The sequence below is a fragment of the Barbus barbus genome (genome assembly GCF_936440315.1).
Source record: "Barbus barbus genome assembly, chromosome: 42".
NCBI classification, from domain to species: Eukaryota; Metazoa; Chordata; class Actinopteri; order Cypriniformes; family Cyprinidae; genus Barbus; species Barbus barbus.
Genome location: NC_136720.1, coordinates 23,506,696 through 23,795,053, shown reverse-complemented (window position 1 = coordinate 23,795,053; position 288,358 = coordinate 23,506,696). Strand labels below are relative to the sequence as shown.

The 288,358-nt window shown below is 36.9% G+C and overlaps 12 protein-coding genes and 1 pseudogene across 13 annotated transcripts in view; 10 read left to right on the top strand and 3 right to left on the bottom strand.

The window, feature by feature from the left end:
• The window catches only part of LOC306861903 (receptor-type tyrosine-protein phosphatase gamma-like), a 41,203-nt gene extending 12,888 nt beyond the window's left edge, over window positions 1–28,315 (bottom strand). Inside the window, exons 1-12 of the mRNA XM_079404385.1 lie at window positions 28,078–28,315; window positions 15,675–15,740; window positions 8,569–8,742; window positions 7,957–8,108; window positions 6,873–6,968; window positions 6,699–6,765; window positions 6,452–6,609; window positions 3,521–3,671; window positions 2,460–2,644; window positions 2,168–2,294; window positions 1,514–1,566; window positions 954–1,434 (exon numbers count right to left, since the gene is read on the bottom strand). Coding sequence (XP_079260511.1) covers window positions 954–1,434; window positions 1,514–1,566; window positions 2,168–2,294; window positions 2,460–2,644; window positions 3,521–3,671; window positions 6,452–6,609; window positions 6,699–6,765; window positions 6,873–6,968; window positions 7,957–8,108; window positions 8,569–8,742; window positions 15,675–15,740; window positions 28,078–28,141 — 1,774 coding nt within the window. The 5' untranslated portion in view covers window positions 28,142–28,315. The remainder of the gene's footprint in view (window positions 1–953; window positions 1,435–1,513; window positions 1,567–2,167; window positions 2,295–2,459; window positions 2,645–3,520; window positions 3,672–6,451; window positions 6,610–6,698; window positions 6,766–6,872; window positions 6,969–7,956; window positions 8,109–8,568; window positions 8,743–15,674; window positions 15,741–28,077) is intronic.
• A 19,209-nt stretch (window positions 28,316–47,524) lies between these two features.
• Window positions 47,525–61,644, bottom strand: LOC306861312 (solute carrier family 13 member 4-like). The gene is made up of 16 exons (XM_079403510.1): window positions 61,215–61,644; window positions 57,252–57,380; window positions 55,443–55,579; window positions 55,187–55,362; window positions 55,049–55,109; window positions 54,943–54,973; window positions 53,814–53,888; window positions 53,540–53,727; window positions 51,895–52,014; window positions 51,718–51,819; window positions 51,515–51,616; window positions 50,876–50,982; window positions 50,584–50,714; window positions 50,223–50,384; window positions 49,726–49,863; window positions 47,525–48,257 (listed from the first exon to the last, which is right to left on the bottom strand). Exons 1-16 carry the CDS (start codon window positions 61,332–61,334, stop codon window positions 48,120–48,122), a joined length of 1,917 nt encoding a protein of 638 aa, XP_079259636.1. The 5' UTR covers window positions 61,335–61,644; the 3' UTR covers window positions 47,525–48,119.
• A 4,126-nt stretch (window positions 61,645–65,770) lies between these two features.
• On the top strand, window positions 65,771–71,551 carry LOC306861359 (uncharacterized protein). The gene is made up of 5 exons (XM_079403579.1): window positions 65,771–66,173; window positions 69,186–69,377; window positions 69,490–69,637; window positions 69,717–69,902; window positions 70,776–71,551. Exons 1-5 carry the CDS (start codon window positions 65,993–65,995, stop codon window positions 70,999–71,001), a joined length of 933 nt encoding a protein of 310 aa, XP_079259705.1. The 5' UTR covers window positions 65,771–65,992; the 3' UTR covers window positions 71,002–71,551.
• A 2,300-nt stretch (window positions 71,552–73,851) lies between these two features.
• On the top strand, window positions 73,852–85,320 carry LOC306861731 (uncharacterized protein C12orf56-like). The gene is made up of 13 exons (XM_079404154.1): window positions 73,852–74,285; window positions 75,761–75,938; window positions 77,274–77,328; window positions 80,436–80,715; window positions 80,962–81,050; window positions 81,130–81,274; window positions 81,357–81,445; window positions 82,482–82,571; window positions 82,653–82,749; window positions 82,925–82,999; window positions 84,291–84,368; window positions 84,476–84,654; window positions 84,736–85,320. The coding sequence occupies exons 1-13, from the start codon at window positions 74,007–74,009 to the stop codon at window positions 84,848–84,850; spliced, it is 1,749 nt and encodes a 582-aa protein (XP_079260280.1). The 5' UTR covers window positions 73,852–74,006; the 3' UTR covers window positions 84,851–85,320.
• Window positions 85,321–86,708: 1,388 nt separating this feature from the next.
• Window positions 86,709–89,159, top strand: LOC306861212 (single-stranded DNA-binding protein, mitochondrial-like). Its single transcript, XM_079403359.1, has 7 exons — window positions 86,709–86,841; window positions 87,254–87,328; window positions 87,406–87,463; window positions 87,546–87,686; window positions 88,283–88,370; window positions 88,456–88,544; window positions 88,645–89,159. The coding sequence occupies exons 2-7, from the start codon at window positions 87,305–87,307 to the stop codon at window positions 88,683–88,685; spliced, it is 441 nt and encodes a 146-aa protein (XP_079259485.1). The 5' UTR covers window positions 86,709–86,841; window positions 87,254–87,304; the 3' UTR covers window positions 88,686–89,159.
• A 459-nt stretch (window positions 89,160–89,618) lies between these two features.
• LOC306861802 (cyclic AMP-responsive element-binding protein 3-like protein 2) lies at window positions 89,619–117,710 on the top strand. The gene is made up of 12 exons (XM_079404285.1): window positions 89,619–90,075; window positions 102,909–103,137; window positions 103,220–103,395; window positions 103,482–103,566; window positions 107,115–107,296; window positions 107,370–107,516; window positions 107,612–107,670; window positions 108,581–108,649; window positions 108,808–108,907; window positions 109,007–109,130; window positions 115,482–115,725; window positions 115,800–117,710. Exons 1-12 carry the CDS (start codon window positions 89,980–89,982, stop codon window positions 115,867–115,869), a joined length of 1,581 nt encoding a protein of 526 aa, XP_079260411.1. The 5' UTR covers window positions 89,619–89,979; the 3' UTR covers window positions 115,870–117,710.
• A 1,029-nt stretch (window positions 117,711–118,739) lies between these two features.
• LOC306861389 (diacylglycerol kinase iota-like) lies at window positions 118,740–167,963 on the top strand (the record flags this gene model as incomplete). The annotated part of the gene is made up of 33 exons (XM_079403614.1): window positions 118,740–118,951; window positions 139,940–140,048; window positions 144,718–144,813; window positions 145,249–145,323; window positions 146,304–146,360; window positions 146,496–146,564; window positions 146,640–146,708; window positions 146,788–146,904; window positions 148,694–148,768; window positions 148,985–149,080; window positions 150,807–150,889; window positions 152,467–152,527; window positions 152,797–152,910; window positions 154,102–154,227; window positions 154,308–154,386; window positions 155,857–155,912; window positions 155,999–156,061; window positions 156,200–156,273; window positions 158,638–158,749; window positions 158,833–159,032; window positions 160,754–160,816; window positions 162,162–162,262; window positions 162,357–162,436; window positions 162,657–162,701; window positions 164,132–164,201; window positions 164,298–164,338; window positions 164,421–164,545; window positions 164,658–164,683; window positions 164,923–164,960; window positions 165,118–165,238; window positions 166,343–166,379; window positions 166,463–166,562; window positions 166,648–167,963. 33 exons carry the CDS (start codon window positions 118,740–118,742, stop codon window positions 166,762–166,764), a joined length of 2,907 nt encoding a protein of 968 aa, XP_079259740.1. The 3' UTR covers window positions 166,765–167,963.
• A 515-nt stretch (window positions 167,964–168,478) lies between these two features.
• On the top strand, window positions 168,479–173,206 carry LOC306861200 (apoptosis facilitator Bcl-2-like protein 14). Its single transcript, XM_079403339.1, has 6 exons — window positions 168,479–168,535; window positions 171,350–171,609; window positions 171,716–171,823; window positions 171,920–171,978; window positions 172,328–172,600; window positions 172,684–173,206. Coding segments are annotated over exons 1-6 (741 nt in total). The 5' UTR covers window positions 168,479–168,533; the 3' UTR covers window positions 172,723–173,206.
• A 3,285-nt stretch (window positions 173,207–176,491) lies between these two features.
• LOC306861801 (ras association domain-containing protein 3-like) lies at window positions 176,492–217,601 on the top strand. The gene is made up of 6 exons (XM_079404284.1): window positions 176,492–177,048; window positions 184,506–184,639; window positions 208,961–209,068; window positions 210,973–211,228; window positions 215,322–215,437; window positions 215,523–217,601. The coding sequence occupies exons 1-6, from the start codon at window positions 176,619–176,621 to the stop codon at window positions 215,670–215,672; spliced, it is 1,194 nt and encodes a 397-aa protein (XP_079260410.1). The 5' UTR covers window positions 176,492–176,618; the 3' UTR covers window positions 215,673–217,601.
• A 307-nt stretch (window positions 217,602–217,908) lies between these two features.
• On the top strand, window positions 217,909–223,045 carry LOC306861891 (adipocyte plasma membrane-associated protein-like; annotated as a pseudogene). The gene is made up of 4 exons: window positions 217,909–217,957; window positions 222,005–222,105; window positions 222,570–222,798; window positions 222,883–223,045. The product of its transcript is annotated as an adipocyte plasma membrane-associated protein-like (transcript).
• A 1,350-nt stretch (window positions 223,046–224,395) lies between these two features.
• Window positions 224,396–230,216, bottom strand: LOC306861261 (N-acetylglucosamine-6-sulfatase-like). Its single transcript, XM_079403444.1, has 14 exons — window positions 229,917–230,216; window positions 229,716–229,775; window positions 229,315–229,521; window positions 229,149–229,214; window positions 227,966–228,064; window positions 227,716–227,883; window positions 227,564–227,646; window positions 227,370–227,488; window positions 227,178–227,281; window positions 226,785–226,886; window positions 226,517–226,627; window positions 226,323–226,433; window positions 226,041–226,201; window positions 224,396–225,939 (listed from the first exon to the last, which is right to left on the bottom strand). Exons 1-14 carry the CDS (start codon window positions 230,061–230,063, stop codon window positions 225,864–225,866), a joined length of 1,614 nt encoding a protein of 537 aa, XP_079259570.1. The 5' UTR covers window positions 230,064–230,216; the 3' UTR covers window positions 224,396–225,863.
• A 904-nt stretch (window positions 230,217–231,120) lies between these two features.
• LOC306861376 (TBC1 domain family member 30-like) lies at window positions 231,121–249,942 on the top strand. The gene is made up of 13 exons (XM_079403601.1): window positions 231,121–231,818; window positions 235,658–235,822; window positions 239,798–239,859; window positions 239,968–240,033; window positions 240,129–240,254; window positions 243,456–243,641; window positions 244,277–244,445; window positions 244,536–244,704; window positions 244,779–244,884; window positions 245,050–245,156; window positions 245,995–246,134; window positions 246,663–246,869; window positions 248,309–249,942. The coding sequence occupies exons 1-13, from the start codon at window positions 231,305–231,307 to the stop codon at window positions 249,217–249,219; spliced, it is 2,928 nt and encodes a 975-aa protein (XP_079259727.1). The 5' UTR covers window positions 231,121–231,304; the 3' UTR covers window positions 249,220–249,942.
• Window positions 249,943–273,323: 23,381 nt separating this feature from the next.
• Window positions 273,324–288,358, top strand: part of LOC306861195 (neurotrophin-3-like) — a 16,218-nt gene continuing 1,183 nt past the window's right edge. Inside the window, exons 1-2 of the mRNA XM_079403335.1 lie at window positions 273,324–273,540; window positions 286,174–288,358. The exon at window positions 286,174–288,358 is cut by the window's right edge and continues 1,183 nt beyond it. Of these exons, the coding sequence (XP_079259461.1) occupies window positions 273,523–273,540; window positions 286,174–286,941 (786 nt within the window). The 5' untranslated portion in view covers window positions 273,324–273,522 and the 3' untranslated portion in view covers window positions 286,942–288,358. The remainder of the gene's footprint in view (window positions 273,541–286,173) is intronic.

Sequence of the window (288,358 nt, the reverse complement as noted above, 5' to 3'; positions counted from 1 at the left end):
TGAAAAGAAGTGCACTTAATTGAATCTGTTGTAGTGTACTTCAAATCTTTTAAAGAACTTGTAGTTGCACATTACATAATATTAATTAAATAAAAGGCCGTTTAAGTGCATTTAAATTAAGTACACTTTCATGACTCTCTTAACACACTTTTTAAAAGTTTTAATTTTAAGTATATTTTAAATCATTATGGCCTGGTTTCACAGACAGACCTTAAACTAAACCAGGATTAGGCCATAGTTCAATTAGGACATTTAAGTAATTTTTATAAACATACTTAGAAAAAAACATGACTGGTGTGCATCTTGAGGCAAAACAAGGCGCTGTTACATTTTAAGATCAGTCAGTGCAAGTTTCTTTCAGTTTAAACAGCTCAGATTTAGATTTTAGTCTAGGACTAGGCTTAAGCCTTGTCTGTGAAACCGGAGGTATATGTCTTTTGTCATGCTTTAAAGTAGTAGGCTACTTATTTTGATGCATTAACTAACATACTAAAGCACATGTAAAGTATTTGATTATAATTTGAACTGTAGTGTGCCATTTAGTATTCAATTAAGTGCACACTTATGGATTATGAAGTAATTATGAAATTACATATACTTAAGTCCTACTTAAACGTGTCAAAAAGGCACTCTAACTCTAATAGCATTTCAATTAAATTGAACTATTAAAAAAAATGAACTGCAAATAACACGCAATACATTCAGTTGACACTTACGTATAGATTATTCTGGTATTAAGCACTCCAACACTTCAGTATTCTAAAGTGTACTTCTTTTTCACAAGGGTGATGTTAATGAAGCAGTTCTTCAGATGAATAAAGTTGGGAAACACTGTAATCACTAAACTACCCAAGTACTACTGCTAGTCATTTCCAGTGTGTACATTTCCCTGCAAGCAAGCAAGCATTTAGTGAGGTTTTGATTGAGCAAACACCCAAAAAAGCCAGTCTTACCATTAAACAGGGGCTGAGTGGTCTGAGAAGTGATCTTCATAGACGCTGATATGGCTGATCCAGCGCTGGCAGTGCTAGCATTAGCTGCTGCGGTTGTGTCTAATACAGGTTTAGTGGTGGTGCTTGACGTTTGGGCCATCGTGGTTGAGGTTTCTTGATCTTGAGCTGGTGTGGTTTTTGTGGTGCTGTCCTCATAGTAGACGTCTGTGACCAGCATGTTGCTGTGAGGAAGCAGGCCGCTGTCCTCTGGAAGGAGTCTGTTCAGTGGCCGCCTGGTCTCATTTCTGCTCTTGTTTTGGTCAGGTGACCATGATAGTGAAGCCTCCTCTGTCATCTTCCGGCGGACTGTAATAGGGGTCGTTCTGACCACAGGGAAGAGGAAGCCTGGTTGGTCCGTTGCCGTGGTGATGGAGATGGAACTTCCGGAATCACGGATGATGTTTCGGCCGGGCGGAGATTTGGAAGCAGGTGGAGATGTTTCCTGAAAACAAAACACGTCATGATTCTCATGATTCATTCATTTATGATTTTGTTTCTGAATGTAGATAATAAATTCTCACCTCATTATATTCCTCTGATTCTGTTAACTCGCCAAAGGGATCGGCCTCATTTACTTCAGGATCAAAGAAATATTGGTAAATTACTTCAAAGAAATTAGTATTCATGCTATATAAAAGGATGAATAACACCAAAAATCAGTGTCATATTTTAACCCAAAACCAGAAAATTAATTAAAAAAAAAATAATTACCAGATGCAATAATAATAATATTATAATAGTCACCATTTATTGTAACCAGACATAAATAATCGATAAATTCTGTCCACAAATACTACCATGATAAATACTAATATAAAAATAATAATAAATTATTATTATATTAATACATAAATTCTGTAAACAAATACTGCCATGATGAATACTTATTAATAATATCAATTGTTTGTTTATTTATTTATTATTATTACTGGATGCTTATTTAAGGCACATTTGTAAAGTAAAATTCTAACATAAAATATTAAATAATCAATACTTAATATTTTCCATTATGGAAATAATACAAGATTATTAATATAGAAAGATTTTTTCATCATTCATGTTATTGTACATGCACCTAACTATAAATAATTGTCATAAACATTCTTAATTGCCCTAAAATATGTTTTGATTTTGGTGTATAATATGACCCAGACATTTATGATACCAGAGATTACCAGGGTCTTCGAGAGGCATGTCCACAATAACCCGGTCACTAATTTTTCCCGTCAAGCCATTGGTGCAGAGCGCCACCACCTGGACAACATAGCTACTGTTCGCCAGCAGATGATGGATAATGGCCCCCTGGAAAAACAAGAAAATATTTTACCATAACACCTGCTTCTAAGCATCAGGACCAGTGTAACATTGAACTATCAGCGATCATTTTACAGCGCTGAGTGAAATGTCCCTACTGTACTTCACTCATCACAGTTATATTAATCACGGCTGAAGTCTAAAAGCGCTCACCACATCCTGGTCTCCGTCTGTGAGATACTGCTGTTTTGGTGGATCTCTACCTTGCAGCCTCTGGTAGGTGACGGAGTAGCGCTCAATGGTGGTGTCATAGACGGCCCGTGGCCTTTCCCACGTCACCACCATACCCGTGTAGTTCTGAGAGTCAGCCTGCACGTTCTGCGGTTCAGAGCTGCACACTGAACACAGCACGAGATACAAATTAATGGCAAAATTAAGTTGTGTACAGAGAGAAGTGTGTACAGTTTCATTACAATAATAGAAAAATTATTTATTCATAATAGTAACAATAATTATATAATTAATAAACAGTATAGTTGCATTTTGTAAAACATAATATCATTAAATAATATTAAATTAAAATAATAAAATAAAAACAAGGAAAGTGAATATAGTAAAAAATGATTAAAGATTATAGTAAAATTTGGACAAAACATTTTCATAATATTTATCCAAATATTTTTTTAATAAAATAAAAAAAATACACATTTTTATTTTTTTCATAAAACATAAATAGGATCACTGAAAATATAAATCAATAAACAAAATATATAAAGAAGATTTTAAAAAGTATAACTATATTTTGTAAAAAAAAAACATTTTTAAAAAATTGCATTTAAAAAAACTAAGCAATTTTAAATTTTAAGAAAGTCATCTCTAGCCTAATTTCTTGGGAAGGAAAGCAAGATTAAGCAATAAGATACTAGACTGTGTTATATTGTGAATATTCAGAGGGAGAGCCTGAGAGAATATCATGTTATTGCAGAACAGTTTTTTCTAATAAGGAGCCGTGACTTCAGTAGAATAGCAATAACGTCTAAAACTGCTTCTCAATCAGCTCTGTTTCAAACAGAATTGGTGCATTTGTTTTCTTGGAAAAGCGCCAAAGTAGGGTTACCTAGCAACACGCACTCGCTGCAGGGTTTTAAAAAGCACAACGCATGTGTGCACGGTCAGAGGAGGAGGTTTGACCTCTCGCTCCTCTCTGATCATTATTTTGTACAGTGTGTGTGTGTGTGTGTGTGTGTGTGTGTGTGTGTGTGTGGTTTACATACTGGGTGCGGGAACTTCCTCTGTGCCGGTGTAGGACGAGAACACTTGTCCCATGAACTGCTGCTGTTGTTCTCTGTAGTTGTTCTGCAGGTAATCGGTCAGCATGACGTATCCTGCCTGCTGTATGGTCATCACCTCACAGAACACCTCCAGCTACAAACACACAACAAAACACAGGTGATGACCATGAGACGATCCAGATCAGACTTTGCTTTCCGTTTCATTTCAATAATAGAAACTTAAATAAGAATATAGAAAATAATAATAATAATAATAATAATAATAATAATAGGTATTATTATTATTATTATTATTATAGTATAGTTACATTTCATTAAATATTTTAATAATAAATAAAAATAAAATACATAAACTTTTATTTTTTCATACAACAATAGGATCATTATAAATAATAAAAACACTCCATACAATATACATATAAAATACATTAAATATACATAATTTAGTAGAATGTGTTAAAAGTATAAAATATTTTAAAATAATATTATGAACAAAAACTATTTTTATTTTTTTCATGAAACATTGAAAAGGTAATCAAGAAACATAAAATGTATAAAGACAAAAATTGTTAAATTAATTAAATAGTTACATTTAGTAAAAATAGTTTTAGTAATATATATTAAACAAAAAATATTGCTTTTATTTTTCAGAAAATATAAGATCAATGAAAATATAATCAATAAACCAAATATATAAAGAATTTTTTAAAAATTCATTAAAAAGTATAATTATATATTTAAATAAAATTAAATAAAAAAATTATTTTGCATAATACATAGATACGATATTAGAAAATAAATAAACAAATTACACAAAAGAAAATAATCAAATACATAAAGAACAATGTACAGTTAGCTAATCATTATGGCCAAATGCACACTTATTTTTGGATGATGACTGCCTGACTAATAAATAATCTCACTAGTTAGTTTAGTTTAGCTATAGTAACTGATGGCGCAGTGGATAAGACACATGCCTTTGGTGTGAGAGACCCGGGTTCGAATCCACTGTGAGACACCAATGTGTCCCTGAGCAAGACACTTAACCCCTAGTTGCTCCAGAGGCGTGCGACCTCTGACATATATAGCAATTGTAAGTCGCTTTGGATAAAAGCGTCAGCTAAATGAATAAATGTAAATGTATAGTAACTAGTGAGTTAGTATAGCCAATCAATCAATCAATAAATATTGATTTTCTTGTGCAAGAAGAGCATTATACAACAAATATCATTACACAAAAATAAAACACCAAGTATCAAAATAGTATCGCTTGCATAAAGCATTACTAACAAGTTAATTTATTTATATTTTGTTTATATTGATTGCATTCAAATCCAGATAAATGAGTGTGAACAGCGTTATATGCATGAGTGAATTTATGCAGTTGCGGGTCAGTAATGGGATCAGGCGACACAATGAACCGGCGCTGAAGTTTCATCAGCTTTATTTCAGCATGCCTGTACTTCGCACACATCAAAATTTCATGCTTAAGAAACAGTCTGTGCTTAAAGTGGATCAGGCATAGGGGCAAAGAAAAAATAGCAACACACCCGCATGACAAAAAACCTCCTCGCATCTGAAAACTGAGCTTTAAAGTGCAGCTGGATGAGAGAGGCAAAGTTGCGTCGCTGACATCCAGGGCTTATCTCTGATCCACACGTCAGGCTGTGGCCAGCTGAAATATTAATGCACGCCTCCGTTTGCTTGAGAATAGCTTTAAGGGGCTGTCAGGGATGAACTCACCATGCTACATTTTTAGGAGAGGGGTTTCTCTCTCTCTCACACACACACACACACACAATAATGCCAGCGGCTGCAATACTGACCCCAAACTCTTCTCACTGGCCTGATCTTCAAGAGATAAATTTGTCTTTTTCAGGCTGATGATGTGGTACACATAAAACATTACTAATAAATATAGCTGCAAGCAGCAGTTAAGGGGCCAAGAGGACAACAGAGGCACAATGAGGAGCTAAGCATGACACAGAGCAACAGACCAACCACAAAAATTAGTAGCCAAAACAAGGTTTGCTTCAATGTGCCAAAGCTTTGCAAAACTACAGCCTCAGATCCATTTTGGCATCATGACATCAAATATGGACAAATTTTGAATTATAAAAGATTGGTTTGATCTATCATAACGCTTTTAATAACTTTTAGCCAGCACGGTCTGAAGATAATCCAAGCAAATTTCAACAAACTGTCTAGTACGAGTTTGAAAATGTAGGTTTGTCGAAAAAAAAAGAATCATGTTTTCAGCCCTTATGGTTTAAAAGTTATTAGCATAAACGTGAGTGCAAATCGTATTGAGCGAAGGAATCTGAATCACAAATTTTTGCGCTTATGGTTCAAGTGTTATTAGCATAAACATGAGTGCAAATTTGAGCTGCTGGTGGCGCTACAGGGTTTAGTTAAAGACTCATTAATATCCAGGCTGTCCACTATTTGTGAGCCGAATTTCATAACTTTCTCGCAAGCTGTTCTGTGGGTTTCCATAAACTCAATAGCGGAAGAGAATCAGAATGAGCTTTTGCCAGGTATGTAAGAGGGAGAAGAAGCAGAAGCTGAAGAAGAAAATACAGCCTCAGACCCAGTTTGGTTTGATCTATTAAATAGCTTTTAATAACTTTTTGTCTGAAGATGATCTGAGCCAATTTTGGTGAAAATCTGACAAGCACATTTTGGTGAAAACTCCGTTTTGTTTCTGTGTTTGAGAATTTTCAAAAGCATGAGTTCAAATTTGAGCTGATGGTGGCGCTAGGGAGTTTGAGTTAGAGACTCCAAATTTGTTGTGGTTAATGTTCAGACTGTTCTTTATCTATGTGCCAAATTTCATAACTTTCCCGCAAGCGGTTCTATGGGATGCCACAGACTCTTCAGAAGCAGAAGTGGAAGAAGAACAGATGTCCTGACCTGTGTTTCTGAGATGGCCACTGTGTTTTTAAACACGATCCACTCCACGTTCTCGGAGCAGGGCGGCGCGGTGAGCGAGCCGTTGTACATGAAGTATTTTTCAGTGGACTGTGGAAGCAGAGCCAGCAGAGAAAACGCTTCCAGAGGGCTGCTTTTACCTTCAATACAAGCATGTTTGTGTTTTTGTTATTGCAATTTGAAATAATGAAAAGCTTTGTGGATGTAATTAAAAAAAAAACGGATTTACCAAATCGGCTCACGCTGTTTACCCCTTCAATGATGGCTGCATAGTCCTGGTTGTCTTCAATGCTGGCCTAAGAAACAGACCAAACTTAGGTCATTATGATAAAAGGGTTGCAGATATGAGTTAATATTCAGATGTGTTTGTGTGTGTTTGATGGTCACAGGATGAAAATGTCACCTCGAAAAGGACAGCGACAGCAGTAACCTTTCCTCCGCTACTTATCGCCTCGTCTATGGATTCAAACTCCTCGTCATCAAAACAATAGATCTGCATCTGTGTGAGAGAGACAACTTCAATCTATTTCATTTTTAGCATAATTTGGCTTAAAGTCAACTTAAAATCATAAAATCACATTTCACCTAATTTACCCTTTTATTTATTTATTTTTTGCTGGAAATTCAATGAATGTAAGATATTTAATTTCTGTTTCATTATGTTTAATTACATATCCCAGTAATGAGATATATTAAGGAAGGTTCTTTATTTATAAGGAAGATTATAAATTATTATTATTATTTTTTTTTTAATAAAAATATGAAATTCATTTTTATTTATTTTTTGGAATGGAAGGTACTGATATTGATATCAATACCTTCCATTCATTCCAATATATCAATATCAGTACCTTCCATTCCAAAAAAAATAAAAAATAGAATTTCATATTTTTATTTAAAAAAATAAATAATAATAATAATTTATAATCTTCCTTATAAATAAAGAACCTTCCTTAATATAGCTCATTACTGGGATATGTAATTAAACATCAATACCTTCCATTCATTCCAATATGTTTAATTACATATCCCAGTAATGATAATACAAAAATTAATAAAAAAATAATAAAATAAAATAAAATATTTACGCTGAAAATTCAATTTATATATATTTTTTTTTATTAGTCTATCCATATTAAATACTTGGAATGGAAGATATTTAATTTATGTTGATCATCTTTTGCATTAATGAGTAAATTGATCATATTTACTCAATGTATTTATTCATTAATTTATTTATTAGTTATTTATTTATTTGGAATTTTTATAGATACAGTGTCACAGAGGTAAATAATAATAATAATTCCAAAATTCAAACATTAAATACTATTAAATTCCTCCCAGAATATGTTCCACTGAATACTGTTACACTTATGATTATGTCACATTATTATGGATGTTAAATACATTGTTGAATGCATTGCCATCATTATCTTCAACATTACAGAGAGTGATTTATGGCGATTTAGATGTGAGGTGAACTTTACCTCCAGGGGGAACCTGTTTCCGTCGAGACTGTGTTCAGATCCGTCTGAAGTGGCGTTACATCGGCCCCAATGGAACGTGATCCTGCCCACTTTAAACCTGGATCTGAGCCCACCTCCGCTTATGAAGTACTGACCGTTCAGACTGATTGCCACTGAGAAACACGATACACACACACACACAAACTCAAGGACCGCTTGACGCGTAATTGTGTTCTTCATTCAGCACGCCTATTGCTCATATTTCATCTTTCATCTCTGATAAGAGATTAATTTTAAGCTTTGCCTTTTGTGCTGGAATAATCCTCTCACAGTGTCAAATCAGAACAAAAGATTCAGCGCCAGCTTTTCTTCTGTGCTCTTGTAAAAGCACAGACCCTCTAAAAGATCACCAGCTGCCATTCACAGGTATGAGAAAGAAAAAACCAGTAGATTTGATTCTTCAGCAGCTCCATTAGTCTGCCAGTGATTAATCTCAGGTTGTAATTGCATTCATCGCAGGCCATCGCTCTGGGGAGTTAATATGTCAGTGTAATTTCACTGAGTGCTGGTTAAAAGAGGGAATTCAAATGCCAGACACGTATGCACTTCATCACATATGGAAACAGCACAGACCTGTTTTGCCATCGTTGGTGATGGTGGTGGATTCGGTGGTCTGTTGGTCCCAATTCTCCAGCTGCAGGTTCTGGTACTGAACCCTGACCTGCGTGAACTCCTCACTGATGTCAATGGGAGACTGTCTGGCATTGCCACACACCGGATATTTCTTTGCCCAGTGCTTCTGGGTCCCTGTGAAGAATAAGGGTGATTAATCTAATTTTAATAAAAGCAGACACTTTTATCCAAAGCAACTTACAAAAGCAATTTGTCAGACATCAGTCCTGCAGCAAATCAGGTAAAGATATGCTGTGCTAATTAATGCACCAAATATTGACCTGAATTAATATTGATTTTTAGGTCAATTTATGTGAACGTATAAGGCGAAAGTTTTATAACTAGTATATATTTCTGCCTTGAAACCTTTTAAATAGTTTTTTTGTTTATTTATTCATTTAAATAGTCCTGTGATGTGACTATTTTAATATATTTTAATAATAAAAAAAATAAAATAAAAAATATATAGTAAATATTTATAAAAGCAGAAATATTGCATATAGTCTCTCAGTTACTATGAGATCAAAACTGCATGTAGAATAAATATACAATAAATATAAAAAGTAGTTTTACGAAATACAAAAAAGAGCAACTATCCACAAAAACTACTTTAATATTTTATAAATATTAAATAGTATTCATAATATTATTATATTAATATTAATATATATTAATGTTCATTTAAAAAAATATTTTAAATGTTTATATTATTTTAAACATTTATTACACATTTTTAAATAATAGAATAGAATAGAATAGAATAGAATAAGAGCAGCTATCCACAAAAAAAAAAAAAAAGAAAAAAAAAACTTATCTGATGGTGAAGACTCTAATACAAAATAATAAAAAATTTAATAAAAATAATTTGTATTATATATATTTAAATAATACATTAATATATAAATATAATGTTATATAATATGAATATTATATTTTTTATAATTTATGTAAAATAATACCAAGATATATTTAAATATTAAACAAACACACAAACATTTTTGTATTTAAATCTGTTTTAATTTTTCACATTTAAAAAAAAAAAAAAAAAGTATCTCCATATAGCTTTTCAGTTAATATGAGATCATAACTGCCATGATGATAATTGTACAAGAACAAAAATGTTGGTTGACGTAGTTTTAGATAAAAACGTTGCATGTCAACTACCCTTTTATTCAAATTTTAAGCTTTAGGCTTTTCTGCATTATATTTCTAATAAAGAGACAAAAAGCTATAGTTAATATCTTAACATTTATTTTATGTATTTTATTAAAGCATAGACTATGTCTTGGATTCAGTGCTTTTTCTAAAACACTGTGGTTCAAATTTGGGTTTTGACATTTTCTTGATCCCCTTCTATTTAAAATTCCCTGATATCTCTATTGTACACTACTAATAAAAAGGCCAAAAATGTAAACCAATGGCATATGGCAGCAAACTGAAGCACATGGTTTGGCATATGAAGAGTCAGTGCTGATCAGAGCAGAATAATGCCACTTGCAGTGGTGTTGAACACATAAACCGAGCGCTATGATATATCACACTGACTTCAGCAGATGATAAACTCACAGAGCAGATGGCAACGGGTCACACATCACTGAACAAACACACACACAAACACAAACACAGCGGATTAAAAGTGTCCTCGAGGACGTGTCTTTAAGACGCTAGATCTGAATTATCAGCTCTAATGTTCCTTAGCAGGACGATTAGCGTGTATATTTTCACTTTCAGCTCCTGGGTGGCAATTCTTCACCCTCTTAAGCGACAACATAATTAATACATCCCTAACAGGCTATACAGGATCACGTCCGCCATGTGAGGACAGCAAAACCACATCCGCGAGCTACTTTATATCGACAAACTTCGGCCGTTAGCCTGATTGATGGATCCACATTCAACAGAAAAACAGTGTTTTGAGCTATGAGTCTGTCAGGATACAGCGGTGCTCATCTGGATCCAGCAGACACACGATATGGCAAGCTGTGTTAACATTTAATCCTTAAAATGTACAAGCATCTCTTTTCACACCACTAGTACTTATTTTTTAATGACTAGTGTCTTTGCCATTAAGGACTAACGCTTATTTTTAGCTACTGGTGCTAATTCGTTAGCTGCTTATTCTTTAGCTCCTAGCATTTATTCATTAGCTACTAGCGCTTATAGCTACTGATGCTTATTTAGCTACTGGCGCTTATTCATTAATTACAAGCACTTATTCTTTGCCTACTGATGCTTAGTCTTTAGCTACTGACGTGGCGCTTATACTTTAGCTACTGATGCTTATTCATTAGCTACTGACACTTATTTAGTTGGTGACGTTTATTTTTAGCTACTGATGCTTAGTCATTAACTACAAGTGATTTAGCTACTGATGCTTATTCTTTAGCTACTAGTGATTCTTCATTAGTGACTAGTGCTAAGCTACTAGTGCATATTCTTTAGCTACTAATGTTTATTTATCCCTTATGATAATTAATCATGGTTTTATTATAGTAAAAGTGTAGTAACCATGTTTTTTTTGGCGGATTGATTATCACTTGTATAACCACATTTTTACAACAAATACCATGGTTAAACTATGGTTAGTGTAGCAAAACCCTGGTTAATTTGTGGTTACCATGGTTTAACCACAATCACCATGTTTTATTATTTTTTTTATTTGTAGTAAAGCCATGGTTACTTTTCTTACGGGATTAGCTACTAGTGCTCATTCTTTAGACACTAGCGCTTATCTTTCCAATTCCTTATTCATTAGCTACTAGTGATTATTCTTTAGCTATTAGCACTTATTCATTAGCTACTAATGCTTTGGTTCTAGTAACGGTTTGCAAAACTTCAGACATTAGATACCAGTACGTATTCAATATGATACTACAACTTTTGTTATTAGCATGAAAAAGCATACTTCAACATTTTGGGGATTAAAACGGCTTGCCACATGCACACACACATATATGGATATGCTGTAATCAAAGAGAAGCGCTGCTGCTATGGTAACCGCTAGTCTGCGGATGTGGCATAAACGCAGAGCCTGAAGTAATTCCAACAATTTTGAGACCTTTGGGCTGCTCTGACATTTTGAATATTTCTGTTTTTCTAACAGCATGTAAGGTCTGATCGCTCACGAGCGAAGGCTGCAATAACAGGTAGGATGCTCTTTGGCCTTTGAAGCGATCCGCAGTATTATGGTGCATGGGAACGAACGTGAGCACAGACGGGAATGGTTATTGCAGATTCCTCCCCCTCCATAATGACACCCTGATCCACACCGACATTCAGTCTGATTACACCAGCCAATTATCCACAACAGTTTCCACAAAAGGAGAGGAGAGCAAAGGAGAAGTCGAGCTAACAACCCGTGTGAATGTCTGTGGACTCATAAAGGAGCAGCTATTCATAAAAACACACACCTTCTCTGATGGTCAAAAATTGAATAAGCATGCTACAATATAATAATCAATATTTTAAATTATTTAATAGTGTAATATTTAAATAGTTTAACAATTAAAACTCACTAATTATTTAAGTTTAAAATGTAATTCATTTATTGTTATTTTTAAATTAAATATAAATATTATATCATTATATATAACATTATTTGTATTATTATATTAAATATAATTTTATACAAATATATGTAATATTATTATGATAAACGTTGGTAATTATTGTTAACATTAAATTGTATAAAAGATCAAATTACAAAAAATTATAAATTATTCAAACTTAAGTAATTAACGACATTTAATTATTAAAATATTTTAATATAATATTACATTTTTTATTTAAAGCTATATTTACTATAAAAGATGTGTGTGTGTGTGTGTGTGTACTGAGATTATATATATATATATATATATATATATATATATATATATATATATAAAGCTCAAATAAAAGATACTTTAAACTTAGTGACATTTATCATAATATTTAAAAATATTAAATATATTTGTTTAAAACGATATTTTAAAGATTATTTTTATAAGATATATTATATAAGATATATATTAAGATAATATTCATATAGTTAAATATTATATATTTCAACAAATGAATGTTGCAAATTATTGTCCTTTATTTCTTCATAATATACAATTATATTCACATATATAATTGTATATGGCCGTTTCCATGACAACTAAGCTTGCTTACACCATAGAGCAATGTGATCGATCAGTAATTTACACTTCAACACAACATTTACCCATTTGCTCTAGAGAAACATATGTATTTGTACATACATCACGTCTTCAGTGAGATCATGAGCAGTAACGCAGAGGTGCAGCTGAGGATGGAGGTGGCAGTTTATCAGAGCGTTCGGCTGATTAGAGGAAATAGCGGCGGCCCCCGCAGCAGATGGAGACGGGACCCGCGCCAGCGGCAGGAATCACACACCCCTGGGCTCTGGAAAACAGGCTCGACGGGGGACTCACATGCTACAGTAACCCATGATCATATACGAACTCCGTCCCGAAACCAAGTGAGCAGTCCAGCCGTTTACTGCCTACATAGACAGCTGCATGCTGATTCAAACTGAGCCTCATAAATGACTGATTTGAAACGCTCTACATAAGCACACAACTATTAGATGAAATATGAAATATACAAATATCAGTACATATTACATATGTTTTTCCCTGTCACAAGGCATTCTGGGATTTGCTTTTCCCATGAAATGTAAAAACTTTAAATACTGTAAAAAAAAATTATAATAATAATTTAAAAAGTAAATAAAAAAATTTGAATACTTTACACAAAAATATTATTAGTCTATTTAAAAATGTCACATTTAATTCAAGCATTACCTTCCCATTCTTTGCAATTCTATGTGAATTTTACTAGCTATATCTAAAATATTTCAATGTCTTATTGAAATATTTAAATATGTTAAAGTGTATAAAAATATATATAATAATTTTAGAAGATATATAATATAATTTAAGTTTATATTAAATTCTATTTATATATATATATATATATATATATATATATATATATATATATATATATATATATATATATATATATATATATATATATATATATATATATATATATATATTAAATACAATATTCTAATATTATATTAGGATAATATTCATATATTTAAATATTTCAAGAAATAAATGTACTAGCAATTTCTAAATGAAAAGTAGTGGCATTTATTTAAATATATTAACATTACATATATTTCTTCAAAATTATATTTTAAATTACATATATAATTTATATACGATATATTATATAATATTCATATATTTAAATATCTCAACTAATAAATTTGCTAGCAATTTCTTAAAATTATTTATTGAAATATTGAAATATATTAATAATATATTTATTTTAAATGTAATATACATATCTAAAAATTTAGAATATATTATATTAGGAAATATTCATATATTTAACATTTTAAACAAATACATTTACTAGCAATTTCTAAATGAAAATCTGCTACATTTATTTATTATTTATTTATTGTTTCTAATTAAAGTTCTTCCCAATTTCTTTTAGGTGCAATTAAAAATGATTTCTGTAATTTTCACTCTAAAAGGTATCTGCCTATCTAAAAGGTATTTGCCTAAATGTTCCCACAGTAATGGATGCTAATACGGATTAGAAGCAAAGAAAAGGGAAGAAAATAAAGTTTGTCAATTGAGGATCTGGAGAGAAAAACAACATGCTGTGGAATAATTCATGGGATATTGCTCATTTAACCAGGTGACCAGACTGGAAGACCACAGTATCTGTTGATTTTTAATTCACAATTAGTGCATAATAAAAAGACAAATAAAACAAACAAAAAACAGATATTTCCCACACATCAGGAGGTAATCTGAAGCGTTACAGAGTCACTGTGTGACTGTCAGCTGAAGAACCGAGAGTCTATGAACAAATTAGCATTCAAGCTTGACCACTTTTGTTTGTGGAGAGAGAGCTTTACTGAAACAATCAGTTAAAATAGAGGAACGTGTTTCGTTCTCTTTCTCCACAGGTCTGTGCTGGGCCTCACAATCAAGAGTCTTCTTTCACATGTTAATTCAATTAGTTTCGACTCACTGAACACACACACACACACAGAGTCCGTATCCTACTCTTCTTCACAGTCAGACAAACAAGTTTTCACAAGACAGTGAGATTTGACTCGATGCAGACCGTTTTAACGTGACAGCAGTGATTATCTTATGGACATTTTCACTTAGGGGTGTATTTTTTTTTTTTTTTACATTATTATAAATTATAGGTTAATATTGAAATAAACCTATAAAATTTATTTTAATTAAATATATTTGTTTAAAATTATATTTAAAAATATATATTTGAATTATATATTTGAATACATACAATTATATATATTTATATTATGTTTATGATGCCTACTGTAATCAAATTGTAAACAAACATACAAGGTCTCAGATTTCCTTGTCAAAAATATTTAAAGATTCTGCTTATTTTTTACAAGGAAATTTGACACAAACATAATTACATTATTTTAAGGATTGTGTTGGATGATTCATTTCACATTTTGTTTGAGGTTCATTTACAATAATTCATCTCATCAGTCACTGGCACCATCTGGAAACGTAACGTCACATTTGTTTTGATGGTTTTCCCGTCAATGAGTGACTCGACAGCTTTTCTACTGAAAACTGAAACTTAAAAAAAAAAAAAAAAAAAAATTACATTTAAAATCTTGGTCTAATAGTCATGGACTAAAAGTCACAAAACTATTCAGTCCCGTTCTGTTTTTCCACCATTCTCTAAGCGTCCTCCGGCCTGATTTAAAAGCCACAAGTCAAAGCCCTCCAACAATCCAAATGTCACTTACTCTTTTGAAAGTCTTGAGTGTCTTAAAGTGTCTCAGACTTTCAGCTAATCTCCAGCACCGGCGGGTCAGCGGTCGACTCTAATGGAGAACGGACATTGATCCCTGAGCTAGCGTATCCCTGTCTCTCGCTCACAGGAGAAAGGCTTTCTAATGCGTTTGGGTTGAAGCCAGAGCTGTGCCACACCGGAGTCTGCTGAGACGCACACAATAAGAGCGTTTGTTCGGCTCAACCCACCTGTGTAAGACCAGTCGATGTCCTCGGCGAGTCTGCGCTGGCCTCTCAGGTACGACACGGCCAAATCTGGAGGAGAAAGATGAGGAGAGCTGGAGTCACAGAGCCAAACACATCACACCAGAGGCAGAACGTTCAGAGAAACCATGAAATAAAACAACAGTCTTTAGTGTTTGAGTGAAATCATTACACAAGTGACAGGATACACTAATTATTTGTAGACTGGTGGGTTTTGCCCTTGAAAGAATTGCCATCATGAAGCTAAGGTGTTGCTGTGTGGTTGCTAGGGTGTTGCTATGTTGTTGCTAAGGTGTTCTAAGAGTTAATGCATTGCTGTGTGGTTGCTAAGGTGTTCTAACTAGTATAAACAGTGCATTGCTACTTGGTTGCTAGGGTGTTGCTACAGTATGTGGTTGGTTAGGTGTTCTAAATTATACATATAGTATGTTGCTATGTTGTTGTTAAGGTGTTTTAAGTGGTATATAGCAAGGGCATTGCTATGTGGTTGGTATGGTGTTCTAAATGATACATTTAGTGCATTACTATGTATTTGCTAGGGCGTGGCAACGTGGTTGCTAAGGTGTTCTAAGTGGTATGTATAGTGCATGGCTATATGGTTGCTAAGGTGTTCTAAGTGTTATATACAGTGCATTACTATGTGGTTGCTAAGGCAATGCTATGTGGTTGGTAAGGTGATTTAAGTGGTATATATATATATATAGGACATTTCTATGTGGTTGCTAGGGTGTTGCTATGTGGTTACTAATTTGTTTTAAGTGGTATATATGGTGTTGTTATGTGGTTGGTTAGGTGTTCTAAATGGTATATAACATGTATTACTATGTAGCTGCTAGGGCGTTGCTATGTGGTTGCTAAGGTGTTCTAAGTGGTATGTATAGTGTATTGCTATGTGGTTAGTATGGTGTTCTAAGTGTTATATACAAGCATTACTTTGCGGTTGCTAAGGCATTGCTATGTGTTTGGTAAAGTGTTCTAAATAGGATATGTAGTGCATTATTATGTGGTTGCTAAGGCATTGCTGTGGGATTACTAATGTGCTCTAAATGTAATTTACAGTGCAGTTATGTTGTTGCTAGGAGGCATTCCTATGTGGTTGGTCTTGTGGTTTAAGTTGTATATACAATGCATTGTTATGAGGTTTCTAGGGCATTGCTGTGTTGTTGCTAAGGTGTTCTAGGTGTTATTAGTGCATTGCTATGTACTGTTTTTGCTAGTGCATTGCTATGTGGTTGCTAAGGTGTTCTAGATGTTATATAGTACACTGCAATGTACTGTAGTCGCTAGTGCATTGCTATGTGGTTGGAAGATGTTCGAAAAGCAATATAGTGCAATATTATGTGGTTGCTAGGATGTTGCTATGTGTTTGGTAAAGTGTTCTAAATGGTATATTTAGTGCATTGTTATCTGGTTGCTAGGGCGTTGCTATGGGGTTGCTAAAGTGTTCTAAATGGAATATGCACTGCATTGCTATGTTGTTGCAAGGAGGCATTCCTATGTGGTTGCTAGGGCAGTGCTACATGGTTGGAAGGTGTTTGAATAGTTCATTATTTGGTTGCTACAGTGTTGCTATGTGTTTTGTAAAGTGTTCTAAATAGTATATGTCAGGGGTCGGCAAGTAAGTTTGGCATCAGGGCAAAAAATAAATTTGCCACTAGATGGCGGGCCAGAACATAGTCAAAGAATGATTTAAGAAATTAATTGATAAAAGAATGCAACTAGAATTGCCTGACAGACTGTTACAGTGTCTTTTGTAAGTGGTAGTGAGCTGTTACTCTGTGTTTAAATCCTGTAGTAGGACAGTCATTATCAAAAAGCCACATTTGTGGTGGTATCCGGCAGAGTATGTGAGCGGAGTGGAGCAGCAACAATTTCCCCTCCGCGCTCCAAGCATTTAATAAATCACTCCGCTTCGGGTTCACCATTTCCCGCTTCTGCTCCACTCCTCGCTCACTGATACCAGAAACACCGCTCAGTGTGTTTGAAATATCACAGTTCTGTTCATAATGTATATAAAAAAATAAATAAAATAACAGGAGAGTTTCAAAGTGGCTTATTGGAACACTAGTGTGCAAACTTTTTTTCCTACCACATGACAAGCTAATAACATGGTTGTCAGCTTTAAAAGGTATAATTGCTTCTTTTTGCAGTGCAAATTTTGTTTGTGATGAAAATTGTATTTTCAACTGAAAATATTCGGTATCTAAAAGGAACAAACAAATTCCTTGAGAACTATCAACCTTCACATTCTTTCTGATCCTTTTCTATCAAGCTAGCTAATTATGTTCAACGTGAATTCTTGCTGAATATGCAGTTATATTACGGGCCGTTGGCATGAATTGTGCTCGTGATGGAGCGGCAGTGGAGCGCTCTCGGAGCGAGTGAAAACCACGACGCTCCGACTTTTAAAAAATCCACTCCTCCCTCCATTCAAAATCAGACTGCTCCACTCCGCGCTCCGCTCCCGTACTCTGATTGTGAGTAACTGTTGCTGTCATGACAAATCTATTTCAGAACCAGCCGCAATCAAAATAATCTGGCTGCGGGCGCGGGCCAGATATTATATTATTATTAGTGTTTGTGTGTGTAGGACACCTGCCAGACACATCAAAACACACACGTGTCACTGCTGTAGAAGGGAAAGTTGAGATGAAAGGACACATGAGCTCAAACACACACAGTTGTGTCCGGATTACAGTCATAACCTCTGAGAAACAACAACTTCAAATGTTTTTAATGGGACTTAAAGGAATAGTTCACCCAAAATTGGAAAAAAAAGTGGTAGGAGAACTCCTGAAACTGTGCCAGACTGTAACCAACTAACCGAGACACAATTACCAAGAGTCAGTGTGCGGATCAGATGTAGAATGTCCTTCCAAGAGTACACCAATGAAGCGTATAAAAATCAGTTAAAGAGCATTTTAGCATTTTAACAGTCTGACCCTCTGACCTGACAGCACTGACCTGTCCCGTGTGTAATACGGCCGGTCCCGTCCCTGCCTCTCAGAGCCCATTACTCAGTGAATGGTGACCGAGAGCCGCTGCCACAATAGAGCCTTTGAAGACTTTTGCCACAGAACAGCCATTATTACAAAAAACAGTCAGACACAAGTTGTTCTGGAAGAGTTCTCAAAAACACAAGCACCTCTGCGGTCCATAAGGGTTATTCCCAAGAAACAGTCAAATTTTGTAAATATATTTTGTACAATATTATATATTTTTTGAATTGAAGATTTTATCCTAAAAAATTAACAATATTTTTTATAACATTAATTATAATTAATTAATATTCATTATTATACTATTTTTAAATACATTTAAAAATACACTATTATATATTTAAACAATGTTTCAGGGTTGAAGACAGCATGTTGTGGTAAAACATGGTAAAACACCCATTTGTTAAGGACCTTTCCTTTTTAAAAATAGGCTTGTGTTTGACAGTTGTGTGGAGTAAATCCGGGTTGGCTGGGATGTGGAAGAGGCTCTTTTGCTCGTCCCGTTTCACAGGAACAGTATCATACTGCGACCTGTGCTCCACTAAAGCTGCTGAGCTTCTTTGGCTCGGCTCCATTTCACATGCACCGAGAGAAAAGCCTGCGGCAAATTAGATTAAAATTGCTCACAGTTTGATGTTAATGAGTCTATCACCAATAAAACAAGCCCTTCACTGGACCCCTCTCGCATTTCACTGCTCTCTACAAGAAAAAAAGAAACACAACTGGGGATTTGCTTCCACTTTCCAGATAAACAAAAACTATTATATGAGATATTTCTAAACAAGCAGCAGTAGCTGAAGCCTGTGTTCACGGCTCATCCAAATTACGGTGATTATGAGAGTCATCCCTGGAAATTATGTGTTTCTATGGAAACACTCATTGCTAAAATAATTTTGATCTATGAGTGATCACAAGATAACGATCAATATATTTTAAAGCAAGCATATGTTTAATTAAAAGTAAATATATTTAATAAATAATACAATATTTATTTTAAAAATTTTCTCTTTTGAATTTAATCAGTATATTTCAAGTAATCATTTTCTATAATGATCAATATATTTAAAATCAAATATATTTAATTAAAAGTAAAAAATATTTAATAAATAAGACATTATTTACATTTATTTTAAATATCTTCTTAAATATCTTAAATATCAACAAAAAATATTTACGTATGATTAAAAAGGAATATAAAATGGTTAAATGATTAGAAGTTGCTCTGAAAATTTAATTATAATAATTTATTATTATCATTGTTGTTTACTACTACTACATATAATTAGTAATGATTACATTAATTGAAGATGCTTTAAAAATGTTATCAGTTAATGTAATCATTTTATGTAATAATAATAATTGCATGCAATTAGTATTAAAATAAAATATAAAAATGCTAACATGAGTGGAAGTTGCTTTAAAAATTATCAAAATATTTTGTAATAATAATAATAATAAAAATATGATTATTATTCAAATGGAGAATAGAAATCGGTTACATGATTGGGAATTTCTCTCTATTCAAAATTTGTATGTAATATAAAAAATAATAATAATAACAATATAGAAAATAAAAATGATTACATGAGTGGAAGTTGCTCGCAAAATGTAATCAATATATATTATTTAATAATTTTGTATAAAATTAATAATATTCCCTTTAACTATTAAAGTCACTGTCATTTTAGTTGTGTTGTGGAAGAAGTCAGAGCTTTTATAAAGTTTTCAAGTTTCCAACTTGACATTAACAGTTTTTTCTCTGAATCTACAGTTAAAGTTTCAAGAGTTTGTTGAAGGAGAGCTGTCAGGCAGACAGGAGTTGTTTACTACAGTCGCTCGACTGGGAAACACTCTCTGCATGTGTCCGGTGCTCGCAGGAAATGGATGGGGGAGGAATCGTAACCATCCTCTGCCCTCTGTAAACGTCTCCAGAGTCATTCAAATACATAAGAGGATTAGAAAAGTCTCGGGGAAGCCGGCCAGCATGTCGTGTTTCTAACTCAAGAACAAAAACACGAGTCCCCCTCCTCACCCCGTCACTAAATAACGTCCGTCGCCTGGATGAAACGCAGCCTGTGAACTGTGTCTGTCCATGCTCTCATATGATGGAGAACACCTGTCCGACACGGAGAAGAGTCATGGCCTGAATTCACACGACACACGTGTTCAAACTGACAGCTAAGTCAATTATGACATGTGTTCCCAAAGGCACAGAATATATTTGGATCCGCAAGGTCAAGGGTTGGAAATCAGCCAGTTGGGAAATAATAGAAGACAGAAGAAAGTTTAAAGCTTCGCTATAATAGGACCAATTTTAGGAAATATAACATCCTGAAATGTAATCCATCTCAACTTGCCTAGATGAGAACTTAAAGGGACAATTCACACAATTTCTGTCTACAAAATCCAGTCATTTCAATAGGAATCCATGCGACTGGGAATTTTGTGTGAGGGTGAAAGATTTCCAGATGCAGATTTCACAACTGATCCAACTTCAGGTGTAGTCACATTGGTGAAATTTCAACAAAAATTGTGTGCAAAAAAGGTCCATTGTCTATTGTCGATAATAGTGTAGAGATGTATGAAATACTACTCACACAGAAGTCACTTGCAGCTTTCTGTTGGTCAGTGTGCAGAATTTACATCACCAACTTGAACATGAGCTAAATCTGCATGGTGAATGAGCGAATCTGCAGAATGCACAGATTCCTATTGGAATGACTGGATTTTGCCTGTAAAATTTTGGTGAAAAAAACGTGATCATAATTTAAGAGCATTTTTACTTTTTAAAACGTGCTGTGTGGTTGCTAGTATGTTCATAAATGCTTTTTTTTTGGTGCTGTAGAGATACTCCTAAAGCGAGGGGCTCCTGCAGTAGGACACATACACTATGTGACGGTACATGAGTGCAGCAGGCTGTGGCAGCTGTTGCTGAAAGTGACATGCGGTCCGCGTGAGAACACACTGACTGCAGCTGAAGGTAGTAATGCCAGTCAACAGCTGGGGTTTATACCTTCCCTGACACCCTCAAACACTGCCCTGCCTCCAAGATTGACATCAACGCCGAAATTCACTATTACAACTTTTAGGAAATTAATTTGCCTTTATGAGTTCTCTGTAAGTTAAACTTAAACAGGCAAAACAGGATCTGTGTTTTTGTAAGACACAAAAGGAAAAAAAATAAAAAAAATCAAGGCTGTGTTGCTGTTGTGGGATTTCTTATCCTCATGCAAACTTTTTTCAGGATACTTTTGTAAACATACTTGGCTCGTATATCCTTGGCCCTGTTGTGAGATTTCCCTGTTGACCTAGGATGAAAAAATAAACTTATTTTCAGCTTGCATAACTACTAAATTACATTAACCTAGAAAAGAATTCATATTTAAGATTTAGAAAGACAGTTTGGCTCTTTAAGGATTTTTGAAGAGGATGTACATAGTTATTCTGAAATACATAAATATTATATTTATGTACATAAATATTATTTATATTATTAATAAATATAAATAATCACATTTACAATAAATGTTCAACTACTAAAACGAGCCAAACAAACAAATGCAAAAAAAAAAAATCGTTGGCTCTCACTATATGGTTGCTAGGGGTTTCTAGGCTGTTGCTAGGGCATTTTTACAGTAGGTGATTCCTAGAGCATTCAATTGTCATATGTCCAACCGAATGTCTATGGATGCAAAAGAGGTGCTTTAAAGCAGGCGAATATAAAAGATGCAACTTTTTCATTAATATTTTTCATGCAAACTGTCTAAAATCTAAAGTGCATTGTCAGTGCATTAATTGAGCACAAGTGATAAAGTCTAAAGAAATAATAAAAAAATTGACAGCAAAATAGACTAACGTTATCATGCCCTCTTAAAAATAAAGGTTCTTTATTAGAATCTATAGTTCCATGAAGAACCTTTAAGATTTTTCAATTTTTCAAGATTCTTTCGATTATTAGAATGTTCAAAAAAGATTCTTTTAAGAACTGTTCGCTGAAAGATTCTTTGAGGAACCTAAATGGTTCTTCTGTGGCATCACTGTGAAAATCCACTTCCGAAACCTTTATTTTTAGGAGTGTAATAGCGAATGACCGAGAACAAGCGCTGTGCCTGGCGATATATATTATACACAGTGCTTTCGTCTGGGCTGGTCGCAGCACATCCGAGCAGAAGACGCTCTCCATTCACTCTTAGGACATGCCAGAGGGAACTCCTTGACAACAGACAGAACCTCCGGTGGCGTTCAGCCACCAGGACTTCCTGCACAGCCTCCTCTATCGCCTCGGACACCAGATCCGTCTCAGAAAGGCAACCGCATACTCCATCTTTCTTTAACAGAGAGAAAAGCTTTCCTTCCTTGCCTCACTGTCCGAGCCAAAGCCGGAGCGCTGGCTTTTATGAGTTCAGCACACTGTCAGAAGTTTACTAGAGCTCCAGCTCCACATCCTGAGGTCAAGAGGAAGAGATTGGATTTTTCCTTTGCTGTTTCTCCAGTTCTGTGTCTCCTCACTAATCTATAGATGCTAATAGAGAGAAATCAACAAATCTTCACTCAACACTATTTCATAGTGAACAAAAGAAAGTTAAGCATAAATGCAAATTCGAGGAAAATGTGAGTGGTTTACTCTAAAATAATTGGCTCTCACTATACACTTGCTTGATGTTTCTTCATCAGAACAGATTTGGAAAAATTCTGCATCACATCACTTGCTCACCAATGGATCCTCTGCAGTGAATGGGTGCCGTCAGAATGAGAGTGCAAACAAATAACCCACACCACTCCAGTCCATCAATTAATGTCTTGTGAAGCCAAAAGCTTTGTGTTTGTAAGAAACAAATCCGTCATTAAGACGTTTTTATCTTTAAACCATCACTTCCAACCAAAATACAAGTCCATGATCCATAATAATGCTTCCTTTAGTAAAACAGTAATGCTAAATTTCCCAAATTTACTCTGAGGAAACACATCTACAGCTTGGGTGGCCTGAGGATGGGTAAATATTCAGCCAATTTTAGTTTTTGGCTAAAATATCCCTTTAAATAACGCTGCATCTTTCTAGGACATAAATATTATGAGCCAAACGCTCCATTTTTGAGATCTCTAAATATTTACACTTTAGAAGAAAATCTATAGAACGACAGTGGATGCTTACAGACAGAATCAAGACATCACATTTGAAAACAAATCTTCTCTCTGAATTTCAACACTATTTTGGGGTGAAAATAAGAAATCTGTTTAAGTTAAGCACGTAGCCTGTGACTGGTGTGAAATTTTTGGTGGAAAATGATACTCAGCATGAAGTAAATATCCAGATGATTTTAATCTAAATCACACACTCTAGGAAGCAATACGACCACTTGGAAAAATGCAACGGAAATTGGATGAAATTAAGACGGCTGGCCATCTCAGTGTCCGCCCAGATTTGTTCTGAATACGAGGTCCTCTTTACAGGAGATTGTATTTCCCCAACACTGAATAGCTTTTCTCTGAGGAATGTTTTAGACCAGAATGAACAGCTTGTGTGTTGTTTTGACCCAAGTTAAAGGAATAGTTCATCCAAAAATGAAAATCCACTGAAAATTTACTCACCCTCAGGTCATCCAAGATGCAAATGAGTTTGTTTCTTCAAATGGATCCTCTGCAGTGAATGGGTGCCATCAGATTAAGAGTACAAACAGCTGATAAAAACATCTCAATAATCCACACCACACCAGTCCATCATCTTCTGAAGAGAAAAGCTGCGTGTTTGTAAGAAACAAATCCATAAAGACATTTTTAACTTCAAACGGCTGCTTCCTGCAAAAATAAGAGTCCTCTGTACTACAATATTACTTTCGCAAGTAAAAAAGTTGTCTCATCTGAATCAGGAGAGAAATCTGCACAGATCAAGCAATGTTTACAAGCTAAAACAGTCCAGATCTAAACAAATATGTCTGTGAATTTTAATGTGAAAGGACAATAGGGGATGGACTTTTTCACTGGAGGAAGTGTTATTATGGATTATGGACTTCTTTTTTGGCCAGAAGTGACAGTTTAGAGTTAAAATGCCTTAATGATGGACTTGTTTCTTGCAAACACACTGCTTTTCACAAGATGTTAACTGATGGACTGGAGTGGTGTGGATTACTTGTGAATCACTGTGATGTTTTTATCAGCTGTTTGGACTCTCATTCTGACGGCACCCATTCACTGCAGAGGATCCGTTGGTGAACAAGACGTAATGCTACATTTCTCCAAATTTGTTTTGATGAACAAAAACTCATCTACATCTTGGATGACCTGAGGATGGGTAAATTCTCAGGGAATTTTCCTTTTTAGGGGAACTATTCCTTTAAATGAGATATATGACTGTTTAAGCTATAAAAATGCACTTTCCTAAACTAATGGCATCAGGTTCAGCACAAAACTTTTCAGGTTGATTAAAACCAATGTGCATTAATATCTAGAACACCTCTGCTCATTATGTAACTTTCCATTTGTAGGATGACATAACAGTACAAGCAATATTGCCTGAGGCTGCGTTAGACACAGACAGGCGCTGGAAATGAACTGGAGCGGTTTAGTGCTCAACAGACACGAGTCTGCACTGGTGACACTCACTGGACTCTGATCTGTAAAGAGATGCACAGCTTGCCCTTTGAGTTTAAGGTGAATTCAGTTGTTCACCGCAGTAATCAGAAGGACATGATTTAACATAATACACTCCAGACAATCTCACTTATTCATGTCCCAATATACAAAACTGAGGAGTTTTTTTATGCTTAAATAGGGTACGACTGCTGAATTTTAAATAGGCCATAATAATCAATAATTAATGTGCATTTAACATGGATTTATTTACTGATGAAAAAGGTTATATAGAGTAGAGCAATGGTTCTCAACGGGTTTGGCTTCAGGAAATTCACAGTATGCAAAATGATTAATATAACACGGGCTGAATAGGAAAATTAATCATTTTGGTTTCTAAACCTCTCCTGCATTTAAATGGCTTCATGCTCTCGTTGTCATCAGTAATTCACATCATAAAAAACACATTGTGGTCGGCAAGCCATATTTATCTTCACTGTAAGTGAACTTGTATTTCTGGGTTGTATTTTCTTTTACATTGTCTAGTTTTGCTGGTTTTTCAGGTCACACAACCCATCCATGATGGCATCGGTTTAATTTGATAAAGTTCTACCAAATGATGCAGTTTGCATTAAAACACCACATTTCCAACCATTTAGACTTAAAAACTTCAGTTGCTACCTATAATCATAATACTATAATCAACTTGGTTGTGCAAGTCATTTCAACTTAAATTATATTGAACTGGCTTTAAAAATTGAGTTAAAAATCTTATCTTAAACTTAATTGCTCAACTTTTTTTGAGTTCATTGCACACTCAGTCCAAAATTTTTGCACGTTAAAAAATAACAAAAAATCTGAGAAGGGTTTTAAGCATGATTATACCTACTTATTTTGCAATTCTAGCTATGCGTGGTTATAAAATTAGCATTTTATCATTTAATGTGCATATATTTAATGTTTTGGGGTCATGAACCACCAGTTGAGAACCAGATTAAAAATCATGTACAAATGTGCACTGTACAGGTATTAAATAAATAAGTCCTCTCTGAACCCTCTCCGGTATCAAGTAACTTTGAAAAAAAAAAAAGTTCAGGCTTCTGGTGCCAAATACCAGTAAACCAAAGTGCATGAAGGTCTGAACAGTAGCTTTTTATGCAGGCATATAATGAAGCATGCAAAATCTCCAATAACTCATTATATATAAAAGAAACCGAGATGCTAAGTCAAAAAAGCAGACATTGTTACGTCTCTACAAACTGCAGCAACACATGCAAACTATTACAGATCACAAATTTTATAATCTACTTTAACTGATAATGAATGGGAACCAATGCTAATATGCAATTTTGTATTATATATTACAGGGTTACAAAGTGTGACAACTGATTGGATATGCCTGTCACTTTCAGATAATGTCTTGTAATGAAATGCCTTTGGATTGTGCGGGCGAATCAGTGAAAATCAATCTTTCGCTGTCACTCATTTGATCAAGAGAAACTAAACTGCATTTTCTCGATCACCGCCCATGCTGTGGTTATTTTGTTTGGATACATGGCAGGGTGACCCTGGTGTGAATCGATCAATCATGTGTTTGGTGGGCAGAAGCTCTCTCTCTTTCTCTCCCTCTTCCTGCTGCTGGCATTAATGGTGAATGAGTGTCATTGAGACCAAAGCAGCACAAACACGGGCTTCCCCTGCCATCACGTCCAACAACAGGGTGTAACATGCACCAGCACTCTGCATATATCTACGACACAAACACATGAGTGACAGCACAGATGCCCGTGTAACTCCTAAACAGGGAATAACTAATGCTTCTGCATAAAATCAGCAACATTTTAGACTGAAATAGCCAGGACAATGGTGCACTGTGACAGCGCTGAGATCAACTTTGAGGAAAAGAGACCTCCGATGTGCCAGCAAGAGATACAGATGGCTCAAGACACATGCGGTCAGAAACACACTGCTTTATATTCCCCCACCATGTCAAATTACATTTTATTCAGCAGGATGAACAGAGACAGAGAGATTAAAAGAGCATCATATCGGTGATCGAGAGCCAAGAGCAAAGAGCCAAAGTCTGTCCTACGGCTGAAACGTCCTTGAGTGAAACTGAACCAAACATTGCGCAGCATCCAACAGAAATTCGACTAATTTCACAGCAAGGAAATTACATTTAGGCAACCTGCATGAACCAGTACACTTCATATGTGTTTATTAACATTCAACAAAAATCTGATATTGTAATGCTGTTTTTTTACAAAAATACTACAATCTTGTAAGAACCTAAAAAGTAACTCAAATTGCCATAAAGCAAAATATAATGATTCGACTTAAGGTATACACTTAAGTGATTCATAAAACGTTGCATCATTCACACAGAAGACATTCTAATGTCTTCAAGTCTAATATTTTTTTTAAATGTTGTCATATAGGACTGGTATAAAAAAAAATAAAAAAATTAAAACAAGTTTAAAGTAAACAAAAAAGAATAATTAATTATATTTAAAAAAAAACATATATATGGTTGTATACACACACTTGAAATTATTCATTCAATTCTACTAAAGTAGATTCATGAACCTTTGATCAATTCACTTAACAGACATTCAAAACAGTTATTGCATGCTTTTTGTCTTACAGACTGAGATTAAACGCAAAAACCTAAACTCGTCAATAATAAATGCATAAATGCATTAACAACCTGTGGAAATAAAGCTCTTGGATCCACGCAACTTTACGCATCAATGCATTCGTGCCCAAAACACACCGAATCTATGAGGACACATGCATCACTCAGCACTGTATTTACTTGTTACCTGTGTGACAGATGAGCCACAGCTGCGCGATGAACAGATGTGATTTGGCTGTGATCAGACGCATCGTCTTCAGGCTTTAAACGCGCTCGAGTTAACGTGGAGGGAACGCTGATCTTTTGAGAACGCAGTAGCAGCTATTGCAGTGATGTTACAGTGGATCCATGTCAGTGCTTCGCGTATCCTGTTCGTCTTTCCCACGCTAGAACCTCATTCACCGTACGATCTCAGCGCGCGAGAGGAAGAAGCTGCGTTCAAGCGCCGCCCACAGACTCCACAGTCGCGCGCGCAATCAATCACGGGTTTACGGTCCAAATAATAGGACGTGCACTGTCAAGAAACGGTGCTAGTGACATGCAACATGATATTAAAAGTAAAGGTCGCATTTTATAATATTCTCAGAGCTTTGTGAGACGTAAAAAACATGCAATTTGTGTGTTTTTTGGGTTATGTATGTGCATGCATTGCAGTGTAAGTGGTTTGATGGGAATTTAATGCTGAAAGCTACCTGTTGACACCTGTTGGACTGTTTAAAAAAAAAAAAAAAAAAGATGGAATGAGTCGTTCATGTTATGCTGTACATCTAAAAAAAAATTAATATTGTGAAAAAGGTCAATATTTTTTGTCACTCATTTCAGAAAGTGAAACCCATATATTATATAGATTCATTACACATATAGTGAAATATTTTGATGATTATAGCTTACAGGTAATGAAAACCCAAAATTCAGTGTCTCAGAAAATTTGAATATTACATAAGATCAATAAGAAAGGATATTTTAAACAGAAATGTCAGGCTTCTGAAAAGTATGTTCATTTCTATGCACTCAATACTTGGTTGGGCCTCCTTTTGCTTTAATTACTGCATCAATGCGGCGTGGCATGGAGGCAATCAGCCTGTGGCACTGCTCAGGTGTAATGGAAGCCCAGGTTGCTTTGATAGAGGCCTTCAGGTCATCTGCATTGTTGGGTCTGGTGTCTCCCATCTTCCTCTTGACAATATCCCATAGATTCTCTATGAGGCTCAGGCGAGTTTGCTGGCCAATCAAGCACAGTAACACCATGGTCATTGAAACAGCTTTTGGTACCTTTGGCAGTGTGGGCAGGTGCCAAGTCCTGCTGGAAAATGAAATCAGCATCTCCATAAAGCTTGTCAGCAGAAGGAAGCATGAAGTGCTCTTAAATTTTCCTGGTAGATGGCTTCGTTGACTGTGGACTTCAGAAAACACAGTGGACCAACACCAGCAGATGACATGGCAGCCCAAATCATCACTGACTGTGGAAACTTCACACTGGACTTCAAGCAGCATGGATTCTGTGCCTCTCCACTCTTCCTCCAGACTCTGGGACCTTGATTTCCAAATGAAATGCAAAATTTACTTTCATCTGAAAAGAGGACTGCATTCAACAGTCAACAGTCCAGTTCTTTTTCTGCACAGCCCAGGTAAGACGCTTCTGACGTTGTCTCTGGCTCAGAAGTGGTTTGGTAGCCCTTTTCCTGAAGACGTCTGAGGTGATGACTCTTGATGCACTGACTCCAGCTTCAGTTCACTCCTTGTGAAGCTCTCCCAAGTGTTTGAATCAGCTTTGCTTGACAGTATTGTCAAGCTTGCGGTCATCCCTGTTGCTTGTGCACCTTTTCCTACCCAAATTCTTCCTTCCAGTCAACTTTGCATTTAATATGCTTTGATACAGCACTCTGTAAACAGCCACACCTTTCAGTAATGACCCTCTGTGACTTACCCTCTTTGTGGAAGGCATCAATGTTCGTCTTCTGGATCATTGCCAAGTCAGCAATCTTCCCCATTATTGTGGTTACAAAGAATAAGAGATAGCCAGAATTTATACTGTAGGGATGATCATTAATTGAAACTCAAATGTAAATATTATAATATTTTGAGATACTGATTTTTGACTTTCATGAGCTGTAAGCTTGAATCATCAAAATTAAAACAAAAAAAACTTTTGAAACGTTTTACTTTACATGCAATGAATCTAAAATATATGAAAGTTTCACTTTTTGAAATAAGTTACAAGAAAAACCTTTTCATGATATTCTAATTTTCTTAGATGTACCTGTATATGGAATCAATATCTTACTTAATTTTGAAATGAATGCAAATTTAGTTGTTATAGTTTCAACAAAGGCACAATGAATTGAATTCAATCTTTGCACTTTGGTTCAAGTGGATGTTACTATTTTTACAATTTCCCCAGGTGCTGCACAAAGTTCTTGCATGAAACGGGCAATGTATGCAGAAATATTTATAGAAATATATATTAATATATGTGTGTGTGTGTGTGCGCGTTACTTTAAAAAGTAATTCATTATTATCTACTAATTACATTAAATACATACATTTAAAAATAATTTAATGTTAATTCCACTATTGCTTTATATGGAATTGTTCTATACAATATTTAATGCAATTAAATCAGAAGTAACTAATTAAATTACAGAAAAATTAAGATCCCTTACTAATTTCTTCACAAATTAGCTTCACAAATTAGTGAAGTGGCTTTAAGAAAATTACCATTTCCACCATCAGGGCAATAATTAAGAATTTCCAATCATCATAAAATGTTACGAAACTGCCTGGAAGAGGATGTGTGTCTATATCGTCCTAATGCACCGTGAGAAGGAGAGTTTGAGAGGCTAAAGACTCTCCAAGGACCACAGTTACTAATTAACTAACTAATTAAATTACAGAAAAATTAAGATCCCTTACTAATCCCTTACTTACTATTAATCCAAGTGAAAAATTACAGTAATTAATTATGCAATGATATATATATATATATATATATATATATATATTGTTTTAACTGATAATGCTGAATGTAGAGATCATCCTTCATTTATATTTAATTATTAATAAATATTGAATTTAATATTTACACCTCTGAAAAACATTCGACTAAGCATGTGGTCACATCTTGTGCCTGTACTGAACCTCAGAGAAACACACTGTTTCTGCACTCCCTGTTGTTATCCTTTCTGATAAATTTCCATAATTTATGCAGGGCACCTACTTCACTTGCTGGACTGCTTTTATAAGGGGGAGCTTGATACAGCTCCTTCAGCATTCAGAGAAGCCCACTGTACACGTACACATACGCTGATTTGTGACTGCGTGTTTTGAGTTTGAGCTCCATCAAGTTGATTCTTTATCATCTATTTTCTATCTTAAAAACTATTTTATACACTATCATTTTCGTTTCTATAACGTGTGAATATATCCCCTATAGCATTCTAAAACAAAACCAATCAGAGCGCCTTGTAATCACTAGTTTTATTTTGATTTCTCGAGTCTGCTAATAGCTTATAGCCCATTAGCATCGGCAGCACCACATTACCATTGTTTCACTGTTACTTGCTTAAATGGCGGATTTGTGTCTACCTTTGAGTGCAGGTGAGGACACATTCGAGCTGCATTCGGTACAGCTGGAGCTGGAGGCCGTGGAGAAGAATATCCGAGACCTGGTGGAGAAGCAGGCCCAGCTGAGAGAGTGGAGAGCCGCGCTGGAAACATCCCGGGCTGATGCTCACAAGTCCGGGGTAAGTATCCAGCATGCTGTTTCTCTGCACAGACCCTGTGCACCCAGGACACAATTTTCCCAGATGTCCTTCACTCTGGGACCCTGGGTGCACCAGCAGCGGAAGACGCGAGCCAGGCCACGGGCGACAACCTCTCCCCCTCCACCGCCTCCGGTCTTCAAGATCTCCACCTGGAACCGCTTCTCTCCCCATTTATTGTTATTGTAAATGAAATGATCACAGATCATAATTTTGATATACTCTGCCTGACTGAAACCTGGCTTAAACCAAATGAATATTTTGGTCTAAATGAGTCTACTCCACCAAGCTACTGTTATAAACATGAGCCCCGTCAGACTGGTCGTGGCAGCGGTGTGGCAACAATATATAGTGATATTCTCAATGTTACTCAGAATACAGGATGCAGGTGTCACGGTGCACACACGAGGGAGGAACCAGGAACACGCAGACGAGGATATAACTTCAAATAATATACTTTACTAGGACAGGACAAGGCAAGGCAGACAAGGACATCACACACCGGGATTAACGAGTAGACCAGACAAAGTTTAACGGAACAGACAGGACTAATATACACAGGTAAATCATAGATAACGAGACGAACACGGCTAGACAAGAATTAACTAATGATTACGTTTAACAAGGACAGGAAACAAACCAAATATGGGCACAAGAGGCAGGAACACATGACACACACACGACAGTTCCCTGACATAACTCCCCCCTCCCGAAAGGCTCGTCCCGAGCCTTAACAGTTCCATCAGGGAGGGGGGGTGGGCGCTCTGGAGGCCCCTCAGGACAGACATCCACAGAAACACAGGACGGGGACCTCCAGAGCAGAACAGACGGAGGCCCCGGCGGAGCTGGGAGCTCAGAAAGCCATGGCGGGTGGTCTTCGTGGCCGTGGCCTCCTACGGCCCGCCCACTCCACCCAGAGCTCTACTACCCCCCCCCAAAATTTCCATGGGGAATCCAGGGGGTATCAGGAGCCCTCCGGGGCTAGACAGACAAAACACGACAAGACAGAAACCCTCCAGGGTTAGACAAACACGACAGGACATCCCACAGGAACCAGAAGCCCTCCTGGGCTGGCTAGGAAGCTGAGTCTTCCTCTGGGCTTGACGAGGAGTCAGGGGCCCTCACAGGGTCCCTCAGCAACCTCCTCCACTTCTGCGACAGGGGGGGCAAGCGGCTGCGACTGGCCTCCATGGCCACAATTCAAGGAGCCGCCTGCCCCAGACGAGTCTCCATGGACAAGACAAGACATGGCATGACAAGGTAAGTTTAAAATGTTCCTGTGGGCACAACAAACACAAACACGGCTCTCCTGGCCGTGACATGTGGACTTGATCCACGGAGAGGGTATCGGCGACCGGCAGGCTTGAGTCAGCGGCAATCCGGTGGGCTTGAGTCAGCGGCAATCCGGTGGGCTTGAGTCAGAGGCGGACCGGCGGGCATTGAGTCAGAGGCGGACCGGCGGGCATTGAGTCAGAGGCGGACCGGCGGCGTGCACAGGGGGAGCCGCCGACGGCGGCGTGAACAGGGGGAGCCGCCGACGGCGGGTTGGCTTTCCCCGCGGACGGCAGCGTTGATCTCCCGCGAACGGCGGGCACGGTGAAGCCGCTGACGGTGGGTTGGCTTTCCCCACGGACGGCGGACTTGGGTGCACCGCAGGTGGCGGCGTGAACTCCCGCGAACGGCGGGCTCGGTGTGCCGCGGACGGCGGCGTGAACTCCCGCGAACGGCGGGCTCGGTGTGCCGCGGACGGCGGCGTGAACTCCCGCGAACGGCGGGCTCGGTGTGCCGCGGATGGCGGCGTGAACTCCCGCGAACGGCGGGCTCGGTGTGAGCGGCGAGGTTGGGATAGCCGCGGGCAGCGGCGGATATCTCCCGCGATCGGCGGGTAGGATGAGCCGCGGACAACGGCGAACTTCTCCCGCGATCGGCAGACTTGCAGGGCTCACGGCCAGCGGACTCGCGGTAATCCTGCCGAACTCCCACGCCGACTTGCAGTGGGCTAAGGCGGGATATCGAGTGGCGACTTCCATGCCGCGAGTAATAGACAAAACAGGAACAAAACAAGACTTTTGAAAAACTGAAAACAAAACGAGGTGAAGGGGCGCCGCTTACTGTTAAGGTCTGGTCTTCTGTCACGGTGCACACACGAGGGAGGAACCAGGAACACGCAGACGAGGATATAACTTCAAATAATATACTTTACTAGGACAGGACAAGGCAAGGCAGACAAGGACATCACACACCGGGATTAACGAGTAGACCAGACAAAGTTTAACGGAACAGACAGGACTAATATACACAGGTAAATCATAGATAACGAGACGAACACGGCTAGACAAGAATTAACTAATGATTACGTTTAACAAGGACAGGAAACAAACCAAATATGGGCACAAGAGGCAGGAACACATGACACACACACGACAGTTCCCTGACAGCAGGAGGTTTAACTAATTCGAACTACTTCTGCTTAATGTTACACTGTTAGATATGAAAAAAAAACACTCTCCTGTCTCTTGCTCTGGCTACTGTGTATAGACCGCCAGGGCCATATACAGATTTCCTAAAAGAATTTGTAGATTTCCTCTCAGATCTATTGGTCAATGTTGATAAAGTGCTAATTGTCGGAGATTTTAACATTCACGTTGATAATACAAATGAGGCGTTAGGACTTGCGTTTACTGACCTAATAAACTCTTTTGGAGTCAAGAAAAACATCACCGGGCCCACTCATCGTTTTAATCATACGCTAGATTTCATTATATCGCATGGAATTGATCTTACCGATATAGATATCGTACCTCAAAGTGATGATGTTACTGATCATTTCCTTGTATCGTGCATGCTGCGTATTACTGATATTAATTATATGGCTCCGCGTTATCATCCGGGCAGAACTATTGTTCCAGCCACCAAAGACAGATTCACAAATAACCTGCCTAATTTATCTCAACTGCTCTGTGTACCCATAAATACACATGAACTGGACAAAAATGACTAGCAACATGGGCACTATCTTCTCTAATACATTAGAAGCTGTTGCCCCCCTCAAATTGAAAAAGGTTAAAGAAAAACGTACTGCGCCATGGTACAACAGTTATACCCATTCTCTCAAGAAAGAAACTCGTAATTTTGAGCGCAAATGGAGAAAAACTAACTTGGAAGTTTTTAGAATTGCGTGGAAAAACAGTATGTCCAGCTATAGACAGGCTCTAAAAGCTGCCAGGGCAGAGCATATCCGCAAACTCATAGATAATAACCAAAACAATCCAAGGTTCTTATTTAGCACCGTGGCTAGATTAACAAATAAACACACGCCACCCGATCTAAATATTCCCTCACAGTTTAATAGTAATTACTTTATGAATTTCTTTACTGATAAAATAGATAACATCAGAAATACAATATCAAATGTATATTCTACTGCGTCTAGTATTTCAGCTTCATTCATCGCACCCAAAGAAAAACTGCAGTGCTTTATTACTATAGGACAGGAAGAGCTAAATAAACGTATCAGTGCATCTAAACCAACAACGTGTTTATTAGATCCTGTACCCACTAAACTACTGAAAGAGTTGTTACCTGTAGCAGAAGAACCGCTTCTCAATATTATTAACTCATCGTTATCTTTAGGTCACATCCCAAAACCATTCAAGCTGGCGGTTATTAAGCCTCTTATTAAGAAACCACAACTAGATTCTAATGAACTGGCAAATTACAGACCCATTTCAAATCTTCCGTTTATGTCTAAAATTTTAAAAAGTCTGCTCAATTGTGCTCCTTCTTGCAAAAAAATGATCTCTATGAAGAATTTCAGTCAGGTTTCAGGCCTCACCATAGCACAGAAACTGCACTTGTTAAAATTACAAATTACTTGCTTCTTGCTTCAGACCAAAGCTGCATCTCATTGCTAGTATTACTTGATCTTAGTGCTGCGTTCGACACTATAGACCATGACATACTCGTAGAACGATTACAAAACTATACTGGTATTCAAGGGCAATCTTTAAGATGGTTTACATCCTACCTGTCCGATCGCTACCACTTTGTTCATTTAAATGGGGAGTCATCTCAGTTATCACCAGTAAAGTATGGAGTACCACAAGGATCTGTCCTAGGTCCTCTGCTATTTTCAAAATACATGTTACCTCTTGCTAATATTATTAGAAAATACGGGATTAGTTTTCATTGTTATGCTGATGAGACTCAACTATATATCTCATCATAACCAGATGAAACTTCTAAACTATCTAAGCTAATAGATTGTGTAAAAAATGTAAAAGATAGGATGACCAATAATTTCCTCCTATTATATTCAGATAAGACAGAGATATTACTTATTGGACCAAAAAACATTACACAGAATCTCTTGGATTACAATTTACAGCTAGACGGATACACTGTTACGTCCTCTAAAGTAAAAATTCTGGGTGTTATATTAGACAGTAACTTGTCCTTTGAAAATCATATTTCCCATGTTACAAAAATAGCATTCTTCCATCTTAGAAACATTGCCAAGCTTTGAAACATGCTACCTGTTTCTGATGCAGCTAGTTCATGCATTCATGACCTCTAGACTGGACTATTGTAATGCACTGCTAGGTGGTTGTCCTGCATCTTCAATAAACAAGCTACAGATAGTCCAAAATGCAGTGGCTAGAGTTCTTACCAGGTCAAGAAAATATGATCATATTACCCCAATTTTACAGTCTCTGCACTGGCTACAACGAGGACCACAATGGAAATAAGTTTTTAACTTTCTTGTGTTATCCTCGACAGTTCTGATTAATGTATAATGTCATTGTGATGACTTCATGTTATGCATTTATTTATTTTTTTACTGTCTAATAAATCAATCAATCAATACCTATTAAGTTCTGTATCATTTACAAAATATTATTACTTGTCTATAAGGCCCTAAATGGTTTAGCTCCTGCGTACCTAACTTGTCTTCTACCACGCTACAATCCAACCCACTCCCTAAGGTCGCAAAACTCTGGACTTTTGGTAGTACCTAGGATAGCAAAGTCCACTGACGGAGGTAGAGCTTTTTCACATTTGGCTCTCAAACTCTGGAATAGCCTTCCTGATAACGTTCGGGGTTCAGACACACTCTCTCTGTTTAATTCTAGATTAAAGACACATCTCTTTAGCCAAGCATTCACATAATGCATTTTATAATCTTGTACTGCAGTTATATCTGATCAAATGTACATTATTATTATTCTTTAGCTTGGGTTGAACAAATCATTTTTGCTTAGATGGAACAGCAGCTATGCTAATTATGTCTCTATTTGTTTCTCTGTTTCTGCCACGGGATGAACATCCCATGGTAACTAGAAATTACAGAAGCATCAGTCTGGATCCAACCCTTAAATGATCTGAGATGACCGAACACCTGAGAAAAGATAATGCCAACCCCTCAGAGGACCTCAGAGGATGTCAACGCTCAGACAACATACAGAATTACCAAATTTTGCCATAAGTTAAATATATTAAGGTTCTGCAATATATAAATATAAACGTATAAATAAACTTATACAATATATAAATGGAAACTTAATTTCCTGTAGAGCTGCTATGCAACGATTTGTATCGTAAAAAGCGCTATACAAATAAATTTGAACTTGAACTTGAACACGTCTGCGGCACTCGGTTTAGACTCAACAAAACCTGTTGATGATGTGCTCTAGATACACGTCCCTTGGGCTCTCTGGTTGAAAAATGCAGGCACTGATGCACCTTTGCAATCATTTCAATTACGATCGATTTCGAGCGAGCCGAGACTAATGTCAACAATGCTGCGTTGTCTTCGACTGGTAAACAGTACACATCCTTTATTCCCCAGTGCTCCGCCATTCAGGGCTCTTAAGAAAAACACTGACCCCCATGATGGAGATCCAATCCTCGTCTTTTCAGAAAAAGCAGCGGCATTGTTAATTGTGAGCCTTTGGATGACAATAATACACTGGGAGGTGGACAAAAGCCACCAAAAGAGAGACTGTGTGAAAGACGGGAGGTCACTGCGAGGCAAAGCGGCACTGGGGATTGCGTTGGTCGTAAAAGCAATGAGGAAGAGGGCGTCAGCCAATCAGGAAGTCTGGATTAGTTCCAGTGACTCGAAACACCCAGACAACTTTGACTTAATAGCATCTTTAGTTTCTGTCAGATGCATATAGAATCCGTGATCTGCTTTAGTAAAAGAGGCAGATCGGTTTACGCCGAGGAGCATCACAACTGAAGGCATAACAACAGTCTCAAAGGGTCCTCCCTTCACACATGAGGATTGAGTTACTCTAGATAAGCATCTGTATTATGGGAGAAAGAGCGGCTCATTAGCAGCATTAGCAGCATCACGTGATCTCAGGTTTCTTCTGGCTGGATCAAACAGATGATTTGTCCACCATTGATATCAACAGTATTGACAACCAGCTGTGCTGCTGCAGCTTCAATATTCCCGACATCCTGTTGCGCGCTACGAATCGATGCTGATCACTACAGGGGGTGTTAGAATGAAAATCCCCCCGGCTTATTTGTCTGCTGGAGGTTCAATATCTGCATATTAACAGCCTTCTCAATTTGTGCATTATACAACCAGAAAAATCTGTTTTAATACATACCACCAATGGCACACTGTGTTAGAAACTAGATATGTGCAGCAACAATTGCTGCTACAATTCCAGTGTGTTGTAGGATTTTGCTAGGTAGTTGCTATGCTGTTGCTAGGTGGCTACAAGGGCATTTTGGTGGCTGCTTTGTCGTTGCTGGGTGGTTACTAGGGTGCTTTGTGGTTACTAGGGAGTATTGGTGGTTGCTAAGGCATTACTAGTTAGTTACCAAGATGCTTTGGTAGTTGCCAGGTCAGTGCCAGGTGGTTACTAGGGTGTATTAGTGGTTGTTAAGGTTTTATTGGTGGTTACCATTGATAGTTGCCAGGTCATTGCTAGGTGGTTACTAGGGTGTATTAGTGGTTGTTAAGGTATTATTTGTGGTTACCAGGGTGCTTTGGTAGTTGCCAGGTCGTTGCTAGGTGGTTACTAGGGTGTATTAGGGGTTGTTAAGGTATTTTTGGTGGTTACCTGGGTGCTTTGTGGTTACTAGGGTGTGCTGGTGGTTGGTAAGACATCATTAGGTGGATAATGGGGTGCTTTGGTGGTTGCTAGGTCATTGCTGGGTGGTTACTGGGGTGTATTGGTGGTGCTAAGGCATTACTATTTGGTTACCAAGATGCTTTGGTAGTTGCCAGGCCATTGCTAGGTGGCTACTAGGGTGTTTTGTGGTTACTTGGGTGTATTAAAGGTTGTTAAGGCACTTTGCTGGTTACAAGGGTGTGCTTGTGGTTGCTAAGACATTATTAGGTGGATAACAGGGTGCTTTGGTGGTTGCTAGGGTATTGTGTGTGTGGTCTATGGGATTTTTTTACCACTTTTATCATCCGCAAGGCAAAAATCATAAACTCTGATTGCTTAGAAAAAAAACTGAATTTTTCTCCTTAATAAGCTGCTTTATTTGAGCATTGTTTTTAGTATAATCAAATCACTTGTTCAAATCACTAAACCCAAAACATGCTCAGCACTAAAACACTAAAAGACTGTGCTGTGAAATATACTCTTTTTCTATCCTACAAGCATGTAAACATAAAAAACACTGGACAAATAGCAGCATTTCTGCACTCTGTACACACCGCTGCGCCGTGTGAAGTATGCAGGAACAGTGTGTTGATGAGCATCCCTTGGGTTTGATAAAAGCCATTCATGAAACGAACTCCATCCCTCACACAGCACACTATGGCATTGAAATAAATCTCTGAAATGTGACATCAGGCCTCCTTGAGTCTAAAAGAGAGAGAGGGGCCCAAAGGAAGAGCACTGGGGGCTTTTCTTCTGACAACACACACCGCTGTCCCTCTCTCTGTGCCCCTCAGAGAGATGAAAAATCAAAACACAGCACACTCACACACATGCCTAAAACGAGGAGCGCAGTGTGTGACTTCTAATCACACAAAAAAGCAAAACACACACTGACAAAAAGCTCCACCATCGGCTGAATAACCCATAATCCATCCAGAGAACAGTGCTTTTAGTGAGGGGAAAGAAGAAATTAATAAATGGAGAAGAAAAAAAAAGGATTAATTATATTGACTTGACTATTTATCAGTCTCACAACCCCTAGCATTATTTATTGCTATTGTTATTTAAGTATTATTTATGTATTATAATTCTTTTTATATATAATTTATTTTCGTTTTATATTATAAAATACAAAATGAATTCTTTTTAAATTATATTGTAACAGTTATTTATTATTCTCATTTTATTATTATTTGTATATTATCACAATCTTTATTAATAATTTGAATTTGTATTTATTTTTATATTTTCAGTTTTAAGTATGATTGAAGTTATTTTTAATTAAATTTTTTAATTGTTATTACCATTTAGGTTTAGTTTTTTTTTTTTTTTGTAAGTTTTATTATAAGCACACATGCTATATTGTACTTTTTTTTTTAATTGACATGCCAGCGGTGCATATGATTGTTCTGTTATTAATGAATGGTTTGACACGTGATACAGTAAAATGTGATCCTCACAAGCTGCAGCGGTTTGAAGTCAATTATCACACTCCTATGGGTCCTGACTCGGGTCTTTATGGGATGCTAATTTGATTATTTGCTGTGCCGGTCCCCAGGGCGCACTTATTAAACTATTAAAATACTGTACATTACCGAAATCGCTTTGATCGCTAATAGGTGCTGAAACTCAGATGTGTGACTCCAACTTATGCCACATCTCAGTTCCTTAGCAACTGAGAGAGAAAACAGACAAACCAAACCAAACAGCCCCACACTGACCCATAATCACACACCACAGACCATCAGATAAAAGAATCAGTGCTTCAAAGTAAACAAGTGGAGCACAACAGTCACTCAGGCTGCTCAGGCTGGAGGATCTACCACTCTACTGTACTGCTACCAGGATGCCTTGGTGGTTGCTAGGGCGTTGCTAGGTGGTTACTAGGGTGCTTTGTGTTTCCTATGCAATTACTAGGGTGCTTTGATGGTTACTAAGGCATTACAAGCTGTTACCAAAATGCTTTTGTTGCTAGGGCATTGCTATGGAGTTATTAGTTTGTATGTGGTTGCTACGTGGTTACTCGGGAACACTGGTGGTTGTGAAAACATCACTAGCTGGTTATCAGGGTGGTTACCAGTGCTATGTGGTTGCTAAGTGATTACTAGAGTGTATTGGTGGTTGCTAAGGCATTACTAAGTGGTTACCATAATGCTTTGGTGGTTTTTGGGGTGTTGCTAGGTGGTTACTAGGGTGTTTGGTATTTGCTATTCGGTTACTATGGTGCTTTGTGGTTGCTATGTGGTTGCTAGAGTGCATTAGTGTTTGCTAAGGTATTACAGTTTTTCTCAATTGTTTACACACAAATTCTGGTACTTGAGACACAATGACCACAACATGTAACTCATTCACCAACCCCCTGAACCAATTTTGCTAAACTACAAGCACAGTTCCTGCTTTACACTCAAATTGCAGTTCTAAAACACACTTTTTTCAAAACACTACACACAATTCTCTGCTTTTGGCACAATTTTCATGCAGAAAATATCTTGTTTTCACAAGGAACACACTGCCATTCAAATATGCACACTGACTCATCACAAGGGCAAACACCCGTCACACAGTTTTACAATGAGCAATCAGAGCTTTAGCATAAAAGGGCAACAGGTGAGCTCTTCTGTTTTGGAGCAATGGATGCCAACATTGGAAACAGAGGCAGAGCCAGAGGAGTGAGAGTAAGAGGAGGAGGACGGGGACGAGGACGAGGACGAGGAAGGCCAAGGACCGTAATCTCTGATGAGATCCGAGCCACTTTGGTTGATCATGTGGTCACCCATGGTCTAACAATGAGGGAGGCTGGGCAAAGAGTACAGCCAAATTTGAGCAGGTACACTGTAGCATCCATCATCCAGACTTTCCGAAATGAGAATAGGTAAGAAATCTACTCTCACTAGAAAATTGCAGTACTGCATATCAATACAGCACTCAATGAGTACAGTAGTACAGTATTGCCTGTGGACTGTTCTGTAGGACTGTAAAAATACTGTAAAGTATGTTTCAAGTATTTAGGAAATGTATACCTACTTTGTATTTACAGTACTTTACTATTTGTTTGCCAGAACTGAAAGATTACCAACACAAGGTGGTCGGGAACACGTTCTGTCTCCTGAACAGGAAACTGAAATCATGAACATGGTCCTAGAAAACAACGCCATAACATTACGGCAAATACAAAGAAAAATAACAGAAATCAATGACATGTTTCAAAATATTGATAGGGTAAGCTTATCAACACTGGACCGTGTCTTGCGCAGAAATCATCTCAGGATGAAGCAGGTCTACAGGGTGCCATTTGAACGCATTTGAAAGAGTCAAAGAATTGCGATATAACTATGTGCAAGTGAGTCCCACAATTGATGCATACTCTCAACACTGTATACAGTAAATTATACATATTTCAATATTGTAATCATAATGATTGTGCTTCACAATAGTGACCACTCCATGTCTATTTCTGATATTGTCATGTGTGTTTCAGAGAGTCCTTGAGATAGAGGTGGCTGCAGTGGAGCACCAGTTCATCTTCATTGATGAGGTTGGGTTCAACCTCACAAAAAGACGAAAGAGGGGAAGGAATATCATCGGCCAGCGTGCCATTGTTGAAGTCCCTGGCCAGCGCGGAGGGAACATCACAATGTGTGCAGCGATTACCCACCACGGCGTCATCCATCACCATGCTACCCTTGGCCCCTACAACACCGCCCATCTGATCACATTCCTGGACACCCTACACAACACACTCATTCCACCAGATCAGGTAGATGGCCCAGAGCAGCTCAGGTACGTTGTCATTTGGGACAACGTAAGTTTCCACAGGGCTGCTCTGGTTCGTAACTGGTTCACTGCCCACCCACGCTTTTTAGTTGTTTATCTCCCTCCATATTCTCCATTCCTCAATCCTATTGAGGAATGTTTTTCTGCCTGGAGATGGAAAGTGTATGACCGAAATCCACAAACGCGTATACCTCTACTCCAAGCTATGGAGGACGCATGTGGAGATATAGCAGCTGATGCTTTTCATGGCTGGAATCGCCATACTAGGCGATATTTCCCCCGCTGCTTGGCCAGGGAAAACATTGCTTGTGATGTGGATGAGGTGCTGTGGCCAGACCGCAACAGAAGAGAGGATGCAGCATAGTTTTTTTTTTTTTTTTACCGTATACAGTAAATTGTTCTGTTGTTTTGTATGTAGTGTATGTGCAACTTTGTGTTGGTTGGGAATGGGATGTACACTGTGTACATTGTTTTTGCGGGAAAAATAAAATAAACTTTTACCGTGTATTTGTGTGTTCTGAGTATAAAAACAATATTCTCAAATATTTTACAACACACTTATGTATGCACTGTCTGTAGTAAGTGTAACACTGAACCAAAAAAAGGTCATTATGATGAATGGAGAAGAAGTGTTTTCCATTCATCATAGTGTTTTCCATTGAGCACATCAGTGTTCAGCTGGTTCTTATAAATGTCTATTCATATGATGGTTTGTGTGTGTCATTTGAAAACAAAATACCATTTTGAGAAGAAATAACATTGTTTTGAATGTAAAGTTTCATTTTGCAGGAGAATGGAGGGGTTTTGCCCATTGTGTGTGTTTTTTTGGATTTGTGTGTAGAGTTCTGAGAATATGAGGCATGCTTTCAGAAAATGTGTGTAAACAATCGAGAAAAACTGTAAAAGGTGGTTACGAGGATGCTTTTGTGGTTAATAGGGTGCTTTGCGGTTGTGAAAGTATCACTAGGAGCTTACCAGGGTGATTTTTGGTTGCTATGGGGTTACCAGGGTGCTCTGTGGTTGCCATTTTTTACTATACTGTATTGTTGGTTGCTAAGGCATTACTAGGTGGTTCACAGGATGCTTTGGTGGTTGCTAGGGCATTGCTATGTGATTACCAGTGAGTATTGTTGGTTGCCAAGGTGTTACTAGGTGGTTACCAGGGTGGCTTGGTGGTTGCTAGGGCGTTGCTATGTGGTTATTAGGGTGTATTGATGGTTGCTAAGGCATTACTAGGTGTTTACCAGGGTGCGTTGTGGTTGCTAGGGTGTTGCTATGTGGCTACTACGGTGTATTGGTGGTTGCTAAGGCATTACTAGGTGGTTACCAGGGTGCTTTGGTGGTTGCTAGGGCTTTGCTATGTGTTTACTAGGGTGTATTGGTGGTTGCTAAGGTGTTACTAAGTGGTTACCAGGGGGCTTTGGTGGTTACTAGGGCGTTGATATGTGGTTACTAGGGTGCTTTGGTAGGTTGTGAATGATTACAGCAGTCACTCATCTGCTCAGGTCAGGACAGACTGTCTAAACACATTACATGATCTCTTACAGTCTGATTATTTCGTTCAACAGATTTTCATCTTTTTCACTGGAATCCTCTGGGATCTGAATGTCTGTTGTTGATTGGTTATTAGAGGAAGAATACAATCTTTGAAACAGCTGAGGGTTTATCAGAGAGCTCAAATGTTTGTGCTCGTCTTTCTCTTTAATATTCAGCGCTGAACAATGGCCGCTCTCTGTCTCACTTTCACTAGCATTCCCACACAATTAATTGCTGTTTGTCAATGGCTGCGATGAGTCACTGAGATCAGGGCATGAGGAGGAACTTATGAACAGAGCAGCAAAAACAGCTTTCTTTCTTAGTATTGTCTGTTGATGAAAGACGAGATCAAATCAAAGGCATAAAAACTGAAAAGCCTCAGAAGATGGTTATTCATTCAGTGGCAAACATCTTGTTTTCCATTTATTTCTGTCTTACGTCCTTGAGTTTAAATATTGTGGCATCAACAGACACTTGAGTAACTCTGGAGGGCAAGGATTACAAAAAAAATCAATGAGCAAATGTAAAAAAAAAAAGAAAGAAAGGAAGAAAACGGCTCAGTCTAATAACAAGAGCAATTTTTTTAAGTTTTCACTTATTTAAAATGACCAGATATAATTTTTTCCTTGCCACCATTTGTGAAAACAACAAGCAAATAACAACAAAAAACTTTGTCTAATTAGTGTCATGGGTAAAAACGAAAAAAACATATAGATAGATAGATCAGTTTTTATTTTTATATTTTTTCAGTGTTAGTTTTAGTTATTTTAGTGCATCAAGTTCAACTAAAATAAAATATTAAATGAATTTTTATATATGTCTGTATAGTTTTTATTATTTTTCAGTTATTTTAGTACATTAAAATGAGAAATTAAAGTTTTTTTAATATTTTATTTCATTTTATTTTAGTAAACGTTTATTTTATTTCAAGTATCTAATTTTAATGGTTTTAATTCATACAAATATATATATAAAAACCCTAATTTGATGTAATTTAATATATATATATTTTTATTTTTTTTATTTTTTCTCAACAAACAATTCAACTTAAGTGGTTCAAGTGCTTCATCTAGCGGTCACCGAACGAACTACTTTTTAAGCAATCGCTTTTACGTCATCAGCAGGCTTGATACACTTCCTACTTGCTGAAGGCGTCCTTGGGACTCTTTGCACTTTAGAATATGTCTAATTAACCTTTATTAGTTTAATAACTATTACAGAAAGTACATGAAGTGATGAACCGTCTTTGGTAAGCGCTCAGAATATTATTCTTTCACAGAGCTGGACGTGTACTCAAATAGAAATGTGTTTCTGTCTGTTAGTAAACACGTTAATTTTATTAATGTTATTGACATGTGCCCTGTGGGTCAGTCCATGGTCCTGAGTGCAGCTCGTGTCCTGCATCTTTTGAGATTGATATGAATCTCTGACACTTGCTTGCACTTTGAATGCATTTGCAGCAGCTGTCATGCATAATTGAGATTTCTTGGAGCTTATTGGCTTATTTACCAGTCTTTAATTGAAAATGAGACCTAAAAATCTGATTTATGTTCCCTACAAAATAGCATGCAATAATAAGTGCACTTATATTCCACTCTGAATGTAGAAGTACACTTTAGCATACTTTTAGAAAGAGCGCTTATTACAGAATAGAATACTTTAAAATAATATCTAAATGTGAACTGAATGTAATGCTTTTGAACCAATTAAAGAAAATATATTAGAATTTAACATTGATATTAAATGCAATTAGCGTGCTTTTTTTGACCCACCTAAGTAGGACTTAAATACATCTTTATATGTAATTACATATGGTATGCATTTATTAATGCATTAGTTTCATGCATTTAAATATATTTGTAATTGCATGTTTGTAATGATGAAGTTGCAATTTAGTACATTTAAATGTAATATCACATAACAGGCTGTGGATAAAATTTTTAATTATAATCAAACAAGTGTACTTTAAAGCATGACAAAATATTAAATGTCATTTTAAATACAAAAAAAAAGTAATGCTTTAAAAAATTATAAATATTTTAAAATATCATTTATAATATGTGACCCTGGACCACAAAACCAGTCATAAGGGTCAATTTTTCAAAATTGAGATTTACACATCATCTGAAAGCTGAACAAATAAGCTTTCCATTGAGGTTTGTTAGGATTGGACAATATTTGGCTGAGATACAATTATTTGAAAATCTGGAATCTGAGGGTGCAAAAAAATCTAAATATTGAGAAAATCTCCTTCAAAGTTGTTCAAATGAAGTTCTTAGCAATGCATATTACTAATCAAAAATGAAGTTTTGATATATTTATGGTAAGAAATTTACAAAATATCTTCATGGAACATGATCTTTACTTAATATCCTAATGATTTTTTACATAAAAGAAAAATCAATAATTTTGACCCATACAATGTATTTTTGGCTATTGCTACAAATATACCCCAGCGACTTAAGACTGGTTTTGTGCTCCAGGGTCACATATAATATAATATATAATTTATATAAGTAAAATAAATTTAAGAATTGTAATCAAATATATTGAATTTTTAGCTGATTTAGACTTTTATTATGTTTAGTAAGTTCTTCAAAACATCAAAAATCCAGCTATTTAATTCATTTATTTACATGAATAGGCTGTTTTCACAATATATATATATATATATATATATATATATATATATATATATATATATATATATATATATATATAATATAATACTATAATGTAATATATATATATAATATATTAAGATTTTTTATAAGAAAAAAAGTTATTTGTGTATAGTTTTTAGTTAAAATAATGTATTATTGTCTTAATATTTTACCCCTTTTAAAGTGATTAACAAAAAAAAAACAATCAAATAAAAAATAACTTTAATACAAACTACTGTCTCTCTCTGACATTTGTCTTTTTCTTATTTTTTTCAAGTTTTGTTACATTTATCAGCATCTTAAAATGTCAACTGTTACAGTGATTATGTATAATAAACAACTACTAAACACTTTTCATGGACAGTGTCTCTCTTTAAGGTCACTTCAGTGGTCTTTTATTTTAGTAATATATATCTACAAGAACAGAGTTTTGAAAATTTGATTTGAAGTACACTACAAGTGCGCATTTAATACAGTTCTGCTCACGTTTTTAGCAATATTATGTTGAATTTATCAATGCATCGGCATGAACTGATTGTTGTGATTCATTCGCAGGTGAAGTATTTCATCAAACGGAGGGAGAAAATAAAAAACGAGGGTTACGAACCAACTGAAGGAGCGTCAAAATTATAGACATGGGAGGAAATGAAAACACTGGACTGAACAATGAAAAGTTGTATGAATTGTCTCATCTCATAATTTATCTCAATGCATCTGTGCTAGCCTGTATGGAGCTTCAGTGTGATGTTTGAAATGCAAAATAAATAAATGAACAAAAAATACAGTTTATTATGTTTTCAGAGTTGCCAGGTGAAAGAAATCGATCACAGAACATATTACAACGATTCGCTGCCGACAGTAACAAAATGTTAGTTTCCTGTATGTACAACGATCAGCGGCACAGAGGTTTACTCAATTTATGATTGCGAGGATTTTTGTGTAACGTTTGAAACAATCTTCCATAACCAGACCACATGAGCTATGTAACATTTGGTAAGAGCATGTTAGATACTATGCGTGATTTCAGCATCTCCCTCAAACTTCTCAAGTAAATAACGCAAATGTATCGCGACATTTGTTAGATGTCAGAAAATAAAAGCATACGGATGTGTTACTTTCGGTGTGTTCACTCAAACATCACTGATTGTGTTTTGTAGGCACGTAAACTTGGAGAGATGTTAATCTACATCTAATGCTTTGATATATAGAATGGTTTCCACCGATCGCGCTGTTCATTCAGTCACAGTGAGCAGTTCCTCATCCTCCGACGGACGTCCTCTTACTCCACAGATATAAAAAAATAAGGCCTTAATCACGTATATGTGCCTCCTTCAGTGTATATGCAATGTCCTCGATCAAACACAGCTACAAGCTGCCTGTGACATTAGGCATCAGTGCCCAGGTGGGAAACTCGCTCAGGTGGAAGAGCGGCTCGCCCCACGTCATGATGGCCAACATCACCACTAAAACCCCGATCAGATTCACTCCAAAACCTGCCTTCACCTGAAAAACACAAGGAGACCATATAACGTTTGTCAGTAAGCAGTTATAGCAGGGTGATAGGCCCATTGACACACATGTGCAAAAAAAAGTCACTATGCAACTAATACTCTAAATGACCTGATTGTCCTGCCTCCCAGACTAAAGTAATATACTGTATATATCCCTAATAAGTGGTTTTTACAAGACTCATACATTAAATCATACATACTGTGTGTGTTAAATATAAATATAATAAATAGATGATACAGATATTTAATATTAAAACAAACATTGTTTGAACACATCAACAAAAGTCCAGCTATTTATATATTTTCTATTTCTTTCATCATGAATGTGCTTTTTTGGGCCTATGTGTTTCCACAACATGAATGTTATAATATAATATAATGCTAAGATTGTGGATTTTAGTTCAAAGTAATGTATATTTAATAATCAAATATGTTCCCCTTTTAGCTAATGCAGACATTTAGTACGTTTTACAATGAAAGTTTTTCAAAACATCATCAAAAGCCAGCTTTTTTTTATTATTTATTTATTTTCTTTCAACATTAATTTGCATTTTTGGCCTTTGTTTTTCCACAATATAAATGTTATAAATAATATAACAAGGTACAATAATCATTTTTAATTATCATAAAAAAATTACAGTTTATTTGTAAATAATTGTAATAAAAATCCTTTTAGGTGATGTAGTTTTAGTTTGTTTTAAAATAAAAACAATAAATACATTTTTCAGAACACATAATCAAAACTAGCTATTATTTATTTATTTTTCTTTCATCATGATTATGCTTTTTTTGGGCTGTCCACCCCTCTGTGTTTCTATAATATAATATAATGAATAAAATAGAACACAAAATAATTGTTTATAGATTTTAGTTTTTAAGTTTTAGTAGTTTTTAGGTTTTAGTATTTAAGAGAACTGAAGTTGTCTTCTGAATATTTCCCCCTTTTAAACTCAAAAAATAAAATAAATAGAAATCAAAACTTCTTTTCAAGACAAGCTACTGTCTCTCTCTGACTTTTTTCTTTTTTCTATTCATTTTTTATCAAGTTTTGTTATATTTATTAGCATAAAACGTCATCTGTGTTAAAATGGCATTGTATAATGAACAACTGATAATTAAATTATTCTCTCAAATGAGCTTCTTGTAGTTTTGCCATATTAAAATTATATGCAAAGCTGAAATCCTAGCTAATCCTAGCCCTGTTACCTTTCTGAAGGCCAAATTATGTGCTAAAATATATTCAGTTGTTAATTAATTTAGCACAATTCATTTCTTTAACACTCAAGCACATTATTTGTCTGAAATTCTGTTTGAAATCATAAGGAGATGTACTTTTGGAAGTGGACCAGGCACCTGTTTCACCCTCAGTTTCCTTATGAAAAACAAATGATGCCCCGGCGTTCCTGGCGCAGCTGTGAGACGGGATGGAGCTGATATAACAGGCTAATGTTGTGTCATACCATGTCGCTGATCTGCACGTGTCCGTAGCTGAACACGATGGCGTTCGGCGGGTTTCCGACCGGCAGCATGACGCCGAAGGACACACACATGGTGGCGGGGATGAGTGTGTGCAGAGGGTTGATGTGCAGCGTCTCGGACTGAGGGACAGGAGACAATATTAACAATAACACCTCCATCTGTGTGTGTGTGTAACTGGTATTTATCATGTTATGGAGACCAAATGTCCCCACAAGGATAGTAATACCAGTCAATTTTGACCTTTTTTTAGGTCCCTATGAGGAAACAAGCTTATAAATCACACAGAATTAAGTTTGTTGAAAATCTAAAAATGCAGAAAGTTTCCTATAAGGGGTAAGTTTAGGTGTGGAGCGATAGAAAGTACAGTTTGCACAGTATTAAAACCATTACACCTATGAAATGTCCCATAAAACACGGAAACACAACAACTGTGTGTGTGTGTGTGTGTGTGTGTGTGTGTGTGTGTGTGTCAGCTGACCAGGGCCGAGAGGATGGGCAGGAACACTGTGAGCGTGGCCGGGTTGCTAGCGAACTCGGTGACGGCGGACACCAGGAGACAGGCCAGCAGAGTCACGGCCCACGGGGGAAGACCGCTCATCGGCTCCAGCTGCCGGCCGATCCACATTGACAGACCCGACACCTGACCAGAGACGTCACATCATTCACTCACAGCTTAACGCATAGAAAATATTCTGATGTTACATGAGAGTTCTGATGCAAAATTACTGATTTAATACAACATTCTTTAAAAAACATATATATATATTATATAATATTATATATATATATATATTCTTTTTTACAATGTTTCTAATAATAGGCCTAATTTTAATGCTCACCTTGCATCCAGCAGCCAGTGCGTATCCTCCTCCCACCAGAATAACAATCTCCCATGGCATCAGTCTCTGAAAGTCTTTCCATGTGATCATGGGGGCCAGAGGATCCTCTTCCTCCTCATCGTCATCATCACCTGCACAGAGAACAGAGAGAGGAGCGGTTACCAGAGCCGGCCAGCTGGGGACGAGAACATTCACCTTTCCTCTCATGTCCTGGACCCCAGTGAAAACGCTTGTACATTGGACCCTGCTGAGGGAACGCGCGGCTGTACTGTAGCACAGCGTGGGATCTGACCTTTGTTCTCGCTGGAGAGTGCAGATGGCCAGGGCTTTCGAGCCGGGATGAGGAAGAGGAGGAATCCCAGCAGCACAGACACCGTGGCATCAGTCCTATAGCCCTTCCTGCGAGACACAGGAGGTTTATTGCATCTTTCTTATCATGTGTGCATATGTTAGAGGATTTAGAAATGGAAATCAATTTTATTGACTGAGTAAGGGTTAACACAAGAGGTTCAGGTTCATGTACTAAAATAAAATAATCATTATTTTGCATTATTTTTGACTGAGCTGACACAAGAGATTCATGAACTTCTCAACCAACTTGGGATCTTACAAATAAAATAAAATAATTTTATCTTTCAGCTGACAATTTTATCCAGTGCAACTTTGCTGGTGAATGTAACCAAAATCTGTAATATCAAAACAAACAAAATAAAAAATTATTTAAAAAAATTAAAAGAAAAGAAAATTAAATAGATTCAATATACTTTATAAATATAAATAAAAATTATTTAAACTTGTAGCTGACACTTTTATCCAATGCAACTTTGCTGGTCAATAAAAAAAAAATACAATTAAATACAATTAAATAAAATAAATATAAAATTAAATACTCTTTTGACTGAGTAAGGGTTAACACAAGAGGTTCATGTACTTCTCAAACAGCGATGTCCAGCCGGGGACGAATCCTGGCTCCCTGGTGAACCAAAGTACGGTCATCAGAACGAAGAAGATGCCCGTCACGACTTCAGGATAGCTGTGCAGCAGAAAAAAACATATATTAATCACAACATCAAAATAAAATCTAAGTGAAAACAGAAAATCTCAGTTTCTGAACCACAGCAGAAGCTCTTATACCTGATGGGGCCGAGTTTCTGGTACTCCTCATGAATGCGCTTCTCGGACAGGATTTCTCGCCTGGTTTTGCGTTTCTTGCTAAGAGAGCAAGTCTCTCTGAAACTGTGAGGCGATAACAGCTTGAGTTCAGATGGATCACAAATCATTTCAAGATCAAAGTGTCTATTTTTCTCTTACTTGCATCCCAGAAAGAGAAAGTGCAGCCAGATCCAGGTGAGCATCAGCATGATCAGAGCGATCGGCAGACTGAAGATGAACCACGTGCCAAAGTTGATGACTTTCGCTTCTGGGTAACGACTGAAACAGATGTTTTATAGTAAAGCTTAGTGCTGCAAACACATAACAACTTCACTGTAAAAAAAGTGTTTCTGCTTCCTTTAAATTTGAACTTTGGGCAACTTGAAATGTGAAGTTGAGGTACATGACAGCTTGGATATTTGGATAAATAAAATCTGAGTTCTTCCAGCACTAAATTTTGATAGCTAACTGTCACAGTGTTTTTATTAGTGCATTATTATGTCAATATATACATCTTAAACTATTTAAAAAAAAAATATTAAAAAAAACTTGGATTTGGATTTGGATCACTGATTGTAGCTGATTTCAACAATATTTCTTTACAGTGTTTATATAATTAAAATGATTATTAAAGAAGTGCATTCTATTCCATTCTATTCTATTCTATTCTGTTCTATTCTATTCCATTATATTATATTATATTCTATTCTATTCTATTCTATTATCGCTATATACATCTAATGCATATTCTTGGTCTTATGGAGAATGTTTTCTCTGTTTAAATTATAAAAAAAAATTGTATATATATTTTAAAATTTTAATATTACATAATATTAATATTTATATTAAAATAAATATAAAGTAACATTAAATAAAATTAGTATTAAATAAAAGTATTAAAATTATAATAAATATATACATATATTTAAATATTACAAATATTCAAATAAAACAGTTTCATAAAAAAATTATGAACTTGCTCTTCCTCTGAAACATCTTTTCTTTTCAGCTGACATCACCAGTATTTTTAACCTGTCAAATAAATCCATTTTTCAGCATTCCCAATGGATAAAACAAAGTCCCAATCTATATTTTTTTCTAGTTAATATTTACTAAGAAAAGATGTTTTGCTCTGAAATATGTCACATTATGGAAGTAAAATGGGTTATGAATGCAGTTACATACTGAATTTAAATAGGTTTATCAATAGCTCCTTTCACACTTCACCAACACGGCAAACACAAGTCATTAAAAACTTCATAATTCAATCTTTAAATATAATTAAAACACACATGGTTCTGTCACATGAAAGCTCAATCTCAGCTCAGCGGCCTGCGTTCGGGGGTCAAACTGATTTCAGTGTGGAAGAAAAGGACAAGGTTCAGAAAAGCGTTTGAGAAAAGCCTGGAGAAGATACTGAGAGCCGGTCGAAAGGGTGCAAGGTTTAAGGGACCCAATTTAAACCAATTAGCACTTTACATTGATTATTTCTGGAATATGTCAGTGATAACAGCACTTCCAGCGAGCACAGACTATAACAGCTGTGATATGTGAAAGAATGAAAGGAGAATCAATACAAACCCCTCTGACCCACTAAATGCCGGCTTTTCACTGTAATTGATATCTTTACATCAGCAAAACCAGGTCACAATATACAGTCACCTTTGCCCAAGAAGAGTTGCACAAAGGAAAGGGGTATTTTTCTGCGCTTAGCATCAGGGAATGAGATTGAGCGGATTGAATCAGGTGCTTAAACAAATCCCAGCGTTTTCTGAATGTGGCTTTTATGGGACTGATAGCGTACTTGTTGAATTGCTCGGAGAAGATGAGGTTGGTGGAGGTGCCGGTGATGGTGATGAGGCCACCGATGGTGGCTGCGTATGTGATGCTCAGAGACAGGCACTTGCAGATCATGTGGTCTCGGTTGGTGGGGTACTGCGAATCCCGCCGGATCTTGGGTTTCTTTGGCGGTGCAGGGATGCTGATTGGAGCCTGTTTGGGAACAAATGGGATAAATAGTTTTAAAAATGTAAGAAGCAGACTGTGCTGAGTTATTGTCAGGTAGCTGATGGTCTCACCTCGGGCAGATATCCGTTTGATTCTTTACAAAAATCTGGACCGAAACCAGGCTTTAATGTCAGACCATTCAACTCCTAGAGTATGAAAAACACTTTTAAACAAATGGCCTTAACTTACCACAAAAAGTGTGTTCTTAAGCCATATCTTTCTCTCTTTATATATATATATACATATATCTGAATGTTCCTAAAAGAAGATGTATTTACCTTCAATCAGACAATTTTCAGACAATGCATCTTAAAAATCGTATTTTCATAATACAAAAAGTATGTATTTTAGAGTAACATTCCCACCTTAATTATATTGATCGACACTAAAATGTAAAAGGTGACAAGGGATCATATTAATCTACTGATTGCATGAATCATGCAATTTACTCAAATATCTAAAGTAAATTATATTTTATGACAGTAAACATATATGTTCTCTATGTCTTGTTTACATTCATCTAAATTATAATTACAAACAAAATAGCATGCTTACTATCACTTACATAAATAGCTTTTTTTTTAATAATTTAAAAGCAGTGTTATTTTAGTATTAATGAGAGACTACACTATAAAAAAAAAAGTTGAGGAAACTTGAAAGTTTAAGGAAACCAGCTTCAGCAGATATTTGAGTTTTCTCAACTTGTTGTTTTAAGTTTATACAAAAATAAGTTGAGAAAATTCAAAAATCTGCTGAAGCTGGTTGCCTTAAACTTTTAAGTTTTCTCAACTTTTTTACAGTGTATTATAGTTTTTACTAATATTTTTAATTAGATTTGAATTTTAATTAAAGTTGTAGTAATTAATTGTGTTTTTGTCATTTTTATTCGTTTTTAAATATGTCAATATAATTTGTATTTAATTTGTATTATTTTAGTACATCGAGTTTAATGAAAATGAGAAAAAATGCTTTGGCAATTCAGTTATTTATATTTTATTTTATTTTTAGTTAACATTTATTTTATTTCAAGTAACAAAATGCTTTAAATGCTATAGTTTTAGTAAACTATAATTTTACAACCACTTTATAAATACATTTTAATTATAATTATATACATGAATTTTTCAGTTGCTTGAAGCATAAACCCCCTATATTTCTTGTTTTCTTTCTAATAATTTTGCAGGGTTGATTTGGTCTTACCTCACTCAGCATACAGACGTGATGTTTTTCACTGCAAAACAAAGAGAAACTGCAATGAATAGGCTTGTTTAACGGATGTAGTTTAATACAGTTGACTATATCTTACTTGTGTTTGCGGTCCAGCAGCTCAAGGTGATTCTTGCTTGATTCTTGGTTTTCCTCTTTGTCTGTCAAAGAACAAAACAATTCAAAAACACAGCTAATAATAACCATAATGCATAAAGAGACGGATGCTCTGCCTCACCGCTCTCCTCGTCCTGTGTGTCGACGGTCAGCGAGTCTTCGAGGGAGTCGGCGATGCCGGTGCAGATGAGCTGCTGCAGCACGGCTTCAGCGATGGGCATCACCATGGCCGTGGTGGACGTGTTGCTCAGCCACATGGAGAGAAACACCGTGCAGCACATGAAGCCCAACACCAGCCTGCAACACAAGCCGAACACATGCAGCTCTCAGAGTCGGTCTACAGCTGCGCGTGTGTGTTACACCTGCTGAATACATACATGCCAGGCTTGGCCCCGGCGATCATGACCATCCGCAGAGCGATGCGTTTATGCAGGTTCCACTTCTCAATGGAGGCGGCCAGACAGATAACCCCCATCAGCAACAGCGTGGTGTCCTTAAAATACTCAGAGGCCACCTGCAAACACACACAGACAGTTTCTTCTCACAACTTTCTGAACGTTTCTGAAAAGTTATATAAATGTTAGGACAAAACATATTCTTTTAGTAATGTTTATGGAACATTCTTATAACTTTTTTTAAACTTATTTTCATTTTAAACCGCAACATTGCATGAAATAAAGTGTTACAATTTGGAACATTCTTATCATTTGAATAATATTTGATATACGTTCTCTAAGATCAACATTTTCAAATTGTCCTTTTGATGTCATGTTCAAATAATGTTATATTTTGGATAAAAACAAATTATTAGAATGCTGAAAGAAATGTTTTTGCAACTTTTAAATAACGTTCTATACATATTAACGTTTTAAAAACTATTATAAAACTATTTTAAAAATATTTAAAAACAATAAAAATAACATTATATTAGATGTTGTAAAAGACATTTTTTGTAACCTTTAAATAATGTCGTAATGACAACAAGAAAACAGGATTTTGATGTTCTTCAAATAATAAAAAATGATCAAATAACATTATGTTTTGGGTAAACAAATTAGTAGTATTTTTATAAGAAACATTTTTGTGACCCTTTAAATAATATTCTAATCAAAAAGGACATTAGAAACATTTTAAAACAATGTTACTACATTTTTATAACCTAAAATGATTACCTGGGACGGCTCCTATTTGAGCTTATAAACATGCTTCTACTGTAAGTGCATTTAAGTGTGTATATATAAGTGTGCTCAAGGAACTCTGAGCTTTTATTGCAATCCCCTCTGCCCACCACACGCAGTTAAAGCCTTTACTATCACTGAGCTAAAGAACTGCAACATCATTTCAACCCTGCAAAAAAACACTGGCATAAATTACGCAGCTTTTTGTTTTATTTTATTAACACTACCATTCAAAAATACAGGATTGATAAGATTTGTTTTACATTTTTGAAGTTTCTTATGCTGCCCAGCATACAGTAAAATAGTAAATATTGTTAAATATTATTGCAATTTAAAAGAACTGTTTTCTATCTGAATATATTTTAAAATGTAATTAATTACTATGATGCGAAGCTAAATTTTCACTATAATTACTTCAGTCTTCAGTGTCACGTGATCCTTCAGAAATTATTCTAATATGCTGATTTGCTGCTAAAGAAACATTTCTTGAAAGTATTAAATCATATATATATATATATATACCCAAAATCCCAGCTGTCAGCAGAAAAGATTACGTAAAAAGGGAAATATTTGCCAAACATGATTACAGTATTTAAGATAACAGGTTGCTTTGTCAAGTTTGTCAAGGGGATTTAGTCACATGATGCAGCATTTTCTTTTACATAATATCTTGGCAGTTTATTGCGGACACAATAACAGGCAGGTGCAAATGAACGATCAGCAGCTCTTTGAGCTGTAAAACTCTAATGTTTGATGAAACAAAAACACTATAACATTTTCACTCTTAAAACAATCACCTATAGACGCCTCACACCCTGAGACTCAAAAGCTCATGAATATAACCAAGTCAGATATTTACCCCAGAAAACAGGTCATATATTATATAAACCAGCTGTAGAAGTGATGCAAAGTTTATGTTAAACATTTAACCTACAGTATTCCAGTTCTTTCCTGTTGCACAAAACATCCTACTGTACACAGTGAAAGAGCACAGAGAGGTTTTCTCACCTCACTGGACTTGAGGACCCCAAACAGCGGGTAGAGGAAGGCCGGGACGAGCGCAGCGGCTCCCAGCGGCACAGCTTCAGATACCCAGTACACCGCTGTCACGATCAGGACATACGCACACGATGATTCCTACAGACACACAACAGCTTTCATTATGTGACCTAAACACTTCCTTGATTCTGGATTACATTCTGGATTACTTGCTTTTATTAGCATGCTTTTTGTACTGTCTGCACTGTTTCGTACTATGTGTACATCCAAGAAATAGTTATCAAGCCATTTTTAAATTGAGTTTATTATAAACTGAGTGACTATATGAAATATAGCGAGATCTGTTTTGAGGAAATCATTTGGATTTATGCAGTTGATCAGTAATAAAATCTTCTTAAATAAAATAAAGAGCTGATTACATACACATCTACAAATATAAATAGGAGATTTGCATGTAGCCACCTCTAAAGTGCAGGAGGAAGTCATTACTTTAACCAAATTATGACTTTAATTATGAGCAAAACAGCAGGAAAGCATGTGCATCAGTCCGCAAATTAGGACAAAAATCCAAATCCGGTTTGCCCTGTCAAATATTTGGACCTGGGCACACAACACTTCACGAGGGTCCAGCAAACAACAAATACAAATATGATTTTAGCACATGTGAATCACCTCAGCCATGTGGAGCTTAGGCTGACTGAACACACATTTGTCAGGTGACTCATATTTCAGAATTAATCAGATTTTATAAAAGGCCAAGCAAAGCGAAGTTAATACACGCTCAGACATTCCAGACATTATAAATACATCAGGCTCATGAGGAGGATGTACAGGCTCAGATATTTTTATTTTTCAATTATTTCAGAGAGTTTTCATCTTAATTTTCTGCACATCTGATTTGCTTTTTTAGTGCTATTTCTGAAAAACACTTTCAGTCAGAATTTGCTAATAAATTTCCCCAAAAAATAAATAAAAATACAAAAGAGCGAGACTGCAAACATGAAATTTTGGAGTAAAAAGGCTAAAATTGTATTTTCTTGTCAAATGCATTCCAATAATCACATAATAATAAATCATTTTTACACTGTATTTCATTGTAACATTTTGCAATAATGTTCCATTTGTTTACATTATATAAATATATTAGTTAACAACTATTGAACTATTAATGAAAAATGCATTTATTAATATTAGTTTACGCTGATTCCAAAATGTACTAACTGATACTAATTATTAAAATCAAATGTTTTACCTGTTAATATTATTTAATAGACCTAACATGAACTTACAATGAACAGTTGTATTTTTAACATTACCAAACATAATAAACACTGTAAAAAAAATCACTTTTTTTCAAATAAAATAAGATCGAGAGTAAAGAGTAAGTTTTGCAAAAAAAAAACTTTTTGAGATTTTCTACTTCCGAATTTCACATTTAATTCAATGTACTTGCCATTTCTTTGTAACTGTTTGTGAAATTTACTAGCAATTTCTGAGTGAAAATTGTTTCTACACCAACTTTTTGTATGCATACTGTAAAAATGATTTTTCAAAATAGTAAATAAACAAAGATTACAGGAGTACATTTTATAGGAAGATACCATTTGGGTTTTCAGCTTCAAAATTTCATGTTTAATTCAATAGGTTACTGTTCTTAGTGATTACTGTGTTTGTGAAATTTACTCGCAATTTCTACATGAAAATTGTTTCTACACTAACTTGTTTTAGTGCATTACTAATGCTAACGACCATTTTATCAATCACAAAACTTCCAGCACATGACATTAATAGAGTATTATTAAGCATTAAATTAGCACGGACACAGTGGTTGTTGACTTGTATGGGACTTAAACTAGCAATCGTCTGTTTTTTGGCCTTTTTTGGCCTTTCTTCTGTCTCTCAGCATTCAATGCCAAAGCTGATTATCCTTCAGCGTGCTCCTGTGTTCATAAACTCGGGCCAGCAGCTTTCTGCTTTCTCATTACAACTGTGCTGAAGGCCGTCAGTTATGTGGCACACTGCAGATTAAGCCTCCATTGGCACATTGCTTTTGTTCTGCTCTAATCTCGTCATTGCTCAAGAAATCAGTTCATTCAGATCCAGCTGATTTCTGTTAGAAGGTCCGATGGGGCGTTGATGATAAAGAAAACTGATGATTTCCTCTAATTGATCATTAGATGATTACACATCAAGAAACTTTATTTGGGAACGCACTTAAAACGACACGGGTCTGTTTCGACATCAACACGAGCATCCCCACAGGACTCTCACACAGATTGCATTCATTACATGATTGTTTTGTGTGAATAATTGCTTTCAGTCGGCGGTGAGATGGGATTAGTCAACTATTGTGAACTAACCGCTTTATTTCTGCCTCTTGATGAAAAGTGCTATCAGAGAGAGATAAGCAAACCCGTGCAAGTGATCTAATCTTAAACATGTTTTGGAATTGCAAAAAAGCTGTCAAGGCAGAAGATAATGACATTTCCTAATCTGTGCACTGTTTCCACATTTGCCTATATTGATTTCTGCTGTTTAGATCAATTTGAATCATGTGTCTCATTACATTATAATATGTGTGGCTTTGGATAAAAGCATCTCCTAAATGCATTATACTATATTTTCAGAAGTCGTAAATAAATATTAGCAGAAAATACTGTTTCAGTCTTTCTACTTTTCAAATTTAAGCATTATGTTCTACTTGCCATTTCTTTGTAAATATATAAAAAAAAACATTTTAGTAAAGAATTGGGTACTTCATCAGGAAGTTATTTATATTTTTGTTAGGTTAGGTTATTTTCATTTTTGTATTAGTGTATTCCTTAGATCCTGTCATTCATTCATCCATTCATATAATTAAATATTTGCCTTCACAATTTATTTGAAATGGCCCTGCAGTGTGAAAAATGAATTATAAGTACAAAGAATCCATACAATAATTAATATGAAGTCATTAAACTGCACCTATTACGAAAAAATGTTTTATACAGTGCCACCACAGGACACTACAGTAAAAAATTATTACTAAATGCTTAAATGTATTGTGATTTCTGACCAGTTTTTAGTAAGAAATCTGCCTATATCTATATATTTTTATTTTTCGATTTTTAGAGAATTTCGAGTATATGAAATAGGCTAAGCACTCATTTCAGTAATTTTCTGCACGTCTGATTTTTTCTATCTTATTTTTATTTATTTTTTACTGTTATTTCACCATACACTGACTAAATAAATTGTGTGGGTTTACTTTGAAACTCTCAGAACTAATACATTTCACTAAAAAGAAACGACGCTGAATTAAACGTGAAAAAGAAAGAAAAAATCTAAGTCTTTAAGCGGTTTGTTCTCATAATCTCATTTTGCGTAAGAACGGCATGCACATCCATGAAAAAAACGATTTTTTTTTTTTTTTTTTGTAGGATTCAAGATAGCGTCTCCGGTCAAATTAGCGCAATGCCTCTCTGCAGGCTTTGCTGATGTTGGACTGAATCTAAGATCCCAATTGCTACACAAACAAACAACATCTGTAAAACCTGCAGATGTTTCAAACAAACAATTCCCGTCAGAACATCAGCCAGCGCACTTGAACCATCACTGCTCTGATAGCGCGCCTGGAAAACGACCAATCAGGTGAGAGGTCGCGGCGGCTTCTCGACTAACCCCAGGAGGCCATAATCAATTAATACTTAGCCATATCATAATCTTTATGTTTAAAACATTATATAATTGAATCTGTCTGTCTGCCTCTAAAACAGCATTTTATTTATCTTTGCACACATTTTCCACGTCTATAAAGATTCCTCGCGTAATAAACTAATCTAACTCTACTTAAAACCACGTAAAAGCGATTAAGTTTAAATATAATGCATTTAAACGCACAATATAGTGCACATGCCCAAAAGTAAGCAGCGCGTAAAAGCGCGCGGAGAACGCGCATCGTGAGATCGTGGAAATGACTGAGGATTTACTTACACTGCACGGGTGGATGAGAGGCAGAGGCAGCAGCGATAAAGGAATCATCACCACGAGAATGAGTTTCCGAGCCGTCCATATTTTTTTGATCAAGTCCATTCTGGCACCTTCCAGCCTCATGGGAGAACGCTTTGTTCAATTCAGCTCTGAGAAGTCCAAGAAGTTGTCTTCGAGAAGTTTGCTTTACTCCCCCGTCAGCTTTTTATGACTTTTTATTAACTTCTTGTCCTGCTTCCCTTTTCGTGCGTTTTACGCGCTGTGCGTCTTCTCAGAAAAGTTTGCATGGATTGAGAGCGCAACTTTTCTCTTTGGTTCCTGTTTGAATGTGGCTGTGGTCCTTCTAGTCCATCCAGGAGTGACTGTAGGCCCTCTTATAGGATTTCAGGGTGTATTGATGAAAAGGACACCGATGGTTCTTTTGTGTCTCCACCTGTAAATGCATCTATTTCTGATTCGCCATGCTTTTTATTTATTTTTTTTACATGTAAAATATCACCAATTGCGCTTAAGCATGCATGAACCGTCCTCCTGTTGAACTTATTTCCCTTCCTAGGATGAAGATGAAATGTATGAGTACGCAGTAAAGCTAATTTTACTTTAATCTAGCCATATCTCCTCCCAGTTTAAAGCCGGACCAATCAGAAGTGAATGAGCGGAGTTTATGAATGGGTGTGGGGTCGCGGGGTTGCGATGCTCACGAGCCAAATTGGACAGTTTAGATGCAACAGCGTCGGTTTCTCAGAATAAACCCAACAGGGACCTGAGAACACTGTTGAGACTGTCAGGAAATAAAGAGCAGAAGCACCCGCTCACGCACACACACACACACACACACACGCTCAAAAGATCACATTAAACCCATAGCCTATATGTCATGATTACGCAGAATGAAGCGCACATTTCATGTAAGCAGGCGAGTGCATTGAGTGCTGTACATATACGCTATCAGTCAGTACCTAATCATTCTTTATCATGGCTGTTTTCCACATTTTAGCATAATGAGTACAATCAACAACATTTTGAACAAATGTTACGCAAATCTTCATGATGTGCGTCCTGACATGATTAGTTCACATGTGTGCTGCTCCAGCTGATCCATTAAAGAAAGAAAGAAAGAAAGAAAGACATCCATAGGTAAATATTAAGCATTTATGAAAATGCCTTTCTATCAAAAGGTTTTAAAGCCAATGTGAAATGTAAGGTGTGTCTAACTGTAATTCTAATAAAATTATATGATTTATTTATAATATTTAATTATATAATTTATAATGTTATAATAAAATTCTAAATGATATATGTATACTAATTATGTATATAAATCCAGTAAGGTGTGTCCAATAATAAAATAAAATATCGAATAAGATGATCTTGCTAATTTATAATATTTAATTAATATACTACACTATATATTATATTATTTGTAATAGTTATTTACATTTACTTAGTATACATATATAATTTACAAATCTGCTTCATGGTCTTCCGTTTACTCACCACCAGAGGTCACTCCTCCATCACATTGACTCTTGCACCACACTACTGTTGCTCTTCACCCACGGACTACAATTACCATCATCCATTGCACTGACGACACACAGCTGTCACCAATCTCACATTGCTCTGATCACACAGCTGATTGCACTGATTACACACGCTTTATAAGCCTTGAACTTCCTCAATGTCTTTGCCGAGTATTGTTCTGCGTATAACACTCTCCTAGTGTTAGCTGCCTTACCGAGCCTTCTGTGTGTATGTTTAGCTCTGAGTCTGGTTCTGCGTATAACACTCTCCTAGTGTTAGCTGCCTTACCGAGCCTTCTGTGTGTATGTTTAGCTCTGAGTCTGGTTCTGCGTATAACACTCTCCTAGTGTTAGCTGCCTTACCGAGCCTTCTGTGTGTATGTTTAGCTCTGAGTCTGGTTCTGCGTATAACACTCTCCTAGTGTTAGCTACCTTACCGAGCCTTCTGTGTTCTCTAAGTTTAGTTTGTTTTGTTTATAGTCTCGTTTCCTGTTTCCTGCCCTTGTATCCTGGATACGTGTGTCTCACCGTTTCAGACTCTGTGTTTCCCTCGTTTGGATTATTGCTCAGGTTATTGGACTACCCCTCTTCTCAAGCCCTCTGGATATTGTTCGCCGATCGAGGTCCCACGCATGCCCTTGGATTACTCTTGTGTCTTGCCCGTGCCATACCCGTTTGCTGGTGATTTGACCCTGCCTGTTATTTGACTGTTTATTAATAAAGGCTTGCAAATGGATCCTCACGTCTCACGTCTCGCCGGCTCCGTTACAAATACACTGTTTATAATTTTTAATACTATTATAATTGTATTATAATAAATACAAGCACCAGACCAGAACGTCCAGACATAGGAACAGTTTCTTCCCTCAGGCAATCCATCTCATGAACATTTGAACTCTTAACAATAAACATGAAACACACAACACTATTATACTTTTTATTTTTTATTTAACAAGCATACTTATTACATTTCAAATTTGCACCTAACATACCTGTACATACTGAATTGTCTATTTTGCATATTGTCCATTTTGTATATTTTGTGTATATTTAGTATATTTGTACGTTATTTTTTTATTATCTGTGTCCTGTCGCTGTCATTCTGTCGCACTGTGGAGCTACTGTCACTAAAACAAATTCCTCATATGTGCAAACATACCTGGCAATAAAGCTCATTCTGATTCTGATAACATTTAGAATTTATTTATTTTTATTAATTGTAATTTTATTATAATATATAAATTAAATAATTTAATTTAATTTTAATAATTATGATATATGTATATTAAACACTAATTGCAACATAAAATAAAATAAAATAAAATAAATATAATTAATATAGCAAATTGCATAACATTTATTATTCATTTGCAATCGTTTATTATAAATATGAACAATATAATGTTTTAGAAATGGTTCTTTTCTTTTTTATATTATATTATTATATATCAGGCAAATATCTACCAGTGGCTTGTGTATTTTTATCTCTATTTTACTTTTGTACAAAAAAAAAGCACCAATTAAAATTAAATTAAATTAAACTGAATTGCAGCATCAGTCTGAATCTTCAATCTGTCCAATACATTTGACCATAATGTGCATAACACGTCACCTAGTGGATAACAGAGCAATTACTGTAACTGAATTGGCATTTTTCAAGTAGAATTCAGTGTTAAAGACTGTGCCTTGAAGTGCTGTTTCAAGAAAATATCTGCAACGTAATGCAGCCAACAAGGAATTAAAATCTCTGCTTGCTGCTTTTCTGTTGTGTAATGTGCTTTAAATCTTTGTAATTTCTTTCCGAGCGAGAAAACGTAATCTGAGAAAATGCTGTACTAAAGCAAAGCTTTGTTTGCTCACACTGGGGGGGGGGGGGGGGGCAGAGCTGTTTGTGTGCTTTTGTTTGACTTTTATTCTGGAGTTTAATCACGTTACATGTTTGACACACGTCTAAATCATCGGTCTGCTCTCCATACAGTCAGTAGGGTTGCATAACCTAATCAATGTTGCCTAAGTTACCTGTTAAGCTCTTTAAGATTTTAGCAGGGGATGAATGTCAAGAGAACGGCTGCTCCTGCGTGAGGCTGTGAAAAGCCCGTGTTCTCCATGACACAATGCTGAAGATTAAGTGCTGTCCTCCTCTTGGACAGCATTAAAAGAGTTTGATGGGGTGAGAGGAGCCATTAAGATCAGGTTTATATGGCATGATGTGCATGGGCGAGGATCTCAAAGCATTACAGAGACTTAAAAGATGGGCCGAGGTGTTTGATTAATCAACGAAACAATCCGTTATTCATGCTGAAGAAGTCTGACGCTGAGAGGGAAAACTCAGAAAGAGTGTGGGACATCAGGACTGTTATTATATAATATTGTATATTTCACAAAAATATGAAGCGGCACAACTGTTTTCAACATTGGTTACAATAGACATTAATAATAAGACTTAATAATAACATTGATAATCAATATTTCTTGAGCATATTAGAATGATTTCTGAAGGATCATGTGATATTGAAGACTGGAGTAATAATGCATACAATTCAGCTGTGCATCACAGTAATAAATACAATTTTACCATTTTTAAATTAAAAGTTTTAATAACATTTTACAATATTACTGTTTTTACTGTATTTTTTATCAAATAAATGCAGCCTTGGGGAGCAGAAGATAATTATTTTAAATATATAATATTATCCCATACTTTCTTTTCTGTTGTTGCATAGTTTACTTTATTATTATTATTATAGAAATGTAAAAAATATGTATGTATTATAAAAATATGATGCAACTGGAATTTTAGTTTGGAGGAGGGTTAGGGTTTACCATAATTATTTAGAGCTAAAATTTACTAGTAAATATGCCACCACTTTAAAGCCAGTCTTGTAATCACGTGGGGGGAGAGAGAGAGAGAGAGAGAGAGAGAGAGAGCAGTGCACATGTACATGAGGATGTGTGACTGACTGCAGAAATGACCGCAGATCTGCCGTGTGTTGCATTACGCAAGCGGCTCATAATCAGCAGTGGAGCTGCAGCAGCGAGCAGCTTACAGAGGACAAACACACAGCAGCGCTGCATGAGAGTCAGCGTAACTCCCTCCCTCTCCCTCTCCCTCTCCCTCTCCCTCTCTCTCTCTGTCCCTGAGCGACCAACCTGCGTTTGGCTGGTGAAGTGCAGGAGAGTTTCTGGAGTCGCCAAGGACCAGTGGACATGAGCTACTGACATTCACACTTTCTGTCTTATTTTTAAGCCCAGACTTCGATGCCTTTGAAGGATAGCCGCCTCACCTGGGGCTTCCTGCTGTGGTCTGTGACGTGGAGCGTGGCTCAGACTTTTACGCCACATGAAGGGTCTTCGGTCAGTCCCATATTTCATCTCTCCACTCCACCTGCCACTGAGACTGGGATGAACAGCACTGAGGCCCCTACGAGCAACTATACAGGTGTGTACATTAACAATATTCTGTTATTATGATCCAATGAATGCATATCATCATATAGTGCTATGCAATAATTATCAAATGCACTCAGAAAGTTTTTGCATGTGTTGTAGTGCATGCTTATAAACTCCTAACAACATGTTTTGCATAACTTTTTCAGAAAGAGCACACTCAACCTGCAGCATTTACAGTCCTCAAACACACAAATAAATTAAAACGTGCGCTTATTGTGAAATTTACGTGTTGGCTTTAAAATACAAAATCTTCTTAAGGGTTTACATACAAACAGAGCTTTCATAACGGCTCAGATAAAATCACCAGTGCGAATCAGATCAGCCTGAACTGCATAGAACTCAGATTTTATTGTGATTGGAGATCATATAAAATATCCCAGCCATGCATACTTTGAGCATACTTTGCAAATAGTTTATTGATGTTTCCTGACCTAAAGTCATTATGCATGACAGATTTGTGGATCTCTGATATTATCGAGGTAATATATGAGTTTGATCTGTGAAGGAAAAGACAGCATCCTCAGGAGTCAGTTACCTTGAGGTTTATTGCTCAGGTGAAACAAAGGATGCTTTTTGCCACGTGGCAATGGCGGGCAGTGGGATAGTTGGCAGTTTGTCAGTTCCGTTACAGGGTTGCCAGCTTTGAAATGGAGGGGGTTTTATCACCACCGTGGCCATGACAGAATTTGCCCTGCTTTCAGTGCACCGCAAACCTGATGGTGTCTGAAGTGGATCTTTCCCGGATAAGAACATGCACTGCTCAGATTTCATCCTAAAGTCAAAAGAAGGGAATGAGAAATTATTATTTTGCTTTAAGAAAAATAAATATATTTGGTCTAAAGTAGAAGCTTGTTTAAGGACATCAAGATTTTTGCACTCTGGCATTTTATCTATGACAATTTAGCACATTTGCCCCCATAATACTTACTGACATAAAGAGTCATTACTGTAAAATAATAAAAGATGTATTATTTAATTTGTCATTTTTTGCATGCTATTTTTTCTTGTACTACCTTAAGTTTCATTTAGAAAATCATGTTTTTAGAAAATAGTATTACTGTCATTTTTGTTTTGTAATGCATTATAATAAATTTATTGCATTACATAATTTCTATAAAATATATTATACAATTTTTTTTTTATAAACAATGGTAGTAATTCTTATGCCTTTAATTGATCTTGATTTTAAATAAAAAAAAAATATAATAATAATAATTGCCATTTTTTTACTACATTACCGTAATGGAATATTGATAATCACTCTAAAGCAAAGAACATTAAAAAACTCATACCAAAAACATTCAAACACATTAAAGTAAGAAGAATTTGGGAGAAAAATGTATTGCTATGATAATAATGCAGATAATCCATAATGCAGGGTTATTTTAAGTTGATATACTAAAATAATTCAAACTAAAACTGAAGTAAAATATAAAAACCATATAAAAAATAACAAAATCACTAAAACCTTAAATTAAAACAGAAAATATAAAAATAAAATCTAATGCAAAATATTATTAAAAACTGTAATTTCATGTCAATTATTTTAAAATAACACTGGCATAATGCATTTCCTTATTTACTACATAATGTGGACACCTGTAAAGTTGTTCCATTCACTCCAAGTCCCTCATTTACCTGCAACACAAATACAGAGGCTTCCACGTCACTTCTTTAAAGGGATTACTTAACTGACAGTGTAAAGAGAGAAAGAGAGAAAGCAGACGAGTTACACATTAAAGATGCAAAGTCGTACCACAGCGTTCCTTGATGAAGTTACATGATCATGCATTGACAAACTGATCCACTCAACCTGTCCCACTGGAGAATGTCAGCATGTGGTCAGGCTGCATCATCCCTGCCTCCTCAGCTGCAGGGACTTGTGGGTAATACATTTTTAATGCACAGCCCTATGCTTTATTTAATCGTGTTCTATTCTAAGACAAGCTCTCTGGTGCGACCCTTGGGGAGTATGTGAGATGGGACGGAGGGGAGAAAAAGAAACTGACATTTGAGTTATTTATTTATTTTGCCATGGAGTCGGATTGCTTAACGCTAGCAGAATTGCCATGCCAGTTAAGCCGGGCTTAATGAGACCAGCACAGGACTGGAACTGGTGTGAACAATAAACACCATCCAGTGACCCTGCCAGCTTAATCACACTGACTCCAGCACAGTCAATATGAGCTCCGTTTGACTGTATATTGACAGTGGAGATGGACAGTGCAGTGATGAAAACTCGGTTGGAGAACACAGAAGACGCTGAATCCTCTGTGGGAATGTAGAGAGACTGGAGGAGAGGTGGATTATGGGATAGAGCGAGGGAGAAAACACCTTGTGGGTACTGATGGAAAGAGAGAAGGGAAAACTATGTACTGTTAAGTCCCAGGAAAACTTTCTTGCACACACACACTCACAGACACTCTTAAAACTGTTATTTGGATGGACTTATGTACTTATGAACATACTGTAAGTCTTGATATTGTGATTATTGACATTTATTTCTTATACTTCTATTCTATTCTATTTACTTTAGTCCAATGATGAAAAAGTGATGGCAACAAATTACTTGTATTTTCAGTGAAAAAGTGACAAGTCCTATTCTATTCTATTCTATGTACTTTATTCAAATGATGAAAAAGTGATAGCAACCAATTTTATTCTATGAAAAAGTGAAAAGTTCTATTCTATTCTATTCTATTCTGTCATGATTTAGTCAAGTTATAGCATCAAGTTGCATTCTATTCTATTCAATTCTATTCTGTTTAGTCAATTATGAAAAAGTGACAGCAACAAGTTATAATCTATTCTATTCTATTTAGTCCAATCATGAAAGAGTGAAAGTAAGATGTATTCTATTCTATTCTATTAGTCCAATTATGGAAAAGTAATAGCAGCAAGTTGCATTCTATTCTATTCTATTCTCTGTTTGAGTGAAGTATTTTTGACGTATTAGCACATTTAAAAGTGGTTTCTAACCATCTGTGTTTCACGTTTGCAGGCCTGAGCTGCACGTCGCTGCTTCCCCCTCGGCGAGGTTCTTTCTATGTAGAGAAGGGCAGAGGGATGTCCGTGGGAACTGTTTTGGCATTCTGGTGCCTCGAGGGGTACCAGCTGGTGGGCAGCGAAAAGATCACCTGTGTCCTGTGTAGCGACACCGCTCAGTGGAGCAACTATCCACCCGACTGTGAGGGTCTGTGTTCACTGCCATCATTTCTGTTTTAAGAGATAAAAACTCCTAAGAAATGCACTCCTGCTAATTAAATCCCAGATTTTCAATGTGCACTATTGTGTAAATATGGTAGCCATTCCTAAACCGGAGGACCGCGGGCTTAGAGTGGCCGTGCTGGCATCGGTAGTGAGCAGCATCGTCATCCTCGCCATGTCCGTGTCCTTCATCATCTGCTGTCTGCAGGAGCGCATGAGCAAAGAGAGGATAGGCGGACGGGGCAGGTATGCACATCTGGGGAGGAAGAGACAAGGGAGCTTAAAATAGGCAAAGAGGATGCTAACGATTTCTCTGACTTTCCAGGACGAGAGACAAGCGCAAATCATCCTGGAGGAGTGAGTGCTGGCTGGAGAGAGACGAAGGAGACTGGGAAGCTTTTCCACCACCTAAAATTTACAACCTTTCCCAGCATCTTGACCCCCATCTGACCCCTGAGGGCCCAGTCTATATGGGGGGACTAGCTGGTTACGATAACCGCGGGTATCAGAGGTGAGAAAATAAGCATTGTTAAATTAAAAAATTAATGGATTAAATCACAGAAAAAAAAAATTCTATGAATTCTGAGTTTGTAATAATGTTTTTTTGCTTCCATCACAAAATAAAAAAAATAAAAAGTTAATTGCGATTTTTTTATCTCACAATTCTGACTTTTCTTGTAATTGCAAGTTTGTCACAATTCTGACTTTTCTTTATATGTTTATATATAAATACTACATATATAGATTTATATCTCGCAATTCTGCATTTACATCTCACAATTCTGAGTTTATATCTTTCAATTGTGCATTTATATCTTGCAATTTTCCATTTGTATGTCACAATTCTGCATTTATGTCTCACAATTCTGGATTTATATCGTGCAATTATGAGTTTATATTCTGCAATTCTGATAATCAATAGTAAAATTTGTACTATTTTGATAATCATAATAGTAAGAAACGTCTGAATTGTGAGAGAAAAAGCTGCAATTATCTTTTAAATTTTTTTACCCTAAAATAAAAAATAAAAGCAGAATTGTGAGATGTAATCAGAGATGTAGTAAGAATTACGAGAAACAAAGTCTGAATTGTGAGATAAAATGCTACAATAACCTTTTTTATTTTGTATCCCAAGGTGGAAACAATCTTCCATAGTTAACAGTTGTGCTGCTTAATATTTTTTGTGGAAATCATTATGCATTTTAACCGTTATGCATTTTTTAGGATTTTTTGCTGAATGTTCAAAGAAAACAACATTTATTTGAAATAGAACTCTTTTGTAACATTCCAAATGTCTTTACTGTCACTTTTGATTAATATAATGCTTGCTCACTAAAAGCTTACATAAAAAATTTTTTTAAAAAAATGTATTTTTGTTTTGCAGGAGTCAGGAAAACCTCCTAAAAGCTCCTCTTCCTGGTCTTTACCGTACGGAAAGTCATATGTACCCGCATGTGGTCCTGCAGAGGGTTCCCACACCCACAGTGCCGAGTGCACCCAGTGCGCCCGTCTACCTCCGCCTCTCCACCCCTCCACCCACAGAAAGCCCCAGCGAGCAGCCCGCTCTGCCGCCATACCCCAGCGCCACTCCACAGCGTCTGTGGCCATAGAAATACACTTTTATTCAGAACTTTTACAACTGTTGCAATGGCGACGGATTATGGCCCTTTTTTGCGAACGGCTCCTGGGGTTCAGAAAACCAAGAGCAATGATGGACTCGAGCTAGAGCCACCTAGATCATCACACACAGCTAGATCTAGAAGTTGGACCAGGTGTGGGTCCAAATGTAGTTACATTTAGTATGTCGAATATATGAGGAGATTTCTGAATGAATCTAAGGTGGCCCATTGTGTAGTGTCTTGGAGAGGAAAGTTATATTAGGAGAGGTGAGGACTCCATACTGCTACTGTGATCTGCTCCTGGGTTTATTTTTGTTAGTTAGTACTTTTTATTTTTGTGGCAAAGGTTCTGATTACTTGCACTCATAAAAAAAAAAAAAAAATGCAACCGTGTCAGGTCACATTAGAGCATCAATTTAATATTTCTATGTTTTTATATTATGGATTACACTGATGTCCAGATTACGGACATACATTGGGATCTCATAAATCTATTATATTTCAAACTTGATTTTGTTACAAATAAAAAGATTGAGATCATAGTACATGCGTATAGTATTTTTATTGTCCACACACAAACACACACATTTATATATATATATATATATATATATATAGTCGTGGCCAAAAATATCGACACCCTTGGTAAATATGATCAAAGAAGGCTGTAAATATTAATCTGCATTGTTAATCCTTTTGATCTTGTATTAAAAGCATTCACAAAAATCTAACCTTTCATTGGATAATAAGAATTTTAAATGGGGGGAAATATCATTATGAAATAAATGTTTTTCTCTGATACACGTTGGACACAATTAATGGCACCCTTTTATTCAATACTTTCTGAAACCTCCATTTGCCAGTTTAACAGCTCTAAATTTTCACCTATAATGCCTGATGAGGTTAGAGAACACCTGACAAGAGATCAGAGACCATTCCTTCATCCAGAATCTCTCCAGATCCTTTAGATTCACAGCTCCATGTTGGTGCTTCTTCTCTTCAGTTCACCTCACTCATTTTCTACAGGGTTCAGTTCAGAGGACTGGAATGGCCAGCAGAAGCTTGGTTTTCTGCTCAGTGACCCATTTTCATGTTGTTTTTGAGGTTTGTGTTTGGATTATTGTACGGTTAGAAGATCCAAACATGACCCATTATAAGATTTCTAACAGAATCAGTCACTTATTGATTTTGTATCTGTTGGTATTTGATAGAATCCATGATGCCATGTGTCTAAACAAGATGTCCAGGACCTCCAGCAGAAATATAGGCCCACAACATCAAAAATACAGCAGTATATTTCATTGTACACATGGGGTACTTTTCATCCCTGTGTTCACCAAACCCATCTTGAGTGTTTGCTGCTAAAAAACTAATTTTTTTAGTTTAATCTGACCATAGAGGCCAGTCTCATTTGAAGTTCCAGTCGTGTCTGATAACTGAATATGCTGGAGAATTTTTCTTGAAACCCTCCTGAACAACATGTGGTGATGTAGGTGCTGTTTGACAAATGTTTTATAGGTTTTCTGACCCCGAGACTCAACTATTTTCTGTAATTCTCCAGCTGTGGTCCTTGGAGAGTCTTTAGCCACTCAAACTCTCCTCCTCACCGTGCATTAGGACGATATAGACACACATCCTCATCCAGACAGATTCATAACATTTTATGATGATTGGAAATTCTTAATTATTGCCCTGATGGTGGAAATGGGGAATTTTCACTGCTCTAGCTCTTTTCTTAAAGCCACTTCACTAATTTGTGAAGCTCAATTATCTTTTGCTGCACATCAGAAATATATTCTTTGGTTTTTCTCATTGTGATGGATGATTAAGGGAATTTGGGCTTTGTTTTCCCTCCTGTTTATATTTCTGTGAAACAACATTAACCATGGCTGGATAATTTCATGTTCATAATCACCCTGGAGTGCTCAAAATTGTGAATATGAATGGGAACATACTTCAGAGATATTTTACTCATAAGAATTTCACAGCCTTCTTTGATCATATTTACCAAGGGTGCTGATATTTTTTGGCCATGACTGTAAATATATATATATATATATATATATATATATATATATCTTTTGTAACATGAAACATGTTTTGTAACATGCTGAATCATAAATTGTGTTGCTCTGAAGAGCTGATTACATTTATTATTTACAGAACCTAATAAATATTCATGTAATAAAATTACTATTGTTATAGGCTCCATATAAGGGAAATGGTGTTTTTACACATTAAATTATGAATGAGAGTGCTGTAATATTGAGAGGCATAATGTCTAACAGTTTAGTTAATTGCTCCTATAGGTTAACTAGCACTCCACATCGATAAGAAATGGAAGCGTCTGCTCAAATAAAACCGACTGGTCTTTACACCCACAAGATGGCGAGATTGTTCCGTGTTCATTTCAACATGCTTTTCAATCATAAAACAGTAAACACAAACATCTCTTACATTAAACCGCAATCCTTCCTCCTCAAATTCAAATAAAATAATATGCATTATAAATTTCTACATTATTATACAATATATAGTAGGACTATAAAAAGAACAGAACAGCCAAAAAAATGCATATTCTTCATACCCGTATAATTTCCCCCTGATATACAAAACTCTTTTTAATAACAGTGCAAGGGCAGTCCACAAGAACAAAAAAAAAACAAGCACCAAACACCACCAAATAAAATGACTCCATACGACTTTCACGCTATATTACATATCGGCTGTTAATTTCACCAGCTATAACGTTGTGTATTCATTTGTTCTTTACGTTTATAGCCTATATTTTGATTGTTACCTCCTCATAACAAAGAGCCAAGCCATGCTGCACTATTTATAAGGGCGACTGCGCATGCGCAACTCCCGTTGACAGGAGTTAAATACGCACAGAGAGCGAGAAATTCGAGAATACACCTTACAGCCGACACAGCAGGGCTTCAGGGAATGCAGAAATGACTTCTGTATGGTATTGAATATGACAGCGCGAGCGGGATATGGGTGGTGTTAAAGGTGACATTCCCATGGCCAGAACCAGTGAGCACGGGCTGCTCCGCCACAAAAACAGCAAATTGGACTCTTTCCTCAAGAGGAACACCAGTCGAGATGTGTACGAGCGGATCCGGGTCTACGAGCCGTGTGTGGTGGTCTCGGACTCGGTCAAGAAGGTTTTCATGCATGTGATCTTGAGCGACGAGCGCGTGTATCTGAGCGAGTATCAGCCGCGCGCGCTGCGAGAGGCGCTCAGCTTCAGACACGTCAAGAGCATCGAGCTGGTGAGAGACACAGAAATCAATGCCTTTATCAATTTATAATCACATGCACGAGTGATTAGAAAGAGAAGGCTACAATTGATTAACGCAACTAACGAGAGAGGTTATTTCTGACTATTCAGTTTTTTGAAAGTTTAAAAAGCGTTGATGGGCATGTGAACGTTAGAGAAGACTTTATGGGAACATTCCATTTTATAATTTTGCAAACATTATGGGAATGTTGCCTTGTAAGAACGTCCAACTAAAATCTTTGAGAGAAACATTCCATGTATAAATATGTTTTTTGTGCAAACATTTCTAGAACGTTATTGAAGTAACTGAACAAACGTTCTATTAACGCTGAGAGAACCTTGCCAGAATATTAACCAATTACGAGAACGTTCCCAGTTAGCGGGCAATGCATTTACTAAAACAACACTAAAGTACACAATATAGTAAAATAACAGTAATGCAATTTGTACATCAACAGAAACTATAAGATATTGCATATAGCCTAATTGCTCAATAATAACATTAATTTGTGATATTTTGCCGACTTCTTTTTTTATTGCATCAATTTTTTATTGCAAAATTAATTAATTAATTCATAATTTAACTATACACTCTTCTGAACAGGATTCACGTGTTCCTGAAAAAACTGACAAATAAACCAATCTTTCTATCAAAAACGTTTTATAGTGAAAAACTTATATATACTTATATATTATATATATATAATATTACAGAATTTCAAAAGTGCGTTTACTAGAAATTCAGGGAACATAAAACTGAAAAGTGGTTAAAAATGACTCTTTGTGAGATCAATCTCCTTATTACGTTATCACAAATTATTTAAAAAGTCATGGAAAATCATATAAATTAATCATCCAAAAATACACGACAAGAGACTTCATTAAATTTAATTTATTAAATTTATTTTTCTCATTCTCTCACTGAGTCATTATGTATAATTATATATTATGTATTTATTAAATTATGTGAATTATTATTTAAATACATGAACTAATAATCATTTGTTATTTATTTACTGATTTACTGATATTTTATCACATACATCACTCGCCGCTGAGTCAAAGTGTTCTAAATGTCAGCTAAAGCACGACTGTCTGCTAAGACAATGCTAATTATAGTGAGGACGTCTGCTTATCCTGTCATGTTAAACTGCTTAAAGAAGGTGTGTTTGGTAAGCTCGTGTACGTACAGCTCAAAGCATGAGTCATGGAGCGCTGAAAGACTGGAAAACACACACAGATCACACATGTAAATGTCACAATTACCAAGAAATGCAATTTGACGGTCATTAACATAGATGCAAATGCATTTTCCTTTTTTATACATTTTTAATACATTTACAAAGTAATATTCTAATTGATCATTGATGATTAGATGTTATTAAACGGTCATTAGAGCGGCTTACACTGATGTAATTAGGTCAATGTTAGACTGTAAGCGTACAGATCTCTTGTCTTTCCTCACAGATCAATGATTTGCCAGATTTCCTCAGCGGACAGGATCGTGAGCGCTCAATGCATATCCGTGTTGTTCATACTGCAAAGGATCCTGGGAAAAAGAGCTCAAGACCCAAAGGATCTGTTCAGAATAAGCCACCGTTTCCATCACGAGGACGCAACTCGAGTGCCCGCCATTCTCTGGAGGGTAAAAAAGCTATTTAATTCAATCAAGAATGAATTATTAATCAGGAATGAATTAACTGTTCACAAACAGGCGATGCAAAGCATGACTACTAGAGTCCATGTTTCCCTGGACGGTGTGATGTGAAGCTGTATGTGTGTTAATCCATGAGCTCTTTGAGCTGTGGGGATGAAGCAGCAGTTCTGACACCCGTCTAACCCACACTGACATGCATGTGACACTCAGCTGTGAGTTTGTGTTCATCTTAACCGTTAGTTGCTCTTCTGCATTGAGATTTAGTGTACGGCAGAGCAGGAAAGCTGCTTAACCAGCACCGGATAATCAGCTGAAGCAGGTGATCTGTATAGACCGGACACACAAAGACACTCAGCGTTTCGACATTACTTGAGTTCATCTGTTAATGGGGAGGATTCCCTGACACATTTGCTCTGTTGCTGTGATGGGTCAATGACAGATATTTATCTTATTTGCAAACAAGCAGAAAATGAAACATATTCTCAACATTTAAACAAACAACTGCGGCAAATTAGTTATTAAGAACAATGAAAATATGTACCTGTAACTATTTTGTGTTTTCAGAAACTAATAACATATCTTAAGTTTTTTACATTTTTCAAGGTAAAATACATTTTTACAGCATTTTTAGAATGATGTCCTTTTACATTCAAAACATAATCATAATATTTAAAAATATTAGATTATTAAATATTAATAAAATATGGGACACCTGTATTTTTGTTTAATAAATAATACTAAAAGTGAATAATATGCCAAACTGCAAGGTATTTTTGTTTATTTTTGTATTTATTTTTTCATTATGACATCAAACACTGAAAAATGTATCACAATATTTAATACATTTCAATGATTGTTTATTAAAAATATATATTACAGTTTCCACAAATTGTATTATTTTAACATAATAGTTATTTAAGTATATTAAACAATAGTAGAATTTTCTCAGGACAGTTACAGCAATTTTTTGCCCCTTAAAAACATCAAAAATTAATCCAATCCATTTATCAGCAAGGAGATATAGTTAAGTAATTGTCTGTATAAGATGCACATAAATAATGTGACATTGATGTTTTAAAATTCAGGATAGACTGAAACACCATGATTTCTTGTAGAGCTACACCAAGATCATGGGTTCAATTCCCACAGATAACAAGAACGGATAAAATGTTAATGTGTAACTTGAATGCAATCTAAGTCACTTTGAATTACAGCATCCGCCAGATGTATAAATGTAAATGTAAATTTCATGAAGATTTCAAATTGTCATCTCAGATGCACCTGAACGTGAAAATGCAGTAATTGTGTTTTTTGATCCTGCAGGCGTGAATCCCATTCTGCAGTCCTCCAGCTGGAGAATCTCTCCCACATCAATGAGGTACAGTGTTAACGGCCTCACGTTCACCCGACACAAGCGTCACAATGAGCCATTCTGACGCTTTATCTCCACCTCGCAGCTTTTACTGCCTCTCGGAGCGAACAGACTCCGTTTTTAAGACTCGTTTGCTTAGCAACTCGAGCTGCTACTATACGGGTGCCACTATAAATGCAGAGATCCCACTGCTCTGTATCTCACAGGACGCTCGTAGAAACTAAATTAAGTTCTTGCTTGTGCTAAGATATCATAGATACATAGTATTATAATTTAAAGGTTCAAAGCTCATCAAGCAGAATTGTTTAACACACATCAGCATCACAAAAAAATGTGTGTTGGTGTTTTATCCAGTGACATGCAAAAGCAAGCATTCATTTAATGGATCAAAAGTTGACTTTTCGGTGACTCTTTGTATTTTAGTGCACTGTAGTTTAGAGTGGTAAGAAAATAAAATTATATCAAATTTTAAATATGTTACATTTAAATCCTGTTGGGCCTATTGGGTTGTGGAGGAGAAAATGTTCGAATTTAATGTTCCATTTATGCTGTTTAATTATGTTTGCATTTATTTTATTAAAATCCTGTTTGCGGTAACTTAGTTGTTTGTCATTAAGCATGCTGCTCTCTGAAATGTTGCAACGTGAGCATCTGAAGAGGAAATGAGGAGAGCACAGAGGTCGCGTTTCATATGCATGTTTAATGAACGCAGATAAAAGAAAGACGCATCTTGTAAACTGGAAACCGCACGTTTCATGATGATTTTCATATTTACAATATCATTTTTGCTGTTTTTGTGCTAATTAATTATAAATTCATCAGTGTTTTTTTAGTATTATTGGGGAAATTATTGTAAACTAAAACTAAGACCAGAAAACCCTTTGTCACTTCTAAAATAAAATCAAATACATTTGAACTGGAATAAATTAAAATGTAAACAAAAACCCTTAAACTTAACAGTTTTTTATTTCAGCATTTTTTTTTTTTCATTTTCACATTGATGTACTAAAATAATAATTAATTACATTAAACAATTAAATAATACATTAAACTACACATACTGAAAAACAAAATCTAATAAAAATGACCAAAACACACAACAAGATTAAAATGGGAAATCTAAAAACTAAAACAAATTTAACATATTAATAAAATGTATCTCAATGATATTAAAATAACACAGTATTATTGATTATTAGACTTTTTTATGTATTTAATTTTAGTTTATTTTTATTTATTTGTTTATTTTTCCAATTTTTGTACACACTTATGTCATTTTTATTATTATTATTATTTTAAAAAATTAAATTTGAAATTTGAAATCATTTTATTTCAGTTTTAGCTTTCATTGAGTAACTTTAGTACGTGTTTCAGTTAGCTGTCAAAGCAACATTTTAAAGTTAAGATTATTTAAATTTCAATTAACAATTGTTTTTTATTAGTTATAGTTTTAGTTAACAATAACAACCCTGATATTCATAACGAAAACTGGAAAATCTGAATTCCACTTGGTTTCCAAAACTACCATCCGCTGCTGCACACGATGTGCTGTCATGTGTTTTACACCGCTGACAGTCCATAACTTTACCGCGGTGAGCAGAGGAGGAGGACTGGCGTCATTCGCGCTGTTGCCAGGGCACAAGATGAGCAATAAACGTCCAATTAAAAGACCCTGTTTGTCTCAGCAAAACATGGCAGCCTGACGTTCTTAACGACATGTGTTTGTGCGGGAGATGCCAGCCAGAGCTCTCTGTGAACGAGTCGAACCCGACCCCAGGGACACCATTAGTTCACGTTTAGCACATATTTGTGAGAGCTCGCCATTGAGGAGTAAACCACATGGGAAGTGCTTTAAACCTTATTTAAAGCCAGCTTTTCCAAAATTTAACTATCAGTTGAAGGCTTAGACTTCAGTATGAGAAGGAAAAGTAGGTCAGTGCACCTAAAAAAGCTGGGGGAATTTTCTCTTTATCCTGCATCCTATTAGAGGAGATTGAAATGGAGGATGAAGATGGGATGGAAAGACCTTGTCTGGCATCCAAACCGTGAAGTTCTGCGCTCCTCCTCGTGGAAATGTTCTGTCAGTGCAGCTCGATTGAGGTGTTTTACAAGCAGAAGCAGCTTTTGTGCTGTTTTATCAAAGGCCCTGTTCAATTATACAGTTCAGAGGAGCTCTTTGAAGAGATCTGCTTCGTTATAAATAGATCTATCTTAGATCAGTTTATTAGAAAGTTAACCCCTGAAGTATTTTTGTTCATTTTCTAGCACATGTGAGGCCATCTTACTCTTAAAATTTAAACCTCAATTTAAAAATTATTATTTTATTTTACTATTTTATTTTAATATATTGTTTTTCTGAATATTTTAAATTAGGTTTTATTTTTATACTTTCCATTTTTATTTTCATTTTAGTGATTTTGTAGTGTGTTTTTGTCTTTTTTTTATGTCTATATAATTTTGAATGAATTTTTATTTCAGTTTTATTTTTATTTTAATGTTTCCTTGTCAACTAGTTGAAATAAAAAAACATTATATTTTATATTTATTTAACATTTAATTTATTTCCAGAAACAATTCATTATTTAATTATTTTACTTTTAGTTAATAGCCCTGCTTGCCATGTCATCAAAAGTTTTAAATATTAATAATATTATTAATGTAATATGAATATGATTATTATTGATAATACAAGTAATGTAATATTAATATTTCAAAATTTTCCCCTAATTTTTTGTCTAAAATAAAATGTGCTTTTAAGACAGACTTAAAGGGATAGTTCACCCAAAAATGATAATTGTGTCATCAATTACTCACTAAACCTGTATGAGTTTTGAAGATATTTTGAAGAATGTGGATAAGCAAACAGTTTCTGGTCCCCATCGACCCACAGTATTTTTTTCCATACTATGGAAGTCAATGGCTACCGGAAACTCTTTGTTCACTAACATTCTTCAAAATATCTTCTTTTACATTTAGCAGAAGAATGAAACTCATACAGGTTTGAAAACAAACCTGGTGGGAAATGATGACAGAAATGTACTCCTTTAAGATCTTAATCACCTTGACATGTTTGACTTTCCCTAAAAATCCATATATATGTTTGTCTGTTCTAGGGATGGTGGTCTGGAGGAAGAAGAAGTCAGCGTCATTCCGAAGAGACGTTCAGCTTCCTGTCCGAACCCGGATGTTTTGGCTCTGGCTGTGTTTAATACGTCTCCCGCTCACTCCTCCAGCTCCAGTGACCAGCGAGATCCAGTCCAGACAGCACTGATGAGGAGAACAACAACTGAGGAACAGGACGAGGAGAAAGAGCAAGAGTTACACCTTTACGCTGTGTCTCCATCATCACGAATATATCTTCACCTGCAGAGCTCCTGGAGCAGCTATCTCATAGTAAGTGTTTGTGGAGTCAGTTTCTACTCGCTTTTGTGTTTAATGGTCAATGTTCATTTTGTATTTGGCCATTGTTGCACATTTTAAGTAATACACATATAATGCAAGGTATAAAGGTTAAAACTGAAAGGCTAAAATAAAGTACCGCCACACATTTTGTATGGACGAATAAACTTAAGTGTTTCAATAAACATATAAGCTGTACATTTCCACTATATAACCCTTTTAAAACCCCTTTTTTTGTAGCGATCAACTTTGATGCTGGACCCAGTGTACAGGAAGAGATGTGGCATATCCTCCTCTTCTCCTCAGAAACAGAAATATCAGAAAATCAGGTACTGCATCTTTCTGACTGAACAGCTTGTGTTGATGTGTGTGGGCAGGCTAAGAAAGCGTCTGCTAATGTGTTTCCAGCTGGGAACGGACGTGCCACTTGTTCAGTCAGTTGAGCGGAGAGCTGCTCCAGGAGAACATCAGCCTGGAGAGACTGTATTTACTCCTGCAGGAGCTGCACACGGCCACGGACCGCAACCCCACCATCAAAAAACTCTTCTGGAGGGTAACATGCAGCTCCAAATGCAAGCAATGCTCATCCAAAAATGAAAAATTCCCTCACAAAATCTCTCTTTTTTGCTCTTCAGTCACCGGACCTTTATCCTTTCCTGGTGAAAACGCTGTCTGAAAGCTCTCAGGGCGGCCAGGAGGGAGTTCACACAGCCGACAGACTTCTGTAAGCCTCCGAATATGAAAATCAAACATGCAACTCATGCATATATAACTTACCCAGCTCACAGGAAATGTTCTCACAGCTTTCACTGATGTTTTTGAAAAGTTATAGAGCTGTTAGGAGAAAACATTCTCAACGTTATATTTATGGAACGTTCTTTTAACTTTAACGCTGAGAGAAAACATTCTGAGATCAACATTTTCGGGAATATTCCTATGATGTTACATAACAATCATAAAAAGAAAACTGGAGATTTTAATGTTCTTAGAATATTAAAAATAAACACGCTACTAAATTTTATTTTTACCCCAAATATAACGTTATTTGAACATTTAAGAAACATTTTAGTCACCTTTAAATAAGGATCCAATCACAACGATAACTGGAGATTTGAATGTTCTTAGAATATTATGAATATATGTACAAATAACGTTTTATTTGGGGTAAATAAAATTTCAACATTTAAGAAATGTTTAAATTACGTTCTAATCACGACACAAAAACTGGACTTTAATGTTCATAGAATATTTTTTTTAAAGTTCAAATAACGTTATATTTGGTGTGAAAATAAAGTTTAGCAAGAAACGTTTTTGTAACCTTTAAATAACATTATAGTCACAACAAGAGAATTTTAACTTTCTTAGAATATAAAAAAATAAATGTTCAAAAGTTATATTTTGGGTAAAAATAACATTTAGTAGAACGTTTAACAAACGTTTTTGTAACCTTTAAATAAGGTTCTAATTCTAATTCATTCTTAGAATATTAAAAATAAAAGTTCAAATAGCATTATATTTTGGGTGAAAATAATGTTAGTAGAACATTGTAAGAAACATTTTTGTATAATTGTGTAAAATAATCACGGAACGTTATAATCGTGACTCATAGCAAGCTAAACTGTCCGTGTTTATTAGATTTACAACGTCTTAATGTTCTCAGGTTGACATTTTACAACTTACAACCCAACGCCGAGCACATTTTCATGATCATTTCTGTCTGAGGTCATTAAGACGAAGACGTGTCTCTCTTTATCCTGCAGACTGTGCACTTTGGTGGTTCAGATATTAAGCCTGATGTTCAGGGAAACAGAGATCGAAGCGGCGAGGCTCGGCATGCTGACGGCCAAACAGTGAGTGATTGTACCTCTCCAGTAATACCAGTGCACTCATTACAGCTTATTTCACTGAGCAATGGCTGCTGTGTGACGCAGGGGAGCTCTTACAGAGAACATGCTGCTGGCTTTAGTGTGCAATCCTGATCTCCAGCTGCCAGACTCCACTAATGGCTCCAAATCTTCACTTAATAAGGTATAAAAGATAGTCCATAATGGAAAAATGAAATGTTTTGTTATCATATAATCACCCTTGCTTCCTAGGTGTTAGGAAAAGATGAAATAATGTTTTTTTTCTATTCATGTTCGTGATCAATTAATGTATGATAATTAAATGTAATTTCTGATAATGAAGTGTCTTTGTGTTGCAGCTGCAGCGTCTGCAGGCAGACTATCTGGATGCGGCGTCTGCGCTGCTGTTTGAGGTGGTTGTGTTCTGTCAGGAGGTGAGTAGCGTTATCTCATCTATATACATATATATATATATTTGTTTAAAAGATAAATCATTTTAAATCAAATTATCAATATAATGATTTTTTTCATGTTTCTGAATGAAGTCTCTTCTGCTCAACAAGGCAGCATTTATTTTATGAAAAATAATAAACAATAAAAATGATAATAAGCAGTAAAAAGCAGTAATATTGTAAAATATTATTACAATTTAAAATAACTGTTTTCTATTTGAATATATTGTCAAATGTAATTTATTTCTGTGATCAAAGCTGTATTTTCAGCATCATAACTCCAGTCTTCAGTGTCACATGATCCTTCAGAAATCATTCTAATATGCTGATTTCCTGGTCAAGAAACGTTTATTATTATTATCAATGTTGAAAACAGTTTTCGCTGCTTATTTGTATTATTATTATTATTTTTTTTATTTTTTTTCAGAAAACCATGCAAAAGTTTGGGGTCACATGTTTCTTTAAAAAAATCAATAAATACTTTTTTTCAACAAGGACACATTAATTTGATCAAAAGTGACCGTGGAGACATACAAAAGCATTATTTTATTTAAATATTTAAATAATATTTAAAACAAATGCTGTTCTTTTGAACTTTCTGTTCATCAAAAAACATTTAGCACGGTTTTTAATAACCGTTATTAATAATTGTGCAATGTGAAAACAAATTTAAAACATTTGTTTTAAATTGTAATAATATTTCATGACATTACTGTATTTACTGTATTTATGATCAAATAAATGCCGCCTTGGAGGGCAGAAGAGACTTCATTTAAAAACATGAACAAAAATCACAATTATTCGGTAATGTGTGTGTGTGTGTGTGTGTGTGTGTGTGTGTGTGTGTGTGTGTGTGTGTGCGTTTGTGTGTGTGTGTGTGTGTGTGTGTGTGCATATATACATCTAAATTAATCGCATCCAAAATAAAAGTTTTTGTTTACATAATATATGTGTGTACTGTGTATATTTAATATATATATATATATAGACAAATATGTTTCAGAAAAATATGTTATGTTTATATATTAAATATATTTATATATAATATAAATTATATGAATATAAATATATACATGTAAATATTTTCAAAATATATACTGTATGTGTGTGTGTGTGTGTGTGTTTATATATACATAATAAATAAACACAGTACACACACAAATATTATGTAAACTAAAACTTTTATTTTGGATGCGATTAATCGTTTGACAGCTATAATGTATACGCATATATAACACTGATCAGCTTTACTGGTCTCATTTGTGGTTCAAAGGCTAGTCGCACACCTGCTCTGGGACATTTCCTCACCATCAGCTGGGTGTTTCGATTGCTTAAACCGCATCCATTCTTAGTGAGTATATACCCGTTTCATTTTCATGCATATTTGCATGAATCCACATGATTAGCCTCCATATCAGAGCGACTGTTTGAACGAAGGTCCTGTTGGCTCTTTGGCAGCTCCCGTTCGTGGGCTATCAGGCCCAGCAGCTGGTTCTGGTTCTGTCGGGTCCTCAGGATGCGCTCAGCCCGTCTCAGGCGGTTCTCCTGTTCCAGCGCTGCCGTGTTCTGTTAGCCTGTCTGCAGCACAGCGCCTGTTTGAGCAAATACATCAGGACGGGATTCAAGGAGGAGTTCAGGTTCTTCATGAGCTTCAGATATTTTCAAGGCTGAGACACAGCTGTCATATATGTTATTATAATATCTTCTGTTTTGTATAGGTACTATGTGAAGACGTCAGGGTTGGAGGACAAACTGCCCCATCACTACCCCATCAGTCAACCTGCCCAGCGCCTTCTTTCCCAGCTCCTCAGTCTCGTTCTCCTCAAACCTTGAGCTGTTCCTCTGGGATTCATTTATTTTTTGTATTCCTGCAGATATGCCTTTGAATGACTATGCTGCACTTTAAGATTGAGTTCCAGTCTTATATTGTGTCTTACTATGTTTTGAACAGAGACTGTGTGATTTTACTCTGCCTTTGTCTACACTCAGGATTATTATCACTGTAATATGCGTAAAATATCGGAAATGTGATGGAAAGTCAATGCAGAGCATTTAATATATTCAAATATTTATAAAATAATGAACATAATATGCACTTTCCAGTGAACAAATTCAAGTTTGGCAGGCCGCTGTAATATATCGCAGTATTATAATATGAATATGAATCTTTTTCATATTTATTATGTTGTACTGTAACTAAAGCCTATTTTGGTTGGTTTTTGTTTGGATGCACTTTTTCTCTGTAAGACTGATTTTCAGGAACTCTGTACCTCAAGGCCTCAAATGAAAAATACCAATATTTGAAATAACATCTGTGTCTGTGACATTTTTATAAACGGGTGTTTTTTTCATGTGTAGTAAACAAACTGCAAGTGTATGTAAATGCAGCATTTGCAGTATAAATTTAAAAAAGTATTTTATGTGTGATAATTAGAATTACAAGTTATGTATTTATTTCTGCATAAATTTACAGAATTACAGCTTGACTGGAAGTGACACATACTGAAAATATTAAGCTATATTTACCCTGTGTGTGTGTGTGTGTGTGTGTGTGTGTGTGTGTGTGTGTGTGTGTGTCACAGTGAATTTATTTTCTTATACAAAGGTTTTTTTAAGGTGACAAAACTTCATAATAGACAAATATGATTTACAAAGAAAGCCCGGCCTAGACCTTGAATTTTATTTATTTATTTATTTGATTTTGTATATTTATTTTATACACATGCTGTCATAATGCAAAGAGTTATTTTTCAAGTTCAAGTTGAGCTTTATTGTCATTCTGCTACATGTGTGGACATATAGTGGAACGAAATGTCGTGTCTCGCAGGACCACGTGCTACATACTAGTTAAACATAAGATAAACATACAACAATGCAAGTATAAGAAAAAAAAGCATCTGACTATACATATACTATAAATACTATAACTACTATACCTAGTTGCCTAGACATACACAAACTGAGACTGTACAAGAACTTTACATATATACTGTACATGAAATTGTGCAAAAAGATAGAGATAAAAATTAAAATTGTTGTGCAGATTAAAGAGAGATTTTGTGGGATGCAGTGCATAGTGCAAACAGATTTGTAGTGCAATGCTCAAGTAAACATTTCTTATTGAGTCTTTGTAGCAGGGAGTGTTTCTCGCCAAGTCCAATCCAGCAAACTATAAATTGATAGGCTATCAATTATTTTAACACAATACATTCAGTGGTTTGTTTTTATTTCCCTCTTAGATCATAATAATTCCAAATATTTAATCATTAATATTTTTATTATGGATTTTCATATATTTTTATTGAAAATCTGTGTCTGGGGCAATAAAACTATTAATTTTAATGTGAAATTCATGCATAGATATGCATTTGACATTCATAACAAAAAGCCTTAATAAAATCTATACTAACTATGCAAAATATAAAACACTTCTTAAAAATGCCCACAGCTGAAGGCACGAATGTATATCGCTATTTTCTGAATATGGTATGAGAAATAAAGATACAATCAGAAAGTGCAAATAAAATGACATTAGTAATAGGAAATTCAGAAGAATGATAATAATTTAATTAATAGACATGGGAGTTTCCATGAGAATATAATTTTTTAAGCCTTCTCATTGTCACTCCACACTCCAGCTCGGTTGGTGACGGTAACGCACCAGAAGTTTTCTTGCCCACCGCCAATAAACACAAGAAGAAGAATAAGAAGATATGAGCACAGAACGGAACGGATGTTCGTGAGTGTTTGTTGCTACTGGGGATAGTTTTGTAAACGCACCGGAAACAGCGTGGGGTTATTGAGCATCAAGATCTTCTGAACTTGTAAGTCGAAGTTTATCTTTACGTTTGTCTTTTAAATAAACTGCGAAGCTGATATAGATTCTAAATCGTCGTTGTAAAGCGCATAAACACTGTTACATGCTTCTTCTAAACGTGACTAACTTAGTTGATGTAAGTGAATGGCGGGAGATTAACATGTGTTTCATCACTGGATTGCTGTAAATGGATACAAAACAGAGCTTAAATTAGTTTAAAATAGCCGGATATGATATACTTTAATGAACGTGATATAATAACATTTCACCAACTATTAAAAAAAAAAACATTTTGAGAGGTTAACATGTTTATCTACATTACGGTCTTTGTAGACGGTTAGAAATAAGGCAAATAGTCTATTTAACTTTACTTTGATGTAATTCGTTTTCTATTATACCTGTCGATTTTCCCATTATAGAGTGAATGACCTGTCAGCAAACGTCTTGGCTTCATCCACAGAGTAGAGAAGATGTTGAGAAATGCCTCTGCACAGGTAACGTTAAACAAACAACATGCAGAAGTGTTCATGAGATTTATTACTGGCTGACTGTTGTTATTCTGTCCTGACAGATGCTTAAACAGTTCATCCGGCACAGGGCTACAGATGCAAGCCTGATCTTGGAGAGATGTGAGTATCTGTCATTGTATGCACTGGCTTTTGTGTGATATTATTGATAAATGTCCTTCATCTTTGCTTTGTCTCTTGACAGCTATTAATCGGGTGCAGCTGCTTGGGCGAGTGGGACAGGACCCCGTCATGAGACAGGTGGAGGGCAGAAACCCTGTCACCATCTTCTCCATGGCAACAAACGAGATGTGGCGGTCCGGGGAGGGAGAACCAACAAGTACAGGTGAGATCAATCATATGTTTGTAAAGAAGCACCCGTTTCATTTTATTTGACTTCATTATTATTATTTTCTGAATGAATGTTTTTGTTTTGTTTTTATATACATAATTTATTAATAATATTTAAAAAAAGTGTATTGTTATATATATATATATATATATATATATATATATATATATATATATATATATATATGAATTCTACTTACTATTTTCTTATATTTTTATTTATATAATAATTAGATTTTATTGTTAAACTTTTTTTGTTTATTTAAATTGTTAATGTTTTTGTGTGTATATATATATTATTAGTTACTAATGCTATTTTTGTGGTTTTTTTTTAATGTTTTGTTTTCTGGATAAAAATAAATGTTCAAAAAATATTATCTGTGTACCCCTTGAACATATGATACATGATTAAAAATTGTTAAACAAAAAGATCATTTTAAAGTATGTGAGTAACAAGCAAACTTATTCTAGATCTTCTTTTACAGAAATTTATATATATATATATTATTTTTATTTTTTTATTTTTTTTTTTCAAAGAAAATTGTCTTGATGTCCTGAAATGTTTTGTTTTATTTTAATTGTTTTTTGCAGGAGATGTTAGCCAGAAAACAACATGGCACAGAATTTCAGTCTTCAAACCAGGCCTCAGAGACGTGGCGTATCAGTATGTAAAGAAAGGGTGTGTTCCAGATTTGTTTTGGAGTGATTTATAGATATAAAAATAAATCATGCAGCTGTTAACCTAGAATCAACCTTATTTTCAGGTCTCGGATTCTTGTGGAAGGAAAGCTTGACTATGGAGAGTACATGGATAAAAACAACGTCAGGCGACAGGCAACAACTATTATCGCTGGTCAGAGTTCACAACAGACTATACATGTCTCAACTGCTTATTTTTTATGCTTTGTTTTTGCTTTAATAGTTTACCAAATATCATTTGTCTCTTTCCACAGATAATATTGTGTTTTTAAGTGAAAATCTGCGAGAACAGTGATGAAGATGCCTTCCTGGACATTAGGAACCAAAAGAAGATATTTGATATAGTGTTACTCTGCTCACTGACATTAACCTCTGCGTATCATTCTGTCTGACCTTAACAGTCATACATAGACATAAGAAGTGGTGTTGTTTGTATGACTGTCTTATTTCCAACAGAGGACGCTGACAGATGCACTTTGACATGTAAACACTCTCCAGAGCCATGAACTGGATTGGACTCTCTTTGTATGAGAAGAAATGCTAAATGTCCCTTTTTTTGTACTTATGAAACATAAAAGCATCATATTTGAAGTTATGTCTAACCAAATCACTTCAAATTAGTTGTAATATCATGCTAATGTTCATAAATGTAATAGTTTGTCAGTAAAGGATTTGTTTTGAATACTTATGCCATCCGTGTCTATATGATGTGATGTAAAATGTACAAGACACCACCTGGTTTCAGAAATTTTTTAAGAGTTAGCTTTTGAAACAGAAAACAGTAGTTTCATTTCTTTCTTTTGTTTTTCAGTTTGTCTATTTGTTTGTGCGCATTTTACTAATAGTGTTATAGTTGTTTAATTGTATGTTTTAATCTGTTTTTCTTAGTGTATATATTATATGGAGGCTATCTTAAATGCAATTTTAAAATGAAAGTAAGATTACTTTTTCGTAGTATTTAAACATGGACCTGAGGCGGTGCACAGAGTTTGGTATTCTTGGCTTTATACGGTTTGTTAAGAGATTATGCGTAGTCGCCTTTAATTGGAGCAGATTCACGTCAATCATACATTAGCGTTCTCCTATTGGTCAGACGGGCTGTCCGTCTTCCTTGATTATCGTACGCTCTGAGTGAGCGTTAAACGTAGCAGACACTCTGATTGGTCGCGACATGGATTCTAAGGGGCGGGGCATTGGATAGAAAAGTTTAGCATTTTTAATATGCGTAGTGTTTACAAACAGCGTAACAAAACGGAAACTCCTTGAAAAGCGCATTTAATAACATTTGCTTGGAAACATCCGAAATGTTTCCTGAAAGTATCACAGTCCACAAACAGTCCTTTGTAAACAAATGTTGCAACTCCCATCATTGCCCCGCCCCCAAAATTCCTGCTCGCCTGTGAAGGGGCGACATTTCTCAAGGAAGCTGAGAGGAAAGTTCGGATAACACTGGCGACAGACGCGCAACTTACACCCAACTTTGCGCTGACAGCACAACATTCACTCCGAATCGCGACCTGACGAGAGTTTCGACGGATACTCTGACAAATAGTCGTTTGTGGAGTCGTTGAAGCGACGCAGATCGAGGCATGGAAATAATGGAAAGCGGGGAGCCGTTTTTACAATGGGACAAAAATCTCAGCGAATTGTCCGAACCCGGAGAAAACGACATCTTATACAGCACTGTAAGCATGAATCATCTTATAATGCCGTGGCACCATTGCCATCTTCACTTACACCGTTATAGCATGTTTTGATGTGTTGCAACTAGTGTCAGATCACCCACAATGCCTCTAAACCTCATAGTTTAAGCTTTTATTTGACTTGGTCTTTCACAGAGACACTCTATAGGAGTCTGTCAGATTACTAATGCGCCTTTGGGTTCCTCTTGGCTCCAAAGGATAAAGTTCAGATGGTGCAGTCATCCAGTGACTGTATGCAGTGCCACACAGAGCAATGCAGATAAGTCCATTGGGATAAAGTCAGAATATAGTAGTCAAAGCCTTGAAGAGTTGCTGCAGGTTATGTAATAATAGGGTTGTGTTCCAACTTCTGCTCAAAGGGGCCTCTACTTACAGAATAATTAGGGGGTGCACAGTCGGGTAGTTGGTGCTTAAAGATCCATGTACTTTTTGTTTATTCAATATGAAAATTTTAGGCTAAAATGTACATGAATGCATAAGGTAAAGTGTATTTTGGTCTCATGTTTGTAACCATTTTAAACCCTTTTTTTTCTTGCACTTAATGCCAAATGTTCACAATTTGCAAATGCTGCACGGAAGCGCTTCTGAAGTGGCATTTAGGTGTCTTTACACACAGACTGTTTAATGCTGCTCAGAGGGGGAATGAATGCATTTACACAGATGCAAATATAACTATGCTTTGATACAAGGGCTTGAAAGCTTGCAGCATTGCAAGTCACACCGCAGAACATGTTTACTCCTAAATTTATGATCCTCATAGATGAACAGTACTTCAAATGAAGTTAATTCCAGATGTGTGGCATGTTACGAGTGGTTTCTAAGCCGACATCCCAATTAAATTAGCAGACACAGCACTTAACGCCTGTCCAGACGGCATCAAAGCCAGCGTTGGAGGTGCAGAAGTTTGGTCTGTCTAGGATTCATAACCCGGCAGTATCAGGGCGGTAATGTACACTTCCAGGGGAACTATATATGCTTTGTAAAGGTTGTGAAGGGTTCATATTCTCCTTCACCTTTAGAACAGAACGGGGTCTTTGTTTAAGGGCCCCCTCTAAACGCATACACGCTCCCCCACCTCATGGGTCTGTATGTGCCGGTTCCCCTCACTTTTACATTTGCTCCCCAGGGTTTGTTGACATGGAATTCCACACAACAATGCAAACTGTTCTCAGTTAGAGAGAATAGAGCTTGCTTTGTGGGTTCAGCCTGTTGCATATGTCTGTTATCGTTATGCATGTTGCATGTGGGCTGTTTCCTTCTGCATTATAATTCAGCTGCGCTGTCATTGCCTGCCGGATGATTTTCAAAATTGAATTTACATTCTAATTTTTAAGGCATTAAGGTGATTAAGGGTAATATTTAACCAGTAGATACTGCATCTTCATAGTTTCCCAGTTAATTGATTGCATAAGAAGTGCAAAATTTGTTTGGTATGACAAGTTTTCAGAAATGTTGTTTCAATATGCAAATGTGGCATTATATAATTAAATATGCACTAATTTGCATACATTTCCAGAACAAAAATCTGAACGATGTTTAAAGACCGATTCTTTTAGTTGTCACAAAGTTTTTTTTTTTTTTATATTTCTCTTTTTATCGCTACATGAATCAGAAAATGGAAGTCGTGGTGTAATGGTTAGAGAGTCGGACTCGTAATCCAAAGGTTGCGGGTTCGAGTCTCCGGCCGGCAGGGATTGTAGGTGGGGGGAGTGAATGTCCAGTGCTCTCTCCACCCTCAATACCACGACTGAGGTGCCCTTGAGCAAGACACCGAACCCCCAACTGCTCCCCGGGCGCTGCAACATAAATGGCTGCCCACTGCTCCGGGTGTGTGTTCACGGTGTGTGTGTGTGTGTTCACTGCTGTGTGTGTGTGTTCACTGCTGTGTGTGTGTGTGTGTGTGTGTTCACTGCTGTGTGTGTGCACGTTGGATGGGTTAAATGCAGAGCACGAATTCCGAGTATGGGTCGCTATACTTGGCAGTATGACACTTCACTTCAAATGCTGTCAACAGCTAGAAAAAAGTGCATTTTTACCATGTTTTTGGAATGTGTAAAATCAGGCAAATGAGATATGAACAAACCCCTGTGTAAACATTTTTAGAATATTAATGGGGATAAATCTGTGAAGTTTCGTGGGAATGGCTTTCTGGCTTGTAATTTAAATCTACACATGCAAAAGATAAAGTGCATCAAAATAAAGTGTGTTTTGGATGTTTTATTTCCACTAGTCTGAAACAGCATGCTATGTAAAGACAAATGCTAATGAAGAAGCAGTGTTTTTGCTTGTAGTGTCTTGACTTAATGCATGCACACCTGATGTGTTTGAGGAATGCAAACATGCCCTTTTTATGATTAATAGGCCTAATTGTCTTCTGTAACCGATAGTTGGGATTATGTCTTCATTCATTGTCAGCTTTCTATTAGGAAGAACTTGTATAGAGGGTGTGTGTTCATACCTTCCTGTAAAACAGGGTTTTTTGCCACTTGCTCTTGAACTAAAGTCTCATCTATTATATTTCAGGTGGTTTGAAATAGTAAAAATAACCCAAGGCTCATTCCCTGCTTTAGGATGGGGGTTAAGGAGATGCTGAGGGGAGCAGTTGGACCGTCATGCTCAGCATTTCTTAGTGCTGATGATCACAGCCGCACGATTAGCATGGAAAGCACATTATCTCATGCTTGTGGCAACCAGATGTACTTTGCTGGCCCGATGCAGAAACCAAAGCGAATATGAGGAAATGCACGCTCTTGTGCACTAACCTGTTTGTTAGTTCTTCATTTGTAACCTTTCAGCTATAGTAGTTCATTGCTTATTTGCATATCTTTAGTATAAGAATATCTCATTTGTCCCAGCTGATGGTTTGATGATATCATCAGCTGATAACACATTTAGGTCAATGACCGGATCGTTTTTCAGGGTAGTGGGCTTTCAAAGAAATAACATTCATAGAAATCAATCAGCCTGATCTATTGCTGATACACTGGTTATTATTACTCATATTGAGTTCAGGTCATTTTGACCCAGAGATGATTTTCTTTTTCCTAAAAATGCTAGTTAATGTTATCACATCTGAACAGTGGTTTCCAGTGAACTAGGGTTGGGTGATTTAATCGCTTTATATTGTACCACGGTAGAAATGTGTTAGCTGTTGGAGAGTATGTTATACCGGTTGCACTGTTCAACATCTGTATATTATTTGCACATGACAGCAATGGAGAAACGTGGATTAATGTGAGAAAGCAGAGCAGGACGTGTCCCAAACAAGTCAAAGCATGGGAGAACTTTTAAAGGTGTATTAAAGGGTGTAACACGAAGCTGAGTTTAGTTGTTTATGGCAATGGCAAATTTGCTGTAATAATCTAGAACTGGTGTGTGTTGACAGGTTGGTGTATATCAAATCACCTTCAAATGTAGCTCATCTAATGATCAAATTTCATAACTTTTTGATAGCCGTTTCAATATTTTTCTTAAGCATTTTTGCATTTATGCCAGACTTTTTGTTATGCAATAAATGCTTAGTTATTTAACATATTGACCAGCTTTTTGTTAAAATTCCTTCATGAATAACATTACGATAAACTGCTAAGACATAAAATGACTCCTACTCTGACTTGTATATGTATATATATATATATATATATATATATATATATAGGTCAGCTGTCCCTCTCTGTGACCACACACACAGTCAGTGACATTAAACACTGGACTGATGAGGATATCTTAAGAAAATAAGACGTCTGTCTTGACTGTAGAGGCTGTGTCTGGCTGTAAACACTGCACAGGAGTTTGGCCTCACATTTGGGCTTTTTTTAAAACTTTGTATTTTTAAAGTCTCATGGGACAGATTGAAAGGTTTCAGTGTTCAAATCTACATTTACAATTTAGCATTTTTATAGGAAGTGTATATATACATATACAGTCATGGCCAAAAATATTGGCACCCTTGGTATATATGATCAAAGGAGGCTGTGAAAATTAATCTGCATTGTTAATCCTTATATAGTTTGATTAAATTATTAGTATAATAATTCTAAACAGTGTTAGTATAGTTAACTAAAACTGAAACAAAACATTTATCATTGATACACATATATTTGATACACATACTTTATATATATACATTTTTAAAATAGTAAAATATTAAAATAATAGCTAGAATAAATTATAGAAACAATAGTTTTTTAAACAGGGTTAGTATAGTTATCTAAAACTGAAACTAAAATTAAATGAAATAAATGTTAATAATGAATATAAATATAAAAAATATCAGTTTTAAAACTTAAAACAATTTACTAAAATGGAAAAAATAAAAATAAAAACTGATGAAATATGAATAATAATAAAGTTTTTAAATTATGATATAAATTACGAGAATAATTCATATAAAAAAAATGCAGCCGGCAAGAAAACACCTAGCAACAACCCAGAACACCCTAGCAACCGCATAGCAGCGTACTAAAACAGAAAATCTTCTACATATAATAGATGATTTAGATCAGGTCAGTTTATCGGCAGCGTCCTGGTCTTTAAAACGTGTGTGTTCAGTGCATAGCATGTCAGGACAGCCTGGTCTTGTGTTCCTGAGCTCTCTGACATTTTGATAACATTTGTCACTCAGGAATCACGTGGTGTTCTGATGACTCAAGCTATAGTGACGGGAGGGGCGAGTCTGTAGTGAGAAACCCCTCTGTGCTCCGTGTGTTGGGCTTCTCCTCTCTGCTCTCTGTGGGACGGGTGGATACAGACTCGGCCTGTTCTTCAAGAGGGCAGGGCTTTCGTCCGTGGCTCATGCAGGCTGCATCATTCTGCGACACACATTCTTGCACTCTTGCTCTGAAAGGATGGTTTGTATGAGCTGCAACTTGAGCCTGAAGCTTCGCTGAGCGCACATATATTCATTACTCATTATCGCATCCCAATTTATTCATCACCATCTTGTGGTTTCACTCGGTCTTATCTGCCCAGTCATTTTAAGAGCCCGTTGGAGGCTGAGCTCTCTTTGATTCAAACAATGTATTTTGGCGGTGAAGAAGTTACAATGGAGGTGCTGTGATGCAGTAAAGGTTATTAGCTTTGGGAGTATAACATTGCATGAGAACCTCGTTTTTTCTGTGAGCTGCGATTTTTGTCTTCGTAAGCAGTCTATTTTTCCTAATTTATCATTTGTTTATTGTCAAAATAAAAGGGGAATTTTTTAGTACAGTACTTATAGTCAGATCCTGAGACTTCATGGTCTTGTCATTTTATATTATTTTATATTACAGTGTATGTTTGCTACATTATATATTTAGCAAATATATATTATATTATATTATATCTACTGTATTTACTTTAAAAATGAAAAATAAAATATAACAATTTAATTTTTAATGTAAATAAATTAATAAATAACAAGTTAAAATAGTACATTTTTGTTTTATTTAGAGAAAATCCAACAAACATTGAATTACATTTTACAAGAAGATACATTTTTTACTTTGAAACAATTTTCAGTCAGAAACTGCTAGTAATTTCACAAATAATTACAAAGTAAATCCTACAGCAATTATTTTCAATTTGCCACATTGTTATTTAAACAATTGTTTATTACCGTTTTAATACATTTAATTTAATAAATCCCGTTAATTAAATACATTTTATCCCCTTATTATTTTTAATTTGATAGACATATCAAATGCTCAAATATTTTAATAAATAATAAGTCTGACATGAGTGCCCAAAAAAAAAGAAAGAAAAAAGGCTTCACAATTGAGCTAAAAATAAAGACTCTAAAAAGTTAGACTAATATTCTAAAACATTTTGCTTGTATTTTCAGTTAGGTCTATGTTGTTAGTAATCAAATGTTTTTGCAAATAAACTCATTTGCTGCTTGTGTATTGGTCATGTAGGGTGTCAGAGTTTTCCTGTTCCTCCACTGAAAGAGCAAACAGATTGGTGATCAAGTGTTTCCAGTTAATCCAGATTTGATTTATTTGTTATCTGCTGTCACTGCATGTTTACATCCAGCATCCTTTAAGGTCACCGTTGGCCAGATGTTGATTCTAATGGAGCCGTTTCCTGGACCCCTGGAGCTCCAGAATCACCAAACACTCACTGCAGTCTCACTCTCTGTCTGTGGGGGGAAGGGAGGATGGGACAGCCCCGAATCTGCAGGACGTGTCCGGTCATGTTGTGAATTAGCAGCACAGTCAGTCACTATTAAAGGGATAGTTCACCCTAAAAGGAAAATTTGCTGTTAGTTTACTCACCCTCGGGCCATTCAAAATGACTTGCAACACTAAATTAAAACCCGTACCTCCTGACAACATATTGAGGTCTTAATATAATTGTGTATATGTGACATCATTGCAAGATTACGAAATCAAACTAGTGAATTGGTTATTTTAGCCAATTAATAGAATCAAACTGTCTGAATCAACCAGTTTGCAGAAAATAATTTCCCCATTTGTCTGAGGCTCTGGAATATGTTGTAAATAATGTTCAGTTTCTTGCACAAGCCTATCGTTTCGCTCCATAAGACCTCAATATATTGTCAGGGGCCACGGGTATTAATTTTGTGTTGGTTGCACACTTTTTTTGACTCTCAAGTGACTATAGCTGCTGACTTGCATTTTATGTAGGACCAGGGTTTCAGCGAAAAATCTTTTTACTGTTCTACTGAAGAAAAAGTCACCTACATCTCAAATGGCCTGAGCGTGAAATTAGCAAGTTTTCATTTTTGGGTGAACTATCCCTTTAAGGCCTCTTTCACTGAATTAAGCTGAAGATGACACACATTTCATGGTGAAAAGTTGCACAAGCCCACACTCGGAAAAATGACTCATGGAAAAAGTTGTGGTGGGATTTCTCTTGGCACTAACTAAGATCTGCAAAATGAACTTTAGGATAAGGATACAAAACTTTTCCCAGACTGCTTTTGTCCCTTATTCTCTGTCCAGATTGTCCACTCAACCACTAAATGGGACTTTCACAATTAATGTTATTTAATTGTGAAATTAAATCGACTTTAATGTTATTTCCTTTTTCAGATTAGTATCCACAAGCTCTTTCCAAATCTTGAGCGTCTCGCAACAATTCATGGAATTTCACTCTAGCTTGTTGATTATATATGAGCTGATTATTATTACTTTACCCTACGTATTGATGTAGTTAGTGGAAGTTGAGCTGTTTTGGTTCACAACAGCATTGCAGGCACACATTACACTCTAAACAAACATCCTGTATGGCAGGTTAACTCTGTATTTGGGTCAAAGAGACCCTTGCAATCCAGCTTAATGTCACTTAGCATTGGCTCCTGTCCTGGAACACCACTACTTAATAATGAGACATTTCTTGTACAGCAGAAGATCAGTTAGAAGAGATCCGTCAACTGTGCTGGAATTGTTTCTGCTCCAGTTCAAAATAAATGGATTTTTAGTGGCTCATATCAGTGAGTCAGATGTATAAAGTGTGTACCGGTGCGTAAAGGACAAGGTCCAGCCTCACCAGCGCTGATCTTTGTCTCCTGCGGGTTGGTCTTTCCTCACATCTGTTTTGCTGCTTAAAGGGTTGCGTCATCTGTGTCCACGTTTGGCTTATAAACTTCCTCTTCCTGCGCACACATTCACGGCCCCCTTGAGAGGATAAAAAAATTACAGGCCTCTGTCTGAATCCACCAGCGCCACTCCCAGCGTCTCTGTCCTCACAACTCTCTGAACCTCCACGGCTCCAACAACTATTCAGATTCTCCAGCTGGGCAAAAACTCAAGAGTCAAATTGCAGTACCCTGCCCCCAGTGAAACCACATGTACTATACACCCATCCAAACTACGGACAAAGAAGCTTTCACTCAGAAGCCACCATGCGCTCGTATTGATGGAGTAGGGCACATCTTAATCTGCATACTACCAAACTACTCATACTATTTCATTAGTGTACACTGTGTATAGTGAACAAAATTGTAGAATGCTCAAATATTAAACAGGGCGATTTTTTTCTGTATAGTGATCGTTTGAAAACTATTAACATTTTTATAACATATATAATTTATATATAGGCCTATATTTTTGGTAAAAAAAATAGCTTACATTTTTATATTATTTTAAACATTATTTTTATTTGGATTTATCAATACACCCACATATTGGATTTATACACACACATATATCTTATTTAAAAATAATAAGTGTATTTTATTATATTTTATCATATATAGATACGCACACACACACATATATATATTTAAATTTTTTATCTGCCAAGAAATATTGTATGATTTTACTTTTTTATATTATATAAAAAAAATTTAAATTATATATTTTTTTTACATTTTAAAAATGAAATTAAATATATTTAGGCATGAAATCACACAAACTATCCCAGAATATATACTGACCATAGTTTTCTTATTTTCGTTTTACTCTAAATTGGCATGAAAATGCAAAACAACCTGATTTCCAAGATGATAACTGTGTATGTAAGTGAAGTATTGACTGTGCAGTATGCAGTGCATTTCTATTCCATTGCAGTAAAGGAACTGATTCCAGACCAGGCACTTAGACGTGATTATTTCTATCCTCAAACCGCAGGAAACCTCACGTCTGTCCTCCTCGGCGTGAATGCTGTCTTATGTTCCTTTTAGAGAGAGCAGTCAACACCCAGCAATTTCCAGCAATCATCATAATCATCTCATCACACACTCAAGATTGTCAGATGTAATTGCATATCAGCCGTGACTGATGCAGAAACGACATAATAATACAGTGTCTTCGTACGACCATAACCATGTGTGAATTCATACAGAAATGACTGGTGCAAATGCATCCAGAAGATGACAACTATGACATATGTCACACAACTTGAGGACTACTCCTGACCTGATTTGCACTGCTGCCATTTTTGCTTCCTCATGCTACATGAAGCGTTCACCTTAAGTGGCCTTGGAAATGCTTGCCGTTTTCTTTCTGTGGTTTTAGCCCGAAGAAGACATTCCAGAAAAGCTATTCTTTGCCAAATTTGAAGTTTAAGCGAGTTCAGAAGAGAACTGTTTATGCGAACACACTTAATGTGTGTTTTTGGTGGACGGCAGACTCTGTAGAAACATCTGTGACCTGCATGCATTTCTCTCCAGACGCGTTCTCACCGTGGTGGGCGCAGACAGAGCTGCTGTTGAGTAATAAAAGTGGAAAATGTAGAGCAAGGCATTCCAGAGCGACTTTGTCACTTGCATTCTCAAATGGTTTCTCTCTCCTTGTTGCCTTATGTATTGGTTTAGCTGTTTTATTGTCTTTCTCTCTCTGTTTTTTTGACTTGGTTAACCTCTGAGTCAGTCTGGAATTGATCCCATACGCTGGCTTCAGTGCAGAATCCACCTCTTTCCTTCCTAGTTTGCTCAGCTTGGCCTCGTTTAACTCATTTTTCTGACATCTTTGCTGGCGGCTGTTTTCCGAAACCTTGTGAACTGCCTACCAAGACGGCATTTGTTGTACGCAGCTTTCTGTTGGTCAACGTGACCAGTTTGAACCCGTTACCAAATCTGTGTATTGAAATGACTAAACACTGAACAAAAGTGTCCTCAAAAAAGGCAGCATTGTGTATTTTGTGGAGAATGCAGTCCCATAATTCATTGCAAATGTGAAAGACAGAGTTTCTGCGGGTCTTAAAAGCTCTTAAATTAGTTTTGGTTTGCTCTTCTTCAAATTAAGGTCTTAAAATGTCTTAGTAGTGGAATTAAGTATTGCATGCAATGAAAAGAATACATTTCTTCCTCAGAAATGTTTTCCAGTTGACATATCTAAACATCCTTAAGTCAAGATAAATGTATTTGAGATGCAAAATGAAGATAGCTGAAGTCTTGTTTTCTAAGAAATTGAACGAAATCAAGTGTTTCTGCTTAAAACAGGAACAAACATCTATGAGTAGAGGATGACAACTTTTTTTCTTTGAATTAAGTTGATTTTTCTGAGCCTATTGGTGGATATTTGTGTTTTAAGCATAAACTTACTTCAATTTGATCAATTTCTCAGAAAATATGACCTATTATTATGTATTTTGATTTAGGAATCTTTGAACAATTATTACTTAAGACTTCTTTAATAGATCTTAAAATGATCTTTAAAAAGTCTTACATTGGCTTTCCTCAAATCTGCTGAAACCTTATTTTTATATAGTATTTTTATATTTTAAGTATTGCTAAAAATAATTATATCTAATTAAAAACCCAATATGTGTGTGCAAAACACCAAGTATGCATTTTTATGCTTATTAGAGTTACGCCAACTCTCGCTTTGATGTAAAGTGCAAAGTTGACGAAGAGCTTTCAAAATCATCTCTTTCTTCACTTAGGGTTAAAATGAAGATGCAAAGCAGATCTGTCTTTTTTTTTTTGGGCCAGGCCTCAGTCTTGTTTTCTCTCGCTATGAACATGAACCCTCAAATGACAATGTTGACAGGCCGTTCTGTTTATATTTAGTGTGAGCCAAGCTGATCTGCTAAGTGGCCGTGAAAGAGTCAACTGTGCAGTGTGCACTTTAGCTTGTGTGCATTTCAGTTACGGATAGATATTGCCAAAAATGGCCTCACAGTAGGCCATCAACTCAAAGGGAACAGTCACAAAATTCTGCTTTTGGTGTGTTGCTCGTCTCATTACAGTCAGTCAGCAGCGCCGAGCATCACGTCCCGTTCTGTCAGGTTGTGCTAGTCAAAGCAGTGTTGTTTGATCTTGTAGTCTGTGTTTGTTGGCTGAACCCAGAGCCCTGCGTGACTGTACCCTGCTGGCTGTGCAGATGAACAGATTTCATGTTTGAATGTCTGCGTTGCATTGACCCTCTTCTTGCGGATGAGCTGTCTCTGGACTCTGACTCATCTGTGCAGATGGAGACGAGTCTGTTGTGACAGAGCAGTTTTTATATTCATCATAAATTTATATTTTTATATAAATGTACTATATGATATAGTAACTATATCGTAAAAAAATATGGTTTAAAGGTGTGGGGTGTTTTTTTTTTTTTTTTTGTCTTTTATAAATTAAATGCTCACCAAGTTTGCATTTATTTGATTAAAAATACAGTAATATTGTGGAATATTATTACAAATTAATATAACTGTTTTCTGTTTATATTCTATGAATATATTTTAAAATGCAATTTATTCCTGTGACGCAAAGCTGAATTTTCAGCATCATTGCTCCGGTCTTCATTGTCACATGATCCTTCAGAAATCAGTGTGATCATTTGCAGTCGCTACAATTGCAGATTATTTAATTATTGTTTAAATTAAATTACTTTGATTTTCTTAAATAACTAAATAAATCATTTAAATTATTAAATAATTGTTTAAAATAAATGCATTTTGTTTTATTAACTTAAATATTAAAATTTTATTGTTTAAAACTAAAGTCGGTAATTTATTTACATTTCTTTATGTTTTGGGCAAGTGTGATAATGGTCTTTATTGAAAAATGTACCCAATCATGATGATTCAAGAGCGTCCCTGTTTATGATAACGAGTCAAAAATGCTGTAACATGTTGAATTCAGAACATTCCTCTAAACAGCACCTGAGGAAACCCGCTGACCTGAGTCAGCACAAGTGCTGTGTTTAGCCTTAAAGAGATGAAATGAATGTCTGAAAGCGTCTCAGCCTGTCCAAACCTGTTCGAGGAGCAGGAGACCTTCTTAAGAAGGGCTTGGGGGCTGGAACACACCCATAGGAATGCCAAGGTGTGGGGAGGCAGCTGTCTGTTGGGTTTGGCCCCGAATCAAACCTTCTCACCAGGCTAGGAACAAGCAGTCTGATTGAATGAGAGGAAGCCTGATGTGCTCTGATTGGTGGAGAGGTTTACCCTGTGTGCATTGCTATCATATTTAGTCTGTTCCTCCAGACTATGAGATCTGATCTTCAAAGAAATGTGCTGATGTTTTACGGTCTGCTGCAAATAAGGTGTTTAACTAGCTGCGATTTAATGAGTACTTAATTTTAGCTCTAAAATCACAGCTTGATCCTAGATCTTAAACCTCTCATCCAAAGGTAAAACACTGTTGTAGACGGTTTTGCATTATTGCACTGAAAGTAAAGATTATGATTGATATATTGGAGTGCGTTATTGAGTACAGTAAATAAGCTACAATCACCCGATCATTGTCATAAATAAGGATGCTCCTAAATCATCATGATTGGGTTTATTTTTCAAGAATGACCACTAGCTGACGGTGCGTTATCACACTTCAAAATCATTACAATTTTTTTTTTTTTTTAATATTTAAATTTATAATATACAGTTTTATTTATTTAAGAAAATTACATGTGTGCCTACCCATAAATAAATGGGCATGAAATATTGTAATATTATTTTAAATATTGTTATTGAAATATTTAAATGAAAACATTTAATGCCATTTAAACAGTAGTTTAAATAACATAATACTGGTATTTAATTAATTTAATAATATATAATTCAAACAATTCAGTAATTAATTTAAATAATTTAATTCAATAATAATTAAATTATAATTCGGTAGGTAATTAAAATAATTTGTTTTAGATATTTTAGAAAAAATGTATAACGTGTACTTACCCCCCCCAAAAATAATGGTTTTAGTTGTTATAAATTTAAAATAATAATAAAGAATTAAAACTAAAATATTTAAATGAATAAAATTAAACTAATAATTCATTTACATATTTTTTATTTATTTGAGAGAAAAAAAAATCGTATTTAATGTAACCCCCCCGCCCCTTCCCCCATAACAAATAATATATATTGGACATTAAATAATATAGATTGCAAATCATTTCATTTTAAACTCTCACATTCGTGTTGTTCCTGTTTAGCACTTCACCGAGCTGCTGGATGATCTGTCCCAAGAGGCTTTGCTGGATCAGTTATTAAGCGACCCGTTCCTGTCCGGCCGTGGAGATGCTATGGACACGGAGGAGGATCTGACTCCTGCGTCTCCAGTGCCACCGCACATTCAAGCCGAGCACAGTTACTCTCTGTGCGGAGACTCGCGCCCCCAGTCGCCCCTCTCCCATCTGCCTGGGGAGCCCGGCAGCGACGCCGGTAAGACTCGGCCAGAATCTGCTTCCAGTTTCATAACAGAAGTCAAAATAAATATCTAAATGCAATGTAATGTGTATTTTAGGTGATTCAGACAATGACGAGTGGCCCATGGAGCAGGAGGATAAAGGGCTGAAGATGGAGCCTCTGCTGTGTGACCCATCGCCCATCCTGCTGCCCATCCTGACCCTCACTTTGACCCCCGAGGGTCCCGCCTCTGAGCCTGTGACTGACGCCTCGCTGACCCCTCCGGCCGCACAGGTCAGACCGCTCAGCCTGAGCACATGACCACACACACACAGTCAGTGGGATTTTATTGAAGTGCTGATTTCTGCTCGTATTTGCAGGTGAAGGAGGACAGCGAGAGTCTCAACCCTCAGATTAAACTGGAGCCGCACGAGGTGGATCAGTTCTTAAACCTCTCACCCAAAGGTAAAACACTGTCTCTGACATTTTTGGATTATTGCACAAAAAATAAAGATGTCGGAGTGCATTAATGATTACAGTAAATAACACACAGTCACCTGGTCATTATCATAAACTGTTAATGCGCTTGAATCATCCTGAATGGGTTTATTTTTCAATAATGACCTGACTGTACATTATTACACAAATAATAAATAAATGTGCTTAAATTGTTGTTTTTAATTATTTTAAATAAATAATAAAAATGTAATAATTAAATAATTTATTTTAGTTATTTGAGAAGAAAAAATTATTTAAAGTGCATATTGCAGGTTAAAAAAAAAATTCAAATGAATATATAAACTTGTATGAAAATACCATATGAACCGTTAATGCAGGATTTGAAAATGTTTTACATGACGCGAGGGCACAAATTTAGATGAAAAAGTGATGCTTTCCTGGACCGTTCTCAAAAAACGTTTTTTTTTTCAACATCGCGTCATATTACGTCACATAAGGGACCGCACTCTGCTTTGAGCGCGCGAGTCAGTGTGTTTTCGGTAGTTATTTTTATTTAAATTTATCGTTGTCATGGTGAATTATTGTATTTGTGGAGGTTGCACAAACTCCAGTCTGTCAGGACATCGAGTCCACAGGTTTCCTGACAAGAAATAGTCTGGTATCTTCCGGGCCTCGGTGCGTTAGTGCAGCTGAAGAGACTGGACTTCACTAATGCATCTGCTTCAAACACCGCGGTGGTGTGTAACTTAACCATCACTTTACACCGGAGGATTATCATCCAGGCGATATGAGTTTAACATGAGATGCTGAAGCATGAACTTAGTGAGACTCGGTGCGGTTCCTTCGGTGCACACAACACCTTCATCGGGTCCCGGTCAGCCTGTGTTCGGCCGCCGGCGGGAGACATGATGCTCACGGATCCGTCAGAGATGCAGCTCCATGAAAATGTCAACTGTGCACCGTAAGTCTGTTTTTTTTTTTTTTTTTTTTTGTTAACTACCAAATCAGTGAACATAATTATTTCAATAATGAGCCACAATGAGATGTGTATAAGTTGTTGTAAAGCACCGCAGCTAGCTTGTAAGCATTTGCAATATCGTTATATATTTAAAACCGTGTAAAAACGGTACCGTATGAGAAGGCATAACTGGTAAGTTAACCTCATTTTGCTAATATTATTACCATCACGTCTAGTGACAGCTTAGTGACATTGTTTGCACAGCTAATTGGTAATGTTTTTTTGTCATGTTGTGTGTTTTTAAGGCTTTGGGAGATGGGAGTGTGAAGATCTGAAGCAGAGGAGGCCAGCTGTTACGAACCACCTCTACTGGACCACAGCTTCCACTCCTGATGGAGACGCAGATGTGATGGAGGCCAAGTGGAAAAGCATGGCCAGCAGTGAATGTGATCTAAACTTGTGTTTGCTTCTCCCAGCATATGCCGTCTGAGAGAGGAATACTGCAGGTCACCACAGGCTCCAGGAGAACACAGCACTGTCATGTCCACTACACCTGCTCCTCTCTCCAGATCCCTCCAGTCATGTCCGCTACACCTGCTCCTCTCTCCAGATCCCTCCAGAGGATCAACATGATGAGGCTGTTGGTGTATCTCTATATATATATTAACAGTTGAAATGTTGTGTTTTGAGTTGGGTTAGTGGTGTATAAATAAAACTGAATTGAATTAACCATAAATGCAGATTTGCTTGATTGTGATTTATTTTTTATTGATTTTCAACTAAATGGGGCCAATCAAAATCTTTATAAAGTCCTCCTTCCTCTGTAAACTATCTTCTAATGGCTGACACAACACATGCAGTTAAGAGCTGTTCAGAACACCATAGGCCCAGCGGACAACTTGTCTGTATGCTGTCATTATTGATTGTTATACCAATGGCATCAAAAAGTGTTACTTATAGGTAGTCATGACCTAAATAGAGTTAACTTGTATAACAATACTTTCATATAGGCTATCTGTAGCACATACGGGTTCAGACAGCAAGCCTCAAAGCCTGGGTGTAGAGTCAGACACTACACATGAAGTGTGGGGGTCACATTCTCCACTAAGACCCAGTATGTAACGTATCTAACTCCCTGCAGCACTGACTTTCCTCAGCTGTGACCATGGCCTCGCATTTCCCACACAAGCACCTATGAATCAAAAATGTGTTTATATCTCTCTCTCTCTAAGAAACTACTATCATGTAACGTTAGTGTGGGATATTAACGAGTGTGACACGCCTGATCAACGCTTATTAGTTTCTATTACTGGTAGTATCAATACTAGCATTGCTATTGCCTGATTACATTAGCTAACGTGTGTATATCTGTAAGCTAACACTGATCTCTCACCAAACACCTGCCCTGTTCTCCTCACATCAACTCAATTTGTCTTCTCTGACCGTTGTTCTGTCTAATCCTGGCCTGTCCTGCTCTCTTGGCTGCATAGCAGGCTCATCATTTTATCTGTGGACCGTCATACGAGTGTAAATACACATTTAACATTTCCTCAGCGTCCGAACTGGCATCCATTGTTTTCCTGTGGTTTAAATGGGCCGCTCTCCCTTTTGATGCGTCACTTCCGGTGAAGTAAAATTCTCTCACAAAAACTACTATTTTAAAGAAAATCTAGTTCCTACATTATTTTTCTATACATCGACTCACTGGAGTCTCTAACCTGCAATATGCCCTTTAATGCATTACTCGTTTTGTTTGTTTTTTTTGCTAAATTTAATGCAATACATTTGTACTTATCAAAAAAGTGGGCAATTATAAATTTTAGTTTTTAATAATTTCATTTTAACATATATTTGTATTTAAATAATTTAAACAGTGCTTTCATAATTAAAATAATTTATTTTAGTTATTTGAGAAGATTTATTACATGTGTACTTAAAAAAATAATAATAATAAAATTAATTTTCAGTTTTCAATCATTTAATTGCAATTTATTTTTTCAGGTACATGTGTAAAAAGTATTTTTCATCTTAAATAGCTAAACTAAATTATTAAAATTATTAGCATACTGTTTAAATTATTTAAATTAAATTCTATTAAAATGAAATTATTCTAAACTAAAATCAGTATTTCATGTCAATTTAAGTATTTTAATTTAAACTATTTCATTTAAACAGTAATAATCAAATTATTTAATAATTTAAATTTATTTTAGTTATTTGAAAAGAAAAGACTAGATAATTACAAAAAAGGTATGAAATATTGTTTTTACCTTTAAATAATTACATTTTAATACATGAAATATTTTAATTGAATTTAAGCAATAATTTAATAATTTATTTGTTTATTTGAGAAGAAAAGACTAGATAATTACAAAAAAGGTATGAAATATTGATTTTACCTTTAAATAATTAAATTTTAATTTAATTTTTTTTTTTATTAATTTAAATCATTTCAGTAATATAATCATTTAAAATTTTAATTATTACTTTTATTATTTGAGAAGAAAAATAATTCAGAAAAATCTATTACAAATATTGGGCCACAGAATGCTGTGATTTGAATCAATAAGAATCGATCTGTAATGTTCTTCGTCAGGCCTGGAGTCTCTGCAGATGCCGCCCACTCCTCCCAGCTCTCACGGCAGTGACTCGGAGGGCAGTCAGAGTCCCGTTCACCCCTGTGCTCCCTCCAGTCCCACACAGACCCCCACTGTCCTCAAGGTGGCACCAAGAGCCCCGTCTTCTCTCTCCAGCTCTCCTCTGCTGACCGCAGCTCATGTGAGTACAAAGACATCTTGTTCATTAACAGACGTGTTGCGTTTTATTAACCTCCTCTCGTCTGATCTGACAGAAACTGCAGGGCTCCGGGCCTCTCCTGCTGACGGAGGAGGAGAAACGCACGCTCATCGCTGAGGGGTATCCCGTGCCCACCAAACTGCCCCTGTCCAAAGCTGAGGAGAAAGCACTGAAGAAGATCCGCAGAAAGATCAAGAACAAGGTAGGCGTCAGACCTCGGCCTCGCAAAACTGTAAAAAGATGCACACTTCAAATCTGAGTACTAAAATTAATATCAAACGCACTCATGATTTTCAGATTTCAGCACAAGAGAGCCGCAGGAAAAAGAAAGAGTACATGGATGCTTTAGAGAAGAAGTAAGTCTGATAAATACTGATAATATTTAATTAGCATATATAAATATAACACTTTTGAAAAATAAATAAACTTTTTCCACTCGAGTTCTCAGAGGTGTTGCAAATTTAAAGATCAAGTATTCAAGCGTAAAAGACTTAAAAGTTTTTAAATACATGTGTATTATTGTGAAGGATTCATAGCTGCACGTTATTTACAAGAAAACATATTTAAAAAAAATAATCTTCATTAAAGTATAGTAACCTGCTCCATTTCTGAAACCTTTCCAGTTTTTATTTACATTAAATATTCCTTTTCACCTAGAATTAAGTCAAATTATCAAAGAAAATACACATACATGTGTATATATTTATATAGATATATACTTAAAATAGAATTAAATTCTTAAAATATTAAATATTATTATAGTATTTAATACTTAAAAATTATGTAAATTATAAATATATGTAGATGTATATAAGTAGATTAAAATGTATATTTCACATACAGTTTTTTTTCTTCATTAAATATTCTTTTTTACATGAATATGTCACATGAAAGTAAAATGGGTTTCAAATCAAGTTTCATGTTACAGAAATTTACAAATGAAATATTTTTAGTAGCTACATGGAAACTTTAGGGTAAACAGCATGTGACATTATAATTATGATACATAATTAAAATGTAGAATAATTACATAGAATTATATATAAATTAAATTCATGTCAACTATTAATTAAAAGTACTTAAATTATTAATCATATATGTGTATATATTTTGATTAAAATATGTATTGCAGTTTTTTTCTCATAATTTTTTTTATGAGAAAAGAAAGTAAAATAGGTTGCAAATCCAGTTTCATGTTAAAGAAATGTACAAGTGCAATATTTTCAGTATCTGTATGTGACATTGCAATTCCCTCTTCATCCACAGAGTGGAGACCTGCTCCACTGAGAACAGTGAGTTACGCAGGAAAGTTGAAACTCTGGAGTGCACCAACAAGTAAGAGCCTCAACCCTTTCCAGTTACCTGCACTACACGTTACAGCGATCGTTAACTCATTAGCTGGTATTTTGATCTCACACTTTCTGTTGGGGGATGAATTTTCAGTCATTAATGATACATGCTATGTAAATGGTGCTGTATTGATTGTGTGGCAGGTCTCTGCTGCAGCAGCTGCACTCACTGCAGGCAGCGGTGGCAGGAAAGGTCCTGCGGTCCTGCAGGGTGACGGGCACCCAGACCTCCACATGCCTCATGGTGAGCGCTTCCTGCATCAACGTACAGCTGTGTGTGTGTGTGTGTGTGTGTGTGTGTGTGAGAATGAGCACTAACAGAAGCACTGCTGTATGTGTGCAGGTGGTGGTTCTGTGTTTTTCTGTGTTCTTGGGGAGTTTCTACCAAGGCCTGAGTCCCTGTTCCTCCATCACCAAAACAGACTTGAGCAGAGAGATCTCCATACAGGACTCGTACACCACTACAGGTATGCATGCTGGGATAGCGATACAAAAATATGCTGAGACACGCAACTTCTAATTAGATATGATATGCATTTGCTATGTAATCATACATACATTTGTGTATATTAAAATATATATTTTAAAATAATATAAATATCCAAATAATTGTGTACATAATATATGATCTCTTTACTCAGTTATATATATATATATATATATATATATATATATATATATATACACACACACACACACACACACACACACACACACACACATGAGCTATAAATAGATAATTTTATATAATTTGTAATTTAGTCATCATATTAACTACTAATATATTTTAACATATATGAAAAATTATTACTTTGTGTGAGGCTGTTTATGTGTTGACTAAAGTATGGATTTAGTATTAATGTAGAGGTACTTGAGCCGCTGTCATACTGAACATTTTCATATCGATCCAGCTCTAATACACACAGCACTCGTGCTGTAATTTGCTCATTATTCTCTGTCTCTTGTTGACTAATGAATGGAGGATTGGCTGGATTTGGATCCATATTAGTGGTCTGTGCCCCGCTCTTGAGCTGCTGAGAGTCATTATCAGTGCTGGAGTGGGCCAGTAATTATCATGCCTTTAAAAGCAGAGTGATCGCTTAATCATCGCTGATCTCTGATCTGCCCACGTCACGTTTCTCCCACGCGTGACATTCAGTTAATGCACCGCTTTAACAAAACACTACTGTACTAATAAAAGAGCTGTTTACACCTGATATTAATATCCATCTCAGGTGATACAATCACAAATGCTCAGCCGAGACATCTGCTATTAACAGCAAGAGAAAAAAAGGCCGGTTGTAATGTTTTAGGATATAATTTATTATTAATTATTAAAATATTAAATATTATAAAACATATTACAATTATTATGAAAAACAATAATGAGCAATAAAATTAATCAATAATTATTTAAATAAATAAAATTTGTTTAAAAAAATATTTTATTTTTGACTTTATTTTTACATTTTCAAAACCTAATTTTTTTTTTTTCAACAAACAAAACACAAACAAGGAACAGATGCTGTCAGAAATGCTTATAAATATTGCAAGTAAAATATATAATTTAAATATCTAATATCTAAAATATCTGAATAATTATTCTTATTAAATAATTATTTATTTTAATGTTTAAATATATTTACAAAATAAAAATAAGTATTTTAATTTGATTAAAAAGTAAAATCTTACATTCAAATATGTTTAAATATATATCTTAATAACTATGCCTTTATATGATCTAATAAAGATACTTTAATGTAATTTATTAATTTATTATGTAATGTTTTAGTTCAATAAATTTTACACACACACACACACACACACACACACACACACACACACATATATATGAGTGTATGTATGTATGTATGCATATTTCCCCTTCTAGGGAACTCAACGCTGCGTCCTGGTGGATACTTTGGGGAACGCTGTCTGCGTGACCGGTACCTGAAGCATGTGTAAAACAACTCCAATCCTATTGGTCCACGTGGCCCGTGACGTCATAGAGTACTGTACCCGAAAGTATAAAAGGGCACCTGCTGAATGCGTCACCAACTTTTGTTGTCTTTGGAGCCGTCTGTCTGTTGAACGTGTGTGAAACATCACCAGCCTCCGTGTTGGGGCTCTAACACTTGAGAGCATATTCTAACCTTTTCGTCTTTGTCTCGGCGATCACGCGCTCTTTGTGATGACTCACTTTAATGCGCTTGGCTCGCGTTTGTTCCTATTCCCGAGGGATGCGGGGCAAAGCGTTTGCATCTTGGGCTGTTGGCCACAGCTCGGTTTATCTCAGCTCGCGGCGATTGTTTTAATCTGCGGAGTCTGCGTACCCTTTACTATCGTGTTGCCTGATGCTGCGGATATTGCTCGTGTTGCTATAACGATGAAGTGTGAGCACCGAGTCGTTTTTAGCAGGGCGTGCGAGATCTCGGCAGAGCTATATTCAGCTTAGCCGTGCCTCTCTATTATTCATGTTATTGTGTGTGGAGAGCCTCGCTGGGCATGGATATACTGAATGCTCTGTAGAGTGAAGCTGTTAGCTTTCTCTCCCAGGGTGCTTCAGTAGTCTAGAGTGGTTACGGGGAATATTCCTTCCTGTGTTTAGCCTGGTGATAAGTGTCTCTGCTTAGAGTATAGCCATCTGCGGGTGATTGTGCTCCATCTCAGGCTGTTTTGCTTTGGAATATAGCAGTCTGAGGAAAGCTATGGTTTGGTTCCCCTTGGGCACACGCTTTCTCAGGAAAGCGCTGAAGTCTGAGGATAGCTGTGTTCCAGCTCTGAGACTGCTCCCCCTCGTGGGGTCTTTAAGTAGTGGTCTCTTTGAGCCCTTGCTTAGACTGTGCAGTCTCCCCTGTTCGGGTTTTAAAGTAGATGGCCCACTTCATGGCCTGTGAAAACTTCAGCCTTATCTGAAGGGAATGCTATTTGAGAATAGCTGTGTCCAGCCACCTAGTGTTATGGCCATTGCTTGCATCAGGCTTTGATCTGGACTAGTGGGTTTTATGTGTTCGCTTCTTAGCAAATCATTACTATAGTCTGGATCTTCCTATTGTGTGCCTCCAGGTCAATATATTGAGTGAGCTCACTAGCCTACTGTGGGACTGACACGGATTGGGAACCTCCTTAGTATAGTCACCTAAGGGTGGTTCTATTTCATCCATTGCCATGGCAGGAAGGGCTTACTTGGATACAGCTTTCTGAGGTTGACTGTGTGTATTAACTTGCCCTATCCTGGAAGTGTAGCTATCTATGTGGATAGCTATGTGCTAGCTCGGTGATTGCTCCCCTGCTTAGGGTTGTTAAGTAGCGGTCTACTTGGGCCCTGCCTAGATAGTGTTGTCTCCCCTTATAGGGCTTATAATTGGACAGCTCACTACTGGTGGTCTTGGCAGTTGCAGTGGTTCCCTTTTCCTAGAGCCTAGCTATCTGAGGATAACCATGTGCTAGCTCGGTGATTACTCCCCTACCTAGGGTTTTTAAGTAGCGGTCTCCTTGAGCTTCCCTACTAGGGTTGTAAGTAGATAGCCCACTCTTGTGGCAGCCTCATAGGAGGGCTTACCAGGTTTTTCAGGCTAGCTGTGTGGGACCAGCTGCTGATAGCTCGGTGATTGCTCCCCTTCTTATGGTTTTAAGTAGTGGTCTCCTTGAGCTCTACCTAGAGTGTGCTGTCTCCCCTGCTAGGGTTGTAAGTAGACAGCCCACTCTTTGTGGTCTGGGTAGTCTCAGTCGGTCCCCTTCTGGTAGCTTTCCTAGGTGCATGGCTATCTGAGGATATATATGTGCTAGCTCAGGGACTGCTCCCCTTCTTAGGGGTTTAAGTAGTGGTCTCCTTGCCCTACCTAAACAATGCTGTCTCCCCTGCTAGGGTTGCAAGTAGACGGCCCACTCTTTGTGGTCTAGGTAGTCTCAGTTGGTCCCCTCCTGTTCTACTATTCCTAAAATCTATGTTTATGGTAAGCGTACACGCTAGGTTCTGTGCGCTTTCTAAAATCCACATTGTGGTAAGTGTGCACGCTAGGCACCCTGCATACTTTCTAAAATCCTGTATGGTATGGGTTACGTGCTTGACTTCGTTCCCATTCTCTGAGTTAGTTCTGGCCCCAGTTCACTTTGGGCCCCACTCCACTTATGTATCTCTGACGATACTTCTGAACAGGGCTTCCTCTCGTTTTAAGAGAGTTATTCTGCTGAAGCTCCGCTTAGGCAGTACTATTAGTATGTAGGCTCTACGGTGAGCCTCGCTAACTGTCTCTAGCGCTGAGTGTAGTCAGGTCTCCTCTCGATCTAGAGAGTTGTCATGCTGAGACCTCCACTCTTTAAGAGCTCCTCATCTAGGGTTGAGTGTTAGACTTCCTCTTGTTAAGAGAATCATCTTGCTGAAGCCTCCACTCCTCTTTATTTGAGCCTCACTAGCTTCCTCTGGAGTTGAGTGTAGCTAGGTCTCCTCTCGCTTCAGAGAGTCGTTATGCTGAAACTTCCACTCTTAAGAGTTCCCCTACCAAGAGTGAAGACTTCCTAGGTACATGGGTATCTGAGCATATTTATGTGCTAGCTTAGGGACTGATCCCCTTCTCGGGGTTTTTAAGTAGCGGTCTCCCTGAGCCCTTGCCTAGACGGTGCCATCTCCCCTGCTAGGGTCATAAGTAGATAGCCCACTCTCTGTGGTCTGGGCAGCTTCGCAGGTAAGTTTACCAGGGGGTTTTAGTTTTTGGTCCTGTAGCCCCTTCCTAGGGATATAGCTATCTGAGGATAGCTATGTGACTGCTCCCCTTCTGGGGGGTTTTAGGTAGCGGTCTACCAGAGCCATAGCTTAGAAAGTGCTATCTCCCCTGCAGGGTTTTAAGTAGATTAGCCATTCCCTTGGTCTGGGCAGCTCTTTAGGAAGGTCCTTTTTCATAAGACTCTTTGTGTATAGCTATCTGCGGATAGCTATGTCCTAGCTAGGATTGTTGGTAGCAATCTTGAGAACTCCTCTAGGCTTCCAGCCTCTCAGTGGTCATATGTATCTGGCTACTATCGCTCACATAGCATAGCTATCTGAGGATGGCTGTGTTCTTAGCTTGGTTAGGGTGTTCAACCTTATCTGGTATCGGGCTCCCTCATTTTTACCAAGTTATGTGAGCGGCCCGAGGCGTCAGTGGCTTGGCCCCTTTCTGAGGAAAGGTTTGGTGTATGTCTGTCACCTCCTTGGTGCTCTCTTAACAGGTGGACAGGCATGGCGTGATTGGATATCGTTCCCCAAAGTGTCCACAGGACACAGCGTTGAGTTCCCTAGAAGGGGAACCTCTTGGGTTACTCATGTAACTATGGTTCCCCGAGAGGGAACGAGACGCTGCGTCCCCTCGCCATGCCTGTTTACGTCTCCTCAGACAACTGAGTTGGTGACACATATTCAGCAGGTGCCCTTTTATACTTCCGGGTACCCGCCTATGATGTCACGGACCACGTGGACCAATAGGATTGGAGTTGTTTTACACATGCTTCAGGTACCGGTCACGCAGGCAGCGTTCCCGAAAGTGTCCACCAGGATGCAGCATCTCGTTCCCTCTCGGGGAACCATGGTTACATGAGTAACCCGAGACGATTTGTGTGTGTGTGTGTATATATAATATATATAAATATATAAAATATCTAAATTATGAGTGTGTATGTGATCTAGTATGTGGGTGTGTATATTAATTGATGTAATGTAATTTATTTACATTAGATAAATATTTTTTACACAACACACAATAAATATTTTATTTATTTTATAATAAATACAACAGTAAATATTATAATATGTTTAAATATATTTATATTTAAAAAATTTAAAACGTATTTTAATAATATAATCTATAGAATTCTATGTCTGTATATAATCTGATATGCAGATAATTTATTTCCTATATTTTATATTTTATGAAATAAATGTTTTTCTCAAATACACGTTGGACACAATTATTGGCACCCCTAGAAATTCTTAAAGTATGAGTAAAGTATCTCTGAAGTATATTCCCATTCATATTCACAATTTTGAGCACTCCAGGGTGATTATGAACATGAAATTATCCAGCCATGGCTTCCTGTTTCACAGAAATATAAATAGGAGGGAAAACAAAGCCCTAATTCCCTTAATCATTCATCACAATGAGAAAAAACAAAGAATATATTTCTGATGTGCAGCAAAAGATAATTGAGCTTCACAAATTAGTGAAGTGGCTTTAAGAAAAGAACTAGAGCAGTGAAAATTCCCATTTCCACCATCAGGGCAATAATTAAGAATTTCCAATCAACAGAAAATGTATGAAGAGGACGTGTGTCTATATTGTCCTAATGCACGGTGAGGAGGAGAATTTAAGTGGCTAAAGACTCTCCAAGGACCACAGCTGGAGAATTGTAGAGAAAGGTTGAGTTTCGGGGTCAGAAAACCTTTTAAAAAAAGTCAAACAGCACCTACATCACCACATGTTGTTTGGGAGGGTTTCAAGAAAAATTCTCCTTGCTCATCCAAAAACAAACTCCAGCATATTCAGTTATCAGACACGACTGGCTTCTATGGTCAGATGAAACTAAAAAAATGAGTTTTTTAGCAGCAAACACTCAAGATGGGTTTGGTGAACACAGGGATAAAAAGTACCCCATGTGTACAATGAAATATACTGCTGTATTTTTGATGCTGTGGGCCTATATATATACATACATACATGCATATATACACGTGTATGTATGTGTGTGTGTGTGATCTGAAACACTTGCATCTGAGACCATTTGCATCCGTTTAATAAAAAAGCAGTAAGAAATGTCCTTCATGAAAAGTTTGTTCATTTCCACAGTGAGGTCCCGGAACCTGTTGTCCATTCCAGAGCACGGTGGTCTGGACGAGCCTCATCCCGTCGGGCTGGGCGGGGATTATCCTGAATGGGACCGTCAGGCCGACGTAATAGCTGCTTGGCGTTTAGAACAGCAGCTCAAACTGGAGCAGGCGGAGCTTCGTCAAGCAGAGCCCCGCCCTCTTATGCTACACACCAATGAAACACGAGTGCAAAAGGCCATTCTCATAGACCTGCACTCACACAGGTAACGACTGTCCTTCTGTGACTGCTTCGATTTGATGACACATGGCTGCTGAACACTGGGTTTTGTTTTGGCAGGTCAGATCAGTGGTCAAACGAGACGGCTAAAGTCATACAGCTGGAGAGAACCGTCAACGAGACGTCCTGAGATCCCTGCAGCGGCGGGCCATAGGCTTCATATTTATAGTATTGTTTTACTTAGATGTCCTTTTTTTTTTTAATAAACACAAAAACTCAAAAATGTATTTTTATTCCATTCCAGCAGTATATAATTTTTTTTATACTCATGTACACTTTCTTTTTTTATATCCTTTAAATTTTTGTTTTAATATTCTTTCTTTTCCTTTTTTCGCCTATTTGCCCCGTGCTACTGAGATTGTGTAGTAATATATTGAATTTGCATCCGTTTTCATATTCACATGACAACGATGTAGCATGTCAATCAAAATACAGTTCCAAAGATTCATAAAAATAGAACAAAGATTCAAACTGCATTAAGATTGTAGACTAAAAGCTCTGTTTACGGTTTGAAGATTGCGAATTTCCAAAGCATTTGTCTGAATATGTAAATATTTGCAGTATCCTGTATTGTAAGTGTTTTGGGAGAGATATGAATTGATGTGATTGATGTAATGGAGATGTTTGTGGTTGAGGGCGATGAAAGCGGGACAATATGGACTTGACATGAAAAGGACGGATGCTCTCTGTCCCTGAAGTCCCTCGTATGACGTTGCCCTCTTTATTAAGGACAGATGGCCCTTTTTGTCCTCATCTGGCCACCATCCAACCCCTGTCTGCGCTCTTGTGGGAGTAAAAGACGCTCGCTGACAAGTCTAGCGTTCTCTTGCTCTGATATGAACGAGTCCTGAGCGATCTGCGTTCAGCCGTGCTGTGGACTCACTTGCACTGCGTCCCTGTAGAATTGATCTGTTATTTATTATTTTTAGCATGCCTGCCATCCTTTTATCCTGGAAACGAGCATTTTGAAGGAGATGGTTTTGTCCTGATGCCATGCATTCAGATGCAAACGTTTGTCACGCAACATCCGTGTCAGAAATGGTGTGCGTTTCTTATGTATTTGGAATAACGTCTTAACTATATTACACTTTCATTGCATCACAATGCAATTTCAGGCTCTTCCTGAAATCACTCTGCCTTATGTCCTCTTTTTTCTGCGAGGAAATAAATATTTTCCTTAGTAAAAGCATTGTAAATCAGGCGTCTGAGCCGTCATTTTGCTGTGTATCCATGTTGGCTTTCTCTATATTAAATTAGCCTGATTTATATTTGTTGTCTTACTAGGATGTTGAAGTGAAGTTTTATGTCATCTAGTTGCTTGACTATTAATTATTTTCATTACGACTGGATCTGCGTTGTAATTTTCCTATCCCTCAGAGGTTGTTTTGGTAACACTTTACAATAATGTGTCATTTGTTAACATTAATGTATTAACTAATATGAACAAACAATGAATAATACATCTGTTAAACTATTAATCTTTGTTAATATTAGTTAATAAAAATAGTTGTTCATGTTAGTTCACAGAGCATTAACTATGTAAACGAGCACAACTCGTGATTTTAATAATGCATTAGTAAATGCTGAAATTAACATTAAGATTAATAAAGGCTGTAGAACTATTGTTCATTCTTAGTTCATGTTAACTCATGTAGTTAACTAATGTGAACTAATGAACCATATTGTAAAGTTTTACCGTTTTTTTATGCAAAAGAAAGGTGTGTTCTTCACATCAGAGAGTTGAGATGATGCACTTCATACATTAAATCACATTAGCCAAATTGAGTTAGAAGAAAAATGCATGTAGTCTCTAGACTCTCATGACTTCTTGGAAAAATTGTATGTTAACCCTTGGATAAATGTGCTGTTGTGGACATATGGAGGTTATTCTTCAATTATGGCAATATTTCTAGGATATTTTGGGGAAATGCATTTGTTCTAGTTTGATAAATGATTCAATGTGCCATTTTTTATTAGTTTCCTCATTTTTAAAAGGACGTGCTAGGATGTCCTGAGAAAAGAGCAATTTATTTTTGTTTTTGACAAAGTTAAAAGTTAATTTATTGCTCACCCAAATGTTTCTCTATCAAGCGGTATTTTTATTTATTTTTTTACTATCAATTATCAAAAATTGTTAATTATCAATATCAAAATGCACATTAATTGCGCGTCATCCTTTTTATTTATTATTATTATTTTAATATATATATTTTACAAAAAATAATACCATATCAGTTTTATTTTTTTTGCAGAATTAGAATAAGCAGTGAACACTTGAAACAACAAAGAAAAGCACTGAACTAACAAATATATGATTTAATGTGATCATATTATATTAACATCCAAGGCTTTTCTGACAAATCCAAAACTGGGGGTGTAGCCAAATAATATTATATTAGCTCTTCTGTTGTATCAAAAGTTATGGGGGCGTGGCCAATTTGTTAATATTAATGAACCTACACAGTCTGGTTATTATACGGCAATTTTGAAAGGGAATAGCCGTAAATATAAAGAAGCTATGTTTATTATTTAAAAAATGTTTTGTGTATTTATTTATTTTTCCGCTGTGTCTCAGGAGGTTCCTGACCGAACAAAGGGTCTGTTATCACAATCAGGTCCGGTTTAAACGCTCGCGTAAACACGCTTCTTCTGCGTCGCGTCTCGCTCGCGCTCTCTCAGCGGACACGCTTCTATCGCGCTCACGGCGGACACGTCAGAGATCACCACGCAGTTAGCGTGTCCAGTCGGAGACCCCTCTGCCCTACTTTCATTCCCGATGCTGGAGGAGGATGAGGAGGCAAATCCCAGAATGTCCTTGCGGATGGATGCAGCTGTTGTTGTAGTTCCGCGGATCATGCGTGTGCGTAACGCGAGTGAATCGTGAATCAATAGATAGATAGATAGATATTATTCATCCCATGAGTGACATCGGAGGACGCGTTTGGAAGGACTTTTAAGCGCCGGAGGAGAGAAGGGGGTCCACTCGGTGCCGACCGGAGCATGATGGACCCCCTGGCCGACATTCACGCGTCTCAAGCGGAGCGCAGCGGCAGAGGAGCCGCCGGTGGAGAATCAGCGGACGAGCAGATACGCGGCTGCGGGAGAGACGCGGCGTTGGGAGGCAGCGACAGTCTGAGCAGCTTCGCCGACATGGAGGACTCGCTGGGGGAGAAACTCAAAGGTCTGGCGTTCAGGAAACAGATTTCATACAGGTAAAAATGCGTTCGTGTACCACACTGCGTTTATTTCTCCACCATATGGAGCGGTGAAACATGTCAGATGGTTTGTTTGTGCGTTACTGAACAATGCAACCCCCATTTGTTGTGTAAATCAACACCCACCCACCTAAATGACAGAATATTATAATACACATCGTGCCAGGATGTCCTGTGAAAGGAGATTTCGTTTATTTTCACGAGAACAGCAAAGGAATTAGGGCTAGTGTTACAGTAAATGTATTGCATTATGTGAAAAAAAAACATTTCATATCTTTATGTTGTCGTTTGGCCTGCTATTGATTTGCAAGCATTCAACTGTTTTCCTCTTGCACGTGAAACCCTTGGGCAATCAGACAGGCACTTGTATTGAATTGTTTTAATTGACATTTGACCAATTCATATAACATGAACAGAGCGATGCATGGCTGTATAATAATGAATAAGACTTAATCTGCGGTAGAGAGACCTATTCCCACACGTCAGTGTCATAAACGACACGTTTTGACATATTAAAGGTCATTTCAGCATTACAGAATGGTTTTCAATTTCACAATAATCTCTGGTGCATCCATATAAGATAAAGCCATTGATGAATTTGCTTGTGCAATTTGGCTCCTCGTGTTTTGTCAACCTTAAAACTGTCCTAGACATGTTGAAAACATCTAAAGCTTGCTTTTTTGGATGCATTGATCCTGTCGTTCATTCCAGATCAATGTAAGGATTGAGCCATACCGACCACACTGATTTCATGCGGACACTTGAGAAAACTTGCCTGTTCATCTCTTCTCAGAGACCCCTAATTTGACCTCCCCCTCCTCCGTTTTCCACCTGTCTGCGGAGGAGGGTCACTAGTGCTCCGTCAGAGTCTTAAGGTCAATCCTCCTCCGAGCAGATCAGTCCTCCGCTCACAATTAAGGCCAGTCTCTGAAGAAATGATCTAAGGTGTCCTCTCTTTCATAGGACCGATCTATATCCATCTCCAATTCAGATAAGACGTCAATAAGTCTCATGAAACAAACAAACACGAGCCAGCATAGCCTAAAATGCAAAGCATCTTAGATAAAAGTTTGGCTTTTTAAAGCAAAGCATCTAAAAATGGAAGCTTTGAGTTTGCCAAAGACAAAAACAGGCACTGTTCCAAAATCTAGTGAGCTGCCTTGGGGTTTACTGTCTACATAGGCAGCATCTTAACTGTAATGACACCTTATAAGTGATTGATTTGGAGCGCTCTGTATACTAGCATTCCTCAAATGAGATGCACAGGATTTTCATGATACTCAAATACTACAAAATATATACACTCACAAATATCGGGTAAAATAGTGTATATATATTTGTGTGTGTGTGTGTGGTCTTGGTAAACCCTACGTTATGGGGACAAAATGTCCCCACAAAGATGGAAATATCTGAATCCTTGTCCTTGTGGGGACGTTTTGTTGGTCCCCATGAGGAAACAAGCTTATAAATCATAGAGAATTCAGTTTTTTGAAAATCTAAAAATGCAGAAAGTTTTCTGTAAGGGGTAGGTTTAGGTGTAGGGTTGGTGTATGTATGTACTGTATGTATGTGTATATTGAATTTAATTGTATTAATATTTTTGTAATATTACTATATAAATAGTAGGGTTTCCTTACATGAAATGAAATGCAAAGGAAACTGAATTCACAATTGATTTCAGTGTGATTTTAATTCATTTCTATGATAATCAAGTGCACAGAAAAATATATAGCATCCATAAATGTGCGGTAAAATAGTATATATTATTATTTTTATATATATATATATATCTCGAATTCAATTTGGTAACGTATTTGTAGCATGTTTATCATCTCTCATCTCATTTCTCTCACTTCATCCCTTATCTTTTTCACTAAGCTTGTCGCAAAACATAGTTCTGTGCCAAAAAGTGATCTTATAACGCAGCACAATCAGCATAGTAATCATGCTGCTACCTTTTGGAACAGTCTTGTCAGAAGCGTATCTGATGTCTTAAAATGCTGCCTAGGTAGGCAGCTCACTAGGTTTTGGAACAGAGCCACCGTGTTCTTCTTCATACTCTCTTGAAATATAGCACTTATATCAGTTTTTTGTTATCTAGTGAATCATGTTCAGCTTATAAAGAGGCTGTTGTGTCCGCTCTCTCTCTCTCTCCAGGAACGCTCTAGGAGTGCAGCAGCAGACAGTGGAACATAAAAAAGAACTCATGCATTTTTAAGTGTTCCGATCACAGCCTCGATTGTAGATTTATACATGCTTGACACATTTTCACTCCGCCAGGCTGCTGAAAAGTTAAACATGCATATTTATCGCGGTCTGCTCAGAATCAGTCGGCCTGCAAAAAACTTGTCGTGTTTGCCGAGCTTCTGCAAATGGTGGATGGCAACTCCATTAACAATGCTAAATGGATCGACCAATCATGATCAAGTGTATTGAGAACCTGAAATGTAATGAAAAAGTATATTCATTGAGGAAAATATTTAATGTTTTTAATTGGATTTGAATGACTGGTTTATATGGCAGGTGGATAGAGGGGGCGGGGCTGTAAAGTGCGAGGGATTGGTGATGTCATCAGAACAGGAAATTTGTTTTAGAACCAGAACAAATCACATTTTTATGGAGTATTAAAAACACTTTTTCTGATAATAACATGCAATCATGCGTAATTAGACTAGTTTGTTCATGCATTTTGAATCCAGAACATTCAGTCATCACAACGAAGAAGCATATTACCAGGAAGTGATGCGTTGTGCTGTCAGTGATGCTGCAGAATAGATGGGAATGGATTTAATATTTGACTGCTTACACGTGTTGTGTTTTATCAGTGAAACTTTAATAAGGGCCCTGGTGCATGTAGTCATCTGTCAAGTTGTGCCAGTCCTCCTCCCGTTTGGCACTTTGCTTCGTGCGTTTGGCTGAAGACCATAGACTCTGCGCCCAATTAGGACGTACCCTTCAGTTTAGCGCACTGTGTTATTTTTTATCATTCTCATTTCTAGCTGGCATTTATTCAGGATGCGAAATGGCCGCCACACCTACTGTAAACATTGATGCGCAAGAGAAACTGTGTGAATACTGTACGTGGGCTGAAATCAAGAACGAGGTGTTAGTGTAGTCGTTCTATCTGTGACTAAATGTGCACGTACCTTTTTTGGACCTGTGATTGCCCTTTTGTAAGTTGCGCCTCATTGGCCAGAGTCCAGCTGACGTGTTTAATCACGCAAAGGTATGTGCGTAAAACAGGGCTTGTCTTCTTGTCTCATTTCCTGCAAAATGCAAAACCCGGGAGCACTCAGTAGATCCTGATGGCTGACGCGAATAAGGATTTTACATAAATGGTCATAATCTGTCCAGAAGATGGCTATGCGTAAAGCAGACAGCTTAACGCCGATAAAGCCAGTCTTTTTGCTTTTTTCGCTGTGGCGGGGTTTGTTTTGCAGTCTGAGGAGACGCATTAAAGGATTGGACTTTTGAAGCTTTTCCTTATTAGGTATATGAGTGTAAGAGGCTTTTCCTCGGCTGTTCTGTTCGGTGAAGCATCCGGTTGATCCGAGCTGCACCTCATCAGGGTTCGAAGCACAAATTTAGTCCCAGGCTTTTGTTTTGTAGTAGGCCCAAACTGCATTTCCACTGATTTAAGAGCTAAATGATGGCTTGAATGATATTTTTATGTCCATAAATGAATGTAGCACATGTTTACAAGTCTTAGTTTGTTTGTTTGAGGACGTTATATCGTGCAGTTTCCTTTCATTTTCCTATAAGTGGTCCATCTCTGCTGTCTCCTGTCGTTCCTCTGCATGACTCAGTCCTGCACCTGTAGTTCTGGCAGAGGAGCACCTGCAGACAGCCACCACACTGGTGGTGTGAGAGACTTCATCTCCCCTCCGTCTCTTCACCCGTCCTCCTCCACTTCAGCAGGGAGTTAACACTGTCTCACCGCGTGTGCCGTTCGCCCGCTCTAATTCTCTCTGACACTGATGGCTCAAACAGGCTCGCTGGTCTTTTATAAAACATGCTACAGCAGCTGCTGCCGCTTGGCTTGTTGCATTGTGTTACTAATTGTGTCTCTTAGAAGTTTTAATGCACTTGAACTTAACTTATGTGACAAACTTTGAAGTATATATAGGACAAATGTTCTACCCTAACAAGATGTTATTAGTTATAATCAGAAGATTAAAAATATAAATTTTCAGAAAAAAACAAATAATGTTAATGCATATAGATGCAACAAATAATGTTATTGCATTTAGATGCAAAAAGGTTCTTGTATTTAGACGTGTAAAATGTTGCATATTGCATTTAGACCCAATAACAATGTTATTGCATTTAGATGCCAAAATGTTATTGCATTTAGATGTGCAAAGTGCCATTTCATTGCCATGAATCAAATGAATTGTGTGGAGTATCATAAGGGATATTTAATATGGTACAGTTTAATTCATTTTAATTCAATTCGATTTAACATAGATGAAGGACAGAAATTGCAAGTGGACACATGTCTGTAATTTCTGTTAGCGTTTTGGGCATTTTTATTCAATCAGCCTTTGTTTCATTGCACAAAAATAGCAGATAAATCAATATTTAGATTTTATCTAAGACCACAAATCTAAATTTTGCACATTTTTGTGTTGAGTTAAGGGGAAACTCCAGACCTCAGTGTAATGAATGTAAACATGGTGAATGTGTTAAATGGAGTAGAGAGGACATGGTGTCTCCGTACTGCATATATACAGGCTGTACTGGGATTACTGGGCGGCTTTTTTAGCCGATGATGTGACAGGACTGAGTTTTATTCATGATCTGAATCCTGACGCTGAGTAATTTAACTGATTGCTGGAGCTGTAATGTTGGTGTGTAATCCTACCCGCTGAACCATTTTTATTCATTCATGTTAATGTCATATTAGAGGATTTCATCCTCTTGTGTTTGCTACTGTTAGTTACCTCAGGTGCATGGAAATGTCCACTGGGTGCTTGCTAACCTGGTTTGGTCTTTTTGATATAAAGTAGGTGATATTCACTCAAAGATATTCATATCACATATAACGTTTATTCAGCAAGGACACATTAAAGTCACATTGCAGACATTTATGATGTTAATGTCAGTCCTGTTTTCCTGTGTCTTGTGTTTCCCCATATTTGGTTAGTTCCTGTTCCTGTCCCCGTTTAGGTTTATCGGTTTATTAGTCCCCAGCCATGTGTCATTAATTATCTAGTTTATCCTTGTTCAGTCTCCCCTACTTAAGCCCTGTGTTTCCTGTCTATGGGGTCCAGTCTTGAATGTCTTTCTGTGTCTCCAGCTGTGTCGTCTGTTTTTGGGTTAATAAAGTCAATGTTTTGAAGAGATCCTCGTTCCCTGATTCCTACGTGTTGTGACAGTTAAAGAGTTACATTTCAAATAAATGCTTTTGAATTAATAATCAAATAATCCTGAATTTTTTTTCATTATGGTTTCCACAAAAATATGAAGCAGCACAACTGTTTTCAACACCACTGATGAGAAGAAATGTTAATTTAGCAGCAAATCAACATATTAGATTATGATTTCTGAAGGATTATGTGACACTGGAGACTGGAGTAATGATGCTGAAAATTCTACTTTGATCAAAGGAATGAATTACATTTTAAAATATATTACAGTAGAAATGTTATTTTATATTGTAAAACTATTTCACAATATTACAGTTTTTTACTGTATTTTTGATCAAATATGCAGGGACTTATTTTAAAAAAAAATTAAATATATATTTTTTGAAAAACATTTTAAAAAGTTACAAAAATATAGTTGCTTGTCTATTATATTAAACAAAGAAAAAGTGGTAATGCCTTTTTTTTTAATGGAAGCCTGTTTCCACCTAAGTGGGAAAAATATACATTTATGAATACATTTATTTCTTGCAATTGTGACTTATGTCATAACATGTAACTTGCAACTTTATTTCATATTTTAAACTCTCACAATGACCTGTTTTACTTTTTACTAAGTAAAATTAAAAAGGCAGAAACAGGCTAATCCAATGAATTATTCAGTTTTCTTTCTTTTATGTCTTTTTCTTTTTTTATTGCTCTCAAGTTTAAATATCGTACTGCAGTTCTGCCTCTGATGGAAGCAATAAATGAAAAAATGCAGAAGAGGTCTGAAGTTCATCTTGTATTTCTCAGGCTGGATGAGGTTGTGAACACGTGCAGCTCATTTGCATTCGCTCTGTGCACACATTATCTTTGCAGCACAATTCTCTGGTTCTGTCTCTCTCCTGGTCTCTTTCTCTATGTAATGCGCTTACTAATTATAGCTCGCCTCTGTCTCTCTCCAGCTGTGGTCTGGGAGGTTGTGTGTGCGTGTGAGTGTGTGTGTGGATGGGTTCAGCCCTTTATACACTGATAGCACAGGGTTACAGCAGCCCGGGCCTCATTTAGCAAATAATTAATTTAATTAGGCAGCCAGGACCTCAGGTGGAAAAGAAAAACCTAGAGGCCCCTCACGTCCCCAAAGCCCTGCAAGAGGAGATCTGGCCCGCTTTTACCACACTAATGAAGGATTCAGGGTCCTGACACACATTAGCGTTGCATTCAGAACGCTGTTTTCAACACACAACACAACATTTACCTGATCATTACCAGCAGAGCCATCTGCCAGCGTCACTCTGTATGCACAGGGCTTGAGTGGAGCATTTGAGCGGCACAGATAACAACTGCATATTGTATTAAAGAAAACTCAGTGAGCTGCAGGTCATGAATGGCTTTATTTGACATGGATGGTAGATGTTTATTTAAATTGCTTGAGGTTTAGGATGCCAAGGGTTAATTTTCAGTCCAAAACTTGAATCCAGTCACAGAGCAGAGATTAATTGCCCATAATTGACTAATTGTTATTATTAAGATTTTTTTCTTGTTTTTTAAGGTTAGCACTAGTTCTAGGTTTAGCAGTAGTGGTTTATTTGTCATTCTGAACTTTAGCTGTGAGACACTTTACATCAGTGGTCGGCAACAGGTGGCCTGCGGGCCAAAAGTGGCCCGCCAGCAATAATATCTGGCCCGTGCCCGTAGCCAGATTATTTTGATAGCGGCTGGTTCTGAAATAGATCTGTCATGACAGCAACAGTTACTCCCAATCAGAGTACAGGAGTGGAGCGGTTTTCACTCGCTCCAAGAGCGCTCCATCACGAGTACAATTCATGCCAACGACCCGTAATATAACTGCATATTTAACAAGAATTCACATGTTAAACATATTTAGCTAGATAGAAAAGGATCACTCAAATCAGAAAGAATGTGAAGGCTGTGATGACTGCAGTGGACATGAGCGGGAAGTTATATTTCTCAAGGAATTTATTTGTTGCGTCTGAATATTTTCAGCTGACAGCTGACTTTTTTTCTCTCAGAATAGCGTGATATAAACTCGCACTTACAAGTTAAAAAGTAAAAAGTCATAATTCTGAGATATAAACTCACAATTCTTAGAACATATCAGCCCCCCCCCCCTTCAAAACGTTATAACTTACAATTCTGAGAGGGAAAAAAATGTCAGAATTGCGATGAAAGTCAGTATTACAACTTTATATCACAATTCTGTGAATTAAAAAAAAAAAAAAAAGTCAGAATTTTGAGATAAGAAGTCGCAATAGGCTTTTTAAATTTCTTATTCAGTGGCGGAAACGGGCTTCCATAGAACTGTGATATTTCAAACATACTGAAATACTTTAGAGTAGACGCGGAGCGGTGTTTCTGATATCAGTGAGCGCGGAGTGGAGCGGGACCACAGTGATCGTTAAATGCTCGGAGTGCGAGTGCCACTAGATGGCATCGGGCCAAAAGATTTGTATTTGCCAAACTTACTTGCCGACCCCTGCTTTACATGATAAAAAACCTTCTTAGAAAAGTTGCGTCTTTGAATTCTATTTTAAATTTGAACTCAAAATTCTAATTCAACTGCCCATTTTTTAAATTTCAATTCAGCCCACATACACTTTTTTTGGCTTTTTTTCCAGGTCATGAATGGTTTCCTGTGGTTTGAGATGTCAGGGGTTAATTTTGTATTCAAAACTTGAGTTTAAGGTCGGCCATCCAACCTTGGAGTAGAGGTGAATCGAGAAGGTTGAAGGTTGACTAAACAGGATTTCAAGGGTTAATTTTCAATTCAAAAGTTGTGGTTTTGGACATCAGTCACAGAGTAGAGATGGATCAGGAGAGTTGATTAATTGTCCACAAATGACTAGTCAATTTATACAGTAGTTTTAGCATTAGCTAGACAAAACCTTTTCTGGAAAGTTATTTAAAAAATAAAAATTAATGTTTAAATTAAAAGTTTTTAATGTGTATGTTGAATTTTTAGGATTGTAGGGTATAATAGCACTTTATAATGAATCCTGTATCGTACAGGAAGCCAGTGTAATTTGATAAGCACAGGAGTAATATGCTCTCTCTTCTTGGTTCCCGTTAAAAGCCTAGCTGCAGAATTCTGAACAAGCTGCAGGCGAGAGAGCGATGCCTGACTCACACCCAGATACAATGCATTGCAATAATCCAAACGAGTTGACAAAAGCATGCACAACTTTCTCCAAATCCTCAAAAGAAAGGATAGACTTCAACTTAGATATAGATCTAAGATGGAAAAAACTATTTTTAACTACGGCATTAATTTGACGATCAAATTTGAACTCAGAGTCAAAAATGACACCAAGGTTTTTCACTCTAGAAAGATTTTTCCCAGGAAGTAACCCCAGGTAGTCAGTGACATCATCCACACATCCCTTTTTACCAAATAAAATAAACTCATACTTGTTCTCATTCAGATGGAGAAAACTGTTAGCTAACCAACACTTAACCTCAGCCAAACAATCATACAGAGATTGAATGGATAAATTATCCTTGCGTTTCAATGGAAAATAAATTTGTGAGTCATCAGCATACAAAGCTTTATATAGTCACCTTCAAGAATTTAATTTCAGATTAACTAGTACTAAACTTCGTATAAACAGAGCAAGCTGTGGCTGATCATTTTAACTGTTAATCTGCGTTCACTTTCTTACTAAGTGGCCTCTGGTCCAGAACAATCTGTGAAGTACATCAGACTGATTGTAAGATTGTAGTCAAAAGTCAGCTTGAGCACAAGACACCTGTAGGGATTGTCATTTGAAAATTACAGTAACTAAACCTTCTTTTGGAGAGGTTCTTATGAAGTGGACTTTTGGGACTGAGTGGTTTTTACACACTTGTGTAGGTGTGCGGTCTGCCGGAGTCCATCTCAGCCCTGAGCTTTGCTCTTGATGGCGGGGCTATTTTCAGCAGATGGATGGGTCAGATAGGGGAGAGATGCGTGCTTCCGATGCCTCCCCCGCACCCAGCGCCAAACGCCGAGGTTAATTATAGAGGTGTCAGTAGCCAGAGGAGGAGAACAGAGAGAAGAAAGAGTGAGAGGAGGTTTATGTACAGGCAGGAGTGGGATCCATCCCTCCCACATACTCTCCCAATGATGCTCTTAATCTCACACACACACACACACTCACACAAAAGCATCAGCGTCACAGTTATGTGTAATTATACAGTCCGATCCCACACGCTCCCACTCACGGAGCCCCAGAGCGCGCACGACGCCGAGCTGTCACAGTAACATATATCTATAATGTAAGAGAACATTGCATGCAGTGCAGAGCATTCAAACACCTCCCTCAGCAGCAAAATATATGTGCATTATGCATTATGATGGGGTAATATATTATATTTACAAAGACAAGTATGATGAATATTCATGTGCTTTTTTGGGGCAGTGTCTTGGAAACTTAATTAGTAAAAATTAGTTTGTCTGTTTGATTCAGAATCAGTTCAAACTTTCAATTTAAATTAATAAATTCAATTATTTCTTTGGAGTGGTTTGTGGCATTTTTCATTTATTGTTTTTTTTTGTAAAAATATTCAAAAAATATTATATTAGGAAAAATAATATATATATATATATATATATATATATATATATAATTTGTAAGTTTATATTTGTGCCTTTAAATGCAAATAATGAAATGTGCTAATTTGAAAAGCATGTTTTTGAGCTCGATTTTTACTGGATTTTAGTTCTTGCATTTAAACATTTTGAATTGAATTAGATACAATGACTTTTCAGTTGCAATAATGGTAATTTCAGAGCAAATTCATAATTATCAAGAAGATACATTTACATTTATGCATTTGGTTGATGCTTTTATCCAGAGCGATTTGCATTGCATTCATATGCTCATGGATTTTTGGGGAATTGAACCCATGACCTGGTCTTGCTAGAACCAATTACTGTTTGAGTGACAGAAATGCAAAGCTATAAATTTAATATCATCAAAATATTGAGATTTATTTTTTTTTGCTGTATCGCTCAGCCATACTGTATGTGGTGTTGTTACTAAACTCTTAGGGGCCAACCTGACTTGGTTTCCTGTCATTGTTGTTGGCCAAAAGGCTGTGTGTGTGTGTGTGTGTGTGTGTGTGCATGTTTATGTGGTTGATGAGGACACAAATTTGTATAATGACATGGGTATGACAGAGGTATTACAATATGAAGGTGGTTTATGAGGACACTGCCTATGTCCCCGTAATTCAAAAGGCTTAAAAAACATACTAAATGGTGTTTTTTTGAAAATCTAAAAATGCACAAAGTCTCCTGTGAGGGCTAAGTTTAGGTGTAGGGTTGGTGTAGGGCAATAGCACACACAGTTTGTTCAGTATAAAAACCATTACGCCTATGGAGAGTCCCCATAAACCACAAAAACCAACGTGTGTGTGTGTGTGTGTGTGTGTGTGTGTGTGTGTGTGTGTGTTTGTCAGGTCACAGACAGTCAAGGGAAGGACACAGAAACTGCAGGGGGTCTGGACCTCTCCCTCAAAACACCGGGAAATATGTCACAGCTGTTTCTGTTGCGCCGCAAAGCAATTGAAACAACACATTTTACATGCAAGAGCAAACTGCACATAACGCTGTGTTATTGTATCTTGTATTGAATGTCAGCAGAGGCGAAATCACTGTTATTTACAGCGTTAATAAAGTTCTGCTGTCCATATGGTTTACCCAGAAGGATTTACTTTGATGTAAGATGTTATGCTTTAAAAGATAATGAATCCATTTATCAGCAGAAACTATTTGCGTTTAGGACAAGCATCGCTAATGCTATTGCTCATATGTGATTTGAACAAACTACTAACCATAAGAATTAGACATTTGGTACACTGTTTATGCTGCAGGCTGTCAGGATCCTACCCTGACAGTCTTGTCTGTCTTGTCCCTGTTCAATGTTTCTTTGTTTGTTTTGTGTCTGAGCACATGGCTCTGTCTCTGTTTGTGGTTGACACGTGCTCCTCTTGTCCCATCTCCCTGTTTCCCCTGGTCACGCCTCCTTGTCTAGTCCTCGTTTGCTTGATTGTGTTCACCTGATCCTCGTGTGCTCTGCTGCTTTATACTGTGTTCCTTTCCCTTGTGTCTTTGCTGGTTTGTTTTGGTGTTTACCTGTTTCTTGGTCCTAGAGTTATCCTTTGATCTTGCTCAAGTGATTTTTTTTATAATTTTTTTTTTCTCTTATCTCCTATCTCTTATCTTGTTATTTTATATCCTCGGTTCCTTTTTGTTTTCTCTAGTTCTGTCTAGTTCTTGTTTTTTTTTTGGATTGTGCATTCTTATCTAGTTTTCTCTTTTGATTTAGATTTTTTGTCTGTCTTGTGTCGTTGTGTTTTCTTGTCTTGTTTGTTATCGTGTTTTTCCCTGTCCTGCCCTTTACCCAGATTCCCTGGCCTCTGACCCCTACTACCTGGAAGCCGCTCTCCACTCTCACGAGTCAGGTCTTTGGTTCTGTGAGTCCCTACCTGGCATCTAGACTGGTGCGACTTCTGAGATTCACTTCAAGCTATGGGGTCCCTGTCTTCCTGCCTATTCCTTTCTCTGGAGCTGCCGCCTCTGTGCTAGAGTCCGCTGCCACCTTGGACAGGCTCAGTGGTCATCCCTCCTGCCTGTATTGTGTTGTCTGCCCTGCCCCTCTGTTTGGACTGATTAACTTCTCACTCTCCCTGCTGTTTCTAGTCAACATCTTGTCAATAAACTACCATTGTCCGCTCATTTGCATCTGGGTCCCATTTCTTGCAGATCCCTGACAGCAGTCATGGATGATACCTCAAGTTGTGCTGTTTATTGAATGTTCTGTAACTTTTATGACTGATCAGATGACAATTGAGCTAAAAAGTCCCATAGAATTACATTGAAGGAGGGAACTGAGCCAGTATCTAGAGAACAGACTTGTGGGTGAGCTGTTAAGACTAACCCAGTAAGCAACCACCCAGAACACCCTAGCAACTGCAAAGCAACAAGATAAAACCACTCAGAACAACATAGCAACTCAATAAATAAAACTTAACGCTGTAAGAACCGTCTCAAAACACACTAGCAACTGCATAGCAATGTGAAAAACATCCAGAACCCCATAGCAACAACATAAAAACTAAAAACCACAACCTAAAAAACATGCTCCGTGCGAATTGGTACCAAAACATTCAGACACCATAGCATAGTGTCGCCGAGTTTTGCTCAATCAAGCACCACTTCAAGGGGTCATGAACTGGGGATCTAAAATTTCCTTCATCTGTTTACATATAAGAGGTCAATGTACTATTAAAAACATGCTGTAAGTTTCAGAATTTTCTCATTAGTCGAAAAACAGCTTATATTGAAGGCAGTCTGCCAAAATGACAGCTTGTGGAATGTGCCATTTTATGATGTAATTGTGTGGATAAGCAGAAGATGATCAACGCCTGCTTCTAGCGCTCCCTGTTTAGCCCCGCCCATCGATTCACGCATATAGTGTAAACGAGAGAGGCGAACGCACAGGTCTACATAGAACATGTAGGAACTCAGTAAGAACTCAGTACTTTGTTCAATTAATTTTATGGATTCGTTTACAAACAAGGCACAATTCGACACAGGATTTGCAGAAAAATTTTAAATAAAAGGCGATGCTATTCCGACTATATTGAATCCGACAGTAATGTCGCAACACACAAGTGTGAGTAACTATTCACTAATCACTATTGCTTTGTCTGTTTAACAGATCATTTGATATGAGTATTTATGCGGTGTTAACAGCAGCCTCCATCTGTGAAGGACATAGATTATTATCCAATCATAGCAGAGGGTGTTTACTTCCGAGTCTACAATCTGCCACGCTTATTCAAAGGGACTGTTAAGATGAGGGAGTTAAAAACAGGACAGAAAATAGCATGTTTTTTCATGTAAAAATCTTGATAACATTATAAGTGGACCTCGTAGAACAGTACAAAATAAAAAAAAATGGGCAGTTCATGACCCTTTTAATATTTTCTTCAGAAAATGTACAAAAATCTAGTTCACTTTTATATCTTCAGTGAATTGAGTGACTGAATTGTTTCAGTTCTTTTTATTTAAATATTTTTTTTTAAGAAATCAGCCTTTTCTTTTGGCTTCTTGAGTCTTTCAGTGAGCTGAAGGAATGTAAAATGTGTGGCAGGAAGCTGGTGTCGCTACGCATGAGGATCTTTAACAGGAGAAAGTGTCAGAATGCAGGAGAGGCTGAAATGAATAGAGCGAGAGGCGATTACCCAGGAGCACTTGGATCTGCGTGAACGGCGCTCGCCAAAGCCAGACCGCCCACGGTCCCTGCACCCGCTGCTCCGCAAAAAAATCACTCTCTTAATCAGTATTTTTGTCTTGTTTTCCTGTAGAAATATCCAAACGTTCGTAAAAATACTTGAGACACAAAATTGCATAAGGTAATCAGACAAGCGGGAGGGGGATGAATGTAGGACAGAGGGATGGACGGGGAGAGTGTCTTTGCTCCTTCATGTGGTGAAGGACGAGGTGCATGTGGCCCACAGTAGCTGGTCTGCCAGGAGACCCTGAAGTTTGACCCTGACGGAGAAGGAACGGGAGAAGGCTACGGGAAGTAAGGGAAGGAGAGAGAGACAAAGATGAAGTGAGAGTTAAGGAGGAAGGTGAGAGGCTATAGACCTGAGATGATCTTGAGAAAGATAAAGAGGGACTGTTCTTTGATAACGTGCCCTATATATTTAGTAGAGGAAGAAAAGAGGGACAGAGAGAAGGATTGAGGAACAGATTGTCACATCGCCATGAGGAAAGGACACACACGATGGAAGGCAGAGTAGAGAGAGGACGGACAGAACGACATGTGAGGGATGACAGTCATTAGTGGACTGTGGAGGGAAAGTGTGTGTCTCAGCGTGAGGCTGGGTGGTGTTGGATATAAATATCTGAGCGCTGTTGTTTGGGGAGTTCAAGCGGGAAAAGCCCAGGCTTCCTGTCTGACCACTATACCAGCAGGATGGGAGTTCTGTTGCACACTTATAAGTTCACAATGCATGTTGACTTTCAGTGCATTTAAAAAAATATGGTACTACACAAAGCATGCATTCACAAACTAATGCATTTAAAGATTTAAAACGCTAGGAATCTACTCCTTCCATGAGTGGCACTAGTGCACACTTACATAAACACTCTTAGATTGGTCAAACTGCTTGACAAATGCACAGATACTGTACAAGCGCCTGCTGCCAGTGAACAGTTAGTCCGGATTTGCATCATGCATTTCCTACGCTGTTATCAGAAGGCGCAGAGTTAATTTAGCTGAAATAATAGCAAATCACTAAAGATGCGATGATCATTTATCAGTCAGTGAATCAGGCTTGCTGTGCTTTTCCATCATCAGCACCACCGCAGATGTTATCCGGGTTTTCAAGAGCGAAGGCGACATCCCGAGAAGGATGGCAGCAAAGTTTGTTCTGTATGTGCGAAAATGTCATGTGAAGTACCCAGTCCAGAATTCAATGGGATTATTGTAGGAGACAGTGTCAGTGGAGAGCTCGAGAGAAAATTGAGACATTTAAATAAAAAAGGTAGATATCCTTTGTTAGTTAAATAAACTAATGTGAAAAAACAAGAGTTGATTTTCTCACTCTTGGTCCACTGGGCCAAATGTGTCCATAGTTGAAGAAACACCCATATATAACTGGATCTGCCCACGGATATGTCCACCTACCTCTTACTTCCATTTCTTCCCCATGATCCGGTCACAAGTGTGATGTATGTGCTGAGTTTGCGTATGTATGTGTTTGTGTGTAGTTTTCCTGCCATTGTCAGTGGGTGTGTGTCAGGCTGCAGTGACAGAGCTCAGGGGCGAATGAGAGAAATGTGTCTCCATCCGGCACACACATGAACACATAGTCACAACAACAACATCACGGACACACACGTACAAAAAGGGAACCGGAGGGAATCCATCCCTGACACGTTTAAACTGAGTGACTAATTCTGTGACCACATTTATTCAGGAAACATTAGTGCAATAGTTTAAAAACGGCATCCTTGCCTTTGGACAGGGTAAACAGCCAAAGCATTCGTAGTAGCTTGCAGGGTCTGAAAATGTTTATTTATCTCCTGAATTGACTCTGAAATCAGTGCTTTGTTTTCTCTGAGAACATTTTGAGGTTGTTGGGAAGCTTTGGGGTCACAGAAGGGGTCCTCGGATTGAAAAAGTTTGGGAAACTGTGAATTAGTAGATGCTTTTGTTCAAAGTGACGCTGTTTCAAGCACAAAATCTTTAAGAGGTCAATGGGAATAATTTGTTTCTTGTTGGGTTCAATCTGCAACCTTATGGATACTATTTTCCACTTAGTGGAACTCCAGTGTGCATTAACCAGAGGGTGGTTGGTTTGAACCCACCAAGAAACAAGTTAGCAACAATCCCTTAAGGGATATTTAATGTATGTCCCAAATCTGACACATATGCATAAGAGGACTTGTGAGACGCCTGCTTGCTGTAATTCAATAAACAGATAAGACGTGTGCTAAAAATGAAGTGCTGATAATATGTTTTGTGATGTTCTTATCTAGAACACTCTGTATTGCCTCTTGATATACTCTAGTGTTGTTCTGTTCGTCGCATTGTTATCAGGACGCTGCTGGCTTCAGATAAAAGCTCGAAAATTGAATTAGCACTAATCACCGATCTGCCCGAGATTTCTCTCAGACTCGGGGTCTCGCGGGAGCTCTGCGTATGCATTGATTTTGTTACACTTATTACCTTTGGCACATCTTTCTCTCGCTTGTGTTTCTTCACCCCATAGTGCTGAGTCTTAGATCTTAATCTCTGGAGTGAGAGGGAAGCATGAGAAAAAGGTCCGTGTTAAGGACTTTCTACTCTGATGAGAATGAGGAGAGGAAGAAGGATTGTGCTGTGGAGCGCCAGTAGCCTTGAGGAAGTCGGTAATGGTAAGGCTCAGAGAAGCTGTCCTTCAAGTGCATGTTCGCCAGGGCCCCGCGGGCGGGAAGAATCACAGCGAGCATACTGACCCAGTTAGAGAGCTACAAGGAGGGATTGAACGAAGCAGAAGTGGAGAGAAAAAAGAGAGAGTGACAAGATCAGAGACTCTTCCTGCAAGCAATTCCAACAGATCGTGTCCAGATCGATCGTTTATGTAAATATAGGAGTAAATTGCACGTACTGACCTTCCTGAAAACTTTCCTCCGGATTCAAAAATTTGTAAACGTCCAATTTCATAGTTAAACCTGTGTATGTTATTGAATTCCAATCATTTGTAAATAGGGCACTTGTGTACGCTCATTCACAATTAGCATAATCCCCACCTATGAATTACAGCTACAATTGTGTGTCCAGGAACGCAGTGGAATATTCTGGTCTACTTTGTCAGGTTTGGCTCCAGTATATTGCATAAATACAAAAAAGACTTAATAGGCCATATGCCTAACAATAAATATTCAATAACGTGTGTCCACCAAAGAGTTTTTAGCCAGCTGAAAAAAATGTCAGGCGCTCTTCTTGAAACGACCAGCTGGTGGCGCTTAAACACTTTGGTGGCACAGCGTTTTTCCAGCTGAGACGCTTTGATTGCTATGATTTGGAAAATCCACAACGGCAATGTATTACAAGTGTCTCATTTTTAAGAATTTTACTGAATATACAAAGCAGTAACCTGTAATATTGACTTCTCCATTGTTGTAGGCAGTTGTTGTACAAGTATTGGTCGATATTTGTCCCACCCCTCCTCCACTGATTGGACGGCTGGGTAAATAGTGACAGTGACGAGCGCTGAGTTTTACAGTTATCAACTCGGCTACAAAAAAAAAGAGAGAGCAGGTGTACATTTCTTTAGTACCAACTAACATTTTGAAAATACGAACATTTTCATCAATTCAAAAGTTTACATCAGAACGGCTTTACGAATGATTTAAACAAAAATTTGTTCTGCTCATGTTTCATGAATGAGGCTTATTGTCTTCTCATTATTTGGTTGAACTTGCTGGCGTACGTCAGCCGCCAGGCACTACCTGAACAACACAGATCCATGACTATTAGACTTAACATAATCAAACTACTCACAAAAAGCTTTGCATCATCAGAGTGTGAGGCCATCGAATTAAGTCACATCTTGTGTACAGTAACTAGGTTGTAAGTCACTCAGTCTGGCCAGAGTAGAGAACCATGCAGTCAAATACTGACGGATCCCTGGATAAAGTGTCCCTTTGTAACAGGTTGCCCATAGATTGTCTTGCATAAGGCCAACTTGGGTTGCATAAAGGACCTTAAAATAGCTCCAAGTGCTAGACGTGGGGCTGACCTTGTGATTTGGTTCACTGGGGGTTACGATGGCAGTGATGATTGCGAGAGATTCTTGTCTGTCTCTGGTGACAGGACAGGATCTGACACCCATACACGCCTCCGGGTTCTCAGGTGTCCTCCATCAGGTCTCAGCTATCTGACGGCCTGATGATCTCAGCGTTACAGGGGCAGCGGGAGGGTGTGTTAGGTGTGCTCCGGCTCTATCAGGCAGCCATGTGTAACAGTGATGTCAGCCTACCTTGCACCGGTGGAAGCAAGCCGTCAGCTTCTGATGCAGCTGGAGAAGAGGTAGGGAGCACCCTGGAAGTTAGAAAAGGAGAATACAGGCTGAGAAGGAGAAATGGAAGGATGATTAGGGCCCGGAAGACAGTAGAGGAGAAGCGAGTATGTGGGAAAGGGCGGAAGCGGAAGGTGACCTGGTACCACAGGCTTTTCGGCTACAGGTTAGTGACAGTCTAGTTTGACCAGATGTTGCTTCATATCTCTTCAGTATCAGAACTCCACTCTTTTACTTCTTTTCTTACTGAGATCGAGAGTGGGCGGCACGGAGAGATGATATCATAGCTGTGTATGTGGGTTGACACCTGACTTAAAGCGTGGCGGGTGTTTGCATCCCACACAGAACTACAACAATGGGATCGGGGACAGAGATGATGCTGACAACAAGATTTAAGACTTAAATACACCAACGGTGGCGTGTGTTGGACTGTTGCCATGCCTACACAGGAGGGATGATATTACCGCAGGGTGTCGTGGGAGGGAGCGGCCGCTAAATTGAACACACCTCCCCTGCATTCGCACACGTAAACCCTCTGTCCATCCCTTCATGTAGGATAAACAGGAACCCGCACGGCAAATTAATACTGGCCGATGATAAATGTCACACACATGCACATCATCCTTCTGCAATCTCTCGGTGAAGCCAGACCTCTGTCAAAGCTGGTTTTAGTAGAACTAATTCCATTATGGCAGTCTCACTGATTGCTCTTCCTGTCTGTTTCCACCAGCTCTGGATGGTGTGTGGCGTATCCTTTATCTCAAATTGTGTTCCATTCTGTCTGTGCGGTGTGCACTCAGTTGATTACATTCTATTGAAATGTTCTGCTGTCTGCGACATGACACTGTGTTTACCCAGGACTGATTATACTCCCTAATGTATGGCGTCTTTAAACAGTGGACATCGTTGATTGATTTGCTTAATGCCATGGAATAATATTAAACAGAAATGTGTTACTCATTTACCTGACTGCAATTGGAAAGAGTACATAGATGTCTCAACCTCTCTATATCAGCCTGTGGAGTTGATCATTTTAGTGCAATCACATCCACAGAGACATGTGACACTAATGATTTAGCATTCAGGATGTTTTATAACGAAAGCTTTCTTACTCAACTCCTCATGTTGCATGTTTCCTTTTGTCATGTATAGCCTTTTTCCGATGCATGTGTCAAGTTTCACATTTTGTTGCTCACAAGTCACTCTTTCGTTGTTTAGGAGACTCATTCGTTTTACATAAGTAAATCAACTTTGTCTAAGGAGAAAGACATTGTTGAGATCTATTATGAAATCTTTGAGAAGGCATGTTAGATAATTTTTGTCAGGAGAAAAATCTGAGAACTCAAGTCTTGTTTCAGAGAACCTGGTTTAGAGTTTTCTTGCCTACGCATGCGTGACATATTTGTTTATGTATATTTGTTGTCTTGTTCCTGGCATTCACCACAGTGGCATGTTTCCAACGCACATGTCATCCGCCAGTGGCTCTATTTTTAGCTCGGAGGGTAAAGGTGCGTGATCCCGTGGCCCCGGCTCTCTTAACAAAAGAGCTCGTAACTGGACTCTCGCTTGTGTTCTTTCTGAACGGGATAATTTTAGACGAGGATTTGAAACTTTCATCAGGGTGTCAGGTGTACGGCCCACCATTTCCTCGTCCGTTGTTCTCTTCACCCCCTGCCTCCGTTGCTTGTTTCGTGAGTGTATGTAAAATTATACACCGAGCGTTGGGTCACTTTCAACCTTCACTTCAAAAGGGACGGCCATATGGCGCTGTGTGTTTACTATGTGTGTTAAATACTGGAGGACGATCAGGTGGCAGCAGTTTTTGAGGAAGGAGCTTGGAGTTTCATCAAGTTCAGTTACACATTTTTAATATGCACTTGGACAGCTGGAGATATGAAACATGCATGCTACATGTTCACTTTGATCTATTAGTAGCCATAGATTTTTAATACATGTGTTAACGTACTTGAGAAATGTTTTGGCCATAGTATACTATTAACCTCCTTAAAGGGGTCATGAACTGCTTGTTTTTTATGTTGTACTGTTCTCTGAAGTCCACTTACAAATAAAGATGTTTACATCAAAAACATTATGATTTAGAAGTAATAAGTTATTTTCTGTCCTGTTTTTAACCCCCCTCATCAGAACGCTCTGTTTGAATAGGCATGGGGGATTGTAGACTGAAGTAAATGCCCTCTGCTATGATTGGCTAACAGTTGTGATTAAAATTTGCATTCCATTAGCACCAATAGCCTTGTGGGCTTGGCAACCATGTTTACGAGCATAGACAACACACTACATGTGCGAATCGGTGGGCGGGGCTAAACAGGCAGCGCTGTAGAAGCAGGCGTTGATCATCTTCTGCGGACGTGGTGTTTAGCCACACTATTACATCATGAGTGGCACATTCCACAAGCTGTCATTATGGCAGACTGCAGCATGATTTTATAGTACAATGACCTCTTCTTATATGTCAAAAGATAAAAGGAATTTTGGTTTCTCGGATCATGACCCCTTTAAACTTATTTGCTCTCTTTGTGTTTGTACAGACAGTGTGGGTATTTTTCGAGGGCTGTATTTGCATAAATATAAGTTTGAGTAGATCTGTCTGTGATACTGGCATGGGATGATGGCTAATTCTATGGAAGAATGACAAACAGAGGAAGTGATCACACGATACTGACTCATGCAAGTCCCTTGCTGGGACACAAGCACACACACATTGTGTCTAAGAACAGTCTTTGCTGATTTCATATCATATGAGGCAGTGGCTCTCTTTGCATGCAGGGAATTATGGGAACTTCCTGGCCAAGCAGACTGGTTAACAGATTGGTCTGGATCATTTTGATACTGGCACAAGGTAGACGGCCGTCTCCTGTTGTGTGTGTTTGTAGTGTGTCCCCGCTTTAGCTCCACAATGACTAGTCCTTTTATGTGCAACAGCAAGGAGCTTTAGCCCAGATGTCAAAACCTTCAGTCCAGCAAGGTCTCATTATTTTCTCTTGAATGCGTTTACTCTTGGGCTGAAGCTATTTGTGGTCGTTCTGCTCCGCAGGAAAGCCATCTCACGGTCGGGCCTCCAGCATTTGGGTCCGGCCCACAGTCCCTTCCCTGCCCTGAGCAATGGACCGGCCAAGGAGCTTCGCAGCAAAGTGGACTGGAGCGTAAGTGTTCTTCATCTGTCTTTCACTCTGATTGTCTATCCAACTGTATGTCTGTATATCAGCTTTCCCATAAAAAATAACTCTGACAGTGCTGTGATGGGATCATATGGTACTTCAATATAGATATGAATCCTTTTGATTTGAGCCATTAAGTAACCACCTAGCAACCACCCAAAACACCCTACTAACCACCTAACAACCGCCCAGAACCAGTGCTATTTTAGTATTATTTATATACTTGTTATAAATAATACTTATATGGTATTATTATTATTATTTATTATTATTAATAATAATAATTATTATTATTATTAGTTTTTTTGTGCTTTTGACATTTTTATAAGACTTTCTTTTAAAATATTTCTATTTTGCTTTATATTTATTTCAGTTTTAGTTGGTTCATTAGTACTTCAATCTTTGCTGCATTACATTTTCTTTGTAACATTTTTCAACATTATTAACTTAAATGAATTTCCGTTTTGAATTAGCTTTGGATTAGCCTTTATTGTCATATTTTAATTTTAATTTAAGATTAATTTATTTATTATTTATTTTAGTTTTTAATTATCTTTTATTTTTACATTTTCATTTTCATTTCGGTTTTAGTAATTCTTTTGTACTTTTGTCATTTTTATTATTTTTTTAAATACTTCTATTTAGATTTAATATATTTTTAATTCTGTATTATAAGTTTTAGTCATTTTAGTACTTCAGCATAAGCTAATATATTTCAGTTAGTTGCAAACGCAATATTTCTAATTTTCAGTTACAATTTTTTTTCAGTTACAAAGTACAAACCCGATTCCAAAAAAGTTGGGACTGTACAAATTACGAATAAAAAAGGAATGCAATAATTTACAAATCTCATAAACTTATATTTTATTCACAATAGAATATAGATAACATATCAAATGTTGAAAGTGAGACATTTTGAAATGTCATGCCAAATATTGGCTCATTTTGGATTTCATGAGAGCTACACATTCCAAAAAAGTTGGGACAGGTAGCAATAAGAGGCCGGAAAAGTTAAATGTACATATAAGGATCAGCTGGAGGACCAATTTGCAACTTATTAGGTCAATTGGCAACATGATTGGGTATAAAAAGAGCCTCTCAGAGTGGCAGTGTCTGCAGCGAAAAATAGTGGAGCAATATCAGAAATGAGTTTCTCAGAGAAAAATTGCAAAGAGTTTGAAGTTATAATCATCTACAGTGCATGATATTGTCCAAAGATTCAGAGAATCTGGAACAATCTCTGTGTGTAAGGGTCAAGGCCGGAAAACCATACTGGATGCCCGTGATCTTCGGGCCCTTAGACGGCACTGCATCACATACAGGAATGCTACTGTAATGGAAATCACAACATGGGCTCAGGAATACTTCCAGAAAACATTGTCGGTGAACACAATCCACCGTGCCATTCGCTGTTACCGGCTAAAACTCTATAGGTCAAAAAAGAAGCCATATCTAAACATGATCCAGAAGCGCGGGCGTTTTCTCTGGGCCAAGGTTTATTTAAAATGGACTGTGGCAAAGTGGAAAACTGTTCTGTGGTCAGACGAATCAAAATTTGAAGTTCTTTTTGGAAAATTGGGACACCATGTCATCCGGACTAAAGAGGACAAGGACAACCCAAGTTGTTATCAGCGCTCAGTTCAGAAGCCTGCATCTCTGATGGTATGGGGTTGCATGAGTGCGTGTGGCATGGGCAGCTTACACATCTGGAAAGGCACCATCAATGCTGAAAGGTATATCCAAGTTCTAGAACAACATATGCTCCCATCCAGACGTTGTCTCTTTCAGGGAAGACCTTGCATTTTCCAACATGACAATGCCAGACCACATACTGCATCAATTACAACATCATGGCTGCGTAGAAGGAGGATCCGGGTACTGAAATGGCCAGCCTGCAGTCCAGATCTTTCACCATAGAAAACATTTGGCGCATCATAAAGAGGAAGATGCGACAAAAAAGACCTAAGACAGTTGAGCAACTAGAAGCCTGTATTAGACAAGAATGGGACTACATTCCTATTCCTAAACTTGAGCAACTTGTCTCCTCAGTCCCCAGACGTTTGCAGACTGTTATAAAAAGAAGAGGCGATGCCACACAGTGGTAAACATGGCCTTGTCCCAACTTTTTTGAGATGTGTTGATGCCATGAAATTTAAAATAAACTTATTTTTCCCTTAAAATGATACATTTTCTCAGTTTAAACATTTGATATGTCATCTATGTTGTATTCTGAATAAAATATTGAAATTTGAAACTTCCACATCATTGCATTCTGTTTTTGTTCAAAATTTGTACAGTGTCCCAACTTTTTTGGAATCGGGTTTGTATTTCATGTAATATTTATATTTGATTTCATTTTATTTAGCAACAATAAAACAATGTGCTATACACTTAGCATAATGATGAGTTTACCACAGTTGGAACTAGTTTACAATGTGTCATTTTTTCTTATGATATATAGTGTGAGTTTTGTTGATAATATGCGACATTCCCAGAATAAAGCGCTAATGTTACTGTCGAGGATAAGGTTGTGCATTAGCTTTGCACATATGAGCACATTCGGATGGGTGGGCGCGGTTAGTTGTGGGTGTGTCCCGCAAAGACGGTTGGCATGGCAAAAGAGAGACTTGTTAATCCAGGTGCTGTGTGTACAGATGGAGACTGCTGAGGGGGCGGACCCCAGCGGGGCGCTTCCTGTGCGTCTTTGCTGGCCTTTCCTTCCCCGCTAGTTCCCGACGTGACCAGTGCAGCCATCAAACATTAATGTGCCTTCCTAAAGCTGCTAAGAGTCAGTGCTAATTGAAGCCTCACATAACAGTGTCGTTGTTGCAATATAAAATACATGTGTGTGATTTCAGTTTGCGTTCCCTGAATGTTTTTGTACTTCAATGCTCCTATACTTTGCATAAGCTTAGCTTTATACAATACAGATTGTTTCACAGCAGCTTCACAGTAATAAACAAGAAAATAACAGTATTAAAACTGCAAGTTCAATTATGAAACGAATACAGATGCATTATTGTCATTATTCAGTTCTGTTGAGTTCAGTAACAGAGTAAAGTTTGCAAAGTTAATTAGTTATGAAGCAAACTCATAACTACACTGTAAAAAAGTGATTTTTCAAAGTTGTCGGAGTAGTCGTTTTACTTCAAAATTTGCTAGCAGTGAAAATTCAACACCAGATTGTTTTCAGAGCCATAAACCATGATTTGCTACATGTTAATCAGTTAGCATAGGGGAGTTTTTCTTTCTAGAGAGAATTTGATCAATGCTCATTTTGAAAACTGTGCTCTCAAGTTGTGACTTTTGTCTGCCGCATACATTAATGACACTCAGAAAAGTAACCATTACAGTCCAAAGTAAGAAAGTATAGCTAAGCTCATAGTTGATACAGGGATTCTGGTGTGAGGTTTTTAAAGTGCTTTCAGATGTTCTTAATGTAAACTTGGATCCAGACCCTGTGCTCATTATATTAGGACATTCTAATTATACATCAACAGATATTCCTTACATATTGTTTGATAACAGCCAAGAAACTGTTATTACTGTTCTGGAAAAAGGTTAATCCTCCTGCTGCCAAACTAGGGCTTGAGGAACTGATATCTACTCTGCACTTGGAAAGAACCAGATATCTTTTAAAAGGCAATATTGGACAATTTCACAAGATTTGGGACCCTTCTGTTACCTCAAGAGCAATTCTATTCCTTATTTCAATGTATTGTAACTTAAAAGTGGTTTTGATTGTCACTATTAACAGGCCGGGGGAGGGGTATTATATATTATATATATATACAGTATATATATATTTTTTTTTGTGCATATAAGTAAATTACTCCTGGAACGTGTAATTATTTTAAGGTTATTTGATGACTGAACAAAAAAAAAAAAAGAAAGTAAAGCTATATGTATAACTGTATACATGGAGGTTGTCACAATAGAAATATTTTAATATGCTAATCAGCAGCACAAGGGGATATTTTTTCAAAGTTAAATTGGGGATAAAATTGTCCATTTTAAATGCATATATGATATTTTTTTTAACAATTAAGAGTGTATTTGCATGCAGATGCTCACTTCAAAGCGAAAAGACATGGACTGTCTCATTTTGAAGGCTGTGCCCTAAAGTTGTCACATTTGTCAGCCAAATACGTCATTGAACGCTAATGCTATGAGTGTCAAAGTAAGAAAGTTACATAGCTCTATGTATGACTGCATGCATGGGAATCGTCACAATAGCCATAAACCATGATCTTCTACATGCTAATCAGTGAGCATAAGGGGATTTTCATTCTAGAGAGCACTTGATGAATATTTTTGGTTTGTTTTACTGAAAGAGCAAAATTGTCCATTTTAAATGCATATATGTTCATTTTGTGAACATTTAAGAGTGTATTAGCATGGAGAGTTAACTTCAAAGCTAACAGTGCCCTAAAGTTGTTACATTTGTCAGCCGTATACGTTATTGACACAATGATGGATACGGCCAATAAATGTGACAACTTTAGAGCACTGTCCAAAAGAAATTGCATTAATTTATGCCTCACTAGGAATAACAAGTTTTATAATGGTTACTTTTCTGAAATGAGATGCATGCGACCTCCGAAGGAAATGAAACACAAAAATGGATTAAAAGCCACAAACCTTTTATTTGCAGGAGAACGCAGTGAACGGTGACCACCTGTGGCTGGAGACCAATTGCTCTGGTGATCTCTGCTACCTGGGCGAGGAGACGTGCGTGGTCAAGATTGCAGTGAGTATAACGTGGTTAAACAGGTTAAAACGGATGAGAGAAGTCAGACGGTTGCTTTATTAGCAGGGCGAGCTGAAGGCAGAGAAGAGAGTGTCATTAGAGCATTTTAGCAGTGACATTTTCTTTCATGAGATAATGTGAGGCTGGTGTGTGTTGAAAGGAAGAGGCAGCTATTAGTCTGAGAATGTACAGCAGGTAAAAGGATTTTGTTAGGCTTTTGTTAAAGCGCGGCGCCACACTCTGATGTTTTCAAGAGCCGTGGTAACTCTATTATTGCCTCTTCAAGCGATTGGCAAAATCCTTTCTTGCCTCAGAGGAAGCTTTATACCGCAGAAGATGAGAGCATATTCCTCTTACAATAAGATGGATCATAGATGTGTGCATTTGCTCTGTGACAAATTGCTGTGTGTTTTGTGCTGTTGGGTTCTCTTTAAGAAGTCGGCTCCCCGGAGGAAGTGTGCAGTCTGTAAGATCGTGGTCCACACGGCCTGTATCGAGGAGCTGGACAAGGTGAGCGGAGGCAGAAATATCTCTATAAATCTAATGCACGTCATCAGTACGCCCTCCACAGATGAACACTGACGTTTGTCTCTTCAAACAGACATCAGGAGGATGATAAAATAGGATGAGAGGGTATAATCTAGGTATTGCAGTTATGGTTTTTAGGATCAGGAGTTGTTGGTCCCTGCTGTTGCAGTGTTCAGATATATTTGTCAGTGCAATTGCACGACTAGATGTGAAAGGATAACAGTATATTGCACAATATATATATTGCCTTGCTGGAAATGTCATTAATAATTTACTATGTGGTAATCAAGTTCATTTATTTAATTGTATATTAGAAATTATTTCGATTTTTCTTAATATTTCAAAATATATATAAATAGTAATATTATATAATATAATAATAGTTGAATATTTCAATATATTATGCTGGATATTTAATGAAAAATTATTTATATTTCACTAACTATGTGGTAATGTCTGTTTTTGGCTAATTTATTGAATGAAATGTATTAGAAATTATAATTATTTAAAACTTTAGGGATCACTATTTTTTAGTTTTTAAAAATGTAATATTAATATAGTGTAAATATTTCACGTTGTAAACATATATTATATTACATTATATATTGATTGTTATATATAATGCATTAATATAAATGATAATATAATATAATAGTTCATTTTATCAGTGCAATTGCATGCATAGACAACATAAATGAATATCAAACTAACAGTGTATATTAAAATGTGTATTTTCTTGCTGGAAATGTAATGACAAAATAGTTTATATTTTAATAACAATATGGTTATTGGAATTATTTGATAGTTTTCCTTTTTTTTTTTTAAACATTAACATAGTGTGTCTGTATTTCACATTTAAATTGTATTTTATCAATTGTATAATATAATATAATACAACACAAGCTACAACAATGAGAACTTCTCATTGTATTATAATTCTACTTTCATTGTCTCCCTCACAGATCAACTTCCGCTGCAAACCCACTTTCAGAGAGGGCGGCTCTCGATGCCTTAGAGATGTGAGTCCCCCTCATCGCCACACGACTTTAAATCATGCTGAAGTTTGTCGTATACTCATTGTACTCCATGTGCTATGGCAGAATGAACCCTTGTTGGCACGTTTACATGTGACCCGTTGTGTCTGTTTGCGACAGCAGAACGTTTTGAGACATCACTGGGTCCATCGCCGGCGACAAGAGGGGAAGTGTCGTCAGTGCGGGAAAGTACGTCACGTCTTTATTGAAGAACTCATATGCAACATTCTAGTATGTTTATGCTATACTTCACTTTCATTGCAGAGTTTCCCGCAGAAGTTCTTCCACAGCAAGGAGATCGTGGCCATCAGCTGCTCCTGGTGCAAGCAGGCAGTGAGTGTCACGTCAGTGTTTAACTCACTGGTTTATTTAACGCAGATTTGTTTCATCTCTTTATCTCTCTGTCCTTCAGTTCCATAATAAGGTCACATGCTTCATGCTACATCAGATCGAGGAGCCCTGTTCTCTAGGAGCTCACGCCGGGGTCATCGTACCCCCTTCCTGGATCATCAAAGTCAGGAAACCGCAGGTACGCTCACCTCAGACGGTGAACTTTTCCAGAGTTTTATCAGCACTTGAACTGAGTCTGAGGTTTATGTAATGTCCCGCAGGAGATGCTAATGCAAGGTGACACTAGACTGTGTTTTGAAGCTGCGCTTTATGATCTTGTCTTCTGCACTCACTAATGCTGATCTGCTTCGGCTTAAATACGCTTTGATGCTGCAAGATTTGATATCAGAAACAGTGTGCTTCATAAAACCCGTCTACATATTTTATATGGAGCTTCTTTCATTGTTTCATACACTGCAAAAATGACTTCTTCCTCAGTATTTTTGTCTTGTTTTCCAGTAAAAATATCTAAACGTTTTGAAATTAAGAAACATTTACATGAGAAGCAGGATAACTTAAGATATATAGTCTTATTTTCTTAATAATAATATATAAAAGCAAGTAAAATTAAGTAAACCTATGCTTAAAACAAGAAAGAAATTCTGCCAATGGGGTAAAAAAATAAATAAATTTAAATCAAATGGGAAACAAATTTATTTTTCTTACCACTTTGGCAGATATGTTTTCTTATTGTAAGCAAAATTTACTTAATTTTGATAATATTTTCAGAAAGCAAACTTATCTTGTGCTTCTTAAGTAAATGTGTCTTGATTTAAGAATGTTTAGATATGTGGACTGGAAAATATGGAAGAATGTTTCCACCATGGGATGAAAAAATAAAGATAATTGTAACATTTTTCTCACAATTCTGACTTTATATCTCACAATTTTGACTTTTTTATTGCAGTACTGAGATTCTGCCATTCTTGCAAAATATAAATTCAAAATTGCAAGGGTGAAAAAGTCACCTTTTAAATTTTTTGTTCTATTGCAAAAAACTGAATTTGCTGGATACAAAATCATAATTCTCAGAAAAGACAGAATTGCTTGATATAAACTTAGTATTGTGAGATATAAACAATAAAATTAAAATATATATTTTTTTTAATTTTACTTTTAAAAAATAGTCAGACTTAAGAATTGCTTCCATAGGAAATCAAGACAAAAATACTGAGTAAAAAAAAAAAAAACATTTTTGCAATGTAAACTTTTAACATCACAGTTTATCTGTTGCCTTGAAAGCCAGAATTGAATTCAAAAACTGACCCATCATATCAACAGTCTTGGCAGATATTTAGACCACACCCACTGATGACACGCTCAGCTATGATTGGTGGATTCATGCATCGATGGGGCAGGTTTTTGAAATGTGGCACATTACTGCCTCTTTCAATTCAGGAGTTGTTCAAAGGGAAGTTGCTTGCTTGTATTCAAAGTGTTTTTGGAATAGTTCAGCCAAAGGAAATCTTTTTATTTTGTTCTCATCTTCATGTCATTCTGAACCCATATGAATTTTTATTCTTCAAAATAAAAGGTGCTTTGGAGTATGTTCACACTGCTCCTTTCCTTGTGATGTCAATGAGTTAATTTTAGTCTTTTCCTCATTGTATGTCTTCAGAAGACTTAAATATCATGTCCTGTCAACTTATGGTGCTTTTTTACCGTTTTTTGGAGTTGGACAGCTGTCAGCGTTTGCTTTGGTTAGTAGAAAAAGAACAGTATTTGCATCAGGTTTCTTCATCAACAAGTTCAGAGCAACATGAGGGTGAACAAGTGATGAAAACTTTTTTCCTTTTTGGGTGAACTTTTCCTTAAATTGAAAAATGAAGACTTCTATCAGTAATGGTCAAACTTTAACTTAATTTAGTCCTGCTGGAGTTAGATTTGGTATGTGTTGGCTTAGTCGGCGTCTCTCTCCTGTGTCCCAGAGCTCATTTAAAAACTCCACTCGAAGGAAAAAACGGACGTCGTTCAAAAGAAGAGCCAGCAAAAAGGGGACGGATGTGAGTAGATCTGATTCCTGTCCTGTCCCTCATTTTAAATGATGCCACAGTGTTTTCTGAGGGCTCTCTTCCCTTAACTCCTGCTCAGTGATCATCTGTCCTCACAGCTCACTGCAGTGGTGTGTGTGTGTGTGTGTGTGTGTGTGTGTGTGTGTGTGTGTGTCTGTATTTGTGTGCAAATGTCCAAAGTATAATGAAGTATAATGACTTCTGCAGGAATCGAAATGGCGTCCGTTCATGCTGAAGCCGCTGCCCTCACCGCTGATGAAACCAGTGCTGGTGTTCGTCAACCCCAAGAGCGGAGGAAACCAGGTGATCTTCTGTATAAAGACACTAATGGAGGAATAATGTAAAGTCGTTATAGAACAATAAACCCTGAAAGGGTCATAATGACCAAACGACTGTGCATTAAACTGCTTAATCTGCGACTACTTAGCATAAATATTTAATTAAAACAAATGGATACATTACATAAACAATTTCAGATGAAATCAATATTTCATGTCCATTTATTTTATTGTGTGGGAAGAGAGTTAAACAAGAGATCTGTGTGTCTCTCTATCACTCTGTTTGATGTTCTATCTGTCTGTCTGTCTGTCTGTCCTATCACTGTGTTGTCTGTCTGTTGTTCTGTCTATGACTCTGTTCTATCTGTCTGTCGTTGAATAACTCTGTCATTCTGTCTGTTCTATAACTCATTCTGTCTGTCTGTAGTTCTATCTGTTTGTCGTTCTGTCACTGTTACTCTGTCTGTTTCTCTCTCTCTGTTGTTCTGTATATCTGTCGTTCGTTCTGTCACTGGGTTGTCTGTCTGTAGTTCTGTCTGTTGTTGCACCACTCAGTCATTCTATCACTGTCATTCTATCTGTCTGTCGTTCTATCTGTCTGTCATTCTATCTATCACGCTGTCTGTCATTCTGTCTGTCTGTTGCTCTATGACTCTGTTATTCTATCTTTCTGTTGTTATATCTATGACTGATGTTCAGTCTGTCTGTCGTTCTGACAATATGTCATTCTGTCTATCACTCTGTTGTTCTGTCTGTTGTTGTCTCTGCATCTGTCTGTCGTTCTATCTATCACTGTGTTGTTCTGTATGTCACTCTGTCTGCCTGTTGTTGTATCACTCAGTCGTTCTATCACTGTCTGTCATTCTACCTGTCCGTCGTTCTATCTATGACTCTGTCTGTTGTTCTGTTTGTCGTTCTGTCTCACTCTGTCTGTCATTCTATGACTGCCATTCTATCTTGCTGTTGTTCTATCTGTCTGTTGTCAATCACTGTCTCTCGTTCTATCTCTCTGTTTGGCTGTTTATCATTCTTGTTCTATCTATCTATCTATCTATCTATCTATCTATCTATCTATCTATCTATCTATCTATCTATCTATCTATCTATCTATCTATCTATCTATCGTTCTATCGTTCTATCTATCGTTCTATCTATCTATCATTCTATCTATCTTTCTATCGTTCCATCTATCATTCTATGCTTCTATCTATCCTTCTGTCTATTTATCTATCTATCTATCGTTCTATTGTTCTATCTGTCATCGTTCTATCTTTCTACCTATCGTTCTATCATTCTATCTATCGTTCTATCTTTCTACCTATCGTTCTATCATTCTATCTATCGTTCTATCTATCTATCTATCTATCTATCTATCTATCTATCTATCTATCTATCTATCTATCTATCTATCTATCTATCGTTCTATCTATCGTTCTATCTATCGTTCTATCTATCGTTCTATCTATCGTTCTATCATTATGTCTATCATTCTATCTATCATTCTATCATTATGTCTATCTATCTATCTATCTATCTATCTATCTATCTATCTATCTATCTATCTATCTATCTATCTATCTATCTATCTATCTATCTATCTATCTATCTATCTATCTATCTATCTATCTATCTATCATTCTATCATTCTATCTGTCATTCTCTCTGACTGCCGTTCTGTCGTTCTGCCGCTCTATCTGTCCTTCTGTATGTTTATGGTTGTGTCTCTCTGATCTTCTGTCTGTGGTTCTCAGGGGACGAAGCTGCTGCAGATGTTCATGTGGATCCTGAACCCTCGGCAGGTGTTTGATTTGTCTCAGGGAGGGCCCAGAGAAGCGTGAGTCTCTCGATTTCAGCACTCTCTTTCATTACATTTCAGATCGTCTCTCCCTCCCTTAATGCGCTTTAACCCACCATTTCTTTGTCCTGACCACATTAATTATGTAGTCGTTGGATCTCAGCAGTGCCGTGTTCTGTGAGGGAGTTCAGTGTTCTAGAAGCTTCTCTCCCCGCTGCCCACCGCCTCAGTTCGCCTCAGTAATTGAGCCGTGAGGCAGCAAAGCACAGGCGATGGGCTTTACCGCTGACAGAGAGAGAGAGAGAGAGTATTAAGATGGGAGGGCAGACACAGCTGGGCGGCTGGAGGGCTTTTCTTCAGAGCTGTCTGATAGAGCTGTGATTAAACTCCCTCTATTAAAACAGAAATCCAACACACACACATGTAGTGGCCCCCAAAACAGTTAATCCACACTTAAAAATGTCATTGCATTAGAAGGAAAAAATTTAAATATGAAATGAAGTGTAATTTATTTGAAAGAAAATAATTTTTCATGCCAAACGTTTCCCAAAATAATTGTTTTATTAGGTTTTACATGATGAATGAACATTAAAAATGAAGACAAAATTGGTAACGCTGTACAATAAGTTTGCATTTGTCAACCATATTTAATGCATTAACTTACAATGAGCACTACACGTGTTGCAGTATTTATTAATCTTTGTTAAAGTTAGTTATTAAAAATACAGCTGTTCATTTTTAGTTCATGTTACCTCAGGTAAATAACATTAATAGATACAACTTTTGATTTTAATAATATACAAGTAAATATTGGAATCAACATTAACTAAGATTCATAAATGCTTTAGAAGTATTTTTATTGGTAGTTTTTCAACTCATGTAGTTAACTGATGTCAACAAGTGGAACCTTATTGTAAAGTGTTACCATAAAATGCTTTAGAAAGCACGTCTAAAGCATTTATTAATTTAATTTCAAAATTTACTAATACATTTTAAGCTGTATCTGTCAATATCATTTAATGGACCTGAGCTAACATGAACTCACAATGAACAGTTGTAGTATTTATTAACTAACGTTACTAATAGTACCCACTTTACATTAAGTTTGTTAGCATGAGTTAGTGCAGTAGGTATTGATTATAAACATTTGACTGATTTACTAATGATAAATATATTGCATTTATCAATCTAAGTTAATTATTAAATATAGTGTTGATCATCATTCCTGTTATTTCATAATACATGCTTACACAGCTTGAAATGTTAAATGTACTGGTATATAAATAGAAATTGACGTTAATAAATTCTGTAAAAGCATTGTATATTTTTAGTTCATGATGCCTAATGCATTAACTAACGATAGCAAATAAAATTTTATTGTAATGTTTTACCAATATCAATGCAAAATGGCTCTGAAATGTGAAGTTAGTTGTGATAAAATGATACTTGTTTTGATATTGTTATCTAATGCAGTGTAGTTCATGCTGTACAGGATTTTTGAACAGGTTTTATGTTTGTATTTGTTATGCTAAATGGAGTATTCTGTTAATTAGCATGCTAATTGCTTGCAAATGCATCAGTAACGCACTTCACTGTTGTTTCCCTCGGTCCGTCAGGCTGGAATTATACAGGAAAGTGCCAAATCTTCGCATCCTTGCCTGTGGAGGAGATGGAACGGTAAGCTGCAATGCATGTTGGGATGATCATGGATGAAGTTTAGAGATTTTGGACGCACCCCCCTCTGGTGACAAATGTGTGGAACGACAACAAAAACGAGCAGTGACAAAACACTGTAATTAGCTAATGGTGGCTCTGTGCTTTGCAGTGTCACGTTTTCTTGTGGGTAATTTCTAGGTCTATGACTCAAGTGAGATGAAACTTGGATTTCCTGAGAGCTTTTGTTATTTCTGACCTCGGGTTTGAGTGGTTTGTCCTCTTTTGTCTAGGTGGGCTGGATTCTCTCGGCCTTAGATGAACTACAAATGAACCCACAACCTCCTGTAGCTGTGCTTCCTCTTGGTACAGGAAATGACCTTGCCAGGACACTGAACTGGGGAGGGGTGAGTCAACTCTTCTTAAATAACCTTTACATTAAATGATAAATAAATAATTGTGTACCCCAGACGTCTGCATTAGTCTGATATAATCAGGCTGCTCTGATTGGCTGAGAAGTTGTGATTGTGCTGTAAGTGAGGCACTTTATAGTAAAAATGTCTAAATTATGTCTAACTATTTTTTAAAATATGTCTTGATATTTTTTTTTTTAAACGATGGCTAATTTTTTTAAAGGTATGTATATGTGTATGTATGCATGTATGTGTGTGTGTGTGTGTGTGTGTGTTTATATATATATATATATTAATATAATATATACTGTATATATATGTGTGTGATGTGTAAAAAAAAAATTTTTTAGTTTTTTTAAATGTCTAAATACAAAAAAACCCTTTCTTTATATATTTTTTTAAAAAGTACGTCTGAAATGTAATCTAATTTAAAATAAAATAAAAACTTAATTTGTTTTAAATGTCTTAATATCTATGAAAATGTCTTTATGCGTTTTAAAAACTGTCTTAAATATTTTCAAAGATATGTCTAAAAATGTCTCATATTAAAAAGATTGTCTAAATATATTTTTTTTAAGTCTTAATATTGAAAAAAAAGTCAAAATGTTTAAAAATATTTATTTTCTAAGTGTCTAAAATGTAATAAAAGATATGTCTAAATATTTTTCTTTTTTCTTCTTCGTTTTTTTAAGTCTCAATATTAAAAAAAAGTCTTAATATCTTTTAAAAATGGATTTAAATATTTTAAAAAAAAGTTTATTTTAATATTTAATGCTTTATTAAAAATGTTCCACCTTTAGAATTAAACAGGCTGATTTTACTGCAACAAGTTATATTTGAAAAGCAATCAAATTAAAATTCCTATTAAAACTGAATCTGAATATGTAACGTTTGCTGCAGAATTATGATGTGGCTGCTGTGATTGTCGGTTAAGTGATTGTCACTGGTAAATGCCGCTCATTATTTGTGTGTCTGGAGAAACACTGGCTTTGGAATCTGGAGTCTCTCAGTTTTTTTTCCCATGCCTCCATCTAAAGTCTATTATTAGCAATGAAGCGGGTGTAATGATCCTCACTGTCTGCTCTGATCGTTTGAATTGATGCTCTAATCATTGCGATTGATGTCAAGTTCAGTGTCTATGGCAGGAGTGAGCAGCTCTTACACACAGTAGCTGTGATGTTTCAGGGTTACACGGACGAGCCGGTGTCGAAGGTCTTGTGTCACGTGGAGGACGGGACGGTGGTGCAGCTGGACCGCTGGAATCTGCAGGTGGAGCACTCGGTGGTTCAGCCGGAGGAGGGAACGCAGAAGGTGATCGCTGTGTTCATGCTGACACACAGAGATTGGGTTACGTTTATAAGCTGCTGATATGTTTGTGTGTCTGTTCTCAGCTTCCTCTAAACGTGTTCAATAACTACTTCAGCCTCGGCTTTGATGCCCACGTCACCCTGGAGTTCCATGAGTCCAGAGGTCTGTGCCGCTCTGTCCTGACCGCAGCTTACACTACATATATGAGGCATTTAATACCTGCCAGTGGAGATTTAACTGCCCTGAAAACATTCTTTGGTCTTTTAATAGTTTTGATTATTCTTAAAATATTAAAACAAAATGTGTACGTATTTTAGATCTAAATATAAAAATAGATACATCGACATCTAAATAAAAAAGTGTTAATATTTTAGTCTTGATACCTTCTGATTTTAGGAAAAAAATTTTTTTTTAAAGCATCTTAGAATTATTTAAAAATACATCTTAATGTTTAAATGAATGTCTTAATATTTTAAGATATAACAACTTCATATTTTTATAAGACATACATATAAAAAAAATTCTTAATATTTTAGTCTTATTGCTTTAATATTTTAGTAAATATTTATAAAAAAAATTAAATCTTAATATTATAAAAATGTCTTAATTTCTTTTTTTAAATATCGTAATATTTTTATAAGACACATCTAAATATTTAAAAACATGTCTTAATATTTTAGTCTTAATGCCTTAATATTTTAGTAAAAAAAATCAAATTCATAATATTTAAACAAAAATCCTGTCTTAATATTTTAAACCAAAATCTTTTTCAAAATAAAAAAAAAACATGCATTTACATTTTTATAAGACACATACTGATATATTTTTAATTGTCTTGATGTTTTAAAAAAACCGTCTCAATATTTTTGTCTTAATGTCTCTGTTTTTTTTAAGTCTTAATGTTATTTAAAAATATCTTAAAGTCAAATATTTTTGTTTAAAAATTGTCTTGAAATTTTAGTTTTTATTGACCATTTTCCACCATTAGAATCAAACTAAGAATTTAATTTAAGTTGTTTTCCTTAATTTAATTATCTAACATTTGCTGTCATTTGAAAATTTATGTAACCTGGAAATGCCATTTATTAGATTAATATTAAGATTTTATTTAAATTTGTAATTATTTTAATATATATTTTTTTTTTTTTTTTTACATCTAATTATATTAGTTGAACATCAATGCATATATTAAATGTTTAATAGGATAGCACAATTATTATTTAAATGTGGTTCATTTTAAATGCATTACAGTTATAGCCAAATATGTTTAAATAGCTTTTTTTTTTGTTCATTTTCCAAGGGGATGCAATTTTTTTGTATGTAAAATCTATTTTATGATTGTTATGATTGGCTAATTAGTCATGAGTTCTGGTTCAGTTCACATTATCATTCATTAGAGCAGTTTGCTGAGTACTGAATAGATGCTGATATGTAAAGTAAATGTGGGTGGGGATATGCTAATATGATGACATTATGAACCATGAAATTTAGTGTACATGAATATGTGGCACATTGATTGCTTTCAGTGCATAGTTTTCTGTGATTTGACCTTTTAAAAATGAATTCTTGTCTTTAATAAAATGTCTTTATGTATCCGTTGTCATAATCATTTGTGGTTGTGTTCCTTCACAGAAGCCAATCCCGAGAAATTCAACAGTCGCTTCCGTAATAAGATGTTCTATGCAGGGGTAGGCCGAGTTCCCGTCTCTCTGACAGACTGAGTAAGTGTGTGTTTCAGTGTGTGTGTGTGTGACTCGTAATTTTGTCCCCTCAGGCGGCTTTCTCCGACTTCCTCCAGCGGAGCTCCAGGGACCTGTCCAAGCACGTCAGGGTGGTGGTGAGTATGAAACTCCCGTGAAAGTGTGTGCTTTGACACAAGACCTGTGCGCTCCGGCTGTTCCTGTCCGCTCATGCTAACTTTACCGTTGTTCACCTGATGTTCTTCTCTGTAATTATTTTCCTTCTTTATTGGCAGTGTGACGGTACGGATCTCACACCCAAGATCCAGGAGCTGAAGTTTCAGTGCATCGTCTTCTTGAATATTCCCAGGTGTGTGCAAAAATAGGGCTCGATCTCAGGAAAAGGTGCCATTTATGTCTGTTTTTTAATCATAAATTCTGGTAGTATCTCTCTGTCAGTAATAAATCAGACACACACACACATATGTGTGTATTTGGATATTTACATATATGGATATTCAAAATATAGTATATATAAAGAAATCAATATTTCAATATTAAATATTTTTCTTAAATATTTAGACATACTTCATATTTTTACAAGACGCATCTAAATATCTTTAAAAATACATTTTATATTTTAAGCATTTTTGGATAATAAAAAAAGATTGAAGTATATTATATAAAATTATTATTTATTCATATTAAATATTTTTAATAATTAGACAAATATATTAATAATTAATTTGTACAAATATTTAATATATATATTAAAATATATCGTATTTTTTAAAACATGTATTTACATTTAAAAAGAAATTTACAAGACAAATCTAAATAATTAAAAATTATAAATATATTTTTCTTAAAGTAATTTTAAAGTAAATAGTTATCTTTTTTAATTTAAATGTGTAACATTCGTTGCAAATTGGATTCAATAATGTAGCCTGGATTTGCCATTTATTAAACTAATATTAATATTTAATTTAAATGTGAATGTGTCTAGTTTTAAAATTGCGTTTATCACAAATATAAATGTTTTAAATTTTAAAATGATTTTAAAAATGTAATTATATTGCTTGAACTGGATGGATGTGTTGAATATGCAAATGAGGATAGCAAAATGATCATTTAGACATAGTTTATCTTTAAATGCATTACACAGACAATACATTTCAACTTTCCATTGCAAAGATATTCTGTGCTTTAAAAAATATGGCAGTTCTCTTTGAAAACATGTTTTTCTGTCAAGCCTGGTACATTGGAAATGAGTTTGGGTTGAAGGTCAGTGCAAAACAGCTAATAATGACTTTAGCAAACACATTATTTGTGTACTTAGTGCCAAGAAAAAAACTGTACAAATGATTACTGTGATATTTTTCTCATAAAAGTGTTAATGTTGAGCTTGAAAAGGTCAGTTATACAGTAATAAGTGTGGCTATAATGAAGTGCTGATGAAGACTATAAGAGAAACTTCTGACTTACGTGATGTCACTTCCTCAAGTGTGATTTCAGAAAGATGAAACCAAAGTTTAAACTATATAAGAAGGGAAATGCCACAGAATAATAGGGCTGGACGTGGGGAAAAAATAATTCTGCGTTTTCTCAGAAACTGCACAGAACATCAAAACTACACGCACTGAAGCTAATTATTCAATTAAATGGAATTATGAAAAACATTGACACCAGCAACCAACAACGACCTGATCGGCTGAGAAAACAACAGTAGTTGATGACAGACAAATCATAAAAGCTGTGAAAATTAACCCTAAAAGACATGTCTGTAAAATCACCAACAACTTGCAGAAAGCTGGGGTGATGCTCTGACAATCTACTGTCCTCAGGAGACTTTGACACAGAATTACAGATGCTACACAGCAAGATGCAAACCTCTGACCAGCACCAAAAATAGAAAGACAAGATTAGAGTTTGCAGAAAAGCACAAAGGTGAGCCAGAAGAGTTTTGGGATCGGGTGGGAAGCGTGCAATCTATGATCGCGTGCAGTTGCTGAAACTCGCTAAAGCGTGCAATCGCTTTCTTACATGCGCTGTTTTATCGGTACTTTCGCTTTCGAAATCGATCGCGTTCAGCGAGGAGGGGAGAGGATGGAAAGTGGGGGGGGCACAGTAACTCGTTTGGGGGGGCACGGCCCACGAATCCCCCCCTGGCCCTGGCCCTGACACCAGCGTGCATGCACGGGGAAGAGACCGGTCTCTCGAGGAGAGGCGCGCTCTGCATTTAAACAGCGGCAGTGATGAGGCTCTATTCGGTTCAGGTGCGCCTCATCACACGCCGCCAGCCCTAGCTGCAGCCCTCCTCTCTCACCCACCCACTCCCGTCGGGAGCCTGGTGAAGGGCGGCGAATAAGGGACGGGGTGGTGATGATAACAAGGGGGAGGCAGCCAACTCGTCACAAAATATATATACTTTTTTTATTATTATTAAAGAGAATTGTATTTATGTATTCATCTATTTATTTTATTTTTTAATCTTTTGCTTTATTTAACCCTTTGAAATATAATAATAGTGATGAATAGGGTCATGTTTGCATTACCCATTAATAAAATTCAATCATTTGATAATTAAATCAGTTGTAAGTAATGAGAACTTAAATGGCATATTTCCTTACTGTCTGTGGGTTTTACGTTAATTCCAGTTTTCACCTGAAGGATTCATTCAGTTTAGTAAAGCTTTACACATGTGATCTCTCTCCTGTTAACCTGGTGTCTGTAGGTACTGTGCGGGTACCATGCCGTGGGGCAACACGGGTGACCACAGAGATTTCGAGCCGCAGAGGCACGACGACGGCTGCATCGAGGTGATCGGCTTCACCATGGCCTCGCTGGTGAGTGCCTCAGCTCTTTCTGTGAGACAGAGAATGAAATATAGGGCTCATGACTTACATGTGTTTCCCGTCTTCATCTCAAGGCGGCGCTGCAGGTGGGTGGTCACGGCGATCGGCTGCATCAGTGCAGAGAGGTGGTCCTCACCACTTTCAAGACGCTGCCGGTGCAGGTGGATGGAGAGCCGTGCCGCCTCGCACCCTCCACCCTCCTCATATCTCTGAGGAACCAGGCCAACATGGTGCAGAAGAGCAAGAGACGCACGTCTGTGCCGCTGCTCAATGAGTGAGTCCCTCCGCTGCAAGATGCATGTCACAGCTTCTTAGACAAGTTCTTTCATCTTTTGTTTCATAGATTTGTATTAGAAAATTCATTTTTGAGATTAGAAAAATAAGTTTTTTGTTGTTTTACTACATGGTATTTGGCAACCTGAACTAATCTCGTCCTGTCATTACGAAGTCAAAATGTCTGATATTTAGAGACTTACTGACCTTGACTGCTGTGAGGGTCTACAGGGGTCCTGTCTGTAATATTATTTTTTATGGTTTTCTTTTCACAAACAAAGCTCCCCCAGTAGCTAACCACTTTTTGATTTAGCATAAATAAATAAATAATATGTGACCCTGGAGCACAAAAGCAGTCTTAAGTCGCTGGGGTATATTTGTAGCAATAGACAAAAACACATTGTATGGGTCAAAATGATCGATTTTTCTTTTATGCCAAAAATCATTAGGATATTAAGTAAAGATCATGTTCCATGAAGATATTTTGTAAATTCCCTACTGTAAATATATCAAAACTTCATTTTTGATTAGTAATATGCATTGCTAAAAACTTCATTTGGACAACTTTAAAGGTGATTTTCTCAGTATTTTGATTTTTTTTGCACCCTCAGATTCCAGATTTTCAAATAGTTGTATCTCAGCCAAATATTGTCCTATCATTACAAACCATACATCAATGGAAAGCTGTTATGTATAAATCTCAATTTAAAAAATTGACCCTTATGACAGGTTTTGTGGTCCATGTTCACATATAAAAATGACAATATACAATAATAATATACTATGTAAATAAATAATAAGCAATAATAGATAAAATGTTTGGGGTTGGTAAGATATTTTCTTATTTTATTAAAAAATATTTTTTCATTTTTGCTCAAGGCTGCACTTAATTCATGAACAAATACAATAAAAAATATACAATTTTGTAAAATATATTATTACAGTTTCAAATAACTGTTTTCTATCTGAATGTATTTTAAAATGTATTTTATTTCTGTGATCAAATCTGAATTTTCAGCATCATTACTCCAGTCTTCAGTGTCACATGATCCTTCAGAAATCATATTAATAAGCTGATTTTCTGCTCAAGAAAAACTTGTTATTATTATTATTATGTTGAAAACCATTGTGCATATTTTTGTGGAAACAGTTATACGTTTTTCTGGATTTTTTTTTTTGTGAAAAAAAAAAATATATATATATATACCACTCAAATCTAATTTTGTGCCACCACAAAAAAAAATATCTAAACACATTTTAATTAAAAAAATTTAACACAAATTTAAGAGGTGTAGGTGTGTGTATAAATTCCATTTTTAATGTTAAAGTTACACACAACATGCACATCACTTGCAGCTGATCTCACAGAAAGAGGGTTGTTTTAGAGCATTTCCCCTCAAACACACACACAGATGTTAGCGTCTGCACGAGAGTGTGTAACTAACAGTCTAACACTGTGTGTGCTTGACTGGTGAATGTTGTAGTAACAGCACTAATCCACGTGTGCTGGTTCTGCTCTCTGTGCCGCTCTCAGTGGGGTTTTCTTTCTTTTTCTTTCTTTGTCTCCATCTCTCTTCGTCCTCCTTAATTACCGGTCGCCCATCATGCGTCTGTCTGTCACCTCGGTCCCTCTCCATCTCTCTGTCTCTCTCTCGGTCTCTGTCTCTGTGCTGACTGGCTTGGCTGTGCTGCCTGTGTTCCTGTGTGGCTGCGCTGACGCAGCATTCAGAAAGTGTGCGCAGCCGACCTGCGCCGCCTCTCTGCTCCCCCCGACTCCTTCTCTGTGTAAGTACGCTATCTCTCAGCATCCCTCCAGCACACACACACACACACACACAGAGGCATGTGTGTATCTGTGTGAGTCGAGGGCTCTCACTCATGAGTGTTTTGTGTTTTACACTCAGCTCACAGCACATCTTAAAGTTAACATGAAATGAAAAACGACCCTGTTTTTAGGCTTAATACAGGTTTCTGGTCTTATTGTACACAAATCAGCCAAATAACTGGTTTGTATTTAGAATCAGCAGTAATTTAATATAGAATTTATATTTATATTTTTGAATTAAATAACATCATTGGTTAAATTGTTAAAATATTGTATAATTAAATTACATATATTAATATATATATATATATATATATATATATATATATATATATATAATAACATATAAATATAAAGTTATGTAATATTATTAATTAATTTATATTATAATTATAATAAATATATCATTATATTTACATATAATTTGCACTACAATTTAAATTATATACATATATAATTTTTTTACAATTGTTATTTGTTGATATTTAATTATGATTTCTTCTTATTATTTACGTTTTATAATTATACTTTTTATATAATTATATTTATATGAATTATTTCATTATAAATTATTTATTTTGACTGTAATACTTTAAATATGTTTTCATTTTTTTATATTTTAAATTTTTTTTTAATATATATTTAGATTAAGATATATTTAATTAAATAATGTTTTTTTTTTATTAAATAAAACAAATATATAAATGTTTTCAATAAAATACAATTTTAATAAAATTAATAACAATTATTATTATCATCATCATTATTTGTTTATTTTTTGTCTATAGATGGGCTGCACAGGTGGAAAAATAATGCTAATCATAAACCAAATAGCTATTTAAGCATTTTGAACACTTTATAAAATATTGCAGATAGTAAACACAATAAATGAATATTGGTTAATGTATTAAGGGTTACAGAAATAACAGTAAATTATGACTAATTTGAAGATGTTGACTTGAATAAAGATGACAGATTTGGTCTAAACAGACCAAATGGCCACAAAAAGCATTTTTATGCATTAATGACTTTCAGTCCTTCCTGATCTTCACCTGTCCTTTTGCGAAGCTCATTTTCACTCTTCCTCATGAGCTCCTCATCGTCTGAGATTAATATTATTTTCACGGTTATTCATTATGAATCAGTACGATCATTAAGTGTTTTCATGTAGTTCCTGTGAGCATTATCAGCAAGCAGAAGATTACACTGAGAGCATGCCTGTTCCACCTCCACCTTTTGTTGAGTAGATGTTTCATAAATGTGGCGTCGGTTTGGTCCTCATTTGTTGTCATCTTCGTATCGCAGCCCTCATGCTGTCCCTGAGCGTCTGCGTCTGCGCGTGAACCGCATCGGCCTGCAGGAGTACGAGAGCATGCAGTTCGACAAGGAGCGTCTGCGGGACATCTGTAAGTCCTACCCACAATTCAGTTCACATGTTATAATACAGTGCTGCTGTAGGACAGGTGAGTGTGATGTGACTGTGTGCGTGTGCTTGTTCAGCGACTCCTGTTGGCATCGTGGTGGTGAGAGGAGACTGTGATCTGGAAACCTGTCGACTGTACATTGACAGACTGCAGGAGGTGAGCGCTTCCCATGATGCTCGTGTCAGACTGATTTCATTGAGCACTGAATCAATTCAATTACTGACACAACTGCTGGCACTTACAACTGAATTTTTGTTTGTCATCCTATAGTGTTTAATTATTTCAAGGTCAACATTTAACCTCAAATCTAACCACAGTTTTGCCGCCATCATGTTATAAATTCATGCACTCACACGTTTATGTCTGGTGTTGACAGGATTTGCATCAGGCGCCGTCTACTGGTCACAGAGTGCACTACCAGGTAAAGGCCTCCACAGCTTTGGATGAAATTCAACACACAAGATGCAGAATTGGAATGACAGGAATTGGAATTTATGGAGAGAAGAGATTATTTAATTATTAATAAAAAATAATTATGCCTAAATATTCCCATATAAGTCCAGTGCTGTTAAAATAATTATTACCGTCATCAAAATATATGGTAAGAACCGCAGCATGCACAAATAAATAATAAGAATGAATATTCACATTAGGGGTGGGCGATATGGAAAGATACACATTACAAATACACATAATATTCAAATAAAACAAACAGTGCTTTATTTTCAGGTACAATAGGTGTATTTAGCAGAGCATTCAATGAAATTGAATGAACAAATATAAAAATAAAATAATGTCATAATGTTTTATTTTTATACCATCATTTACTCAAAAGTTGTTTTAAACTTGAATGAGTTTCTTTCTTCTGCGGAACATAAATACTCTTTTGAAGAAGGTGGAAAACCAATCAGTTGCTGGTCCACAGTGACTTCCATAGGATTTTTCTTTCCTAATATCAAATTCAATGTGGACCAGCAACTGTTTGGTTACCCAAAAATCGTCATATCGCTCACCTCTAATTCACATTACAACTTCAATCTATTAATTTTGTAATAACGTATTTAAAAAAATATTCACATCAGAATTTAAATGATTAAATTTTACCATTTTTTTAAATATTTACATCTGAATTTAAATATTTCAATTTTATAATGATAACAATAAATATAAAGATGTAAAATGTTTACACCAGAATTTATATCTGTTAGTTGTGTAATGATAATAAAATAAATTACTTAATAAAATAATTAAAAAATATTCAATATTTTCATTTGTAATAATAAAATAATAAATATAAAAACTGAGCATATTCACAATCAATTTGAAATATTAATTATAACGTAATAAAAAAGTAAAAAATTCACATTAAAAATTAAATCTTTTCATTTGTAATAATAACATAATACATAAAATGGAAATTATTGACATCAGAATTTTAAATATTAATTTTGTAATTCTAACAATAAAAAAAAATATATTGACATCAGAATTTAAATCTGGTAATTTTGTACCAACTAAAATTTTATTCACATTAAAATGATGTAATATTTTGAGTAAATTATTGCCTAGTGTTAAATGAAGTAGTCTTCAGCTGTGGTCAACAAAATAAAAGTTAATTTATTAAATATAGTGATTTATAAATAAATTATAGCCCATATGTTGTGTGTTTATGGGTGATTCACATTGAAAATAAAATGCATTTATATTCCATGAAATCTACACTTAAGAGTAGTCATGGTTCATTTTATTATAATTCATTTGTACTTCAAACGCTGCATCCAGTTTGGCACCTCAATGGAGGAAGTGAATTAGAATTGACAGTAGATGTGTTTCTGAATTGTGTTGTGTCAGGATGAGAGCACAGGTCTGCCGCGGCCCGGTTCTGCACACAGACTTTCATCAAACTGGAGCTTCCTAGACTGTGAGTCACTTCATCTGTACTGTATGACGAGACCTTCTCTATGTCAGTAAATGCTTCCGAATAATTTAACCGCTGATGTGTTTCTTCTGTTTCCAGCTACATCCGCTGACCGCTTTTATCGCATAGACAAGGCACAGGTATTATGACCATACAATATGCCTTATAAAATACTAAATGCTAACAGGAAGCTGCATAATGTGCGCTTGTGTGTACAAACAGGAGCACCTGCACTTTGTGACCGAAATATGCCAGGATGAGGTTTTCATCCTGGACCACGAGGCCCCAGCGGTGAGCCAGGTCCGGGTCCCGGGAATGCCAGACGTGGTGGTAGAGCCCAGTTCCGGGTGAGACTCATCAATACCTTGTTTTTCTGTTCATTCCTGACAGGTTTATACCTAGCTAATTGCATAAAAAACATAGCTGACCTTTTATTTTACTCTGGTTTCCTTATTACAGGGTTCCCCTGACCTCAGACGAACAAGGTAAAGAACAAACATAGATATTTCTCTGAAGTGGTGGAGCGATAGGAAACAAGTCTGGACTGTTTAGATATAGAGCAGGTTTTCTTTAGAGCCTGATGTTTCCTGTCAGATGTCATGTGATAAACCAAAGTCATCACCATTAGAAATTTCCACATGCATGTCATGCATTTCTAAGGATACTTGCTACCTCATGTATGACCGTTACTCATTGTTTTGACAAAATCTCAATCGTTTTCTAGCTCTCCTGTCAGCTGCTGTTAAAGGAGATGTAGAGGCGGTAAGATCTTGTTTTATGAATTTGAAAGTGGAAGTGTTTTGGTGAAGTGACTCAGCAGGATGGAGCACAAGCACTTGCACAACTTGTTTGTTTTCTGATTGAAAGCACCCTTGCATTGCCACTCATCATGACTCACGATCTGTACCGTGTGTCACAGGTGTCGGGCTGCTGCTCCGCTGGGGTCAGTCTGCTGGTGCGGGACTCTACGGGCTGCACCGCTCTGCACCTGGCCGCCCAACACGGCCACACGGAGATCGTGAGTTTTATTCTGGAGCACGGTGAGTGAGAGACACGCACACTCCCGTGTTTGAGTACGCAGAGTTCAAAGTTTGCTTGTCACATGCTCAGCTGGGATAGAAGGGAATTTTTTGTGCGTGAGTTACAATCCAATGTCTAAGCAAAACCAAAAGCAGTTGAGAGTAAATAACTGTTTCTAAATATATTATGGCAACAAAAGGTATTTTCGAATCAAATCACATAAAATCTAATAAAATCCAAACAAACCAAATTAAATCAAATTGAATTCAATCAAATAAAATCCAATTAAATCAATCAAATCAAATCTATGTATTTTATATTATATGCATATATACAGAAATATTTTTTAAATGTCAATATGCATTTTTAAACAATCTTAGATGTCCAAATACGTTTTGGTGCATAAAATAAAATAAAAATGTATTTTGTATATGCATACATGTACAAATGTATTTTTTTTTTTAACTTTAAATACTTATAAATGTCACATTGCATCTTTAATGTCTTAAATGTCCAAATACTTTAGAAATTAAATAACTCTTTGCATTTAAATAAATTTAATAATTTTATTTTTGTATTATATAATAAACATTTTTAGAAAGTATTTTAAGTATTTAAATGCCAAGTGACATTTTTAAACGTCCTCAATGCCCAAGTACTTAAGAAATCAAATTAAATTAAATATATATTTTAATAATCATTTATTTTATATTATATGCACAAATATATACTTTTATTTATTTGTTTGTTTGTATAATACAATAATTTGTTTTTAAATGCCAAGTGACATGTTTAAATGTTCAAATACTTGAGACATAAATTATTTACAAATCTATTTTTTAAATGTTTATATATATATATATATATATATATATATATATACACTTTACTTTTAGTCATTTAGATTATATCCTTATATAAAGGATATAAGTAAGTATATATATATATATATATATATATATATATAATTTAAAAATGAACTATATAATAAAATACTATTACATGCATCTTACTATATTACATACTATTTTACAAGACTCTACACTGTATCAAAGTTTATATCAAAGTTTAATCTCTTGTCACTCAGATGCAGTATTTTGATATCAGAATTTTTTTACTTTCAGGGTCAAAGCTGATGTTGGATTTAACTGACAGAGACACGTAAGTAGCTGAGGTCTGATCTGTTTATTTGCGTGTTAATGGTTTAAACTGGCATTTGATTTGCCTTCACTTCCTTTTTTCAGAGGCGATACCGCATTGCACAAAGCAGCGTCTCAGCAGCATGTGGAGGTGTGCAGATGTCTGCTGGAGGCCGGGGCTTCCCTCAGCAAAACTAACTTCCTTGTGAGAATCTGTTTGTGTTTCCTCTTTGTTTTGACACGTGGTGTGAGACTCAGCAGTCAGCTTGATGTCACATTGTCCTCCTCAGGGAAAAACCCCCAAGCATTGTGCCCTGGATGCCGGGAACTCAGAGTTGGCGTCTCTCATGGAGAGCCGGCCGGTGGAGGAGCCGGCGGCGCACGAGGATCTGGAGACGGCTGTATGAACGGGCTCAAGCGATTAGAGTCGGGAAGATTTTTACCCACAGAAAGTGGCTGTCGGCACTCCTCCGAGCGTCCGCTCGCACTCGCAGAGAAAGAACGAGAGAGCGTGAGAGAAGACAGACGCAGAGAGAGGTGAATCAAGAGCGCCTCGGGCTGAGAGAGTCCTCGGGATCGTGTCTAGCTGTTGTTTTTCCACTGATGTCGCTGTGGGGTTTTAGCATTTATTTATTGCTCTTATTTATTACAACTATTTATTCAAAGATGGATAGGGTTTTGTTGCATCGCAGGTTAGTTTTAGAGATAAAAGGCGGTTAAACATGCCAGAGATGGAAGCTGTCATGCATCAGTGTTGTGTGCCAAAGACACACAGAGAGGAAAAACATCAACTGAAGAGAGTTTGATTAAAGGAGGATCTTCTTCCAGAGAGTTTTTAACGATTGGACAGAATCATCGCAGAGATTTTAAACTCAAACTACAGACTTTTCACGTTTTGTTTGTGTGCCGTTACAGTGGCGTGATTGTGAAATTATCTTACGACGACGAGACAAGATCTGAGCCATATTCAATGCAATATGAATGGATGACATTTGTGCATTTATCTATTTAATATTACATTACATTAATGTTTCAAGACACGCAAAGGAACTGGATGTGTTTTTTTCCATTGATGGCCGCTGATTGGTTTCTGAAATGCCAAGTTGGTTGGGTTTGACCGAAGAATGACTAAACCAAATGAGAGTTAAGTGTGGTATTTTGAACATATGCTTAGTCCATGTCACATCACTCATGACGGGAAATGCCCAGCGATGTGTCTGCATGAAAACCGGATCACGCTGAGCCTTTGTGAGATCCATTTACATACACGAGTGATCTGCTGTTATCTTGTATCATTTTAAAGCATTATTGTGCATGGAAATTTTGTTACCTCTCTGGATGTTTTTACCCCTCAGTGATTATGTAATGAAATGGCATTATTTCTTTTTTTTTATTATTTTAAGTTATATGAAAAATATGAAATTGTTAAGTGGTTGTATTTTTTTTTTTTTTATCTTTTAAAAGATGGGACTACTTGAATGTTTTAGTTTTTTCTAATTTCTAAATATCTATTTTAGGTGTGTATGAGGTCAGTGGGTGTGAGGGAGATGTCACATTGCACGATCTGAAAACTGGGAATGTTTCTCATTAAAGTGCATTCGGATGGAAAGCACCAGACTTGTGTGTTTTCTGGACAGTCACCCTAAAATTATAGTTAGAGAAATAAAATGCAGTGTTTCCATTCTTGACTCATAGTATGGCAATTTACATTCTTTTTACCGTTAAATGCAGTAATACAAACATCAAATGAACAACTGCACATTCTTATTTACGCGTTCAAGGGATTTTTAAGTGATTTTCCACCCAAAATTAAAGTTTGGTAATTTCCTGACTTACAAACCCTCATGTTTTTCCAAAGTAAAACACAAGAGGAGCACAAAAATAAAATGTTTAGCATAAAGTCCATAATGCTCCTTCCATACAATAAAAGCATAAGAATGTATTTAAAAGTAGTGACCTTTGTAAGAGTTCCTAACAGAAACAGCTCGTATAAATCATGCCATTGGGTCATTTCGGTAGTTTGAGCTGTTGATTTCAGATTAATCAATGCAAGTTTATATAGAATCATTTGACTCTGAGTCACAGTGTGATTAGACGTCAGTTTGGCTCCGCCCACGGCGTACATAACTAGACTGAACTAACTCTGGGATAAACATCAGACACTGAACACGGAGTCATGTAAGTGTATCAACTTTCATTATATTTATTAACCAAGATAAAATGTTAACAGTCGCTGTCTCAGACTCCTGTTTCTTAAAGATGATCAGGTAAATTTGGTTCACACGTCGTTTATATGTAGAAATATGACAAGAACTTACAAAACATCCAATCATGCGTGTGATTTATGTCTAAACTTATGGAGATGTCTGAGAGCGTGAAGAAAAAATGAAACAAACGTGTCGAGTTTATAGTGAGCGTTGGTGGACATGCCAAGGCACATTCACTCCTCAGTATACAATCACTTCCTTGTCAGATTAAGTCAGATTTATCCTGTTAAAGTAAATGTAAACTCAAACAATATTCAGGGTTAAATAAGCAATAATCCTGCCCCCACAAAAAGTTAAATATTGCTTTTAAATAATGTTAGTTATATCTAATATTATAAAATATATAATTTATATTAAATTCAACTTTACAAATATTTTTGGTTACAGATGCATTTAGAAAATGTATTTTTTTTATTATTGTAAGTTAAAGGTTTGCTCAAAAACGTTTTGCACAAATACAAGAATAGGAATTTGTAGGAGTGCTTGTCTGAAATTTCTAATTACTAGTGTACCTGTAAAGCCAAAGCCATCAAGCGAAATACTGGAGTGAAGATCGGCTGTGAATGACTTTGGCAGATTATGTGAAGTAAATCTAAAATGAAGTGCATCTAAACCAGGGCTGTCCAAACTCGGTCCTGCAGAGTTTAGCTCCAAGCCCAATTAAACACACCTGAAGCAGCTAATCAAGCTCTTACTAGGCATATTAGAAGCTTCCATGCAGGTGTGTTGAGGCAGGTTAGAGCTGAACTCTGCAGGACAGCCCCTCCATGTCCGCTGTCGTTTTAGATTTTACTTGCTTGCAATTTCATGCTATGACATCATATGAAATGTCGTCCATGACTTTTGCACTACATATCTAGTGTACAAAACCTAATAATGTTAAAGTTGAATCAGAATACTTAGTTCATTTTAAATTCAAAGTTATACATTTATATAGATAAATTAAGCTTCTAGCACAGTTAAAAATTAAACTTTAAGGGTGCTTTCACATCTGTAGTTCGGTTCATTTAGTCCGGACCAAAGGCAAAAAATTATACACTGTAGCTATTTTTAGCCGTTTTGGTTTCTTTTTACACCACACTGTTTGCTCTGGTCCGAACCAGCTGAAATGTACAAAATGCAGTCACGTGACAACATCCGCTTCACTTGTTGGCTAGATGCGTCTTTGAAGGCATTCCCTAAACTGCTTTTCGATTGATCAGAGCGTGCGGGAAAAGTCCAACGGTGCTCCCGGAAGTAAACAAAGACAGGGGTAAAATGCAGCAGACAGCACACTGCTATTACATTATTATTACAAATTTCTATTGGGCTCCGCACCTCCTCACAGCCCCAAGTTTGTCTGCGACCTGCCATGCTAAACTACAAACTGTCAACAAACACTTCCTCATCCCATAATGCACAGCACAGCTGACTACGGCAGCTGGTTTAGTCCAAACACGTGCAGTTCTTTTTGAAGTTGGGTCTGTTTGAGGTCGGATCGCGTTCTCACCACAAACGAACCGCTCCAGAGTTCGTTTGAAAGCGTGCCGTATGCTTGTTTGAGTGAAATTATCAGTCTATAATTTTAATGGTAGGTTTATTTGAACAGTGAGAGACGCATTTAAATCCAGAAAAACGCATTTTAAAAAAGTTATAAATTGATTTGCATTTTAATAAGTCAAATAAGTATTTGACCCCTTCGCAAAACATGACTTGGTGGCAAAACCCTTGTTGGCAATCACAGAGGTCAGTCATTTCTTGTAGTTGGCCACCAGGTTTGCACACACCTCAGGAAGGATTTTGTCCCACTCCTCTTTGCAGATCCTCTCCAAGTCATAAGGCTGATGTTTGGCAACTCGAACGTTCAGCTCCCTCCACAGATTTTCTATGGGATGAAGGTCTGGAGATTGGCTAGGCCACTCCAGGACCTTAATGTGCTTCTTCTTGAGCTACTCCTTTGTTACCTTGGCTGTGTGTTTTGGGTTTTCAATGCCCTGGCCCTGACGGTACATGACCCCGTCCACCGTCCCTTTGTTGCGGTGCAGTCGTCCTGTCCCCTTAGCAGAAAAACACTCCCAAAGCATTTCATGTTGACCTCAACATGAAACATTAGCATATTGTCCGCTCACTTGGGAAAACTTGGATTTTCGCGTTGGTCTGAATGAAAATGCAAATTCATTCTTTGCCACTAGGTGCAGCTTTTGGAGCATTAAAAGCTCACAAACACTGCTTTAAATGAAATCGACAAAGGAACGAATCATTTGGGAGTCTTTGAGCAAGTAAGTTAAAAATAAATGTATATTATAAGAAAATTAAAGTGTTTTTTTAGTTTTGCATGCATGTCAACCTGTTGTTGGGGACTCCCAAACCAAAATATGAACCTTTCATACCCATAATAGGGGCACTTTAAGAGAGTGATCCTAATCTCAGCTCCTTACCTGTATAAAAGACACCTGGGAGCCAGAAATCTTGCTGATTGATAGGGGATCATACTTATTTGACTTATTAAAATGCAAATCAATTTAAACTTTTTTTTTTTTAAATGCGTTTTTCTGGATTTTTTTGTTGTTATTCTGTCTCTCAGTTTAAATAAACCTACCATTAAAATTATAGACTGATCATTTCTTTGTCAGCGGGCAAACATACAAAATCAGCAGGGGATCAAATATTTTTTTTCCCCACTGTACATATCACACTTGATATTCAAATTTTTTTTGATATTTCAAAAATTTGCATATCTGAGCAGGGATCAGCAGAACGGTAACGGTGATGTCCAGATGTATGTGGCGGACAGTCTGGAGTTCAAACTCTTGATGGCATACACTCGTAAGAGACGACCCACCAACACCTTCCTGCAGCAGGACGTCCCGTCTTCACCACAGCTGGCTGAAGATGACGGCAAACCAAAGAAAAATAAAAGAAAGAAGAGACTGTCTTTCCTCTTAAAGTGTATTAAACCACAGACAGATGAACCAGCAGATGTCCTGCAGCCAGCGACATTAGCAGGTGAATGTGAAATATAATAATTGATCTGCATGTGTGGCTGCTTAAAGCGTTTTTTTTTTAACATTCCCTATTGTGGAGATTCCAGCATCTGATTTGCTTCCGCCAGGTTCAGATGATGGGAAAGTGGATGAGATGGAGAACATGGTCAGTGAACTGACAGAGATATCAGACTCTGTGCACTTCACTCCATCTGATATAGAACCAGACTCTGATGGTGAGTTTGAGCTCTTCTCTTTTGATTTCTGAAGTTTTAGTTGCTTTATTGAGAGAAGAGTTCAAACTTAAGCTCACATTTCTGTTCTCTCTGCAGATATTGTGGAAAAGCTGGCTGAGCTCCTCAGAGAACATGGCGATAAACTGGATAAAAAGGTCAGTGAAATCAAATGATTTGAATCATTTAAGATTAGATGTTAATCCTGACCACCAGGTGTCTCTGCAAACATAGTTACCTGCACTTTAATATTGTCCATCGTGCATATTTTAAAGTACCATACTATATGCTTTTCATTTCCTTTTTTTGACAAGAATAAACAGCTGAATCCAAATGGTTTTTATAGTAAAAATATGGTTAACTATGCTTTAAACCAAATTTGTGGGTATTCAAAAATAGAATTAGTACATGTTAAACCTGAAACAAATAGACATTTGCAGTCACAAAAAGTGAAACGTTATATACTGTAACCATCTATTTTGTCCTGTCTTTGAACCTCTGCTGCAGATTAAGGAAGACAAGGTGTTACATGAGAAGCTGCAGTCCTCTCTCACATACGGCTTCTTCAAGAAAGTGATGGAAGCTTTCTGCGGAAGTGTCTCTCCAGATGTGCCTCCAGAGCAGAATGACAAGAAAGTCAATGTGGCTCTGGTCTGTGAAGCCACCAGTCAGCTTGTTGGCATCCACTACCATCCGATGACCTACGTGCTGGGCTTAGGTGCCCAGTATCTACAGGAAAACTACTCCACGTGGATTAACAGAAACATGCATGTAGGCGATGTAAGTGTCTAAATGACAAAACACTTATTCACGACAATGACATCTGGCCTAATAACACATACAAACATTTCCCCCCTTCACAGGGAGAAGTTAGTGACGAATCCAATGAGGAAGTCCAGTGAGCAGAAGAGATGATCTCCTCTCATTACAAATCTTTATCAGGGGCACAGGCACTTTATTAACCTGAAAAAGTGATGATTTTTTTTTTCCAGTGAGCCATAAGGGATATAGCATGTTTTTGTCCCCCACTACACCCTCATAACACCCAAGAGAGAAAAAGAGGTAGTTCATAGAGCCAAGTGTATGTACACCATACCTCACTGTAAGTGCTTACTGCCTCAAAACATTACACCAAAGGTACATGTGCTATGAAAACCAGCATTATACATGTTATTTACATGTTTAGCTCCACTTGTAAACTATTTTTGTAATTTAATGAGATTGTTATTTGGCCTTTTGTTAAAACTGTACTTTTGTTTTGAAATTAACATATTTATTTCCTTTGTCTCTGATTATTAGTGATAGTGATTATTTAAAAGAATATAAAAAAAAGTCTTAATGAATTTTGTACTTTAATGTTACATTAAAATAACTGAGAATTTAAGTCATTTTGTCTTTTTTTTTTTTTTTGTCTTATCTACTACTGTATTATAGAAGTATGTGGACCCACTTTTCTAATTATCAGGCTTTTAGGTCTTCCAACAATTTCTGTAAAGAGAAATCTCACTACTACAGAAATGACTAGAATAGACAAACATGTTAATTAGAGGAGGATGTTTGCATAATTTTGGCCATATAGTGTATTTAATCAACTAAAGGTCATTGATTAATCTTCTGATTTAAATCTGCAAACATTTGATCACCAGCCCATCTATATATTCCATTTTCATTTAGGAATTTTGTTGTTTTTGTCTAGTTTTCGTTTTTTTACTTAATGTTTAGTTAATTTAAAAAAACTTTTTTTTTTTTTAAATAAAGTAGGTTTAAGTTTATATATACAGTGCCCTCCAAAAGTATTGGAACATTAAAGACAAAAGTGCTCTGTTGGCTGTGGAGTCAAGACATTTACAAATATGATTAAAAGATGAATATGAGACAAAACTACAGAAAGTCACATTTTATTATTGGGTGATTCAACACATAGATGTTTTACCAGCTAAGAAGTTCAGCACTTTTAGAGTTTCATTCCTCTATCTGATGTGAGCATAAGTATTGGAGCAGTTGCCTCACAGGTCTTTCTAAGTGATCAGCTGTGTCCTGTTGCATTAATTCTTCAGATATTAAAAGCAGGGAATGTGTCGTATCAGTTATATCCATTACTTCTGTATTCTGAATCTCGCATTCGATGATGACACACACAAACCAGGATGAAGACGAGGGAGCTGACTTTGAGAGAAAATCAAGCAATTTGGATGCAAAAAGAAAAGAGGAAGTCAGTTAGAGCTCTAGCAAAAACAAAGGGCATGGAGAAATCAAGAGTTTGGAAACCACCAGCGACACCAGCAACCAACAACGACCTGAACGGCTGAGAAAACAACAGTAGTTGATGACAGACAAATGATAAAAGCTGTGAAAATTAATCCTAAATGACATGTCTGTAAAATCACCAACAACTTCCAGAAAGCTGGGGTGATGCTCTGACAATCTACTGTCCTCAGGAGACTTTGACACAGAATAACAGATGCTACACAGCAAGATGCAAACCTCTGACCAGCACCACAAATAGAAAGGCAAGATTAGAGTTTGCAAAAAAGCACAAAGGTGAGCCAGAAGAGTTTTGTAACTGTGTTTATGGACCGATGAGACAAAGATGAACCTTTATCTAAGTGATGGGAAAGCAAAAATGTGGAGAAAAAAAGGGAATGATCCCAAGCATACAGCCTCATCTGTAAAGCATGGTGGAGGTGGTGTCATGGCATGGGCATGCATGGCTGCCTCTGGAACAGGCCCTCTCAACTTTACTGATGACTTAATGTATGATGACAGTAGCAGAAGGAATTTGGAAGGGTACAAAACCATCTTGCCTACCAATATTCAAGAAAATGCCACCAGATTCATTGGGAAGTGCTTCATATTGCATCAGGACAATGACCCAAAACACCCTGCCAGTTCAGTCAAGGAATTTATAAGGGCAAAGAAATGGAAAGTCTTAGATTGCCCTTAGATTGACAGTCATAAAAAAAAGCCACATTTGTGTGGCGGTGTCCGATCAGTGTATGTGAGCGGAGTGAATTGCGAGTTAAAGTCCAGTTTTGAGGGGGGAAGACTGATATGTTCTCGGAATTGCAAGTTTATATCTCACAATATATGCAGAGTACACAGTTTGCGTAGGGCACCAACTCCCAGTTGCTAAAAAACAACAAAAACGTGACCATTCCCGCATCCGTGACCGCTCGCACCTCATATTTGCGGCTGAATGTAAATGATCATACTTGCTGGACATCACCGATCCTGCGCCAACAAAAGAAAAAAAAAAAAAAAAAGTTGAAAACGAAGCCCATGCTCACTTTCAGGTAGGCTGCATTCATAATCCTGGGAAACTTTTTTGGGTGTTGAGGTTAATAAAGTGTTTTAATGTCGGTAGTCATTTCACCGCCACCAACGCATCTTAATACTCTCTCCGAGTTTCCATGTTCCCTTACAAAAGTTAACCATTTTAACATGAATAAAAAAATTAATAAAAATCATGGTTCTTGTAGCCATGGTAACCGCAAATTAACCATGGTTTGTTACTTCAAATAATAATATACAAAGGAATATAAATATAATATTTTTTTTTGTTGTTACAAAAACAAACCTGAGCCAACAACAGCCTTTAAAATGCATTAGCTATATAAAAACAATGAGGCAACCCAGCAGAAAACAAACAATAAAATCATGACAGAAAATTCTAATATCATCACAATGAATCACAAATACCCCCTTTGCCTTTACTTGCTGATGTGGTTATCTGCTAAACTGAATCTGATTGAAGGAGTTTCTTTCTTCCCTTCTTGTTTATGTAGTTGCAATTTTGTCTTGCGATTGTACTGTTTATGTGAATGAAAATGAAAAAATACCACAATAAATATAATAAAGAAAACAAAAACAATTGAATCACAAATACCATTACAAAAATTACAAGCCATCAATTTTTGACCATTAAAACCATAAAAAAAAGGTTTTCTGTAGTGTGTTTTGGGACATATCCCATTAGGATTTATTGGTTTTAACAAGCCACCAATAGAAGGTGACCAATTACCAGTAGAGACAAACAGGGTCCATTACAGTTTCCAGTAAAACCAATACAAGTCCCATTATAACCTTAGTAGAAACGAAGTCAAAATTTTTGCATGCAATTATTTATTTTTCCGTTTCAAATACATTTTATTCCGTTTCAATTTATATTTTCATACGTTTCTTGAAAAATTACATTCATTTTAAATTGGCAAAAAATTAATCCCATATAATCCCATATCAGAGATGCTGTCCACACTGAAGTCAATTTGAAAATTTGTTATGGTCGTTGCTGGTAACTGTGTTTGCAACATAAGCATAATAAAGTGTTAATCACACACACAAAAAAAGCTTTTAAAAATACAAACCAAAGAATTAAACAAAACAAACAAAATTATAAAATTTCCATCTGTTTTGTTTTTCTTAAAAAAAAGCAATCAACAAATCGCCATCTTCATTAACTGTACATTGGACCTTACAATTAAATATTAAAATTTGTAAATAAAGTAGGGTTAAGTTTGTATAGATATATAGGCTATATATAGAGAGAGAGAGTTTATTGTAGTTTAGTATAAGTTCATCATATCGAACTTTTTTATAGTTTTTGTTTACTGTAACAACCCTGCTTAATTGATTACATCTAACCTGTGGATGTGTGCGCGCGAAGCTCTGCTCAGGTGAAACATGACACGCGCTGTGTGCAAACCTCGGTCAAATCCTCTCGAAGACTGAGACATGTCGTATCGCAAACGGCCACGATCAGGCTTCTCGGATCTACAGGTGTTGGTGTGGTAACGCAGTCATGATGCATCACAGGAAGTACTCACCACCGCGCTACTGCGCCGTCGGCTCGCCGCTAGACCTGCCTCAGCTCAACCGATTACCCACCTTTCGGGTTGAAGAAGCTGAGCCGATGGAGAAGAATTCACCTAAAGCCAAATCTAGAATGCGCATCGCCAAGGTGAGGAGAGGTCCGTCTCCCCAGAGACCGCGCGTCTCTCCAAACCCCGCGCAAAGCGACGCGCTGCCCAAGGCGGCAGAAAACTGTGGACAGCGGTCTAGAAAGAGGGGCTTCAAACCCCCGGATGTGAGGACGATATTCGAACCTTCGGCCAAAGATCCGCGCGTCAAAGAGGAGAAAGGAGAAGGACACACGTTTTGTGAGGACGCGACGTTCGCTTGGTGCGATGTGTGCTGCTCGTACATCCTTCAAGGTGGCTGGACATGTACAGGTGAGAACTTTTATTTTTATCTTATTATTATAGGCCTATTATATTATTAGTCTAGACAAAGTCTGTTCATTAGCATATTCATCAAGACACTTAATTATGATCCTGTAGTTAAAAAGCGGCAGGTAAATGGAAATTATTACATTATAGAATTTCATAAACTCTGTGCACGTTCTTGAGATTCCTCACACATCACGCTCATTTACAGGCATGCTGACAGACTGGTTTAGGCTTGTGAATTCATTGTGTTGCACCTTGGTCACCCACATTTACTTACGTCACAAACATGCCTAATAATTATGCATGACTGCAGATAGCTAAGTGTAATCATAATTCATTTGATCAAATCCAGGACTTCTACACAAACTGAACATTTGTAGCTGAAATGGTCACTGGCATCTGACTGAATGCCTTGCATTGTTTCCAGTAGTGAAAACATGCCTAAAAATCATATGCAAAGCATTATCTGCTTGACCTGCAGCTAAATTTGTATTGTAAATTTAATCATCCTAAAAAAGCATGATCATACTTATGGCTAGCAGTGACATGCAAGGGTATTTCTTTTGGTTTTTGATTAAATTAGACCCTCATATGAATGTTACCAAAGTTCGTTCTCCTTAATGTGTCGCTCTGTGTCAGAACTGCCTTTGTGCAGAGGTTGTCCATTCACAAGAGTTAACTCAAATGGAACAACTGGACAAAAGGTAAGTTTCACGGAGTCTTCTGGCTGCTCGACTCAAGTGATCAGGTAATTAAGAGCAAGAAAGTCACTGGCTCGGCTGATTAGCCAGAAAGCCTGTTTTCTGAGCAGCCATCCAATTTTCATGTGAACTAGTCTTTAATTTTATTATTAGTACGTTTTAAGGGGCCACTTACAGATCCTGGAATATGTGGGCAGAGAAAACATTCAGTAACTCCTGTATTATGTGAGAGCAGTGTCTGTTTTGATGATGTTAAGGTGGATAATGAGTTTGCTTGCAGGGGTTTGGTGGTTGTTGGATTTGTTTAGGTTTGTGTAATGTGGGTGGATTGGTGTGGGTCAGTGACCATGTTTACTAGCACATGCACATGATTAACTGCCAAAGTCTGTCATATTTCAATTTAAAATAAGACAGCAGGAATATTGATATTGTTTGGGATGTAACAGTGATATTTTATTGTTAACTAAAACTATAAAAAATAAATTTTGGTAAATTATTTGTGATATTTAAAAATATTTCTTATTTTGTATATTATGTTTTTAATCTCACACACACACACACACGTTTGTTTTACTATACTTGTGAGGAATTTCATAGACTTCTATTGTTTTTATACTGACCTAACAGTTTTTTCTAATGCCCTACACCAACCCTACCCCTAAACCGAGCCCTCACAGGAGACGTTTTGCATTTTTACATTTTAAGAAACTTCATTTAGTATTTTTAATAATTTATTTCCCTTGTGAGGACCGGCCAAATGTCCTCACAAAGTCAAAAATCTCAGGCTTTACTATCCTTATGGGGACATCTGGTCCGCACAAGTATAGCAAAACAAACACACACACACACACACACACACACACACGTCTAGTTTGCCATCCCGTGGGGACTCTTCATAGGCGTAATGGTTTTTCTGCTGTACATATCGTATATTGTATTGCCCTAAACCTAAACCTACCCCTTACAGAAAATGTTCTGTATTTTTAGATTTTCAAAAACCTTCATTATGTATGATTTATAAGCTTGTTTACCCATGGTCCCCATCATGACACAAGTCCCCATGAGTCTGTGTGTATTCAGGTGTATACACACACACACATATATAAAATGTATATATAAATTATTGAAATGTAGAAATAAAGTTAAATAAAAAAAAACTAAAGCTAAATACAAATGTAAAAAAACTTAATAGACAAAATCACATACTAAAATTGACTAAAATTCCCTTAGTAATATACACTGTTCATTTGCATATATCCAAACAAAAGTGTTATGAAAAATGGTAAAAAGAACATTCATAGATATGTTTATTCAAAATATGCTGATTACATGAACAGTATACAGGAATATCCAATAGCAATTAACCATATTAATGTTAAATTGGAACGTGTGCATGAAACGGGGTCTGACGGTTTCCTCCTCATGTATCTTGTGTTTGCCACCTGTAATATCAGGAATAGTTGTGATGGAGTTTGCTAATGGTCTTAATGACGTAATGAATCTTTAATGCAGTGAAAGGAGTTTTCAGCCTATTAACCTGTAGCATCTCTGTATTCTGTATTTCTCTTCAATTCATTGCAAATAATAGTCTGTATACCTATAAGCAAAACAAACAATACCTTTTTCCCAGCTTTGTGAGTCACGTTCCTTTGGCCCTCTCAGCTAGACTGTATTTTGTGCTGCAATTTGACACCCACCTGTCGGCTCCCCAATGTCCATCTGTCTGTTTGTGTAACACCAGTGACAGTGTGTCTAGAGAAGGCACACCGTCCTGTCACAGGACAACCGGATCACAATGGGCTTCCCCTCAACCAGCTGACACAGTCGCAGGGGGACCACGGGGGCCAGAGAACAACTGCACACACACACACACACACACACACACACACACACAATGACAGGAGACCACGAGCGGTTAGTACTCAGAAGCTGTGATGCAGGGAACACTGTAAATGCTCAAGTGTTGAAGTGAGGCTCGATGTAGTTTTGGTCATGGGTCTGGGGAAAGGCTTTGCAAGAACTTTGAGAAGACTTACTGGAATCCTCTACCGCTTCCCGAAAGCCATGCGGCGCTCCGGGCGACTGGAAGTTAGTCTGCTGTGGAAGTCATCCGGTGGGTCCAGATCTCTTTATCGTTTTATCTTTCAGGCAAGCGGAAGTTAGATGACGACTTTTATTTTATTATTTTAAATTAAAGTAAATAAACTGTAGCAGTAAAAATGATATTAAATTAGATTTTAAAATGATGAAAACAAACAAACTAGCAAATAAAAAAATAAATACAGTATAAATCATATTAAAATAAATAGGTACAGTACTATAACAGTACAGTAATTACAAATGTAATAGTCACGTAATAGAAACTAAACATTTTTCCAAATAATATTTGTATATATAATTATATTTTAATTTGTTTATTCTTTAAATCTAGTTCATTAAGATTTTACTAAGATTTAGTCTTAAAATCAAATGTATTTCCAATGTATAATGGCTATAGGATTAAACTGAATCTAAACTGTGATGTTGAGCAATGCTGTTACTGTGGTCTGAGATTGCTGTTCAAAAAAAGTAGAGAATCAAGGATGACAGACAGAGCAGTTGGGACGTCCTGTCTATTATTCAGCACTTCTGAATGAATTAGTTAACATGGTGCTCATTGTCTTCGGCCCTGATGCCTGTTGCTCACAGGTTTGACTAAACAGTCATGATCTATAGACAGTGATTGTGTGGTGGTCTGTCTGTGTATGGTGTATGTTGTGTTGCTGGGGGCCGTGGCGTCTCAGCTGATGTAAATGTAAACCTCACGCTTTTCAGCCACAAGTGCTAAGTATCGCAATGCCAACAGCTACAGAATCCCACCGAGCATTAAAAACATCTGCTGATGGACAGAGCCGAGTCTAAACAGCCAACACCAATGTGGGAAGAGGTTTGCGATAACATGCCGAATAGTTCATCGGATTAATGTCCACTGACTGAGTGACTAAAGTCATGCAAAAGAATGGAGCGTCTTCTTAACGTTTTGTCACAAGCAGGTGTTGTTGTGAGTTTAGGATGGTTGTGTGTGTGTGTGTCCCGTCTGCGGTGTGTTGTTTCAGTCCGATCTAATCCTGGCGCGGAGCCGATCTGGAATGAAGACGACAGAATGTGGCTCTGCCATGAGCACAGACAGAAAAAATAATTATCTGTGATCAACTGAGCAAGGTCAGGCTCGGCTACTTGTTTAGTCATCACTTGCAAGTTTCCACAAACAGGCTCTATTGTTTTAGGAGTCTGATATGAGAGAGATATTAGACGAGGAAATAGCACTGTCAAAAACAAGCAACGACAAAATATAGCAGGCGACATGTCATTTTGCCAGTCTGAAGGGTGTATTTTATCATACACATAAAAAGGTTTTTCATAAACTGCTTGATATTGTGTTTTTCTTGCAATATTTTGTGGACAAGTAAAAAACTTCCACCTGTCCAGCACACACATCTGACAAATGAAGGAGAGCAAGAGTAAAAAGCCACCTGGATCAAGCACACAAACGCCTTTACTGACGTCAGAAGCTGCATTTTTCTTTAATTACACATCATGTGTTCCTTCTTCCTGGTTGTCAGAGTCAATCACAGTTTATGGCTGCATCCCAGTTTGCATACTTTACTATTAAAAGGATGCATTAAATTGATCAAAAGTGACAGTAAAGACAAAACATTTATAATAAGAAATGTTTCTTGAGCAGTATATTAGAATGATTTCTGAAGGATCATGTGACACTGAAGACTGGAGCTGAAAATTCAGCTTTGCTGCACAGAAATACATTTTATTTTACAATACATTCACATAGAAAAACAGTTATTTTAAATGGCAATATTTCACAATTATACAGTTTTTTCCCCTTCTATTTTTGATCAAATAAATGCAGTCTGATAAGAGAGAGATATTTGATGAGGAAATAGCACTGTCAAAAAACAAGCAATGTCAAACTATAGCAGGCGACATAGATAAATGATACGTCTGAAGGACGTATTTTATAAACACAAATAAAGGGTTTGCAAATGTTTTAAGTCGCTTCATAGTAAAGTATGCAAACTGGGATGCAGCCATAAACTGTGATTAACTATAAATTGCATAAATTGTTTTTGATCAAATAATTGCAGACTTTGTGAGCAGAAGAGACTTTAAAATGAAGAAAAAATACAATAAAAACTTACCAACCCCAATCTTTTAAATGATAGTGTACTTTAATGGTAATGGAAAAGCACTTTTGATTAATGTAGTGAGCCAGTATTGGCACATACTGTTAGGCGGGCCTAAGGGTTCAATGGAGGGTTTCTGGGTTGTGACAGACAGGGCAACCAACTCAGTATTGGCCTCCTTGAGAGTGGTTGGACAGGACGAGAGCTCACAGACGGCCTCCATAGCCGTGACAGGGCAGGACAATCAGGGTTCATAGACTGCTCTTTTTACCATAACATGACAGGCTGGAAGTGTTTGTGTTATATGAGCTGTCGGTAATGTGTTTGTGTAGGAAGCATTTAAGAACTTGAATGACTTGTTCTCTGTCAACATGCAAAGTTTTAGAAACAGAGTCCCAAATATTGCACCATCACACCACAGTCTAAATATGGGACTGTGTGTGTGTGTAAAGTTTGCTCCTCGGGCAAGTCCTGATCGATAGCGTCATCCCTCATTATGGGAAATACAATTAAGGAAGAGACAGGCCTGCACTTCCCACACACCCCAGAGACCTGAACAGATTTTGTGTGTGTGTCGGCATACATTAGCTCAGTTCCTACACGGTCAAAACCGCAGCTCTGTGCAAAGAACGGCACTTTAAGCAACCATTACCCATCATGCCCCAGTATAAAAGATCCACTTTCATCACACCCTATCATTGCTCATCCTCTGTGTCATTCTGCTCTCTGCTGATCTTTTAAAAGAAGCAGAAAGAGGGTTATAGATACAGTGTGCAGGATTCAGACGGCTGTCAGTACAGATCTGAAAGTTCATGAGACTGACAAGTTAGTGAAGATAAACCATCTTTGCAAGATGGCAGCTGGTCAAGCCACTTTTAAAGATCTCATTAAATCAAAACATACGCCTAATACGTAAGCTAGGAAGTTTTTAATATGGATATTTTTATTAAAGGCCTTTATTAACCCCCTGGAGCCATGTGGAGCACTTTTTATAATGGATGGGTGCACTTTTTGGGGATTCAAAATGGGGACCCCCATTCAATGCCATTATAAATATTTTATATAAAACATTTTTTCTTAAAACTGTGATATAAACTTGCAATTGTGTGTTAGAAAGTAAATGCAAAATATAAATTTGCAATTCTGAGAAATACAGTCAGTCTTTTTTCCTCAGAACTTGACTTTAAAGAACTCAAAATTGCAAGATATAAACTCATAACAGCGAGAAAAAAAGTCAGAATTGCAAGTAAAAAGAATTGTGAGATATAAAATCGCAATTTTGAGAAAAAAGGTCAGAATTGTGAGATAAGAAGATTCAGTTGTTGTTTTTTTATTAAGTGGTAGAAACAGGCTTCCATAGAATGCCACCAGCTGTTGTGACGTAAACTAATATGAGTTATAGTAATAACAGTAACAGTCTAATAATGGGATTAATAGTTTAATAACTCTGAATGTTACGGGTGATGATAAAATGCACATTTAAACGCATAGTGCTTCCCACATCTCCTTTCATGTATGTGTCCATCATTTCCTGACCTGAGCTTCATCATTTGACAGTCAAATCACCCGACTCAGCACAATGAGAGAGAGAGAGAGAGAGATCTACTCACAAATGAGTTTCCGTGGAGATTGCATGGGGAGAGGTAGATGAGTTTGTCCTTCTATTCTGAGAGTGAACTGCAGAGGTTGAGTTTTGTTTCTGATGGGATGTCGTGAGTTAAGCGTTCAAGACAGAAAGCGTCATCACTCGTCTGCTTGAGTGGGATGGGAGCAGCATTCTGTAAACTTTACGGCAAAATTACCCAGCAAGTCAAGCATCAGTCTTCAGGTAGGTTATAACGGCGATGGATTTATTAAGTCAGTGAGAAATGCCTCATGTAATCTACACTGGATGAATAGGCAAGTGTATGTGCATCATGTTTCTGTGAACACTGATGAGGACTGGAAAGCAGAGGATGCTCATCTTATTGTCTATCCATGTTCATTAATTATCCATCCAGTGCATTTTTAGATAGATATTGAATCATTTCAGCATCAGAACGCATGCAAGTTTTCACATGCAATACATAAAATACATGTATGCAAAATACATAGAAATAGAGATTATTTATTTTAACAATGCATTGTATTTAATCCTCAAAGCACTGTCAGTTTTATATTGTCTTAATGTCCATGGAGTTTTCTTACACTTTCCTTAAACACGTCTAAGCTTTTCTACGTTAAGATTTTGCATGTGCGCCATATTATTTGCAAACCGATATTTTGCTTTCCATTTAGCCTGCCAGAAAAACCACCATATTTCACTAAATCTCCTACAGACCAGAACAAATATGGTGCAGTTTGTTTAACAGAGTTGTGCTATTACTAAGCAAACTAAGCTATTGGATACCAATTTTTTCCCATGTGGGTGAAAGGATATGATAAAACCACTCCAAATACCTCAGAAATGCCCTAGAAGACTCTATAACCACAAAGCAACAGCCTAAAATATTGTGAACAATATTGCTTGTTTTTAACTTATTATTTAACACATACTGTGGAGTAACACAACTGTCTGTTCTTGTTTTCCCTCCTGCAGGTTGTAAATACACATGTCATGCTCAGTGCCGTGACCAGGTGGCGCTAGACTGTCATCAGAATGGATCCATTAATGGCTGCCAGCTCAGCCCTCTTGCTCAAGACCATCTTAACAACAATCAGTCAGCACACAGCGTGAGTACAGAGTTAAATCGTGTCTGCCTTCACATTTACATTCACATTCAATTCAATATCATCTGAAATACAGAAGTTCAACTTTCACAGAATGACAACAATCACAGTCTGATAGTGATGGTTAGGTGTGACCACAAGGGGGAGATCAGTTGCAGATAAACGACCTAAACTAGTCTCAATATTGCTGTAAATTTAGCTGGAGCAATTTTGTATTGATTCTCGGCCTTGTGCATGCTATTTTAATCTTCACTGGCATATAACAGATTAATAGTCCTTTAGTACAGCCATTGTGTTGAAGTTTGAAGGGTGTGTTGTTCATGGTAATTATTGCTTTTCTTTAGTCTTTACTTAGACACAACGGTGTGATTTAGCTAAAGAGAAAAATTACAATAGTAATAGTAATTTATGCACTGTTATTTAGCACCATACAAGTTTAAACTCACACGATCAGTCTCATTGCACTTGGCCTGGAAATAACAATAGCAGGATATTACTCTTCAGCAGAATTCCTCTGGTCCCCATAGTGTCCAGTTTTGTTCTCATGTGTCTGTGCTGTAAAGACTATCACCCCTGATGCTCTGTAAACTGTGCGGTGTGAATGAAAGATGAGCTCTGTGTATGTGTGTCTGTGACCTGGCGGGGTCAACAGACAGGTTAGTGTGGTATGTGTGCTATTCACACAGATCGGTCAGTTTAGTGCAGAGCAGAGAGAGATACTGGAATATGTAAATTGCTGCGTTACTGTGGCTACAGAGCTTAACTGTATTGTGACTGGCTGAAATACAAAACGAATTCAAATTATTTGTAATTATTGTGAACTTAATGGGTGAACTTAATGAAAACTGTCAAGAACATGTCAACATTTCAAAACAAATGCACTCCATAATCAAAAATAAAAAAAGCAATTACTTTTTTTGCATGATGAAGTATTTTTTGGGATTGTGACATTATTTTCATGATAACTGGCCACATTTATTCCCCCAAATTATTAGTGGCCTAATGTAAAATAAAATAATTCTCATTATTGTATAGTGGTGAAAAACTGAAGATGCATGGTAGTATTTCTAATCTGTTGTGATTTTAATTATATTTAAATTAAAAATGTAATTAAATTTATAATATAACATAATAATATAATTGAAATGTAATAAAAAATTATGTGTGTGCCAACACAACTTACATTAATAAAGGTTTTTGCATTATAGTAGTGAAAATCTGACAGGATAATGTGCTTAATTGTCATCAAAATACACTTAAAATAGTCCTAAAAGAGGTTTTTCTTTGTGCAAAATATTACTGTAGTTTTTTCCCCTTTTAATTTTGGGGGTAGAATATGACTCAGACATTTCTTTGTGACATTGATCCACATAGCAAAGCTGTGAATAATATATGTCATGATAAGGTTTGTAAGAAATCTCAGCTGTCCTTTAGTTTTACTGTAGTTATGGCTGCAAATGTGTTCATGTGACCCAGTTTAATCACATTTTTTCACATATACCAAAGAAATATGTATGTGAATGGCACTGTTGCTGCTATTCAAGTTATGCGGCTTGTTTATTTGTCTTATGGATGTTCAGTATGTAGTGCACTGTTAGATGATGTATGCTGTATCATGTGTGAGATCTGAAGTTGGTTCGTTAGTAATTTGGGATTAAACATGGGCGTGTACATTCTCACAGGACAGAGAGAAACCAGCTGTCTGTTTCAGTCTAACGTTCATTTTATTGTGCGTCTGTTTGACTCTTCATATAGACGCTACATTCCAGAAGCCCTCCTCCCGCTGAAGACAGTTAGTTGAGTCAGCCACGTTACTCAGGGCCAGACAAGGTCATATAAACCGCTGACTGTTGAGGGAGGGCTGGGTGTCTACATGTAACACCCACTCAACAATGCAGAAGCAAACCACTGACAAAAGTAGTACATCAAAATATTAAGACATAACATCAAGTTTGTTGAGCAAATGTATTTTTAGAGTGTGTATGATTGTAAAAGATTTTTTTTATAATTTTATATATTACATAAAAATAATACATATTTCACATATATGAGATTTATGATATATATATTTTTTATGTTGATATATATCTTTTATAGCATTTATTTAATATTTTGGCTAGCTTTTATTTTTTTATAGGTTTTTATTTTCATTTGAGTTCAAACTTGTAATATTATAATGAGCCTTTGTCAATTTATTTAGTTGGTTTTGATATTTGTTTGTTGTTTTCAATATTTTAATATTAATAATAAATGATTATTTCACAGACTTTAAAATTTAGCATCTGAACAGTCCATGTTTATGAAAGATAGCTTTATAAACGTATGTGTATGTCTGTGCATAGCGTAAGAGTGATTCATAGCTGATGTTTTGTAAATGTTTTTTTACCTTTGGTGTAAATGTGTTTTACCTTTGAAAACACCGCTGTGTTATGACCGTACTGTTAGATCGGCAATACCGTGTGCAGAGCCTGAGAACGAAACAGAGGTGTAAATATGATCCAAACGAAAAGGAACAAACAGACAGATGTAGGAAAGAGAGAGTTTCCTGTCAGGAAACAGTTACAGGATGCCTGCGGCATAACGAAGTCAGTACACACACACACACACACACATCTGTTACACACACAGGTGTATTGACCACAATAATAACTAATAAGCAATAGTCCATTGTGTAAACTCATCATTACTGTAAGCCAGCAGGAGGGACCATCAAGGACAATCTACATAATATTTGCAGCAGTACAAAATTTTACAAAATTAGTTTTTTAGTTTGGTTCTTCCAAAGACAAGCATGTTAAAATTCTGATTCAGCACAAGTATGTTTCATAATAATGTGAGTCGTTCATTTTTCCTGTGAGGCAGCAGTTTGTTGGCAGGCGAGAACTGAATGCTGGGAACTCTTTGGGTGGTGAAGCTGGTCCAAAATGCAAGAGGTGAAGCTTTAACTCCACCGCACTAACCACACGCCCAAGTGACTCCTACTAACAAAGATATGAAGATACATCTTACACAATCTGGTCTCTACTGGTCAAGATTATTATATGTTTAGCATTGATTTTTGTTCATGTAAGACTACGATTACTGTCAGTAGAGAAGGACAGATATTTTAGTCAAAGTTTAGTTCACGTCTGCAGTACAGTATCAGGTCATGTGAAGAGATTGTAAATCAATTGGCTGATTGACTTAGACTGATTTGATTTGGCTGTGCGTCACATTGGGTCTAGAGTTTATGCCTGCATCATATTTCTGCATGCAACTGATGTCAAATGTCACAGATAACATGATGTTTGACTAGGTTAAACATGCTATTCTACAGGAACACATGCCGTTATGTAAAAATGTGTGTTCAGTCCAATTCAATTCACATTTATTTGTAAATCGCTTTTCACAATACATATCATTTCAAAGCAGCTTCACAGGAAATTCACAGTGTTTCCTAATGTTATCATTAAGTTATGAAAATTTTATTTCTGAATGTTATCTGAACGTTTAAAACATTCCGTTTTTTTAAACGTTTTAAAAATGTTTAACTTAGTTATTCAGTACATTACTTTTGAATGTTCTATGAACGTTCTGAAACAAGTAATAGCACTTGAAAATGTTACATCTAAATACAGTAAAATGTTTCCCAAAAAAAAGGATGAATGTTTTTGTGCCAACATTTTGAGAACATTATATTCAGTATTTTGAGAACTGAATAAATGTTCTATTAATGTCCCTTGAAGAATCTTTGAACAATTTTGAGAAAACATTAGCCAAAGTTTTAAAAATGTTCTCTGTTAGTTGGATAGTTGATATCACATATTTGTTTAAACAGAAACAATGAACATATTAAAGTAATGATTATATGTGAAAATTTAGGCAGTTTTTATGTTGATTCAGACTTGCTGTCATTTGATAATAATGAAGCGTCAGTGCACAACATGTTCTGGTTTCTTTTTACTTGCGCACTTTGATAAATTTGCTGTTGGACTGCCCAGAATGGGTTGGAGCCAAAGTTCAGCTGATCTTTGAGTGCTTAAATTCAGTTAGGCCTGTAAAATGTAGCTATTTTAGCATTTATTGAGTGATTTGTTTATCAAACCTCAAGTTTTGAATTAATTGTGTCGGCTTAGAAGGACATTTGCTTAGAAGGAGTTTGCTAGAAGAATTTGGCAACTATTGCTCCAATAATGCAGCTTAGGAAAATATATCATTCTTGGCTGGATTGGAATGCTAGAAGAATTCACTTTGGCTTTTAACTGTCACATGATGACCTAAAACCTATAAATACCCTACTATGTAGGTCAGGCCTTTTGACTTAATTGAGGACCACAATCTGTGACCAATTAACCAATAATTAACTTTTAGTTCATGCAGCTTTGAAGAAGACAAACCCTCTTAGCAGAATAAGCAGGTAGGTATTCTTCCCTCAGGTCTAAGGTTAGACGCTGTCTGGTTTAAGAGCTAATCCCTTTTCTTTCTTCAGATCTTCATTGCTAGGTCAGAGGTAACTATCCAGTAAACCCTTTGCATACTTTTGATCTGAAATATTTCTGGAACATACTACTGTTTTCCACTGGTTTGCAACAGTTGCTACGTAATCACAGTGCATAAATCGAAGAATATATGAGTTATCAGGTCCTAAGGAGTGTTTTTAATTAAACAAGCCTACGTTTGTAAATGAAACCATGGAGCGCCTAAAACTGAAGACCCTTTGACAGAACACCAGAGTGTAGTTGCTGTGGATACTTCTACATCAAACAGTAATAAAGTACCTTTCCATGGAAAAGCACACCCAGCCTGTCTGCATGTGAATGGGTGCTTGCTAATTGCTCCCAGCCGTCACCACATTCAGAAGGCCTGGATTAGCCGACAGGATCAGTTGGATGTAAAAGTGGAAAGCTCAGCAACGGGTCAGATTGCATATTGCGGTATTTACAAACCTTTGGGACTGATAACAAACCTGTTCCTTAAAACTAGTAGTGGATTGTTCCGACTCCAAAATTTGGATGAGCCAAGATATAATATATAATTTTAATCAGCGAAACAGGCTTTAAAATGTCAAAATTACAGTAAACATACTACAGTAAAGATATGCCAGTTGAATGCACTATGTTGTATTTAGGTCAAATTTGTTCTCACAATCCATCAGGCCTTATCATCATCCTTCCACTCGCTTTTCTTTCAATAATAGAGCCATTGTATGTTCAGTCTTGAAAGTTGAATCAAGCTGTTGTTTATAGAGGTCAGGTCCACCTCATCCCAATGTTTATGTTTAGATAAAACTATTTTAACCAAAGTAGATGCTTTCCTGGGGGTTCAGACTGCTGAATTCAAAAGATTATGGGATAACATAGACATTTATGCCTGTATGTACTTTAGACACCAGACCGACATACAAAGAGTCTTTAAAACTTCAAGTGACCTTCTGAACCCCACCACAAGACAAGGCGGAACCTGTCCTAGAGTCAAACCGTGAACTGTGGGCCTCCTTTGTGTGGATTCTGGTACCGAATTACATTCTATTTAGTCTTTTTTTACTGTCTGGATATGTGAGGTTTGGCTGGAGAAAAGACTATGATTTCCATCTAGGGATAGTGAACACTGATTGTTTGTGTAGAAAACCCTGATCTCGGCTTGGATCTCGCTAGCGTTTAGACTGAGAAGCTGAGGTCACTGTCTGTTTCAGCTTCCCTCAGATTCTTGTATTTTTGAGTTCAGCTGTCATATCTTGATTGTCCCAAAGTAATAACTTCTGGAGTATCTGAGAAGAGGGAAACTAACACTTGCTACAACCTTAAGCATAATGCTCCTTTTGGATGTTTATAGGAGTCATGTGTCTGTAGTCATGCTACTGTGCCCTTGGGTGCTGTCGTTTGCTTTACAGTATTAGTTACATAAATGACTCTGTAAAAATAGATTAAAGCGCCAGAGGATAAAAACATTTATTTTATCACTTGTGCTTTTTGTTACTTGAAATTATGAGCCTAAAACAGAATTTTCAGAACTATAGTCATTGTTGCAGATACCTTGATTCTTGAAGTATAATTAAAGAGCAAACATACTATACATGTTGCAATTTGTCATTACAGGTTTAGCCTTATAATTTAGGACAATTAGAGGACTGAAATGTCTTTACGCTCTGACCTCCCAAACCACACCCTCCCAGATGAGATCATTAATGAGTGTAATAAGGTGTGTACTTCCTGAGGTCATCTACACATCCTCAGAAAACTCTGTTTATGTATAAGAAATTGTTGAAAGTTGATTTACGAGACTTTCCACATGCCCTCATGTAAGTACTGGCACACACACAGAGCCTGTGTGCTGGGAACATGAGCCATGCCCCCTTAGCATAGGAATGTGGGTAATGTGTAATGAAGACTGCGGTCCACAGCCGGAAAAACTACAGGTTGCAGTCACATGTCACCTCTGTGTCCCTCCTGCCAGACCCTATTGTTCTGTAGCAGAGAGAAGTGGGCTTGGGAATGAGTTTCCTTGCGAACTGAGACATTTTCACACGCTCCATGGAAACACTGATTTATGGAAGTTACTTACACTTCAATTTGTTATGTATTTCAAGTAGTTTGTGCTGCATAAGCAAATAAAAATTAATTTAAAATATTTTCGAATTACTGTCGTTTTTGAGTGAGAACTAATATCATAAATGGATATCATAAATGCTGTGCTCTTCTGAATATATAATAGTTTGCTTTTTTCAAGAACTTGTGCTACAACTTACAAGTGTAATTAAGAATTGATGTTAATTCAAACTGATCTCATGAGAAAATCTAACGATTTTCTGAAAAGCTGCTCAGCTGCTCTAACGATTTTCTGAGATGACAATTTCGTATGAATTTGTTCGATGCGATTTGTATGAAAACATGATTTTTAGGGAAAAAAGTAAGCATGATACTCCACCTCTAAAACTAAACATAGTAAACTAATTGTATGAAAACATACAAATGGGGTCGTACACACTTATAAAATTTAAGGCTCGTTCACACCAACAACCAAATTCGTACAATGCTATTCGTATGAAAGTGTATGCTTTTTAGAAAAAAAAAAAAAAGTAAGCATAAAGTTCTACCCCTAAAGTTTGTACTAAAACAAATGGCCTCGTATTAACTTGCATCTGGTAAAGAAATGCTACATTTGTGCAAATACACATTCTTATAGACTGAACGTGTAATATGCACGTGTTTGACGTCACCATTTTGCATTTTCATGCTCCTAAAATGCTCTTTTCATGTAAATTAACAGCAAAAACACGTAAAATGTTAAATTTTTAGCCCAAAATTATGTTATGTAAACACATCCTTAGCTGGGGTGGATTCTAAATGGCTGTCAATCGTTAATCATGATTCCAACAATATTGTTCTTCTGTGTCCTTATTGTTTTAGTTGTAGAGGGAAATTTCCTATTCTCAAAGAATTAGAATGAAAATTAAAACTTTACGGTTATAGTTACCGTATTTGGTGTGAACGTGCTATGATTTGCAGTGAGATTGTGTTGTTTAATTTGACATAGCAAACCAAAGGCTGATGCCTTTGGTTTGCATGATTTGGCCGTGCCTTTACTGACAGGGTATTTTTAGGTCTTCTCCATGTTCTTGGGTTTAAATTAAGCACTGCCCTTCCACAAACTTCTTGAAAGCTGCAGTTTATGGGGCGTGGTTACCCTGTCCTTGATCTACTGCAGATGTTGCTTGGATTTCACTCTTTAGAATCAGACGTTTTTCTCTTGACTGGGTGGGCTGTTATCATATGTGACGTACTGTAAAATACAAAATATACATGTATAAAGTGGAAAATAGTTTGGAAACATAATATGCTAAAACCTCAAAGCAGCTGTTAACACAGTAAAGATGTCTGTGCTCTTTTGAATTGGAGCTCTTAGAAGTTGATATAAAAACTGTTTGGCGCTGTTCGCAGTAATGCATTTGGCCTGACAGATAATGCAAGCCAAAGCTGAGGCGCTGTCATGGATTTAGTGGAAAATTTGCTTAGGATTTCATAAATATGAGCACTTCTGAATATATAATAGAGCAATAGTTTGCTTTTTCAAGAATGTGCTACAACTTGCATGTGTAATTTTAGGACGACTTTCTAATTCTCCAGATATCTGTGATCTAGAGAAAAGTGGGACCCAGCATCTTTGGATAAATTACAGAGTCTCTAACCCCAGAAATGATGGGTTTGCTCATGGAGTAGAGCCAAAACCAGACCTTATGTCCAACACAAAGTAATAAAAATGAGGTTTGTAATTTGTGATTGGTTGGGTGGGTTAATTTGTTTACTGGTTAGCAGCTTCCAGGTGGAAATTTGCTCTTCATGACTGACTGATCAGATAACTTTACTCTTGATAACATGACCTGAAATGTGAGAAGTTGTAAAAGTGGTGGGAACCCATTTCCTCTGTGACCATAGTCACAGGTTCTTGTCAAAACATGTTAATTAACAATCACAATGATTAAGTTGTCCGTCTCACGCTTGTAAGGTAACCGAACCAAGTTCTACCTTGCTATGATACACACATCTTTCACATAGCTGCTAAGTCTGTCATCAAACTGCCATCCACTTTTACATGGTTGGTCCTAATGTTTGCATTGGTCCACAGCTACACCCTTTCATATGGGCGTACTGCCTTGTATTAAATGCCCCAAACCTATATTTTTAGCTCAGATGGTAGGCCTGCACCAACTTGAGAAGTAGTCCATGCTATGTTTCAAAGAAGGAAAATAAGAAAGCTTGCTTCTTTATGCTGCATACTTATAGAGGTAAGTGAACTTACATTTTAAAAGTTGTCCAGTAGCATTACTCTTCAGGCAGAGAAAATTACATTATTACTAGCAGAGAGTTAAAACTATCCATTTTACTGGATGAAAAGCCGTTATAAATTTGCCGCCTCACTTAATTTGAATTCTGTATTAATACGCCAAGCAGCTGCTGTAAGTTGCGTGGCAACAGTGTGTACACAGTCAGCTTAATGAACTATTTTACTCGGCGGAAGAATAGTTTGTGCTGATTATTACTGCTAAAAAATTTATTATTTTATATTGAGCATTTGTTTATTTTATCATATCACCCCCTCCGTTTATGAAAGAAGCTTTATTGAAATGAGCACTAATCAGATACGCAGGTAGGGGACGCAACAGGAGCCAGTAGATGAGGAACTGTTTGTGGGTGTGTTCTTCCAGCGAGCCGCTCCTCTTCACTCAGTTTAGTTTGAAAGGACTCGACCGGGCGCGTTTCCGTGGGTTTTAAAGTATTTATAGTGTTTCCACACTTCATACTTTTATTAGTCATAGATATTACGTATTTAAAGTGTTTTTGAGATTTGCCGACTGTTTCGTCTTTTAGGGAGCAATAAAGCCGATGGTTACGGAGCGTCGGTGAGTCGTGTTCACCTACCCGTTTGATTTTATTATACATTAGTATTTTTGCGCGCATATAAAACTTGTTTTTGGATGTATCAAGAGTTTCTCTTCAAATGTCGTGGACGAGCACCATGAGTAGTGGATACAGTAGTTTGGAAGAGGATTCAGAGGAATATTTTTTCACTGCCAGAACTTCCCTGTTCAACAAGCCTTCGGTTAAACCCACGAACCTCAAGGTGAATTTATTTACATTATGCTTACTTAAACAAATTTAAATAAATTAGATATTAGTTTGTTTGTTTGTTATGGAAGCCCTCGTGCCATATTGCTGCAATGGCACCACCATGTGTTGTAACGTTAGTTTCAGATTTATAATCTATATATGTGAATATGTATGCATATGAAGGCTATTAACTATATAAGTTAGTGTTTAGTGGTATTCAGGTGGGATCAGCTGTTCCTTTTAAAATTTTGATAAAACTTTTAGAGCTTATGATTCATGAATAGTGTTTTGAGCAATCATTAACAGAGTTTAACCATATTCATGACATACTGCATATCTCACTGTTATTTAACTTGTTGCATAGGTGAATGGCACAGTATGAGGCAGCTATCCCATCAGGCATGACCTTAATAATGCCTCTTTTGTGTCAGACTTTATTAAGGAAGTACTGTTTCAAACAGTGAATGGACATAAGATGATGTGGGATGGATTTAGCACAGCATTGCACACTTAACACTTGTTTGTTTGTTTTGTTTTATCGTGCAATTTATCTTTATTTAGCTGTTATCTGATTGTATGTGACTTCTGGTTTGTTTAAAAGCATTACGTCATGCCATCATGGCTTGGAAGTTATGTTGAAGTAGGCCATTCACAGCTCATGAAAGCTGTTTTGTTCAATAACTTTTTCATGCTTCTCAATTGGCTGACATCCGCATGCCCATATCAAAGACAACTGCTCATAATTTCACAGTCTCAGTCGCTGGTAAAACTAACCAGTGTGACTGACCACATGTGATTTGAATATGGCCTCTACACAGTCATGTGTGACATTAAGGGGGGCTCAAAGAGAAAAGATTCACAGTATCACCCCCACATTTCTGTCAATTACCCAATTGTGAGGAAAATGTCAGCGTAGAGAAGTTTTCACACAGTTAATGTTGTCATGTGACTAAAATTTTCCAGGGGCAGATTCTTTTGGTGGGTTTCTAGTTAAATTCGCATCTTTGGATGGAAACATAGCTAATGATGCTCTCGTTTTCCACAATATTTTAAATGAACAACGTAGCAGCGCCGCATCCAGTGGGTTCAGCTGGATAGGCTAACAAAAGCATTAAAATGCAACGGCACTTACATCGTCGTCACATTTCGTGCGCCATTGATAAGGCTGCCTGATGCACACCTAAAATTCGAATGAAACAAAAATGTTTTTAATTCGACGAATATTCAAAATTCTTTTTTTTTTTTTTTTTGACAGCCCTAGAAAGCAAGAGAGCTCACTAGATTTGAGTTATAAAGTCTTGACGGATCAAATTCCAGGCTTCTAGAATTTGCAGGCTACACATGTGGTTTGTAATGACCATTCATCATGTAAAGTAGCAGCTGTAGAAGGAATTGCTCAAAAAGGAATGAGTCAGTTCCTTGAACAGCCCAGCACAATTCTATAGCTCACTTCCTGTTACTTCATTCTGACAAAGAAGCCCCCCTCCAAAGTATTTCATCATCAGCAAAGCTAACCCAAAATCTGGCTTTTCTCAGAAGGGCACTTCAAAGTATGTGCAAGATACAAATAGATACTTAGTATCTACAAAATTTGTGTGCAGCATTTAAGCGTAGCAGATATGCCCTGTACTTCATCTGTTTTGTCACCTCTTGCATGCCTCAAATGTACTGACCCTGGGAAACAGCTGCTGGGGCAGGCATGCATGCAAAACAGCAGGATCATGGGGGTTTGTGTGGGACACCGCGCTCAGAGAAACTTTGAGATATAATGGCTTCGTTTATTGAGTGAAAATTATTATGGTTTATTTTGTTGCATCATTTAATTGACTTAATTTTAACTTCAGAATGCTGTACAGGTGCAGTTTAAACATTTAGGCCTTCTTATTATCAAAGCAAGTCGTTCCAAACCTGTATGAGTTTCTTTTTTATGTTAAACACAAAAGAAGATATTTTAAAGAAAATCAGTAACCAAAAAGTTAGTGGTGGCTATTGACTTCCATAGTAAGGGGGGAAAAGTACTACTGTCAACTGTTTGGTTACCAACATTCTTCAAAATATCTTCTTTTGTGAAGAAAGAAAGAAACTCACACAGGTTTGGAACAACTTGAGGGTGAATAAATTATGACAGAATTTTCATTTTTGGGTAAACAATCCTTTTAAGCAGCCGTTTATCTTTACACTGGAAGAGAGTGTGAATTGTTATTGAAGTTGCTAAAACTGTTTTCCTGGCATTCAGAGAGCTTTGCTTTTTTGGACGATGTAGGGAAAAAGGCCTGAAGAAAGACAGACGTTATCTACAGTCCGCAGGCTGTTTTTATAACTCAGAACCTGATTGAGCGGAAATTAAATTAGCGATTGTACACTCACAGAAAAAACTCAAAAGAGCTTACTGTGGGTGAAAAAGGCCCGGTCACAACTGTACCAGTAGATCATTGCAGTTATGTGCATGTTTACAGTAACTCACTGCGAGTGTTTGTGGCAGAGTTGCACCATTTGGCATTGAATGGTTTGTGCCTGACGTCATTGGCCTTGAATATTCACATGCTTTGCCAACACAAGCGCTGAATGCACAAAGAAACTTAGCTCTGAACTCTTGTGAAAGTTTCTCATCCATTGTTTAACGCTTTTGCAGGTTTATCCTCAGATTTCCGCTTGGCATGTTTTAGCCGTCAGATACTGATCAAAGTGTCATTACGTCAATTCATCATTAGGGATCAGGTGATCAGTCGAATTATGTGGATCGTTAATCACACTGATGATGTTAATTGTGTCTGGTAGCTGCAGGAGTTTATGCACTCACTGAGCATTAGATGAAGCCACACTCAGAAAGATAAATCTCGAGGATGTTAATGCAAACCTTTGCCGACTCCAATCTGAGTTTACACGAATCCTGCATAGACGCCTGCTTGTTGTAAATCCAGGCCGAGCAGCGAAGAGAAGAATATGTGTGCTAGAGATGATAATATCCACAGAACTGGAACTAAATGTTTATTTCACACTACCCATATCTCCTCAAACATACCAGAATAGACGTTTATAGACTGGTAAAACATTTTTCACAGTTATGTAAAATTCCTGAATGGACCACCAAAAGCTTTAGCATTTAAAAGAAGGATTTATAGGCTACATTGCAAAGGTCTTGTGACAAAGATTGGCTGTTTATAACAAATAATCTTACCATTTATAGCAGATATTTTGATTTAACAAGATTTGAGTAAAGCCTGGCTTTGTAAATTTCACAAAAACTGTCAAAAAGATGCCATTTCACTCCAAAATTATCTTATTAAAATTATACTGTCGCAATAAATTAACCCTCTACCGCACACATTATGATAGACCTATAAAAAAAAAAATATTTGACACTATCTTTTCTTGGAATGGCTTAATTGAAGTGCTATAAAAAATATTATTTTAAGGTACTTTATGATATTGCCATACGGCAACAACATACAATAGTGGATCTAACTTAGAATAAGTGTAAGTTTACTTGTAGTTAATATTTTTCCTCAGAAATGTTTTTGGTGATTCAATTGGTGTTATTATAAGCTTTAACACAGTACTTATAAGTTATACATACTTTCCAACAACTTCTGCTTTTATTTATTCCATTCTTTTTAGCTGAATAATGCTTTATATTCTTTGAATTTCATTACATTTTTCATGAATATTATTTAAATAAACACAGCAGTTCATGAAAATTCAACATTACGCAATCTTATGAGAGGAAGACTATGAACTTGAGGCCCCCCTCCCTCCAATAAACCTTGAAACTTTGTGTATGAAAATTCACAAAGCTGTTTTTTTTTTTTTTTTTCCAGAGGCGAGACACAGGTATACCTCATATTTGGTGCATTTCATCTTAACAATACCCTTACAGGCAGGATATTTGCATCTGCCTTTTTGAGACACCATTGTAGGCCAGTGGCTCACTTAAGTAATGTTACCTGTATTCATATCTAATCAAAAGTAAAATTGCCATTTAAATGTGATTTTATCCATTATACACATGCCATTAACATACAACTTATCAACATTGTATCACTAGCATTAATATTGTTATTGTTACAGCTTAACAGATTGCAGCTGACCTTGCTAGCTAGCTAAACTATTGCAATAATATCGTTCCACTATTGCACAGTGTTGCCGCTTGGCAACACATACATTTGATTGATTTACCAAAAACTAATTTCATAAAAACTTTGAGTAGTGAATGTCATTATAACTTATCTGAGGTGATCTTTATGATATTTTGTGCATGTGCAGGGCTCGCAAAATCGCTAGCCCAACGTCCCGGGGCTATTGTGTTTTCCAGTCGGGCAACCAAAATGTATCACTGCCCTGCCTGACGGGCTACCTTAAATACAGGGCTCCCACGCAATGTTCTCTTTAAGCTGAGCACGCGTGCGACCGCGCTCTTCTTCCACCGTGGACGCTCAGAAGAAATAATGTGCCTCGCGCACACACAAATGAGTTGGGAAGCCATTTGATTGAATGCCGCCAGTAAAAGGAAAAGAATAGCAATGCTCGGGCAAACCGCTATAGAGCTGATGTCACGACAGAGTTAGAACCGGTGAATGCGGTTTACAGGTTTCATAGAAAGAGAACGATATGCACCAAATGAGTCGCTGTAGAAACTGAATACTTCAATTATTGCGGTGCACTCAACACGAGAGCAAATGCAATGACATGTGAAATAAAACGTCCTCACGTATTAAAGAAGAGTGGCTTGATTAAGTGCTGGAAATAGCGGAGGATGGGCAAAGAACGGTTACAAAACTCTGAAACTTAGTCACACACAAGTGTATTGTACAAACTACATCATAACGATGTTTAGACGGCTATAGAAGAATTCATATGTTCACGTTTTTTTTAATATTTAACTTACAGGTCTCAGCTTAAGTTTTGCTTCAGTTTCTATTCTATTTCTAAACTATACATTTTTTTTTAAATATTTGTATAATTTTTTTTAATTTTATTTTATTTCAAGTTTTTGTTTGTCTTTATTTTGAGCTGCAATGTGACCTGAACGTGTTCTATAAAAAATGCTAGTAGTGTCAGACCTTCACATGAGGGAAAACTGTTTAGAGAAGGTGTTGTGAAGTGTACATGCTGTTTATACTGCAACTGTGCAGTGAAAAACGAAATTTTCTCCAGCCATAGTACGTTGAATCAAATATTTGCTCCGTTCATACCATGCAAACTCTCTTTTTGTGCTTCTTGAGTTCATGTTTTGTCGTGCCCTTGCATCACAGAATGGAAAGAATTCCACTGTGTTTGTTCATCTGTCATCACTGAATAAGACCCTGCTTTACACAAACCTGAATGATTAAGAAATCAAAACAAATGCAGAGTCTCACAAGAGGTCTGAAGCAATATTTTTTACTATTTTGGGACTGTTCAGGGAAGCATCAGATTACAAGGCTCCAGTAGGCCACTATGTTTGTTTTCATCGGGCATCAAGCACAGCTAAAGAGAGCATTGCCACTTAATCTGATTAGTCCACAAAGTAGCATTGTGCGTCATGGAGGAGTATTTGATTATCATCCAGGTATGTGTCTCCAGTTGCCCATTACAAGCTGCCTTTGATGACAGAAACATTTAACAGCTCCTACCCAAAGTCTGCACCTTTTCCAGCATAAGTAGTTGCATACCATGTCAATGCAACCATTAAAGCCTCTAGACCCCTGTCCATCTGATTGCTTTTGAGTGTCAGAGAGGCCTTTGATTTTTCTTTGAGCTTTGAAAATGGGTCAAAAGTTGACGTTTACAGACATGCACATCCCACTCTCTCCCTCTCATTGTTTGTGGTCACGGCTCTGTTAGACTCATGTGGATCCACATGTAGAGCATCTGGTTGCAGTTTCTCAGAGAAGAGCTGTAATTATAGTAAAGAGGAAGATAAGACCAGATGAAGGGAGTTGTTTCTTGGTCTCGCTGTTACAGACCATCAGCTGAAATGTCATGAAAAACCTCAGCCTAGTCAGCAGATAAACTTTCCAGCTGACATTGGGAGCACATGTCATTGTTTGGGAATTAATTGTTGAATCTATGCAAAATCAAACAACAGTTGTTTTTAAGCAAAGGAAATGTTCTGCTTGACATTGCCATTGAATTGGAGCAATAAATCTAGTCTCAAAGTCCCCTCTGCTACATATAAACAACAGTCTTTGCATTAACATGACATGTTGTGTGGTATTAGAACTAGAACGGTTCTTTATTTTGTTAATGTTTGGCCCATTTAGAGTTGTCATGATGAAGTAGGTCATTTTTAATTTCTGAGAAACTCTATGCTGTTAAAGATCTGTGTTTGTTTTTGTTTTTTTTCTTCAGTTAGAGATATGGATCCATCAGGAAACAAGCTTAGACTCCAGAGTTTTCCTCGAGGGTTGTCGCTTCCTGGATTTCATTAGATCTAACTGTTGGCAGTTTTATTCAAGCACCTTAATCTGGTTAAATTATTTTCTTAAATATGTGGGTAGATAGTATTTATAGAGTTGTAACTTTTTAGTTTTAGTTACTTTTTCTTATTTGTAAGTCGCTTTGGACAAAAGCGTCTGCTAAATGACAAAAGTAAAAAAGTAAAGAGTGTAAAGACCATCGACTCTACCGTGCGACTCCACCGGGCAGGGACACCGGCAAGGGATAGTAGTAGCTTTTTATTTAATTTTTTCATTGATATGTTTATTATTGAAATGTTGTTGTTATATGCATGTGTTAATTTTATTTTATTTCTTTATTTTCTTAAATATGTGGGTAGATAGTATTTATAGAGTTGTAACTTTTTAGTTTTAGTTACTTTTTCTTATTTGTAAGTCGCTTTGGACAAAAGCGTCTGCTAAATGACAAAAGTAAAGTAAGTAAAGTAAGTAAATATTTGTTGCAGCTTCCATTATCTGTCATTTTAAAAACCAAAATGGCCTTCAGTCCTTTCATTACTGTTGACATCAGTTTGTATATATATATTTCATGTTAGTCCAGTTGTTTGAATGAAATCATTCACCAGAAAAACATACCCACATCACACACACATGCAGAGATAAGGCGCAAAGTTTGGTGAATTTGAGTTTGAAACTGGATAAGTTCTCCGAGTGCACAGGTCACATGGCTGCACCTGGCATGTGTCACACCTGATCTCAGCCGCTTTCATTCTGTGACTTTCTTTGAAATCGTTCCTAAGCCATCGCTTCTCTGGAATGACATCATCGCTGAACACTGTGGTAAATGTATCCTATATCCCTTTGAACAAAGGTCCTTTTTATTCTTCTTATCCTCCCAGCTAAATCAGGATCTTTTTGTGTTAGATTCATGACATTTTTAGTGCACAGTCTTACTGTTTTTTTTTGCTTTTGTTGCATAAGATGACTGTGCCAGATCTTGTACACTCTTAGTTAAAACCCTCCATACTGGGTTAATGTTTATCACGAGCAATCGTGTGCAGAGAGGACATCCTGTTAATGATAAATTTGAAAGATTCTGTTGTTTGTTCTCCAACTGCAAATTAGCTGGACACGGCTCTGAAGGGCTAACAGAGGCTTGTTTGACGTCATGTATCTCCCCCTTTGGCCTACATTTATTACAGAGTAGATCAGATTTAGCACTGGATATTTTCTGATTTGTGATTTCATATTTCAGCTTTGTGCAACAACAGATGAGCACCAGCCATGAAGTTTGAACGTTTTTCCTCTTTCTTTCTCACAGTTCCCCATAGCTGTGGTGAGTGGGCAGGTTTCCTAAGAATTATGACCAGCAATGTCATACAGTGAGATTTAGTTTCATTGGTCTCTGAGATCAGTGAATGTACTCTGACACTGTACTCCCATCTGGCCTGATTTGTTATGATCAGTTGGGCCGCCATGGTGAGTCAGACAGCTCCACTTCCTCTGTGTGATCATATTCAGCTTGTAGTGTGCAAGTCCTTTTGGTTTGTGAAGGGCTCAAGTTTCTCGCTTTCTTAAGGAGTCGTCTCTCCGAGAAGAAGCAACAGATTTTTTTCACAGTATAGAGTTGTCTTTAGTTGCAAGCAAAACAAACCACACCCTGTTTTTATGGTTTAACTCTTATCTTATGTTATCAGTAATCTTTGAAGCTTACCCATAAATCCTAAGTCAGGCCGAGACGCCTTCTTGGCAATATTGTGAACTACCTACTATGGTCTAGAATGACCCTAATTCTTTGGTTGAAAACTCTTTGAAACCAAGCTGTCAGTCACAAGTTACTATCCCAGCAGAGCTTTATGACGTCAGAATGGAAATTGCTGGAAGGCATCGGTCAAGCTTTCCAATGAAAGCAGCTTGTAAGAGTCCTTGTGGGGTTCTTGTGTTATTGTTGGCCTTTCTGTAGGGGACAGCAACAGTGGAGGATCTTTTCCAGGTTCGTCACACACCTAGTACTGTTTAAGCATGCCTGGCTTGCGTAATATACATTGCGGTACTTTTTCTTGTTCCCTTGGCGTTCCTTACAGACATAAACAGAGTTATGAAACTGTAATTTGTAGGAGGACAAGTCTAGAAGAACATTGAGGGTTAAAGGACAATGTCTGATGGGCGTAATGAGGCATATGTGTGCATTCCCTTGTGAGGGGATGTTATAGTACTCATAGTGAAAGATCCCATGAGTCATAGAACAGCGTGGATAGATAACCTCATGAATATATGCTGGAGCACCAAAATACTGGTTGGAAGGTTCAAAACGGGTTATTCTTAGTATAAGTGTAAAACATGGATGTCATTGTGGGTCATTTTCTTACTGTGATTGGCTGAGATTTGCAGAAGCGAAACGGAGATCATTAAGGCCAAAGTATACTTTGGCCATCCATTGACCGAATGAGTCAAGTAGGTGTATCAGACTCGTCCATCCGCGCTCATCCACGGTATACTTTGAAAGCTGCGAGGACGTGACAAATTAAGTATACCTGTGCCTTGAGCGATGCAACTCAAGGTCACTTAACTTGTAAATCCAATGGTTAAACCTGAAGATTCCAGAATAAGACTCAATATTTTTGTTTCACAACACCAAGGAAGTGTTTTCATAAATGTGACCAGTTGATGAGCTTTGGCGTGAGTGTTCACCAAGCTTGCAACAAGTTCCTTGGTGGTTTCCATTCCTCTGTTCCTGTTGGCCTGATTTCCTGTACTCTGTAAACCTCCCCGCAGTTCTGACTATTCTAGAATCACATCATGCAGTTTAGTCTGCCCACTGTCCTGCTGAGCAGGACGCCACACAGAATGGTCACTTTTATGCCTGTGATTTGTCAGACAATTGTCCAGCCTTTGTTTTGCAAAAGGATATTGACAATTTCTCTACTGCTCGCTACAGCAACTCCATTAGTTGAGGAATGTGTTGGGGAGGAAAGGTGTGGTGGCCAGGGACTTCCTGTGGGGTAGGGGGAATGAGAAGGGGGTGTTTTATTGCAGCTTGCACATCAGTGTACATTGGCAAGCACGATGAGTGTGGTCATTATAGGCGTCCCCAGAAATCCCCTGCAAAAGTTTGGCTAAAAATAAAAAGCAGGTTGTCTTTCGATTGTCTTGTCTGCTGAAACTTGTTTTTCTGACTGTCACACTCGTCTAACTTATCTTTCAGTTGTGCAGATGATATCAAGTGCTTTATCTGCACAAGTCAAGAGTTTTTCAGATAGGAGTGACCCTGAAAAACCAGTCAGGTTACACCTCATGTTTCCTGCTCCCTTTAAGTCGAGTATGTCATGACCAGCATGTGTGACAGAACTCGGCTAGCACATGACTCAAAACGAGGAACAAAAACCCTGACATTACCACATGCCACACCCTCCGGTCTTGCTTATCAGCTCACCAAGGACACCGTGGGGGCTACAGAGGGAAGTTTGCTATCTCTGTTTTTGTTTGGTCTAATTTTTCTTTAAAATAACCTTGATTGATCTCTCGACAAGTAAAGACGGACCAGTCGGACCTCAAGGATACCTTTAACCTGTCCTTCTTGTTCCCTGTCCTCTTTCAATGTGTCGCTCCACTTAAGAGTGAGGACACACAATCCCTCACAGCAAGGGAGGTAGAGCTGCTTTTTCTCATCGCATTACCTCATCGGGTTAGTGTTTATTTTGCCTTTGTCACGCTCCACTGTGCAGAAGCATCTGTGTCAACCCTGTCTTAACTGGTTTAGTTCTTTACACATTGCTCATGGTGTCTACTTTCCCAAGCATTACATCAACAGTACCTTGACAAAGACAGATAAACGTCAACTCTAGTTGGACTACATTGTGGAAAGACCTTGTTGGGGCATGAAGTCTCACTATTACTTTGTGGGCAAAAAGTCAAAGTTTACATGACCGACATGCACGGTTCAGCTTGGCTAATGAACAACCCTCATAGAGCTGATCATCACTGAACCCATAGGTGGCATAAGCTGATGTGGTGAGCTGCAATCCCTTACATGTATTCAACAGCTCAACAGGCCCCGCTGAGACCTTATTGGCCCCACGTTTACAAAGCACATAGCTTTTATTGTGGTGAAGAGGGATTTAATGGGCTCTCTGCTTGTATTCGTGACTTCATCAAAGAGTGTTGGGTTGAGTTAATTGGTCTGATCTGAACACATGACCGAATCCTTTAATAGGAATGTCTGGGAAGTATTGTTTTCCATTCGCATTTGTGCTTGTCGGGAATCAGGATGGTGAAGTGATTAAGCTAATGACCCTCTTGGTGTGACAGTTGGCACATCCAATGTACCGGAAAGACTAAGCTCTTTCATTGAAGATTTGACCTATCATAAGGTCTCATTTATACAGTCGGTTGTGAGAATACTATAGATTTATTAATTTATTCAAAGTTTATTTTTCTCAAATATCACAAGCCACCTGCCCAAGCAGTCTCGTCCATAAGATATCTGATTGGTGCACTAGTTAAGCAGCTGTTCCTGGTTTAATCTATTTAGCATTCCCCCATTCAGAGCTATGAGGATGCTAAAGTCAGATTAAGGGTGTAATTAGTGGTTGACCGATATATCGCCAAGGCCGATATATCAGCTGATATCTGGCATTTTTCAAATATTGGCATCGGCTGATCAGTTTTTCTGTTTGGCCGATGCGTTCGAGGCGGCATGGCAGACTTTTTTATTTTGACAGCGCTGAGAACGGCAGTGCCTGAGCACACAGCACTCACATTCTCCCTCTTGTTCGCTGTCGTCGTTAACAGTTCTGTCTAATACTGATAGAAGTCTGTCTAATAATCAGATAGAACTGTTAAACAAAGGAATTAAAAGGTATACAAAAAAAGTGTTATATCGATTGCTTTTATATTATTAGTAATTGAAAGGCAAACATTATAATAATTTTTCGTTTGCCTTCAGCATTCAGCAAATGCACATTTATATCATTTAAACAAATCTTTGAATGACTAATGAACATTTTAATTTAACAAACCTTGCAGACTAGTCGAATTAAGCTGTGAGATCTTATAAAGTGTGTATTTGTAACCTGCATGATCACGTGTTCTCTGTGTGACGGTCGGCCCGTGTGAATTAAATGCGGACAGGAGGAGAGTTCAGCTTCAAGCTCGTGATTTCAAATTATGCTGTGCTTTACGCTTTTGCCCACTCATGTCATTTTCACTGTGTGCTGTATGTAAAATGAGTGTTACCTTGGCTTTATTTAAAAAAAAAAAATATGATTCCCAATGCACACAAACATCCCAGAATAATGAGTGCCCTGTTGGTTACAGTGTTTACTTCCTTTTTAAGTATTTATTTATTTGTGAAAAATACTAAAGTATAATTGTTTATTTTACACATTTTTAATCCATTTTCAAATTATTTAAAATTTATATTAATAAATATTCATTAAAATAAATACAATTATATTGGATTTATATCAGCCATCGGCCACCCTGCTTTCCAAGATATCGGCATCGGCTGTCAAAAAAACAATATCGGTCGACCACTAGGTGTAATCATCCCTTACTAAAGCAAAGTAGCACCAGGAATGGATTTATGAGCAAATTGACTAACTTGAGATGGTTCAGGATAGTTGACTAGTCTCACTAGTGAGTTTTAACTATTTTGTTATCTGCGTTGCTTTAATGATCAGTTTATAGACAGGAGAGGGTTTTAGCGTATTGTGCTTTAGCATTTGCCATGGGAAAACCCTCTCTGAGAATTAGAAACTTAAATATGGTTTTATAGTTATTTATTTACAGGTATTTAGTTTTGTCAGTTATCCTAAAGGAACGCTGAACCTTGCTTATAAAGAATAATACAATTATTATGTAGTCTTTTTGAAGATGTGTAGTAGTTTTGCACATCACTAATATTACAGCAGCAAAGTAGCGGAAATATGTTTATTCTCAGAGCTTTAGGGCTTTATTATAAACTTAGGAATTCAAAAAGGTGTTTAGCCTTTTCTGTGTATGAAAACAGCGTGAGTCATGCACTGTAAAGTTCATTAACAATGCACGCAACACAAAACCACCTGCAGGGCTCCAAATTGCGACTAAAATGGTCGCATTTGCGACCAAAAATATTAATTTGCGAGTGAAGTTTTTGCTGAGGTCGCCACTGGCGACTATATATAATTTGCATGAAAGGACTTTTTTCCCGATTGTTTTGCGCTCACATCTTTTGTTACGTTCACTATTAAACTTACATAAGACGATGCGCATCAAAGTTTTACTGAAAAGAGTTTCAAACAGTCCTCGTCTCTGCCGCACACAGTCTGCTGAACGCAGTGAGAGACCTGAAAGGGCCTGTTTACACCTGGTCACTTCATGCATTTTCTCTGATCGGATATCTATATGATTTGTTAAAACTTTTCCCCATTTCCACTTGGCCACATAAATGTGTCTTCGCAAAACGGATATAAATCCGTTCTTCAATTCCCGCTTCATATGCAAATATAACGGAGTTCACGTCAATGAAAGCAATGGATAATTTTATTAATTATCAGCTAATTTCAATATCACAGATCTTCTTATCGAGATCTTAGTCTATATGCTGTGTTCTGTTAATGCATAGACTTCCTGTTATTTGAAGCGCACTTGCCATCCAGTAATCGCAAAAAGCTTTGTGCTGTCTTACTTTTTAATAAACAAAGTATCAGCTTTAAAATGCTACGAAATTCAAATTATGCGGTTTGGGTGCTCTTTAATGCGGACCACAAGCGCACACTTTGGGTAATATAAACACCAGTACCCCGCGTCCACACGGTCCGTGTATGCGTCCGGATCGCGCGAGCGGAGAGTATCGCACTTAATGCTCAGGCGCGATCTCTTTAGCACCTCAGTTAAAGCAGCAAGTGAACCCATTATATATTTCGATTTACTACTATAGTATGAAATGAACATGATCAAAAGGTGGGCAATAAGAAAGCCTATAGTACAACTTACTGTTGTACTCATTCAGTGTACAACTCATTCAGTGTTTCAAACTGAGGAAATGTATAAAGCTTGTAAACATTGCATTGTAATACATTTACCTCAGAATAACCACTCAGTGTCCATAAACTCATCAGTCAGCTAGAAAAATAACTATAAAGAGGAGCGGTTTGCTATATTTATGCGCTGTTGCATATTATTTTTACTTATTCTGTTGTACATGATTCAACTCCTCCTATAAAATTGCATTTTACTAATGAAGAAAAACAGACTGAATGTGTGAAAGACCTGACAACATTTATAGGATGCACTGCACTCAGTTGCCAAGTGATGCTTATGGTTATGGTCCATGATATTGGTACAGATTCTGTGTAACAAACAATTCTTTGTGACTGTATATTTCAAGTTGTAAAAGACATTTAATTCACACTTTAAGTGAACCTTAGTCCCCCGGTCGACCTGATCATCTACAAGATGGATTAAAATGCTGATAAAGCCTAGTAAAGATAAGACATAAACACATGACAAAATGATTGAAATGTTAAAATAGGGGGGAAAAATAAAATGATAATAATAAAATAAACCACTTTTATTCTGTGGCACCTAAAAAAATAATTTGGCGCCTAAGTTTTTCTTTTATAGGAGCCAATGGCTCCTTACTCGATTTTTTTTGTCTGGAGCCCTGACCTGTTATTGCAAACACTCCAGGCAGTCTTGGCCCATGCAGGAGGGGAATTATGACTGTCTTTAACAGTTCACAATATTCAGCCTCTGGACTCTAGTTAGCTGAGACGGCCCTTGTCCGTCAATGTGTTGTCACTTCAGCCCAGGACTGTTCCCTTATAAGGGGCTCTGTGCTTTTGTTTTGAGCTTAGAGCGCTCATGAAAGCAGATCAGCTTCTTGGTGATATGACCATGTAAGACCAGAGTGCGCTGCACACATTTCACACAATATTCTGCTAGTAGTAGCTTTTAAAGGCTATATTGTTCCAGGAGAGTGAAGTATTATAAACCCTTTAAGGGTTCGTATCTTGTGTCATTGGATGTCAAGGAACAAGATGCATTTAATCTTTAAATTACAAATAAAAACAATGAAAAAGCAATTGTTTGTTTACCTACTGCTGTTAACTGCAGGATATCCTGTTTGAGAAGTAAAGCGATTATCTCCATTTGACACGTGGATGTCACTAGTTAGGAGGGTATATATGTGGGTGTTTTGGGCTCCCACATCAGTAACAGGCTCATGACAAAGAAGCCTTTGATTTGAATGACTTCATTATTCAGCAGTACTGGAGTCGTGCCTCTTCTGCTGTAAAAACGATCTGCGAGCGAGGTTGACCTTTGCTGACCTTTCTGCTTGCTAAATGCTTGTATTCACTGTCTGTGTTTCTGTGTTTCAGGATGTGGAGAAAGAAAAAGAGCTGCGCACTCATCTCACTTACGAGGAGATCAGACACAAGGTTGAGCAGTACAACACCGAGTCACGTGACCACTTTAAAATGACACTGGTGAGTTAATGGTGAACACATATCATCCACCTATATCAATTCAAAAGTCTATCCACGTGAACAGAAGTGTTTGTTAGTACACAAGTTCCTCCAGAAAAGAAATTCTGGATTATGTATAATATATATTATGGATTTAAAAAAAATAATAATATTAATATTTTGACATGATAAAAAAATTTAAATACAAAGTCCAATTGTTATATTACAGACCCTAAAACCCCTTTTGACCTCAAAACTAGTTCAGGTTGTCAAATGGATTAACTTAAGAAAGCTAGTTAGACACACAAACACACTTTTCTTTGAAGCTTTATCTTTTTGTAATATTCTTAAGTAATATTTTATTTTTGCTTAATAGTTACACCACTTGATGTTTTTTTATAGTCATTAATTAACATTTTTTAAATAAAAGTGGTACAAATATTTTTAAAAATCATACCTAACAAACATAAATGCATATTGCATTTCTGAAAACTTGACATGTATTTTTAATATACATTTTTGTCTAATTTTTCTCTATTTCAGTGTCTCAGAATTATGATTGCCCCTTTTAATAAAGAGCTTTATCAACGTCAAATGATACAAACGTTTAAACAAAACAAAAACATACACAGCATGAATGCAAACTGCAATTCTATGAACTCTTAAGTCTATATTTTTAATTTAGATTTTTTTTATCTTCTTTTTCATATTCTCAGAGTTAATTATCGTTGTTGCTTTAATAAAAGCTTTATCTTCTCTGTCGGACCATGTGACAGCCATAAGGATTGTGATGTCAAAACATCAGACTTTACCACTGTACCTTTGTCCAGAGCCCAGCTGCTTATCGCAGGACTGTTTCTGTCTGGATAATACTAGCTCTTTAACAAATACTGATCTCTGACACGACATGTTTCAAGAGAGATGTGTTGTCTGGACCTAACTAAGCCACGGTGGCACAAACACTTTGTATTAGTATATGTGAGCTTTTACTCATTAAGCATCCACAGTGTCTTAAGGCACACGTTTCAGGCCTGTGTTCCAGTAGGGTTGTGTGTCAGTGTGGTGGAGCTTCAGAGGAGGTTTGTGAGCTGTAATTACACCCCCCGTGTCTCGCCTGTAGCCTGCAGTCACGGCAGCCATTTGAACTAATGAGCTTACAGACAGAAGAAGCTCAAATCTGAGCTCCATCTGGACACAGTCAGATACCACAGCAAGATGTGCTCACCAGCGTTGAGGAAGATGCTTTGAAACTGAAGTTTGTCAAGCTACAAGCTACTCATCATTTTAAACAGTTTAACTATACTTAACTGTCCAGTTAATGACAATACAAGTTACTAAGAAACACTTATTGAAGTATTTGAATATTTATAAAACCAAAGCAGTATTTATTTGCCACACAAACAGTAAAGGATACTCACTTAATTGTATGTGTATTTTATTTATTTATTGATTGCTTTAATTATATTCAGAAATGTATAGTTTACTTTATATTTGAATTGAGTCCACTTCATAACTAATTAACTTTGTAACATTAACTGCCATATAACTAAATTGAATGAACCCTCAACTAAAATAAGCTGAATACTGACATTGTCTTTTTGGAGATGATTTAATGCTTAAATTGTATTTATTTCATAATTGAAGAGCTTTGCTATATTATACTGTTATTTTCTTATCACTGTGAAGCTGCTTTGAAACAATCAATATTGTATAAAGCGCAATGTATAATTGAATGTGATTTTACTGTAAACTCAAATATAGTAATAAAATTGTCCAGAAATGCATCCTAAAAACAGCAATGTAGCATTTTCTCAAACTAAATGGATGCTCACTTGAGAAAAACACTTATTTAGCTACAATTGATCATGTCTTTGCTGTTGTAATCTAATGTCAGTCTTTGTCTTTCCGCTGTCTCTGTCCTGCAGAATACTAACGGCATGTACACCGGCTTCATCAATGTGCAGTTGGACCTGCGGAGGCCCATCACAGTGAAAGGAGGTGGTGTGGGAGGGGTCAAAGGTCAGGAGGCGTTTTACCTTCCACGCGGCTCCATAAACACTCTGCACATCAGCAGCACCAACACGGTGCGACAGGTGATCGAAGCCCTGCTGAGAAAGTTCACCGTGGCCGACAACCCCGCCAAGTTCGCCTTGTTCAAACGCTTCAGCAGAGAAGACCAAGGTGAGACGCCGAACGCGAATGCAGAAAATGCATCAGCGTGTGTGCGCACAGTAATGACTCAGGTCTCCAAGTGCATACAGTATGTGTTTTGGCAGGAACGGATGCATTCCTGAAATAGGTCAATCTGAGGAACGCGTGTGTATTTATGAACGCACTCGCACATTCAGGACAGACCTGTTACTCTGTGCACGTATGTGCCAAGAATACACCATGCCAGCGTAGTAAACACACATACACAACAGCTGATGTCTGTGGCGACCTGTTGAATGCTCTTTGGCAGATACTAACCAGCCTCGTTCCCCACATTTCAATGCCATACAGGGATATTCTGAGATGGGGAAGGGTCGGGTTGGCCTTCTACTGAGTTTAGTAATAGTGACTAGTAGGGATGCACGATGTTATCGTACTGATATCGGAATCGGCCGATAATGGCTTTAAATGTAAATATCAGCATCGGCCTGATATGAAAAATTATGCCGATATGTCTTGCCAATAAGAGGAATGGGTTAACTCACATGTGCTCAGGGTGTGCTAGTGATTAGATCACGTCAGCAGTGTGGCTCGTTCTTGAAGCAAAGTTTTTTCTAAATGACGATTAGATTCACTGATTTAGATTCTGCACTTAATCTGTAAAAGCACATACAGAATGACGCGTTCGGTGTATAAACGGTAGTAGCACATGCAGCGGCAGAAGTGCAGCCTCCCCCGGGTCCTAACGCCCGTTCGGTAAGGAGATTTAATCTGTAGGGGGCGCTGTTAATTAGCCTACTTCTAATTAAATTAAAAGTAAAATAGCCTACACAAATAACATTTAGACTGTGTTTCTGATTAAGCAAAGCCGTAATTGATGTCATAAAATAATGAGTAGCCTTTGTTTTGATTTAATGGTCAGAAGCTATAGCTTAAATGGAAAAAAAAATCACAAACATGACACTTGTAAATTAAATAATTTTTATATATACTGATTTATTCATTAATGTGTAGTGTTTTATTTTTTAAACAAATCATGAGCTCTAAAAGATTTTCAGAATTTTTTCAACTCTTTTGTTTTAGACCATCTACAAATGTTAAATCTTAAAAATAAAATGTTAGGGTTAACACGGCATCTTTCTGGGGTGACAAAATGCAGCGATCGATATAGTTTATTTATAGTTATTTTCAAAGCTTCAATGTACTGTCAAAAAACCTTCATTATCTTTTATTTAATTCTATTAAAAAAGTTAAAAACTAACCAAAATTAAAAAAAATTTGCTTAATTTCTGCACAGGAGAGACTTGGTGTTATATATATATATATATATATATATATATATATATATATATATATATATATATATATATATAATAAATATAAAAGGAAAAATATCGGTATCGGCCAAAATTAGATGAAAAATATCGGATATTGGCAAAAATCCAATATCGTGCATCCCTAGTGACTAGTTGATTTTGAATAGTTTTTTGGGTTTATGCATCAAACAGTGGATTCCTGAGAGGCTTAGCATTGGTTTTGGTCTAAGAATGTCAGTGTTTCTAATCCATCTTACTGCTTTGACGGACCCCAGCCACTGTCTGAGCCCCCGTTGACGTCACACACACAACAGGAAGCCAGACACACATATGGCTCAGTGATTTCAAGTACCTGCTTTCATAATCTGTGCACCGGGCTTGAATGTGCTCTGGTTTATGTGAAGGAAACGAATCATTAAAAGAACCGACTCATAAGAGTTATTCATTCATGAATCAGACTACACTGGTCTGCATTTGTTTTGCATACAGAAAGCAATAGAAAGATGTCTTGTCTTTTGTAATAATTTTTCTTTATGCAGCATTTTATCTTCAGACTGCCAATCTAAAAAAATAAAAAGGATTAAACATCAGGTATTATCATGGGAAAAAGTCTGGATATTACCTTATTTAAAAATAACATCTAAAAAAAAATTCTGATAATCAGTTTAAATTCTGATAATAAATAGATATATCTATAAAATAAATTTGTTTATTTATTTGTTGTTTCCTCTTATTAAATGTACTTTAATGGTCTCTGTACAGTTGGTTTTCTGTATTTCTGTATAAAATTAAATTATTGTTTATTTCATTTTCTCTACAGTGCTGTATAATGTACTTGTTTTAATATACTGCACAAATGCATATAATGTACATATAAAATATAATAATGTACTGCACTTCAAATACTAAAAATATGCCTACAAAGTCGGATCTGCACTACTGCTTTATCTTATCTCATTCAATTCAGACTGCAAATGTAAAACAAAATGGCTTATATATCAGTTTATCATTGAAAAAAAATCTGGGTATTAACTTATTAAAAAAAAAAAAAAAAAGAATTTACAAAATGACTCTTTAGTAAATCCCCAAATTATATATTTATCCATGCTATTGTTATTTATTTACTTATTTACGTTTGTATTTTATAATAAAAAAAATAATTGAATATATTCTCTAGACTACTGTCTAATGTACTTGTTTTAATGTACTGCATTTTCTTACTGATCCAAATAAAAAAATAAGACCGCAAACTCAGGTAAAACAGCTTCTTTTGCCATGGCGCAGTCGATTCAGATGCACTGAATAGCACTTCTGCTTGATTTATTGCATGAACTGAGCATCGTAGGACTTTGGGGAGCAATAACGCTCATCTTCACTTCTTTTGTAGGAGTTTGTGTAGGAGCCAATAAGTGCTGCCGCCAATGGGGGAATATTTGCTTAGGAGGCTGTCTGGGATGATTTTTTTTTTTTTTTTTGAGACTGAGCATTTTCATGATCTCAGCACTGTGCGAGATCTCCAGCACACGCTAGGAGACAGATATGTGACACTTTGTGTTTGGCTTGGGTTTTACAGCTGGTTTTAATGCATGTAAAGGGTCTGTCCAGCTCTTAAACAGCCCGTCTAGACGACTTCTACTGTTAGACACTGATAAACTTCCACCTCAGAGCTCATTAACAGACAGAAAGTACTTAGAAACAGACAGACCCTCATGTGTGATATCACAGCAGTATGGCATATAAAAGACCATGAATCAACCGCATTAGTGTAGACATGATAACAGCCCTGCTTGTTCTGATTAACCGCTGCCGGAGGTAGAAGGAAGCATCCATTAAACAGGAAGTGAGTTGAGAGATTTCTCAAAAATGAAGAAATGCAGGTCTGAGCCCTTTTGCACACTCTAGGTGAAAGAAAATCTCCCATAATGCTAGAGTACACACAGAAGTTCTAGAGAATCACCTTTTGTTCCTGATATGAGATGGAGCGCTTCCTTTTTCATGCTTAAAGTTTGTTTTTGCTGTGAATTTTGGCCTTAGATCAACATTAGCGGCGGTGTTGTTTAGCATGTCTTCCTCTTTGAGGTGTGTCAGGCCTTTATTAAAGAGAACCTGATTCAGGGCTGAATTTAAAGTTTATGTGCTTTAATTGACATGAAATTACTTTTCAGAGAGGATCTTAGGTACAGTTTTTCTGCTGAAACCCTCTTATCGAAGTTTCTCTAATTCATCATCATTTAAATGGTTATATCTGCAACAAATAATTTTTTTAAATCCAAAAACGATGAATTTTTAGCATGCTACAAGCAGTTTTAAATAAATTCATCCTCTTTAAATGGTTTTATATCTTAAAAAACTGAAATAAATTAAATGTGTATGTTGATGGTCTTGACAGAGGTTTGTTTATTTTAGAATTTTTTTATGTATCCTTTCTGGGCCTTTCTGAGTCCTGAATGCATTACGAGCTTAAATCATCGCTGTCAAATAAAAATATATAATATATCAATTGTCCATCATGATCCCTGAAGGCCTATTCACACCATGAACAATAACTTTAACAATAACCATGTTTATTATGAGTGCTCAGTTTGAAAATCAGGTGGATTCTGATGTCATTGTTTTTAACCAGTGATTTCAATGATATCATTCTTGTCGTTGTCATTTTTATTCTTGTACTGTGGACTTCCCTATTCTCAAAGAATTAGAATGGTTATTAAAACATTATAGTTGGTGTGAACTGGCCTTTATTGTTACCTGGTGTTGTTTTTGTCTGTGATGGTAATGGTGTGTGTTGTGTCTGTGTGTGTGTGCAGTGTACACCTGTAAGCTCTCAGAGGAAGAACACCCTCTCTTCCTGCGTCTGGTGGCGGGACCCAGTACAGATACGCTCAGCTTCGTCTTGAAGGAGCAGCAAACCGGTGAAGTCCTGGTGAGCATTCACTTTAGGTTTCTATCTCAATCCTATATTAATAAAAACAAGCAGTCATGACACACATCTTCCTCTCGTTCGTCAGTGGGACGCCTTTTCCATCCCTGAGCTGCAGAACTTCCTCCGCATCTTGGAGAAAGAGGAACAGGACCAGATTTGCTCGATAACCAAACGCTACAACACCTACAGAGAGAAACTGGAGGCGGCCATGAGAGCGACAGGCGGCCCGGGATAAAGCCAGCGCATTATGTGAAGGAACTGTAGCATTGCTGCCTCTAGTGGTCACTGTGTGTAATGAACACTTATTAGGTGTCACCGTGCCAAGCGGACACAAGGTCTCAGAAACACAGAGGAGAGCGCTGAGCTCCCAGAATGCACCTCAGGTGCCATATTTACCCATCCACCCTCTTTCACACTTTCAGTTGTTTCTCTGTTCTTTTACCTCTTGTGAATGATGCAAACGTGGAAATCATATCTGGTTTTTATTTAATTGTTGGATGCTGTGGTTTGTACATATTTCTTTGTTTTAATTTATGTCGGTGAATTATTTTTTTTCTTTACTAAAAGAGTCTTATTTTATGGCAAATATACTTATCGACCAGAAACTGATAGTGATTTATTTTCTATTAAATACCAAATGACATAATGTGCCCTACCAAAGATAGTGTTGATGTGCTGTTGACAAAATGATGACCTGACGGCAACGTGAGACCAAACAGACAGGAAGCGCTTGTTTGTGATGGAGAAGATTGAATGTGGTGATGTAGGGACAGGAAATGAGGACTAAAGCAAAGTCATAATCATTAGTCTCTGAACGGATGGCTTAAATGCAAATAAAAACCTTTTTAAAAGTAAGCATTCAGGAAGTTGGTGAAGGAGCTTAGAGGATGTTGGAAAGTATGTGGGAAGTGTTATGCAGCGGTTTTGGAGCAGATCTGACCGATGTCGGTCGGGGTCAGATGGTCTTTCTCAGTAAATGATGGGTTGAGTTTTAGCAGATAATCAGTGAACGGGGCATTTGCTGTTCACCTCTCATCATCAACATCATACACATTTATGTTTCTGTATGCTAGTGCTGCATGACAGTTTTTCTGATCGGTACTGCAACAGTGTTGTCTTGTGACGCATACATAGCGAGGTAGCGGCGCCTTGTGGTCAACTGCTGTAACTACATCTCTGCAGTCTTATGTCTCACGTGTCAGTTTATTTGATTATTTTAGACACAGATTGTGTGCTTTTTTTAAAAAGATTTATTTCTTTATTATCGGTTTTATAACCGCTAACCAAAGATCTAGATAAAATGCATAGTTTAATTTAAGTTTGATGCAAATTGCCTGGTGAAATCACTTTTACTCCTCAATAAACTGAGCTTAAATAGAAGTATCTATCTTGTCTTATGGTTTTACCATGGAAACTTTAATTGTAAACACTGGGGTGAATATAAATTAGAGTAATTAGTGTAATTGCTGTGTGAATATAACATCACGACAGTCTCAATATATGCAATCGAAGAGGATTTTGCAGGGGAATAAGACCAGTAATGTTATAAATGCTTTTTGGGCACTTTATGTTTTAATTCAGGGAATTATTTTGATTTTGATTTATTAGTCTTCATCAGACTGTTTTTTTTTATTTTTGTTTTTTAATTAAAGCTTTTTCAGTACTTGATTTCTTTTATTTTGTTTTCATAAGCTTTTGTTTGTAGAGTAAGACTGTGAATGAATGTTAAACTGTATTCTTGTTTAGTAAAGGGGTCTGGATGTGAGTGAACTGCTTTAGTCATTTTTAATATACATGCATGTGTTATATTAATCCATGCATATTTTAAGGCTGTTTTAGGACATCACAGGCCAGTGCTGTTGATCTTTCTGTTTAACAGCATAGATAATTTAGAGATCGCTCACATTTGCCAAAAAAAAATCAAAATTTGTTCCACATATTTTGTGTATGCTTATGACCGATTTAAGTTTCATACATAGAAGACACCAGAAGTGGCATGGATAAACATTGTTTTTAAGCGTTATGGACTAAATATGCATGGTTAGAATCCAGATGTCATGTATTTTTGACAATGACGGAGGTTTTTTGAGGGTTTGTATTGTTACCGATTGTGGCCTTTCTTGTGAAAGACCTGGTTTCTTTAAATAAAGATGAAACCTTTCTCAATTCACTGCATTTGAATCTGTTTGTGTGCGTGAGGAGAAACTATAGCTCAAGAGTCCGCTTGGATCATGCTGTAAAAACACACCCATGGAAAATTCATCTCACATTTGACAAGCGCACAATTCTGGTGTTTCTAATTATAAAACACACATTTTTATCTAAGTTGCACTTTACTGAGGCAACCCACTTGCAGTTTTTCTCAAAAGATCACACAATGGCGGTTGCACAACCTTTCAGCAGAGTTGCAAGCTTTAAACATCACACTAAACTGTAAGGTTTTAAGTGAGGCCACCATTTACATGTGAATGATGTGTCCTCTGCATGAACCCGTGTCTGTCTTCATCGCTGCGCTCATCGGTGACTCATCGCGGCGCTCGTGAACAACGCTGAACTTTATACAGCTCTCAGAAAGACCTCACGACGCAACCATGTAAGTTTACACAATTTATAAAACCGAATATCGTATTTAAAAGACTTGGGCGTAGTGCCATTACAAACTTGGTGTTTTTCATTGCTGTTTACTTTTTCTTCAGGAGTGAACGCGGTCAGCTGTCGCGAATAAAGCGCACTATTTAATATTTAATAAGAAAATTATTATTCTTTTGTGTTAATTGAACATTATTTCACAACCTCTGATGTAGTTTTGATAATGAGATGTTCCTGTTCTGTAATGAGATAACTCGTGCGAGTCTGGACTGCCTCCAAATCTTTTTAATATATAACTTAGTTACACATGTTATGACATATTTAGTTTGGTTATAACCTCCTAAATGCCTTATTATAATATTTGGTTAAAGATAATGTTTATATAAATAAATATTAGGCTATGGAATATTGAATTAACACAAATATTACATTTAATTTGATTAATATTATTAGTAACACTATTTCTGAATGCCAACATTCGTTTTTAATGATCATTATAGTTTAATATATTTATATTATATTTTAGTTGTTTTTAGTCAATTTTTCACGATCATTATATTTCACTGAATATTATAAATAAATATGTTGTAATATAATATTAAAATAATATATATTTTTAACTTTTGATTAAAATATTTATAATATTGTTTTGTTATTCATTTGTGATTTCTGTAATTTAATTTTGTAATGCATTTTTCTTATATCTTTTTCATTTTACCATTATAATATAATATTGAGCCCGAAAGCCCATTTCTGTAATTCCTGATTGCCAGCATTTTTTTATGATCGTAATATTTAGTTGAATATAAGAATTATATAAATAATTATTATTATATGAATATAAAATTTAATTAATACAGAATGTTGCATTTATTTTGATTAATATTATTTTTAATGCAATTTTGTTATTTTGTCATTTAACTGAATTTTTTAAAGATATATCTTTTACATTTTTAAAAAGATATAATATAAAGAATGTCCTTTTTAAGGTTCACCATGCCAGCTGTGGGATGTCTTTGCTATAATAATAATTTTATTTACTTTTTCTTTTTATTATACCATATTTTTTTACTGAAGGTATTTTACCCATTTCCACAGGTTAGGGACGAGTTCTGTAAAGGTTTTATTGCTGGCAGTTGCAGTTGGTGTGTATCTCAATCCTGAGCCGTACATGTGAGTCTCGTTGCAAATCTTGTAGTGAACTGATCTCCAAAGAGATTTCAGTGACGTTTGTTGTCATGCTGATGTATGTTTTCCAGATTCGAGGGCCCCCCGCCTGCTCTGGACGGCCCTCTGGCAGTAAACACGATTACAGAGAGGTCGACGGCTGTTTTCTGGTCAACTGCTACTCTCCATTCCGGGACGCCTACAAATCGCTCCCCCGCCCACCTTTCGGCAAATCGGACCACACTTCCGTTCTGCTCCTGCCTGCTTATAGGCAGAAACTGAAACGAGAAGCACCCGCCCTCAGGACAATTCAATGCTGGTCGGACCAATCAGACGCTATACTACAGGACTGTTTTGATCACGTGGACTGGGACATGTTCCGGGCAGCGTCTGATGACGACATAGAGGCGTACTCAGATACTGTAACGTGTTTCATCAGGAAGTGTGTAGAGGATGTAGTACCGACAAAAACAATCCGCATCTACCCCAACCAAAAACCGTGGATTAACAGCGATGTTCGAGCAGCCTTGTCAGCGCGAACATCTGCCTTTAAATCCGGAAACTCTGACGATCGCAAACAAGCCAGTTACGATCTCAGGAAATCAATCAAAGCTGCCAAACGACAATATAAAAACAAAGTTGAAGAACAATTCAAAACCAACAACGCAAGAAGCATGTGGCAGGGTATCAACAACATCACAGATTTCAGAGGGAATAAACCAGCTACTGTGAACATTGCCGCCTCTGTACCGGACGAACTTAATAACTTTTATGCTCGTTTCGAGGCTCACAACACCGCCCACACAGAGCGCGCTCCCGCGGCTGTAGCAGAAGAGGCGAGCGCACTTTCCTTTTCTGTCGCAGATGTAACCCGATCCTTCCGACGGGTGAACATCCGCAAGGCTGTGGGTCCCGATGGCATCCCAGGCCGTGTGCTCCGAGCATGCGCATTCCAACTGGCCGGGGTTTTCACAGACATTTTTAACCTTTCCCTCTCTCTGTCTGTGGTTCCCGCATGCTTCAAAAAATCCACCATTGTGCCCATACCAAAGAAAAATAAAATCACATGCTTGAATGACTGGAGGCCCATTGCTCTGACACCCATCTTCAGCAAGTGCTTTGAGAAACTCATCAGAGACTACATCTGCTCTGTGCTGCCTGACTCACTGGATCCCCTACAATTTGCATATCGCAGAAACCGTTCCACAGACGATGCTATTGCCTTCACCCTGCACACTGCTCTCTCCCACCTGGAAAATAAGAACACCTATGTGAGAATGCTGTTTGTGGACTACAGCTCAGCATTCAATACCATAGTGCCTGCCACACTGGTTGAGAAGCTCCAGACTCTGGGACTAAACGGATCTCTGTGCAGCTGGATCCTGGACTTCCTGACAGGCAGATGTCAGGTGGTCAGAATGGGCAACAACACTTCATCCCCGCTGACCCTCAACACTGGTGCTCCTCAGGGCTGCGTCCTCAGCCCACTCCTGTACTCCCTGTACACACACGACTGTACAGCAACACACAGCTCCAACGTCATCGTCAAATTTGCTGACGACACAACGGTGATAGGCCTGATCACTGACAACGATGAGACGGCCTACAGAGAGGAGGTGAGAACCCTGACTAAATGGTGTCAAGAGAACCACCTCTCACTCAACATCGACAAGACCAAGGAGCTGGTGGTGGACTTCAGGAGACAGAGCAGAGAACACACACCCATCACCATCGACATGACACCTGTGGAGCGAGTAAACAGCTTCAAATTCCTCGGTGTTCACATCACTGAGGATCTCACATGGTCCGCTCACACAGATGCAGTGCTGAAGAAGACACACCAACGCCTCTTCTTCCTGAGACGGCTGAGGAAGTTTGGAATGAACCCCAGCATCCTCAGATCATTCTACACCTGCACTGTGGAGAGCATCCTGACAGGCTGCATCACCGCCTGGTTTGGAAACAGCACTGCTGGCAACCGCAAAGCTCTGCAAAGGGTCGTGCGAACTGCCCGTCACATTGTTGGAGGTGAGCTTCCCTCCCTCCAGGACATCTACGCCAGGCGGTGTATAAAGAAAGCCCGGAGGATCATCAGTGACTCCAGCCACCCGTCCCACAGACTGCTCTCTCTGCTGCCCTCAGGAAGACGGCTCCGCAGCATCCGATCCCGCACTAGCCGACTGAGGGATAGCTTTTTTCCTCAGGCTATCAGGCTAATGAACAGTCAAAACTAATATACCTACAGCATAATCCCACTTTACAGTATACGCACTGCACTTTAATCCCATACAGTTCAAACTGGACTACCAGTACACTACTGCACAAATACAACAATCTTTTTGCCAGCACCGGATACCATCCAATGCACATCCATGACATTTGCACATCCGGTTTATATATAATCTGCTGCATCTTCGCATATTACTGTGTGTATATAACGTAGAATGTGTACTACATACTGTGTATAATGTGTATCGGTAACTGTATGTCTGTCTAATAGTACACTATGTGTACTGAGTATATGTATGTGTATATTACACATTGTCATCTGTATAAGTCTGTACGTATGTATGGTAATGTCTATATGTAAATTGTTTTTGCAGTGTCTGGAGCACGCTCTCAAGAATTTCACTCACGAAGGCACACGTGCTGTGGTGATGTGACAATAAAAGTGATTTGATTTGATTTGATTTGAACTCAAAGGCCTGGAGTCTTTCACAGCTGACCAGAACGGTGAGCCTGGTCTTGTGTTTTTATCTGTTTGATTTGAGAAATGCAGTCAGGTTTCATCTCTTCACTGTGTCTCTGAAGGAAACATCTACACAGGCACCGTCGACGGGAAGCTGTGGAGAATCAGCAATGAATCACTCACTTTCATCACTCAGATGGGCCGAAATATCCCTGAACTGCTTGTGCAATTCTAGCTGAATCCTAGCAGCTTCATTGTGTAAGACACTTCATGTGGCTGAATGAATATGTATAGGCTGTCACGGAGGCGTTTGCTGTAAAAAGCCAACGGCCCGTGTGTCCCGCTGCCATCACACATTAGACGTGCTGAAGTGATTCACAAAGACTCAAGCGTTGTTTCATCAAAGCCTTGGCAGTTCAAAAGAGTATTGAATGCAGATGTCTTCATTAGAGCATAACTTATGATTCTTAGGAAGCTCTCGTTCCTTATGTTGTGGTTTATACACGTTTGATGTTTCTCTCTTATTTTACTGTATTTGAAATAATCATTATGTTGGTAAAGGAGTTCTTTGGTGCCTCACAAGCAGAATGCAAAATATGTCTGTCAGTTAGCAGATGCTCTAGTTTCCTGTTACAGGCTTCTGTTATCGTGCTATATTTGCATGTTGTCATGTTGTTGTTCATATAGGCATGAGTACGGACTATGAGCCAGTATGTGGTCGTCCTCATGGTCTGCGACTGGACTGAGCCCGGCAGCTTATTATGGCCGACTCTTATCAGGGGCTGTTCAAGTTTGACCCTGTGACCGGCCGTGTTCGGACGTTGTTGGATTCTCTCTAAATGCCTAATGGCTTTGCCTTCTCACCTGATGAGGACTTCCTGCTTCTGGCTGAGACCAGTATTGCACATATTATTAAGTAAGAGCTCAAGTGCAGCTTTGAATTTGTTCATATATGAGGATGGTAGAGTATCGTGAGGAAGACTTTCTCCCTGGTTCTCAGGTTCTGGTTGAAAGGACCTAAAGCGGGCACCAAAGAGGTTGTCCTGAACAACACGATCGGTTACCCTGATAACATCCGCCTGAGTGACCGCGGCACGTTTTTAGTGGGCATAACCACCATTAGATTCCGCATATTCCATATCCTGCTCTTAAACTCTTCATAGTGAAGGTGGGTAAATCTTAAATATCTTAAATATGTGGGGTTCAGAGTTATTTTAGTATCACTGAGATACTATTGTAGTTTCTATTCATATTTTGATTTTTGTTTTTAGTTTTAGATTTTCATTTTAATGTAAATATGAATTAAAGTTATAGTAATTAAATTTTTGGTGCATTTTCCATTTTAGTATTTTAGTTTAAGTTAAACTAAATTAAAATGTAAATAATGTTGCTTTGGCAACTAGCTGAAGTATAATATATAATAAAATATATGATACAATAAAATAGGTAGGTTTTTTTATATTAAAATTTTCTTCAATTAACATTTATTTTATTTAAAATTGTTTTAGTTAATTATAATAACCCAGATGGTTTTTAGATTTCTCATTTTCATTTTAAATTTAGTAATTTTTTTTTAATTTATGTGTTTTTTAATTAGTTAAAAATAAACTGAAATAAAAGATATAATAAAATAACATGTATATTTGATATATTTTATTTTAATTAGCATTGATTTTATTTCAGGTAATTTCTTTATGATTTTAACTATAACTATTTTAGATTTCACATTTTCATCATAATTTTAAAGTTTTAATAATTTTGTTTTGCCTTTTTGTAATTTTGTATTATTATTTTGTTTTTTTGTTGTCTATTTATGTTTATAATTTATATAAATTTATTATAATGTATAATAGCTTGTATTTTAGTTTTAGTTTCAATACATTGTCAACCAATGGCGGCCTCACGTGGGCCGTCATCGATGTCTTCCAGCAGGGGACGCACTACTATCTGGGCAGCACTGACCTGCCGTTCCTGCCGGTGCTGGAGGAGTGGAGCTGACCGTCTGAGACGCTTACAGGTGGACTCACACATGGGAAAACTGGGACTTTCCATAACCTTTCATAGAGAATGTAAAATTATTTAATTTGAACAATGCACTGCAGTCTTGTGAAGAAGCTACATGTTGTCCTAACTCTGAATTCTGTGACTTAAAGTCTAGTTAAGCCGTTGTAATTGGTCTAACACAGATGTTTTAACTGTATTAGTGCCACATTGTTTTGTTTTATAATGTTTTTCTGAACTGCAAAGTGCACCGGTCAACATGTGCACTGGAAATGGAAGATATGATCATTTTGAACCATAGCTGTTCCCAATAAAAACATTTTCTTATGCTAATGTAATGCCAAACACGATGGCAGTGAACAACCCAAATATTAAAAATGTATGTTAATATACAGATATTGATAAATGAAAACAGCATTGCAATTAGATTACATATAATATTAAATAAAAAATATATATTGCAAGACTTTAATAATAAATTTAGCTAAATGTTATAAAATGAAGCAACAAAAAATATTTCAGAATGCTTTTATCAATCAAACACACAAGTCCACACCAACCATTGCAATGCTACTAACAAATATAATGAAAGAATAATGTGCAAAACGTCATTAAACATGTCAGGCATGTTGATCACAGACTGAAAAGTGCTTCACTGAACGGATATATTGAAGTATTGTGAGAAAGATCTGTTTATGCCTGTCAAATCACTTTGGGTGATTTGAGATATTGCCAGTCACAGCAGAAGATTGATGAAGGTTAGGTAGTAGTCTGAAAGTAAAACAGTCTCTTATCGCCTCAAGCCACCGCAGGATTTCCCCCAAAGAAGCAAAAATACACAGGTTCATCAGTGACCTGCTGCTTTCCACAGCTTTGGCTCATTCACAACTGACATCCGTCAAACACAAAACTCAGAAAACAAAACATTTAAAAGACAATAATAAAATGCTAAATAAATATTTGCAGTTAGTTAGTTGTGTAACTCAAGTGAAATGTCTGTCCAAACACAGAGTGTGTGCTTCCATACGCAAGTGACAGGAACTGAACAAGTGAGAGAATATTTGTATATAATAAAGTATATTGTGCATTAAAAATACTGTAGTTCATTATCATATGCAAGCCTATTTCTGCTATGGGATAAAAAAACAAATTTTTTTATTTTTGCAACTTTTAATCTCACAATTCGGACTTCAGAATTTGAAAATCGGAATTGTAAGATATGAACTCACAATTCTGAGAAAAAAGTCCATTTAAAACTCGCTTTTATTATATGTTCTGAGAATATATATATTGCAATTCTGAGAATTCTCTGTATTATGAGATAAAAGTCAGAATTCGCAGTTTACATCTCGCAATTTTTTTCTCAAAAATGCAAGTTTATATTTTGCAATTGGAAAAAAAATCCAAATTGTGATAAACTCAGAATTAAAAATTGTAAGATAAAAAGTTGCAAAGTTTTTTAATTTTTTATCCTGCAGCCAAAAACAAGCTTCCATTCAAGTGTTTATTATAAAAGGCAGGCTTAGTGCAGTTGTAAAGACTTTTATAACCGACTATATGTGCAGTGAAATGTTTCAGACACATCTGACAAACAAACAAATAATCCAACCATTTTCAAATGCATTACAAAATTCGAGCTCAAGTTTTGTTTAAAGCAAAATTTTCAAAACATTAAAATAAAAGACAATATCCTGTGTTATTATTAAAGCAGCAAAACTGAACAGAGAATAAAGAGGAATATGATGCGTGTCAGCCGGCAGTTTGTGAGGATCTGATGTAAATGAGAGCTGGAGGGGATGAAGGTCGTCCTGTCTGAAAGTGTCTGTGGTGTGTTTGGTACCCGGGGTGCACCCTGATGACCTCATCAGAGGAGAGACTGGGCGTCTTTGGGGGAACATCAGGATATAAAGGCAGCTTGTTTTTTCAGTGCCCTTTATTCTTTCCCTCCATTTGTCTTGTTCCTGTAAACCTCTCCACGCTCTACTTCAGCATCTGTCGTCGTTTGTTTCTGTGAGACACGAGGCTGCTGAACATCAACCGAGGATCAAACCTGAACCTGGTGAAACAGTGAAAAGCGAGCTGTAAGTTTGAAAACATTTCCTACCACATTAATAATAATCCAGATATTGATTGTTGAAGTGTTAAGGAAGCACTGACTGAGAGTCGTAGACGCCTGGCGTTCTACAGGACTGTCCCGAGCAGGACTGCAGCATCATTAGACGATGATTCATCTTCTCCAGGACTTCCTGATCGATGCTCTTGGCGATGTTACTCAGCTGAAACGGGTCTGCTGTCAGGTTATAGACCTCCACAAACACCTGCAGGCAAAGACGTTGTGCTATTATTACAGTATATATATATATATATATATATATATATATTATACTTGGCATTATTACGGTCAGTTAGCTGTTGGAAGCACTAGATTTTATTTTTTACCTCGTTATCATCAAATTCACAGTACTGTAAGTTGGCGGTCTGTGCTATTGTGCGAACGCAGGCGTACGTGTTATTGTACGAGTCTTCACACACACAGTCGGGGAAACACTCCTGCAGAGACACCAGCTGTGTTACAGCGCTCATTTTTTATGATTACTGTAATGACTATTTATTTGTGGCACGCAGAGCCTCACCGAGACCCCGGGGCCCAGCAGAGGGCAGGCTGGGTCTGAGATGTTACTCCCTTCTCCCTCATATTCCACCAGTACATCAGATCTCCACGTGCTGCTGTTCCCTTTACCGGTCTGAGACACAAAGACACGTCAAATCAAACGCAACCCCTTGTTCATTTATCACTGGACTACAAAAAACATGCATTATGCCCAAAATGAGCAAGAATGCCAATACTTAAATGCATTTTTATTTATTAATTTCAAAGTTAATAATTCAAACAGGATTCACCATGATAGGAAGAAATGACATCCCATCCATCTGAGTTTCATTGACGCTGTATCCTGCGATGTCCAGAATTGTTGGACCCAAATCCACATTTGCTATAAGTAACTGTTAAAACAGATAATTAATGAACTTTTTTGTTTAAAAAAGCAAATAAATATCATATAAAAACCTTTTCTGTTAATGTAAATATTACATACACATGCTATTATTATAGCGCGCATACACAAGCAAAACATCACAAACAAATCTTTTGAAAAGATTAGTAAAACATTCCAATAAAAAAAACAACATAAGTAAGTAATGTGAGAAAGTAAAAATTAAACAAAGATAAAAAAGTAAAAAAAAGAAAAAGAAAATAAAGGAACATGTATTTTTTTTAATGCTTGTTTATATTACCGGGCTTGTCTGGTTGGGTTTGATATTAGGCCCTCGCACCAACAAAGGAACTCTGATATCAAATTCATAGAGTTGTCTCTTATCCATCGGAAGAGAAAACTGGCCTGAGAGAAGAAAAAGACACATGACAAAATAAAAGCTACGTAAAGTTTTTTTCTTTAACATTTCTCTGCTATATAACTTGTCGTGTACCTGTGTGGTATCCGTTGTCAGAGGTGAAAATGATGTAGGTGTTGCTAAGCTCTCCTCTGACCTCCAACTTTCTCACCACCTTCTCCACCAGGTCATCTACTGATAGTAAAGTGCACCACCTGGTGGAACAGATCGTCGCATTACTTCATGTGCAGTATTAATATCAAGTGCGTGATTTAAAAGCATCTGAATACCGTTTTCTGTAGGCGTTATCCAAGAACTCCACTGAAGAGTTCGTCATGGGCGTCTTTGCTTGTCTGATGAGCCAGTGCTTGTCCTGAAATGCAAGTTGAAATGCTGTCACATACAACCATCAACCAATATTTCAGACACATCAGGCCCGTACCTTGCCATGTATGTTAAAGTTAGGGTCTCTTGGCGCTTTAATGTTGGGAAAACTGCTCTCGTACTGAGGAGCGGCCGTCCAGGGCGAGTGCGGGGCCGGTGTGGACACCATCATGAAGAAAGGCCTGCGGTTAGACTTGTTTTCCAGGAAGTCAATGGAAATATTGGCCTGGATGGAATCAGAAGCCACTTAACGTCAGCTGCATGAGGTTTGATGTAGTCTCGTGAACACAGGTGAGATCTGCTCTTACCAGAACATCTGTAAGGTAATCCTCGCTGTAGTTCTGTCCATGCCGCTGCGCCCTGCCGTTCACTGACAGCGTGTAGTTGTAGTATTTGGAGTTTCTCTCCTGTAGGAATATGTTAAAATCATTGCAAATATTTCACTTTAAACAAATCTGGTTTAGAATCACAACTTGTTTTTAAAAACCTGAAAATATATATATATTTTTTTAAAGAAATAAAGTACAAAAAATATTTAAGAAATACAGAAAAAAAAATTATATATATATATATATAAAAAATAAAAAAAAATAAAGAATTTTTAATAAATAAATACATACAAACAGTTTTCTGGTCTTTGAAAAATTTTTAATGAATTCAATCTGCTCTCAATGACACCGTGCCTGAGCTATGAATCATAGGAGCTGCTGATAAGAGAATAATCAGCATGGTTTCAGACAACATACTTTTTCTCTTCTGGATTTATTTCTTGCATGAGTTCTTGTACCAGCTTCCCAAACATGCTATATTTTAGGCTACAAACTGTTTTCCTAACCTTCTGCCTAAAATGAGATTTTGCAGCACTGATGGGAAAGGTCGAAGGGCTTGTCAATGTGTTCCAGCTCGTTATTTCTACTATGATTTATTAGAGAAGCTGGATTACACTCACAAGCCCTTTTCATTTTTTATTTCTTTATTTTATATTTAATTAATTTTGTTTTTAATTATCTTATTTCTTTATTAAATTTTTTTTGTTTTGTACTTTTTTATATCTTCTTCTACTCGTGATTCTCAAAGATAAGCCACCAGGGGTCTGTTTCATAAAACAAGTTTACCAAATAAGCCAGGTTTATTTGCCAGTTGAATTGGTTCAAAATAAGTCAGACTGACTGAAATAAACCTGGCTTATTTGGTAAACTTGTTTTATGAAACAGACACCAGGTCTCTTATTTTTGTTTTATTCATATACCATTACAGGTTTTTTTTAAATATATTTTAAATTAGTTTATTGTTTTCAGTTTGTTTTAAAAATATTTCTGAATAGTGTTATTTTAATTTCATTTTTACTTTTATTAGTTAGTTACTAATTTTCATTTAGTTTTTCATCACAATAACATCACTGCTGTAAGATGAACAGTCAAAACTTATTCACAGTTAAATGATTACATTATTAATCTAATGTATTAATTAAATCTCCTGTCTTTTTCTTACCAAGGCGAACCAGTGATCCCAGCCTGGAGGAACATGCTCCACACCTCCTGCTTTTTTATTCCCGTACTGTAGCAGAGATACAGACATGGATGATTCAAGGTGATGCACAGGCATCTGATTCACCCAAAGAAAAGGTTTCATCGTTATTAAAGCTCCCAGTCTTCACCTCATTCAGATACTTCCCAGCAAAGAAGGTCTGATAGATGCCGTGTTTCTGAAGGAAGGCAGGGAAAGTCTCGGGCTCTTGGGTCTTCTGCCATGCAGTGCTGCTGCAGTTGCCCTCCAGCGTGTTGTTGACCACATGATGGTTATGAGGGTATTTGCCCGTCAGGATGCTCGCCCGGCTGGGACAGCAAAGGGGACTGGCAACAAACTGCATGAGAGAAGAAATGACAAGAAGTGTTGTGCAGAATGACAGATGCAATGGCAAACATGCATGCTGGTTGATCCTCAATGCACATTTTACTTGCTATGTCTAACATATCTATGAATACTCTCATGTAGAACAGTATGAGGGCTTTTTAAGCTTGCATGACATGTAACAAACCCAGCACAATTTCTACTCACCGTGTTTGTAAAGGTTATCCCAGCATCACCTATCAGCTTTTTAGTCTTCACCAAAGGGATCTGAACAATGAAATATGGCAAGATGCTGATGATGCTCCTCGATTACTTAGCAACGAGCCATAAAGTAAAATGCATGGAGGAAATCACGACCACGGAGAATGACAACAACAACAAAACTGTTATCATAGAAAATATACTCACCATTCCCCCAATAGACACATCTAGATCATCAGTTAGGATTAAAACTATATTCGGTCTGGGATTCATTTTAGCCTCGGCCAGATTGTTACAATGCAAAGTGACGCAGATGAGAATAAAATACAATATTACAAACGGAGACGAAACCATCTTTGATGCCGAATTAAAAACAAATAAAGCCGTGACCTAAACGAGCACCTTTTCTTGCGATAGGAGCATTAAATACTGTTAAGTAAAACGCTCCTTTAGAGGAGCAGCTAGCTTGCCTTGTATTCTGTCCGAAATTACGAATTATACTATGGCGACGTTTTGCCTCATGAATATTAATTAGACATTCTGACGTTCGGTTACCTCTTGTGGCGTCTGGTCACGTAGCCTAATTTATATTTATAAGCAAAGCCTACTGATTCGCTAATTCGCAGGCACTATCAAGCCCACCTACCAACGTCCGCCTGACAGCCAATCAGATTCCAGTCCATCACTTTGCGTCATTAATATTCATGTATTACTCGCCATAGTAGGATTAATAGTACTGTCACGTGGAGAGACGGAAGCCCCGGTCAGCTGATGTTTACGTTCAAAGGCATGATGTCATTCATAAAATTCATGTTTTATGGCTTATGTGATCTCTTTTTATCATCTCGACTACTCAAATATCTTCTACGTCACAAAAGTTGTATATGTTAATAATATACAATATAATTATAATGCAGTTTCTCGCTTTAATTTTGAAAACAATAGAGGACCCCTTTAACCATAACAACATTTTTTTAAATCATTTTAACGATATTTTACCTTAACTTATTTGACGTGTATTTAAATTAATTTGTATTAAATTAAACGAATTTACAAAAATACTACATAAACATTTTCATCTAATAAATATTTTTTTGTCAAATAGGCCTATATGATATTATAAACGTATTTTTTTTTTTTACCAGATGCTATTTATATATTTATTTGGACACGTTCGTTTACAAACAATTGTTATTGTAGTGAAAAAAAGCAAAAGCTGTATATTTCTCATTCACCTGTCGTTTAAAAACTTTGGATGCATCCTAATGTGCATACTATCCATCCTAAATATTAGTCATTTTCAACACTATTTAGGGCAGATAGGGTGGATAGTATGCACATTGGGACGCAGGGATGGTTTAAAAAGTTTCGGAGGTGGGTTAAACTATTCCTGGTGCAGGGGCGTGCTATCAGGATTTAGAGCGTTCAGGAAGGAAACTGGAGCCTGGGAAAGGTGCTGCCAACCCCGCTGAAGGAATGGAACACACCCGGAACTCGAGTTCCTTATTGAGTCATTTAAAACAGTCTTTGGTTTGAACTTCTGCGCAGCATGTGTGCATGAATGTGTAATGTTGAACTTTAAAGAGGGCTAAAACATGTCTGGGGTGGAAGTGGCCAAAGAGGACCTTAAGGAGATAGACATATGTGACATCTGCTCAGAGGAGGAGAGCGGAGTTTTCCTCAACTCAGGTGCGTCGTACCTTGACGGCTTCTCAGCATTTCACAAATGGGTTTCAAAGGGTCGTTCAGTTTCGGACGGAATCTGTGAGTGCTCCAAAACCGCTCCAGGCTCACTATGCAAGTGCGCAAAAGCGCCTCATGGAGCAGCAGCTGGAGAGATCCGTATGGAGAGAGGAGGGGGGCTCCATGAAGCAGGTGTGTATTCGGATGAAGAGGATCTGAGAGCGTCCCGCGCATCATCTATAGTGGACTGTCTGTTAGTGGAGCTCTATGACACATACAGTAATAATGTCAGAGGGGTGGACAGCTCGACCGAAGCCTCCAGCTCAGATGCCTTCCTGGGCAGGAGTAACACTGGCTCCAACTTTCTCCAAGAACTTCAGGAGAAGCACACGAGGCGCCATCAGATCAAATACCTGGCTCAAAAAGGTGAGCACCACTTTTCTAAATGCAGTCAGTTCGACTCAAACTGTCAGTTTATTCTTATTTATGTAAATCATACACTACACTCAAACACTATGGTTATTCCAAAAGTTTGGAATAATTACCATTTTTCATGTTTTTCAAAGAAGTCTCTTATGCTCACGAAGGCTGCATTTATTTGTTTAAAAATACAGTAAAATCTGTAACATTGTGAAATATTACAATTAGAATAACTGTTTTCTATATTCATCTGTTTTAATATGTAATTAATTCCTGTTGTCAAAGATGAATTTTCAGCATCTTTATTCCAGTCTTCAGTGTCACATGATCCTACATTTATATATATATATACAGTGTGCTCCATAAGTATTGGAACCGTAAAGACACAATTGCTCTGTTGGCTGTGGAGTCAAGACATTTACAAATATGATTAAAAGATGAATATTAGACAAAACTACAGAAAGTCACATTTTATTATTGGGTGATTCAACACATAGATGTTTTACCAGCTAAGAAGTTCAGCACTTTTAGAGTTTCATCCCTCTATCTGATGTGAGCATAAGTATTGGAGCAGTTGCCTCACAGGTCTTTCTAAGTGATCAGCTGTGTCCTGTTGCATTAATTCTTCAGATATTAAAAGCAGGGAATGTGTCGTATCAGTTATATCCATTACTTCTGTATTCTGAATCTTGCATTCGATGATGATGCACACAAACCAGGATGAAGATGAGGGAGCTGACTTTGAGAGAAAAGCAAGCAATTTGGATGCTAAAAGAAAACAGGAAGTCAGTTAGAGCTCTAGCAAAAACAAAGGGCATGGAGAAATCAAGAGTTAGGAAACCACCAGCGACACCAGCAACCAACAACGACCTGGGCTGCGTTTCCCAAAAGCATCGCAAGCCTAAGTTGATTGTAACTCCATTGGTTTCAATGGGTCTACGATGTACTTAAGCTTACGATGCTTTTGGGAAACGCTGCCCTGATCGGCTGAGAAAACAACAGTAGTTGATGACAGACAAATTCCACAGCCATATCACCCTGCAGCCCAAGACAGGTTGCCCACTGAAGCTAAGCAGGGTTGAGCCTGGTCAGTACCTGGATGGGAGACCTCTTGGGAAAACTAGGTTGCTGTTGGAAGAGGTGTTAGTGAGGCCAGCAGGGGGTGCTCACCCTGTGGTCTGTGTGAGTCCTAACACCCCAGTATAGTGACAGGGACACTATACTGTAAAAAGCACCGTCTTTCGGATGAAACGTTAAACCGAGGTCCTGACTCTCTGTGGTCACTAAAAATCCCATGGCACTGCTCGTAAAGAGTAGGGGTGTAACCCCGGTGTCCTGGCCAAATTCCCTCCACTGGCCCTTATCAATCATGGCCTCCTAGTAATCCCCTTCCATTTGATTGGCTCTATCACACTCTCCTCTCCACCAGTAGCTGGCGCCGTTGTACTGTGGCTGCCGTCGCATCATCCAAGTGGATGCTGCACACTGGTGGTGGTAGAGGAGAGACACCCACATGATTGTAAAGCGCTTTGGGTGTACGGCAATAGACTATAAATGCGCTATATAAATGCATCATTCATTCATTCAAATCATAAAAGCTGTGAAAATGAATCCTAAAAGACGTGTCTGTAAAATCACCAACAACTTCCAGAAAGCTGGGGTGATGCTCTGACAATCTACTGTCCTCAGGAGACTTTGACACAGAATTACAGATGCTACACAGCAAGATGCAAACCTCTGACCGGCACCAAAAATAGAAAGGCAAGATTAGAGTTTACACTTTTGGGGGGTTTTCCACTGGGTACAGTACCTGGTACTTTTTTTAGTACCACCTCGGCAGAGGTTCCAAGCGAGCCGTACCGTTACCAAAACGTGATGTGTAAACTCTGCTGATCACTGATTGGCCGGAGAGAATCGTCACAGCCTACATCATTGAACTTGCGGCACAAGGCACAACAGACCCGCTAGATTTAAATCAGCACAGCCAGTGAAGGACCGAACACAACTGTTTTGAATGGGCGCGCCTTTTTTAACAACCATAAATCACTGTTTCGTTGTCTGTTGAGGAAGTACAGATGATCCTCTCGTAATAGCCGAGGAACAGATCCAGCGAGAGCTTAATGGAGCTATGCGGAATTAAAAAGTTTTTCAGGAGTCACGGCAGTAGAGGCGGCGCAACTATAACGACATGTGAATAATCCCGCCCACCCTAAAGCAGTACTAAACTGCAGTGGAAACGCAACCTGAGCCAAACTCAGCCGTGCCGTTCTGAACTGAGCCGAGCTGAGTCGTACCATGCAGTGGAAAAGCACAATAAGTGATGGGAAAGCAAAAATGTGGAGAAAAAAAAGGGAACTGCAACGATCCCAAGCATACAGCCTCATCTGTAAAGCATGGTGGAGGTGGTGTCATGGCATGGGCATGCATGGCTGTCTCTGGAACAGGCCCTCTCAACTTTACTGATGACTTAATGTATGATGACAGTAGCAGAAGGAATTTGGAAGGGTACAAAACCATCTTGACTACCAATATTCAAGAAAATGCCACCAGATTCATTGGGAAGTGCTTCATATTGCATCAGGACAATGACCCAAAACACCCTGCCAGTTCAGTCAAGGAATTTATAAGAGCAAAGAAATGGAAAGTCTTAGATTGCCCAAGTCAATCTCCAGATTTAAATCTGATTGAACATGAATTTCACCAGCTGGAGAGGAGAGTAAAGGCAGAAACTCCCCAAAACAAGCAACAATTGGAATTGGCTGCATTAAAGGCTGGGAAAAGTATTTCAAAGGATGAGACCAAGAGTCTGGTGATGTCTATGGGTCACAGACTCACTGCTGTGATTGTGCGCAAGGGATCTGCAACTAAATAATAGCTTTTAATCTTTTATATCTGCCTTATGTTCAACTGTCCCAATACTTATGCTCACATCAATGAGTGGGATGAACTCTAAAAGTGCTGTTCTTTTTATTTGGTAAAACATGTATGTGTTGAAACGGCTAATAATAAAATGTGACATTCTGTAGTTTTGTCTCATTCATCTTTTAATCATTTAATCAAATGTCTTGACTCCACAGCCAACAGAGCGATTTTGTATATATATATTTTATCAAATAAATACAGCCTTGGTGAGTCTTCTTTTAAAAATATTAAAATCTCCATGATATTCAAATCTTAATTATTAATTAAAATTAATTAAAATTTAATTATTCAATTAAAATTGTATGTTCCTTATGAAGTTCTATTGAATGCTCTTTTTGAATAATTCACAGAATATTTATATTATATAGTATTTATTTATTTCAAATCATGATCTAAAAATAAAGTCTAGATGTAGGCGTTTCTTTTTGAGGTTTTTCACCATTTTTTAAATCTTTCATCATTTTTAGTCTTTCTCATTTTTTATGCTTACTGTAGTCTATTTAATTTTTGCTGTGCATTTGCATCTGGAGTGACATTACTCTTAAGAAATATAAAAAGTAATATTCTCTCAAAATGATTAGGTTGTTTAAAATAGTTTTGGAGGAAGCATAGTGTGCCACATTGCAGAACTGACCCAGTTTTAATGCCACTCTGAAAGCCAGTAAAATCTTAACCCATTGTTTGCTGAAGTAATTTAATTGTTGTCTCAGGTGCTCAGGTTCTTTGTAGGCCATAAAAACAATTTACATACAGAGGTCTTTTGTACACATGTATACACCGTGTTAAGTCAATCATAATGATCTTAATCTGTCTACATAAGTTCCAAGTTTTGCACACATTAATTAGATTTTTGTGCTTTTTTTAATTTTCTATAAAATTAATGCATTTCCTTCAGATTTAAACCAGCTTTATTTTGTGCAAAGGTCCAGTAGAGCTGAAGTGGATCATTCAGGAAGTGAAGTATCGTATTGGTGTGCAGTCGGCCAAACTGGTGCGTCAGGTCAAGAGAAAGGACAGACTTCGGCAGAAGTTTCAGAAGAACTGTGATATAGTCACCGCCTGCCTACAAGCCGTCTCTCAGAAAAGACGTAATTACAAATCATTCTCTCATTTCACTCCTCCTCAAGTCATTATGTCTTTAAGTAGTCAGTGTTATATTACCCAAGGCTTTCTTTGCTATTTGAAGACTAATGTATTCTAGATCGATAGCATGTCTTTGCTTTCACTGACGCTTGATGGCCATCCAAGATGTAGATGAGTTTGTTTCTTAATGGGAACAGATTTGGAGAAATGTAGCATTATCTCATTCACTCACCAATGGATCCTCTGCAGTGAATGGGTGCCGTCAGAATGAGAGCCCAAATAGCTGATAAAAACATCACAATAATCCACACCACTCCAGTCCATGAACTAACATCTTGTGAAGTCTTTTTGTAAGAAAATATGTTTTTTACTTCAAACCGTTGTTTCCATATAAAATATGAATCCTCTTTCCATGATTTTGTTTTCTCCAGTGAAAAGGTAGTCCTGTCTGAATCAACAGAGTAATATATGCAGAGATCAAGCACTGTTTACAAGTAAAAACAGTTCTAAACAAAATGTCACAAGACATTATTTGATGGACTGGAGTCATGTGGATTACTGTGAAATTTTTATCTGCTGTTTGGACTCTCATTCTGACGGCACCCATTCACTGCAGAGGATCCATGGTGAGAAACTGATGTGATGCTAAATTTCTCCAAATCTGTCCTGATGAAGAAACAAGCTCATATACATCTTGGATGGCCTGAAAAGGAGTACATTTTCAGAACAACTTCATTTTTGGGTGAATTATTCCTTTTAAAAAAGGGTGTGTAATACAGTTTGCATAGGTAGCAGTTGCCTAAAAGCAAAAGCTCACACATCAAATGCTATTTTGCTTCACGTTGTTCTAGTTCTCTGTTGACGTTTTAGAAGACAGTGCTCTCAAATATCTCACCGCTACCAGAGGATTGACGACTCCTCATCTTTACAACTGAATTATTTGCATTAAATTCAGAACACAGACTATGTTCAATATCACTGAAATTCAGTCCATTTGGTTTCAGAGGCAGCTCATTCATGTGATGAGTTTGAGTCTTACATGCAAATTTGCACTGTAATGTTGTTGAACTATTGGTCTCAAATTTGTATTTTCATTTTTCTCACTAATTAGTCATTGTGCAGCAGCATTTCCTTTACACATTTGGATACAATGAGTGCTTTTGCTTCATATATTTGGTTCAGGCACAAGCATGTCCAACAAATACAGTGGCCTTGCATCTTTTAATGTCTTTTTCCTCCGTTTTATCTACATGCAGCGTGACAAGTTCTGTCAAACAGGTACAGTATGAAATCACATCAAAACCATAGCTCTGCACGGTTGCCATTCGTCAGTCAATGTCTAGGTGCCACTTTGTATTTGTGAATGGTTATGGTTCAGTTATTTATTTGTTGACATGTTTATTTTTGTAAGCATTATAATAGCATGGTTTCTCACTAAATGCATGTCAGAAAATATACTAGAAGGCTTATGCAATGGAAAAAATATACATTTTCCATATAAGGACTATTTTGCCTGTAATTTAACAACTCTTGTGTCTCTCTCGTTAGTAGCATTAAGGGTGCTCTCTTTATTGGGTGAGTTTAGGTAAATTTGGAAACTTTTGGACAATCATTAAGAAATGTTAATGATCAAATTTGCCTGATTTACCCTATTGTCTGGATAGTTACTTGAATTTGGAATAATTTGAGAAATTAAAATAAGAAACCCTACCTTATTGATTTATTTTTGCTTATTTCTTTCACTAATAATGAATTACTAAAATAATGTACTTCCATGTTCAAGCAGTACAGCAGTTCCTTTGTAAATCATTCAGATGCTTGTGTAAAATGACTGAATTTACCATCTTATCCTTATTCTTATCTCAGGACTTTACTCTAATCGGGTCCTAAATCAAGACTGTTTCCTTTTAGATTTTCTTGTATTCTTAAAGTAAAGGTTCTTTATTGGAATCTGGTTCCATGAAGAACCTTTTGCAATCTCTCCATTCCACAAAAGGTTCTGGTTTTAAAAATGTTCTTCACACTGAAAAAAAGGAGGTTCTTTTAAGAACTGTTCACTGAATTATTTTATTTATTTATTTTGGAAACCAAAAATGATTCCTCTGTGTCATCTCTGCGAAACCCCCCTTTTGGAAATGTTTAAGAGTGTATAGTATTTTATTTCCTTATTCCTCTTTGTTAAGGATTAAGGCTGAAGTTGGCAGCATGGTACTAGTCATTATGTTCAGGCCATCGTTTTCTTCAGCTGTTTCTGGTCTGTAGCCCATCCTCCAGAGCTCCAGCGGTCCCTCCTCCCTCTCAACCCGGAATGTGACGCTCATATGTGGGTGTGAGACACGCGCATCACTGCGATATTCCGCCTCTCCCATCCTCCGCGTTCTTTTCGATCACCTTTGATGCTTTTATTCTATTAATAATTAATGTCCTCCATGTAGAGACATGCATCTTCACGTATGAGGATAAAGGATGCGCGAATGTGTTATTTTCCTCTGATTTATTGATCGGAGTAGGATTTTTTTTAGATGAAATGATTGTCGGGATGAGATCGTTGTAAACACGCGGTCAAACGGACCTCTCAGGTTTTTCTCCAGATGAAGCAGGAGCGGGTTGTTTCCTCTAAGAGGTCGAGGGCTTGTGTGAAAGGGCAGAATGCAGCTGGAGGCGTCGGTAATATTATCAGTAATGTGCTGAAGAAACGCAGCGGCATCTCTAGAAGAGCGCCGCGCCTGCTGTGCACCCTAGAGCCAGGTGAATACAGCATGCTTTAAAATCATTATTAATCTTTGCCCTGTCATTATACATAAAACTATTCCTAGGATTTCCTCGTTTATTTGCACTGGTGCTGAATTTAGAATGGTGTTTTTGTGATAATTAGGTGGCCTTCCCATATGTCGTATTCAATATATTTTTTTATCATTTATAATATTTTTTTTGCTATATCAATATAATGAATTATATAGGTCTATTTAAGTAAACTGCATTTATAAGTGGTAGGCTGTATATGTTAATATAAATTTTGAACTAAAAAAAATTAATGGTTTTGAATTTGAGGTGTTCTGAAAGTTATTTTAGGTTTATTTTAGTCCCTTAAGCAATAATTTGTTATTAAATAAATGCTGGAGAGATGATTGTAATGATGTAGGTTAATCCGGAGCAGCGCCGGCTAACGAGTGAAATGCAGAAATGGTGCCATTTTACTCCTGATTGTTATTTATTGCATGGACAGAGATGGACTCGGGTTGGTGTTTATTTATTTTTATATTCTCTGTAGGAGAAGTAGCCGCTTTCGTGTTGGTGAGGTAACGTTAGAGTTGTTTACAAACGCGTTTGACAGGATTTAGCATCTTAAGCAGTGGCTGATGTGAAAGTTACAGCACTGTAAAGAAGATATCGTGTTGTGATAACCCTTCATCGCTCAATATGACGCCTTAACAGTGCAAAAAAAACGTGTTTATTTCGTCTTGATGCAGGATGGTGTCGTGTATCCGGAAGAAACCGCAGGCGGAAGTGAGCTTCAGCACCGCTCTGCAAAGGACAGCGACATTTATCGATAATAATACACTTGTCGCTTCCAGTCATTTCTGTTGTTGTTGTTTTATATATATATATTTATTCCTGTTAGACAAAGAAGAGACTCAAAAACTCGAGTTAGGTAACCTGCCTGCCATAAATAAAGAGCCATTGAATGAAAACAAACATTATTTATTATTAATGAGTGACAAAGGGGATGTAGTAAATTTGTAAGAAGAGTATAAAGGAATATATTTTAAGAAAACTTTATGAATATCAGGACCAAAACATTGCTATTTTCTTGCTTAATTGTCTGTGCATCTGTGCATTTTCAATATTTATTTTTTAATGAGTGGTGATTGCGCAACATCCCTTCATTCATTTGTTAATGAGACGCCTGCAGCTCCAGAGGAGATGTCTTTATATGGTCACATTGTCTCACTGATGTCCACTGTTTTGTCTTATTTCAGGGGTGGACACCAGGTTGAAGTTCACTATCAAACCTTCTTTAGGCAAGAACGGCTTTCAACAAGTATGTATTAGCTGCCCACTGTTGAAGATGTGTGTCCAACTCCCCCTAAATAGAAATAAATAAACATTTTGGTTTGCATGTTGATTGTTTGTTTGTTTTGCTCTGTAGTGGTACGATGCTCTGAAGGCAGTGGCCAGACTCCCAGTAGGGATTCCCAAAGAGTGGAGGAAGAGGGTATATGTGTTGGAAATTTCTCTTTTCAGACACGAGCAGTGTTTTCATATCTATGACATTTTATGTACTGGATAATGTTTTTTTTTTTGGTATAGGTATGGCTGACCCTGGCTGACCAGTACCTCCACAGCATCTCCATAGACTGGGAGAAAACAATGAGATTCGCCTTCAATGATCGCAGCAATCCAGATGATGACACTTTGGGAATCCAAATTGTGAAGGTGTGTGTGTGTGTGTGTGTGGAGTCAAGACATTTGCAAATATGATTAAAATATGAATATGAGACAAAACTACAGAATGTCACATTTTATTATTAGCCGTTTCAACACATACATGTTTTACCAAATAAAAAGAACAGCACTTTTAGAGTTCATCCCACTCATTGATGTGAGCATAAGTATTGGGACAGTTGAACATAAGGCAGATATAAAAGATTAAAAGCTATTATTTAGTTGCAGATCCCTTGCGCACAATCACAGCAGTGAGTCTGTGACCAATAGACATCACCAGACTCTTGGTCTCATCCTTTGAAATACTTTTCCCAGCCTTTAATGCAGCCAATTCCAATTGTTGCTTGTTTTGGGGAGTTTCTGCCTTTACTCTCCTCTTCAGCTGGTGAAATTCATGTTCATTTGGATTTAAATCTGGAGACTGACTTGGGCAATGTAAGACTTTCCATTTCTTTGCCCTTATAAATTCCTTGGCTGAACTGGCAGTGTGTTTTGGGTCATTGTCCTGATGCAATATGAAGCACTTCCCAATGAATCTGGTGGCATTTTCTTGAATATTGGTAGGCAAGATGGTTTTGTACCCTTCCGAATTCCTTCTGCTAATGTCATCATACATTAAGTCATTAGTAAAGTTGAGAGGGCCTGTTCCAGAGACAGCCATGCATGCCCATGCCATGACACCACCTCCACCATGCTTTACAGATGAGGCTGTATGCTTGGGATCATTGCAGTTCCCTTTTTTCTCCACATTTTTGCTTTCCCATTCAATCCCAAAGGTTCATCTTTGTCTCAACGGTCCATAAACACAGTTACAAAACTCTTCTGGCTCACCTTTGTGCTTTTTTGCAAACTCTAATCTTGCCTTTCTATTTTTGGTGCTGGTCAGAGGTTTGCATCTTGCTGTGTAGCATCTGTAATTCTGTGTCAAAGTCTCCTGAGGACAGTAGATTGTCAGAGCATCACCCCAGCTTTCTGCAAGTTGTTGGTGATTTTACAGACACGTCTTTTAGGGTTCATTTTCACAGCTTTTATGATTTGTCTGTCATCAACTACTGTTGTTTCTCAGCCGATCAGGTCATTGTTGGTTGCTGGTGTCGCTGGTGGTTTCCAAACTCTTGATTTCTCCATGCCCTTTGTTTTTGCTAGAGCTCTAATTGACTTCCTCTTTTCTTTTAGCATCCAAATTGCTTGCTTTTCTCTCAAAGTCAGCTCCCTCATCTTCATCCTGGTTTGTGTGTGTCATCATCGAATGCGAGATTCAGAATGCAGAAGTAATGGATATAACTGATACGACACATTCCCTGCTTTTAATATCTGAAGAATTAATGCAACAGGACACAGCTGATCACTTAGAAAGACCTGTGAGGCAACTGCTCCAATACTTATGCTCACATCAGATAGAGGGATGAAACTCTAAAAGTGCTGAACTTCTTAGCTGGTAAAACATCTATGTGTTGAATCACCCAATAAAGTAATGGATCAGTGAGATGAGAGATTAACATTTCAGCTTTTATTTACAGGTATTTTCATCTGGATCTGATACACAACTTAGAAGATAGCTCCTTTTGTTTGAACCCACCCATTTTTCGTGTTACCAAAAGTATTGGAACAGATAGAATTAACAAAGATTAAAGTGAAAAAGACTTCATATTTAGTTGCAAATCCTTTGCTTTCAAAAACTGCATCAAGCCTGTGACCCATTGACATCACCAAACTTTTGCATTCTTCTTTTGTGATGCTTTCACCGCAACCTCTTTCAGTTTTGGGGGGTTACTCCATTCAGTCACGTCTTTAGCAGGTAAAATGCATACTCTACAGGGTTTAAGTGTGGAGATTGGCTTGGCCAGTCTAAAACCTTCCACTTCTTGCCCCTGATGAACTCCTTTGTTGTTTTGGCACTATGTTTTGGGTCATTATCTTGCTGCATGATGAAGGATCTCCCAATCAGTTTGGTTGCATGTTTCTGTAAATTGTCAGACAAAATATTTCTGTAGACTTCTGAGTTAATTTTGCTGCTGCCATCATGTGTTACATCATTAGTGAAGATTTATGAGCCTGTCCCAGAAGAAGCGATGAAAGCCCAAGCCATTACATTACTTGTGTAATGTGTACTATAATGTACACCTGTGTACACTGTGTTTCAGATGAGCTTGTATGTTTGGGATCATGAGCAGATCCTTTCTTTCTCCAAACTTTAGCCTTTCCATCACTTTGGTCCATAAAATCAGTCCATAAAACCTTGTCTATAAAATAAAAGCGGAAATGTTAATATCTCATCTCATATTCATCTTTTGATGTCAAACCCAAATGTTTTCAGTCTACAGCAAACATAAAGGAATTGGCCTTACTGTTCCAATACTTTTGGAGGGCAGTGTATATATACTTTTATGTATGTGTGTGTGCACAGTTATGCAGTTACTTTTTTTTATTTTAAGACAATTATTCAAGCAATTTATGGAAGCTTGTTTATGCCACAGGATAAAATCTTTTCTTTTTTTTCTTGAACAATTTTACAGTTTGTATCTCACAAATTTGACATTTTTCTCATAATTTTGAGGAAAAAGCAGTCAGAGTTGTAAGGTTTAATCTTGCAACTGCAAGAAAAAAAATGTAATCACAATTTTTCATATTTTTTATTTTATGTGAGAGAAGAATTGAATAAAAAAAAGTCCAAAATGTGAGAGAAACTCACAAAAAGTCATAAATATCACAAATTACCTTTTATTTTTTATTTATTTATTTTTAATTTTATGTCGGAAATGGGCTTCCATTGTTATTTAATTTTAAGGTGTGTGTATATATGTGTGTATATATATATATATATATATATATATATATATATATATATATATATATATATATATATATACAATTATTTTTTTTGTTTTGTGAAGTCACTATATAGGCAATACAAGCTGTACAGTCATAAAAAGGCAAGTAAATAAATCGTGGCTTTAGAGTAAGCGTTTAGCGTCAGATCTTTAATGGAATCGAGTCAGATAAAAGGTTATATGGTGCAGCAGGATATTTGCACATTGTAGTGCGTCAGTTAGTGGGTAATGTAACAGGTGGTGTGTTTGTGTAGCTCTGGATGAGAGAGAACAGTGATCTATCAGGCAGGTGTGCACAAGTGAGCAAAGTTCAGTGTGCTTATTTACATAAGACCTGTAACACTTTGTTTCCCTCAATCAGGACCTGCACAGGACCGGCTGCAGTTCATACTGTGGCCAGGAGGCGGAGCAGGACCGTGTGGTGCTGAAGCGGGTTCTGCTGGCATACGCCCGCTGGAACAAGACTGTCGGATACTGTCAGGGCTTCAATGTTCTGGCCGCCCTCATCCTGGAGGTCACTGAGGGAAATGAAGGAGATGCGTTGAAGGTTTGCCTAGACCCCTATGAGCTCTGTGAATTTATTTTTTTTAACATTTATTTTTGGCTGTTATTTACTTACTTTTTTTTTATTTTTGAGGAGGCACTAAAGGTAATCCTTGCTTGATGCCCTATTTTTTATTTTATTTTATTTGCAACCAGAATTGCAACTTAATCTATGGTAAAAATTTGGAAATCATTCATCCAACATGCATATAATGTGTGTGTGTGTGATTTTAATTACTTACATTAATTAAAAATTTTTTATTGAATATTTTATTTGATATTTATTATTTTCGTTTCTTTCTATTTTATTTTAAAAAGTTATTAACATTTTTTAAATGTTATCTTTCAATTTTATGTTTTATTATTTTTCTATATTTTATTACTTGCATGATTTTATTTTATTATTTATTTTTGTTTTCTTTTGCTTTTTCTATTTGAATTCCCTTTTTTCCATTTTCATAATTTTGTCTGTTTAATTTTAAAATATTTATTTCCTTTTTTTATTTTATTGGTCAAATCGCATTCATGTTTTGTTATATTTTATTGTTTTTATTTAATAATTATTTCATGCATTCATATTATTATATAAGCAAGAAAATATGCTAAAATTCAATATCTTTTATTATTGTTTTTTGAAAGGTGATGATCTATTTGATCGATAAAGTGCTTCCCGATAGTTACTTCGCCAATAACCTGCGTGCCCTCTCAGTGGACATGGCCGTGTTCAGAGATTTGCTGCGACTGAAGCTTCCAGAACTTTCTCAGCATCTCCACCATCTCCAGAAAGTAGCCAATCGGGAAGGAGGAGGTGTGTATCAACCCTGTATATATACAGCATATGAATGCAAAATAACTGTCTGTTCCAGGTCAACTGCATTGTGTCAGCATTGTGTTTCAGGCAGCTATGAGCCACCGCTCACCAACGTCTTCACCATGCAGTGGTTTCTGACCATGTTTGCCACTTGTTTGCCTCATCACACCGTGCTGAAGATCTGGGACTCGGTCTTCTTTGAGGGCTCTGAAACACTGCTGCGTGTAGCTCTCGCCATCTGGGCCAAACTCGGAGAGTAAGTTTATCAAGAAAAATGTGATAAAACAAATTTTCAGCTTGTATCAAGCGTTCTGCATCTTTCTCTTTCAGGCGAATTGAGGAGTGCCAGACTGCCGATGAATTTTATAGTACTATGGGCTGCCTGACGCAGGAAATGCTGGAGCACAACCTTATCGACTCCAATGACCTCATGCAGGTATGACTAAGCATATAAAAGATTTTGAATAATTAATGTGATTAATTCTATATAAACCTTATCATATAGCTAAATCAATTGTAATAGCTTTAATGTTGCAAAATAGTGTTGAAAATGCCGGAAGTTTGCTTTTGGGGCTAAAAGCGTGTGTTTTCGTCCTGACAGACGGTCTACTCCATGGCCCCATTCCCGTTCCCCCAGCTGGCTGAGCTCAGGGAGAAATACACCTACAACATCACCCCGTTTCCGACCCCTGTCAGAGCGAACAGCAGGTATGAGAGCTGAAGACACTTGACGCCCACGGCACAGATGGCATCTGTGAGAGTTTAGTAGTCATAACACGTGAACATGACTGCAAGGTGTTGTTTTATGGCATATGAGTGTATATTGCATGCAAATATCAAATGCAAATGTTCTGCCATATCTCCACAAGCGTTGCACTCAGTTTAAACATAATTTTTGACTTTTAAAGAGATGTAGGCAAGCAACAATGCAATAATATAACATGTACGTTTTCTCTCTATTTAAAAATATTTATTTCAGTTATTTAATTACATTATTTAAATAATGTAATTTTCGTTCCTAAATAGTTTTTTTTATTTTATTTTGTATTTTATTATTTCTTTATTTCATATTTAAAATAGATTAGTTAATTTTATTTTATTTTAATTCCATTTCTATTATTTTTTGTTATTTTAAAATCTTTTCTAGTTTATTTGAAAATCTTTAATTAAATTTAGTATTTTTTATGCATTTTTATGCTTTATATAATTGTTTTATATTTTGTTTTTATTTAATATTTTATTTCATGCATGGTTTCATTTTTTGGCATTATTTATCATTTTATTTGTAAATATTTAATAACATTTTAAAAAGTAATTTTTTCAATTGTATTAATTACTTTAATGTTATATTTTCATATTTAATTTTACTTGTTAAGTTTTATTACTTTATTTGTTTTCTTTTCTACATAATTTAATCTGCATAGTTTGATTTAATTAAATTATTTAATTACATTTTTGTTTATTTTTTTTCTATTAAAAAAGTTACTTGTTTACATTATAATGTCAAATATTTTATTTTATGCATGATGTTTTTTCCCATGTATAGTCTGGCACTCCATGGTTGGGAGAGTGATGATGATGCTGACATGGATGATGAAGACTCTATTGTCACTGCTCTGGGTTGCCTGGGGCCTCTTGGAGGACTTCTGGCCCCTGAGATCCAAAGATACCAAAAACACCTTAAAGGTCTGTGTCTAATTATCTTTCATAAGCCAAAAACTGAAAGCAGATTTAATAGTGCAGTCTGTGAGGTTCCAAATGTCACTCCTGCTCCATGATTTATATTCTGCTGAACACAGGAATTTATCAAATGCACAAGATGTTTCATGTAATGATTAACATTGTTTGAGTCTCTAAATCTTGGCAGTATTGGCAGTGGCAAAATAAGGGTGATCTCACGGAGTAATGCAAATATGAGCTCCGTATAGCTCACTCTGCCAACCTAACCCTGGCAAATCCTTCCCAATCCTGTCTGAATTTGTCCTCAAATGGATTTAATTCTCAATGCATTTGTTAGTTCTTGTTGTAACTGAGGTGGGTCGACTCATTCCAGCTGTCCTTAATTACAGCCTTCAGTTCCAGTGCAACTAAACAAATGAAAGGTTTGGAAAGGAGCTGACGCAGCTGTCACTCAAGTTACCCAATAAAATGTGTCTCAGATATTCTTGCATTTTCATTTGGGATGTTTTCTTTGTGTTTTCATCTGCCCTGCAGATCAGAGAGCAGATCATAGCTCTCACGGCAGTAACATGGCCGAGCTGAGTCCCGGGGCGGTGGGTGCAGGACGGGCCGAGCACCAGGCGGCCATCAACAGCATGATGGTGGAGCGCATGAGCACTGACATCAGCGCACTGAAGAAACAGTACTCACGCATCAAACAGAAACAACAGCAGCAGGCCGGGCTCCTGTACATCCACACAGGTACAGGTCTTCATTTGGAGCGTTTTACAGTTGTAGATGAGTTCAGGAAGTGACAGAAGGGATAGTATGTAGTGTTGGTCAGTGTGTTGTGGCATTTTTCCCAGGACCTCGACTGGAAGCAGAAACTATTGAACCTCATCAAGCCAGTAAACAGCAGAAGCACCACACTGGTACTGATTTTTATGGGTCAACTATGGTTCATTATAGATAATTGGTGCAGTAGAGCTAGTTTGATCGGTGTCGGGGCTGCTACTGTGTAATGCAATCAATGACACTTCGTTGAATCATAATATTTGCTTTGCAGGGGATTGGTACATGCTAAAGCTTGTTAATTACTTTTACATTTGCATTTCTTAAAATATTGGCATGGGCAGTCCCGAGTTCAAGCCCCGGCTCGCTGACCTTTCCCGATCATATTCCCTTCTCCCTCTCCCTCTCCCTCTTTGCTTCCTGCTGTCCTAAACTAATAATGGCAAAGATGCCAAAAAAAGCTTATAGATATAGATTGATTGATTGATTGATTGGATGGAACATGTAATATTGCAGTAGCACCTCTACAGGATATAATGGAGAATTAAAGTCAGCATGAATTCATAATAGGCCCTATTTATTTTCCGAACACAGATTCACCGAACACACACAGTATTTTTATCAATTCATAACTACACACTATTTAAAAAGTTTACATTTTTGTAATAGTTTATTATTGATCATTTTATATTATATAGAATGTATCCTTTTTATCAGGATTCTGGGATGAATAGAAAAGTTGAAGTCTTTACTGCCATTTTTGATTGAATTAAAAGATTAAAAGCATTTAATTAACAGCATTAATTTATTTTAAAATGAATTCATAATAGGGCCTATTTATTTTTAGAACACATTCTTAATGTGCACAATTCATAACTGCAAATTATTTTTTAAATATAGAATTATATATAATTATGTATTTATTTATATAGTAAATTATACGCGTGCATATATATATATATATATATATATATATATATATATATATATATATATATATATATATTATTTATATTATTTATATTTATTATAGGAATTTTTGTATTTTTATATTAATATGGTACAAGATTATCCTATTTAAATCAATGTGATGAACATGTTAATTCAAAAGTAATCTAAAAGTAGTCTATTATATTATACAGTATATGTATTATACATATCTCTACTATTACTTTTGCTTAATAAAGCATTAATTGCTTTCAAAATTAAAATAAAAAATGTACTGACCCCCAAATTTTTAAAACAGTAGTGTATAAATAATTTATATAATTTCTCTATGTAAGAATATTATAATTTATATCATTTCTCTGTCTTTTAACGAACTGTCAGCCTTTGAAACCACTTTTCATGTTGACAGTCTGTTTACAATTACTAGTGTTTTCTTACTCGTTGATATTGATTCTTCACAGATAAGTGTCCAGCCACCAGTATCCTTCCTTCCCAAATTGGACCCTCTCCTGTGGTCAACCATCTTCTCCTGGGCAGGAGGCCCAGACCCGGTCAGCAATCCTCAAAGAGTGGGATCATCCATAACGGTGGAGGTCCTCAAGCCCACTCAACACCCAGCCAAGATCAGATGATTCGGGCCAGACATCACTCGCCCTGGCGCACACATGTGCGAGCGCACCGGAGGAACATCGCCAGGGCACGGGCGCAACTCGGGTTTGATGATTCGCAGGAGATAGAAGACGAACAAACAGATGTGAGCAAAACAGAAGATGCATCTGAAGAGGAAAGACTTGAGGATAAAGAGCAAGAGAAGGTGGAGACGGTAAGCTCAGATGCCTCTCAGCAAGACCACAGCTCTGGAGAAGGAGAAGATCTCCAGGAGATCAACAGGCAGTTGTCGTCTTTGGAACTGGAACCAGAACTTTCATCAGAAGCAGCTTCTGATCCAACTCCACAACCAGAACCAGCTTCTGATGCACCTATACCAACTCCACCACCAGAACCAGCTTCTGATGCACCTATACCAACTCCACCACCAGAATCAGCTTCAAATCCAAATACACCAACTCCACCACAGCCGGAGCCCAAACCCACGGCCTCAGCTCCGCTCCCATCCACCCGCCGTCCAGGTTCAGACTCCTCCAGCTCAGAAAGCGGAGGCTCCATTAAAAGAAGCCCATCAACGTCAGCAGGAGAACCTCCGAAACCACAGCAGATCTTCTCCCCGTTCCCTTGCATCAAAACCCCTCGCAAGTCCATCACTGCCAGAAACTTGGGCCTCTACGGTCCAAACGCCAGGACTCCAAACGTGCACTTTCCCCAGATGAGCAGAAGCATGAACCGTGTTGGAAACACCACAAGGCGCCGATGATGAATTGTCGACTACAGACGAGCACTTGGGTTCAAAACTCCAACCACGAAAGCACATCTCTAGTATGCTTCCAGATACTCCAAAACATCTACATTTAGGAACAATATTGGATAATTGAATGCTTCCATGAAGTTTATAATATGAATTTATGAAGGCTGTTTCTTGCTTATTTTCTTTTTTTAATGAAACCCTACCTAAACATCTGGGAATTATACCCGACATTGAAAGTATCTTTTTTTGCATGTTCAGGTCAGCAGTATTCGCTTCAATGCACTGTGTATGTTTACTTAAATGCTTCAAAGCTTAGAAAATCACAATCACATGTATGTAAAATACTCATGCTAAATGACTGGAAAGTGCTGCAGTTCTGCATCACACAGTCCAAAATGATTTTTAGCACCCATTTACACTATTTAATCCTATAAAGTCAACAAATTTTCCATGTTCGCTTGTTTCTGTTGGTTTTGACAACACTGGTGTTCATTTTTCAATCATGTCAAGCCATTCATGTTTCTCTTATTTTGATCTTTCCTTAGTAAATTATTAATTTGCCATCTGAGTGACACAAGTTGTTGTCATTAAGTTCTCTTTTTTTGATGCTCTTGTCAAAACGCTCCTGCAACGTCCCTTTGAATGTTTCTCTTCTCTCTATTAATCTTTGGTGCTTATGAGTAGTGGAGGGTCACAAATGTCCCACAGACAATAAAAGACGTGCAAGTATGGAAAACAAACTTCAGTTTCTACTTATTTCTGTTGTTTCCACTCCAATAAATCATTTGTGTTTGCTTTTGGATTAAAACCACAATATTAGTTTTTCAGGCATAAAATGACTCCTACTGTACATGGATGAACTGAATGGAAATGTATGCATGTTGTATGAAAGTGGCATATTCTGTTGTTTTGAACCAAAATAACCACTAGTATCTCACACTGACATGATTATAAGTTATGATTATGAGATTGTGCTCTGGTTAAATTATCAACAGTCATTTAATATGCCATTTTAACAAGGGCCTCATGAATAATTGAATTGTAAAACGCATTCAGCCTGAAGAGGTTTTATATTTAGCTTTTTAAAAACCTTCCAGAAACTACACCAACACTAGACAGTTAAGAGTTTATCATCCGTTTAAAGTCCTGTTATTCCTCTCACATCCATGTTATTTAGATTTTGAGGCATAATTTTCGCTTTTCTACATTTCTAGTTCCTTCCATACTGTAAAGAATTATTAATATCATATGATGTGTAAAATGTCAGATCAAGGCCTGCGCTTGCTTAAGTCGTCCTGATACTCACTGCAATATAACCAATATAATTGTTTGTCTGCAGTGTTGCATCCGTGTGTTGTGAGATTTCAGAATGTACAGCAAATGAGAACTTTGTTCATAGAAACTGTTACATGTTTACTTCTGGTGTCTTGTGCATCAAAAGGTTGGTTGAAGCCACCATCATCTTGTGAGAACTTTGCATATTTTTAAATAGTCTGAAAGCATGTAACAAATTCATCTTTTCCTCACTATTTTTGTTTGATTTTCTTTTAATCAGCTGGTGTTTGGTTGATTTTTATTGAACGTATGAAGTCAGTTCACCACAAGTGCACAGGTGTAGTAGACCGAGTTAACTAGTAACATGTTCTGCTAACATTACACCACAACCAAAGTGTTACCTTAATGTTAAACAGTTCTTTAGAAAAAATAATTTGCGCTACGTGATACGTTACGGTTTTAATATGTTATGTCCAACAACGACATATATGCTATAGCTATGCTTCAGTGTGGTTATAGGCCCAAAAGCTTTCAGTGGCTGCTGTATGAAGCCATGACGCCATCAAGGAGGCCAAACTGACAACCACTGCAGTAAAAGTCTGATAAATTCGGTGAGTAACAAGCCATTGTGTTTCTTGTAGCCTATATGCTTTCATTGTTAACACTTGTTTGCTACCCTAAGCAGACAACTATAATCATGCTAAATATTTAGTAGCATGTCCATTTGTGAGCATGCAAGAAGCTGTTTTTTTTTATTAATAGCAGCCGTGCGGTAGGCCTCGGGTGATAAGAAAGATATATTTAAAACAGTTTACAGTTCCCAGATTTCTGGTTAATTTTATGAACTGACATGATTTTACCCTTACACTCCCTTTTCTTTGTTTTATAGCTTTTGTAATGATTGAACACTAGATGTCGCTGTTGATCTAGCTTAGTTTTACTTCTCATCTGGCCTCATACAGTTAGGAGCTGATTGTGGGAAGAAGTGTCCTTCCTGTTAATAATATAAATAATGTAACAACTCATCGAAAGCATATTTCAATAATATAAGGCCTTCTAATGAGTCTTTCATATAGATTACGTGTGAAAAGGTGACAGACGTGTACTCTTTGCCTAAACATGCAGGGAAAGATCATGTTGAGAAAAAAGTTAGTCAAGTAATTAGGCTACACAAGTATATACTTGTCATCATCATGATGGGCTCAAAGCTCTTCTCTTCCACTCAGAGATATTATTGACATCGTTTTATTGTAATGGTGTTCAGCAGGCGCCACCGTGCTTCTTCAGGATCTAATAATTAATCTATAAAACAGCATAGTGTTCATAAATCCACATGAGGAAAGATGTTTCCTTGACTCCGGCTGATATGAAGATGCAGTGTTTCAAAAAGAAAGACACATGAATCAAACAGGCCTTAAAACTTCTCCCCCAAAGACCCAAATAAACCCTGAGTGTCATTTGTGCTGGATTTATGAATCACTGTGTCCTTGTGAGAACACGTTGGATGCAGATTTCCCAAGGGATTCTGGAATGGTCTGAATATAGTGTACTGATCGAATGGGCAGACGTGCCTGTTGAGACTGGCAAGATGCCGAGTTCTGCTTGTTTTTACTCCACGTATCATTTTGTCAGGGGCCAGTTTGTTTCATAGGGCAAAGGACAAGCTTGAAATTCATCTATGAATGATGCGACTGACCGAGTTTGTTTTTCTGGTCGTCAAGGTGTTGCTTTAAAGCTTGCAGGGGTCAGAAATCGAATAGATTTGAAAATGTTTCATTGGCAGCAAGAACATCTGACTATCAGTCATATATGATCAATGGTATAAATTTAGATTATAGCAACCTATTAGAAATAGAGCAGAATCTTCTTTTATTTTTTTTTTACATTTATTTTTTTATTTGTTTTCACATTTTTAGAATTCAGAAAAGTTTATTTCTATTTCATTTAATTTAAAACCAGATTTTTGATCCACAACTGAAAAATGATTGAAAACAAGAAAAAAAAAAAAAAAAATAAGTAAATAAATAAGAAAAAAGTTGGTTGTGGTAATTCTAGCAACATGATCCACTGCTGAAAACATCTTGCTAATAAAAACTATAAAAATAATAATACAAAAATAAAATTAACTAATACAATTAAAATAAGGTGTTTGGGATTTTTCTAGCCACATGATCCACAGCTGAAAACGTATTGCCATCTGATAAAACAACAACAACAAAAACATAATATTTAAAAAGAAAATAATAATAATAAGTTGTTTGTGATGATTCTTGCAACATGATCCACAGCCAAAAAGATTGCCATCTAATAAAAACCATCAAATATAACAAGAATTAAAAATAATAAATAAAAATAAGTTGTTGCCTTATTATCCAAAGCTGAAAAATGATTGCAATCTAAGGAAAACATTAACAAATAATAATAAAATAGAAATATATTGTTTGTGATGATTCTAACAACATGATCCACATCTGAAAAATTATTGCAATACAATAAAAACAATAAAAAAGAAAAATAAATTGTGATGATTCTAACATGATCCACAGCTGGAACATTATTGAAATATAATAAAACAGTATATAATAATAAATTAATAAACATAAAAAAACATGATATCGAAAGCCAGTGTGTGCAAATGTAAAAAACTATACATTTATAGAAATATATATTTTAAAAGATGTGTTATGATGATGCAATGTGACTTCTGGTTTCCCACCTATTTGAAGTTCCTGTGGAAAACCCCATTCCTGTCCCACCCAGTGACCCAGTAATGACTTTATTCAGAAGCAGAGATACTTCCGTTTTGTTAATTAACTGGCCGGGTGATGGCCACAGTAATCTCTCAATCCGCTTCAGACATGGATTATTTATCCTTCCCATCATACGGGAGCGGGGACAACATGCGTGAATCCCACACTGACGTCCTCTTCTGCTCTGCTCCTGCACAACTGTGCTGTAATCTACATGTTATAATCCATGCATGCATGACGGGGCGTAATCACACTTCCTCTGCGTTTCCGGCAGGATTACTCTGTGAGGAAGTGAAGGCTTACACAATCTGTGTGTGTGTGTGTGTGTGTGTGTGCTGTACGGGTGAGAGTTTCATATTAAAATTCAAAGAGCCAATAAAATGCATTGACAAGTGATGTTTTTTTCCAACTGATACTGGAAATTTGGCCAGGATCATATGAAAGGCCATGTCACTTTTATGAACATGAAATGTTATGGAACTGCTACACTTAAAAAGTTGTAAATTAAACTAAGATTGTTGTAAACTAAGATTAGACTAAGATTGAAAAAAAAAGTTCAGTAATTGCAATTTTTTTCTCTTAATTTTTTAAATTTATATCTTGCAATTCCAACTTTGTCTTGCAATTCTAACTTCTTTTTCTCAGAACTGGGAAAAAAGTCTGAATTCTGAGTCTATATCTCACAATTATGAGTTTTCTATTCAAAATTACAAGTTTGTATCTTGCAATTCTGAAAAAAGTCTGAATTTCGAATTTATATCTTTCAGTTCCATATTTACACCTCACTTTTTTCTCTTTTTTTATCCCATGGCAGAAACAAACGTCCATAGTTACTTATCATTTCTTCATAAATATGTGAAATTTACTAGCGGTTTCTGAGCGAAAAGCAAATTTGTTTCAGTGCACTTGCTTTGCAAGTCAAAAGTAGGTGTTATTCTAGGAGTATTTTCGGTCTTTGGTTCAGAAAAATAAACTGAAATGCACATATTTTAATCTAACTTTTATTTTGTTAACTTTGATGAGTTCAAGGACGTTTTTAGAGCTGACTTCTTCTGGTCTGCGTGTTGATCGGTCAGTGATGTTGGTCTGCTGTTCTCACTTTCACTCAATTTCTCATTCATTAACTTTCTCTTTGTATAACAGAAGTTACATGTCATTCAGCGACACAAACACAATCATAACATGTCAATGTAAAGAGCAGACAAGTGCAGACAGGGCTGTTCTCTGGGGTAATAATAACTATAATCAAGCGGACGTGCCCACTCACTGACTCATCTACAGGAAAGGTCATATACACATTAAGAGCTTCAACCATGCATTCAGCAAATGGAAATTTAATAGTCTGATAAAAATCAATTATTAAAAGGTCAGTTGGTTTGTGACCTGCAGAGTGATTTTTCTTTTTTTCTGCGGCTAATATAGTTCTTGCGTTTGCACTTGTATACATACGCTTGCCTTTTTGTCCCCACGGGCTCATAAAGAGAGCATGGGAACTCATGCAAACTATGTATTTGATTAATGGTTTCATTGTAAATTTTGTCCTGTATGCTTAACGACACAAAGCACGTAAAAATCATAAGCTCATAAGGGAGGTTCCAGCCCTCCTCGTGGAAACAATGCCCTGCTCTTAAAATGGGTGCAACGACACACACAGTTGAATAAGACATGGATATATGATGCCAGACATAAACACAGAGACAAATAAGACTAATATTGGAAGTAATCAGCCACTTCCTACCAGTGAAAGTGTATATTTGGGTGGTTGGGTCTCATTTTGTGCCAATACCTGCAAGTTTGCACAAGCATGTAACTCCTGCAATACAAATACAGTATAGACGTTGCGGTTGCTCATTTACTGTAAAGCAGGTGTGAAAGAATAATGTTATTGTCAGCTGTAAAAGAAACATTTTGTATAGGAGTCTATTGAAAGCAGGATATTGTAACCAGGATACAACAGATAATAAATATATTGATCTATTGTCCAAATAATCAATAAAGAGAATCAGCACAACAGTATATAATACATAATTGCATACATCATTCACTGTATTTACCCAGTTTCTGGTTAAATAAATAAAATAAATGTATTGATACATCACAATAATGATAAATAAATAAATACATAATTTAATTAAATAATTATTTAATGACTTATAATTAAGTATTATTTATTTTTAATTATTTATATGTATTATTTATTTACCTTTAATAATTTTTGACAATATTTTAAATATTATATATATTTAAAAATATATAGATATTATTTATTAATTTTTAACATGTATTTAAAATTATGGTTTATTTTAGATTTAGATTTAAATTGTCCTTGTCAACGGCTGTAATATAGAAAGTTATAAGTCATATTCTTCATGAATCACAACAATATGAGTGAATAATAATTATGCAGTACTACGAAAAGCAGCAAATCAATTACACCAATGCACAAATATATACAAACAAAGAACATTTTTAGAATTACAAATATTTCAATTGTTATTGATTCAATTGACTTTTGAAAAAATTTAATATATGAATAAATAAAATCATACAAATACACACAAATAAAAAATAAATGTATATTCCATGTTTATTAAAAGGTTAGCATTACTTAAAATTGTATAAGACACAAAAAAAGGTTGGGAATCCCTGCTCTTGGCAAAAGATTGACAAGTTTAAGTATGTTTTGTATCACAAACAATTAAGGCAAAGGCAATTTCCCACAACTATTGCAAACACAGTAAAACATGCTGCCAACCAAACACATGACTGCTTCCTTCATATATCCTCTCTCTACCCTCCAAAATGGGCTAAAAGTAGAAAAGTGAAACAATGCACCATTTCATTTCCACAGTGGACATGCATTTATAAATAATTTCCACTTTCTAGTTGCTCCATTTCACAGAAGCAGAACTGCACAGAGTGAGCTGCCAAAAGTCGGACAATTTAAGAGGACAATTCCCACTCTCCCTCTGCTCTGAGTAAGGCAGAACAGGGGGAAAAGACGAAGAGAGCAGTTCACTGATGGGATGAGGACGCAGCACAGGCCCCTGAGACATTATTGAGTAACATTGAAAGACAGTCGAGCCAGAGGAACCTCGGCATTGAAACTTAATGCTCCTGCTGTTAGTTGACCAATGACATCTCTATACATAGACCAAGTATTTTTTTGCTTTAAAGAAGCTGTGTACCGTCTTTTTAGTTCCAGATGGAAGTCATTCATTAGTTCACCAAAAAATGAACATTTCCTGTTAATTTTCTCACCCTTAGGCCATGCTGGGGATTTTTTTTTCTTTAGCAGAAAAGTAAAGATTATTTTTACAAGCAGCCTGTGCAAGAAACTGAACATTATTTACGGCATTATTACCTGTAATCCAGAGCGCATGATTCTTTTCCACAAACTGCTTCTTTTGTACTGTTCGTTTCAATGAACTCGTTCAATACACTTGTTTGTTTATGTAATCATGCAATGACATAACATATGTGACCCTGGACCACAAAACCAGTCTTAAAGGGATAGTTCACCCAAAAATGAAAATTCTGTCATCATTTACTCACCCTAAAGTAGTTCCAAACCTGTATGAATGTCTTTGTTCTGCTGAACACAAAGGAAGATATTCTGAAGAATGTGGGAAACACCATTGACTTCCATAGTAGTTTTTTTTCTTTCCTACTATGGAAGTCAATGGTGCTCCAAAACAGCCTAGTTACAAACTTTCTTCAAAATATCTTCCTTTGTGTTCAGCAGAACAAAGACATTCATACAGGTTTGGAACAACTTGAAGATGAGTAAATGATGACAGAATTTTCATTTTTGGGTGAACTGTCCCTTTAGGTCGCTGGGGTATATAGGTAGCAAAAGCCAAAAATACATTGTAATGGTCAAAATTATTGAAGTAAAGATCATGTTCCATGAAGATATTTTGTAAATTTCCTACTGTAAATATATCAAAACTTAATTTTTCATTAGTAATATGCATTGCTAAGAACTGCGTTTGGACAACTTTAAAGGTGATTTTCTCAATATTTAGATTTTTTTGCACCTTCAGATTCCAGATTTTCAAATAGTTGTATCTTGGCAAAATATTGTCCTATCCCAACAAACTTACATCAGATAAGAAATATACATATAAACATAAAACATGCACATTTAAATTATTGCATTATTGTATATGCATTTTGCAATAAATATATATATATATACATGATACATTTATAAAGCCTATTTACATTAAAATGCATTGAATTTTAAGAAAACTAATTTCACAGGAATTCACCAAATGTTTTGGCTGCTCTTGCAGTTGATGAATGACACGTAGGAATATCTTCTGTACTGATCTCATAACTAAACAGCTTCGAGCATGTTGAAAAATTAAACGTCAGGATTCATTTACAGGTTTAAATTTGATATCATTCTTGGGCCATGCACTTTTTTTTTTTTCTATAGACCAAATAATACAAACAATATTTCCAAAAACATTTCAATATTACTCTCAGATTTGGGAGTTTTCATCTTTTCCACAAAAACACTTGCCCACTGACATTTGTTTTTCATGCCTCACATTGAACTTTTGGAGACCCCTATAACTCTTCTTCTGCTCCGGGTGTGTGTTCACGGTGTGTGTGTGTTCACTGCTGTGTGTGTGCACTTTGGATGGGTTAAATGCAGAGCACGAATTCTGAGTATGGGTCACCATACTTGGCAGTATGTCACTTCACCTCACTTCAGATGTAGGCTCAGGTCTTACATCTACAGGCGATGCTACATGTTAGACACGTTTGGCTGCATGTGATTTAGGATTTTTCCAAACTGCATGTGTGTGCATGTATGAATGCTTGTGCATATTTGTGCTTTAGTGGTATGTTCGCTCTTCTGTTCCAGCTGTCATACTTAAATTGTAGTGTAAGGTAATTTAGCCTCAAGGATCACTGTATAAGTTCTGAGGCATGGTATTATAGAGTTCATTTCCAAAAAACTAAACTGAAAGCCTATACTGAAAGGTCCATTCTGAACACTGACCTCATTTACATGATGCAATTATACAAAATTTATAGGCAAATAATTTTTAAACACAATTTGACACCTCACTCGTATCTAATCTGGAATAACAACAATCTACTGTATAAACACAAATCTCTTTTTTTTTTAAATGGTATTATTTTTGCGTCTCGACTTTTCAATCAAAATGGTTCAGTCTGTAATTACTGTAATTTTTAGCTACTGTTAGTCCGAAAGAGTGATGCAGTGCCACATGAGTTCTCATGCTTTTAGAGGTCTTTCTTTTCCAATCTCATGTCACTCAGCGGATCTTTCTAAAACATTTGTTGGAAAACAGTGCCTTTCGTCATCCAAATCAAAAAACACTAAGAAAGTGAGAGTTTTGTTTCAGATGGAGGCTATTTCTGTGCCTTATGTAATCTCTTATTGGAATGGTTTAGTAAGTGATATTCCCTGATATTCCCAAAGTTTGGTCATAACCTCACAAATATTTCATTACTAACAAAATGAGAGAAATTGCATTTAAGTTGATTCATAGATAAGTGCTCTCTTAAAAGACTTAAGAATGATATTAATACCAACTGTTCTTTCTGTTTAGAAAACAATGAAGCTTCTTTATATTTATTCTGGAATTGCTCTTACACAACATCATTTTGGTGTGACTTTATCAAATATTACGTGAATCCTAATTTTGAGTTTACTTATAGAAATGTCATTTTTGGCTTTCATGAATGTGAAAAAAAGTGATACTTATTTCATAAACCTTATTTTCCTGTTAGCTAAATATCGTATTCATAAATGTAAATTTTCTAAATGCAAACTTCTTTTTTTTAAGATTCAAACTTGAAATGAAAATGTATTTTGAATCTATAGAGTTCTCTACGAACTTGAAAGCCATAAAAACAATGGCTTTGCTAAAGGACTTGGCACTTCCTTTGGACTGAAAGACTGAATGACCCTGGACTGTTGTTGTATTGTTATGATTTGACAATGATGGCAATTGTTATTGTTTTTTCAAGCATTCAATTAAAAAAAACAAAAAAAACATCATGACTTCCTGTGCTTTTACTTGATTGGCCATCATAATGGGCCATTCTCAGGAAACCCGGGTGCCATTTGTGCCAGAAAATAACAGGAAATATATATATATGTTAAATCTTTTTTTTTTCTTCATATATTCATGTATGTATGATATTCATTACATTTACATAGTCATTTTGCAGATGCTTTTATCCAAAGCGACTTACAATTGGGGAATACATAAAGCAATTCTTCTTAAAGAGGCAAACAGACACAGGAAGTGCTCGTAGTTACACCAATAAAAAATAGTTAAGTTTAAAAATGTATCTATAGAATCTGATTGCATACACTGCATTGTTCAGTCACATTTTGTGCTTCACAAAGAAACAATATTATGTAATATTACAATATTTTTACATATGTTGTTTTTAAAATAAATGAAACAGTAAATAAAAAGAGAGAAATATGTGTATATAATAAATGTAAATTCACAAGGACATTTTATAAAAAGGAGATTTGTCTCTGTAATTACATTTTTCACACAATAAATCAATAACTTTCTAATTTTCTTGTGCTATTTGTATCCTGGTTACCATATTTACCCTCATTTTATCTCCATTAAAACGCAGCCATTGAGCGTTTGTCCACCTCCACATCCGTGAGTCTGAATAAAGGCCGGTGGAAACTCACTCCAGCAGTTCTGCTCCGTATTACTTACATTATTTGCATTTGATTATGGAAGATTCTCAGAGCAGCTCAAAGAGCGGGTCACTGATGTGTACCTGACCGACCGAAGAGCAGGAACCCGAAGAACGGACGTCATTGTTCGCCCTCACGCTTGTTCTCCTATGTGTGTGTGTGTGTAGATATCAGGATGTATTTTCCCGCGTCCCTCGGTTGCTTTCTTCTCTTCAGAGGAGACGTGGTTACCTGGTGCTCTTGGTTTCCTCTGAGGACATCTAAAGGTGAAAGCTGAGAGCTACAAAGACGGATGCGAATTTGAGGTTGTGATGTCTAGGCAACAGAAAGTATCTGAAAACAAACTTGTTGTGTAACAGCGCATCAGAACAGGAATTTGGGAGGCAGTTTAATTTGGCCTGCGGTTATCATACAGACATGTTGAAGAGAATATGATGCAGGTTAAAGGAATAGTTCACCCAAAAATGAAAATTTGCTGTTTTATTTACTCACCCTCAGGCCATGCAGGTGATGTAGGTTACTTTTTTCTTCAGTAGAACAATAAAGAGGATTTTGAAACCATGGCTCTTGATGATTCATAAAATGCAAGTCAATGGCTACCAGCACTTTGAGAGTCAAAAAAGTACAACTAAAATACTATTTTCGGTAACGCTTTAATTTAAGGTGTTCTTGTTACACGTTACATGTACTTACTATTGTAATAACTAAATAAATTATGCATAATTACATGCAAGTAACTCAAAGCCAAACTAATCCTAACCCTAACGATATAATAAGTACATGTAATTAATTAATATTACTCAGTACTTAAATGTATAATTACACTCTAACAAGAACACCTTAAAACAAAGTGTGACCATCTTTGACCTTATCTTATCTTAAACTTAAAGTTAACTTAAGTCGCTTTGGATAAAAGCATCTGCTAAATGACTAAATGTAAATGTAATATATATATATTTTTTTTTACATTCTATGCATTTTGCAAACAATATATGTGCACATGCTCAAATTCAGTACTGCCTGTACAATAAGCAAAAATTAATGGCAAGAAAAAATCTGAAAGTTCAACATCAAATGTGAAAAGTAATTCAGTCCTTCTAGAATCTAGACAGTACAATGTCTTACTGACCACAGGTTAAATAAGAGTCAGTAAAATTAAGCACTATATTCACAGCAAATGAAATCACGTCAGGCTGGGGTAAAGTGCCCCACTGCTGTAACCGATGCTGCTGTTACTGTCTGAGGAGCAGTTTAGACGAGACCATAAAAACTCACGCATCAGATCTGAAAACCGCTTGTTATGCATCAGGCGTAACAAGTGTTTTTCTTCACATTCGTCTGTCTTCATCTACAGGAAAGAATGCTGTGCATTTACAGCCTACAGTACATTCACTTTGCATCAGTGCAGTGTATTAAAATCATGTCAGAAGTTAAATTAGGTAAAGTTAATAAAATGTAAGGAGAAATGTAAAGGAATAGTTGACCCAAAATATTGCTGAAAATGCATTCCCCAGGAAGGTTTACGTTTAAAATTCATTAACGGTGGATTTGTTTCTTACAAACACACAACTGTTTACTGCACAAGATGTTAATGGCTGGACTGGATTGGTGTGGATTACTTGTAGATTGTGATTTTTATTTATTTTTTATCTTGTTTGGACTCTCTTTCTGACGGCACCCATTCACTGCAGAGGAAACAAACTCATTTTGGATGACCTGAGGGTGAGTAAATTTGCAGCAAATTCGAATTTTTAAACTATTCCTTTTAAGTAATTAATATAGAAATTTAGGGTGTATTAACACCTGTCTTGTTTGGTTCGATTGAATCGAACTCAAGTTTGTTTCCCTCCTTGGTGTGGATCTTTTGGTCAGATGTGAATACAGCAATCGCATTTGGGTGCGCACCAAAAACCCATACCGATACCCAGCTGAAGAGGTGGTCTCAGTCCGGTTCTAAACTAACTTTGGTACGGTTGAATGGATGAACCAGTGAATGGATGACCTTATAGCACACGTGTGGTTTTATTTCTGGTACACTTGCAAAAAGGGCAGCGTGAAAGCGAACAACACCAAACAAAAAATGAATAAATCAACATTGCATTTGGTCCAGACCAAAGCAAGTGAACAAGCAGACTATTCTGGTGTGAATACACCCTTAAATATAGTATGTTGGTGTTACTTTGGTTACCATGGAACATTTTTGCCAATAACAGAATGAAAGCCAATATGTGGCAGAACACGTTTGAAGGAATTATAAAAACCAACACAACAACATCATCATCAACAACAACAGCGCACCTGTTAATCACTGTGAACGTACTGTCAAACCGCAAAAATGTTACAGGGAGGGAGAGATTCTTCCTGAATGAAGTTGAACCTTAGAGAATCAGGAACACACAAGAACAGGTGCCAAAAGTGTTTGGCATGGACCAGTTAACTTAGAGGAGTTTATGCTTGCATTTGTGTGTGTGAGTTGGTTCAAATGGAAGTTACTCAACAAAAACATTCACACTTTGTTATTCTGAGGCGTCTTCTGCTGTCAGTTCACATCTGAAGTGACATATACTTGAATAAATAAAGTCTCTTTATTGGCATTGATGATTGCATCAAGAACCTTTAACATTTTATTGCTACCATTCCATTCCACAAAATGTTGTTTAAACACTCCATGGATGTTGAAAGTTAGGATGTTACAAATTCTTCATGGGAACTTTATTTTTTAAGATTGTAGTGGAAAAAAAAGTTCTTCAGATTAATTAAATGCTCTTCACACTAAGAAAAAGTGGTTTTTAAACCCACTTTCACTCAACACTCAAAAATGAAGGTTTTTGCATCAATGGTTCCATGCAGAACATTTAATGTCTATAGAATCTTTAGATTTTTTAAAATGATTTTAAAATTTGGAATTTTGGAACCTTTAGTTTTAAAAGTGTTTGGAACCATTATTTTTAAGAGTGTAAGCATTTTTTCTTGTCAACTTTCCTTCATATATTTGCTGTTTGCTTAGATGTACAATTGCTTAAAAACACTAAAAATCATCTCTTTAGAAACTGAGAACAAGCATCTCATCCTCCTTTACTCATAAACAAAAAACAATCACCAACAATCTTTGGCAATTAAATCCAGAAAGGATTATGGATAAGGCCTCCTTTGTGTCTCCTAAAAAGACCTTTAATGATTCTTAAAGCGGACAAAGACAAAGACGATGACGCAGTTTACCATACGTCACACACTGATAATATCAGAGTCAGATATAACCTCGGATTCAGCCCATCGATCTTGGTGTTGCTACTGTCACTCAAGGTCTTCTTATCACCCTTATCGCCATCCGCTGGATTATCAGACATCTGTGGGCAAAAAGGGCACCCTGAAAATAAAAAAAAATTACTCATTGGACAGGATGAATCTGCACAAGAAATTACGAAAAAAGTGTATGTCTTCACATACATACAGTGCCCTCCAAAAGTATTGGAACAGTAAAGAAAAAATTGCTCTGTTGGCTGTGGAGTCAAGACATTTGTCACATTTTATTATTGGGTGATTCAACACATAGATGTTTTACCAGCTAAGAAGTTCAGCACTTTTAGAGTTTCATCCTTCTATCTGATGTGAGCATAAGTATTGGAGCAGTTGCCTCACAGGTCTTTCTAAGTGATCAGCTGTGTCCTGTTGCATTAATTCTTCAGATATTAAAAGCAGGGAATGTGTCGTATCAGTTATATCCATTACTTCTGTATTCTGAATCCTGCAATCGATGATGACACACTCAAACCAGGATGAAGATGAGGGAGCTGACTTTGAGAGAAAAGCAAGCAATTTGGATGCAAAAAGAAAAGAGGAAGTCCGTTAGAGCTCTAGCAAAAACAAAGGGCATGGAGAAATCAAGAGTTTGGAAACCACCAGCGACACCAGCAACCAACAACGACCTGATCAGCTGAGAAAACAACAGTAGTTGATGACAGACAAATCATAAAAGCTGTGAAAATGAACCCTAAAAGACATGTCTGTAAAATCACCAACAACTTCCAGAAAGCTGGGGTGATGCTCTGACAATCTACTGTCCTCAGGAGACTTTGACACAGAATTACAGATGCTACACAGCAAGATGCAAACCTCTGACCAGCACCAAAAATAGAAAGGCAAGATTAGAGTTTGCAAAAAAGCACAAAGGTGAGCCAGAAGAGTTTTGGAACTGTGTTTATGGACCGATGAGACAAAGATGAACCTTTATCTAAGTGATCGGAAGGCAAAAATGTGGAGAAAAAAAGGGAATGATCCCAAGCATACAGCCTCATCTGTAAAGCATGGTGGAGGTGGTGTCATGGCATGGGCATGCATGGCTGCCTCTGGAACAGGCCCTCTCAACTTTACTGATGACTTAATGTATGATGACAGTAGCAGAAGGAATTTGGAAGGGTACAAAACCATCTTGCCTACCAATATTCAAGAAAATGTCACCAGATTCATTGGGAAGTGCTTCATATTGCATCAGGACAATGACCCAAAACACCCTGCCAGTTCAGTCAAGGAATTTATAAGGGCAAAGAAATGGAAAGTCTTAGATTGCCCAAGTCAGTCTCCAGATTTAAATCCGATTGAACATGAATTTCACCAGCTGGAGAGGAGAGTAAAGGCAGAAACTCCCCAAAACAAGCAACAATTGGAATTGGCTGCATTAAAGGCTGGGAAAAGTATTTCAAAGGATGAGACCAAGAGTCTGGTGATGTCTATGGGTCACAGACTCACTGCTGTGATTGTGCGCAAGGGATCTGCAACTAAATAATAGCTTTTAATCTTTTATATCTGCCTTATGTTCAACTGTCCCAATACTTATGCTCACATCAATGAGTGGGATGAACTCTAAAAGTGCTGTTAAAAGGTATTTGGTAAAACATGTATGTGTTGAAACGGCTAATAATAAAATGTGACATTCTGTAGTTTTGTCTCATATTCATCTTTTAATCATATTTGCAAATGTCTTGACTCCACAGCCAACAGAGCAATTTTGTCTTTACTGTTGCAATACTTATGGAGGGCACTGTATTAAAAGTGTTGATTTGTGGGTTTGAAAATGTCTACTGGTGTTGGCAGTGAGGTACAAAGAAACTGTAAAATTCAGCATCGCTGGCTGCCGAATGACATTCCTGAGCCCTTGGGTGTTGAAATCAACTTTCAGTTCAAGATCCAACATAAACATTTACCTGTGTGGTAACTGACTGTGAATGAAACGCAAGATCATCTTCATGAAGCACCACTCCAAACAGACTAATCTCCCTCTTCTTTGAGTTTAAAGGGTTCATGACATGAACTCAGGATGAAGGAAAATGTAGTTCCTCATTTATATTATATTTATAGGCCTGCTATACCGTAAAAAGAGCATTTAAAGAAATCAAGTAGCAAAAAACGATTCATATTTTAATATAGTCAGACTCAGCATCAAGCTACTTTTGATGTAACAGCCAGATATGACATTAAATAAAATGAATAAAAATTATTTCAAACATATGATATTTCAAAACAAAACAATAAGATTTTAGACAGAAGGGAAAAATTAAGCAGCTGGAGCCACTCGAGAAACTGGATGATGGTCAAATGTGTCGTAGACATGTTTATGTTTCATAAGTTTTTTTTGTCAGTACCCCTGCAGTTGTCAGAAATTTCAAGCTAAAACAAGTTTAAAAGTTGTAAAGTGAGATTTGGCAGTGGTTGCTTCTTGCAAACCCAACAGACAGTAGCTGTTGTGGTAGGCCCGTTAAATGTCTCAATGGTTTTACCCTGGCAGAATCCAATTAATGACAAGTTATAGCTGATAGACAGTTTATTCACCACACTATTTTGTGTAGTCTGCACCTGTCACAATCTAGAATTACTGTGTTTAAGTTTGCACATTTGGCTTTGTAGCCAAATGCAACGACAGACACTCCTACATAGACGAGCAGCCGCATGTGCTAAAACATAAGGGATTTCACCCTGATTGGACACTGTACTTTTTAGCATGCATAGTTAGTATGCATACTTGACCACATTGTGTACACCTGCTTAATCAGTCAACTTGGTATTATAGTCACTCCCAGTCTAATATGGGAACATGGTGAACCCTTCAAACACCTGAGGGCAAATAGACATGAAATTCCATCCTGATGCATGCCGAACGTGGCTGTGATGAAGTGAATCAAAGAACTCCAACTTTGAACTGAGGTGAAACTAAAGACGACCCTATATGGCAGTTTGCAAAGCTTCAGGAACGCTCTGACCACAGACTGGACTTGGACAAGCTTTGATCCTCGGATTACATTTAGCTGATTTGCTCTCGCCTGTCAAGTCCAGGTAAAGACCCACTTGCCCACCATGTGGAGTATATATGACACCAACCTACTCACACATAAGGTTACACACCTTGCCTGCTTAAAACTGACAACAAGCATTAATTATTTAACAGAAGATGCTGTAGAAATTTACTTGCATGTTCTTCCTTATACTGATACTGATTTGTAAAAGCATCAGGAACTACTCTATTATCAGAGTATCATGTACCTTAAAGGGAAAATTCTAGACACGATGTGACGGTTGATTAGCGTTTAAGGTAAGAGTATCTTTGTGCTAAGACTCCCTGTCGCTTTAGCATGTGCGCTAGCGAGCGAGATGAACTCTTCTGAACCGACAGTCTCAGGCTCACCTGTGTCAGATTATCAGTGTTGCATAAGTGCAAAAACAACATTAATGGTGGCTTTTAATGACATTGCTACCAAGGTGACCACCACTACATCACCCGCACACTGATTAAATTGCTCTAGGACAGGAAGCTAGACCTTACAGAGGATTGTTTTTTGGTAATAGTGACTTTCATGTGGCACAAGTTTTTTTTTTTGGTGTCATTTACCTTTAAGTGCATATTTATAAGCAACAAGATTACTCAACATTTAAAGCGTGCAAAAGCAATGAAAACCAACAGAATTCTGTATTTAGAGAGTGCTAAACACAACTACAATTACTGTACTCATTTTAATAGCTAAGAGCAAATTAATCAAATCAGCCTAAATATTTCAAAAACAAACACGCAAGGTGTAGGGAATGTGCAGGGCTTTCTATGGAGTTCTGCTAGTGCAGATTCCTGGTTACATTACAAATCATGTGAAGCATACACACCCAAAAACAACTAATAAAGGTGCACAATTAAAAAAAATACTGATAACCGCACAATTCGTCAGAGTTGTTACTGTAAGTTATTTTAAAGAAACAAAATCAAATTACGTTTGGTACCATTAATGGCTCTAGTGTATACTTTCCTCTGCCGAAGCACACAGAATACAGTTCTAAAAAAACTCTGCATTACGTATATAGTGATGCCACAATTCTGCTATCGAAGCCACAGCATGACCAGTGTAGTTTGATTCATCTCTACGCAACAGATGTTTTGTCACTAAATGAATCATTGTTTTTTTTAACCAAACGGTTGATTGAATTATTCAATGAATCACAATGGATGTATTCAAATATGCATACTTCCCAACTATATAGTAGACAAAAAGAAAAAACTGTATGTGAAAGAAATGCTTGAATTCACAGCAAAACCACTTTCTAAGTGTGCATTCAATGAACACTTTACTATCCCATGAGGCCACAGGAGAGAATTTGTGAATGGCAGCAAAGCAACACAACTGGAGGTCACATGACAATGACAACATGACTAATGTACTACGTACTGATTACATTTATACTTAATTAAAAGAAGTACATACGCAAGAAGTATGTGATTGTGGATGCAGCCTGTCATTTTCATCCTGAAAAAATCAGGTTTGAATTAATCAGCGAGTCAATGATTTCGATAGTCACTTGTTGTCATCTACTGTATGTCATCTATTGGGGCAACGATGCACATTACCAGTATGTTAAAATAAAGTTGTTGTTTTTTTCATGTTTATTATTTATTGTTGCTTAATATGTATTTAAATGTAATAAGAATTCGTTAAAGGAAGAGCTTTTCTTATTTGCAGTGTTCGTGTGTGTGTGTATATGTGTATATATGTGTGTATATGTGAAATATATATGAAATATATATATGAAGAGTTCAGATGCAAAAACCTCTTAGTGCCATTTGAAATTTTCTTCAAAAATAAGCATTTTTCTCAGGCTCCTATGTTTTTGTTCAGTTATTTCACTTTAATGGCAATGAAAATAACCTATTCATTGCCATTAAAATTTAATTACTGAACCTACAGAAAAAGAGAAAAATGCTCATTTTAGAAGAAAATTTTAAATGGCACTTAGAGGCTTTTGCTTCTGAACTCTTCATATATATATATATATCACACAGTTGATGTTCAGAGAACATTTTCTCTGGCGACCTTACTGTGTTTTGTTTCTAATTATATCTGTACCCACAGGAGAATACATGTGTTCAAGTGAGAGGTCTTGTTCTCTTACATATTGAAACGGTCTTGTATCTGAGCATTACGGGAATATACACTTGAATAGGCTGAATAATTTTCTGCCTAATTGCCTTTGAAATATTATATAACATAGTGGCTCTATAGTGTACTGACTTTATTTTCAGACATGGCACTTGACAACAATAAGATTCTTTTGAAACAGGCAAATGGAAAACCCCCACTGCAGGCTCGATGTGATTTCAGTGCCGCTTAACACGGCGAGCTAACATTCCCCAGCGGGCTCTGACCGCCGCGTTATCTGTCTCTTGTGTTGTAGCAGTATTGCTTAACAACTCTCGTATGGTATTTGGCCCTTATCTCAATGGGCAATCTAACCCTGTGGAGAGAGCACTCCGCTCCGCTCTCACAGCAGCCCAGCAGGTAAGCTGAACCCCAGGCCTTGAGTTACGCTGCACTCCCTGGCTCGCTTTTCAGGTCAGTGGTCTGTGCTGTCGGATTGGGCATACAAAGAGCACAAGGGAGGCCCTGTCTGCAACCCCTCGACGGTTTGGACCCGGCGAGAACTCCCTGGTGTTTGCGTGAACTCCGTGGTCGGGTCCGTTTGAACAGAAACACTTTAAAAGACAAAGCAAGAGGGAAGAGTTGACAAAGCAGCGTGGATGCTTAAGAGGCTTTGTGTAAAAGGGAGGAGAAGCGGTACGGGACCCAGGGGAAGAGAAACAGTGCTGCAAAGACTCAACACTTCCACAGGATACAAGACCGGGAGAAAGGAGGAAAGACCACCAGTGAACGCCTAAGTGTGAGAACAAAGTAAATAAAATTAGGGAAGCAGGAACTGGGAGGCCCTGTCCACCTCGATTTCCACAGCCGAGCTGCATCACGACACCGTTTGAACTGCAATACACTAACTTCAATATGAAGGTTATTTATTGACATCTACTTCTGGTTCCATAAAGAACATTTAACATCCACGGAATCTTTCCATTTCACAAAAGGTTCTTATTGTGGAAAAAGGTTCTATAGATTTTTTTTAAATGTTCTTTATGCATGCTTCAATGTTCTTCATCAGGTTCTTTGGGGAACCAAAAATGGTTCTTCTATGGCATTACTGTGAAAACCTCCCTTTTGGTTGTTCAGGTTATTAAAGTTTTCATGTTTAATAAAGTCTTCATGTTAAGTAAAACATGGCTCTGTGTTCACTGAAAGGTTCTTTGGGGAACCAAAAATGGCTCTTCTATGGCGAAACCCTTTTTTATTTTTAAGAGCTTACAACATGTTTCTGCACATTTTCACTTGTTCAATTGCTGAAGTCGTATTCGTTCATTTGTGTTACGGGGTTGGTTGGGGTGACGGTTGCAGTCGGGCAGAAACTCGATCTGACCTGCACCGACAGCAGCGCTCCCTCCTCCACTCCTCTTTCTTTCAATCTCCCTGATACGTCTCTCCCACCTTCCCCTCTAGCCATGGCTTACTATGCGAGGGGCAGAGATCAACATCCTGATGGCCTCGGAGCCAGGTGAGAGACACCCCATCTATCACGAGAAAGTGACTTTTGCGATTCCACAACGGGACTGTAAACAACAGACTCATTGTAGGTGCAGGTGCTGAATGCTGGGACTAAAAGACGAAAGTGGACAAGGAAGGAACGTGTAGAAAAGTACCAGAAACACCTATTGTTTATGTTTGTTCAACCTTAGCCCATATACTGTATGTCGAATAAATCACTGCCCAGTGGCCTTGTAAATCAAATTATGTAATGTCTTCCTTTTTTGAATGCTCAACCAGTATAAAGCGGCCGCACAAGGAAATCAGATCTTTCAACGCATAAATCTCTCTATACTTCTCAATTACTCATCCATGTAATTCCTAAAATCTCTTTCCGAGTACTGTACATACAAAACGAACGTAGTGCAAATAGACCATCACACTTGTAAATGCAAGTATATAAATATTTAATTTGGCAACAGGTTCGCTTTTGCACTGGCTGCAAAATTTATTGGTGACGTAAAGATACTCAAACAGCCGCTGTTTTGATACACTCCGTTACAGAGCTGTCTGCGCAGAGATTTACTCAAAAGGTTCCTCGTCATTAAACGGAATAAAAAGCCTACTTACAACAGGGAACTCCTTTAACCAACCACAGGTGACGACATTGTTCTTTCTCCATTGTGTCTCTTTGTGTGGCACCATTTGAAAGGCAGCAGTAGCTGTGTATGCTGAGGTTAGCAGAACTCGCTGTATGCCAGTAAGGTGTGCCCTGAATTCCTCTCAAACAAAACACATACACACACCACCTGGCCCAACCTGAGCGCTGCCGATTCACTCGTAAAACATTTAGTACAACTTTAAAGCTGAGTCAGACTTGGGCAGCATGAGAAAAAGGAGCATTGGCTCTTGTGTACCTGGTGATGGATAACAAGGGCTCTGGAGTCTCTGGATAGGTCGAATCATCATTAATTGCCTGAAGCGTCTTCAAAAAGGTAGTTGCATCACTGCAGGGATTAACTTTAAAAAAGAAAAATCATAATCAAAATATTAAAACAATGATACATGGGAAGAAAAATGGATTTTTAAAATGAAATGATGATGGTAAGCATGGTGCTTCAATGTGGCCAAGACATAAAATTTAAAGCAATCAAAATAATAGAACATATGAAAGACAGTATGAAATGCATGTAAAATAATAGAAAACAGACATATTATTTATAGATTTATCAATAAAAAAGCAGAAATTGCATTAAACGGACAAGCCTGACAGAGGAAATTAATATAATATGGTACTGAAAAATGACAGAAAATTAAGAAGGTAGATTGCAACCCCATTTGCTGCTACTTGTGGGACACAAATTATACAATTCACCAATGAACTATTCCTGTTACACTTGCACAAATAGTGTCAGCGCCGTGTCATTTCATAGAAACTGAGCTTGCTGTGGTCACACCATTTGTGATTACCAAATGGAAACTGGTTAATGTTATTAACATCCAGTTCTGGTTCTATTGTTGAGACTTTACGTGTTGAATTCCTTGAATGAAAATGAAGTTTTTCCTGAAAGGCTGTAAATAGCAGTGACAAGATGAATTTCCGGTCTTTTTGATAGCATCAATGTTCCAGCAATGGTCTCTTCCTCTTGAACTGGTTTAAAAGAAGATGACTTAATTTATGAAATATCCCTAATATGCCATTTTTCAGCAACTGATTGGACGAAGAATGAGGAACTTCTACAGCTTCCAGGGGCACAGCCGATTGTGTCTTGATTATGTGCATTGACAGAGAACATCAAGGAAGATTAGTCCTGACTAAGACACGTGACAACATTATAACCCTTTATTTTGGTTAAAAACATCTCTCTTTGACACTTACACTCAAATCTGATGTTCCATAGCCTTTCAAAAGAAGAAGAAACACAAAAAATCTCCTTTTACCAGGAAGTTCACATCAAGTATTAACAGGTAAGATACACTTTTTAGCTCCTGGGTTTCTTGCTAAAACATTGGGTTTTGCACAAGGGTTGAAGGTTTTGAAGGCTATTTTACTGCTCTAAAGAGTCGCACGGCATTTATGGGTCAAACAAGTTTAGACTAGGAAGTTAGACATGCAAGTATTTCTTTTTCCAGTTTAAACTATGAATGTGGATCACCTAGTGACCAGTTCAGAGCAAAAAAAAAAGATGAAAATGACAAGATATGGGAGGGACTGTCATACATTCTTGTATTTGCATTGATTGTCCCAGTGCGTCTGTTTCTCTGCAAAGGTTAAGATGGTTTATTGGGTCTCTCAAGATACCTATGTCATCTTTAAAATGCTCAAGACCTCAAGACGTCATCCTACACAAATATCTCCAACAAAGAGGGTGGATTATAGAGGATTTATGATTGTTTCCTGTCACACCTGCCCTGCCCATTGTAAAATCCCTCGTATTCTCAATCTACTTTTGAGGGGGGAAAGGGGGAGTGGTGTGTGGCCAAGTATGGTGACTCATACTCAGAATTTGTGCTCTGCATTTAACCCATCCAAGTGTACACACAGTAGTGAACATACACCCGGAGCAGTGGGCAGCCATTGCTGCAGCGCACGGGGAGCAGTTGGGGGTTCGGTCCCTGCCAGACCTGAGACTCGAACCCACGACCTTCAGGTTACAAGTCCAACTCTCTATCCATTAGGCCACGGTCTTGAGCATTTCAAAGATGACATATAGGTATAATTTGCTTATACTAATGACAATTTCAACTTATTTCAACGACCAAATGCCTGTGAGCTCAAACTGTGCATTCATTTTGAGATATTTTTTTTTAATTTGGCAGCCATAGCTGGTTATTAGGATCTTTCAAAAAAGTCTTTACAGAGCAGATGAGGTAGTATGTCATTTCTTTCTCTTCTTAGGAGGTTTCTTTTGCTACCAAACAAATATGAAGAATAACACCTATAATCAGCTGCAGTAACAGGTTGTTTTGACAAATTTCTGTCAAATAGATCTTCATAGGAGACATCTGATAAATAGTTTATAACTAAAAGTCCAAGAACATAACGTAGAACAGTACACTCTCAAAAATAAAGGTTCTTGATTGGACTCTATGGTTCCATGAAGAATCTTTAACATCAATGGAACCTTTCAAGGGTCTTTATAGTGGAAAAGGGATCTGTAGGCTAGATAAGTAAGGAACACTAAGAAAACAGAAAGGTTCTTTGGGCAAACCAAAATGGTTCTATGGCATCACTGTGAAACTCCCCTTTATTTATTTTTTAAGAATGTAGATAAATTAAAATTAATATGAATATAGTTCAAAGCAATTTTAATGCATTGAATTTACACGCGTTTACATTTAATGCTGAACTGGTCATTAGTTAATGCACAATAAAATGCGTGTTAATGTTATTATTAAACTTATTAGACTTACAAATGCATGATTGACTAAGGAGAACGGCATAGCTTTGGACTAAGCACAGCAACTCTATAAAAGCCATCTGTCCGTACTGGATGTGCACAGGAGAGTAGAAGATTATGCTTGTTGAGAGAGAGAGAGAGAGAGAGAGAGAGAGAGAGAGAGATCTGCGCGCTGTACTCGCCAGTAAGACTCTCAGCACGCACCGCGCGCTTTCTAGCTGGAAACTTTCAAAAAGGATTCGTTATAAACTCATCACCTTCATGTCGGCACTGCTGAATATTTCCTCACCGATGCTATGGTTACCTTTATTACGGTATGTATCTTTAGAAAGTTTGTTTGTTCGGACTGCTTCCATGGGTCGTTCGATGGCAATTTGGAGGGCTCTTGGCACGGTTGCGCATTTGCTGTTGTTCTCCAGGACAGTTTTCTGTGCGATTAATCATTGAAAAGTTCACGCTGCCAATATTTGCTCGCAAAAAAATACGTTTTCTGGGAGAAACAACTGCGTAATTTGCAATATTGCATATAAACATTAGCGTTAATGTGTCTGAGGAATTTTCTGTGCATTTGGGAAGAATGTGAACTGCTCAAAGCCTCGGGCTGAACTGAAAACCAGTACGGGCAAATTCACATCTTACCTTTCAAAGTGCTCTTCTTCTCTTCATGCACAAAACAATAGATTGCCAAGACAACTCTTTTTTTATTTGCGAGGTCTTCTCTATAAATTGAGGTATCTAGATCTGTCTATAACTACATGTAACTGTAAATGCAAGCTTAACTTTATATCTCTCCAAATATAGAAATATTTTTGAGAATATAAAAGGTTCAAATGCAGTAATTTAAAAAGTTGCTCGACTTTAACTGATAAGACAACATAACTTAAATGCAAGACTTTAAAATATACTTAGATGTTGTCTAAACACATTGTTCTTGGGTCTTTCCTCCAAGAGCTGGCTGAGATTGGCAGACAATCCCTAAAATAGATAATCCACATAAATCTGTGCTGGAGATGCCAGTGCTGTCGAAGCCCTTTAAGTTTTTCGCTGGGTTAAAGTTATTGCTCTTCCTGTTCATCAACTGGAAGTTGCATGCATATATTTTTTCCAAACTTGTGTTTTGATAGTCCTGTCTCTGTGTGTTTCTGCTTATGTTTCCCTGCTGTGTGTGTCGAGGGAAATCTTGTGCAGACATGCTCCTGAAACAAGCATCTGTCAAATAAAGGATTTGACATGAGGCACCCACTGACAGGGAGGCTAAAGGGTTAATGCAAATAACTTCGATTTACTGGTGAACATGTGTCAAAAGAAATATGGGACCTGACTGAGGTGAACCCATGGCACTATTTGAGGACTTTTTTCAAATCTGAAATCATTATATAGATTAATAAATCACACAAAATCAGAATTTCGTGCTATTATGATGACTTGTAAAAAAAAGTATTTTTTAAATTCTGGGTGAAAACTGAAGTACATGTTTCTTTAGTAAGTGTATGTGAATAAATACACAACCCATTATTAAAAAAAAAAAAAAACTAAATTAAATGTTAAAAATTTCCAATTATATCTATTTGCAGAATACCGACCTAACTAGGCCTGGTGACATTGCACACCTATTCACAATAGGTGTTTTAGTCAACTAGCTAACAGGATAATCAATTCACTTATGTGATTTTCTCAATTATTGCGGCTTTGAAACACTTCCAGCTCTACAGTAGTTTGAGTTCATCTGTGTAGTGGCTCTGAAAACTGTAGTGGTAAATGTTCAGCCAGTTGCAGTGCATCCTTATTTTTCTGGGCAATTATCTGTCACTTTAAAATGGGAACAGCAAAAAATGCTGGCTGGCCATCAGGGGATCTCATCAACTTTATCATGGGTCACTCATACACAAAAACTCAATCTCAGTCTCTTTTTTTGGTCACTATGTTTAAACTGTGGGAAATTCACAACGGTGACCATATATGGATCTCATTATAGAATACTTTGCAGATAGATAGAGCATGAAATTATATTTTTCATCTTGATAAACGTGTCTTGGCTGTTTTCATATTTCATAAAGCATGCTTCGCTAACAGGTTACAAAGTCTAAGCTGTCAGTTCATTTCACTGACAGACTCATCATCAAAATGACAGATGGCAGCCAGGCTGAAATACACCATTTATCAAGGCCAGGTTCAAAGAAATGAAGCACTTCTTAGTAACTCTTCATTTTGCACACTATCGATTATTGTAGCCTACAGAAAACAAAACCTATGGTTCTAGCTAATGACAGTGCAACAATACTGCACAGCTTAACAGCGCAGAATTTGTAATAGTGTTTCCATTCTTTTCTGTCACGTTTACCTTATCAGCGCTGTATTGATATTGTGTGACATGATACACGGAAGCATGGCATGCTGGGTATTGTAATACATTCATACTTGTGCTTTTACTTGTGCTTTTAAGTGGCTAAAAGAGCAAATGCTATACCAGAATTTGACTGTGCATTTCCATACATGGCTATAGTTTTGCTAATAGTGAGAATCCTAAGCAGAGCATCCATCTTTATTGCAAAAAGAGATCTTGCTTCAGATAAATTATAAAATGAAACAATACTATCTCCAACAAGGTAATTAGTCATTTGTGCCAGAAATGTTCACCACATGCCAACCCAGCTCACAAAAACATATTTTAGGAACAATTTGAGAAAAATAGTTATTTCCGAATGTTCTCTTCATTCAGTTTTTTAAATGCATTTCTTCTTGGTTATACGAACATTCCATTTTTATCATTTTGCAAACATGATCAGAATGTTACTTTTGAATGTCCTCTGTGTGTGTGTGTGTGTGTGTGTTTACCATGAAAACTACACTTGAGTTAATAAAATTTGAAATAGGTACAAAATAAAAAAAAAATAAAAAAATTTGCACTTGTTTGAAAACCCTTTTTGTCTTGTCTTAAGTGTGCCTGAATACCCAGAATACTTCAGTTTCTCCAAAAGGCTTCTAACATTTGTTCTGGAAGTGCCGTGAGTTGATATGCATTAAACATGAAGCCGTGGTTGAAATATCAACCCTTCTGAGTGGGACGTGGCTACACCTCTTGTAGTTTGTATCCTTGACAAAGTGTTGCTGTCAGCTGCCAAACACCCATCTATCACATTACATTGAAGCAACCAACATGATCATGTTACAAACTCCAAGATGAGTTAATTACACTAACTGTTGTGTTTGGCAGTGCCATATCAAACAGAGAGCTTGTTCTGTGTTTAGTTTTCTATAAAAGTCAGACTAATCGCTAACCACTCCCAGACACTGATAGTCTGAAATCTTTTTTTATAGCACCATGCTTTAATGAAGACACCTGACTTTAACACTTTTAACTGCATTAAATTCAGCAGTCACCAGAAAAATCACTAGTTTTTATGCTATGGAAGACCATTTGTTGAAAGAAACTTTTAGTGGTGTCGTATTCACTCCAATAGTGCCAAAACAAGAAAGAATTGGCAGTCAAAATTTGATAGGCACATTTTTCACTTTTGTCCTATTAGTTTAGACTTGTCATAGAATATACCATTCAGTGCATTGGCTGATGATCAACACTTATATGTTGGAATGCAACTAATGGAAGGCCATTTATTTGAACTAAATATTCTAAGGAACTAATATTTTTCTGTTAAATCCTAGCTAACAGGGAATGTTGTGACAACTTTTACTAACATTTTTTAAAAGTTACATAAATATTAGAACAAAATATTATAGAGCATTCTTATATTTTTTTCAATATTTGATATTTGTTCTTATAACAAACAACATTCTCAGGGACGTCCTTATAATGTTATTTATACTTGATGAAGGTTCTCAAAATGTTGAGAGAAAACATTAAATAATATTAATATGAAATAATATAGAATATTAAATATAACATTTTCGGTAAGGTTTTAGAAACCTTTAAATAATGTCCTAATCTTAACAAGACAACTGGTCTCTTTAACAATCTTAGAAACTAAAAAACTAATGTTCAAATAACATTTTAAGTGAAAAAAGATGTTGAAAATAAAGTTAATAGAACGTATTTTGTTCTAATTCCAACAAGAAAGCTGGGCATTTTAACGCTCTTAGAATATTTCGATACTTTACATTATAGTGCAATTTCAAAACAGTGTTCCCGCTATGTTTTTATAAAGTAAATTTGTTACCTGGGATGCTGATTGTGAGACCAAGATGATAACTAGAACTATAAAAGTCTTAAATCTTAAGGAATTTAGCCCTTTACTGATGTTATAATAGCTCTAATAATGCCAAAAATGAAGGCATTGACTGCAAAAAATTTGACATATTTTTCAGTTTTGTCATATTAACTTGTCACTTGTCATATACCCTTCAGTGTGTTGGCCAATAATCAGAATTTAGCAAAAACACATGCCAACTGAATGAAGTGTGCTGAAGGGAGGCGTTGACACAAGCTGCCAAACAGCTGCAATGCATCCCCTACACTGAACGCTCAGTGAACAACTCACGTCACGAGGCACTGAAAACATGACATGCTCAGCTAGCCTACTTCATAAAAACGCTGCATGTGAACTGAAGTTAACTAATGCTCATGTGTATGTACTTTGAGCTGACAGTTTACACAGCTTGTCTAGTTTTCTGAAAACCTTCGACAAAAACCCACCAATAAATCGTAACAGCTGAAAAGTTTGTTTTCTGTACTTAATATGCGAAGTTAGCTTGCATCTGCATATGTTTGCTTGATTGTAATGAATGCCACCACTTGATGGGTTTTTAAACACTGCAGGTCACGTCTTACATCTCAAAACCATTCAGAACCAAGCCTAGATTAATCCAGATTGAAGTTAGTACAGGGTGCTGGTCAGGGATCGAGAGTGTCCAGATGGGGGGTCTATTTTTCGCTCTTTTAGGGGAACATCTGGAAGCAATTGGACAGTTTAGACGTTCTTTGAAAATCCTGGGTGGATTTCTTCCACTGGCATGCTGTCTCATAAGCCATCCTGAATCCATCAACTTGGGTAGCTCTTCTGAAACACACAAGAAATATGTACGGGCATAGTGTCATGTCCTGTTGATAGATACCATAAGATAGCTTGTCATTTTGCATGATGCTTTCAACGTGCTAGTGCATTGCTAACAGACAGTTGTGTGCATTAAGAACAACCACTTTTAAATGGATTTGACCTTTTTTATATTGTATTCTCCCTCTTATTGTACTATTTCTATTTCTCCGGTGACATGTATGCACATGTTTCCATCTCAAACAATAGCTAAACAGTTCATAGTGCGCCTGAATGGAAAACTCTTTGATTCAGTATCTTCCCAAAGCTAAAACTTAACTGCATGTGACTGAAGTATAGAAAGTGTATCAGTATCTGTTAGCTCGATTGATTGTCTTGCTGTTCTGTAGTTGGACATATGGCACTCCTCTCAAGATTACAAACCCAGTCTGACAGAAAATAACCCTAAGAATGGGAAATTGGTTGTGGATTTTCAATTTAACGTAGGGTATAATCAGTGTTGGGGAAAGTTACTTTTAAAAGTAATGCATTACAATATTGCATTACTCCCTAAAATGTTACTTAGTTACTTTTTATGGAAAGTAATGTGTTATATTTGGATTACTTTACTCACCTGGGTTGAGCATGCTAACAAAAAATAAATTAATAGCAATAACACTCTTATTGCAGCAATAAATACACACACACACACACACACACACACAAATGTGATGCTTAATTAAAGTCATTTTTGCTTATTTGTATGGTTGAATTGGACCGCCAGCAGTGAGATTAAATACATAAAGTATATTTGTGCTGTTTAACAGATTTAATTATTGCAGGTTTACATCGTATTCTGAGTTTGCATTTCGTTGTTTTTATTCATTTCTAGGAATACTGAATCTGTTTTTGAGCAAGTGAGATGAGTAGATGCATGTTCACATTTACACTAGAACTACAATAACCATCATATTTACACAGCGCAGACAACACCTCTGCACCTCACGATTTCTCTCAACAAGAGGTCTCAATCGATAAATGAAAAACAACGTAACTTGCGTTATCTATTTGAAAACGCACCTTAGATATTTTGTTGTAAATTGAAAATTGCATTAAAAATTACTTGAAAAAATAATCTGATTATGTAAATCAAGTTAGTTGTAATGCATTACTCCCAACACTGTGTATAATCATAGCTGTCTAAATGGATTCGGCAAAAAATAAACGTATATTTGCTGTAAATATGTCAATATGTCAATACAAACTGGCCATTGAGTGGATTAGACAATGGATGTTTAAACAATCCAGTTCATTTTGAGTGTTCAGCTCCAATATCTGTGTTATCTAAGCATGCTGGACTGAACGGTGTGTTAAATGGTGCATTGGTTGGTGTGAAGGCTGTTGCTAATCTCAGGCCAATCCTCTAGGAGTTAAAAGCTCAGGGAGTTGTAAGCCTCCTTGGCCAATCTTAGATGATGTGCGTATGTCGAGGCCACTGACACAGTGCTGTGAGAGATTAACACCTGTCATACATGAACATGCTATTCTGTAGTTTGAATTTAAAGTGTAATTGAAAACAAGACAGAAATATGCATGCAATTGATTGTTTTTCGTCATATATCACAGCTGTCTGATGGAAAGGTTTGCTGTTCGGAGAACGGGTAAGCTGTGCAAAGTCAAAGTAACAAAACTCAATTTTATTCAGACTTCTAGTGACCTTTTGGTTGCCGTTTCTAAAATTAAGGAAACCATGAGTGCACTGTAAAAAAAAAAAAAAAAAAAAGTTGAGCCAATTTAACATTTTAAGGCAACCAGCTTTTTGCAGATTTTTGAATTCTCACAACTTATTTTTGTAGGAGATTCTCAACCTTTTGTTGTATAAACTTAAAACAGCACGTTGAGAAAACTGCTGAAGCTGGTTGCCTTAAAATTTTAAGTTGGCTCAACCTTTTTTTTTTTTACAGTGTGTTTATGAGGATTAATCCCGAGGCAAGTGCAGAGTTGTGCATTGAGTGGCCTAAACCAGTTAAAGGAGATCAAGGACCAGATTTTGACGCCTAATGCTCCTGTGTCCTGAAATAAAAGTTCACTGAGTGTGCTGTTGTATGCAGTTTAATATTATGTCATTATAAAATATTGGCTTGATAGCCAGGACCTTTGTTTTCCACTGAAAAGTGAAGCAGCTACCAGTAGGCCCATAGCTGGTAAGGTCACAAGACTCAGGTTATATAAAAAGTAATTCCTTTTTGCTGAGATCAAACTGATTGCGGAGGACAGTTTTTGTGAGAATCACTTGTGTATAAGTGAAAAGGAATTTCTTGATGTAGTTTCTGAGGCGATGGACTTGTGAGCTCCTAAACAATGCTTGCTTGTTTAGCATTTAGTCAAGGAGGTTGTTGGGCTGTTATCTATCGCTGTCACTGCATCTATTTTGGCTGATGAGGAGCAGCGCTAGAGTAAAAAGGACCCAAGGTGATTTAAAAACAATATCCCTCTGATTCGCTGAAGATCAGTCCACTCCTAGAGCAAATTCTGAATGTGTCCAAACCTGACATACAATGTGATAACCTAAAATATGCTGAATGTGTTGCATAATTTTTATTTAGCCCAAAGTCATGTCGACTTGCCGTTCATTGTGCAAACATACTTATCAGCACTGCACAAGTCTTAGCAAAAATGGAAACCGGCTGAATGGTTGAGCTTGTACTGTATGCACCCACCAGCTAATCATCACAATTTGTGTTTTGAACTTGATGCTACATGAAAAGTCTTATTTTGTCCTGGACTTTTCATAATTGTTCAAAGTACTCCGGCAGCTTTTCTCTTCTCCGACCTAGTTTAAATGGATAAATTTGGGCATTCCTAAGAAAGCAACATAGAGTCCATTAACTGCCCTATCAGGTGACTAGGCCAATCACATGAACTCAGAGTGCCATTCCAGGCGCTTAAAACAGTCTGGTGTGGTTTGGCTGGGAGGTAGTGAGTGGAAATGCCACCAAGGGAAATGGTCAAAATCATTCACCACTTTCATGTCATGCTCATTTTGGGTCAGACATAAGAGTTTGTGTAGGGAGTGATTTATCCCGCAGGTGGGCCTGTAGCAGACAACGTTTTTAACCAAGAATGTTACCAAATGCAAAAATGTAATAGCTTAGCCTAATCATATCCAACAGAATTACTTATAAAACAGCCTTAAATATGTTGACATTCTACTTAATTGTCTTGGAAAAAATAGAATTACACTTAGTTTACCAGTAAAAGAGCATATATCATTATGCAACAAAATAGTACTGTTACTATGTGAAAGTGCCGTCAGGAAATGTTTTTTACTCTCTTTTTACTCTCTTTTTAAAAAGGAAAATGTCATTGCAAACTCATGGTGTTTTTTTCCATGCAATAGCCTTATTTTATACTGCACAGAAATCCTGAATCCTTGCACACAACAGTTTATGTAAAGCACCATAAAAGTAGTCCAAGAGTCTTCTGAAGTCCACTATATGAGGAATATTTAACAAAATTCATTCAAAATCTGCTGCAACTCTTGATTCTCTTTCTTGCCAGCACAAATTTGTACTGGTGCAATTTTTTAAACAGCTTTGATTTCCGTTATTTCCTCACACATGGCTATTGTATGACTTCAGAAAAGTTGGAATATAACGTACAAGACAAGACTCTGTGCTTTTTTGTGTGTTTTTGGAGCCATTATTGCATGCTGTAAACAGCTACATCAAGATTCTTCAAATGTCTCCTTTTTTTTTGTTTCACTGGAACCCCCACCCCCCAATTTTATTTGTTAAAATTTGTTGCAGTGAACTAAAGCCAAATGCTCATATACAGCTAGCATGGAGATTTACACTGAATGAAAGTGTGAGCAATTTCATATTAGCCTTAGCATTCTGCAACTTTTTACATAGAAATGGTGAAGTACTTGAGTCAGTGTCTCAGGCTGAGCTGCAATCATTTGGGATGTTAGAAGAATCTCCCCCTACCAAACCTCTTTTTGGCACCTTCCTGAAGACAAACGGTTAAGCTGCTGTTCATCCAGGAAGACACATGAATGCACATCTGTGCTCCTGTTAGACGTGTACTTCCTGCATTTATGCAACATGACAAAGCAAGGCACATAAAGAAATATGTCAGAGACTTAGAGATTTTAAACACGTGTTTGAGAGGAAAGCTTTCGGAAAGGCCCTCTTCATGGATCAGACCTTAAACTCTTGTTAGTTTAGTGAGAGATCGCATTAGCCGTGCTTCCTAGAACGTTTCCGACAATATTTGCAGCACACGAAGAAACACAGCTAAGTATTTGAGAGCAGCTAAGAGGATGCGAAGGATTATCTATACAAAAATGGTCGAAACAGATTCAAGTGCATGTGCTTCTCTCATATCATTTGTTGTGTTATAAATTACGCTTCAAGGGAAGCAAGTAGACTTTAATGTGACCGAGTTGCTCATTATGGGCAATTTTTGCAGCTTAATGTAGAAGAACCCTTTTAAAAGCTTACTGGACGTATACAAACATAGCCAAGCATTTGATCGCACTTAAGAGGATGAAAAAGATTATCTGTTCAACCCTGGTCTGGAGCTCCAAGTAAATTTCCACCCCGTGTTCACCTGAATGAGCCCAAATTGTTAGAGTAATTGACGTTCATTCTAGTATCCTGTGCTATTGTACACTTTTCCCCAGAGGCTATGCATTTATGGGGTATGAGACGCAAATTGTGTCCACAAAGACGAAGCATTTCAAATTGATGTTTTCTGTTCTCAATTAAAGTGCACATGGGAATGTTGCACAATTTGAAGTAGTTCACTGCAAATGCATATAAACATTAACAAAATCGTAATCAATACTCACATTCTCACAGGCTCTCTGGGATAGTCACATGATTCTTGCTTCAGTATGAGCACAACTAATTTTTGGTTTCAAGCAACAGTTGTATGTTTTTATGCAATGTTTTTTAACTCTTTGGTGCTGCTCACGTGGCAGCAAACATGAGATTTTTTTCATTTAAATCAAATTAATGTATTATATTTAAGTTCAATATTTTTTGGTTTTTATGGGATTTTATGGTACTAAATTACATGAATGGAATAGTTAAGTAAAAAATAGGGAAAAAGTGAAAGTAAAAAAGTGAAACAAAAACATTTATTATTATGAAAAATGCTTATTTTAATTCTTTTTTAGATAAAATATAAGTTTAACAAAACATGTTTTAGTTATTAGCATGTTAACATCTTTAGTGTTGTTCCAAATTTGAGGTTGATATCGCAAAAAAGGCGATAAAATCAGTAAGATTTTGTTTGGGCGCAGTACCAAACGTTTCCACGAGATGAAATACGTTTACAGTTCATTCCGCTTTGCCATTCAATGCAGTCATTTTTGACCGTGTAAATATTTTTTACATGAATATGTCCATTTTGTGTGTTTGTGTGTTCACATAGCAAACGGCAAAACGTTTAGCATGTTTAGTACCATTAAGATACAGTAAACAAATTCAAATAAAAAAACAAAAAAAAAAACAAATTTATTTTGGTCAAGAATGACCATAGAAAAAATGACAGAAAAACACCAGAGGGTTGATACAACCCCCCAAAAAAACAACTTGTTTACATTTTAAGAGGCTGTTATGGTTAAATAAAGTGTATTTTATTGTGTACAAACACACATAAAAACAGGGATTTAATTGCAGGGATTTTGCATTCTTGGCCTTATTTTGATTCTTAGCAGATTTACTGCCTGAGAATATGCAAATCTGATCCCTTTGTGTCTTGCTATATGCCCTGCAAATATAAATTGGATTTGGTTTATCAAATTTATCTTATTAGCACACCTTGGAATTAAGCTGATTCCCTTGCAAAATTCTTTACTACAGATTATATATTTCTATGTATTCAGTCACAACTTCAGTAATGTGGTTGTTGTGAACTCAGCAACTGCACAGGCAGAAAAAATGAGTCTGTAAAGGCAATAAAACGGAGTAATTTTCAACGCCACTGCCTACAAGGTGACTTTGTCGTGCCGTCCCTCTTTTGAAGCACCAATGTTTAATTGCAGGCATCACCCCTGCCAAAAAGCAAAATTAGCGATGCTTATTGACCGATAATGAGGACAGAGTGATTAACCGTCTCCTCTGAGCGCCGTGGGTCTGATTCACACTCCCTCATTCACCTGTCCCTTACAGACATCAATCTCTTAAACAACAAAGGTCAGTGTTGATAGTACGCACAGACAATTGGCTGCAAACTTGTGACATCAATGACAAAATTAGATAATTTTAAACTAATCTGAACTCAGTGTCAAATGATAAAAGATCAAACATTCCTACAGAACAAGAGGTCTTTTGTGTTTGTTTCCGTCACCAAAGTCTAATTTAAAACCAAACGATTATGTAACAAACCAAGCATCCCATGACACTATCAACCACCATGGCAAGACCTCCCAAACCCTGCAGTTCTTCGAAGGCAAGACATGTGGTTCTGAAAAGATATAGAAACACCCGGGGCAGCTTAAAGGATAGGAAGCACACTGGATATTTATTTTCATCAGACACTGATGCCAAATGGTCCTTTGATGTAGCAGCTGTAACCCTTGACTGTCTGCAACACGTCTGTCTTAGTGCATCATTGTCATCATTATTCTTCAGTTCCTGCACTTTGCACTGTAGTCTATAGTTTAGTGTCACTTTCTATTTGACCGCTCTAGGTTTGACGTTAAGATGTTTTGCAGCAGCCGCAGTGGCTCACATTCTCTCATTAAATCAGTTTAATTTCATGTGATCCCATAACTCACAATCGAGACGTTGATCTGAAAGAAAACCTGAAAGCAACAAGTCAGTTTCTGGTTATTCAGGTAGATCTGAGAAAGAATGTGTAGTTTTACTGATGTCTAGTTACGAGTTATGAAAAAGAATTGGTATACCAGGAAAGTGACGTATCTGATAATTGCCAAGTGAGCCCTTTTTCTACCTTATTTAACCCATAAAATGTAGTTTTGTTGGTATAAATTATTTAGGTGGATTCACTGATATTAAATATTGTTTTTGACTTGAACAAAACAGTTCATTTAGATTTGACCTTTTTCAGTGCAATTAGCATTACATTTGTTACAGTATTTGTTCATCTTTATTAACGTTATAAAAAACATCTGTTCACGTTAGCTCAGGTCTATTACATAATAGTAAAAGATAATTTTTTTATTTTAACAATGTATTGGTAGACTTTAATAATGTATTGGAAGTGTTTTCCATTGTATTTTTCATTTTCATTCACTGCTAATGTAGTGAACAGTAACTAACTGTTGCCGGAGAAATCAAGAAATGTAGTTTTTTCCATGCTTTTACAATTAATCCTTCAAGAGGACCCAAAATAACTATAAAGTATCATTAAAGGCTTGTAAGCTGCATGTTTTAAGTGTATGAAGAACAAATCGAAATGTAAGTGGTTCTTGAAAAGCTCTAGGCCCGATTAATTATAATTGCATGGAAAAAAAATGCAAGTATAGAAATAAAAGTTATACAGGTGAATAAGTGATTTTATTTTTTCTTGAATCCAGTTTAAATCACCTTTAAATAACCTTTTATACCACCGCGATATGGTGTACTCTAATGATACTCCAATGATTTAGCAGACTCTGCTTTTGCGCTGCTTTTGTGGTTTCTGTTTCATGCTATTTCGCTCCGTCATGAAACAGAACATACACCGTGCCAAATGGATGTGCCAGGCGCTCAAATAAATATGCAAAAAGGGAGGCCCGACAAACACACTCATGTGCATGTCACTGCAGGCCATCTTTTATCGCACACCCATTAACTGTGTGCCTGGATGGCATGCAGATATGATGGAGAAATGCCACCACTTATTGAGAATGAGAATTCAGTGCTGTCGCAGGGCCAAAAAAACTAAAGTTTATTGCTTTTGTTTGATACCATGCTTATAAAACTCTTTTCTGTTTCTCCACAGATCTTACAGGTGAATCTAGTGATGTCCATCTTGCTGTACGTGATGTTCCTCGCGTACCTCTATGGTATCTCAGCCTCTACGATGGACAAGCAGCGGCCCACGCAGGACCCCATCAACACGCTAATCATAAAGCTCCTGCAGGCCGACATCAGCCGCAGCCGACAGAAGCAGGATGACACGCTGCCTTCCTCCACCTTAAACCCGCCTGCAGTGACCGACTACAAGGAGAACATCAGCGACCAGTCCGTGACAGACATCTCGACGGAGCTTCTGCGTCAGCACAAACGTTACAACTCGCCTCGCGTGCTTCTCAGCGACCGACCTCCTCTGCAACCGCCACCGCTCTACCTCATGGACGACTTTGTCAGCAACCAGGGCGGCAGCGGCGCCAACAAGACAAGGCAGAAGCGCAACACTGAGCATAAGAGCTACAGGGGCGAGTTTTCAGTGTGTGACAGCATCAGCCTGTGGGTGACGGACAGGACCACGGCTGTGGACATTAAGGGACAAGTGGTCAAGATTTTGGGGTCTGTCAATGCAGGACGCACAAATATCAAGCAGTACTTTTACGAGACGAGATGTAACACTGCCAAGTCCCAAAAGGGCAGCTGTCGGGGTATTGACGAGAAGCACTGGAACTCGCAGTGCAAAACCTCACAGACTTTTGTGCGTGCTCTCACTCAGGATGAATCGTCGGTGGGATGGCGCTGGATACGAATAGACACCTCGTGCGTCTGCGCGCTCTCACGCAAACAACGTAGGACATGAAAAACACTGCAGCGACTTCTCTACTGTCTTTTTTATGTTCCCTGGGGGGGGGGGAGGCTGTAAATGTATAAATATAAATTATTATTTAAGTTATATGGAATGCATATAGTTTATACATGTCTATGTATAATGTATAAATATACTTGTTATTTATTTAAGTTGTTTGCAAAGAAAAATCTTAAAAAAAAAAAAAAGACTTACGATAACATGCAATGCCGCTAAGCTACAGGAGCATTGCATGCTGAATTGTGCCTTGCTCACGTATCAGAGTCAGAGGACACGTCACTCCACTAGACCTGGACCTTGGGAACAGTTGCAATGGAAAACACAGATCACTCGATATCATATTAACTTCAGTATTGTTCATGAAAACCAGTTTTTCTACTGAAACAGGCTGCCAGTATATCCTCTTCGTGTCTGGGAAAACAAATCACAGTTGGGATGTTGTCGTATTTTGTATGGAAATGTGTAAACATACAGTATATGTGTATCAAAACTGCATGAAATACCTAAGAAATATATATTTTTCTAAGCACTCCTATTAGTGGTTTATAGATGCAGAGACTTGAGTCAATCCTAAAAAGATCAAAAAGTGACGGTTTAGTGTTCCACAATCTGGGCAGTATTTTGATTCTAGATGGCCTTCTGAAAGTGTTTAACATCATTTTAGAAATTGCCTATAGCGCATTCCAACATAGCCGCAATAAAGTGGGAATGACAGCAACCAAGTATTAACTTTGGAGGGTCCAATGATGAAATTATTGCTCACCATTGTGTAGCTCAGTAGCCCTGAAGAAGCTCCTCAGCAAATGGAGGAGCACAGACTCCTCCCACTAGCCCTGAAGAAGCCCCGCCCAGTCTACCAGAAACCACCAGAAATAAGCTTACTGCACTTTTAGTCTCTTTTCGATCACCTGCCATGATCATTAGCAACTTGACCACCTTAAAGAGCGAAGCCAGCACGCATAAAAGCAGCATGTAAACAAAATGGGCCTTCGCTAATGACACTGTAGTCTTACACAGAGGTAAAGCTGCCTTAAGACGATGTGCATACGTGCAGAGCTGGGATTTGAACACGTAATCTCCCCCTTAAGAGGTTTCCCTCTTGTCAGACTCATCTTAGGAGATAAGCATTTCGCCGGTGCGCTGCGGCTAAAAAAAGGCCTGCTGTGTTTTCCAGCTGTACGTTTATATAAAGAGACTTGCTCAGTCGCTAGTCATAAGACACTAAGGTGAAGAAATTTCAGTAATGTGTCAGCCTCTTCAACAAATTAACATGTTTTGTACTCCTTCACATTAAATATGATATACCCAAGACAACACGTTTGTCAGCAAAGCATATCGGAGCATATAGGCAGCATTTGCGGTCATTTGAAGAGCTTTTTAAAAAGGCCAGGCAGCTGCGGCTCGGCTTTTG

Coding starts and splice junctions, on each gene's coding strand:
- LOC306861312 (XM_079403510.1), bottom strand. CDS start 61,334: ATGAGGCTGGAAGGTGCCAGAATGGACTTGATCAAAAAAATATGGACG. Junction 50,983..51,514: donor TGGACATCGCTGTTTGAGAA/GTACATGAACCT, acceptor TGTGTCTCGCAG/GAAGGGCTATAGGACTGATG. Junction 50,385..50,583: donor CACTGGCTGCTGGATGCAAG/GTGAGCATTAAA, acceptor GTCTCTGGTCAG/GTGTCGGGTCTGTCAATGTG.
- LOC306861359 (XM_079403579.1), top strand. CDS start 65,993: ATGCCTTTGAAGGATAGCCGCCTCACCTGGGGCTTCCTGCTGTGGTCT. Junction 69,378..69,489: donor CTATCCACCCGACTGTGAGG/GTCTGTGTTCAC, acceptor TAAATATGGTAG/CCATTCCTAAACCGGAGGAC. Junction 69,638..69,716: donor AGGATAGGCGGACGGGGCAG/GTATGCACATCT, acceptor CTGACTTTCCAG/GACGAGAGACAAGCGCAAAT.
- LOC306861731 (XM_079404154.1), top strand. CDS start 74,007: ATGGGTGGTGTTAAAGGTGACATTCCCATGGCCAGAACCAGTGAGCAC. Junction 75,939..77,273: donor TGCCCGCCATTCTCTGGAGG/GTAAAAAAGCTA, acceptor TTGATCCTGCAG/GCGTGAATCCCATTCTGCAG. Junction 83,000..84,290: donor TGGTTGTGTTCTGTCAGGAG/GTGAGTAGCGTT, acceptor TGTGGTTCAAAG/GCTAGTCGCACACCTGCTCT.
- LOC306861212 (XM_079403359.1), top strand. CDS start 87,305: ATGTTGAGAAATGCCTCTGCACAG. Junction 87,687..88,282: donor GGGAGAACCAACAAGTACAG/GTGAGATCAATC, acceptor TGTTTTTTGCAG/GAGATGTTAGCCAGAAAACA. Junction 88,371..88,455: donor TATCAGTATGTAAAGAAAGG/GTGTGTTCCAGA, acceptor CCTTATTTTCAG/GTCTCGGATTCTTGTGGAAG.
- LOC306861802 (XM_079404285.1), top strand. CDS start 89,980: ATGGAAATAATGGAAAGCGGGGAGCCGTTTTTACAATGGGACAAAAAT. Junction 90,076..102,908: donor ACGACATCTTATACAGCACT/GTAAGCATGAAT, acceptor GTTCCTGTTTAG/CACTTCACCGAGCTGCTGGA. Junction 103,138..103,219: donor GGAGCCCGGCAGCGACGCCG/GTAAGACTCGGC, acceptor TGTGTATTTTAG/GTGATTCAGACAATGACGAG.
- LOC306861200 (XM_079403339.1), top strand. Junction 171,979..172,327: donor GCGATAAACTGGATAAAAAG/GTCAGTGAAATC, acceptor CCTCTGCTGCAG/ATTAAGGAAGACAAGGTGTT. Junction 172,601..172,683: donor GAAACATGCATGTAGGCGAT/GTAAGTGTCTAA, acceptor CCCCCTTCACAG/GGAGAAGTTAGTGACGAATC.
- LOC306861801 (XM_079404284.1), top strand. CDS start 176,619: ATGATGCATCACAGGAAGTACTCACCACCGCGCTACTGCGCCGTCGGC. Junction 177,049..184,505: donor AGGTGGCTGGACATGTACAG/GTGAGAACTTTT, acceptor TCCCTCCTGCAG/GTTGTAAATACACATGTCAT. Junction 184,640..208,960: donor ACAATCAGTCAGCACACAGC/GTGAGTACAGAG, acceptor TCTGTGTTTCAG/GATGTGGAGAAAGAAAAAGA.
- LOC306861261 (XM_079403444.1), bottom strand. CDS start 230,063: ATGGTTTCGTCTCCGTTTGTAATATTGTATTTTATTCTCATCTGCGTC. Junction 229,215..229,314: donor CTGGGAAGTATCTGAATGAG/GTGAAGACTGGG, acceptor TCTCTGCTACAG/TACGGGAATAAAAAAGCAGG. Junction 225,940..226,040: donor CCAGGCGTCTACGACTCTCA/GTCAGTGCTTCC, acceptor CTGTTTCACCAG/GTTCAGGTTTGATCCTCGGT.
- LOC306861376 (XM_079403601.1), top strand. CDS start 231,305: ATGTCTGGGGTGGAAGTGGCCAAAGAGGACCTTAAGGAGATAGACATA. Junction 239,860..239,967: donor GCAAGAACGGCTTTCAACAA/GTATGTATTAGC, acceptor TTTGCTCTGTAG/TGGTACGATGCTCTGAAGGC. Junction 246,135..246,662: donor ATACCAAAAACACCTTAAAG/GTCTGTGTCTAA, acceptor TCTGCCCTGCAG/ATCAGAGAGCAGATCATAGC.